A 207,490-nucleotide genomic window follows, 5' to 3' on the forward strand; every position below is an offset into this window, starting at 1 on the left:
GGACAAAACCAAAACTCAGCCTCCAGCAGTCAAATATTGTATAAAAAAGTGAATTTTTTTTTTCCACACACATCCAGTATTTACGTTCCCGTGACTATTTAAGACATTTTAATTTTGCATTTTGTTTGAAATTAAAGATTCTCGGGTTGTCTTTGTATGGATTTTCTTGTATTTATGCTGGGCACACACAGGATGGCTCCTTGGAATGACATTAAAAACCACTGGCGTCAACACAGTTACGGAAAGTATTTACATGTAAATATCATTTCCCAATTAAATTTGTGCTCTAACATTACTCTTTATATGTGAAATAATTGATCGAAAACCAATTTCCTCCATTATTTAGAATTATATTGACGATACGTCTGTGCTCGCATGGGTCACCGATACGATGGGTGAGAATTCTGCCAGAATTTTGATGCATTTCTAGGTTGGAAGATGATGAGCTTTTCCATTTTTAAACGTGTGACTGTTCATGAGTGTATATGTTGCTAGAGCACCTGATTTTGACTGTCGTTGACAGCGCTTGTGCTGACGTAGAGAACCAGAGTACCGAAGAAATGAAGAAGAGGGCAATTTTTCAAAACACCCAGATGTTGGAGGAGTTTGGAAAGTTTCTGGAAAAGAGTCCTGTGGGCGTCAGGGAACCATGAAACCCTTGCAGAGGGTTCAAACTAAGATCTTCAGCAGTTAGGATGTAAACAGAGATGAATATAACCAGAGTGGGGACCTGAAAGTACCCCAGGAGAGGTGGGTGGGAGACTGGAGCCTCTATTGATAATACAAAAAAACTCTGGAGGAACGAGCACATTCTTACCCTCGGGCCTCCTGGACAAGTTCTCAGATAGTCAACAGAAACAGTTTGTGTTGGACTGTGTGCTATTTATAGACAGGAGCTCCAGGCAGCGCCAGGGTCGCCATCCAAGAGCTGCATCTCTGCGTCTGTGGGCGGAGACGTCGTCATTTGGATTCATTTTCTGCATTATAACAAATGGACCAAAAAGCTGCAAGTTGGTGCAGGTGAAGCAACAGATCCTGTGGGGCAGCTGTGACAGCACAGCCTTTACTGGCATCTAAATACTGGGCCTTATTGGAGATTATTTAGCAACCACTGAGAGCAGCTGAGGGCAAACCAGTGTCTGCCAGTCTCGCCGTGTCCACGGCAACCATGTAAACAGTGCAGCAAACTGTCAGGTTAAACTTAAGCCTCAGCCCGGGTGATGTTTCAGTGTCACCAGAAAGCTAACCTCGCATGCTGGCAGATGCCAAAATTGTACTTGTGTTGGCATAAATCTGTTTGATTCCCTTTGACCTCTGCCATTTCTGGGGGGGGGGGGGGGTTGTGTGGTTTTGGTGGTCGGGAACCATTCATCAGACGGCCGCGGGAATCAGGTCAGAGGAAAATGAGAAACAAAGTTCCGTTTCACAGAGGAGCGTCTGTCACGTGCAGCGGTGGAAAAGTTGCAGTTTAAATTCAGGGACAAAGTCGTGTTCGGTAGCTTGCATTTATTTAAAACAGGAGTAGACCTCAGTCAGCCCACGTCACACTCATCCTTCAGATTCATTACGAGCACAGCACTTGCATCTCCTTTCAAAATCCTCCTCTCTCAGTCTTTTCTGATCTGGCTTCCTCACACACAGATATAGACACAAAATACATCATTTGCACAATATGTAATAATCTGTAGTTTATGTATATCTCGTTCTTTTCTATTCAAATCGGTAGTCCTTTTCTTTAAACATTCAAAAATCCCCTTTTCTCTGATCGTCTTAGCTTCTACTCCTTTTCACAAAATCAAGCTTAGGTAGTTAGTTTCCAATATTTAATTAACTTTTCTGGAAGGTAACTTATCATAAGGGTTTGTTGCATCTTAGTACTTCGTAGTGCTCGTGGTATCACCACAATTTGGGGAGATTTGGGGAAATGATGCATGAATGATCAAAAATGTGCTTTTAAAACTCTGGTAAGAGGTAGTATATCATGTCTTTATGTTTGCTGTTTATCTATTTTCATTTAAGTCATCTCTGGACAACGAATGTGTATATTTTTAAAAGGTCATGTACATTTTTTGAGCATAATTTAAAGTGGTTAAAACACAGACCATTTTTGGTTTACTGCACAGTCAGGAACAAAAAAAAATCTTTAAACCCACTGTAGGAATTTTTATATCAAATCAGCTTTTCAGGGCATTTCAGAGTGTTTTTCACAGCGGCACAAAAACATGTATTTTACAGAATCAAGGCATAATCTGACCTGCAGAGAATTTAAACATTTACATTAATTAAGTATATCACAATGATGCCACAATGCCTATTCAAAAGGAAACAAGCAAATGTTCAGAAGAGAGCAGAAATAAAGTAAGAGGGTCATCTGTGCTTGTTCTAAAACATTTCTGGATATTTACTGTAAATAAAAATAAATAATGAAGCGACTTGAACAGGGGAAGTGACATGTGCATACTGGATCGACAGGCCCAACACATGCACCGAGTGTCTACAGGCCAAGTAACGCGACTCCTGCTTTTACGCTCACAGAATGCTGAAATGCCAAACATAACTTACAGACACGGACACGTCCACATTCACGCCGCTCACATCTCAACACACAGACGTGTAAAACAAACTGGCACCCGTAACGGACTTTCTCCCCTAAATGTCTCCACTGGCTCAGATTCGCGCGCCTGTGTTTCTCTTTTCTTCTCGTTAAACCGCACGAGGGAGCGTTCAAAATGCAAAACATCCCCCGACCAGGAATTTACACACACTTTGGCTACAACCGCGGCCATACACACATTAAACGTGGAGAGGCTGTTATAACTGTGAACATTTATTTTGGGACTGAAGCAATAAATTTGACAAAAAACAACACAATGGCGGGCATTCTCGTGACGTCACCGTTCACAGTGTCATAACGACAGCAAGTACATTTGTCATGGGATGTGTGTCCCCATCATTCTTCCATCCATCCATGCATCATTTGCAATAACCTCTATTTTCTATAGTCTCCAGTTTTGCTTTGCTTTAATTTAGTTTTTTGGGTTAGAACTTCCATTTTGGTGTCCAAAGTTCATTTATAGACAGTACTGCTGCTCTCCGTCCTGCTCCACTCCAAAAAAAAACATTTTTTAGCAATTAAAATGTATATATATATATATATAATTATACACTACAGTATCTTGATAATGTTGTGTTTCTCCAATTTCAGAGTTCGGTTTGTGGCAGACAGCATGGAGATATTAATCCCCTCACTCAATGTTTTGGATGCTCCAAATATAAATGTTTGATGGGCTGATCCATCCATCAACACTGACCCCGACCTTAGCCGGGCAGCAAGCTGAGCAAGGTCGGTTCGATGCCCTTTCTGCCACGTCCTCCATCATTTCATGAAGGATCATGCCGAAGGCCAGATGAGATGTTTGGAATACCTCTACAGTGTAGCATCCAAGAGGCATCCAGGTCAGTTATGCAAACCAGCTCAGCTCAACACAAAGGCAGCAGTTCAATACGTCTTCTAAAGAACTCGGGTCATTCAGGCCACGGGTGCATGAATTTTGACCAGTTTGATCACAATGAAAGTCAAAATGTGAGCGTTGGGCTCGAGGTGGGCCTATAAGGTGAGTCGGAGCTGGGGTGGACTGCAGCAGGCCTCTCATATCAGGCAGGACTCACTCAGAAAGTGTAGGGCACTGGAACTGAAACGCGCCATTTCTCCCAGTTTTACGCCTGACCAGTGCGCCAAAGAGCACCGGAACTCACACATAGAGCAAACTTCTCCCAGGCCTTCCAGTGAAATGAACCACCCTGAGCCAAGCCTGCCTCCTGTCTGTGGAATATGTTCAACTGTCCAGCACTATTGTTAGTCCAGGTCAGAAGCTACAACCGCGGGCTGGTAGCAGCCTGGGTTAAGCTCTTCCTCACCTTCCAGGGTTCCATGGCAGTTTGGCAGAACCTCTGGCAGAGTGACCAACGGTTCCTGTCTGTGGCCTTCTTGGATCACTCACACACCACAGTGTATTAACATGGCTGCTTATCTAAACTGCATGAAAACAATTTGAATTTCTGGTGGCTTCAAACATCCCAGCTGACGTTGTGGACACTAAACACCACGAAGCAAATACCACTAAAAAGGCTTTATATGACATTCATGTTGAAGGTAATCTAGTTCGTCTACACTGTGGGGAGAGATTTTGAGGCTGCGTGATGAATAACTGTGTTCTGTAGTACCGCTTTTGGCCACTAGGAGTGGGGTACTTCAGCTATCAAATACACTGTCTCTCTTAACGAGTAGTTAAGAGAAGGGTTAGGGAAATAGCGATTCATGACAGATGTTGATGTTTACACATGCTGAAAGAAAGATTCAACCTGCAAAAATATTATGACTTGACTGATGGTGTATCTGCGATACTTATTATTATATCTTCTTGCGTTGTTTCCTTTTGAATAGACATGTTTGCTCAGCTCAAACGGCATTTCAGGAGTTCTAGACAGCAGCAGTTTAGAGATATCGACAAAGCAAATTCATATCAGCCAGATTTTGCAGCTGCATCTTGTTTACCCTGCAAAGTGCTCTAAGGTCTCCTATAAAAAGTAGGCAGCGCATAGGAGTGGGAATACAACTTGAACTGGGAAGAGATGACTGGAGAGGGTGAACGGAGGGCGAAAACTTCCCTTTCACTCAGTGAAAGCAGGTTCTTCAGTGGAGGTATCTGCAAGGTGACAGAGCACACAGGATTCCGTTAAACAGGTGGGAAATTTTGAAAGCAACATCTGTTTTTCTTGAGTTTCTCTATACAGATGGCTAATACGGCAGAAAATTCCGACCTGACTCGACCCAATTTATCGCTATGACACGTCACTGCAGTTTGTTTACGTAGGAGCGCTGGAGGTCAGCAGTGATCTCCACCCCCTTCTTCCAGTTTAGGGAAGAACAGAGGGGGAGGGGGCTATAAAAAGTTGACCCCATCTCAGCCCTCCAGACTTGCGTCCAAGCGAGACCTGCAGCAGCATCTGATGTCCCCCAGCAGCTGTGCTGTCTCTGCATCAGCACAACAAATACTTTACATTGCCTGACCTTTTCCTCCTGCATCACTATCCCAGCCATGCCCGCCCGTCTGCCACGCCGTGCACGCTCACTCACGCACGAGCGCGCCTTTTCACACCACATCTCGACCCCATGCTAGGCCCCTGACTGCCACGCACCCAGCTGACATGTATCTGTCATCCCCGAGCAGTTGTATTATTACTCCGACACATAGCTGAGAATGGACTGCAAAGCATGACACTGAGAAAGTAAAAGATTACCACAAGAAAATGCGAACTGAGTGTTAATCGATAAAAGCAACACACGAGCAAAACACAAAAGCAAAAAGGTCAATTGTCAAAAAAGCCCGCTTATATTTTTATACATAAATATATCCAGCTATGAGGCCTAACATTATGACCACCCGCTCAATACTGAGTTGACCCTCCTTTAATTGCTAAAACAGCTCTGAACAGTCATGGCGTGGACTGTACGGACCCCCAAAGGTGTGCCTGTACCTGGCGCCAGTATGTGTGTTCCATTGTGTCTATAACACTGCTCCCCATGTGAGCCTTGGCCAGCCGTGACCCCCATCACCAGCTCACCTGTGATAGATACTGACCTCCGCGGATTAGGAACACCCCACAAAAGCTGCAGTTATGCTCTGAGCCAGTCAACTGGCCAGATCCTCACTCTTGTCCCCTTTCCCCGCTTGTAACATGTCTGATAGATGCTGCCACGATGAAAAGATAATCAGCGTGGCACGTTTCAGTGGCCAAAACGTTATGCCTGATCAGCGTAAATGCTGGCGCCGTTTTGCTTATTGCAACTGCAACTTCTGACACTGATTGAGAATAAGATGACGTAAAACGTCACTGATAAAAAGAAGAGTTCCCCGTGACACTGTCCAGCGCAGAGAGAGAACCACGTAAACAAACGCTATCAAAATAGCCGGATGATGTGTAATGCCGAGAAAAGGGAGCCCAGTCTGGACTGCGGTTGAAAATCCAGTCTCCCACCAAGCCCAGTGGAGTCAGATGACCTGTCATGAAGGTACTGCATTTCTATTAACGCTGACATGCCGCAGCCCAACAGTTCCGCTGCTGCTTCAGCCTCATTTATCGGGCAAAAATTGGGTAATAATGCCGCAGTAACGTTTTAGCTACCTATAAGCTCGACTTTAAAAAGCAAAAAAAAGTTATAGTTTGCCAGTTTAATTCAGATCATTACTTAAACTCTCACTCGTGTGTAAGAGATTTAATTTTCCATTGTTAATATAAAAGGCACATAAACATGCTTTTAATGTTAAATGTGCACAACATCTGGTATCTTACACATGTGGCGAGATGTTTCCTTGGTTACCGATGCTCCACTACAAAGCTCATCGTTGTTCCATCAAAGGAGGCTGGGGCGATAATTCTTGGACCTTGTTGTGTAGTGATGCTGATAACGGGCTTCCTGTCAGAGCTCAGTGCGCCTCCTCTCGTGGTCACATGTCCCGGGCCTCCAGGTGGGTGTGGCGCCCCTGGCGGGGCTTCACTTGTCGCGCTGTAATACGCGCTCTCACTTCCTGGTGCAGTGACTTCCGGTCGAAGGCTTTTGGATATTACATCCCCTCCTGCTTTTTCAGAGTGATACTGTTGCTTGGGAAACACGGCCTGCACTGGTAACGTTGGCGACGGGACGAAGCCCGGGTAAATCATGTAGGTGGGGGCGTATGCTGCTGGGCTCAGTGTCAGAGGAGACACAGAGAGAGGCACAGGGGTGATGGGGGCGACATGTGCTGCAGGAGAAGGAGGCATCGGTACGTCAACATATTGGCCTGTCTCAGGGTCAAACAACCTCCTGGTCGGGGGCTGGACAGGTGTGTCCACCAGGTAATAATGGCCCGTCGTGGGGTCCAAAAGCATTTTGCGTTGGGTTTGTGGGTCTCCAGTAGAAGGTGTAGGTGAGACAGCTGGGACAGAAGGAGAGAGACATAGTACCTGCTGTTGCGTATGAAACCCTGTTGTGGCCCCTGCGTGATGGAGGACACTGGGGACGGCTGGGTACTCTATTAGCACTGGGGACTTTTTCTGCTCTATTGCTCTGAATTGTTGCACATCTGGATTCACCTCCTGCGAAACGGGTTCATGGTTCAGCAGCTTGACCCGACTGGCGTTACCCAGCCCTGGTATGGTCAGGTAATTCTCCGAATCTGAGCCGGCCTGCGCCACTGCGGGATTGATCGGACTGATTTTCTGGGACTCTATCTTTACTGCTAGCGGAGCTGCTGTTGTGTTGGAGTTCTCCACGGCCAACATGGAGCTTTGTGGAACAGGGTTAGTGGCAGAGGCCGCACATGCCTTCTTCCCAAAGTGGAGACTACTTCTGTTGCTGAATGTTTTGCTTTCCCGGGACTGTGTTCCGGACACATCAGTGTTGCAGGGGGACTTTACATCTCCTGCCCCCTTGTCTTCCGCTGGTCTCCCTGCTACTGTGTTGGATTGAGGAATCCTGTCTGTTTTGGTTTCCTCCACCTCAGCTCCTTGTTCCTCGCCGGCGATGAGAGGCATCGGCTGACTGTCTGCGGCCGTCTGCGGAGTGTGAGTTTTACGCTTCCACTCATTCCTGTCGAAAACATAGAGCTGCTCCATTGTCTTAACGGCGGCTTTCAGCTTCTCCAACGCGGCCTGTTTCGGTTCTCTTGGCTCAAATTTCTCCAGGCTCTGTTTCATCGGCTTGCCGTCGGCATTTGTGTGAATTTCTGGCGGCCTTGGCACCACGTACGGTAACCTGCTCGTCATGCAGTGGAGCGGGGAGTTTTCACTTGGTGCCGGGTGGCACACATTTCCTGCTTGTTTCTGAGACGCCTCGGCTGTGTGCGGTTTGATGTTTGTATTCACTGACTGACATTTAATGACGATGGGAGATGGTGGGGCGTGTTTAACTGGCTCCTTTTCCTCCAGTTTATCAGCTGCTGTGGTGCATTTGCTGTCACTTTTATCCAGAGAAACAAACTGATACGAACTCTTGACCAATTTACGGACATCTCTGACGTGATATATCGGCGTATGAAACTTGCATTTAGTGTCTCTTATGTCTCTGACAGTAAAACTTGGCATCTTATCGAAGGAAGACAGTATATGGCATTTGGCATCAGCATCTCCAGGTGTCCTGAAGGTGCCGACACTATTGTAACTTATTTTGGGGGTTAACAAGTTGGCGATATTCAGTGCGCAGCCTTCACTTTCCTTCACACTTCTCAAACATATTTTAATCTCGGGGGTTTTCCCTCCTTTCTCAGTTTCTCCCCGGCTGAAGTTGTGGGCGAACTGTTGTGAGGCAGCAGGTCCACCTGTCGCGGAGCCTGTCGCAGAACTTGGTAGGTCTTTTGGAAAATGTTTCTTCGAAAGGAGCTGGCAGCTTGGAACAAAGAGCAATTTTGACTGTATGCTGATGGTTTCTGGCCCTTCTTTTGCTGTCTGTGCGTCACTTACAGATAACGGCGGCACTTCCCTGACAGGCTCAGGTTTATCTTCGTTGGATGAATTCAGATTTTGTGTGTTGCTAAGAAGCCCTTTTGCCGTTTCAAACACTGATTTCTTAAAATCCTCTGGCGCTTTTCTTCTTCCTGACTCCTCTGTAGGCTCACAGGAACTGCAGCCGCTGTGTTGGTCATCAGTAGAGTTAAAGCCTGAGCCCGACTCCGACGATTGCCTTTGGAAGCCTCTTTCCTGGCTCCTTTCTTTGTCGCCATTGTGATCTTTGAGTTGAAAACGCGGGGACAGCGCCGGGTGGGTTTCGCAAATTTCCCCCCTCTCCAATTTGCGCTCCTGTTCAAACTGCATCTTTTTTGAAATCACATTTTTCAATAGGCTCGATGCAAAAACAGCTCTTTTGTGTGTGCTTCCTGTGCCGCCTGTGTGATGGCACTGCATGGCGCACCCTGATCTGGCAAACACAGTCCCCTTTTTGGAACACTTTGTGCGTCTGGTGACTTCAGGCTCGTTAACGTTACATCGCACATTCAACGTGACGCCACGCTGTGTTGTCTGAACGGTGTCTTTAATTTCGGAAGAGGAAGACTGCCGAGAAAGTGTCGCCTTGTGTAGTGCGTACATTTTGTTTTGAGTAGCTTTCACACCGTACCTTTTATCGCCCATAGTATTCTTCATTTGGAAAGCATTAGATGTTTTGTGCGCAATGACGCGCCGCTCTTCACCCTTCGTAATGTTTCCATAGTTCCAATCCATATAAGATGACCATTTATTTAGCCCATATTCCGACAGAGAGGACTCGCTAGAAGTGCTAAGATTAATGGCATCGAAGTATGGACATGCCAAGCTGCGGAAAGATTTGGCGGTTAAATTACGCACCTCTTTATCCGCATCGTCCAGCTCACTTATGGAACTGGACGCTCCGCTTGAATACTCATTAATATCTTTCCGTCTTAATTTGGTTGCCAGGTGCTGACGGCCCGGAGCAGGAATGAAATACTCGGCTCTGTCACGGAACGGCTCTGCTATGGCACCAGAGCTCACAAGAGGGCAGTGGCTACTGTCTCCAAAGTCTTTTGTGTACTCGTGTGCGGCGTTGTGAGCGATGCTGACAGGCTCATTCATCGCCCTGGAGGATGCTTTAATTGATAAATGAATCTCCCCCGCATTCGCAAATCTGTTTTTGTCCTCGCTTTCATCCGAGCTCACACTTTTTTCCGAGTCACAAAGATCACTCTCCTCCTGTTCGGTGCTCACCGCTCCTCCAAGACGGGGCTGCATTTTGGTTTGGTTCATGCCTTCCAGTATCAGAGTCCCCTCCTGCGTTTCATCGCTCTCGAAAGACGCGTAATCCACAAAGGAAAATACCAGATTGTTGTCTTCAAAATCCCAACAGGTGCCTCGCCCCTGGTCGTAATCTACGTCGTCGTCGAGTTCGGTTGGCTGGATTTCGTGCGTTGTGATATAGTGAGGCTCGTTTTCAACGGTCTCGTAGCCGCAGTAGTCGGACAGCACCGCGCTGGCACCGTCGTCGGACTCGGTTTTACTGTTCAGATACATGTCGGTGTACTGGAGCTCATCACTCTCGCTGCGCGCAGCGTCACTCTTGTCCCCCGGATCCAGCTCGGCGCGCCGCCGCTGCTCATTCCCAGAGTCCCGATCAGCGTTGGGAAGTTTGCTCAGTGGTTCCAAAGAAGGGTCGCCCGACACGGTGGGGCGTGCGTCCTCTGACTGCTCGCCCAAGTCCTCCGAGAGGACTTTCCTCTCCGCTTCATGATTCCTTTGCTGTGCGCGGTCGCATTGCAAGAGCAGGTGATTTCCTTCACCGGTGAAAGTTACTTTTACGGTTTTTACGCCGTCTGGTTTCATGTTCAAGTCTGCATAGCTGGACTCATCGCGTTTTCCCATGGTGTCGTTGTCGTCCGGGCTGTCCTTAACCTTCTCCGGGAGCAGCTTCCTGTGAAATCCGGTGACATCTCCGTAAGTGAGAGTTTCCCCTGCTGCTTCCATAAACTGCGGTGTTCACTGTCTGGTGGTCCTCGTTTGTGATGTTATCCCGACACAGGACGGAAAACTCTGCAGAGTGCAGGCACTCACTGCGGGAAGGGTGTGTGTGTGTGTGTGTGTGTGGTGTGTGTGTGTGTGTGTGTGTGTGAGAGAGAGAGAGAGAGAGAGAGAGAGAGAGAGAGGTGGTGGTGGGGGAGCTCTTGAGAGTTTAAGTTTACTTTGTTTTCTATGTTGTTCCTGTAATTCTGCAAAGCTTTGTAATGTTTTCCAGGCTGATGTCGCTTCAGCACCTTTTACTGATGAACAGCTCCACATTTTTTGTAAAAAGTCGAATACTTTTACGATACACGTAACGTAAATACCTTTAAAAAAAACATAAATATGTGTTTTACTGCTCTGGTGTTTGTGAACATCCAGCTGCCTAAATATATGCTCACCCACAACAGTTGCCAAAAAACAATATTTTAAAAAAAAAGATTCCCAATTTATTCTCTATCTAAAGAAACGGACTAATGTTGGCGCAAATCGAATCTGTTATTCTCACACACGTTAAACGGCCATGTGGGAGTTGTGAGCTCGGAAAAATGTAAATGAAGGATGAACCTCAGTAATTAGTGTTATCATCAGAGGCCATGCTGAATAATTCCATCTCCCGCTGTAATGAGCTAGTCACTGGAGCTTGAAGGGCTAAAGACGCAACTGTTGTTCCTGGACAGGGCCCCAGATTGGTGGTATGCAGCGGGGAGGGGCCGGGCCAACAGTTGCTCCATGTGGAGGGCACACTGACAGCAATATCAAGGACAGAGGCGACCAGAATAAAGCCCTGTCACCCTGAAATTACTTCCACCCTCCCGTCATGAATGAGCTGTAATGTGTTTTCTTTATTGTCTCTTTTGAATTGTGTGGCGTGTTTGAACATCAGTGCTTTTTATTGGTGGAATGATCCTTTTCTTTTAGCTCCATTAACACGATCTAGTTAGTAACTTAGTTACCTGCTACATCTGAAATCCAATTTCCCCCAGAGAACTTTATCTTAGTGAGCTGTTAAAGCAGTGTGACATCATTGTGGGGAAAAAACAAAAGCACACACACACACACAGAGAGAGACACACACACACAGGGTGCACATGAGTTCCACAAAGCTGATAAATTTAGGCAGCTATTTAAAATGGGGACAACCGCTCACGCAAGCACACCGAGATCAGTTTCTTACACTGGCCACATTGAAGCAGCAGGTGCTATTACATTAATAAGGGTCTCACACCACCCACGTGAGGACCCGTTCCCTCCCACACACATCACACACTGGAGGTGAGTGTGTGTGTGTGTGAGTGTGAGTGTGGTCTGTACCTCAGGACAGAGGGTGTGTTAGAGCAACACAGCAAACCACAAGTGACACGGAAATTTACATCAAACAAAAGTGAGCGACACGTTGCAGAAGAGTTTTAACTCTCATTATTTAAATCTGACAACTATATATTTAGTAAGCATTGAAATCATGCTTGTTTTACTGTCTGGTGTGCGATCTTTTGCCGTCTTGCAGCAGCAGCGAATGTGTGATTCAGGCTCTTGAGAGCGAACTGGAGACGTTTGATGGCTCGAACACCTGCTGTGAAGCAGTCACCAGCAGCCAGACACCTCACTTCTCTGGGTGACACCCTCCCAAACCCCCAGGGTTTCATAGTTCAAGGGGTAAGAGGTCATCTTTGGATTTGAAGGTGTCATACGTGAGCTAGTTAAGTGGATGTAAAGGATTAGAGTGTAACTGTAAACTGTAGATATTGACAATTCACTTAAAGAGGATTAATGCTCTCTGTGGGCATTTCATAGCTAATGACCTTTTGATGGTGGAGGGATTAGAAAGATTATCATTTAATCAGACACCCCCCCTCCCCCCATATTGGAAAACGTTGACATTTGTGAGTCAGATGATTTAAAGACATTATATTTCCAATGTCCAACATATATGTAATTTACTGTGTATCACCTAAATAAAGTAGTAGCCCTAAGTCATTTACCAAGAATAGAATTTATATTTTTCAATAAGTTATAGAAATAAGTGCTAGAATAGCTCTAAATGAAAGAGAAACATTGCTGAAGTGGTGTCATCAAAGCATAAAGCATTAAAAATGTGGGACAAAATCACAAAATGCACTGCTACTAATAATAAACAGGCATTTTTATTATGTTTCTTTTATTGTAAGAAGAAAAAGAAAAGAACCCAGGTCTTTAATTAAAAATCCGTTTGTATTAATTGGAGTTTACGTCGTTCTCTTTAAAGTCTTTCCTCTTTGCAACGTGCACAAGCCAAAACCAGTGCACGTTATAGTGTCCATAAAGTTGTCCAAGCATCCCAAACACTAGCAAAATGTGAAAACATGGCATTCTCCCCGTCAGAGGTCAGGATTAACAAGCATCTTGCGTTTTTCCGTTTCATTGCTTGTCTAGAAAGAGCCACGTTTGCTGAGGCGTCATCTGGGTTCAGCTCCTGCGGCCTAAAAACAGCAGCGCTCGGTGAGAGCTGTCATGAATATGCCAGTAATGGCAGACATGTACGGTCGCTGTCGTCTCGTACTGAGGATTTGGTTTCACTCCTACTCATAAAAGGTCAGCACCTTGTTAGGAGCTGCTGGGATAACCAGCAACCCTATTGTTTAATGAAGTCTTTTCAGACCTGTATACCTGATATCCATAGTGTTGCTTGTCATATAGTGTGTGATAACCTTTTGTTAACCTTGGAGACAGTATACAGATATAGTAATCTTCTGGTGCTGTTTCAACCCAGACTTTTATTTATAATAACATGGTGTTCAGCTCTTTCTTCACATCTGCCTGTGTGGACAACCTGCTGTGGTCCAGCTCCAACAGTTTGAATCAGAGCAGCAAAGTATAATAATGCATTTCCAAAAAAAATCCTAAGACTTCCTATGATGAGAACTGCTGGTCCGCAGCTTGTGGCAACTCTTCAGCTCTCTAGAGCTGTTCATCTTGCTTCTTTCAACTGTTTCCTGGACTTGGTTTTGTTTAGACCTTAACAAGAGTATAACAAAATGGGTCGTTCCTTTACACTGTCATGTGTCTTTTCTGGATTGATTCCTGTCTTTGTGGAGGATGTTGGACAGATATTAATAAACTTACTTCTTTTTTTAAACACTGTAAAATGTTTTAAAAGCATTATATCCAGTCATAGTTGGGAAGCCTGTGGCATCTTAATTTGGGAGTAATTTCTGGGCATTACCCGGAAAAGCCCTCATAGTTTCCCAAGGTCTACAATTACTGGCTGATGTAGAAAACCTCTTTGTTAATGCAACATACAGTTGAATAGATTTTTTTTAATGTTGTCTTGTGAACATGATACCTGATTACACTCTAATCAATTCAAATAAAAATCTATAAATGATGTTCGAATTCCGACACTCATTATGTGAATCCATTCAATGCGTCATGACTGCAAACATAGAGCTCTTTGGCGCCCCCCTGTGGTAACAATAACAGATGACACCCAAAAAATTAACAGTGATTCTTTAAAAATCGAACATTTACAAGAAATACAATAATATTTGCAGGTTATTTTGATGAGCGCAATTTGGTATTCCAGATAGCATCTTTACATGCACAATCAACATTGTTCAATTAAAACGACATTTCCCCAAATGTTGTTAGAACGTGAAGAAGTCCGCCCCCATCTGGTCACAGTGAGTAAAGCAACGACGGCAGTCAATACCTGCTGAACATATGACCTTTATATAGCGTAATGATATAGCAATCATTATTATTATCATTGTTATAGTTATTATAATCGTTTTTGTTATCATGATACGGCAATGCTATGGCAAAAAAAGACAGCTTCCATGGTTTTGGTAGATTTTTACGTTTTAGGGGTAGAAATGTAACTTTCTAATAATAAACTCCAAAATGTAAATGTGCACACGTACTTGAAAGCATTTCCATTTTTGGAAGGCTGAATGATGATTGAGTCAAGTCTCGGCTTCCACTGTGACGCGGCTCTGACGTCACCACGGACGGAAGTGCCGCAGCGACGGTGTTTCTGGAGCTGCTAATCCGCTTTGATGATGCTGTCTGTCGAAGGTCTGTGACTCTGACCAAGCCAACCGACACGCTGTGGCTTCATTAAGACGCGCTTGTTTGAGATCCAGGGTCTTCGCATTTGCCCTTTGCCGGAGGGAGAGAGATGGAGGCGGGCAGGAGGAGCGACGGGGACGGACAGGGGCTCCTGAACGAGGTGAGGCTGCTTAGGTCAAAGAGGAGGAACACGCTGTGATCTTCTCCAGAGGCTCTGGAGATCCTCCACGAAGATGGACGGCTGGTTTAGATTTTGAGATTTCTGATTTCTGAGGAAGCGTTAACTTCCTGCTGCCGCCAGGTTGACCTGCAGGTGCTGCAGGCTTTTCCTTATCTGTGTCAACTTTAACACAACCTGAGCTTTATTTTACATACATCTGTGTTACATGGGAGGTCCATGATTTGTCTGAAGCGCAGAAACTCGTAAGGTTATATTGGAACCCACGTGATCTAATTTCCACCCAATTACGTTTGGAAATTAAATTTACAGGAAGTTTTGGCGTAATGGATTACCAGACAAAAGTATTACTTAATTTAAAGTGTACAATGTTTTAAAGAAAAGGACAATAGCATATTCAATCACAGAGATGGTGCCATACATGTTTATCGCTGTGTAAACACTAAATCATGACCTTGTGTACTTCCTGTTAAAGATTCTGTCATCATTAAGGGGAACTCTCATAGAGATGCATGTTCCTCTCTCCTTTAAACGCATCACCCAGTTCATGGTTTGTAAGCAGAAGCTGGAGAGTAAGAAAGAAGCCCTCCTGATCCTGTCGAAGGAGCTGGACACGTGTCAGCAGGAGAGGGACCAGTACAAACTGATGGCCAACCAGCTCCGAGAACGGCATCAAGGACTCAAGAAGAAGTACAGAGAACTCATCGTAAGATTAATGTTTGGTTAGTTAGGCAAATAGTCCGTCCTGGGTTACTGTTGCCTCTGGCACATGTTTCATTACGGCTTTATTTCTGTGCCCTTCCGGACAGGACGGAGATCCTCCTCTGCCTCCTGAGAAACGCAAACAAGTATGTTGACTCTAAACCAGGTCTCTTTTTCCATCGTTTTCCAACATCGTCTGTGAGGATGAGATGCTCCTTTTAGCCTTTGCTGACTCGGCGGATGTTTTATCGAGGTGGATTTAGCGCAGCTGCTGAGAGACTCCAGAGACAGAAGCGGCCAACTTTCCGAGGAGGTGAAGGAACTGAAACAACGGCTGCTGGAGGTTCAGGGAGATAACAAGGTACCGGTGCACAATGCCCTAACCCTAACCCATGACCGCGTGTCGACCCGATCCACCCCCGCTCTTCTCCGCAGCTTCTTCGGATGACCATCACCAAGCAGAGGGTGGGGGATGAAGAGGTCGGCGCCCGGCACTTTCCCGCCCACGAACGCGAAGACCTGGTCAGACAGTTGGAGAGAGCTCGGGAGCAGGTGAGATGCCGCATTTTGGCGCCAGCTGGAGCCGATCCCGGGTTGGATCCAGGGGTATATTCCTCCGCGTTTTGCGTCGTTGCAGAACGAGCTCCTGGAGCACAGCGTGAAGTCGCTCTCGGACGAGCTGCAGGACGTCTGCGCGGAGCGCGACGTGTTCCAGCAGAAGGCTCACCGCCTCAACGTGGAGATGAACCACATCGTGGGCAGCGACGACGCCCGCATCTTGGACGTGGACGCCCTCTGCATGGAGAACAGGTCGGCAGTGAGCACGGTCCTCGATTTCAATCGGATCAAATGTGTTGATCAGGGGCCGCGACCTTTTAAAGGGTAGCGGAGGATTCGTCAGCATCAATCCCCCCGGAAACTCCAATTTCCTCTATTTATTGCTGTTAAATTGATGATCACAGGCAGATCAAAGTAATAACATTTCTGTAATGTCGGTGAAAGCTTCTTTACCGCTGATGTTTTTGATCTTCCAGATATTTGCACCAACAGCTCAACCAGCTCCAAGAAGAAATCCTCCTACTGAAATCAAATATAGTCAAATACAAGGTAGTTGCACACTTTGTGCTTTGTAAACAGGAGCAGCAGGAGTTGGCATAACAGGTATTTTGTCTTCTGTGGTGCTCAGATTCCCTCTCCTGTGATTTCAGAGTGCCCTGGAGTGTAGGAAGAACTCTAAAACCTTCACGAAGCCCAACAGCAGCGCACTGACGGGAGTTCTCTCCACCAAACAAGGTTTGTTTCGATGACGCGTGCGCACGTGTGCGTCCGCGACCGCTAATTTCAGTTTTACGCGCGCAGTGAAGGAATTGTTACAGTCGGAGGAAAACGGCTGCAGTTTGCCCGTGACCCCGCAGTCCATCTCGGACCTGAAGTCTCTGGCCACGGCGCTGCTGGAGACCATCCACGAGAAGAACATGGTCATCCAGCACCAACGGCAGATCAACAAGTAGCGCCTCGCACTTTAGCGCAGCTTTAGCCGCCAGAGCGGAGCGACGCCTGAACTTGTGTGTCTTTTAAGGATTCTGGGGAATCGAGTCGCAGAGCTGGAGAAGAAGTTTCAAACCCTTGAAATGTCGGGATTGTGGAGTCTACCAGGTAAAGGCCAACATCAGAATAGGTGTTTTCCTGGGATCTGGGGTTCAAATGTGGTTCATATTTTAATTCTTTATTCTTTCTTCTTCTGTCCTTTTGCTTCTGGCTCCGTGGAGGCCTCACTTACAATGTTTCTTTGGGAATAAATGGAAGTATGTTCACTTCGGCTGTAACTTTTAGTTTCCTTCTGCATCTGTCCGGATTCCAAATCCATCTGTGGATTACTTTTAAGTGGCGTGATTAAAATTTTGAAAGGATTTAGCTTAAGCAGGGTACGCACACAACGACAATGGGGCTGTTTTTGTTCCATTTTCCAGGATTTTTCCTTAAAAACACTCCCAACCCACATGATTCCCCCATCTTCCCCCTCTTCTGTGTTGTTGCCATATTTCATTATCGTTTTTGTTAGATCACGCGTGATCACGCGGGATTTCTGCCACGAAGGACGAGATCCTAGATGGGTAGTGGGACACAATCTTGGATGTTGGATAAAAAAAAAACATCTCTTAAGATTTAAAAAATCCTTGTGTGTGTATCCAGCTTTAGATACTTGAGGAATATAACTTGACATATGGTCCCATCTTATTCCGGTATGGTAAAGAGAGGCTTGTGCCTTCTCTTTTATAAAGCCTTTATTTGGGTGTGTGTAATAGGAGAGAAGGAGGCCGTCATCCTGAACGTGCAGCCGGATGAGCCCGAGTCTGGACGGAAGAGTGAACATCCAGGTGGTGAGTCCGTGATCCGTGTCTTTACGTGCACATCGATGTTATTGAGTATCACCGTTTGTCCTTACAGCTGGTGAAGGGGCGGAGCCCCAGCTGAGCTCCTCAGATGCCCCAAACCCCGAAAGGTTGTCGTCCGCGGTGCCAGGTGGCGGCGAAGAAGCGCCGTCATCGAAGGAAGACCTACGCGAGGACGACGAGGAGTGTCGGGACGGGGGTCAGTCGCTGACCTCTCTGAATTTAGCCTCTTTGAATCACCAATCCAAGCAAGAGGAGCAGGCGAGTGATACCCCTCCCTCGGCCGGGCCGTCAGCCGGCTGCTGCCCACGGCGAACTTTTGACCCGGACGGAGCGGACGAACCTCCCGAAGACGCAGGAGATCAGGAGGACGAGGAAGGTGTCGTAAGGGAGGAAATCTCCAGTGTCAGTGGGTCCTCCTTAGTGGCTGCAGGTTCTCTCCAAGAGCAGGTAGAGGCGGAGTCAGGTCAGGGGGCGGAGCCTTCAGAGGAGACACCTGTGGGATTTAGGGAGGGAAAATAAAGGGACGAATCTCGGGGTTGAATAAATGATGTTTGTAGTGGTGGGAGATTAAAAAAAAGAGAGAGAAACGCTGACAGAGACCATTGTTATATTGTAGAAGTCTGCAGCTGTAAAAGATTGTTGTAGGTGATAATTACTGTGTGGCTCAATAAGGACGCGTCGCCAAGGCACTTTATTTAAACCGGAGCGAGGGAGATGTCTTAGCTCTGTGGTTGTCGCATTTCAACTTTTCCAAATCCATTTCGAGGTTCCCATATCAACGTGTAGCGGTCCGAGCCTGGGCTCATGCTCGCCACACGCAAACTCAGCTAACCCGATTACAAGAGGAACAAAGGCCTTTGTTTGATCACCCAAATATTTTAGAGAATTATTTACTCTGAGCTTAAAGTAACGATGTCTCGATGCTGTTCGTCTTCTTTGCATTGCAATTATTCTATTTTTTTATGGTCCAACACTTGTTTTTATTAGTTGACGCTGCACTAAACCGGTTTCTTTTAAAACGGCACTTGCACATCGATTAGCTGTGACACAACGAAGGGCACAAACTATTTTTTTATTACACTCACAAGCAGGAGTCTGGAAGTGCCACATGTGTGTGTGTTTAATGTGGACAAGAACTGATTTATTTATGCAAAATAAATCACTTTAATCTTCACACAAGTGTTGTGTTTTTAACCAGAGATCAAAAATACACCCTGGCTGCACACGGCTCAGGGGCAAATTCTGTGGTCTATACTGTAGGAGGAAATGAAGAGAAAACACAATAAAAACGTAATAATGAGTCAAAACTCTTCTCTATTGAGTATGAGAATGTGATTAAGGACATCAATAAAGACATCAGCCAATTATTGATGCCAAATGAACTTTATTTGTAAAGCCTCTGTCACAATCAAGATTGAACACAAGCCCAGAGCCTGAACCCCCCCCCCCCCCCCCCCCCCCCCCAGTGCCCAATCACCTGACTAAAAAGGTAGCATCTACCTCCAGAACAAAACAATGGAAGATCAATTCTTTTTCATCCTTTCTGCAAACTTCGGATAGTTGAGGTTCCACAGATCGGGAGAGGAAATCCCAATAACGCAGCAGGCCAGCCTCCGCCCCGCGTTTCCATGCAGGAGGCTCCCGGCATCGCCGCCCTGGCCCAGGTCGTCGTTCTTTTCGTGGACCACCACTGCTCTTCCAATGGCAGACATCCCTCCGAACAGCGTCGCCTTCGACTCAACCACAGCTGAGATAATTCCCTCCTGAGGCACGAAGTTCCCGAAGTCTCCCGGGTGGTTAGGGTGGTTTTCGCCATATGGGTTGTAGTGGCCCCGGGTGGAGCCGCACCCCTGGCTCAGGTCTCCGTACTGATGGATGTGGATGGCTTTGGGCTCGGCATCAGTCAGAAAGCCACCAACGTGAAAGAGGACCCTGAGAATTCCCTGAGGCCGGTCCTGCTTGAACAGCACGTGACCGTAGAGTTGAGGCACATCCTCTGGCAGCGCACTGCTGGGTCTCATGTTGCAGGACGCGTACAGGCTGCCATTGTTCTGGGAGGCCTCTGGAGGAGCTGAGCCGTCCCCTTCAGCTAAGACACAGCGCTGACAATCAGCCAGCAGAAGCATCAGCGCTGCCAATGCACTCGCGGACCTGAAATTCAGTATTAAAATGAGAAAAAAACACTTTATGGGGAGCAGATGGTAGCGCTGCACCTCTTTATTGGTGTCAGTGGCAACGTTTGCATTATAAACTTATGCTGTTGCTTCCTGCGCAGTAGAATAATTATTAATTAACTGATTCATTCCTTTCAATGTGTCCTTTTGGGGTTTTAAAAGGCGTCTACAGGTTAAAAAAGAGAAAAAAAATCAACCCAATTGTGATTATTATTGCTGGTCTTGTTAATAAAATACTCAAACGAGTTACACTACACTTTATGTCGTCCATCAAACCACATTTTGCTCTAATGTTCTTCCGCTAGATGGGAAAGAATTTCAGCAAAGATCCCAACCAAGCGCGGCATGGCAGCGTTTGGAGCAGCGGGTAAAGGTCAGAGGCTGCACTCACCCGTGTGGACGCATCGTCAACAAAGGTGGACTTTCAGTCTGGATCAATCCGACCGCTGCTCGCTGCTCTCAACAGTCCAATGAAGCACGAAGGTCTCAACGGTAGGAGGTGATTTGGGAGGGTGGAGCAGGTCTGCAAACACAGAACCGGAATATTTATCTTGTGAAATGTTCCAGTGTTGATTGTTGTGTAAGACATTGACGATAGATCGACTGTTGTACGGGAAATAACACCTTTTTTTCTATTTATCTTCTTTTTCTTATTTTTAAAATGCTTTTATTTGGCCTAAATTATCCATCAAAACACATCAATATTGCATATTGCTGTCATATTTATAATGTTAATTTTATGCCGTCTGTGAGTTGAAATTCCATTCTGTCTACTTATATATCTGAATAACAATAAATCCTGTCTTTCTCAATGGCTATACAGCTTGTTTTTGGAGGCAAAGACAACAGTTTTGAGTTTTACTTGCAAGGAGGACGGAGAGATTCGGAGGTCCCTAGGGGGAAACACAATAGCAAGGTCCATTCATAGTAAAATATGTGAATTATAATGGTGAATATATGAGCAAGTCTTCATTGGTTTATGAGTCCTGGCTCGCACACACACAGCACTTCCTTCCATACAATGTAAAAACATACACAAAGAGAAGAAATTCTCCTGCTTCTCCTTGCTTCCCATGCTGTTATCGGCAACTCCGATCAATGTTGCATCCTGATATTCCTTACAACTCCTTACAGATACAATATAACAAGAATAAAGAATATAACAAGGAAAAGCAAATAGGAGCTAACTTTATTATAATGATTCTAACAACTTTCTATCATATTTGTCATTTTTAATTTATTTTAACTCATGCTCTCTGGATTTAAAACCACTACGAAATAAATAGAGCAGAGTTAATCATTTATTTCCACAAAATAAAAGCCGGAAGTTCTACCTCCAGGCCACTAGGTGGCGGTAAACTCTCGCTGTAATGTAAATTATAACGGCGAAACCCACGAGCAGAAGAAACCGGATGTCTGGCTGCTCTTCATTGCCCGGTAGAATTCCTTTCGCGTTCATAGATTAAACACAGACTGTATTATTTCCAAATATGTCCAAAAGGCATCGTTTAGATTTGGGCGATGACTACTCCAGTAAGAAGAGGTCTGATGGGTAGGTGAAGCTCAAAAGTACGCGCCTGTTTCACGCGGTATAAACGGCTAACTGATGTTAGCTAATTTTGGCTAGCAGCCACCAGTGATGTATTGGAAGAGTCGAGCTATTGCACACATTTCGGATTACGCTACATTTAGCTTGACCCTCATTCCTTGGCAAAAGGCAAATATCTGAGATTGATATTTTGCATACATTAGCATAATTGTGCTATGTTAGCTGCTGGTGCGGCACTGGCTAACCAGCAGAACGTGTAGTTATCTTCGACGCAGGGGCACGTGTGTATGGCTAGCGGTAAGCAATCAAGATGCTAACAAATGTTATTGTTAGCTTAAACTGATTTGGATTTTCTTTAAATCAGCTGTCTATAACTCGGATTGAAAGGTGAAAGATTAGATCTGTAGTTAAAACTCAGCCCGCTTTTACGTGCATTTGGTAAGAATCTATCGTAAGTTTTGCTAAACGCAATAGCGACGTTTGGTTAAACTCGGACACAACGTTCAATCTCTGGTGCATCTGTCGTAACCCCCAAATATGCCATTAAAACGGGACTTTTCATCAAGATTTTTATCAAAGTTTTTATTCTTCCAGTGCATTGCGTGACAGTATAAGCCAATAGAGCACTGGGTAGTGAATCTTTTCTCCGGGCTGTAAACTTTGCCTCCCCTGTTAATCATTTATGTTGCACTGAGTGCTAAAGAATTAAAGTCCGAGATTGTGAACACGTATTTTTATTTTGGTATTTTAAGTGGTTTTTGCGACCAAATACGTAGCCTCAAAGTAGATCGATGTTTAGCTTTTTTAAGTATAGATTGCTGCGTTGTGTCATAGATGTTGATGATTTTTTTTTATCCTTATTCTTTGGTCGTATTTAGTTTATCCTTTATGTGATTGTGAAAATTTCCTGTTTTTGTTTTCTTAGGCGTGACAGAGACAGAGACCGGGACAGAGACCGCGAGGACCGCTCCAGAGACAGGGACCGAGATCGGGACAGAGACAGGGATCGGGACAGGGACCGAGACCGGGACAGAGACCGAGACACAAAGCCGCCTAGTGTCCCAGCCAACAGCACACCGATCATCCCAATTATGCCTGCTCTCAAGCAGATGGCTGTGCACCAGCAGATGAACCCGTTCACCAACCTACCACACACACCGCGATACTACGAGATCCTGAAGAAACGGTTGCAGCTTCCCGTCTGGGAATACAAGGAGAGCTTCAGTGACATCATCACACGCCATCAGACGTTTGTCCTCGTTGGAGAAACTGGATCTGGGAAGACGACACAGGTCTGAAAAACAATCATTTCTACTTCCAGTTGACACAAAAAGCTCAGATACGCATCCCGAACAATCCAATGCATTTCCCCCCCTGTGTGGTAACGAGAAGTGATTTATGAAATCAAAAGGAACAAAATTACAATCATGATTGTGTCATTTATAGAACCCGTGGAAAAGGCACATTTATACTTCAATATTTCATTTTCTAGCATCTGACTCACATTGCAGTCTTGCTTTGAATTGATTTCCAGATCCCGCAGTGGTGTGTGGACATGGTGAGGGGTTTGCCGGGTCCAAAGCGCGCTGTAGCGTGTACCCAGCCCAGGAGAGTCGCGGCTATGAGCGTGGCGCAAAGGGTGGCGGACGAAATGGATGTCATGCTTGGACAAGAAGTCGGTTACTCCATTCGGTTTGAGGACTGTAGCTCCGCTAAGACAATTCTCAAGTAAGTGGAAAAATACTGTTGTCATGAGGAAGAAGAATGATGAAAACTCCAAGCTAATGCGCCCCTCGTGTGGTCTGTAGGTACATGACAGACGGTATGTTACTGAGAGAAGCTATGAACGACCCACTGTTGGAAAGATACGGGGTGATAATCCTGGACGAGGCCCACGAGCGAACTCTGGCTACAGATATCCTGATGGGAGTGCTGAAGGAGGTGGTCCGTCAAAGATCCGATCTCAAGGTACTTCCAGTTTTGTTAACAGGCGCGGTCTCCATATACGCTTCCATATAAGTTACAGCAGAGTTCTCCTGAATGCGCAGATCATCGTCATGAGTGCGACTCTAGACGCCGGGAAATTCCAGATTTACTTCGACAACTGTCCCCTCCTGACCATCCCCGGTCGCACGCACCCCGTCGAGATCTTCTACACCCCCGAACCGGAGAGAGACTACCTTGAGGCAGCCATACGTACGGTCATACAGATCCACATGTGCGAGGAAGAAGAAGGTGACGTCCTCCTCTTTCTCACCGGACAGGAGGTAAGGGCGCCGCTGGTCCTCCAGGCTTCCGGGCTTCGTCTTCCTCGGCATCTTAAGTGAAATCTCAATTTGATCCTACAGGAAATCGACGAGGCCTGCAAACGGATCAAACGGGAAGTGGATGACCTCGGACCCGAAGTGGGAGACATTAAAATCATTCCTTTGTATTCCACACTGCCGCCACAGCAGCAGCAAAGGATTTTTGAGCCGCCTCCTCCGCGGAAACCCAACGGCGCCATAGGAAGGAAGGTGAGTGCGTCTCCTCCCGTGGGCCGCGCCGGAGCTCGCTGGATTTCTGACTGTTTTCTTCTCAGGTCGTGGTTTCAACAAACATCGCCGAGACCTCCCTGACCATCGACGGCGTGGTGTTTGTCATCGATCCCGGGTTCGCCAAACAGAAAGTAGGCAAACGTGAAGCAGCGCTGGATTTTTTTTTGTGTGTGCTGTGTTATTTTTTTTATTGAAGGCTGTCTCCAACCACGTCCTCAGGTTTATAATCCGCGTATCCGTGTGGAGTCGCTGCTGGTCACCGCCATCAGTAAGGCCTCCGCCCAGCAGAGGGCAGGTCGAGCCGGCCGGACGCGTCCAGGGAAATGTTTCCGGCTTTATACGGAGAAAGCTTACAAAACCGAGATGCAGGCAAGTGAAAGCCATGACGCATGGCGAGCCTGGCTCTGCTGAACGTGGCGGCGCGTTAACCTTTCAACGTTCGCTCTCCAGGACAACACGTACCCCGAAATCCTTCGGTCCAACTTGGGGTCGGTTGTGCTGCAGCTGAAGAAGCTGGGCATCGACGACCTTGTGCACTTTGACTTCATGGATCCACCAGGTGAGTTGGTCGACGGACATGTGAGCTTTCCACCATTTCCTTTCCCCGCTCTGACCATCCCCCCCCCCCCCCCCCCCCCATCTCCTCTCTCTGCAGCTCCCGAGACTCTGATGAGAGCCTTGGAGCTGTTGAACTACCTGGCGGCGCTCAATGACGACGGCGACCTGACGGAGCTGGGCTCCATGATGGCAGAGTTCCCCCTGGACCCACAGCTAGCAAAAATGGTCATTGCCAGCTGCGAGTTCAACTGCTCTAATGAGATTCTTTCCATTACTGCCATGCTGTCAGGTAATGCCCAGAACTGGGCTAACATCTACCTCCACTACTGTAGCACGAGTGTTTTTGGGGTCACGTACAGGAAAGCATTGCTCTGAAACGCCGTAATGTTGACGTTGGTGCTTTTAAAATATTGATATTGAATTTGTGCATTTGGTTTTTAGAACACAGATCCACTCCCAGCCTCCACCACTTTCTTCTGATGCCCATCATCCTTAGGGTTTTATTTAGATGTGCTGCTCCTAATTTGTCATAATTTGTACTGAATGAAAAGTCTTTGAGCCTCTCAAACTTTTATTGCCACCGTGTTGATTGTGGAGAGGGCAGGCACCACTTAAATCCCATCATCTCTTGCATTTCTCATAATTTCCTGCCCATTCAAATGGAACAAACCTGATCTAAACTGCGCACATCTTTTAGTTCTCTTCCTCTCTAAATATACGTGTATGTATATGAGCATGTACATACATACATGCATGTATCTGATGTGCTAATAGCCTTTACAGTTGGGAGTGACCATGAAAACAGACTGCAGCCCCCCCTCCGTTTGATAGAGCTTGTGGTCCTGCCCTGTCCCAGCGCAGTGTCGAGCACCCTAGCATCACAGTCTTTGCACCATGTTTCAGTGAATGTTTGACTTACCCCTATGGGCGGCTTTGTTGGGGCCCATACCAACCTTGTTTAGTCCCACAGTGTTTTGTCCGCCCCACGGAGGCTAAGAAGGCGGCAGATGAGGCCAAGATGAGGTTTGCCCACATCGATGGAGACCATTTGACGCTGCTCAACGTCTATCATGCCTTCAAGCAAAGTGAGTTCCCCATCTGGCGTTGCCTTAACGATGAGTTCAGCATGTCTCCGTTCCTTATTTTAACCTTATTTTAACCCCATAAGGGGGCCACTTGTTGTTGGCACCATTTTGTTGGTTCTAAAGGTGCTGCTGTGGTTAATTTTCACCAGCTTTGTGAATTCTGAGGAACTTAAAGTACCGGTACAAGTGTGTAGTTGCCTAAGCTAGCAACAAAGGCGTAGTGGTGTAAAGCCCTGCCACGTCTCTCCTCTCCAGACCACGAGTCGAACCAGTGGTGCTATGACAACTTTGTTAACTATCGATCGCTAATGTCCGCGGACAACGTGCGGCAGCAGCTGTCCAGGATCATGGACCGCTTCAACCTGCCCCGCCGGAGCACAGAATTCACCAGCAGAGACTACTACATCAACATCCGCAAGGCGCTCTGCACCGGCTTCTTCATGCAGGTAGAGGTGGTTCAGCTCCTTGAGGGAGACGGTCAGCTGGTCACGCGTTGGACCAGGGGTTGATCTGGGGTTTTGTTTTTCTTCAGGTGGCTCATCTGGAGCGCACGGGTCATTACCTGACTGTAAAAGACAACCAAGTGGTCCAGCTGCACCCGTCTACAGTCCTGGACCACAAACCGGAGTGGGTGCTCTACAACGAATTCGTTCTCACCACCAAAAACTACATTCGCACTTGTACAGACATCAAGCCAGAGTGGTATGTTTCCCTTTGAGTCGAGCAGCTTTGAATGCACGTGAACCCCCGACACATGCACTCACGGTCTTCTTCCCCCCCCGTCACAGGCTGGTGAAGATCGCCGCCCAGTACTACGACATGAGCAACTTCCCGCAGTGTGAAGCTAAACGACAGCTGGAGCGGATCATATCCAAACTAGAGAGCAAAGAGTATTCACAGTACTGATCGACATGCACAAATTACCCATGAAGACATCTGCATATTATAGTTTTAGATCATTATGTATTGTGGTCTCTCAAGGTTGTGTTTTGGTTTTGTTTTTTACATTTTGTTTAATTTGTTTTTCCTCCAATGTTGATTCTGTAAGTGTTAACGTCAAACTATCGACAGTAAATAATAGATATGGCTATTAAAATTTTCAAAAGGAAAATCGCAAACGTCATTTAGATGTTGACCTTCCTGGAGTGAATTGCTGAGTCATTAAAAAAAGTGCTTTCTTTGTTTCTTTAATAAAGGAGCTTTGACTTAATTCTTGCTGACTCTGTCTCTGTGTGCAGTATCACTTCATTTGTGTTTAACAGCATCCATTTTCTAACAACCCAATGTGCTAAATTAAATCGGATTAATGATTCGATTGGCTGCGTGATTGCGTCATGCCCGGCGATGCAGTCACGTGCTCGGAAGTCACCTGCAGCTTTACGTTCGCCATCAACATGGTTAATAACTCCATGGTTTCGTTAAAGGAATCACCGTTCGGTTGTTATCAGGACAAATTGGCTCTTAAGCCATCTCATCCACCCTGGCGCCGACACTGACGTTGCCTGGACGGATGGTGCCGTCGGTGGTGACCGTTGTGTGGACCAGATCTGTGACACTATCCTGGACCTTGTGGGTGCCACGCTGCTGGAGGGAGAGATGTACTCCATGCTCTGTACCAGGTTCTCCGGAGCTAGAACCTCCAGGAGACCTTCTCTGAGACTCTGGGGCTGTTGAATATCCTCATAACCAGTTCGTCGCTCCACCTTAAAAAGGCTCAAGGCGTTCCTTAGCAACACAAGGGTGCCGGGACACCTGAACACGTTGGCCATGCTCTCGTGGAGAGAACGCTCATCAGGAACATGCCTTATTTCAATCAACGTGTAATTGATCACTTTTCCCGCCTGGAAGGGAGGCGAGAAACATTTCAATACAAGTGACGAGTGCGTGGGGGGGGCATTACCCAGGGAGGGGCTGCTGCAAACACTGTCTGTTGATGGTCGCTTGAATATATTTGCCGCATATAATATTGCACAATGATATTGTACAAAAATGTTCCCAAAGCCTCTGAGTACCCGTCTGCCTTCATTCCTGACTTTGTGATTTATACTGTCTCTTGATGTTTTTGTACTATAAAATGAAAGATTTTAAAAACCCGTTTGTGAGTAAATTGAATGTCTATCACCTAATGTGCATCATTAAATCATGCTTGGTCTTTACAGGCTTTAGTTGAGGTGAGGACAACACACCAGAACAAGTGGCTGCCGGTGTAAACATGTAACTGGTGGATAATTTACCTCTCATATACACTAAAGTAATGTTTCTCCCTGGTAACGCGCAGCAGCGTGCGGTAAACATTAAACTACAGTAAAACGTTAAGTCGTTTACTGTAGTTAATACGCCAACAAAACCTTCTGACTGCGTCACAATACAACAAACATTGACTTTGGAAGGATCATAATTCTGTCCAAACTTGACACTATAACTTTAGATTTAAAATACAAGATAATAAAGTCCGGAAACAATGATTAATTCAAATGAAGTCACCACACAGCGATGTCTTTAAGTGGCTTTTACTGCCTGGAATTTCCAGTATGTTGGAAAATTTACAAGTGTACATTTCTATGGGTTTGAATAAGTAAACATCAGGAGTGATGGGTCGGAACCAAACCTGATTCTGTAAAACACCTGGACAGGTGCATGCTTGAGGGTTGAAACTGTCAGAGATTCTCAATGTCCTCTATGGTCTCTGCGAGACAACGGTTGCGCGTCTCCCGCAGAGTTCTGGCCACCATCGCGCCCAGCATAGCTGTGGAGCAGAGAATGACCTGAGGCAAATGCTTCCACACTTCGTCCAGGAGGAGGATGAGAGGAGACACGGCGACGCCCATGCGAGCCATGCTGGAGTTGAAGCCCATCCCGTTCTGCCTGAAGAGGAGAAATCATGCAGAGAGTTGACCACCGGGGGGCGCTGTGTCCGACGGTCACGACCATTTCATTCTTCTTTTGACACTGCATCAAATAATAAAGAGGTACTGAACCTGGTTACCTGACTACTGTCGGAAAGAGCTCGGAACTGTAGAGGATGAGGATCGTAAATGATGCGGAAGAGAAGGCTTTTCCGAAGACGGCGACGACCGTCCGCGCAACAGACATGTCTGAAAACAGGCCCAGGCGGAGAGATCAGCGCTGCACTCGGGTCCCGTGGCAACGTCTGACATCATCTTTACCGTCAGGAATCAGGATGTTGATTCCCAGACACGTGCCAGACATCAGCATCGCGCCCGTCATGCTGCTCCTTCTGCCGATCACATCCAGGAGATAATAAACGCTTATTTTGGTAGGGAGCTCGATCAAGGCGTAGACCAGCTGAGTCAGATACATGTTGAGGCCGAAGCCTGTAATGTTGAAGCTGATGCCATAAAAGGTCGTCGCCACGCAAAACCTGGAGGAAGAAAGGTGGCTGTTGAGCTTTCATCCAGATGTGTTCATCTGCATCCCTCTCATTGTGATCCCACAGTGATACACCTGATCAGGGAAATACAGACCACAGTATACCAGTGCGGGAAGCCAGGCTCCTCATATTGGGAGTTCTAATCAGGTCGAGGTAGGTATAAACTCTGCCTTTTTTCTCCGTCACAACAATGGAGGCCAATGTCTGCAAGAGCGCAGGTCATGTGACACGGATAGGCTGATATTTCCAAACTCACCTCTGCTCCGTGTTGATTTCCTGGATTAGACCCACCTCCATTTTAAGCGCCTCCGAGAACCCGTCAGCCCGGTTCATCCTTGCACACCTCTTCAAGTACGTCTGGGCTTTCTCCAACTGTCCATTGGCGATCAGCCACCTCGCTGATTCAGGCATCCACCTGGCGTTGGAATCAAATGCATTAATCCAGTCAGATCCCAGCTGGGTGCAGCACAAACAGACAGGAAGTGTAAAAGGGCTGTAGTCTAGAGGATAAACAGGGCGCACAAGTCCAATAACTATGGCATTTCTTTACACTGGCCCAGTAGCAGGTTCTGGTTTTTTCATAGAGAAAATAGGGGGAACGTGGTTTAGGATTAATGGGGGTGGGGGTGCTCGAGGACGGTGCTGATCAGGGTCATTCCAGCTAGAACCGCCACTTCAGTTGTTGGAAGGTGAGCGAAGTCCAGTTCTGTGTTTTGGCGAACAAGGCCCCCAAACTCTTACCTCCAAATGAAGATGGCGAAGAAAACAGGCGCGGTGACGGTAACAATCAGCCAACGCCATTCGTTGACAAGATAAGCGAGACCCGCAAATATGACGCTTCCGAATGTCCAAGCCAGGCTGTCAACCACTCCAATCAGCTTCCTGTGTTCAATATCCACCCACTCCACAGCTGGAATGGACAAGAAAAGCCCTCCTCACTTTCGGGAAATGTCGAAAGCATTTCAGCACAATGGAAACACAGACTAACTGAGAACGGATGAGATGATGACGATGCCGGTGATACAAAACCCGGTGAAGAACCTCAGCACCACGAACATCACGTAGCTGGTGGAGAAGGCACTGGCAATGGCGAAGAGCATGCCAGAGACGTACGACACCAGAAGCATGATCCTGCGGCCGAACCTTCAGAGGGTCAGAGAGAGCGTCAGAATGACCAGTTCTACAACAGCGGCACATCAAAGAAGCGGAGATGCTGTAAAGCCGAGATACTTGTCGCTCAGACTTCCAAATAAGAGGGCTCCAAACATCACTCCCACGAAAAAGATGGTGGCAGTTGCTTTGTTCTTCCCTCTTTGATCGCACACCAGGTCCCACTTTTACAAGAAGAAAGAAGGGAAACCGTCATCTCTCCGGACCGGTTCCGAAGCATGTTCCAATGATGTTTACCTCTGACGTCAGCGTCGTCTTGAAGGTGCTGTTATCATACACCCATCCACTCTGGCAGGGCACCGTCGGTGCTCCGCTGCTGTTGGAGGAGTTCATCAGGAGGTGATACTGAGGCTCCAGGAACATTCTACAGGAATCTGGGCTCCCGTCCCCCCGGACAGGGACGCCGACAACGAGCTTCTGTGCCTGAGTCAGATTCCCGTAACGACCTCCATCCTCCAGAAGGCTGAGATCACAGTGGTGGGACGGGATGGCAGCTATGAAGTTATTCAGAAAGAAATGACAGGGCAGCGTGAAGCGGCCGATGAAGCTGATCACAGAAACCATGATCTGGAACCTCCCAAAGCCATTAACGGCGGCTAGAACGTCTTCGAACTTCATGGCCGTCTCTCTCCGGGAATCAAGCGAGCCTCTGCTAGCTTGTCCCGTGAGTCTTCGAATAAAAGTAAGAAAATGGTAATGGATGACAAGCCTGACTTGTGAGGTACAACCTTTGAACTTTCAGGAAGGTCTTGTGCAACTGGTGATCTTTTGACTTTATCATTAAAATAGTTGTGTGTTTTGACTGTGGTAAAACATTACATATCCAGCATGTTAGATTTGGAATCAAGGTAACAGACATGAATAAGTCACTATTCATTGTCTATAGTCACTTTTGTTGTATGAAAAAGTACACTTCAATTTGCAGAGCCAATTCATTAAGGTATCTACAGTCATGACCCTCTGGGCTGGAATTACCTGTGGATGCAGTCATGGACAGACGACACGTGCGTGAGATTGACGGGAATTTGATGCTGTTGCGTATTTTCACCGCCAGATGTCGCCACTTACTCAGTGGACGTCTGAAACACCAATGAGCGTTTCCCTGCCATAGACTTTGCCAATTTTCTGTTGGACCTCATAAAGTTTGTGACATGGATTGTTAATTCTAAACAGCATGCAGGCCAGAACAAACCTCTGAGCATTAAACGACTGTACACAAATATTACACATCTATATATTCAAGTCTAAAAGAGAGGACCAGCTTTGTATCCTTAGACTTTAAGCTCTTGTTGACCTCTGCCAGGGTCATTTTCACTGGATCGGTTCCCCACAGGTCCACTGTGTGTGTGGCCACCTCCTCTATCAGGTTACAACTATCAATGCAGTCCTCACTAAACGGTGATGTTGAGTTTGAGAGGGGTGGAAGCCTGTTTTGCTGCCTGAACTGGTTTACTGGAGCTGGAAAACTTCCTTGAGCAAAAACTTTCTACATCACAATGATCGCAGACTGTTGGTTAAAATGTTTATTTTTCATTTTAAAACTACGAGGGACTTTAAAATAGCAACACACACCTACTCCACCTGCACCTGTGTTACAGAAAACAGCCGCGCGGGTGGATGAATGAGGCTAGTCTGCACTTCAGCTTTCTCCGGTGTCGACGGTTCCCTGCAAAACAGGTGAGAGAACAGTAACTTTAATGAGTCGACGTCATAAAAGGTTTGCGTAAAACACCTTCATTTAAGAATTAAAGTAAATAATTACAGAAAAATCTTTGGATTTTCGCATCACATCTCAAAAAAAAATAAAAAGGTTGCGAGGATCTCTGGGTCTCGGTCATGATCACCTTTCGCTTGGCAACATTTTAAAAAGGCCGATTAAACCGAGCGCCTCGAGTCCCACGTGCACATTATCAACGCACCAGGAGCAGCGTTGCTACTCACTGACCAGCCCCCACCGAGTCTGACACTTGGCAACGGGGACAACCTGCTGTCCCTGGTGCTCGAGCTGCATCACTGAACAATCACCTGCTGCGTTCCTTCAACGCGCTTCCTTTTCCCCTCGGTTTCTCGACGTCTTCGACGTGCTCCGGCAGCCTGGTGTTCAACGTCTCGCGCAGCAGCAAAGGCACCAGACCGGTTCCGATCGCCACCGCGCAGTAAGTGACAACAGGCAGCATGTGCCAGGCGTCCTCCAACAACATGACCAGAGGGGATATGGCCACGCCGAGCCGGGCCACCAGTGCGGAGTAGCCCATGCCGTTCTGCCTGGAAATCCAAAAGGGGGAATTTAACGGAAACACGGCGACTCCGGTTCAAGAGTCGCCGCCAACGAACCTCAAGACCGTGGGGTAGAGTTCCATCGTGTACAGGTACATGACCGTGCACGACACCTCTGAGAACCCTTTCCCCAAGGACCCCATGATGGTACGAACGATCCACAAATCTGAGGCAAAATGGGAGAAGAAAGCAAACCTCAGGCACGCCGACCAACGCCAAGAGCCGCGGTCAGAAGAGAACAAACCTTTGGAGACAAATATGTTGACGAGGAGACAGAGACCAGTTAAAAATGAAGCGCCCATCACGCTCTTCCTCCGGCCGATTTTTTCCAGGAAGAAGTAGGCGCAAATCTTCACAAGGAATTCCATAGATACAAATACGAACTGTGTGAGGTAGAGGTTCAATCCAAACCCTTCGATATTCAGACTTATTCCATAATACGTAAGTTCGACTCCAAACCTGCGTCATGAAACAGAAGCACAGTTATCTGATTAAAGTCATTTTTCTGATGTTAAAGACAAGACATGAACCCTGAAGGGCCACGATCAGGCCGTGAAGTTCAGGACACATAAACCTAATGAGAACAGAACCCGGGAGTCCCGTCCAGTGGGCCTCACCAGTCCCCAAACATGCCATTTGTGGCATCATCTGACCTTGTGGCTATTTACAGTAAAATATTTATGAGCTGGCTGAGTGAGAACAGAACATTGGAGTGAAAACTTATCACCGTCTTTATGTTCTACTAATCTAATACAACGATGTTCTGTGGAATCTAGTTCTCAGATAAAACATGTATGTGTGTGTATATATGCCTATATATGATACACACATATCACTTACCATAATATCCCAAGGGATATGGACAGTTTCCTAATATTTGGGGTCTTGAAAAGATCCAGCAAGGAGTACTTCTGATCTTGGGTTTCAACTTGTACAGATTCCAGTAAACACTGAGGAAAGCAAAGGAAAAGCCAAAGTGTCGTTTAAAGAACACTTCACGGCAGCAGTTTCCAGATGTAACCAAAAGGCAAAGGAGGCGAAAAATGTATACATTTGGTGTGACAGTCTCCATGGACTTGGCTCTGTTGTTCATGTGAGCACACTGGATGAGGTAGCGGTGGGCAGCATCTGCCTTCCTGTTGGCCACCAGCCACCTGGCAGATTCTGGGAGCCACCTGAGGCAGCAGTCAGTTCCGTGTGAACACGAGTGATACGTTTATGCTGCGAGTTGGGAAAAAAAAAATCGAAATCACCTCCAACAAATGACGGCCAGCACCAGGGGGGACGTGACGGCCAGAATCAGCAGCCTCCACTCATTCACGCTGTACGCGATTGCAATGAGGAACCAGTTTCCAAAGGCTGCATCCAAGCTTGTGATTATACCGCACAAGGTTCTGCGTTCAATACTGACCCATTCGACATCTGGGGAACGTTTTCAAAAGGTGACTTACGAGCTTCTCCTTTTGGTATCAATTTAGCGTTAGCTTGTTGCACACTCACTCAAAACAATAGAGATAATGCTGATTCCGGCCAGCGACAGCCCCGTGAAGAATCTCATGACGACAAACATCATGTATGACGTGGAGAAGGCACTCAGGACGGCAAAAAGGATGGTTCCCAGGTAAGACACCAAGAGCAGCGGTCGCCGGCCATATCTGGAAGAGGACAAAGAGATGGGAAAGCTCAGGTCGCGCTATCATCGCAGTACAGGCAGACGCACCCGAAACACGGAGGCCAAGGGGTCGAGAGATAACGTTATCTCATTGTGCATTGACATCTTCTGCAGACCAAACTTATCAGCCAGTCATGTGATCGATCACAGAGGATAAGGTGAAGGGAATCCAGTTGGAGAAAAGCTGCACACACACACACACACACACACACAGGGAGAACAACAACCCTACCGGTCACTGAGAAATCCAAATGAAGGGGCACCGACCATGACACCAACAAAGAAAATGGTAGCTGTCAGCTTGTTCATCCCCTTTCTGCTGCAAACAAGGTCCCACTGGGAAGACATGAGTAAAATGATGACTTAATTGTTGCAATTGTCAGAAAACGACAATATCATTTCTGGGGTACTTTTTAAAATCCACTCACCTCAGTTGCTATCGTAGACCGAAAGGTGCTGTTGTCGTACACCCATCCGCTCGGACACGGGACAGTAGCAGCATCCTCGCTGCTGTTCTGGCCATAGAGGTGTTGATACTGAGGCTTTGCAAACATCCGACAGGGGCTCGGAGATCCATCTGGCTCTGCAGGGAGGGCGACGGCCAGCTTCTGCTCCCGAGTTAAATTCCAAAAGAGCCCTTGATCGTCCAGAGCTGAGGTGTCACAGTGGTGGGAGGGAACGGCTCCCATGAAGTTGTTCAGCACGAAGTGACACGGGAGGGTGATCCGAGAGATCACCTGGATCAACACCAGTCTGATTTGGAATTTCCCAAACCCATTAACCTCAGAGAGAATATTCTCAAATTTCATTTTGCCGTGTTTACGGGGTCGGGGAAACTAACGCTGGGGCAGCGAGGCGCAGTTTAGATGACAGGACGCGTCGACTACTGTTAATTATTATCCGCAAAGACGGTTTCTCTGCATTTTATTGCCTCGTCCATTACCGAGTCAAGGTTCAGTCCAGATACGGATAGTGAGTTTATTTGTCTATCTTATAGTTTGCTGTGTTTTGTGGATTTTCTGTTCTGTAGTTTCCCCTGGAGAGCTACAATTTGTTCTGTGCAGCAGGTCAAAACCTTCGTCCACAATAGTCCCCGTTAACGCTCATTTAAGTGGAGGCGCTCTCTATGACGCGCATGCGTACAAGGCTGCGCTACTAAACATTCGCCGGTGGAGCTATCGTCTCTTCTCCCTGCAGGTTGTTTTCGCCCAGACTGTCACGTCCTCAGGCGGCGGCGGCAGCAGCAAAAAAAGCAGCAGAAGCGACAATAATAAAAGCAGAAGCGACAATCATAAAAGCAGAAGCGGCAGAAGCAAGAAAATAACAACAGCAGCAGCGAACGCAGCGGTTTCTTCTTCTACTACTGATTTTCGACTCTTCCGCCACCTACTGGCCGCAGCCAGTACTGCTGCATATATTTTAAAAATACACCGAGATTAATCACGGCGGTTTGGTTCATTTTAGACATAGATATACATCGATTACACTTTTGGGGGCATCCATTATGCACCGATTTTTGTTAGCTTCCATTTTGGTTGGGGTTTCTGAAATCTAATCCAGGAATCAAGTTCCATTTAAATCAACTTTATTAATGCATCATCTTAATTTTCTCCAAATGCTAGATGAAGACCAACACAAGCAAAAGGCATCATGCCAACACTACACTACATTAAAAATTAACCCTAATCCATGAACCTTAAGACCAAAAGACTGCATCAAATTGGACCCATTTAGTAAATGACAACCCCTCCATCCATCATCTGTCCCCTATATTTTTTGGGCTGGTGTCCTTGTGTATTAGTTTCCCAACTTATAGTGGGGATTTGTTTCCTGTGATTTAAAATATTAAGAGTCTTCACTGTCCACTCTGTGGATAATAAACACGCACGACTTGTTTTTGTACACTTGTGACTTTTAGTGAATTTCCTTTGTTGAGTGTTCCCTGCAATGCAGAAAAGATACGTTATTCATTATAAAGCAGCCAGGAAGGAGGTTAGGAAATGAACAGTTATGTCACTTTGTGTATGTCTGTGATTATTGTAAATGTCCCCGTGTGGGACAAATAAAGGAATCTGAATTTCAAACAGGGTATAAAATAGTAGACCTTACTTTGGTTTCTCGATATCCTCGATTAACTCTGGCAGTCGCGTATTTAACGTTTCAGGCAGCAGTAAAATCAGTAAACCGCTCCCAACCGCCACCGCGCAGTAAACGATGTGAGGGAGGAGCTGCCACACATCCTCCAGTAACATGACCAGGGGTGACATGGACACACCCACCCAAGCCACAAAAGAGCTGTACCCTAAACCGTTTTGCCTGTAAGAACAACCAGGTAAACCTTTATAATGGCAAATGTGGCCTTCGGCACAGCAGAGGCGTCGTACTCAGCTCACCGAACCACTGTGGGATACAGTTCTGTTGTATACAGGTACAGATTCGCACAGGAAGCTTCGGACAGGGCTTTTCCGAGAACTGCCATAACAGTCCGGAAGATCCATTTTTCTGAGGGTGAATATACGTTTCGGACTCAGAAATTACAGCAAGAGTGAGGATTTAGTTAAATGTTGAGATAAAAAAAAACAACCTACTAACCTTTGGCAATAAACAAGTTGATCAAAAGACAGAGGCCCGTTAAGAGCAGGGCTCCCATCTCAGACGGTCTCCTTCCCACTTTCTCCACAAAGAAATACACACAAATCTTTGATGGAAATTCAATGCACGCGAACGTGAGTTGTGTGAGGTACAGACTCAATCCAAACCCGGCGATATTTAGACATATCCCAAAATAGGTAAACTGAACTCCAAACCTGCAAAATAAAGCAGGAGAAAGGCCTGAAATGAACAATCTTCAAGAATATTTCATATATCTGTGTTTAAATATGGACGTTATAGTCCAATTTCAAAAGTCTTTAACTTTTAAAAAAAATCAATATAAATCTAATGAATCAATATAATATAAATCAATACATATTCAAACTTTAAAGTCTTTAAGGTGTAACTCACCAGATTAGTCCTATGCAGATAGACAGCTTCCTGATATTTGGGGTCTTGAAAAGATCCACAAAGGTGTACGTCTTATCTTTACATTCAGTTTCTGCATATTCCAATAAAGTCTGTGAGAAAGGCAAATCATCGCACCGTCATTTCACGGCAGTTCTGCGGCCAGCAACGGAGTCCCTAGAGCATGTTGCAAACAACAACTGAAACATACGTCTGGCGTGACGTTCTCCAGGCACTTGGTTCTGCTGTTTACCTCCGCACATTTCATGATGTAATGGTGGGCAGCGGCGGCCTTTCCATTAGCCAAGAGCCACCTTGCGGATTCTGGAAGCCACCTGCAGAAGCAGTGAGCTGACTTTAATTTAAAAAAACAAAACCCTTCTTTTTGTGCTTTAAGCTAAAAACCATAGAAATACCTCCAAGCGATGACGGACAGCACCAGGGGCGACGTGACCGCCAGAATCAGCATCCTCCATTCGTTGACACAGTAAGCAATGCCAACGCCGATACAGTTTCCAATAGTGACATCCAGACATATAATTATGCCCGAAAAGGTCCTGTGTTCAATGCTGACCCATTCAACATCTGCAGAGACATCAACACCCGGTCTCAACAAGCCCAGTTTAGCATGAAACATCAGTGTTAGGTCTGCATGCTCACTTAAGACAAAAGAAATGATGGCTATCCCCGCGAGGGCCACCCCCGTGAAAAACCTCATGATGACAAACATTATGTATGATGTCGAGAACGCGCTCAGGAGGGAAAACAGTATGGATCCCAGATAAGACACCAAGAGCAGCGGTCGGCGGCCATATCTGCATAAAAACACACAAAAGAGATCATACCGAGACACATCATATAACAAAATATGGCAACTATAGCAATAAAGTTTGAGGGACGCTACTGTTTTGCCTAAATGGTGTTGAAAGTTAGTCTTCAGTGGTGTTTTTCTATTCCCCAACACCCTCCCCATGCCACCACAAAACACAGCAAAGCCTTAACTAACAAACATGATATAACAAAATACAGAACAAACCAATAGATCCACAAAACCATCCACAAGGGAACACACATTAAAAGACCGTGTCAACAAAGTCCACAAGTGAGCCCTTCTGTGCCTCAGTGCCCTGTAACTTTACCCTGAGAGGAGAGGGATGAGGTTAGTGTTTACTGAGTGCTAATGAGCTAGCAATGGCCCTGTTGGGCAGAACAAGTTGGGAGGACAACAAGGTGGTTTGAAAGATGGAGCCCCCCCCCCCCCCAAGATAAGTTTGGCTAACAGAATTCTGCTAAAGTAGGCACAGACCATCACACATGAAGCATATCCTAATCAACAAAGCATAAACCTACAGTGTGTGGCTCGTTGCTCACCATGGTAGCTCCTGTTAGTAGATGTTCTTGGTGGATCAGGCAACCTAACTGGCAACCTCTGCTCTAGGAGGAGGGGTGGGGGGGTGACCTGCTCTACAGCACTTTGAATGTGATTGCAGGACCAGTTTTGGGCCACAAACATACATGTAGCTCCTTTAAATCTCAGCTGTTTTCAACGGGGGAGAGACGGGTCAGCACCTCCACGTCTGAACCTTGATGTTGTTACACCATCTACTGATGTAACGGCAGACCCTGCTGGCCCACATCCTCCCTGACTGTCCTGCTCTGTCAGACCTGATGAGAGTGAAGCGCTCCAAGCAGGGACCAATTTGATACTGAGGCTTTCCAAGCAGGAATTTGGAAGAAAGGAGGAGGTGCATGCTGTCATTAATGTGCATTCCAGCTGTAGCATAGTTAATGCTAATGATAACGAGTAACGGTGCTGCTTCTAGCGCTCTAACTGTCATTTTCTTTAAAGGAAGTAAGGAACATCTGTATATTCACATTTCCACTCTCACCGGTCGCTGAGGAACCCAGACAAAGGGGCACCGAGCATGACACCGATGAAGAAGATGGTGGCCGTCGCCTGGTTCATCCATTTCTGGCTGCAGACGAGATCCCACTGGGGGAAAAAAAATCATTCAGCACATTCCAGCACTTTTAAAAAACACTGACAACAATTCGCATTGAGATATATTTGAGCTGTTCTTTCCTGGGAAAAAATTACTTATATTGATTTGAGAAACATGAAACTATGTCAAATAAAAGAAGGGGTTGAGACACAGGTTCTATTGATTCAAGGTGTTTTCAGGGAAGCAGCTCACCTCAGTCGCTATCGTAGACCGAAAGGTGCTGTTGTCGTACACCCATCCGCTCGGACACGGGACAGTAGCAGCATCCTCGCTGCTGTTCTGGCCATAGAGGTGTTGATACTGAGGCTTTGCAAACATCCGACAGGAGCTCGGAGATCCATCTGGCTCTGCAGGGAGGGCGACGGCCAGCTTCTGCTCCCGAGTTAAATTCCAAAAGAGCCCTTGATCGTCCAGAGCTGAGGTGTCACAGTGGTGGGAGGGAACGGCTCCCATGAAGTTGTTCAGCAGCAGGTGAGGCGGGAGGGTGATCCGAGAGAGCATCTGGATTAAGAACAGGCGGATTTGGAATTTTCCAAAGCCATTAGCTTCCGAGAGAACGTCGTCAAATTTCATTGTGTGTTTTTGAGTTTGCTGCCGCGGCGACAGCGGCGAGGGCGAGAGCGCCGTCGCCGCCTGTCTGTGTTAATTATTATCTACAGAAAATGCGCGTCAGCATTTCTCTGTGTTAACATTGCTGCGATTAATTAGCCTCTTTCAAACCCTTTTCTGTTTGTGGTCAGACAGAAAGAAGCACTTTATTAAATCCATACGTGAAATGATATCACAACAGGATATAAATAACAATATATCAATATATAAGGTCAAATGTAGCAAGTGTGTTCTTGGGTTGAGTTCTGTATTAATCTATTGATCAGGGATCATCGAACTTTGGCACATGAACCACGCCTGGTGATGAATAAGCTACAACTTTCACACCAGGAGCCTCCTTTCCTCTTTATTGATTTGAGACTAAATAGGTTTTCCTTTGGATCCAGATCAAATCCTACATGTGCACGATTCCATCAGCTAATTTCTTATTGATTCCAATGGTTCTGTGGTCAAAGTGGTTAAAAGAGATGTCAGACACGGCTACAGCTGTCCACAAATATTTATGAACCAGTTTAAGACCTCACCCTCGAGGATCATCCCCTTTAACAGGACGAAACCTTGAGCAGGACCAGCCTCCTATAGGGGACCCTCATGCTGATAGGGGAGAGAAGAGTGGGGGTCAGAGGTCAGCAGGTCAGTGCACGGTATGAAGTCGGCGATACCTGTAGATGATACAGAGAGAGGTAGGGGAGGGGCAAGAGAAGCACAAGAACTAGAAAAAGTGTTTGGTGCTTCGTCTTCTTGCTCAGGCCTGATGTACGGGCAGCCCCACTGGGCAGTTTTTCGGGTGTGCGCTGCAACACAAACAAGGCGGTAAGTTCGTCACCTCGGCCGAATGAGGAGATGACAATAATTAAAAGGCTGGCTAAAGATTAAAAATGGAAGTGATGCTACTCAACTGCTTACATTGCTATTCCACAGTGAAGTTTGACCTCTGCCTTTAAGCCATCTAAAGATAGGAGCGGTATGGAGTCTAACCCAGACACCCCCCCCCCCCCCCCTCCAGCTCAGGCTGCAGGGTTTGTGCACTGTTACAAAGACTAAGGAGGTCAGTGCAGGTAAATTAAGCACGGTCAGCTCTCTCAAGGCCCCTATCGGGTTTGCCTGGTATTTTTATTACGATATTACGTAACTGCTTTAGTCTCGGATGACTTCTGATGAAGTTGAGTTGAGGGATGCCATTGCTAACTTTGATAGCAACAAAACTCTGATAGTCACAGGCCCTTCACACCAGGCCCTCCACACCAGGCCCTCCACACCAGGCCCTCCACATCAGGCCCTCCACACCAGGCCCTCCACACCAGGCCCTCCACATCAGGCCCTCCACATCAGGCCCTCCACATCAGGCCCTCCACACCAGGCCCTCCACACCATGCCCTCCACACCAGGCCCTCCACACCAGGCCCTCCCCACCAGGCCCTCCACACCAGGCCCTCCACACCAGGCCCTCTGTAAGTTCCCTTAATGATGAAATTCACATCATCTTTGCAGCCATTTCAGTGAATCTGGATAAGAATTGATGCAGGCGTTCAGTCCAAACATCCAATCTGTGATCCCAGAGGAGCCCGAGACACAACCACACGCTGTGGACACAACCACAGCGTGCTAATTACTGTCCACAGTGGGAAGAAAAACGTGATTAATCAGTCCAACGAGCGTTCTTTTCTCACTGACGTTCTATGAATTCCATGATGATTATGAGATTAGACATATTTTGAATTTACACACACGATAAAGTTTCGCTTCGGGTGTTACTCCATCATCATGCAACATCTGGAGACATTAATGTCACAACTGGAAAAGACCAAAGCACCCATGGTTCTACTTGAAGGCTCTGAGGGAGGTGGGGGCAGGGGTACGGTCCACCTCTTTAAATAGCCGTCATACAAGAATGAGCAAAGCTCCACGATGAGCAAGTTGGTGGAGAAGCAGAACATCCGTGTCCCACGAGAGTGCACGTCCTCTCACAGTCGACGATGAGGGGAAACTGAGGACATTTGAGGACATTTTCTGGACAATGTTTTGCTTTTCATTTGTGAATTGATAATGTAAGTATTTCCTTTATTGTCTTTGGAGCTTTTTTTTAAAGACTTGAAAACATTTTGAATAATGATGTGTTGTTTTTTTTAAAGCTTTAATAACGATAACGCTATTAAATCATTAATCAATCCAATCTATTGAAACGAGCTACACCATCACCTGTAAACATCTGGGTTTGTTCATGTGACATCTGTGAATGAATGCACAGTTTTTCATCGCTGCTGCAGCAGGTTTCTCTGTTAGGAGATCTACTTATGTAATCGGATGGAAAGATCTAATCCGACAGGCGCTCAGCCATCGCAGGGGTCGTTCCACCAGAGCAAGATCTCACTCATTTGTCAAGGATGCTGACTCCCTGTTTCCACGGCAACGGGTCAACATACCAACGTTAGCTCCATACTAGGAAAGAGAAACTGCAGCAGCAACAAAGAAACGCTTGTTGATGGTTTAGCGTTGAAATCAAGCAGAACAAAGGGTGAGGAGAAGAGTTACGGGACAACCTGTCCAAGAGTTTCTGCCTTTTAGAAACTACAGTTCATTAACTGAGACAGATAAATTGGTTTGCCAGGAAAAAAATCACAAACATTAACAAGAGAGATGCATGTTAATATTCAAGAACACAAACACACAGGACGGATTTGTAAAATAGGGATAAAATAGAGTTGAAAGTTATTTTAAACTGCTCATATGAAAGCATGGAGTAGATGCATGCTGGCTAGGTTGCTGGTTTACTAGAAAATGCACACACACACACACACACACACACACACACACAGACACACACACATAAACGCCTCCTACACAATTCACCTTCCTTTGGAACTGTGGAAGAAACGTGTTGGGAAGAAAATCATCATCATCATGCTATCTGATTCTGTGCCAGGTGTTTTATTCATTAAAAGCTGTTCACACATTATGAAGTAATTTGGAATTGCGACTGCGTGGAATTTATGTGAATACTAATTAATCCGTGTTTTTCCTTGTTGTTTTCCTTTTATGCTCTTTTCTTCTTCAACGTCAGGTTTATTTCCATGTTCCAACAGTGCCCCTGAGGGCAGTTTCTTTATCCTTTTTCTCTCTTACTGTAATGGGTCACGCAATAGAAAATGTCAAGTGCTGTAGCGCCACCCTGTGGTCGTATTGATAATTGAGCAGAAACTGCGGCTTAAATTAAAAGGTTTAGGGGGCGTTTTTGGGTGGTGGGGGGGGGTTGGGTTTTTTTTTCTAAGTAATGCACTGCACGATTTTAGAGTCTGAAGTTTTAAGAAAAGGGGAGTAGCCCTCAAGCATATTTTTATCTATTAAGAAAGGTTTTAGTTGCGCTTTGATATGTGACAGCTATTATATATATATATATAGATATATATATATATAGATATATATAGATATATCTATATATCTATATATATCTATATATATATATAGATATATATATATATAGAGAGAGAGAGAGAGAGATAGATAGATAGATAGATAGATAGATAGATAGATAGATAGATATAGATAGATAGATAGATAGATAGATAGATAGATAGATAGATAGATAGATAGATAGATAGATAGATAGAAATTAGTTTCCAGAATAAGCAGCAAAAGATCAGACTTTTTTGGCTGTGGCCATTAGAAGGATGCCCTCTCAGCTATCTTGGAACAAAATAAATAAAAATAAATAAATAGAGAGGCCCAGGCAGATCGTTCACCCGCATTCTTAAAAAGAACAAAATGTCCTTTGACTACAACAGCAGAAGCTCAAGCATTCAAACTATATACAAATTAAACTGCAGTGCATCTGGTTTTTAAATGGAAACAACAGCAAGGCGGCGATGCTGACGTTTGCTGCAGTGATGGATGGGAACAGAAGAGGAAAAGAGACCTGGCTGTATAAACAGGAGTTCAGAAAACAGCCACTGGGTTGTTTTTGTTAGGTCCTTGAACGCATCGTCCCCCTTTGATTGCACATACCATTCCATTTAGAGCAACGGCGGGCCTGATGCAGACTCCCAGCTGGGAGCAGGGATATCTTGTGTAAATTCTACAGTTGATTATTACTTACATCTATTGATTATTCAATTTTTATTATTTGTGCTCTTGACCGGGAGAAATGCATCAGAAATAACTACATAACATATAGGAGATGGCACATGTCTGGCCTGCCTAACTGAACTTAGGGAGAGCAAAAGAACATTACTTTGATATCATTAGAAGAGATTGAACCTATAATGTGTAAATCTAGCATTCATAGGGTTTTCCCTCAATCTTGATTATTATTTATTTTTTCTTTATGTTGAAGGTTTTACTGAAGATTCAGCATTAGAAATGGAACGAGATGCCGAAGAGCCAGACAACAATGAACCCTCGAACCTCTGGTCGGGTTCAGATGCTTCCCAGGAACACTGTGTCTCTGAGTCCTTTGCAGATTCGTACTATGAAGATGACGCCAGTGATGCAGAGTATCGCTTGGACCCTCTCCCAGTTCATGTGGAGTCTGAGGTGAAGTCTCCAGAACTTTATCAGAATGAGGAATGGAAACCCACAGGTGAGCAGCAACAACCACCTGGATTTAATGGAAGTGAAGAGGAGGTCTCATACCAAGGAGAGGATGAGGAAGACTTCTTCCTGAGCGATTCAAGAGAAAGTCTTCCTCACGTGCAGACCTCCCCACCAGTATCTCCACGCTTACAGAGGCCTGACTCAGAGCCCAAAGCCGGCAAGATGTCGTTAACACGATCATCTTCTTTGTCTACCGACGGTGCTGCCGATGCGACCCTGGCCTTGACCCCGACCAGAGGGCAACCCCAGAAAGCCAGTAACAGAAGGTGCCCAGGGACCCTGAACATGGGGGTTGACTCCTCAGAGGAAGGAGGGAGTCATGAGGCACCTCCTGCTTCTGTCTTCTTTGGAATGCCAGATGAGGGTGCTGAGCCGGCAGAGACTTGGAACTCCGAGTCTGACACAGATCTGTGCAGACCGGACACGCAGGGGCTGCGGAACACACGTAAGTATTTATCATCTGCCTCACTTCATAGATTCCAGCAGGCAGTTAATGCAAAACCTAGCTTAAGGTTAATGTTTGCTTGACAAAAGACAGCTTTGATTCGAATGCTGAGGCACACGTTAGCTGTTAATGTAAACTCTAACTGACGAGTTGTGCTTATCATAAATAGAGGGGTCATTCGAGGCTAGATAATTTGTGCAAAGTGCTCCAGGTGCTGGTTATTTTCACTTTGTAACGTGGGTTCTATTTGAAGGTGGATTCGGTGGGAGAATTCCTATGGCTTTAATCGGCAGAGTGGGATAAGAATAAAATCTGACCATATGATGAGGTCGACAGAAACGAATTTGACAGACACCAGCATGTGTCACCGGGGCTGTCACCTGATCCCTCTTTCCAGCCGTTAAACTTGACGGCAGTGGAAAGTGTGCCGATCATTTTTCTTGCCTCATAGAACCCCTCTAAGTTTGGTGTAAGTAAATATGGTGCTTTTATTAGTGTGCTTGCTTCAGCATGGGGCATCTCCGACACTTCTCTTTTACTGGCTCGGGATCAAACAGAATTTCGGAATGTTTCTCAAAGCCTGCTGTAAAATACCGGATTGTGGAACATTTTTAATCTGCCCCCTTTTTCCCTATTCCCTTTTCTCCCCCCTCCAACGGCGTAGGCACCGGTCACAACGAGAGTCAGTCAGAAAGACAGGCCAAGGAGAACAAGTCGAAGTGTAAGAAAATTGCTCGTCTACTAACCAATGCGCCCAACCCTCATAATAAAGGGGCTCTGCTCTTCAACAAACGCCGCCAGCGAGTTGAGAAGTACACGCTTGTGAGTTACGGCACTGGCGACAACAGGCATGGCGGCCAAGAGCAATTAGAGGAGGAACTCGAGGAAAGTGGTTCAGCCGGGTACGACTTTGTGGAAACGACTGATTCTGAGATAGAGGAGGAGTACTGTGTTCATCACCAGCAGCAGAATTTCAGCCCGAACTGGGGGAGTCTGCGAGATATGGAAGCACTGCCGGATACAAGCGGGAAGGGCGTTTTGATGTTTGCCAAATGCCGCAAAAGAGTGGATGAGATTGCGTCAGAGCAGGAGCAGTTAAGAAATAAAGGCATGGAGAAGCTTTTCGGACCCACACGCACAGAGGCACAGAACATATATGATGCTCAGCAGTTATATTATCCAGCTGATGATGTGGATGTAAACATTGGCCAACAGGGGGCGTATCAAGACGTTTTTCAACAAATAAACCACCCATCATCCAATATGTCAAGAGGGCTGGTGTCGAACAGAACTGCAAAGCCTTTCCCGGGTTTTCAAGACAGTGGTCCTGCGCCGTTCATATCTGGAGGTGCTGGGCCACCGACAAAGAAGCAGGAACGGAAATTCAAGGTGCCTGTTCTCACCAATACTAACCCACAAGTTTGGTCTCCGACTGGAGACATCATCGCCTCAAGAGACGAGCGAATATCGGTGCCTGCAATTAAGACAGGTATCCTCCCAGAGTCAAAGAGGAGAGCCGGCAGCAAACAGGCATCCCTATTGGGTCAAGATAAACAGAATAAAGGAGACGGAAGGTCGTGTGTAGATGCAGAGGAGGACTGCTTTAGTCTAGGTGCAGAAGCTTGTAACTTCATGCAACCTAGAAGAATAAAACTCAGGAACCCACCTCCAGTCGCACCAAAGCCTGCTATGAATCCAGCCTGCCCACCTGTGATGAGAAGGAGTCCCCTTAGTGAACCTTATATTCCACAAAGAAGTCCAGTATCCCAGCCCTGTCAAACATATGCAAGGCCTCATTCTCAGCAGCACCTTCAACAGCGAGACTGGGACCCGTCTCGCAACAGCCACAGTGGTCCAGGTGGCGCTCAGGCAATGCCTCACACGCCGGCGAAAACCCATAGTCCTCAGCCTCTCCTGCCGCCAGCCAGGAAGAACAGGAGTCAACAGCCTCAGCAGTCTACTGTGAGTATGCCTGACTGCAGCCCTACTTACAGCCCACCAGCCCCGCCGCCATCCTTAAAGAGTAGGTCAGACAGGGCCGCACACTCAGTTGTCTCTCCAGAGATGTCCTCGCATCCAAAACCGTCACAGTCCTCACAGGCTTTTCCTAGGGGTAATGTCCAAAATGGAGGTTTTAAGCAAAAAGGTAACGGATCAGCGATGGAGGGCAAAGGAGTGTTGGCCAACTGGCAGTCCTGTTCGCCCAAGTTTCCTGTTGAGGCTGAAAGAGTCCAAGACAATAGGCCTAGATCGCCCTCCCCGACATCATCTCTGCCTAAAAGTTGGAGGTATTCGTCCAACGTCCGGGCCCCCCCTCCCGTAGCGTACAACCCCCTTCTGGCTCCTTTCTACCCTCCGTCAGCAGCCAAACAACCCCCATCCACCAGCCCCAAAATCAAGCCAAAGTCCAAAGAAAAAGCCGCAAAGCAACTAAACACCTTAGATATTATGAAGCACCAGCCATATCAGTTAAGCCGATCACTCTTTGAGTACGAAGCGGCACCAGAGGTCAAAGCCCCCAAACACGCCCCAGTGTCCAAGTTTGAGGCGACCAAAAAATACCTGAATAAATCTGGCTCTTCTCTTTCTTCTCCTAACGACCCAGTTGTTCCGACCACCACAGGAGTCCCCGCTACACCTGCAGTGTCAGCAGGCTCCCAGAGTGTTCCTGCCCACCACACTACCAGATCAGAGAGGCTGATGGCAGATGCCAATGCAGCTGCAGCTCATCCCACTTGCAGCAAGCAAGTGCGAAGCAATCAACCAGCCTCGCAACAGTCCTCCGCCGGGCGCAGCCTAGCTTTAGCTTTTTCTCCTGCGTCTCTCATCGCTAGAGGCGCACGTCAAATGGCGCCTCGGCCCAAATTCTGTGCCAATAAACCCGTGGTGGCAGGTCCACAGTGGAGGCCTGTCGCTCTACTGCGTTAATCCCAACACGTGCTAGCGCCGCGATCGCATCCATGTCTGTTAAACTTGCTCAAGGAAATGCCGTCTTTTGCTAAATCAATGGGAGTAAACGTTTGCTTTCAAAAGCTGAAGGAAGTCAAAGTACATTATCTCTTTTTTTAAAATTAAAGTAACATTTCGGCTCAGGACATTCAGAGGATTGTTTTTTAGATTGTCCATCCTCTTTTATGAAAACGGAACTTGACAGAATTGTTTTTAGCATTGAGCCCCGTAACAATGCCTTACCCTCATTAGTACTGGTTTAGCTGTTTAATGGTATTTTTATTCAGAAAAATGCATTTCCTTTGCACAAATGCAGTATATCATTGACTTGGGGGATGAAACAGTGCACTTTTATTTCTTTTTCAGATGTGTGCAAATGGTAGTTCCTTCTGTCTCATTCCAGACATTGCTGGCCTCGTAACAATTTAGTATAAATGTTGGAAATTCTAAACATTTCTTTATCTATTTTGTCACGTATCCTACGGTGGCCAGCTGTCAGTGAAGTCCCCAAACACACTGTGTCTCTTTACTTGTCAGCATCTTTAAGATGTGGCTTTTCCTGGAATGTTCTGTTCGGAACAACAGACACCTGTCCTCTTTGTTGCTGTCTCTGTCTTTCAAACTGTTCAATGCACTTCTTGTACTCGACACGATCTTGCTATTAAATGTCCTTTTTGCCTCTATCTTGTCTTTTCTCTTTCCTTCAATTCTGGTTTGCTTTTATTTCTCTCTCCCTACTTCACTCTGGCACAGTTTGCTTCCAGAATGATTTTTCACTAATACAGAGTGCAAGAGCTTAACAACGATATTGATTTCTTTGTCTGATGTTTCCTTTTTTTCATCTCATTTTTAACAACCAGGTTTTCCTCGGAATCCAGTTTGTCTAGTTTGAGAAGATGTTGCACATAGCCACATATGTATTTATCCTTAGCTAAAATCTGACTATCGACGTAAGAGGTGGGATCTTCATTAGTTGATACAGTAACTAACTCAATCACTCAGATTGGATCAGTTTGTCCAGAAAACTTTGTAAGAATGCCCAAAATATGGGAGTGACCTGAATAATCATGAACACGTCAGCCCGCTCCAGCTGTCTGATAAGAATAGGATGTGCTCCTGCATATGCTCCTCAAAATACACTCCTGTTAGGCCAAACGTTCTCAGGTATATGTAACCTTTAAGCAGAAGAAAACAACACTTTGACACACATATTTTTGTTTACTTATATTGACTAGAGCTGCATTATTTAATTGTTTTTATAATTTTACTATTTGGCTGACGCTTCCGCGACAAAGGTACATCGGGTTTGAGTTATGAAGTACCCCATACATCCAGACGGTGGCAGCAAAGTCTGCACATCTGCACAAATTGTACGTGTGCTTTTTTTTCAGGGGTTCGGTAGAAGCCTGTCTCTCAGCCTGCCTCGGCAACAGAACGCGATTCCTTTTGGAACCCCCGAGGGCAGACCCGGAATCCATTCATCAAATTTTTCCAGGCAAAGGTCCCTCCAGGAAAAAGTCTACAAACCTCTTTCACCATGGGAAGCGGCATCCAGGAGCCCCCTCGGCTCTGTGGATGAGGCATTTGAGCTTCAGGGCCAGTCGTCATCTGTTGCTTCCAGCGTGGTTCTTGCCGGTCAGCTCAGGTCTCTACCAGAGCCTCCGGATGAGTGGAAGCGCAGGGTGTCTCTTGAACCGGCCGCTATGGGCGTGGGTCGCTACCCACCAGCTCCCCCTTTTCAGGCACCATCCCTGAGTCAGACATTTTCCCCAGAGAAACCTTCCTTCTACGGGCCTCCTTTAAGACCTGCCCAGCCTCTAAATCTCAAAGGCAAACCCAGCGTTGCATACGTGAGACAAAGCTCAAGCCCAAGCAAATACTCCCCCCTGTATGGAGCAATCCACTAAAGTGGAAACGATGGGAGAATAATCCAGACATTAAATGAAAATGACACACAGCGCATGATATTTTAGATATGAAAAGAAAGGCCAAAGGTGTAACAAGGTTCCCATTTTCTGAGTAAGTCATGTCAGATTTGGACCACTTGTTAAATAAGTAAATAAGGAAGCTTAGATTAAACTAAGTAAATGTGAGGTAGATTGTGTGTTTGATAGCGCAATTTATCACTGAAAATATCTATTTGAATTTGGTGTATTTATCGAGAGGCTCCGTGTGTGTTTATTATTGCAGTGACATTTAAAGAGTGAACCAAGGGACTACACACATTCTATTCTTTATCTTTCTGTTTGAGTGCACACAGTAGCAACACACTTGGAATGCATGACCTTATTCAAGCTGACAAAAATATTGTTAATGAAAAATACACTGCATGCAAACATTTAAGAGGTCTTTTGATATAGAGCTAAATAAAGGTGTCAATTGACCCCCAAACTGTACTATGCACACAAATCAAAGAATAAAAATCAGTGAAAAAAGATTTTTTTTTGTTCTGCTTTGTTTTTAGAGTCGTGTTAAGTGGCGAAATGTCACCGTTCGAGTGCAAAATAGTCCCATTTAATGAGAGATTCCAATGTCAGGAATGACACAAAGGTCATTTTAGCCCGACAGAAGAAATGAAAACTCAACAAAAGGGGGGAATATAGTTTGTCTGTGGAGAGGAGGGCTTCCTTTAAGGAGCGCCAGTCAGAATGAAGTGTCGGCGTTCTCCCCCCCCCCCCCCCCCCCCCCTCTCTGCGATAGCTATCCATGTCCTATGGTGTTTGAGAGTGGTTCTGAGTGTTTGGCAGGTTAAATTTAGACTATTGATGTAAGCTGCATTCCATTGACAACAGAGACAGAGACACACTCACAGTTTGGCTTTAGTGTCCACAAGTGTGAAGATCAGGGAAGATCAAACAACCATCTGTAGGTTGACCCCTGTCCCCCGTGTCTTCCCTTCAAGGATACAGATACATCACAGGTAGGGATGGTCTGACTGGGGGGTGTCTGCAGAAAGTGTGGGGAAAAAAGAATTTGAAACAAAACAATACTTCCAGCAGATGCAACGTTACGGCAGTGAGATGACGTTAATGTCAATTATGGGAGAACTTTTACGGGAGAGTTTAGAGAAATGAAATACTAGAGTTTGCCCATTAGCTATTAACAAACCTTTTGATAGCAGACATTCTGGAAGCACCGTTGTTATAGAGTTCGCTGATGCCGATATTGGATTTTTTTAATATTATTTTATTTTTGGAAAAGGCATGGGATGTATTGTCATATTCCCAATTCAGAACTGAAGCCATAAAGACCAGAAGAGTATTACTAACTGTTGCTTGTGTATTTAGCTTCTTGCTGCTTTTTTTAATCCCACCATAAAAATCTGAAGTCACGCATGACCTTTATACCGATGACTGAGGGCACATTTGTGGAAGACATTAGATTCATGAATATTTATTCTGCGCGAGTGTGTGTGTGTGTGTGTGTGTGTGTGTGTGTGTGTTGTTCTACATATCTTATAGTGAGGACCAGAATAGGCATTGCACTGGCAAAGAAGGGACATTTATTTGAAGAGAGGACATTTTGCCCGTCCCCAAAGGTGTGTGTGAGGGTTCAGGTTAGAGTTTGGGTGAAGGTCGGGCTCAGGGTTAGGCAGCTCGTTGTGGAGCTGCATGGATTATGTTTATGTTCGTCCTCACAAAACCACAAGCCTGTATGTGTACACGTGTGTGTACATGTGTGTGTGTGTTAATGCTACTAAATTGGGACGTCAGGCTTATGTAATACATTGTGATTTTTAAATGGGACCGCTATGGAGATTATCACACAAAGACAAACATGATTTACGCGACCTTCCAAATTCCTCTCCAGATGTTGGTAAGTGACTGCGAAAACTAGGCAGCACCAAATCCACCCATACAAACTCCTCTTTTTATTTTTTATATTTTTTTAAAAAAAGACAAATTTAAAACCATGTGTTCTATGTGTGTCTGCAGTTCTGCTGACCTTCCAAAGCCACAATGTCACAGTTCTGTACAATGCCAGCTGGAGAGAGGAAGAAACGTGCGGCAGCTATTTGCCGAGAGGTCCACGGCAGCAACGGTATGATGTCAAAGCTGAGACCAGGAGAGCAGCCATTCTGATCTGGGTTCAGAATGTCAGGGCTACTCTCCAGCAGTTGCCATAAATAAGTGAATGCGCTTCTATAGCGGCTCTGGCGGCTTTGTCGTCCTCCTATTCAAATGTCTATTTCTGGAGAGCGCAGGGAAGTCGCGAGGGCAACTGTGTGGCTGTTTGTTGTGTGAAGGTTTGTGACAGCTGGTGCACATTCTGCAGTGTTGGAAAAGGAAGCATCATGTATTCCAGGAGGAATTCTCAAGCACAATAGCTTGTTTTCCATGAACAATGGAGAGGATCTTTTAATTCCACTCAAATTCTGAAAAGATTATATCAAAAACCACCTTGTTTGCCAGACTCCCGTCCTCTCTGCATGGCCAGTATTTATATATTTCTATATGGCTCAGAGGGTCCAGAGCAACATGCAAATGAGCAAACAGGTTTACAATTTCCTTGCAACAATCTCTAAATTTAAAATGGACCCTGTGAGCTAATAAAGGTCCTCAAGATGCTCCTGCTGATCACAAATCACTCCAAACTCTGCAGATTCGTGCTCCGCACACCATTAAACTGGGACCTTTCAGAGAGTCCAGCACATCAAATCATCAATCTCATTATTGTGATGGTTGTAATTTCATAAAATTGTAGAAATTTTGATTAAAAAAAACAAATAAGCAAATATAGAGTTTTTCTTTCTTCCGTCTGCTGTATAAATACATAGGAGTATGCTTTTTTTTCTGAATAGGAGACTTAATGGACCTTGGAAAGAAGCTCAGCATTCCTAAGGACATCATGTTGGAGGAGTTGTCCCTGCTGTCCAACAGAGGCTCGCGTCTTTTCAAGATGCGTCAGAGGAGATCTGAGAAATACACGTTTGAGAACATCCAAAACGAGGCAAACATGCAGCTCAGCGTACGTCTGCTTCTCTCTCTTCTGTAGCCACTCAGATCTTCTGAGGTAACTCACAATATTCACTCAGCCCGAACTTTTGCAAAGTTATCAGGAAACTTACGAGAGACACAATTGCAACACGTGGATGATTGCAGAGGCATGCGCCTCGTGCTTTCTGCGTCCTCCAGCCAAACCCTGTGAGAGGTTCCTGGGACACATTACTGAGGAGCTGCTCCTCTTTATCAGCAGCTGTTGAAAGACCTGCACGTGCGCAGGGGCGCGCGGTGTAGTTACGAGTGTTTGCCAGCTTATGGACGTGAGGCCAGTTGGACGTCCCGTCGCTCATAAGATAACCGACAACAATCCCCGGTCTCGTGTGCTTTGTTCTCACTTTCAGAATGACCTTTTAAATGTAAACGCAGTCACTGTGGAGATTAAAGTGGATCCTCCTGCAGAAGATGATGCTGCAAACGCCGACAACGCCGCTGTTTCAGGTGAAGATCTGTTAATGTATAAACTATTAGGTGGTTTTTAGGCAGGATACTAAGAATCAACGTTAAATGTGCTAATTCACCCGCTAACCAGCAATGTGACACCCTTTTTTTTTAGCTGTCAATGATTCCCCTGTCTGACTGCTCTGGGGTCTTACACAGCCCTATCAGATCATCTCATCCTAAAATTACGTGCACAATCGTCTGCAAAAAAAGCATTCAGCCATCTTCAAATGTATTTCTGTTATCGCGGTTAAATGTAAACCTAAAATCTTCCAGTAATGTGTCATCCCATGTGGACACTTTATATGATGAGGGCACACTTCAGCTATGTGCTATTTTAAGGCCTCAGATCGCAGTGATGGACAACTTAGTCTGCCTGTTCTCTCAGCACTGTCTCTATTCATAATCCTCTCCACTTTAAAACTTTAGCCCACTAGAAACAGCTCAAGAAAACGGTTAGCGTAGCTCGAAACGTTTGGATTATTTTACAGCAAAATCGACCCCCACATGTGTGTCTTTGTATTATCTTTTGGATAGAAGTGCCTGCGGTTCAGTCCAACACCTCCACCATGCCGAGGTCCTACCACTCCCCTTGGGAACAGGAGATTCTCGGTGATCCCAACCTCGCTGAAACCATCAAACAAAGAATGCCAGCGCCAGATCCACTACCAAATCTTCCCGAGTACAAAAGCTTTAATCGGTGAGGACGCGACAACATTTTGTGAAGCAACGCAACGTGAGATCCCAATTCAAACCCAGTGTTTGTTACAGGGTGGCCACTCCGTTTGGTGGCTTTGACAAAGCTCCTAGAACCATCACCTTCAAGCTTCCGGAGTTGGATCTAAACCCGCCAAATTTCCCTGAGCTGCAGGCACCGGGGATTAAGCGGCCCAGCTTCAACAGGACAGCTCAGGGCTGGATAACGGAGGGAACCCACATGATCATACCCACCATACCCCTGGAGTCCATTGAAGTCCCAGAGTCTGATGACCTGTAGATGGTTAACTCACTTTATGGCACCCGGGATCCTGCGGTTTCGTAGCAAAACTGTCATTTAGTAGCACAGTGAATTATTCCTTCTGAATATTTGGGAATTTTCACAGTGAAAACAAAATATTTTAGAGTTTTCACTTGCACACATCGGGGGAAAAAATACAGAAAAATGACTGCTATGATTTAAGACTGGATATGTATATTTATGATTCAACTTATTTAAGGATGACTGGAACTGGAAAAATAAAAAGCGAGCTGTTACTAGTCAGCAGAATTTTAACTGCATCTGTTTAATCCGACACCAAAAGGAGGCAGTTACGATGGGCAAAAAATGATATTTAAAGAACGACTGTAGCAGAAAACAGCTAAAGAAGCATTTTACGTTGCATTTTTGTCAGATATAACTGCAGTGTGCAGCTAAAAACACATACAACCAGTGCAATATTCCCATTGCTTGTAAAATGTGTGTGCTGTTGCACAGATGAAGCCTTTTAAACATTGGTTCCAATGCTTCAGATAATACCTTTGCATTTGTTCTGGAATAAGGAAATATAGGAGGAACTGCTGGGAACAAAACTGCTGGGCGTGAACCAGTCAACACACGTAAGATATTTGCATTCAGTCAGAGGGAGGAAATGCTCTTTGACCTTTTCTACAGGAACACATAAGCCCTGCAAGGTTACATTTAGGAATTTATCATAAATGTTACAGCAATAGTGGCCGGGGTTCCGATTTCCTCGATTAGGAGGAGAGTCGGATAAACCTGGATACAGACAAGTCTGAAAACGTGATAAACCAAACCACTGTACACATTTAAAATCTCCTCACTAACTTTGGAAATGATGACACAGATATTTATAGTTGCAAAAAATGGGGTTTTGGTCTGAACTTCGTATCAGTGAACACAAAAAACCCTCTAAAAATAACTCAAAGGATTACGTTTGACATTTCATCTCACCTGAAAAACAAATAAAACTTTCAGAGAGAACCGTGAAGCCTCTTTTTTTAAAATAGTTTTAATTTATAAATACTACCAAAACCTTAAGAGAAGTTTCAGTGCTATTAATGGACCAGAAAGACAGTATTTATATGCACTACTGCGTGAAACAGCACACTGAACTACAGTTATCAGGACCTCCAACAAAATAAAGATAAAACTGACGTATCTGTTCAGCCATCCTCTTCTCTCCACCTGGACCCTCCATTTGCCCCTTTCCCAGCATTTTAACTGGCGGACTCAACAAAATCACGCCATTCAAAAGCAGTACTATTACTTTTCAATGTAGGGTCTTTTAATTCCCTGAAATCATTGTCATCCCAGCCGCACATATAGGTGTGCGTGTGTCTGGCCCCCGCGGTGCTGCATGATTATGAAACCAGCGGTGTCATGTGATGTCTTCTCGCAACATCACCGCCCGTGACAAGTTGGAAGTCTGACCTTCCGCCAGTGCGCATGCAGGGATTGAGGAGCGCAGCGGCGCAGACGACGGCAGTACACGCGGAGCGACACTAGGGGCGGAGTTTGACCTCTCAAGTCTGCAAACATCACTAATCCGCGTCGGACGTTCTGGCACAGGCCATCACTGGCCCCGTTAGCCCACGAAAGGGACGGATTTTCACTGAAAAACACCGAATTATCGAGCGGCTCTGTCTGTCGTTCTCACGGAGGCTCCGGCTGCTGTTGCGTGCGCGTAGGAGGGATCCGGGGGAAATGCTGCACTATGACAGATAGTGCGCTTCATGCATGTGGACATATCGGCGGTCCATTCTGGGCAGTTTCACTCTGCGGAATCGGAGAAAAGTGGTGGGGTTTTACGCGTTGACAGTCGGATTGCCCTGCGCTTTTACTGAGAGACCGCAACCAAGAACCCGCTTCCCTAGAATAAGGTGAGTCGCTCCTTTCCCCCCCTCCCCCGATGCCTGAATGCAAGTTGCGGTATATTCGTGCTACTGTAGCTGCTCGCACATGTCGCGTCCCCGCAAAGGCTGCTGCTGCTGCTGCGCCCGCTCGGCAGGAGGAAAACAACCAGGAATGCTGGCGTGCTTTTTCCTGAGCCAAAGACGGGCTCATGTTCGACCCTGCAGGCCCACACGGGCTCCATCACATGTCACAGTGCACAGACGCGTGTGGAGGTTGAGATGTGCGCGTACGTTTACACGACGGCACTGTTATTCTGCGGGAAAGGCGCCTTTAAAGGGTTTCGTTGTGGTGCAAAACAACAGACGCTTTCCAAAGTTGCAGGGCTTTTTCTCCTGTCATAATGGCAGATTGATGCCTCCATGTGTATTTCAAATAAAAACACATGAAGCCTCGGACTGCAGGAGAATTAATGCCCTTGGCTCTGCGTGTTTACTGCGTGACCTTTGCTATTTTATGAAGATTATCTCGAAAAGTTGATCGAACCGAAAAGGAGCTTTCAGATCTGAGCAGAGCTGCACATCCGCCCCAATAAGGAGCAGAGGAGAAGTTAAGGAACCAAATGATCTTATACAGAGTTCTCACGGTTTAAAAAAAAAAAAGAAAAATATTTCAATACAAAAGAACTGATAGGAATGTCACCCAGCTTTTGATTGAGGTGTCAAAACTAAAACGCTGTCATGCTTCTCTTCCCCAGCAGCAGAGAACATGCGTGCTTGACCTCTTCCCATCATTTGCTCGCAGGTTTTGCCATTGCGAGTCCTGAAAGGCCTCTCTGCGGCCGCCTGTGGCTGATCCTCATCATGTTTTCCACTAACTGCTCTAGAGGTGCGTGGGGATGAAATGGAAGGAGCCCATGGCCAGACCAAACCACCAGCTCCCACCCACCAGTATGTCCAGCCGCAGCAAGTCTCCCCCCAAGTCTGGAGAAGGTACCGAAGGATTCATCTTCAGAATCCAGTCATATCATCTATCACAGATAACATAGTGTTTCCTACTGATGCACGTTAAAACTGGAAGATTTCTTCCTTCTTTTTTTTTCTTCTTCAAAATCAGCTGCAGGCTCTAACTCCAAAACATGGGTTAAGATGTTCAAGAAACCTGGGAAAGGCCTGAAAAAGTCCTACCAGCCTGGGAGCATGATGTCTCTGGCTCTCACCAAAGGCTTGATGAACGAGCCAGGACAAAACAGCTGCTTCCTTAACAGCGCCGTTCAGGTGGGAGGGAGCACTTCCGGCTCCGGAAAACTCACAAATATTGGCCCAAACTGTGGTGTTCCCCTCGTTGCTTGTCCTTCATCGAGATGCCTCCTGGAGGTGTCATTTGCATGGTTCTTTTTGCATGGTTTCATGGTTCAAACCACTTGGTTCTTTTCTAACAGGTACTTTGGCAGCTGGACATTTTCAGGAGAAGCTTGAGGCATCTCTCAGGCCACTTCTGCCTTGGCGACGCCTGCATCTTCTGCGCTTTAAAGGTTGATTCCACTCTTGTGACAGAATGTGGCATTAGTAGGTGTAGATGTGTGACTTTATAAAGCCCTGGAGGCAAAAGAAATAGGTTAAAAGTCAGTTGGTGATGGCCGTTTCCTCTTTTTTTTCAGAGTATCTTCAGCCAGTTTCAGCAGAGCAGGGAGCGCGTGCTTCCCTCCGACAGCCTCCGAAACGCTCTGGCTGAAACCTTCAAGGACGAGCAGCGCTTCCAACTGGGCCTGATGGACGACGCTGCCGAATGCTTTGTGGGTCAACGATGTGCCTCCGATTCATCGTCAAAGCCATAGTCGCCGGCGTTTATCTCTCCTCAGTGCAGTGTGACAGTGAGGGTTTAAAAGAAGCAGAGGAGAAAGTGTTTCTCTGTTCTCTCCCTTCTCTCTCCCAGGCACATTCAGACCCCTTTAGAAGCTTAAATTTGTTGTAGCTGCAACTGGAAAATGTATAATTCCCTTATTTGGCCAGTTGAGCATCTTGGTTTATATAAAACGCTTAAATTCCACTTAGTCTTCTGCACTTTTATGCATCAATTTCATCTGAAACCATCAAGTTCAGATGATGAACAAACCATCAGTGACCAGTTTAAAGAGTTCCTTCAGCTTGGTTGATGACCGTGTGTGTGCGTCTGCTCCGTTTCCTCCAGGAGAACATCCTGGAGAGGATCCACCTGCACATAGTTTCAGATCCCACCACCGACAGCTGCTGCTCCAAATCCTGCATCACTCACCAGAAGTTTGCAATGATGCTGTATGAGCAGGTAGCTACCACCCATCCATCCCTCTGTCCGTCCATTTTAATATCACGTGTGTTCAAATATGAAGTAGCTGGAAATCAAACGTGCTTGTTTGTTTTGCAGTTTGTGTGTCGATGTTGCGGCGCTTCTTCGGACCCACACCCTTTCACAGAGTTTGTACACTACGTCTCCACCACGGCTTTATGGTGAGCACTTTTCACGACGGAGAAACTCAGTTTGATGAGAAATTGAACACATTTGCCAGTGAAAGTGCCCTCAGGAACATTTGGAGTCACTTGTGTCCGCGTCAAGGACGAACAATGGAAGATCTGGGACCCTTTTTCCACATTTGTTTTATTGAGCGCTCGTGTCACCCGCAGTCAACAAGTCAACCGCATGTTGGGGAAGAACCGACCAGACATGTTTGGAGAGTTGCTGCAGGCAGCAAACAGCACAGGCGACCTCCGAAGTTGCCCGGTACGTTATTTCTATAACTGAATATCACACGCTGGTAAATGTGGTCGTCATTTTGCTGAAAAATCGACAGGAATTGATAAGATTTGTGCAGCAGTTTGTTCCTGTGACAGCTCAGAATGAAATAGTGTCGGGAGTTGGGGGATATAAATAGTGGCTAGGCTTGTCTTCCCGTCACTCTGTTGATGTTGGGAGCTTCTTGGCCTGCCTGCACAAATACTGCAGACAGTCTCAGACACAAACCAACGGTTCTGGCTGACGTTGAGGGGTCATCGTGTCAGAAGTCATCTGGGTTTTCATCATACAACCCGAATATTAAACCTTCTCCAGTTTTTAACGCTTTCAGTTGTTAAACAGGTAAATCTTGACTGATGGCAACGACTTTCAAGTTTGAAATGGCTGTTTTCCCCTCTTCCTCCTGGTTTCTCCTCTCGTCCTCCCTCTGTTCTGCAGAGCGACTGTGGCCAGAGCATTAAGATTCGCCGGGTGCTCCTGAACTGTCCGGAGATCGTCACCATTGGGTTCGTGTGGGATTCCGAGCAGTCTGATCTCACCGACGACGTCATCTGGTCCCTCGGCCCTCGTTTGAACCTGTGCGGGGTAAATATGGACGCTGTCTATCGATCCATAATTGAACCATAAATTATGTCAGCCGTGCAGTGTCTGTCGTCCACCACTAGGGGCACGCAGGGTGGGGTTAACTGCATTAGCAGAAAGCTTTATTTACTTTCTTTCAGCTCTTCAACCGCGTTTCTGATGAAAACGCCAAGCGGTGTGAGCTGCATCTTGTAGGCATGATCTGCTTTTCCAGTAAACATTACTCAGCGTTTGCCTACCACACCAAATCTTCCAAGTGGATGTTTTTTGATGATGCAACTGTGAAAGAGGTTTGGATTGTTGCTATCAGTCAACTCTATGTCCCATTTCTATCCTTATATGCTTCAGTGACTCACTTTTTCCCCAGATTGGATCCAAATGGAAAGATGTAGCCTCGAAATGCATCCGGGGGCATTTTCAGCCACTCCTTTTATTTTACACCAACCCTGAGGGGTCCCCGGTGTCGAATGAAGACGCACCGAGACAAACCACCATGTGTCCTCGGTACAAGGCTCAAGTGAACGGTGACGTAACAGGTACAGCAGTCCTATATCTACCCGCAATTAACCGCAACACCAGTGGGGGCGATGTGGAGCATTGGAAGAGCTATGGCAATGGCAGCGTATGATGATGACAGCAACAGTTCAGCTCTTAATGAAGCTGAGAACATCTAAACTTGGGATGAACTCATCCATTAAGATAGCAACACGGTCCCTAAAAATAACATTTACCAAGGTGATCAAAGTCTGTTCTCCGTGTTCTAAGTCTGATCCATTTGGTCCACATCCCTTTAAATTTCTCTGATTGCAGTTTTGTGTACAATGTTAAAGCCAAAGTGCCCAAAATTAAATCAGATCAATAAATGCCACAGTAATATGGTTTCCAGACACCCATCCTTATTTGTAAGTTTATTATTTTATATTCTGCTTTCCTAAATCCCTCAGCCATATTATCACGTAAGTGTAGCTTTACTTGTCTGGGTTGTTTAACTATAGTCTTCTTTTAAAGTTTCAAAACTCTTCAAAAGGCCCTTCTGTTCCAAGCAACAGTAAACTATTAATCCTTTACCCACCCAGGCTTTAAATCTAGCGTCTGACCTGTTTGGAAATGAACTCCATATCACATGTGTTCCATGAATTTTCCACCAAGTCATTAAAGCGGTTTTAATCCAGGGATTGTTGTCATCATTAAACCTTTATTAGAACCCTTCAGAGGCAGGCCTACATCATCTCCCTCCTCTGTTTCTTTCCACCTTGCCACCTTACTCATTTGGCTGCATAGTAATAATCTTTTAAATATGGTACCCCCCCCCCCCCCACCCCCAACTGTTTTTGGTTCTTGTTTTGTACCATAAATTGTGCAGGCAGCAAACAGCTGTGCAGAAACGTTATCTTATGATCACAGCATCGGGTGTGACGCACTGTCAAATATTAGGAGGCCGCGGTATCCGTTCACGTCACATCTGATAGCGTCACTTTGCAAATGATAGTTTTGGTTTTCGTTGGGATTACGCAAGTTCGGCTGAACTGCAGAAAGATTGTCCTGCCCCCTGTGTGCTGCCTGGAGCGTGGCATGAGGATGATGTCTCTGTTGCACGCAGATTACCGCCCACGCCTCCCTGCATAATCCCCCCGCTATGGCCAGGCGCGCTCACTTTTCATTCCTCCCTGAAACAATTCCAGGTTTAGCCTCTAATAATGTTTAAATTTGCCTGTTTCTCGCTTGGTTTGGGGGTTTAGCGCACTGATTATTGCTGTAACAGCTTGAAAACTCTGTGTAAGTAGTTGCTTTTTAACTGTCTCCCACTTTCCATTGTAGGGCTGTGTGCTATCTTCAAGTATTTGTTCGGGAATAAATTAGATTAGGGAATAAAATAACTCTTGATTTGACTAAACCTGACAGTGATGGAACTTTAGGCATCAGGATGAAGAGTGAAACGGTTGATTAATGCTATATTATTCTGTAATGCTCTCTAAATTAAGCTGTTAAATGCCAGGTTTGGCCTACTTTGATATATAATTTACACATATAAAATACTCACTCGGTTACTGTATTGGCCAGTCACGTGCACATTGTGTCATTAGCATTTACACTTGTCAGCCGCCACTAAAGTGCCAAAAACAAAGCTCAAATTCTAGTTTCCTGCCTCGCACAGCAGCCACTCATCTGCCGTTTCTGCTTTTTCCCTCAGTGAAACTTCCCCACGGCAGTCCCAGCAAATTTCCTGACGCTTTCACCAACAGTTTGCAGAGGCCGAACGAAATGTCAAGAAAGGACCGCGGACATCGGAAAACGGAGCTGCCGCAGCACAAAGGTAAAACGCCGCTGCTGCAGAGACAAAACCAAAGCTACAAGGGGAAAAATCCTGGCGTAAGTGTTTGTCAATCTGGCGATCCGTGTTTGCTCCCTCCAGAGACGGCCCCTCCCAGATCTTCATCTCCTCACGAGAACGGTCCGAGGACAAACCCGGATCCCAAAGTGAAAGGCGTGCTGCGCAAGTCCGCAAATCTTTCAAGCAAAGGGTCTCAGGAGCCGCGTGGACAGTCCATCAGCCCGCAGGCTGGGAGACACGCCCAAAAGAGTAACGCCTCCCCGAACTGTTACGAACCGGAGAGCAGCCAGGAGCAGTGGGAAAAGGTTGGAAGCGAAGGAAGCCGCAGTAAGTGCAAGTCCGCCTGGAGGCCCGTTCGGGAGGTGCTCAATGTCGACAACGTCCTGAGCGAGCTGGAGCAGCGGCGCCAGAGTCAACACGACGGTAAGCTTCCCGCCCAAGAAAGAGCCACCGCCGAAGAAACCCAAGAGCGGGGACGTGAGAGTCTACGCGCGAGAGAAGAGCGCAAGCAGATGTGCTTAATGACGATTTACGAGGACGAGCAGCGTCACGAGAGCGAGAGCCACAGCTCCGTGGAGTCGGAGATCCGGGTCAGCCAGCAGAGGGCCGGAAAACTGCGGAGTGGCCCTAAGACGCTCCTGCGCAGCGACACCTGGACCATTCAGAGGACAGAATCAGGCTATGAAAGCAGCGACAGGCTCAGCAGCGGCTCCACCAATCCTGACTCGCCCGGTGTCGACGGCTTGATGGTTAAAGATCAGAGATCCACTCCAGAAACGCAGCAGCAGAGGTAATCACCAGTGATCCCCCCGACCTGGACTCGTGTACCGGTTTTCCAATTCACCTTTCAGCCTTTGCCAGTAAAAAAGGTTTTATGCTCCTCATTTTTTCAAATTCCTGGAGTTCCCATCCACATTTTGGGTGGATGGGAACTCCACAGTGATTATTAGGGGCAGATGATCAACTGAGGTCAGGGGCTTCTCTCATATTTGAAGGTGGGGGGGGGGGGGGTGATGCCAAACGCCACAGAGGTGTCGTAGGAGCTCATTCTTGGCTGGAGACCTTAATCCCTACTCCTTTCTGTCCCCTGTTTGGACAGGTGATTACGAGATGTCTTTGCTTGCTTCCTGCCAGTGTTCTTCCCTCTGGATGTTTTGCCCCATGACGGCAGCCCGCTGGACTTTGACCGTAATCCTTTCTGAACTACTTGTATTGCTTTATTTCCAGTCAGCCGCAGCAGAAAGGAGACGACGCCACATCCCCCTCGCCGTCACACAATGGTAAGCTTCCTCCCTTTTATCGACGTTACTTCCTCCCTTTTTTCTTCGCCATCAATCATCTAGAACAGGAGTGCCCACACTTTTTCAGCATGCGAGCCACTTTTAAAATGACCCAGTTAAGAAGATCTACCTACTATAAATTTGCAAAACATACATTTATTCCTAAATATATTGAGAATTCTTTATTTGAACCATATATGTTGGTGTACCACGCATAACTACATGATTCCATATTGCTCAATACAAATCTGTGCATTTTTGTGTCATTACCTTACTCTGATGACTTGATCATCAGTCATGGTGGAACGGTACCTGGACTTAATGATCTTCATGTGGGAAAAGGCTGACTCACATAAATAAGTGGAGAAGAATAATGCAGTCAAGGAGGTTGCACATTTTCTCATGTTGGGGTACTTTTCCTCTGCAAGTAAGTTCCAGAACTGTCCGTGAGCAATGCCTCTTTTACCATTTCTCCGTCTTGGAAGGATGTCTTCCCGGAACGAAGCTTCGGTGGCTGCCTTTGCTCTTGAAGTCAGCTGTGAGAAAAATGACTGCTGTTCGGACAATTGGGATTTTAGTTCCTTCGCCTTTCTCCTCCTCAGATCGCTTTTCGGGGGGAAGTTAGCATCGTAGCTTTTATGAACAGTCCGAAAATGCCGCTCCACTTTTCCCTTTTTCGGTGAAGTCCACCTCCCGTTCCGTATGGAAATGGTACGTTTTTGGCTCTTTACTTGGTCCAGCTCCCCCACTCATTTTTATAACCTTAAGTTCAGAAGAAATAAATCGGGGGCGAACTCACTAGCTTGCTAGAACGCGCCGTGATGTGCGCATGCGCAGTGACCCCTCTGTCAGAAAAAGCATGCGATCGACCCACAGTACCTTCGATCGCGTATTGGGCACCCCTGATCTAGAATCTCTAAAAAAAAAAAAAAAGTTTTTATTTTTTTAAGCTGTCTGCTGATCGAGCCCGGTACCAGCAGGTGCACGGACTGGACAGCCTTTTATTTCTCATCATGGCCATTGGTGCAGCACATTGTGATGAGACGGTGGATTCAGGGGAAGTGCTGCACCTCTGTCTGCCCTGATTGGGCTGAGAGGCCGAGGACACGCTGCCGTAGCTTTCCCATCGTCAGCCTAAAGCACTTTTCATTTCTAATGGCAGCACAACCTGGAAAAGGACTCTGGTTCTCTAATGAGGAAAAGTTGAAACTACCGATTCCAACTCTCGGCTTCACTGGACCGAAACAGAAGAGATTTCATTAAAAAAAAAAAAAAGAAACAGCAGACCGCCTGGACGTGTTTGTGCTCTCATGGTTGAAAACATCATTTACGGACAGGCGGTGAGATGTCCGTGGGGTTTCCCTCTCAGCCAGCTGTGTAACAAAATGTTCTAATTTGTTCTGTTCTGCTCAGATTCACCCTAAAAAGAAAGAATTCAAACAAGATTTCTGACAAACCCACAGCACCACGCACGAATACAACCCTCAGCAACTGTTTTGGGTTGTATTTCAGATGAGCGCGCACGTCATTCCCTTTTATTTTATGATTCCCCCGATAAAGTTGACTGTGGTGATGCTAAATAAGGACTGATTAAGTTCTGGGTAGATTTCTGAACTAGGACTGGCTTCTTTAACCTTGTAACAGTCAGTCCTGCCCCGGCATTAATCTGATGATAATCCCACAAAGCTTATTCAGATAGCACAGCTGGACGTGGCCCCTGGCACTGCCAAAAATATCTTCCTTTCCGATGGCGTACTTTAACTGCTGCGCTCGCTACTTTATCGAGGCCGCGCTCGAACCCAAAGCTTTTATCTTTGCACGGAGCTCTCTGGGCCAACGGCGAAGACAAAACAAAGAGGGAAAAATCTGTTTTCGTGGAGAAGACGGGATGGAGGGCGCCGACCGGCTCATCCCGCTGCTGCCCCCCCGTGTCCCAACGCAGCACATAGCTTATCTGTCATGGCTTTTTGGTTTTACTGTCTCCACTTTTCATTATTTTTGGCTTGCTGTTTGTTTGTTTGTTGGTCGGTTTGAGTCATAATTTGGGACGAGGATTAGACGGAAAGTGGCCAAAGTTTGTCAGCTTTTCAAACAGGCAAAAACGAAGACAACTGCCTTTCAGATGCACAATATGTCAAATACATGAATTTAAACGCTGACGTTAGCCTCACATATAATCCATCACTCAGTATAAAGTTCATTTTGAATATACCTCAGCTATATCCTTTTGGATTCAGGTGTGCAAACGTCCATTTTGTTCCCTACGAGCCACCGTAGATTCGTAGACACTCCTAAAACGGGGGTTGATGATTTGACGCCACCCAGTTTCATCCACTGGACCTTCGAGGGTCACATCAACCCGGTTTAGCTCATGTCTGCCTCTCTCACAAGGATCTAATCCTCTTCCTGGTTCTGACTTCACGTCTTTCTTCTTCTTCTTTTCTGGATAAGATCAAAGCGATTTCCATTTCAGTGCAGTGCACAGCAGTGATGTGTTCGCAACTACTAGAACATCTCAGTCTCAAGAATATTGCTTTGCACCGTGGCTCTTTCTTTATGTTTCCACATTGTCTCTTATGTGTCTTTTGAACACTTTTGTTTCATATTTTATAGGTAAACATCAACTCAAACCTCAGGGGAAGAACCATGACCAACTTTCACATTTACATCAAAAATGCAGTCCAAGTTTGAGGTAGTGGCCTTAATAATGAATCATCCCATTTATTTGAATATGTCTAAGCAAGGAGATTTCATACGTTCTCTATAAAAAAAACAACAACCTTTGTCTTGTAGACGAAAGTCAAAGTACACTTCTAATACCTCCAGAAAGGGAGTGTCTTCAGAGAGGGACTCCACTGGGTCAGACAGGCAGGGTGGGGAGCCAGAGCTGTCAATCTGTAGAGGGCTCGCAGAAGACAGCTCCACACTGAGGCATATCACAAAAACCAGCAGCTCAGAGTGGAACAGCTCAGACGATTTGGCGCTCTCGGAGCCCGAAGACAGAGAGAACGCGTACCGCTCCGGCGGCAGCGAGGCCGTGGCCTCCGAGTCTCCGTGTCCTCAGATAACGCTGTCCTACCACGCTCCCAGCAACGCCGCGCCGGAAACTTTCCAGCTCAGCGGCCAGCGTCAGCAGGGCGCCACGGGGGCACCCAACCCGCGCTCGTCCCTGCAGGCCTCCCCTCGCCAGGGCGAAGTCAGCCACGCCGTGTTCCGCCCGCGGATGCTCCAAGAGCCCTTCACGTCCAATCCTCGCCCGTCACCTTATTTCAGTCCACACCGGAAGCCCGACATTCCGGCCCTCAGAACCTTCTCGGACGCAAGTTCCAAGTCAGGCTCGGACCCGGAGAGGAGCACGCCGTCGTCCTGCGAAAGTGAGGACAGGCTAACTGGGTGCAGAGCGGACCAGCTGCCACCGACCCAGGAGGTTTCCCTGACGACGTACTTTAACGTGGACAACTGTATGACGGAGACGTACCGTCTCAAGTACCACAACCAGAGGCCCCTTGTCCTCTCCGCCACGGTGCCGCGGACGGTGGTGATGACCGATGGCAGGGATTCGCGGCACACGCGCACTGCCACGTACTCACAAGATGTGCCAAAAGCCAGAGCTGAAACAAGTAAGCCCCTCTGAGCATGCCGAGCGAATGGTTACGGCCGCATTCTGCCGCGCCGCCGGGACGACGGGAGTTTGCCTCGTGGTATTTTTGATTTGCTACCTTTCAACATCAGATAATGGTTTCAGCATCTAACCCTCTTCCTCCTGCAGTTTAATGAAATAAGCCTCACAGACATCCCTGCCTGGTTATTGCCAACTCATTAACACTTTTCTCTTCTCACCATTTCACCTTTTTAAGCGATAGCTCAGATTAGCCGCGCCGCGGCGGTTAGCTCCTCCCCAGGATGATTTGAAAACGATTCTTTTCTGTTTCAGGCCATAATAGCAATAAACCCACCGCAAAGTGGAACCCGGTGACAGCCAAAGGACTGGACGAACGCGGTTTCTTATGAGCGTCGTCGGGCGAGACGGAGCTCAGTATGCAGTCACGACCGGATGCCAAAGAGTTTACAGACGAGACGCTCGCGTCAGGCCGAAGACGGCAGGACGGAGGGGAGTTTATTTATGCAAGCCGAGGCACACATCTGTTCCTATGGGGTCGCATCACCCGGACAGCCGACAGACGCGTGGCCTCTGCGAGGAGATTCCGTTTCCGGACGACTTTTCAGTTTGCACAAGAAGGAACGTCGGGTCTTTTTGCCCGTGTTTTGAAACTGACACCTATTTTTGAGCAAAAATCCTGCTATATTTGTACAGTGCAAGCGAGGCATGAGCAACTTTTTGGTGGTGCGCGGCCTGACGGACGGCTTCAAACACTCTTCCTGGAGGTTAAGAAATCCCAGCATGATGAGCGGAGACGTCATGGAATGTGATGAGAACCTGATGTCATTTATACAGTAACCCAGTAGCCAAAGTTTGTGTTTAACAGCAGCAGGTTACGGGTCGTTTTCCAGTCACTCTGTAACATCTGGGCAGCTTGGAAAGGCCTTGCAATAGGAACATACGGTATATCAGTTACTTGGTTGTGTCAGTCATCACACAGCAGTTCCAACAGTTCAATCATGACTCAGCAAAAGCCCGCAGGCTGCCCCAGACCCACCTGTGTTTACCTTTCAAGGACATGTTCAACTTTTACAGGAAAATCACGCGGGAGCTTCGACACCGATATCATCGCGCAGAGACTGAGCTGATCCGGAACGGACCCGGACCTGGTGCCGCGCGGCTGGCTCAGCCCCTCAGGTCATCCAGCAGGCGGCGCCCTTTCACAGCCTTGCATCTTCTACCTTTGATCGTGCTGCTCGTTGTTCCCCTTCTAACGTCGATGATGTGATGTCAAACGCGTGTTTTCTCAGTCTTCCTCTCGGAGCAGACGGATTCCAAGGAGTCTGCGTCAGTAATAGCTGTGATGGAGGACACCTTCCCCCGTCGGTAAAACATGCATGTGGCCTTACTGCAGCTGCGTGTACAGCATAAGCATGAGCATGACGATACCGGACTTTGAGTCCGGAAAACAAATTCTATACAAGTTTATGTCGTTGTAATAAAGTCAGGTTATCAGATAGTGGTTCGTACGGGTGATTTGGAGCTTTTTCCGACACCTGAATGTCATTTCTGATCTTGCTCGTCCAAGGACGTCCCCTTTTTTGACAATGCGGGCCTACAGTTCTCCAAACTATGCATTCATTTGGGTTTGAGTTCAGGTCGCTTTGCTGGCAGGTTTTTAGGTTTTGTATTCTGAGAGCACATCGAGATCCGAGTGTGATTTTCCGATTTTAATCCTCCCCCCTCCTCCCCTTCGCATGTTTGGTTTCCACCGTGTTATCTTGGTTTGGGCATTTTCCCGCCGTTCTAACCGCACACATTCAGCACAAGTTTTCTGCGTGTGTGTGTGTGTGTGTGTGTGTGTGTGTGTGTGTTCTGGGATCTGCACAGTCACACCCCGACACCCACCAACACTTGATAAGAGGTTTGACACGTCCTGAAGTTTACACGCCGACGTTCTCCTGTTGTCATCAGCCCTTTTACTCCACTTAAAGAACATTTGATGCTGTTTGTGAAGAGACAGACGCGTCCATCAGGCTCATTATTGTTTGATCTTTCTACATTTGCATCTAACTGCACAGAGCAAAACAAAGGAATTAAAACAGAATGATTTGAATGTTTGTCTGATCTGTCCGTCTTTCCTAATGGGATTAAATCCATTTGACCTTGTTTTTAATTCTTTCCTTCTGTTCAAATGGAATCCTGCTTTCACACGACCTGTCTTTCTTTTTCCGCTCATCTGAATTTGGTGTCTTCCTCTTTCGTACCAGTGCCTTTTCATGTTCATGAAATCTCCATTTAAAACAATTAATTAAAATTTTAAAAAAAGGCTCTTGTGAATATTTATTTTACTCTTTTTTTTTAATTAGTAAAAACTACCTATTGACTAATAGCAAAATTCAGCCCTTATTTTATCCCCTAACACTTTTTTTAATGATAAATTTGATTATGTTGCATTGTCATAAATACAATCTCTAAAAAGAAAATTAATTACTTATGCCAACACGGTATATTTTTGTATACATGGATTCATTTTTGGTCATTGCTGACTAAATTATTCTTTGATTCTAAGCATTTCTCACTTTTTTCCAACGAAGCAATGAGAGAAAAAACCACAACGTGGCCACGTTTTGACAAACGGCTTTATTCAAAATGGTATGAAAAAGACTGTACAGGCATTCACGAGAGGTCACCAGAGGTCGGAGGCGCCGGTTTGCTTTAACTCCTCTTGAAAATCCTCTTTGCATCCACGCCTTCGTAGGAGTAACTCTGATGACAGACCCGACAGTTTGTTTTATAACCTGCAGAACTCGCGTTCCCTGTGTTTACTTATGCAGACGTGTAAAGCTACAAACGGTGAATCCCTCCGCTTGTATTTTACCTGGATAAGCTCGTCGCCTTGAATAACTCTGGTTGTGGTCAGTTGCTTCCCATTGTCCTTCCTGACGAAAACGCCCTTCATCATGTCTCCCTCGATGCTCCAGGAACCCTGCAGTGTGAGATGTGACATAATCACAGTGACTGAAGGTTCTCCTCCTTCACAGCTTTACCCTGTGGCTAACACGCTGAATCAAGTTGGAGCCGGGTTCTGTGTTGCCGTGGCAACACGGAAGCGTTCAGACACGTTTACTTACAGACACTTCTGTCCCGTCTGCCAGGCTGTACTCGAAGGTGACGCCCAGGTTGAAGTCTATGTCCAGGTTGCGGAAATTGCTGTGCTCCTTGACGTGAAAGGTGTCTCCGCTCTGCTCGATGGTCATCTTCAGGTTGTCGTGAGCGGCCAGCTTCCTCTTGACCAAGTTAATTCCTACGCAGCAAGAAAGAAAATGCAAAATAGTCAGTGGGCCCGAGGAAGACTGTGAGGAATGTCCCTGTGCGTGTGCAGCTAGTTCGCAGGTTGAAACCTAAATCCTAACAGCTCCTGCACCTGGGTGACATAGTGAGGAGATGTATTCAACACTCCACCCCCCCCCCCCCCTCTGTGCAGCCTTCGGCGTGTCGCTGACCAGAACCACTCACCCATTTGTTCCATGAATTTGTCGTAGTTGTCATTGCGTTCCACTTTCCAGGTTCCGTTGAAAGTCATGGTTGCGGAGTGGGCGAGCTGGACGACTGCAGAGAGGAGTGGCTCACTCTCACCCCTGTGGCTCCTTTTAAAGCACACACACACCTCCTTATCTCATCATCTGTAGTGCTGATGCAGCCTCTAGAAGCCCTATCTGCATCTCCAAGGTTTCACCGGGCAGCGCTGAGGGTCGATAGAGGATTGGGCACACTTATTTTCCCAAGGGAATCGGGCCACGTTGGGAGCCTGAGAAGCTGTGGTCTTCTGTCTCTATCACTGTTTACACAGCTCAGCATTAGCTCTTTAAATCACCACTCATGGATTTGACTGAATAAATACCCGAGCAGATAGGATGTTACACGCTTACTTTTGATGTGGTTGCTGTCATCATTTTTAATCGCTCACTCAATCAGGTTGTGCATGTGTAGTATAGATAACGTGTTTCTTACTCTGACCTTTGCCACGGTTGATAAATGAGACCTTTGCTATTACTTGTGTACACAGCCGTTCCAATTTATTGCCTCTCATTAAGATACTCGACTGATTACATTGTCTTACACTCAAGACTGGGTTTTGTGTCAAAGTGTTTAATAGAGATTATTAGTGCAATTAGTGGACAGTGGATTGAGTTTGGCTCAATATAGTGGCTAACATTTACTGGAGAGGGGAGGTCATACCAGTCGGAAACAGAATGAATAGAAGGATCAAATTCTCTATCTTATCAGGGTTCCATCTCATCTGTCTCATCTGTAAAGACCTTTGTCTGATGGCCACCCTCACCTCTTATCTAAACCGAGACCTTTCTACCTCAGCAGTTATGAGGACTCCAGAAAACCAGTATGTAACCGTTTAAAAACTGCTTTAACAGAACACATCAATACAGAGAGAGCCTCTAAATATTATCCATGCAAACATTGCATTATTTCTTCTAAAGAAAGAAGGGAATGTTTAGTAAGGGGCTGCTTAGTATCCGTTCTTTCATCTTTCAAAGAAACGTTGCATCAGACTGTTGATGCGTTTGTTCATGCAGCCTAAATGATGAATAATGATGAATAATGCCATTAAAAAGCGGGTGTCATGTACAAGGAGTTCACCGTTATGGATTTTATGGTTCTGCAGACCGACTCTGACTGACCTTTAGCCTCTGATCCAAGCGGCATACTTATTAAAACCTAAAAACACCAAAAAAGCACAACTTTTTGTGCAGATAAAAATATTGCAAGGTGGTGTGCATGCCTCCTGCCTTTCGTGGAAGCAGGCTTAGTATGGACTACAAGTAAATAAGAAACTGGACCTCACCGAAAGGTAACACTTTGGGTCCTAAATGATCTTTTCCCCAAACTGTAATATTGCGACTGGCCACAGGGTGGCGCTGAAAAACAGCTTTTTCACGCAGCTCGTTCACCAGCTCGGCTCATTCTGCTCCGAACATTTATCGAAAATCTCTGTACTGTGCAGAGAGAAATCACTACCACAGATTTGCCCAACAGTGGGAAGCTAAAAATCACGCCACTGAAATGACGCAATTTATCAAATGTTAAAAAAAAATAAAAAAATGTTGAAGTAAAATAATGCACATTAGATCAAAAACAGACTGAAGCTTTGTTTGTAGGTTTTGCTTGGTTTTTGATGCTGTATCTTCAGCTTTTTATAATAAAAATGTATGTTAAATGAAATGGTAAATAAATGTGTATTAAATAAACATACGGGCTAAAATCCTAAAGTTGTAATCAAAATGATAATTACTTCACATGGCATACAGGTTTTTGGAAGACATTTATACCAACACAATAATATCAACGTCACTATATTTAAATTAGAAATTTATTCTGATTTATTTAGTGTAACTCATCAACAGCTCTCGCATTCAAATATCAAATTCACAATATGAAGCCTTTTCCATTTCAAATACTCGGTTAAAATCGTGAAATGAAAGCTGAAAACGAATGGCCCGATCACACTTTAGGTCATTTTTATCAGATAAAAACATCTGGAACGACAGTACATTTAAAAACAGTGACAAAATTAGCAGCTAAACCGTTTAATACTGAGGAAAACAAAAGGTTTAGCTTATCGAACCTTTGAAGGATGCTGTACACGAACACTGAAATCCGTTAAGGAAACGACTGCGTGCGTACAAAAAATAGAATGAGGCTGTGAGAACTGGTAGCAAAAACAGCAGAAGTGAGGAGGAAGAGCCACAGCAGTGGCATCAAAAACAGCAAACCGGTGGACTGACCATCGCCGCGTTCCCTCGGTTTCTGTGTTCTTTCGAATAATTTAGGCTTTTACTGTGGCGGGTTCTGCCGTGGGCTTCCTGGACAGAAACCACACCTTCATGGGTTCCTTCTTCCCTTTCATGGTGACGGGACCCCGGTACTCTAAATGGAACTGAGGGTCGGCGTTCTCGGCGGACTGCAGACACCTGCAACACAACATTCGGGAGTGTTTGGGGCCGATGGCGGCGCAGGCAGGTAATAAAGAGCTGAATCTGTTTACCGGAACGTGAACTCCGAGACGTTTATCCGGCCCTTTTCGCCGGTCGTTTCCGTGCGGCTGGTGAGATTGACGGTATTTCCGAAGAGGCAATACCGAGGCATCCTCTGCCCAATCACCCCCGTCACCACCTCTCCGGTGTGGATCCCGATCGTGATCTGGAGGGATGTAATAATCCTCACATAACACACACACACACACACACGCGATGCTGACGATTGCAATTGGAATTCTCGGCATTAGTGGTTCCTTTCTCGACACCTCAGGATCCAAAACACATGTGACATTTGAAGAAAGATGTATATATTTATTGTGAGAGGTGTAAAAAAAATACATAAATTCCAAAACTTCTCTAATCTGTAGGCTCAAAATATTCAAATGATCCATTTAGGAGGTGCAATATTTGGTGGGCGGAACGGCCGTCGAGCTGCCGGGAAGCGCACAAAATTGCATTCAGGCTTTTTTTTGTAATTATAATTATTTGCAATAAACTGATAAGTCAATCTGCAAAAATACAAGAGCTGTTGTACACACACACACACGCGCGCACACACACACACACGCCCGCACACACACACACACACACACACGCGCGCACACACACACACACGCTGGGACTGTGTCTGGGACTAATGAGAATCTAATAATAGAGGCCCGGTGGTGACATATTGGAGTCTGTTCCTGCTACCAAAGCGGACCCGTCCTCAGCCAGTACCGTGTCCAAAAATAAACAGCCTTTTGTTAAGCAGACATCGTTTTCCAAAGTTAAGACTCAACAGTCATTGATACAATAACAAACTCCCGCGGTCGCTTAAACAAAAGTCTGCTGTTTTTTCTCCAACTTTTCGCTGCTTATTACCTCAGCGTGCAAATATGTCCAGATGCTCGGATTAGGCTGAAATCAATCACCAGCAATACGTCAGTATCGGCTTTGGAGTTGGGACAGCGGAGCAACTCTGGCATCTAATCCCGCTATTGTTGGACGCTGCAGCAGTGCACATCCATCCAAGCTTATCTGTGCTACACTAATATGTTGGTGAACCACCCCCGTGGACGCCACGTTGCTCCGACTCTGAGCACAAACTGGTTTTTTTCCCTTTTTTTTTTTTTAGGAATAATGGTGAAAAACTCAACCCACCTGAACGGGTTCGTCGTCCACTTTCACCTGTCCCGCGATCTCCAGCATCTCCAGGGCCAGGTGGCAGATGGACTTGGCGTGGTGCGTGCACGGCTCGGGCAGGCCGCTCACCGTCATGTACTTATCTCCCACCGTTTCCACCTGTGTAAAGAAAAGCATTTGTCACGTGTGATTTACACCTGCATCGCTGCAGCTCTTTCCTTTCTTCTCAGCAATAAACGGAAGCACCCTGAAATAAACACTTACGTCAGCTTTAAGATATTCGGGGCCCCTTTGAACCGAGGACCACCAAGCATCTCGGCAACTAGAATAAATATTACTCCTTTTGGTGACCCAGTGCCTGAAGCCGATCCCCTGGATGCGCCGAGGTCTGTTTGACTTCTTAAAGTGCATTCTTGTCTGAAAGCCTGGAGTGTAAATCTGCTAGATGAGGCCTATAAACGGGTGCACAACCTCTGTAAAGCTACGCTGTGTTTGGAGGCTCGTGCTACTCCTTATGGACATGAACACCCTCGTGGGTTTCCATCTGCATAATTACATAACAGAGAGATGCTGAATGACCAGCGGATACGGTCACAAGCACGTCCACTCCGTATTTTACAGAGCTAATTTTAGCTGTTAGCTTCACCCCCTCCACTTTTATTCCTCACTTAGGAAATGTACACAGATGTGTGATACACTGTCATTTAAAATTCAGCCGTGCTCCCAACCTTGTATACATAAGGGTTATTCCGCGAGTCCGTCAAGATGTCAAAGCGCGTGTAAACATCGTTGAGCAGGTTGACTATCTTGATGGCGCCCTCGGCCGAGGCGTGCTTGCTGCAGAAGGTGTTGAAGCCCACGATGCCGCTGAACAGGATCGTCACGTTGTCGTAGCGCTTCGCCGGCACGGGCCGCTTGTGACGCAGCTCGTTGGCAACAGATGGTGGCAGAACAGAATAAAGCAATCTAAAGAAGAGAGAGAGAGGGAGGGAGAGAGAGAGAGAGAGAGGGAGAGAGAGACATTTGGAGGACGATTCATGCTAACGAGCTCTGGCTTTCAGGACCAAGTCCAGCTTTTGGACCGGAGTCTTATTTGCTCATCCGCCACCTTTTGGTCATTTTTTTTCCCCCGCAGGCTGCAATCAAACGGGAGGGTGGTGTTTCTATGGTAACTGGCGAGATCATGGCTGCCTGTTGAAAGCGAGACGCATTCCGTGAGGGATGATATTAATTTGGGCAGAAGAGCGACAGACAGACAGGTCATTTAACTGGTCAAACCATCATTTCAACGGCCGCGAGTGTGCAGAAGCAGTTCCCTTAAATATTTAGAGGAGTCAGGAATTCTCATCGACGTTCGGAGCCCGAGGCACTTTGGGAACAGCAAATCGTGACGATAATAATAAAGGAAGGGTCATTTCGTATGGGAACAGAAGCGGTCTGAAATGAGAACCCGCTCCTCGCCCATGTGCAGCCTGTCGCACTACAGATTCGTCCTGTGCTTTATTCTACAGAAATCAACCTCAATGTGGCTTGTGTGCAAAACAAGAATAGATGGAATGTTAATATTAATGACCCGAGTTAGCTTAATTCTCACTGCCTTGTTACATCCATCATACCTATATTATATTTTCACAACCAGCAGGAAAAGACGCAGCGCAGCCACAAACTGCTTTTCTTTAATCCAGCTGCTTGAGAACTAACAAGCCTCCTCATACGTCTCCGGAGTGACACTCCGAACCGTCTGCTTGTCCCACCTCCATCACAGGAGGATGAAACGAGCGGCGCGGCGAGCGGGTGATGCACGGCCGTGCCGGCTGATTTAAGGCTTGGGAACAAAGTATATCAGTGCTGATGAGGTCACAGCCTGAATTTACTGCATTTTAAAGGGCCACAAATCACAGTTTGGAGAAAAAAAACAAAAGAAATCAACGCTCCGCCAAATCATTTCTGTTCAAATGTATTTATAGTTTTTGCAGACGTCGGCTGGAGCGACTCTTAAAGGGGCTGATTCTTAAAGGGCTGTCCGACCTGTCTGTTTTCTTCTTCTCGTCTTCCAGCGCTCGCAGGGTGTGCTGCAGACGGTCCGTCAGGATCTCCAGCTCCTGCGTCAGCTTGTACTCCTCGCGGAACTGCTCGCCCAGCAGCACCAGGTCACGCGTGGCGTCGTGCAGCGGGATGTCGCTCAGGTAAAGCCCCCTACGTGTGAGGTCATCCAGGTTCATAACGCTGGGGAAACAAGGGGGGAGTTGATGTTTGAATAGTCCTGCTAAATAAAGAAAACCTCAAGTTTAACGCAATGACCTCACAGGGGAGACTCTCAGGTAATCGAGTATTTTTCTCTGAAGCTGTAATCACCGTTTCCTGTCAGCCAGTGACCTTTCGTGGCCTCTAGGACCCTGTTCCCGTAGCTAATATATCACCCGGGTTCTAATGGACGTCACAGCAGCAGCTGGAATGTTCATTAGCGGCTCGCACTCATTTCTAAGCGGATGTGAATTTTCTTTTTGCATCTCATACATTTGTTCCACCAACGTTTGGATTTTGCTTGTGAATTTGAAGCCTGACGATCCCGCCGCGCAGCACAGACGAGGAGGATCGCTGAGGGGGCACTGGGCAAAACTTAAACATGAAGATCAGTTTACATGTCAAAAGAAGTGCAGACTCTCCTCTTTAAAGAGTTTTACAATGTCTTCTTTGGATCGAGAAGAGCTTTTTAAGGCTTATATTTGACTTATATCTTCATTTTTATGGAGGAATCCATGCGTAACCCAGGGGACACGGGCCTCAGTCCTATATTTAAAAGCCCATCTGAAGGCAGACAAATAAGGCAGAACTTTGTAGAAGGAGAACTGATCTTTTATTAGAAAACACGAGCGCTCGCGGCTCAAAAAGACATCTACACAATCATCTAAGAGGGAAAAACCTATTTCTGTAGCAGGATGAAAAGTTGGTGTTGTTTTAAAGGTTTATTTTTGACAGGAAACGTGTCGGTCGGCCTCCGTGAGTCAAATCAAGAGTTTCAGAGAGCCCGCTCGGCCCGTGCTCCTCTCAAGACAGATGCACGGTGGGTTTACCTGGGTGAGCAAAGAAAAAGGATGTTCTCCGCCTCTGGCAAGTAGATCATCTGTCCTTTGAGTCTGAGGCAGCTGATCTCCACCCCCGTCAGCTCGTCCTCGTTCTCCGCCGTCTCCACATTCAGCAGGCCCTCCTGTCAGGATTACAGGATCACTCTAATGAATATTTCATTATGTTCTCCTCCAAATCTATTTCAAAATTTGGGCACCGGTTCAGGCAATTCTTCACGCTTTATATTTGGACGCGTCTTGCATTTGCACTGGTTTTGTCTTCTTCTTTTTTTTTTTTTTAAAGTGTTACAAACCTCATCCGCCATCACAGAATTCACTTTTGCGTGAAATAACGGAAATGACAATTCTGGGATTGAGACTACTTTGACTCTTCCAGCTCTTATGAGCAAATATGCAACCAAAGCTGCGCCTGACTTTACGTCCGTTTCATCTCAATCTGCGCGTTTCTCTTTGCTCCGTACAGAAATTTCTTTGATTAATTCCTTGCCCATAAACCATTTTATGCTTATTAAGAGATAAAACCTCCCAAATGCTAAAAATATCGCCCACTCATAAATATGAATAATCCAGACTATGAGCACACGCTGTCACGTATAATCAAAACCCTGTTTGGATCTTGCAGACTTGAGCACATTTCAGTGATTTTCGCCTCCCGGGGAGGGTGTGGAGAACAGCCCGTGTACCTTGCTGCGCAGCACAAAGACGGTGTTGATGTGCGAGAGGATGCCGTGAAAGCTGAAGTCGATGTGTGGACGGACCAAAGAAAAAACTGAGGGCAGGATGCAGGATCCAGGCTGGAGCTATGGCAGAAAAGTGGAGAGGCTTATTACAGTCACAACACATCCCGTTCTAATATTTCATTTAGAAAATCCATTGTTCCCTCCCTCCTATCAGATGGGCTTGTCACCAGAAAGCTACTTTGCACACACAGAAACACACACCTGAGGCAGGACTCGATAAATGGCGTTCCCGCACTGTGTCAGCATCAGGTCTCTGTCAAACATGAGGTGGAAGGGGAAAGCCTTGCAGAAGGTGTACGGGCTGATCCGAGTCTCCTGCGTGCCGTTCTCCTCGAAGCCATCCAGGTCCTCGTAGAACGCCTCTTCCTCCGAGTCCTTCTCCTCGATCAGAAACTTGATGTGGTCACACTCTTTGCTCTTTGGTTGAATCATCTGCAGCAGTTACAGGTTTTAAAAAGCTAGCCTTGATGCTCCTGCGTGAGCAGAGATGCTTAGGTGTGGGTTTGGTTTTGGATGGACGTACAGATTCTTTAAAGTGAATTTTAGCTTCTGTAAAAAATTAAAAAAAATGCCACCATGCAACATTTGCATATTTCATTGACGCATTAAAGTGCACCGGCCTGGCACTACAGAGTTAAGACCCTGTTAAATGACATTATTCGGTGGGTTTATGGGCACAAGGGATGCGTGCGTCAAGCTCCTGCCTCTGCGCCTGGTTGCCACAGCAACAGTAGCTAGTATTTCCAGACATTGGGTATCACATTTGGAGCATCTGCCATTTTCTGTTTTTTCATCACACGCGCACATTTGCTCAAACATACTATGGGACCGTGTGCACGGCGTGATTAGGTTTGGGTGAAAAATGAAGCAAAGTGAAAACTGGAGCTGGCAGGGTCGTTAAGACGGAAGATGGATGCAGATTACAGGCTGTAATTTGGGAGCCAAATATTAATACACAAAGTGCCAACATCAGTCTGCGACGCTATCCCCAAGTCTAGACTAACAATGCTCGGAAGGTTGGTAATTGTTTCCAAATGAGAGGAAAACCCTCCATAATTGATGGTATCTGGAAAAAACATAGCTTTTTAGAAGTATGTCGCATTCAAGCAGGCAGTTGAAGTTAACAAATTCAACAAGAAGCAGAAATGCCTTAAAAAACGTGGCGCTATTATTATTATTATTATTATTATTATTATTATTATTATGATGATGATGATGATGATGAGGCACTTGTGAATGTGTGGGCTCTCCACCTGAAGCAGAGGGAAATACTAACCTTCATCTCTATCTCTGTGCCGTGGATTTGCTGGGCGACGGTTTTGATGATGCCAATCACAATGTCCTGCAGGCCTTCTCTCTCCGAGTAGTAGTGAAGAATTAGGCTGTTCCCCTTCTCTGCGTCCGTGCAGCGGAAGGATGGCGCCCTCATCCCAGGGTAGATGGTGCCCAGGTGGTCGTGCAGAGCGTCAAGATTCTGAAAAGCCCCATTAAGTCACACAAAACCCACATATCTCAGCTCAACGGCATCCTTCACATCACCCCGTCCTTTCTGAAATTATTGATTTTAATATTGGGTTTTTTTTACCTGCAAGAATTCCCGAACATTTGATCCTAAAACACGCAAAATGGTGTCGTACCCAGACTCCTGGCAAAATTCAAAAAACATCTTCCCAAAGAGCTGCAGGATGTCCCCTGCGTCGATCTCTGCCAAGGAAATTCAAACATAAAGAAATCTTGCAAACCAACATTATCACTAAGATCACTTTCTTAATTAATATTACTGTACTTACTGAGAACTTTACTCGCGGCAGCAACAAGATCGTATGTTTTGGCATCTTCATATATGATTCTAACCAGGAACTGACCTTCAATATCCAGCTGAGCCTCCCTCCTGGAAACAAAGTGAAGCCATCTCTCATGAGCTTCTGCAAATGTTACGGCGCACGTAAACAGTCAGCCGAGGCTGCTCCTGCTTTCCCCGGTTGCTTATCGCACGGGCAGATTAAAAAAAGAAGAAATGTTTGGTTCTCCTCCGAGGTCGAAGGAGAAAAGGTGCGGAGTTCTTATATCCATGCTAACAGTCATCTTCTATTTATACATTTTCCTACTTGCAGTAAATTGCTTGAACATTTTTAATGAGGCTCTGATTGGAAGAGTTTAGCTAGGAAAACAGATCTCATTTGGAGACCTGGCCAGCAGCTGCTATTTGATCAGAACAGCTGAAAAAACATGGCAGAGCCCTTGAAAGGGCATTTTTAAATGATTCCTACTCTTCAGTCTGAACCGTCCGAGGAATAAGAACAAGTTGCATTTCACAGGTGACAAAAGGAGATGGTACAGAGTTATTGTGGCTGAAGAGTGATCACTTGGAGGACATTTACACAAGACAGCTGCTGCTGCGTTCTTCCCCTGCGTTTCTGTTTTAGACCAGGTCAAGTGCAGGTCGCAGAAGATCGCATGAGAAAAATACATAAAAAATGAACATTTCAGCAGTCTTAAATAACAGGCTGGTCCGGGCATTTTAACTGGTCACACACCGAGGTCATTTCTGTACCACAGCACACTATAAAAATCGTGGGATCCTGGGGGGAAAAAAATATTTCTGGTGAAACTCATATTCTATTTTCATTATTTTGGTGTATACACACCAATGACTTGTGTTTTACTGCAGTTGTTCAATAATCTTACACACAATTGATATCTATATCTAAAAAATGGCTAAATAAATGTATCATTGACAAACTTAACAACCAATACGTACTGAAATGTCCTTCCTCTCTGGCTCTTCAACGGAGCACTTCTAAAACTTGATATACTTGACAGTTCCAACCTTTTTCTTTATGCACAGATGCGCATTTTTTTTAAATGTCGGACAGTTAAAAGAAATACTTCTATTTAAACAGAGCCTTTTAATTACAAAAATGTCTCGATTCTTCCATTCTATGTGGTGATTTTTTATAGTTAAATTACAGTCCGAGTTAAAAAACAAACAAACAAAAAAAAAAACTAAACTCACAGGGAGAATTTATAATCTACGTCCATTTTACTGACCATACTTGCACGTCCTAATTTAAAAACAAACAAACACTTGCAGCCTAAATTTGTCCACCGTACGTTTCTCCAACTGCAGCATTTATTTCCCACTTTATGTCCAAAACTCACTTGATGTCTTCCCAAACTTCCGGGCCGTAATTCCGCAAAACCAGCAGCTCCAAGGCGTGATTCACAAATCCATACTGTCAAATACAGGGCAAAATCGGTCAATGTGACTCTGAGCATTTAATGCACACCTTTGCTCTCTGCTCCTGCATCTCAGGGCCCATAAAACAGAGCTATTGCATGTTTTAAACACCGGGTATCGTATATTGTCCATGCATGTCCTGCTCACCTGTTAATATACATCAGTAATCGTACAAGCGCTAGCGGAATCCTAACAAGGAAATGTTGGAGGAAAATACGCCATGTCGCGTTGCAAAACGGTTCATTTTACAAGGTTTCAAACGCGGCAGACGTGTGGAAATACATACCATGGTGGTGGCCGCCCGTATTTATCCGTATTTTTAAGCAAAAAACGCAGAAGCTGAGGCAACATTCATCGTTCGGTGGAGATGCTGGACCTCTCAACGACCCACCCCCTTTTCCCGTCAGAGCCGGAATTGACAGCGAGCCCGACCAATAGAATATCAGCCTGCGTCTTACGTAATCGATGACTGACCAATAGGAACGCAGATCTCTTCACCAGTGAACCTGAAATCATCACGGGCAGAAAATTGCGTTAATGATGCATACGCTCCTGTTTTACGCTATTTGCTACCGCTTGTAGCCTATTATTAATTAAAAAACAGAGGTTTTGGGTTCTTTTTGGCATGAAAAATTCTTTAAGGCGTTTTAAATTTGCCATGACCAAGCCATCAGAAATTGTGTTTCAAGATTTTAAAAAAAGAGAATGAAATATGCCACTAATCTGCATGGGATCGCGTCCCATTAGAGCCAAAGTTTAGGTTCATCTTTACTCTGTAATCCACCAGACAACTATTTAATTAAAAAAGAAGATAGAAAGCAGAAAGGGCTAAGATATGGCCAGCAAATATCCTACGGGAAATCAGAATTTACAAACATGCGACACAGTCAGACGGGTTTGTTAATGCCAATATTTATTGCACTTTGATTACATCTGAAGACTACATAAAGCACAATTATTAATGAATGGCAGCAGAACATTCATCACATGTTGTGTTGTCTAGGAAAGTGCAGTATAACCAAAGTAACAAACATAGTATAAATGTGAACAGTGGATACAAAGTAAAATATAGACATATATTACTTATATTAGGAAAAATTTGGAATGCATTACATCTAAAATATGGAAGTCTATGTTAAAAAGTGTTACAAATATAGTAGAACTACAGTAAAAACCTCCGGAAGATCGACCATCAAAATATAAATGTGTGTAAAGGGAAAAGAGTTTATTCTTGCTACAAATCTCCTTTTTTTAACCTTTGCTATCTGTTTCTATGAGCATAAAACAGCTAAATGTCAGATAACTTTTGGATTCGTTTGATATCAATCCAGAGTCTGATGCTGGTCCAGCAGGCCCGAACTTGAGGTGAGACAGACGTGAGTGAATGAGTCCGACATGTACAGATAACGCGTGTCCGTACAGGTAATCACTGACGAGTAACCTCACAATGAGTACTGACTGCTGATGTGGGGGATGTTTGTGTTTTACTGACACCACCATGACGTGTGGCTCACATCAAACTTGTCTCTGAGACGGAAAAGAGGAGTTTGACCGACAGCGTCATTAATATCTAAACTACTAAAGTCAAATATACAAGGGGTTTCCGCGGCGCTCGTGGGATTCGTTTATGCTCCGTTATAGTCAGCACCATTTGGGCGACAGCTTGACATCATTTCAGAGTGACTTCTGAAGGTCTGGGAGAGGCCTCCAAAAAGTAACAAACACCAGGGATGTCCTCCGGGAAGTTGGCCGGAAGCTCCTGTCTGCGCCTGGGAATGAAGACAAACTCTGGATGATCCTCCAGCAATCTGGGACAAAGAGCACACAAATAAAACATTAATCCAGAAAGCATGTGGCAAATTATTTGACACCAGAGGAAACGCAGCACTCCGTTTAACGTCGCGCTTCCTGTTAGGGGAGAGTTTCTTGTCGCTCTGGGAATCATACGCGGCTGCAGCAACGTCGATAGAGGAGTCGTTTGCAACCTGAACGCACAACATGGCCTCACCTGTGGGTTGTGGGGCTGATGTTGATTTTTCCCGGTTGGCTGCAGGATTCAAACTTGTTTGCTAATGTGACATTGTTCCCAAAAAGGCAGTAGCGAGGCATCTTCACCCCCACCACACCCGCCAGCACTGAACCAGTATGGAGACCAATACGCATCTGCGGTAAGTGCAACAAAGAATGAGCGATGGTTAGTGCCGCAACACGACCATAAATCCAAATAAAGATCGGCATAACATGGCTGACTTAGATGGAAAATTGATTCAAATAATGTTGCATTTTCGTCCTTATTGACCATCGATCTTGAGAAAGCTCAAACAAGCTACAACAAATTGAGTCTTAAATCTATCTTGCAGGGCTGAAAGGTATGGCTAACAAACATATGATTTATTCTTATTTAAAAGAGCCGTGAGTGCTGGTGCGAGACCTCCTCCTATGGTTAAGATCGTGCACTGGCTGCAGCCAGCGTGTTTAGGAATGGAATGGAAGAGACCCTGGTCTGTTTTTAACACTACTCCAATAAACACAGCTTTACAGGGACATTTAGGTGAGCTATTAAATCAGTTCTGGGGAGGCAACTTCATAACTACAACATTACAATGGTGAAACAGTAGTTTTACAACTAACAGTATATTAGAATGGAATATTAATTAGCGTTCGCATGACAGCAGCATGGGTTCTATAACTGTGAATACCATTAAAGACATCAAAGGCACATCTATGTACGGGGGCAAGAATTTTCATCTTCTGGTGCAGAACCAATCTTTTTTTTAAATTTGGTTCTAGCTGGATGCTTCCTCTCTAAATGGCAACTCAAAGGACCTCATATAACAAGTGACATGTGTTGCGTCATCAAGCTGAATGATGAGTATGAGACTGAGCAATACTTGACCCTCACCTGTATTGGTTCTCCAGCTGGAGTCATAACACCGTTCGAAAGCTCCATCATCTTTAAGGCCATGAGTGCTACTTGGACAGCGTGAGTCTCGCTCTCCTTGTGTAAGCCGCCGGCTACGCAATACGCATCACCGATGGTCTCCACCTGGACACAGCGGAGCCATTAATGAGGCAGAAGAGGCCCGTCTTGGCCTTACACTGTCGGGCTAAATCAAAAATATGAATGGGTAAAACAACAGTGTCAAATGTAGCAAGCAGCAGACTTGGCTGCAGTCGCCCAGGACTCGATCCCTCATCGTACCAAAAGTCCAAACGCGTTTGTTTTTTTCTTTCTTTCTTTAACGCGTGTATCTCTGCACTGGACTGCGATCAACAGCAACGTGGCAGAAACAATTTTGGAAGCTATTTTTAGGCTTAAACAAGTGGAGTGGAAACAGGGTCCTGAAGGAACCTCCGACTTGCTCGCGTTTTACGAGATATCTGTCAAAGCCGCCGCTCTCTGTTAGGCTTTCGTGACACTTTGATTACATTATCCAACCCCCCCGCAGATTGGCAGCCTCTGGCAGACACCAGTATCTGGATGAGCTACGACAGCGGCTTACTTTCTTAAGCTTTCTTAAAATTTTGACACGCCCTGAATTTAGTACCTGATTAACTCTTTTTTTTAAAGATCTCAGGGATACTCTAAAGCTGTGCTCATCATCTTAGCATAAAAATGATGGCAGATCATCCAGTCTGAGCGTGAGGTACTTGGGAGATCTGCCCAGGATTTTTAAAATTCACCGTCACAGTGATTTGGTGACGATAATGCTGAGCGGTCTGCTCCCCTGAACGGCCCACCCACCTTATACACGTCCAGCTCTCCACAGTGGTGGTCAAACTTGGTGTACAGCTCGTTCAGCATGGTGATCACTTGCATCGGGGTGCAGTGAGAGCAAACCGCCGTGAAGCCCACGATGTCAGAGAAGAGCATTGTGACCCTCTCAAACTTCTTGGCCTGGACCGTCTGGCCCTGCCACAGCTGCTGCGCAACGGTGCCGGGAAAGATGGTGAAGAGGAGGTCTACGGTCTTCTTCTTCTCCTCCTCCAGTGCTTGATGGGCATGTTCCAAGGCTGCTTTGGCCTTCCCCAGCCGCTTCTTCAGCCCGTCCTGGGCCTTGGCCTGTTCGCCCACCAGGACGACGTCGCGCAGCGCGTTATGAATGGGGATGTCTGACAGGTACAGGCCACGACCCGTCAGCTCCTCCAGCTTGTCTACACACGGCGAGCCCAAAAACAAAATGGCGTCGGACTCTGGGACATAAATCATCTGACCTTTAAGGTCCATGAGCTGAAAAACAAGATGAGGCCGTTCGGTTGTGATATTTAGTGGGAAACATACATCGTTATCCACATAAACAGCCTGTCCTCATTTTTAAGAGTAATAACTGGGATTAAAGTTCTATCCTGTGCTGCATATTATTTTCACTGTCCGTCCAACTTTCCCACAGTCAAACACAAACAAATAACGCATCAGCATATGTGCTATTTCTACACAAACATCCTCAAAAATGTAAATTGAGCAAGAAAAGTAAATGTGTTGTTTTGGCAGCTGTCCGGAAACCACAAGAGTATTTATGCATCACAGCAGGACAGTGGACAAACGTGTCCAACTCCCCCTGTGAAGTTGAGAACGCAGCTGTGGTTCCCAGAGGACGGACTCTCGCTCCGCTCGCTCTCCGTGACACCATCATGGAATGTTTTGGGAGGTGGGCAGACCAGCCTGTGCATCTGTAGCATTTTTAGGCATTCTTTTCATCATTAGGCACCTACGACTCAAATCACCACCAGGACACTGTGTTCCCTGAAACTTTTGTCGTTGTCACAAGTGCAAGAATTAATGTCCATCATAGGTTCTCTCTGATAACATTTCTTTGTGTTTTTTAAGGTGGTGATATCATTAAATGAGCACCTTGAGTGGCTCAGTTTATCTGAACAGGTCAAGGTCTGATAAAGACAAAAGTTTATTTTTCCCCTCTTCCTGTCTTGATTGATTGCATACTTGTGTATTTTCCTACTCGTGAATCACTTGCCCGCCACCCATTAATTCACATACCGTGTTATCTGCGGTGGAGACTCCACGCTTGATCCGAATGGTGAACTGAGTGTTCAGCATGGTTAGAATACCTTGGAAGGTACATCTGATTAGGGGAGAAAGAATGGAGAAGTGTTCTTGGAAGGTGGCTGGTCGTCGCAGTCCATCTTTCCTGGTGAGTCTCTTCCTCAGCCCGTGTCCTACTTGCACCAGAACCAAGTCCTGGTCCAGGATCAGATGGAAAGGGAAGATGGTGGAGAACAGAGAGGTAGGAAGCGTCCCCGCTGAGGTGGCTCGTAGTGGACTGGGGCTCAGACTTTTAGCATCTTTAACTACAACTGTGTACAGAAGACTGGGCTGCGGGCTGGACTGCAGGATGCTATCTTTAGTGGCAGGAGGGTCCATCAGAACATCCACAGTGGTGTGATAGAGCAGACGGGCAGCAGCTTTGATGACTCCGGGGAAAAAGAGCTCAGTGGTCGGGTGGGGATTGAAGAAATAGACAGTAAGCAGACCCAAATCCTTGTCTAAGCACAGCACCGAAGGTTCGTTTACACAATCCTCTCTGTCCTGGTAATGCAGCGTGCTGCTCTGTTTCAACAAGACATTGAAGCTGTTGAGGAAGTCGTGCAGGGCTCCCCCCACCACCCTCAAAATGTGCCTGTCCTCTTCATAGCACATGTTGAAAAGCTCCTCGCCAAGCGCTACTCTCAGAGTATCCATCTGGATAGCTGTCGGATACATGAAGGGGCAGCTCTCAAAATGGACTCATTTTCCAAGCCGAGCGTCAGACGTGATCGTGGCCTACCTTTCCTGGAGGAGAACATGCTCATCATTTTCACAAAATGCTCCGGATCGTCGCTGCAGCGCTGGTATTCTGTACAGCAAACGAATGGACTGGATAGACAACACATATCAACGCCACATGCATTCAGTCTGCTCAGCGGATCAACAGTGAGACACACAATAAAGTAGCTCTTTCCTAGCAATTCATCCAAAATCAATCATTTTTTTTCTGTCTATGCAGGATATTTTCATATATGATTAAAATGCAAAACACAATATATATTTCTTTCCTGCAGATTACTCTAAAAAGCAACTTCACAAGCCTTTGTAGCCTCAGATTCAGATGTCTGCTGATCAGGTGATTTTTGACAGACTCGAAGGATATCTGTCTCTGTCTGGGTATCCATAGCACCCACCGTCTACCATGTATCAATAGAAAGATTTGCACGTAGCCTGTTTTCCAGGCCTGATAAAGCTTCAGAACCAGGCTGTGAAACCAATGCATAAAGGTACTGCAGCAGCAGCAGCGAAGCATCTAACTACAAACATGTTTCCTTTTGACATCCTGGCGACTGCTGTGTTTAAAACGGGCACTTTTTCTTTTTTCTTTTACCTCGCAGGCTCCCTGCTGGGATCTGATAGTCTCATCATTCGTCGGAGGGCAGTGTGCAGCCGTTCAAACTGTGTGAGAGTGTTGAGTTAAAGGTCAATGTTTGGCAAGGCGCTCAAATATTTGCCCAGTACAATTACAGACAACACAAATTCGTATAGTTTCGGGGAAACCGCGCCTGTGATGTGTATTTTTACGCACCTCGGGACATGCCAGTTTTCGGATGCTCTCCCCGAGGGTATGCAGGTTAACTTTGGCTCGGCTTGACTTCTGGTGAGGCGCATTCTCACCTGTATTTCGACGCACATCCTTGGAAGTTGGCAAATGCGCGACGTCCTTTGAAAGCTGCTCGGAGTGTTCGAGCTGATTAGTTTTGGCGCTGCTGGTGAACGGACACTCTCCTGATATCTTCAGCTCCTTCAGCTTCGTGCAGAACATTTTTGTCGGCCCTAATTTCCCAGCCTTCTATTCCTTATCTGATGTTCCGAGGCTGAGCGGCTGCTGCGCCTGCGGGAAATTCCATCATCTGCTGCGCTCACGCAGGAACGCGCAGCAAAGTCAGCGACGCGGCGACTCCACCGATCAGCATCTAAATCCAGAGCCCGCATACAATATTCATTCGAAACGCGTACGGGCGCAAGACGTTCGGAAACCGATGGTGGCAAAACCAATGAGAGGTTGGAGAAAAAGAGCAGCCGGCCAATCCGTAACCAAGTGGGGCTGGTGTGGCCCAACAGCCTATCAGCGGCCAGAAATTATTTCCAGGCGACTCCTCGCATGCAATGCACTTTTTATTTAGGTCTGCCTCCGGACAGGGTTGCAGGCTCCATCAGATGGGGGGTTATCGTCAGACACCGAGAGGATCTCTGTCTTAATAAGTCCCTTTGAACATTCGTTACCCAACTGTGAAGTGGCTCATGTCTACCTCTCTCTTTTTCTCTATCGCACACACACACACACACACACACATACACACGCAGACACACTTATGAAATATGGATGGAATAAAGCAAATGTCCTGGATAAAAATATGAACTAATGAGCAAACCAAACAAGGCGGCCCACTCTCACACACTGTGACCTGCAAGAGAGTGTCGAATTGTATGTATATAGATAATATATAGATATCCTGTACCCTGTAACACAGATTGTTATATATATTGTAAATGTTATTTTATTAATTCTTTATTTCTCTGTGAAGTCGTTTGATATAAGATCTCTTTTTCGGGGGAGAGCCAGCCAAGACAGCGCACCATAAAGGTCTGAGATGGTTTTCCGGGCACATTAACGTCTTTTCATCACTAGGGGGCAATAGAGTCCTTCGGTTGCTTAACTTCCGGTCGCCTTGGTGGCTTCACTCAGGTGTATCCTGGGAAACCAAATATTTCATCTCTGGAGTGACCGTGATCACACACACACACACACACACACACACACACACACACACACACACACACACACACACACACACACACAACACACACACACACACACACACACACACACACACACACACACACACACCTAATTGTCCGTTAAGATTCTAACCTGGTGTTCATCATCAAAGCCACTGTGCCTCATGGCCCCTGAGCGTCATACTCTTCTTCATGGCCGCGACTCTGTGTGTTTTATCAGCATTATCACCGCACATGCTCCTAAATGTCACACATTGAATATTCCTATTTCAGTTTTCTCACCGCACACACTTCTCATTAGAATATGTTGGACCTCCGGGAACGTTTTACCAGCTCTGCGCCATTTTCTGTAAAAGCACATCGATGCATTCCTCCATCATTAAAGAGCATCAATGACCTTGTCTAGTGTTAATCAACAAATTATGATGACACATTAATATACTTTATATACTTTTTTTTTTTGTGGCTCATTTCGTTGTCTGCAGCTTTAGATGCTGAGGAGGAGGATAGAGGCGGGGCACGGTGGATGTTGGGGGCGTGGTCCTGTGAAATCTTTACACTGATTGGATCTCTGGGGAGAGAGGGCGGTCTATGCAAATTAGTTCCGTCATTGCGTCACGACGGGAGAAGAATCTGAACAGGCTGGAGGGTCGAACTCCGAAAGCCAGAAATAAAACTTGGTTTTGATGCTATGGGACCTTTAATGGCACAATAAATACTTTATAATGTAAGCTCAGAAAATTAAGTTGTCCAATTTTGAATAAAAAAGAATAACCCAAAGAATAAACTTTTTTTCAAGCCAAAGTTCTCACTGTTACCTCGATGTAGAACTTCAGTTCCTGTATAGTCCAGGATCTCCATATTTTGTGTTTCTTATTGCGCTGCACATTTTCAGTGGGAGACAGGTCTGGACTGCAGGCAGGCCGGTCCAGTAGCTGCACTCGTTCACTATGAAACCAGAACACGTGCAAAATATGTCTTGGCATTGACTTGCTGAAAGAGGCAGGCCCGTCCCTGAAAAAGACCTTAATTTGTCTGGCAGCAGCAAACCCGCTCCCATTAATGGTGCCTTCACAGATGTTCCCCATGCCACTAACAGAGCCCGATACCATCACAGCTGCCGGCTTTTGTCCCTTTCCCCCTTTTGCTCCTGATTTAATAAAACAAGAGGAAAGCTCGCGCCATCCTTGTGAATGACTGAGGCCATTAGGGAGTCATGACACTCACCTGTTTCCAATTAGCTTGTTTACCTGTAGAATTTTCCAAACGGTCTCTTTTTTTTGAGCATTCCTCAACTTTTGTTGCCCCGTCTCGACTTTTCTTAGAATGTGTTTTGGGAATCAAATTCAAAATAAGCGAATATTTGCAAAAACAGTTGTGTTTATTAGTTTGAATGTTAAATATCTTGTATTTATTGCATATTCAATTTAGTCAGAAGGTGGCAGAGGATCAATGCCTCTGTGTTTAGGACATTAAATTAAGATCAACATATATACATCATGTTATTACATTACCATCTACTTTCCTGTGTCAGAGATGAATTTTAATTGAACATTGTTGCTCACAAGACAAGACTCTCACGGCAGCAGAAGTTTTGACACTGTTGGCTGAGCAGGGCAAGCCTGGAACGGAGAAAAGACTTAAGCACTTTAACTATTCAACAACATGTTATTTATCTATAAGAGCGTGACATGAAACAGTTAGATTTCTAAAGAGATTCCACTAAAAAGCTATTCAGATATATTCCCAGCAGAGGGCGCTGTTTGTCACAAAGCTTTAAGCCAATATAATGCCAACTAAAGTTTAAAAATGATATATACCGTGTATATATATATAGGTAACTAACATAAAGTAAACCTAGACTTTTGATCTGGAGGATGAGGGTGAAGAATTAAAGAAGCAACTGTCTTAACCGGACTGAAAAGAGAAATATCAGGAGTCCACAACTGCAGGAAAAGAGGTGCAATAATTAGATTCAGGCCTTGGAGAGATCCAGGTCAGCTCAAGGTGCTGCTTCCGTTTAGTGGAGTGAAGAGGCTGTAAATCTATTCCCATTAATAACTGGCTTTTCTGCATCATAGCTGTCTTCTCATCTAGGACCAACTATAGAAATTAAATGTTAGGCCTACGCAAAATGCACAGGAATGTAAAGACAAAAAAACTGTCATAAAAATAGTTTTATGACTGTTGACTGTTTCAACTCAGTTCAGTGCTTTGCGTGTTTGGTCTTTGGACTGTCTGTAGCTGGCGTCGGGATCTGTTTCACAATCGCCGAGGGCAGAAAACAGCGTTTATCTGATCTTTGATCAGGTCATTTTACCTGAGGAAGGCTGAGGATGCATGTACACAAGGAAGCAGATCAGAGGCCCACGCTGTGCCTGCCCATGCTTCAAATTGGCATTTTTCTATTATTAATTCACATGCACGTGAATTATTTAAATGGTGATCAATAACCTGCAACACCAAGAACTGCAACAGATGCATCCTCGCATGTGATTTGACGTGGCTCAGTGGTCAATAGTGGAGCTCTTACGCCCAGATCGGGTTCTTCATTCACTTCTTTGTCACTTCAGCATCCGCCTCTCCTGTGCTTGGCCTTGTTTTTGTCTTTACTATTGAAACACGTTGAGGAAAACATAAAGAGAAACCTTGATGTGCACTCTGAAGAATCTTCCTCAGGTGCCAGATCACTTCTCATAGGCAAAACTTATAAGAAACAGTTACAATGGCGCTTGTCTCAGCAATAGCGGAAACGTCAGCGAGGTCAGTTCTAAGCTGTGGTTCCGTCTTGTGTGGGGTGTCAGGAGGGCTGAGCCTGAAGGACACATAACAAAGTATTCCTTCTCTTCTTTTAAGCCTTTTTTTGCCTTTAATTATTTTTTCCCATCTCTCTCTTAGCCCGTCAATGTCACTGGTGAGATCACCATCAGCATCTCAGTCATCAGTCATTTAATCTTCTTTTGTTTAATAAAAAATTAACGATTTAATGAAAAAAAGACCCTGACAGCCGTTCTGCTTAGTTGTGCTCCGTGTCTGTGCTGATTAAGGTGGTTGGCAGGAAAACCGAAACTTATTAAAAACCAAAAAATATTAGGTATCACTCTGGGCTTCGTGACATGGCGTCAACCATTTGGGTTGAGGGTTATGTTCTGCTCAACGCTGCAGATGGTTTCAGGGACGCTAACGTCAAGCATAATTAAGGTTAATATCTCTGCAGCAGATGCGCATCATAAAACAAAAATGAGCTCTGCCAATTCTCCACAGACCGTAATTCCTTTTGCACAAATATTAGATAAATGTTATTAATGCACAAGTCTAGCTAATATTCAAAATTCAATAAATCTGATTTAGCAATTCATAATGACACTGATGACAAAGCGGAATCCAGTTTGTGGACTGGTGCCCCACTGGTGCCCCACTGGTGCCCCACTGGTGCCCCACTGGTGGCCCACTGGTGCCCCACTGGTGACCCACTGGTGACCCACTGGTGCCCCACTGGTGCCCCACTTTCACTTTATCAATATTATTTGTTTTTGATCAAATGTATACACGCTTTTTAACCTACAGGTCCCTGGAGCATCTAAATGTGTGACCCCACAACATCATCGTTCAATGATGTTGCTGCTTTACTCACTTTAACCAGGTGGGGGCGGACTTTTACACATTTTGTGAGAACGTTGTTTTATTTGAACAATATTGTTCATAAATAAACCATTACGTTAATGTTAAATATGCTACTTGACAGAATATGGAACAGCAAGTTGCACTTAAATAATGGACTAGCATACAAACGTTTCACTTTACCACAGGAGGCACTAGAGAGAGCTTAATACGTTCCATAACAATGAAAGAAATAACAGTTTAACACAGTACAAATGAGTGTTTTAAGATCCTTAATTAATTTTTTTTGCCACAAAGCAAAGTGTAATCAGATATCATATCCTGTACAGGACATACAATAGATCTATTCAACTGTATGGTGTATGATGGCATTGAAAAAGAGGTTTTCTACATCAGCCAGTAATTGTAGACCTTGGGAAAGCTTCTAGTTATCAGGTATTATCCAAGGTTCCCCCAGAAATTACTTACAAATGAAGATGCTGCAGGATCCTTTCTGTCACCCTCAATAGGCTCATCCTTTGCTACTGTTTTGAGTTTTTCCTCGTCCCTGGATTTTCCAGCACTTTTGTTGGCCTTTTTTGTACATTTACGTCTACACATGGTTGTTTCCCAGTCTCCTGGAAGGAGGGTCCTGCCTCCAGATGGACATTTCCTTCACAGTTGTACTCTTTTCTAAGGTCAGAATCAATCAAATGTGCAGGAAATTTAGAGTTGGCCGGCCGGCCACAAACAGCTCAACCCCAGTCCTCCATCAAAGGAAGGCGCTGGAACACCATGACGACTCCCAGCAATAATTATCGCTGCTTATTGTCAGCAGCATTTATTGAACACATGTACTTTTAATTTGCGTTTGCAGTAATAAAGCTGCTGCCTACACTGGCACCACGCAGGACTAGCCTCCAATATCACAGGAATTTTGTAAACTGCCGTCACAAATAGGAAATATTCACAACCGTGTCGGCTACAGAATGTTTTTTCACAGTTATCTTCGCAGCACATGAACTGTCAGTCAGTGTTATCACACAAGTCTGGGGAAAGCATGTGCAGTGCTCATTGAAAGGTCCCCTGGGACCGGAGGAGCGCGTCCTCCTGCGCTAACGTGCTGGTCACAGGCAGCAGGTCACATGGTGCGACAGAGTATGGATGTCACACACCACAGGCTGATCAAAGGCGTCTCATAAATGCACACACACTCACATCCCCAGCGTGGTTTCACACCCTCTGTTGGGGATGAAGATGGGGGCCCGGGATTGGAAATAACAGCGGTGATTGTTGACACACTGAACTAATTCAAGAGTGGCGACATTAACACATTATCACGAAAACACAGAGCGACCCCAAGATTGTTGCTACAGCAACAGGACAAACAAATGGGCAGAGGCTGGATGGGCATGCAGTCCGTGTCATTTACCTCATCATGCTCGTTGTTAGTATATTTGATGAGTGTTATTAGCCTGTATTATACAGTATTATAACAGTATAACCTAAATGACATGTATATACATAATAATTCAGATTTTAAAACAATTGTAACATGCAAATTGGTGATTTTTGACTTAACTAAAGCATTTCTAAACATAATTTATTGCTCATTAATTAGAATGTTTAACCTTGTCCTTATTCGAAATCGATGGTAAGCAACCAAAAGATCACTCTGATGGATCGTTGAGCATGACAAAGCTCTTTCTTGGCCCGTTTGTGGCGCAGCAGGACGGAGGAGAGGCGAAAGAAGCATCCCGCTGACAGACTTGAAGCATGATTGTAATGGTGCAAACGTTTGCAAGCGCCCATTCTTGAGCTTTTCCTCCGTCTTATTCCCACAGTGTCTTCACAGCGACGGCGTTTGGGTTCTTTGGGGCGACGGGTCCGTTTCAGGAAGGTGGAGGTGTTCCTGAATGACAGCGTAACAGGTGTTAATGGAGCCATGTAGATCATTGATTTGCTCATCATCATTGGTTCACTATTCTGTGGTCGGATTGATAAATGTTTAATGATGTATCGTGGTGCTCCACAATTTTATTACACCAATTAAAATTCAGAGCCTGTAGTTTAATTAGAGCTGAAAAGAGCCATAAAGCTTAATAAAAGAATACGGCTGCAGGATCAAGGAGCGAATCCCTGCAGGAAACTACACTACAGGACAAAATACGAGCAAAACCACACACAAGAACGTATACATGAGGGCAACCAGAGCACCAGCACTGACATCACACAGCCACACAGTGACCAGAACGCTTAAGGGAGGAGGGGTGACGAGGCCCCGGGGAGGGAAAACAGGCCACCGCAATCAGAAGAGTCAGAGGAGGGATGGAGGGAACACCACAGCACGCCAGAGAGGGACGGAAACGTGGAGAACCACAGCTAAATTAGCAAAAACACACAAAATCTATCAGCTGGTGAGCTGATGCCCCCTGGTGTCATTGTGTTTCCACATGAATAAATCTAGATTGGTGACTCCCAGCTCTAAGTATAAAAATTAAAACAATATCTACAGGGAAAATGTGCAAAATAAAAATGATATAAAATAAAGGACCCAAATGTACAAAGAAATATAAAGAATGAGATCCTGCCAGCAAGTACGATAAGGACCCCTGAAAATGGGCGATAAAAAGCAGTCCAGCGCACGGCTCAGACTTTTATTGCACATTATGTAACTGGGTGTGCATGGGGGAGATGGATGGAACAGCTCTGGGGAAGGAGCTGTTTCTCAGTCTGGTGCTCCTGGTTTTTAATGTTTCCAGAGGGAAAAACGGGCCTTCTTCTTGAGCTTGTTGAGGTTCATCAGGAGCACAGGGGAGAGTCCTCCTGGACCTCCTGCAGACCCTCTTGGTCTCGCAGGCGTCCAGAACATGATTGTGAAGTGTTGGATTTGCTCTCTGTGTCTCATCATTGTCCAGCATGAGACCCACTACGGTGGTGTCTTCTGAAAACATTCGTCATCAAAGTGTGGTAAAGTGTGTAGGTGTGTTGGAGATCGAGACATGTGGTGAAATTCTGGGTTTCCAAGCAACTGCACATGCAAAAAGCCCAAAAAATCAAGTCAAACCACGTGAACGTGCGCAGCCGACAGAGGCATCAATATCAAAGCCTTGTGGCACGCTGGTCTTGTAGCCGTGTGTCCTCTAAATCAGCTCAAGCACCGTTGTGATTGAGTCCAACACCGACACGTGTCGCCCAGTTCAGCTGGCATCATCTTCTCAGGTGTTCTGCTTCCACCCCCAAAATAAACCCATCTGGCTCCGTGTGGGGCATGGACCCAGCGTCCTGTCCAACGGAAGAAATGGAAATCCATACTGAGCACTCCTCTCTGAGCGCGCCTACACACACACACACACACACAAAGAGAGAGAGAGAGGAGAGAGAGAGAGAGAGAGAGAGAGAGCTGATGACTGCGATAATCCAGCCAACAAAAGTCATGGAACCAGAAAATTGGATCAGCCTTTCAATATTTATGCATTCAGTGCTGAATATTATATATTTAATGATTCATCCAGTGATTATAGTGGGCCCTGGTGTGGCCTGGCACTCAAGAGAACCTTCAATCACAGCATCCTCCAGCTCCCTTCCCCTCTGCTCTGGAGAACTTTATGGGATGGGATATTCGCTGGACCTAAATCGGGAATCTTTGCATTTCTCGTTTGTAGGTTTGAGACCAGATTTGAGGTCTTTTCTCATAGCAAGGACTAGTTGCAGTCGTTAATGAGGCACTATTTCCATCAAGATCAATTCTAAACTGAAAATGAAGACGGAGGATGACGTTAAAACGCGCGGTGTTGGATGTTGGACTTGTTTGGTGACACAGTTTAGACGATATGAGGGTTGAGCGTTCGCCTCGGTGAGATCTCGACTGAGATGAGATCTCCTGCTCATCTTCGCGTGTACGCTGAAGTCATCCGAGTCCTCTGGGGAACTGGGTTGGACGCTCATAACTGATTATCTGAGCTTTATCTGTCCACACAGAACACGGGCTCCTCATCTCGCGTCCATGCATACATGCACAGATGCGTGCGTGTGCATGTGCGTGTGCGTGAGCGTGAGCGTGAGCGATCTCCTGATAACGTGACCACACTCCGGTCCAAACACTGTATTTCACTGCTTTCATCTCCAAGAAGGCGTCTCTTAGTTATAAATATCCTGTGATTGGTTTTGAAGTGGAACACAATGTGGAATGACTCCAGAATGACTGATTTGTTGTGGATTTCTTTTTCCTTTTCCAGTCATAAAATATTTTTAATTCAATCAGCCACATGTCTGCAGTCAGAGCTGCCACACGTCAGGGGGGGAAAAGCTCAAGTTTCAAAAAACACGAATTAAAGTGACACAACAACGAGGCATGTTTTGGGACATCATTTGGTTTAATTGGCTCCACACAGACACAACAGTTTTGGGCCTTTGCTTTCGCTGATATTTGAGATTTGCTTTCCTGATATTCCTGAAATGACGCTTCAAATGAAACAAGGTACAATCACATTCAGTGCAACAAGATCTTTTTTTTTTTCTTCACAAAAGTTTTTCTCTTTTTTGGGGGGGGCTTCCTGACTGCAAGCAAGAACACAGAACAACCAGCCAGCTTTGTTTTTACATCAACGCAATAAATTATTCATATTTATACTGACTCTGAAAATTATTAGGACTTATGTTGTGAGATATACAGTAAATAGCACTATTCTGACTAGATTCACGCACATAAAATTAATCTAAAACCACTTCAAGGAATGAAAATCAAAGAAAAATGGACATATTCTCCACAAATCGACCAAGAGAGGTCATTTTGCTTGGAAGTGAGTCATGTATAAAATTTGTATCTGCATAAAATATAAATCCAACAATTAAATTAGGCCTTGATAAATCCACGGGCAGTGAAAATATATACACACATTCCTCAGCGCATAAGTAGAAGTGGATGTTTTCTCACCCATATTCCTTTGTTGTTCTTATACACTCGGTGGGAAATATCTGATTAAATAAGGCAAAGCTTGAACACAATCTAGGACAGGATCGTCCGATTACAGCCGAAACTGGAGTTTCAGCCTTTGAAATCAAAAGAATTTACAGATTATGATCTGCTTTAAGATGAAAACATCTGTCTTCTGCTTTGCTGCCACAAAAGCCGTGGGATGAGAGTGTGTTGTCCCCCGCCGGATCGCTCGGATGTGCCTTTTCTCCTGCCTCCACGGCAAGAGTCCACATACATCTTATTTAACCAATTACACGCAAAGTGAGAGGGTCTGAGAATGAGATGTTTTCAAGAGCGCACAGCAGCGCTGCAGGCACGGCACGAGGATGAGTCACAGCAGCACAGACACGTACGCACAATGGCAACAGCAGCAGCAGCAGCACGGATAGGAGGACTTCACACACGCACGCACCTGCGCGCACACACACTCTCCTGATGATAGCATCAGATAGTGTAAAATCCTTCGCAGCTAGTTAAAACTGCACTTCCTGCAACATTATGAGGTGGTGACCATCTGGATCAACGTGTGTGTGTGTTCTCATTTCCCCCTCGGAGACTGTGGTGTTGGCTGGTGGTGCTCCTCAGACGTTGGTCTCCTCTCCTTCCAAAGGCAGCTCCTTCCCCTCCAGGCGTGCGTCCTCTGTGGTGGTGCTGACACGACCGGCAGTGCCCGTCTGCACCAGGAAGGAGAAGCGCAGGCTGCCTCTGGCCGGCCTGCCCTTCTGACTCCCGTTTCTGTAGGAGACCACCAGCCTACGGTTCTCCTCCGGGGCAATGGAACACAAGGGTTCTCTGTTGGCTCTGCCCAAGCGGGGTGAGTCCCCGCTGGGGTCGCTGGCATTGTTTTCATGGAGGAGCAGGTTGCCCGTGGCAATGCTGCCACTCTTGAGGTGCGGAGTTTGGCTGTAGGTGTGGCGGTACTCCTCGTCGATGTCTTTGCCCAGCTTCCACCTCTTCCACTTTTTCAGCATCTCCGACTGCACCTGCGGAATCACAGACGGCAGACGATGAAGGTTCGGGCTCTGGATTGTTGACGACGACGACTTGCGACGAAAACGCCGATGACGAGGAGCATCGAATTCATCTCGCCTTTAAAGGCAGAGGAAGGAACACCTGAGACTCAATCAAGGCGGCATCAGTCCTACCTCTTTATTGACAAAACAGTACAGGATGGCAACCAGCAGACCCTGCGACACAAGACAAACTATGAACAGCACAGTCGTGTCACACTCTCTACATCCATTACAGCCAGGCACAGGAGGATGACACCCCCCCAATTCTAAGATTAGACTTAAACCCTTGTATGTGTCTGTTCCTCTCCTCCTCCTGTCCTTCGCTCCTGCCCTACCTGTGATTAAATAAGTGGACAGGTTCACTTGAAAACATTTGCTACATCTGTCCGATGTACTTAAAAACAGGGACAGAGTTTTGAAACCACCAGAATGGGGAGAGGAACGGCCTCCAGATAATGTCACGCTGACTTTACAGCAGTAAATCACAAAAGGTCCCTCCTGACCCTTAACTATATATCTGATGCAGACCAAACTCTTAGATAATGAGTAATTAATGAGTGCGCTTGTTCTTCTGAGCTACAGGTATTGTGTGTGTGTGTGGGGGGGGGGGGGGTGAACTATGTGCTGCTTTTAACATCGCTTTGATGTAAATTACTTGAAGTGATATATAATCTGGTGCTCTGACCTGGAAAGAGCTGAACAGCAGGTCGTAGAAGAGGCGAATGAGTCGCAGCAACGATCCTTTTTGGACCGACTCGTCGATGACGAAGGTGAAGAGGACGGCGTGAATCCCGAGCAGAGGGATGAGGGTCAGGGTGGATTTCGCTAATCTGGACCAAAGGGTGGGTGCACGGATTTAAAGGAAGCGTCATAAAAATGAGATTAGAACCAAAGGAGGAAGCTTTAGTTAATTTCCAATTACAAAGTGCTGCTGTGCGATGATAAACAGGAAGTAGAATATGTGATTGTAGAATTATGGTGACTTCTAAGGTATTTAATCTGCTTCTACAATCCAGATGTATAATTTTTAATCCACTAAAATACAGAACAAATGATCTTTGCTCACAGTGTGAAGAAGCAAAATCAGTTTAACAACAAGAAAACAATAAGATTTCTCTCTGACCTGAACTTGTAGTCAGTGTATCTCATCTGATGAGCTCTGAGTTTAGACATGAGGATTTTAATGATTCGGATGAATATGAAGAAGTTGATCTGAGAAAAGACAACAACATCATTCAATGCAGTTCTGTCTATGTGATATTAAGAACAGTATTCCAGTAATCAATGTATTTTATCAGGTTGCGTATTTATATATTTATATATTTTATTTTATATATTTATACTGTGTATCTGAAATCAGAGTTTTTGAAACATTTCAACCTCATTTCTCCACCTACAGGACTTCAGGGGAGGTAAGTCCATCATAACGAGCACACGAAGCCCACATCTGAGCCCGAAGGACACCAGCTAAGCTACTAGCGTGTTAGCATGCTCCACCTCCGTGCTCTGCTCATCACACGGAGGTCGATCCATTCCTTTGATATGTTGCTGACTGAAGAGCGAGATTTGTTCCACCCCCAGCTCACATACAGTGTGTATAGATATATTAAAGCCTTTGTTCTTTTGAAGTCATACACATATTTTTTCAAGATCAATTATTGTGCATTCCACACACACACACATATATACACACACAAAATCTTACCAGATAAGCAAAGAGAATAGGAGAACGGATGATCCACCAGAATCCCATGTTAATATTTCTTTCCCAGCACCTACACACAAATTATGCCTTAGCAAATGTATGTAAATGTATTTAAATGTATGTAATATGTGCTCACAAAATGAAAACCACATATAATTCATATAGCTCCGATTCAGTTTGAGTCTAACATTAAAAAAACAAACCATCATTTATCCTTTTAATCTCCATCATCTCTGTATATATTCATTTTGATTAAAATTAGAAACAAAATCTAAAGAAAAACTAAATTTGCCAGTTGATGGATTCCGATTGTGTCTTCGACTACGCTTCACTTCAAACCTCTGGGGACAACTTTAACTTCTGGTCTTTCCAGGAACTTACTCTTCGTTCTCATACAGATATTTGACGGTGATCCACGGCACCACAAACATGAGTGGCGCTCCTGAGGAGAAAGAAGAACATTTAATGTGGAAAAAAAAGTCAAACAAAAAAATCACTTGAGTATAAAATGGTGCCACTGTGCGCCTGGATTAATATAACTGAGAGATGAGAGAACATTGCCTCCACCTGTTGGCGACACAATTCCCTTTGTTAATGACTGGGTTGGTGTCAGGTAACCATAGAATTATGCTGCCTCCTCCTCTCTTTAGCCTGTATCAGAAAGCGCATCGAGGCTGTGGGTAAACATAAAATCAATCACCATCAATGCACCGCAGAGGAGCGCATCCCCAGCCTGTAAGTTCGGTTTCACCACGTCTCAACCAGACTTCAAGTCGGCTAATGATCCAAATGAATCAGCGACACCCCCGGTAAATCAGTGCAGCCGACTCATCTGTTCTTGGCTGACTAGACAAGATGAGATTATTCCCCAAGGATCTGCTGCATCTGTGCAGTTGACTGTAAACTGAAGGACAACGCGAAGGTCAGGGCTACAGGGGCGGCGCAGCCCCTTCAGACACGCCTTGATGTGCAACCTCGGGCATAGAGCCCACACAAAAAGAGACATCCCACGTCACGTGGAGAACATCTGTCCTCTGATCCAAGTCCATCCAAGTTCTATGAAAGAGTTATGCGAGACCCTACGGCTTTTGTCTCTGTAGCCAGTCGTGCAGGACTCTGCAGAGACGGTTGATTGGATTCATGTCAGGGTTCTGGCTCCGCTAAAGGACCTTCAGAGTTGTCCCCCAGACACAATTGACTCTTATTAGAAGGTGAACTTTCATTCAGCGTTTCCTCAGCCCTGACGAATGTCCCTGTCCCATCTTCAGAAAAACACACCGATTCAAAGTCGACGTGCGCAATCTTGGTTTCAGACAGGAGATTAAAGACTCCAGCTGAACTTTCAAATGTCTTTTACTGAGGACAGAACTTGTGTTATGGACCCAGGTGCTGCTGTGGTGAAAGTTTGAGACACTGGGGAAATGTTCTTGTGGTCCTCTCCAGCTCTACAGGCTCATTTGAGCTCTGGAGGACGTTTAGCTGTGACCCATCAGTTGGAAAGGCTTAAAAGACCCCTGTGTGTCGTCTTAAATCACCTTCAGCCAGCTGAGTGGACTCCAGTTGAGGCGTAGAAACATCTCAAAGATGATTTGGGGAAACAGAAGGCCCCCATAGCTAAAGCTAGATTCTGTGTGCAGCCCTGCAACCTCTCTAATATAGATTTAGAAGTTGCACACCACTAGAATCCCCGACAAGGACACAGGAGACATAATTCTGCCACACTGATGCCCACATTCACCTCAGTGTTCTCTGCACCATAGGCCCCCAGTGTCTGTGGATGGCAGCTCAGCACACTTATTTATGGATATTAACACTATAACCGACTGGGACTTTGTGAGAGAACGCCTGGACGCTCTCCAAGAACATTAGATCATTCTAGCCTGGTGTTTAACAGCTGTAATTCTTACCCCAACCGATTGCCATGTAAATGTAAAAGTACTTCTTCTCGCTGAACACGGTGATGACTAAGAGGCTGTGCAGGTAGATGCCTTCCACCAGGAGCCAATAGTTGTTAGCCATCACGCTGTACTGCATCATCACCATGGCGCCACGGCACCATGTGATCCCCTGATTGCCAACAGAAACACACATTGTCAGGGTCATAGCTTCTTTCACGGTACAAACGCACCACTGCCATTCAAACGTTGTCACAGTCACAGCTTACACTTGTGGTGCTAAATCTAACAGTTCAATCTCGGGGCTACATCTTTGCTCTCTCTTCTGCTCATGAATAACAAGAAAAATTCAAATAAATTGCAAAATGAATGCTAGCGGCGTATACTTTAGCAAGGAGGATTTTGCAAACATCCTATTCATGCTAAGAGACCACTGCTAACAGAGTGGATGCAGTGTGTTTGTGCTGACTGTCGTGTTGACAGGAGCTTGGGCTTGTGTGTTATTGCTGCTCCTGGAGTCCAGAGTGAGTGTTAAGAAAGCGTCTTTCACCAGGATGGACACAGCCCTCAGGATGAAGGAGGCAAAGAGGTTCATGTGGATGTTGTTCCTCATACAGTGAAGCTTCCTGGTGCACAGACGACAGCACAACGATGTATTATGGCAGCAATGTTCATGCAGATCTTTCCGCTTCTTACCGGAAGGCAATGAGGATTCCCAGGGCCAGTAGCAGAGCTCCCAGGGACAGGGAGTATCCCACTGTGTACATGATCCGTAGCTGGCCGAGAATGAGACCATAGTGTTGCTACAGAGGAAAGCAAGGCTGGAGTCACCGTTATGCCTCTGAAATTACTTTAACTTCTGCTGCGTATCGACACAGTTCACAGTGATCCAACCCCCCCTTCCCACCCCTCCCCACCCCCCAGCCAGGAAGCAACTCTGCCTGCACGCACCTCTGCAGGGTCGTCCTCACACTCGCTGGTATTCTTCGGTGCCCATTCACCATCTGCGCTGCAGAATCTGTAAACCAGACTGTGTCGAACTGTTTGCACAAACACACACATTAGAAGGCCGTTGACGAGCACGTCAGGAGGCGTGGCCAGTGTCAGCGATGGCCGCTGCACGTGCGTGGACGCGTCAGCACGAGAGAAATCATTCAGATCAAACATCTTTCAAATCTGGATCCCCAAAACAACAATCTTGTAAATCATTCTGTCATTCATGCTGTGCGTCATCCTCGTTAAGGGCGATGAAGTCGTTATAACTACATTCATTTTATCCATAATGATAGTTAGTGTTGACTGGTTGGAAATATGTCAGGAAAAAAAGATGCAATTTGAGACTCGGTCGAAGGTTCTGAAATATAGCTTCAGAAAATGAATCGGCTAAAACTCGTAAAAATGTAGGCGGAGCCTGCACACAACGGTTACGCCACAATGAATTCATGCCCGATGAATTCGTGCACGTACAAAAGCACTACAACAACCAGTTGAGCGGGTTTGATCATTACATTCGAAGAGATTAGCACAGCTGGAGGAAGAGACAGAGGTTTTATATATTCAGCCAACGCCATGCAGACACATATACTATATATATCTGTGTGTGTGTGTGCGCGTGTGTGTGTGTGTGTGTGGTGTGTGTGTGTGTGTGTGTGTGTGTGTGTGTGTGTGTGTGTGTAAGAGGTAAATGCAAACACCATTTGCCACCAAAGTTTCCAAGAATAAGAGTGTTTGGAATGTTTGGCCTTCAAGCTGAGAACTCCAACTACACACAAGAGGTTCTTTCATCGGTTCAGTTGTGAAGCCGTAGTGAAACAGGGCTAATTACCCTGCTGGATGATGTGTTTACACATTAATACGCCGATCAGACGTCCCACTTTGTGCTGGACACTCCTGCGTTTCTGTCGCTGTCCCGCATTGACAGGCCACCATTTCTTTTTTTAAATCTGGTGTTTATAAAACAAATGTCTGTCCTCAGAAGCTGGACGGGACCGAAAATGTCAATGTCAATCAAACTAGGAGGCGGAACTGGAGCTTAAGGGTGCGCCCACCAACATAAACACAATACGAGCGTGGAAGAGAGGCAGAGGAAAGGATCCCAGAGTGGGAATCCATCGACCTGCGGGTAAAACCAGCCACTCATTTGATGTCTGCTTGAGTTGTGAATACTTGTGAAAGGACAGATGTTCACAGCATGTCAATTGGTTCACGCTTAACAAGATTCTTCTCCAGAAGAGGCAGCGTGGCTGCGTGTGGAAGTGTACAGTTTGGGTGCAGGAACTGGGAAACAGCATGAGAGCTTCGTGCTAACTGTTCCTTAATACGTGAGAGAACAAGAGAAAGAAGAAGAATTTAAATAAAATGCATATGGAGCCCTGTTACGTGACTTCCCACAGTGGTTTTTGTTACTGTCAGACAGTTTTTAAATCACACTTGAACGTGCTGGAATCCAAAATAGGTCATATTTTACTGAGATGTCTTTGCATAACGATCATTGTCCATGTGTAAACTCACACAGACCTTTGCGGTACCAGGGCAGGAACCATGGGCAGGACACATTGACGGTTGTTCCTGGAAGTCCATCTGGCCAGCAGGCATACAGGTCAAAGGTCCTGTTACAAACCAGCCCTGCAGGGGAGAACGATTGGGTGAACCCGTGCAGAACCGCTCCGTCGTCTTGGATACCACTCCCACTTAGACCAAAGAGAGTCACCTGTGGAGGGTTCTGCAGAACTGAGGTAGTCCAGGCATTGGTTTTTGTAGCTGCTCCACTGCTCTTTCACAAGCTCCAGTGAGTTAGCAGAGGAGAACTGCAATGGAACAGTCACAGTTTTCAGAACGTACAGCCCATAATGCATTTGCCTGCTGCAGACTCTCCAGTAGCATGGAAACATGGGCGAGAAGCAAAGAGGGCCGTACCTTGGTGTAGCTGCAGAGAATTAGCAAAACCAAGAGAAGACAGACCTGGGACATCCCACTAGTACTGGGAGGATGGGGATTGGTGGGGACCAGAACACCAAGGACGCCTGACACATGAGGCGGGTTTGACCTGATCTCACTGTGTGGCCTAAAGACACCAAATAGAGAGTCCAGTCAGTGTGTGTGTGTGTGTGTGTGTGTGTGCGTGCTCACAGGCATGCGTTGGAGGGTCAGCTGAATGAGATCTGACAGGCAATAATGAAAAGGTCAGGCTTTCTCTTACACACCTGAGGGAAAGTGAATACACCGCAGGTGTGCGACAGCTTGATGCTTTTTTAAATGTAGCTTTCGTGCTAAATGTAGCTCCCAGCTACATGACCCATAAACTGTTCCTGCATTTGATCCCAGCTTCACCTCCTGCCCCCCCCGCGGTGTGATTCTCTGCCCAGGAGGTGGGGGAACACAATGAAATCTGAAACGTTTCTGCAAAAAACACCTCGACCGTGGACACATTTTTGGCTAAAACGTTTCAAGCTGCATTGTGCTCAGGTCTGTGTCCCGCTCCCGCCGAGGCCGCGTGTGTGATCAAACATTCGCTCGTCCGTGCAGGTCCTGAGGAGCTGTAGACGTCTTCCGGTCTCTGTGAGTACCGACGAAGTGTGCCCCGTTACGAGTCCAGCCGTTTGAGGAAATGCGGCGCCTGAAAATGCCCTTTTAAAAAGCGGTTTTCTATTATTTTCTAACGAGGTTCAATTCACTTTGTTGTCATGTGGACTTCACGCAGCCTGTTTTCACGTGCATTTTATTTTTATTACCACCTGTCTTTTCACTGTTATTTTGCTACGATGACCGCGGCGAGCGCAGGGCCTCCTAACAAGATTGTACTGGTTGGACTCCAGCTCCGGTCTGTGTCCTCGCCTATTGTCTGTGTGGGTTATTTTCTCCAGGTACACTCCAATACCTGAACATTAGGTTGATTAGAGACTCCGAATTTCCCCATTGTGTCAGTGTGTTGGTGCGTGGTGTGTGTGTGTGTGTGTCCTGTGATGGACTGGTGACCTTTCTGGGGTGTATTCCTGCCTCTCACCCGGGGACGATGCAAGTTTTTAATCTGGAGGTGGACTCATCTCATCTCTGATGTGTTTTGCTCTCATGAATTTTGATTCCTGGAACCCGCCGGCTGTCAGCCGCTGCTGAATCGTACGGTGGTTGTACTCGGTACTTTTCTACTTTTAATTGTTCACTAACAAGAGTGTGTTTAAAACGACTGTATTGTGTTTATTTGCGCGATATTTTAAATCGGCTGGTTTATTTCATGAGATAATTATGCAAAAATGACTTGAGGAATGCTCCCCTGAGGATCCTTTAATGAGAACTGTGCATGTGTAAGACAATACGATCACAAGCATAGTGAGCACAATCAGCCTGTGTGACTTCATTTTCCCTTCCCAGTGTTTGTGAATAATGTCCACATCTGCGAGTGTGTGTGTGTGTGTGTGTGTGTGTGTGTGTGTGTGTGTGTGTGTGTGTCCTGGGGCATACTTTCTAAAACGAACTGACTCGCATTACTGCTCATTTGCTTCTCTCTGTCTTGCACTCGTTCACACATTTGCTTCCTGCTCCGGGCGAGGAAAGAGGTGGAAGGATGTGTGGGAAGCTGCCCCACATCTGGGACATTCTCCCAAAAACATTTGACCCAAAATGACAGAAAAACAGATTATCATTGGTGACCTTATCATCAGCACCTCCCAATTATGTTGTTTAAATCAATAACCCGTCAGTCATGTGGTGCATGTAGGTGGTTGCAGAGACAGTGGTACAGTGTCATTAATGGAGCTAAACAGAGATGTAATTATGTTATTTATGCCTCCATGAGCCGTCCTGCCCCCCGTGGAGAATGAAAGGTGGAGACATACGCTCCAACGTAATTGCTCAGGCTACATTTATCTCCTCTTCTTCGCTTTGTGCCTTTATTTTTTTGTGTGTATCTCATTCTTTGCATTATTGCTTGAATTAAAGTTGTCATTTAAATTAGGGGCTGACGAGCATTATGATTCATCTCAGGTTTTAATTTCTTTGCTCACAATGACTAATGTTTAATTACATTTAAAGTGCAAAAACAATTAAAAGAGAAAAATAGAATACATGCAAATGACATGAATATAAAACAAATGAGAGGAGGCAGGAGACGAGGGAGCTAACTTTTTATGGCTTTTTCTGATCTTTTATGATGTTTAGACAAATGAGTTAACGTTTGTTCCACATCTGATTGCTAAAGCCAAAGTGGTTCCAAATAATGAAAGCGTTCTTCCCTTTCTGTTCTCCTGCCATCCTTCCCAGCTAGCTAAATTAACCCCCCCCACCGCCCCTCAAAATGTGGCGGGGGGGGGGGGTTCACGGGCGCGGCGCAGCACACCGCTGTGAACCCTAAGGTGCGCTGCTACGTGCACATCACAGGCGTATGGCACAATAATTGTTTTATGTCGATTATCTTGCTTTCATAATAGCGGGAATCCAAAATGAAAATTCAATTACTCGCTCAGCCCTAATTTAAACGACAGCAGATGTTTTGCCATGTTTCACCCAAAATGATGAGATTGGTCTGTTTAGACTGTGATCACAGTCTTGAGACTCCCCTGCGTAACTCTTCATCAGTAATGACAGCATTTTAGCTTCACGCCACATTATTCCTCATGTTTATTGGTTTGTCCCAGTCCCATTGGTGGCGTCGCCTGAATTTTCACTCAAAAATAGGGAAAATAACCTTGCTACATCTTACTTTTAGGTTGAAAACTTCGATACATTCCTATATTCTTGTAAAGGGCTGATAAAAACTGGTTCGGGATCTGATAAATAAGTCTTAAAGTGGCGAGGTCAGTGCGTGTTGTGGAGCTGCTGCTGTGCTCATCTTTACATGTCCAGCCCCCCTGATGACACCCAGGAAGAGTATCTGAAGCTTAGAGGTGGGAAACATCAAGATACCATCCAAGTACACAAACACACTCGTGTTTTCTCTCTGGACTGGTAAACATTTCTGGGTTCAACTCCTAGATCCTTTAAACCCACTCCACTCCACTGCTCTCCACGACTGACTTACTTTATCCGCTGACTCCTATGGAGCATATCCCCTTTGGGCGAGAGGTGGGTTCCACCCTGGAACAGCTCATTACAGGCGGAACATACAAGATCAAGGAAGCATTCACCCTCACATGCACACCGCCTGCTGATTTGACTGCCTACTCTTAGGAATCGTGCTAAGACGGGGACAATCAAGCGTTGCTGCACACATGCACTAGGAGCTGTTCTGTAATGCCCCCTGCGACCCCATGGATGACCCCAGCGTGTGTCATATCTAAACTGTCCATTGATCCCACTTTTGACCTCCTGATCCACCCGATCACACCTGTGACAGCTGTAAACATGAGGGTCAGTTACCAGGTCGGTTTAATGGCAAAACAAGCAGCTCCAGCACCAAAACACACCACTTCGCATCTGCTGTGTACATTATTCTGTCTTTACACGACACATTTGTTCACACTTGCGTTTGTATTCTGTACATGTTGTATAAAGGAATGGATATCAATCATGGCACCCGCATGGAAGTGTGAAAACACAGACTTGAAGAGGTAAAGGCACACACACACACACACACACACACACACACACACACACACACACACACACACACACACACTAGGGACAACCGTCAAAAGGAAATATCTGGGTTGTTGCCATGACTACATTCATATAGAGATAAGAGTGAGGCTATAACATCCACAAACCTACCTGGCTATAATCTCTCATGGACTTTTCAAGTATAAAAACAGATATTTAACCACATTTCAAAACATTTACTGAAAAATGTTTGTGCAAATAGATTTACATGGTATTTTAAAACGTATTCTTAAGTAAAATTATACACTCCGGAGGGCCTGATCTACTGAGAAGTCCAATAAGGAGCAGTGAACTGCGTGCTTGTGGAGACATTTTGCACACTTGGCTCAGGTGATCTTCTGAGGAAAATTGCTAAGGAAAAGTGCAAACAGTATCGAAATGGGGAGTGAATTGCTCCCTTTCCCACGACGGCGAGTATATACACGAAAAGCCAAATTTAAAATTCTATTCAATTCCACTTCCACCACTTTCAAACTGCGTCATCCCAGGTCGACGCAGCTCCTTTCAGCAATGTGAAAGGGTTGTTGCGTCATTTCCAAATAGCCATCCCACGTCGTCCTGCTAAAACACCCGATGACACCGATTTACCTGCCCAAATGCCGAGCCGAGGCTGGTTGCCCGTTTTAGAAAACCCTGCGAATAAAGAAGCGGCCCAAATTGGAAGTGATTTCAATAGTAAACACCGACAACCGAGAAATCTAAATACGACAACACTAAATCTGATGTGTAGCGGCATCAGTGCCAAATTAGAAAGGAAAACAATGAGAACAATAGAGGAAATGAAAAACAAGGTGTGAAAATCCAAGACGCTGAACAAAAGAAAAACTCTTTGATAATAAAAGAAAGGCCAGTGGGAGAAATTGCTGTGTTTACATGCGTAGCAACACTATGCAACAGTTCCCGCGTGATTGGTGTGAATAGCAACAGGATTTTGGGACTGCAAAGCATCTTACTGTGACCTTGTACACCCCACCACAACAATCCGTTCAGGAGTTAGGCAGCGAGGTTGCAGCCTCCGTTTAATCAGAAGCAGTGATGGGCTCGTTTACGCATCAGTCAGTGCTGCAGGCGCACAGCAAAACAAATGTATGTGTGAAATTCAGCAGATCAAGAGTTAATGTGCAGCTTGTAACGATGTTTAACAGAAATGTTTCTCTTATGTTAAGACTTGTCCCCAATTCCACCATCTCCACCCTCCACTTCTCCTCCTGGGTCCCAGGGTACCACCAAAACTATTTGCTCTACCCTGAGAGCATCCCTGGCTGGTCTGTGTCCCCCATCCACCAGGGATGCTCAGAGAGGTCTGAGAAGCCCATGAGCCTGACATGGAGGCATCCTAATGCACACTCAGCCTCCCTCCCCTCCGTCACTCCGGCAATCACGCATGATCACCTCTTTCCTCTCCACCGGCACCTTTTCAACCACATTCAAGGCTCAGATGGGGCGGGTTTTAGTGCATCATTAATGTGTCGGATCAGCGGCCATATATCGAGATGTGTATCGAACTGGCCTCAGTGGTGGAGACATCCATCCCTAGTAAACATAAACTAAAAAAATCAATATAGAGCGAGAAGCCAAAAAAAGGTAAGTGGGTTTTAAGAAGCGTTTTAAAATTATGGAGGTCCGTCTAGTGTGCAGAGCGGCTGTTCAGGCCACAGTTTTGGACGTGCAACAGGAACCAATCGGCCTCCTTTGTGCTTCAGCCCTCAGCTGCCTACATCTGCTCAGCCTTTCTTGTACCAGTTAAAAGACGTGCGGCTGCATCCTTCACCAGAGATGTGTGATGGAGGACCCGCTAACCTCATAAAAAGTGCATTACACTAAATCAGCCGGGTGGTCACAAAGGTGGAGGTTTACTGTTTCAAAGTGGGGTCTTTGGAGAAGTGCTTTTCTTATTGCCAGCTGCCTTATGTGGAGGAAACCACATGATACTCACGGTTGTCCTCAGCCTCAACTTCAGCCTCATCCTGCTCTAACCCGTGGTGTAATGCAACAGAGGGCTGAGTCACTTTCCTGGGGCTGTGTAGTAATGCTCCCCCTCCGTAAACCGGAGCCGGCTTTTTATGTATGAACCAAATTATGTAGATTCTCTCCCAGAGAGGTCGGTTGAGAATCGGAGTGAGGAGGAAGGGATGCAGGGGATATGCACTCCCACCTCTGGAAAATATGCATGTTTTGATTTGAATCAATCAGAGAATTGAATTTTAGAGCGTAAAGAATAAAGAAAGTACTCAGCCAGCCGCCAGCCATCACCACACTCACCTTTTCCCAACACTGAAAATCTACTGTTCGTTATGAGTCTTGCAGGTTTAATGAGCGTATACATATCCATGCTCAGTGTTGGAGGAGGAAACATTTTGAACACGAGAACAGTCAACTGCTCCGATTACTCTCAGGAAGCCGACAACAGCATAAAACCCGTGTCTGGTATCAGTCAGCGCTTCCTGTGTGGATGGAAATTTGATGTACCGGCCCATTCTGCATGTGAGAGCATTTAATGCACGTGAGAGCAGACTGGCCGAGGTTTGGGCCCGGCAGGGTGTCGCGTGACGTCTGACTGGCGACTCAGCAGAGGAGAGAAGAGCGTCAGAGAGGAGTGTGATAAGCAGGCAGGGTGAGCACGGCACAATGACACCAAATTAAACAGTTTGAGATAAAAATCCATCCAAGAATTAAATCGGATAGTTTGGAATGTTTCTAGCCGTTAGGTAGAACAAACCCTCACTGATTGTAATTGCTTGGACTCGTCTGTCACATTTAAAAGGCTGCCGAGAAAACAATGAAAACAGCGATGATCTGCTCTTCTTTCTTCCATTCAGTTAAAACTCATGCAACTCCCCCCACGCCAGGCAGACGCCTACACCTTTCCTTCACGTCGCCGTCCAACGTTGCGTTCAAAACAGCGATGCAGGATGTCTCTGTACAGAACTGTGGCCTTTGTTTTGGTGGGGAAAGGCTGCAGCGGCGGCTCTTCCCTCAGGATGACGTCATATCGTTTACGTCTCCTGTCAGTGATGGAAATACGATATCCAGGAGCTCCAGGAGCTCATAGGTGCCTTTAGGTCAAGTCAACTCTGTTGACTCACCAAGTGCAGCTTGTGCCAGAGGGCTTACAGGTCCTCTGCCGACCCAGTTCCTCTTCCTCATCGCAACCGGTGAATAAAATACTTTGATCAAATCTGCATCATTGTAATGCAGCAGATTGGAAGCACATGTTTGCGCACACACTGGCGGCATCAGTCAGTGTGCAGACTAGAGGATTTGAGAGCTGCTAGCGCGAGGTCACGGATGGCGGCTCATCCGTAGTAGCCAGCAGTTCACATTTGTTTGTGAGGCGCCTGTGCGACAGCCAAATTCACATTAGTAATGCAAACACCCACAGCCTGGGACACACAACACATCATTCCCCTCAACACCCCCCCGGACATCTTCTGGACCGAAGGAAGGCATTCAACCAAGCGTGCAATTAAATACATTTATTTTACCGCACACACGTGCTCACACACATGGCGATACACACAGATACATACACATTTGTCAAGCATTAGATATGATTTATGAAGGATTTTAATACACTATGTGACAGCACAGATGGTCTGTAGTCTGGGATGGGGTTGAGTATGTGAAGCGGAGGGACAGGAAGTTCTGAATATACGACTGTGTGAAGAAAAAGTCCCGGAGGAAACAAATCAAGATGACAGGGCTGTAAGTTGACTGTCACTTAGAACACATTAGTTGACTGGCTAAACCCCCAAGAGAACCAGGAAGGCTATATCGGTTGACACGTTAGTCTTTTTTCCCCCTCAATTTAATATCAGGATGATATTAAATAACGACAATCAGAATGATTTCTGCTCTGACTCCAGAAAAACTGAACACTTGCAATGTCTCTTCTCGCTATGGAAACCACCTATTTACCCATCAGCCCCCCCCCCGAAGAGGTCAAAGGGTAAATTTTTTAGCCAATCCGTGGAGCTGCAGCTTCAGGCATTACTCATAAAATGTGCAACATTGTAATATCAGTGACGCCTCTCTAATCTTTTTCATTTACCCAGAGGGACACAGCTGCAGAATTCAGAGCAGCATCACAGTAGTGAGACAGGACCTGTGATGGGATGGCGGGGGATCTTCTCTTCTCACAGCAGCTCATAAGATGTCCTGACTCTTGGCGGCTCTGGTCGTTTATTTTCATTTTGATTAAGAGTTAAGTTATCCAACAGCCCATTTTCTAGCGCTCACAACAGAAAACTGACCATGCAACTTTACCTGAAAGGGTGAGGTTTCCCTCCCTTGACGGTTAGTCGATAGAAAGGATCAATTGCGGGTGTGTTCGTAAAAATATTGAATCGTGGTTTACATGGAATTTCAACCACATAGAGACCTAGAAGTCTGCAGCCGTGTAATAATGCCTTTCTTCCATCCAAGACTGATCCATTATTACAATCCATTATTGATGGAGTTCAGCCCGCGCCACACCTACTCTATGTGACAACCTTTCCTTCATATTGTTAGCAGCAGCATGTAGATGCTACCAGGACAACAAAAATGCTTCTTCTTTTCCTCTCTGGAGACCAAAATGTTCTTCGTGTCAGCTGCTGGAGGTTTGATGGTTGCAATTAAAACAAATGCTTGACTTTTAAACCCTCCGATCCAGAGTTGGGGCTCTAAAATGGCTCAAAGATTACCTGGGGAGAAATGGTGCAGTTGTTGTTTCAGAACATAACATCATTAGTTAAGGTGCAGTTTGTGCTCCTGGCTATAAAGAATGTCATTTTTCAAGGTTGTCTGTTTTTGACTGCCTGTCATAAAACCTTTTCAATGGAAACCAATGCCCATACATTATAGCACATTATAAATTTATGATGCTTTATATTTAATTTCTCATTTAATATCCTACTTGCCTTTCTTTTTTTGCTTACAAAAATGCCTTAATTATCATTATGTTAGAATTGAAGTTAATATGGTTAAATTCCATCTAAAAGGCTGATGGAGAAAACACAGGCACAGTGTTTAACACAGTTATGTCATTTCATGATATCAAATCAAAATCGAGCTCTTGTGACTCCATCGATTTATCATTAAGTGACAGAGGAAATTACAGGGTGGTGTCAGATCGAATCCATCACGCTCAAGGTCCACTCTATTGATCTGAGTTAAACATCCAGAAGACTTTATATAAGCAGGCAGCCCACTGAAATTGGTGGGTATGGTTGATGTTAAACAACAATGACATCCCAGTACATATAAGAATACTGATACGAGCCAGAAAGAAACATTCACAGGTTCTTCTAGTCACACATCAGAGATCATGGTTGAGAGATCAAATAAAGATCGATAGATCACACACATGCTTCATATGTGCTGCCCTGAAGAGCAGCACGAAGGTTACGACTGCGGTAATTCAACATTGCTTTATTTTTGTCTCGTTGCCTCTGAAAGGTTACGTGACAGCCGGCGTCTGGCTGTCTGTCTAGTGGCTCAAAAATTTACGACCAGATTTTAATTAAACTTTCAGAACAAGTTGATAATCAGCCAAGGAACAGATGAATAGATTTTGGTGGAGTTCCAGATTCTGGGAATTTGACCTTTGATCTTACAAATATCAAAGTCAGGGGACTTTGATCATAAAGCAAAGCAGAAAAAGAGATTTAAAACTTAGTTCTAGGGCAGCTTCAAAACCGAAAACCAAAGGGGAACATCTCCCTCTTTCTCCACTCCATCTACCCTTAAGATGCGTCTATACATTCATGTCACATATATGTGCTTGTTTTAGTCAGTCTCTTATTCTGAATACAGTCCACCAAGATTTGATGGTTCAGTGCCCCAGAGCTCCATATGAGGACCTCTGATGTTGCCCCTGGGCCTATAGACCACCAATAACTCCCTCTAAACAGACTTTACCTCATTATATCTCCAATTATAATGAATCGCCTCAACCTTCTTCAATAAATACAACATATTCAAATTTATCAAACCCAAAAATACTATCAAAATGTATTTCTTACTAGCCAGTCTCCCTCTAGTTTTCTCTCTACCATGAAGTAGACACAGACATAACTTTTTATTCATTAGCACAAATGTCTTGTGGACCCAAGTGTGCTAAATACAGTTAAAATGACTAAAAATCCATATCTTCAACACATACAATACCAAATTCTCCAGAGAATATTCAACAAGAATATTCAAAATATTCAAAATATATATATACGTATATTGTACACATTAACATTTCTTTTACTTCTTACTCAGATTTCCTCTCTTCTACATCTCTGGAACTGGCAACCAAGGAAAAACCTGACCATGACCCAGGAGACCTTGGTGGTGGTCATTGGAAATTGTCTAGTCCTTAATTTGCTCTCATAAACTGGTGGGACAGGGAATCAGCCCTGTTGCTCTTAGTCCGGGCCGGGGTACTGGGTGGCACATTAGGGGGGCATGCACCCATGGCCTCTCATGGTGTGCCTGTGCCTCTGGTGTGTCTGGGCAGCCTGGTTCCACTTGACTGGGGGTAGCACCTCTCTGGGCTGGGGGGTGAGTGAGTGAGTGAGTGAGGAGGGAGGGAGGAGGGAGGGAGGGAGGGAGGGAGGGAGCGAGTCTCGGTGCGCATGTGTGGGCATGTGAAAGTTTGTGTGGGAGAACGTGTGTGGTCTGGGCCACAGCCAGATCCGTTCAGAAGTGTGGGATTCTGGGGCTGAAGATCAGTGATCAGTCTGTGCCTGGGGTGGTGAACCGAGCAGGACTGGCAGGCCGGTCTGAGGGGGCGGGGGGGTGGTGACAGTCAAGAAGCTGCTTCTCCCACCTTCCCCAGGCACTACACACTCTGGGTGCAGGTACGCTGTGGGTGGATTAGACATTTCTCTATTAAAACTGTCACTGTTTCCCTGCCATCCCAGACAGGAAGCAGCCAGCAGTGGCGACACCAGGAGAACCTGTCCTGCAGTGATGACAGACTCCTGCAGGGAGGGAAATGACGTCTGGGATCATAACTCTGTGCTCAGAATTGCCAACACAAATTGGCCATTTAAAACCTGATTGCTGTCGCCCAGTGTGGCAATATTTTTCTTTCTCTTTGTTCTCTTTGCGTGTGTTTGTGTGGCATCTGTGTGAGTGATTCCGAGTGTGTATGCCTGGCTTCTCTAGTCCTACCACCCCTCCCTTTGTGCAGGTGGCGTGACCCATCTTGGGTATTTCTCTCAGGGTGGGTCCTCATCCTCTGCCTGGTGGTCTGCGGGTGCTTTTGGTTTCTCTGGTGGGTGGTGGGACCCGGACCAAGGAATGAGCACTCCGGGCTTGCGGCGACTCCTGCAAGGATACGTCGGAGCCTGGGGTGCCCGGCTTCCAGCTGTCCCTGATCACCTGGTGTCAACATCTCTTGCCTGTCCTTTGCTATTTTGCCACGATATTTACTATAATCATGCTCAGATTTAATGGCTTTACAACAGAAAATGGAAAACACTCGAATATTTCCAAGGTATGTTTGTGTTAACTGTGTTTACCAGCTCCCCCTCCTCGCTGTCAGCTCAGACTGATGACGCCATCGACAGGGCAGACACGCGCCTGATGGGTGCCCCAGGCGTTCAGAACCGGCAAAGTTCAGGCCAGAAATGTGGCAACGCAAACACGCTCAGATAAACATCCATTAAAAAAAGAGCGTTGCTTTGTTTTTGTTGTGTTTAGAGGTGAGAGGGCAGCAGCAGGACGTGACGATGCGGATATTTAACATTCTGATCAAGCTCAGAAGGGTCAGTCCTGAATGGTGGATCACAAACCACACTGTTGACGCGTGATGGGCGGGATTAGTCATCAGCTGGTCCACGCTCACGCCCGACTCCTGCGGCCTCAGATTGCTGCCGCAGCTTCCTGCCAAGATGCTGACTCAGGACCGGCAGCTCAACCGACTGTCTGACTCTCGCCGATGTCACATTTTCAAGGGCGGTCGGTCGGTCAGTGTCTGAGCAGGCCTACAGAAGTCCAACATCGGCCTGGACAGGAGTTTGGACAAGACTACAAAGGTGAGGAAACTGGCATCACGGTTGCCCTGACAATGAGAGAGGCAGCAGGACTAAAGCAGCAGTTGGGCCTCAGAGATAAATGTTCACCTCCCAAATCATTGAAGTGATGTACAGTACAAAGACTGTGCGTGTGTGTGTGTGTGTGGTGTGTGTGTGTGTGTGTGTGTGTGTGTGTGTGTGTGTGTGTGTGTGTGTGTGCTAGATTGAGTAAAGGGTAAAGTGAAGTGTAATTTCCCAAAGGGCATTTCAAGAAGAGCAGGAAAGCAGGAAACAGATTTGTATTGATGTTGTCAAAATGTCCCATTTGACGTGCGTCATGTCACTGTCCATCATCTCCGTCTTCCTCGCCAGCATCCTGGACACTACTGTCATGGATGTTGTGTCCTGAATGTCTTATTTGCACCTTCATTTTTCTTCATACTGTACATAATTTTTAATTTCTGTACATAATATAAGAGTCTTTTTATTTTAGTACTATTCTTGTACACCACGGGCTACCGCTGTAACGTGTAATTTCCCCGGTGTGGGATCAATAAAGTTTTTTATCCTATCCTTGCATTGTTCTTTTTTTTGTTCATTCCCCTCCATTCTTGTGTTTTCGGCCCCTGTCGGGGTCGCAGGGTGACAGAGGAGGTTCGCATCCTATTCAGAGGGCTTCAACTATGGTTGCTTCGCTGCTGCGGCGCCACGTTGCTTTAGCTTTCGTTACTTTCCACACCGGGATCAATCCGCGTTTTTTTCCTTTCCTTTTCCCACCTTCATCGCATTTTACGGTGGAATGGTGGTTAGAAATCATTCCAAATTGTTGTTCATTAATTTAACTGGAGGCTCTTTGTGTTCAATTTTGCAGAGCTCTATGTGCGTTAATGAACCGCCACAATCCATTCGAATCAATATGCAAAATGCAAACAAGGGAATTAAATGAGTCCCGATGCTCTTTTCCACCTGCCTCACTCTGATTTGAAATGCACAGCCAGTCTTAGTCCTTACACAGAAAAAAAGTACAAAATCATGTCAGCTAACTTTAATGTATATATTGTTTACAATATATAACTGCTTCATCTGCAATTAAAGATAAGGTTCAGCTGATAAAACGATGTGTACCAGTACAGAGTGCTGAGGAACATCCCAGCCCTGTTTGCGTAGAGTAAGAGGTGGATGAATGACACGACTGCACCCACACCAACGCAGAAGGTCGGCAGGAATGAAAAAACATGTGCACCTTAAACGTTAGCAATGCAAGAGTGCCAAAGAAAGTAAACCTCCAATGGAGTGGAAAACATTACAGCCTAAAGTCATCTGGAGGAGGCTTCTTTTGTCTGATGAGCAGAGCCTTTTTTTTCTCCACCCTCAGAACCGCCATTGTGTTTGGAGGACACTAAACTGTGGTGAATCATGGTGACGATATCGTCCTTCTGCCTTCAGCAGATATGACTACTCAGTAGTGAATAACATAAACTGGAATATATGCTACAGGAATACTATGTCAAAATATAGGTCTAATTTTATAAAGACAAAAACCCCGCAGTACACATCTAGTCCTGTAGGTGGCAGTAATAAGATTAAAAACACAGGCCGAGGATTCAAACAGAATCAAACACTTAATAAATAGGCAGATGTGTGGAAAATTATTCCATTGGATAGGCAGAAAATGTGAGATTTGATATCATACTTCAAAAAGAATGTAAATATAAATGCTTGATGGGATCAGAATTGGGGGTATTCCAGTTGGGAGGGAGAGCGCTGTTGTTCTGGAGGAGGACACGATGATGAACGTGGTTGTGAGGAGATAATAAGGAAAACTGGGGGAATATGGCAAAAAAGGAAGGCTGTGTTTAAATCCTGCTTTTATGTTTCTTTCACTCTTTTATCAAATTATGTAAAAGGAAATGAATGGCCGAAACAGGCGAGATAAAAGATATGGAGCGAGTCGGGGAGGGAGGAAATGGCGCGAGGGGTGACGCAGGTGTGCGCAGGATAAATGTGATGGACTGATTCAGGGTGTTCTTTTTCACTGATGGTCAAAGAAACTCAGAGCAGCATGAAGATTGAATTAAAGCAGATAGTCATCAACGGGGCACAGACGAGGCAGAGCAGCTTCAGGAGCGCTAATGGCTCAGGACTCCTTCCAAACGACTGTCGCTTTAGCCGATATTAATGGCGGGGAGTTAACAAGCTGTTTGAAATGTGTTTAACAAGAGTGTCTACATCATAAAGTTTAACCACCAGGTTAGAAATGGGCCACGCCACTGGGACTTATCAGGGGCTCCGATGGGCAGACGGAACAAGCGTTCAGGAAACCACGTTTCTGCCTGTCCACGAGAAAAATGAGTGAGATGCAAACAAACCCTGGACAGAGTCTATCGCTATCCCAGCATTCCCCGGGTCCGAGGCAGAAGCAGAGCTCCAGTCAACACAGCCAGGAGGACAACTGGAATCCAACCAGCAGCCCTTTTGCAACAAGGTGACCGTGCTAACCGCCCTGCAACCAGGCGGTTTAGCCACGTTTACACAAGGTTTAATGGCAGTTAGCGTCCACGGGCTCATTAAGAAAGACAATCAACACAAACCAGGTCGGAGAAGCCGCGTATATGTGATGCATATATAAATGTGCTACTTCAAAATTCATATTTTTAATTAGCCACAGAGGACGCAGAGCATTTAATGTACTTTACTGCATGTGTGCGTGTGTGCGTGCGCGCATGTGTGCGTGCGAGCGAGCGAGAGAAGCGCGTATTGTGAAGCAGCCCGTCAGTGTTGATTAAATAAAGAACACTGTTTATAGACCAGACTCCTCTTGACAGACATGCATGTAAAACACACACACACACACACACACACACACACACACACACACACACACACACACACACACACACACCTGTCAACATCTCAGCAGTCACCACAGACGATACTCCAGAGTTCAGACAATGAACTTGAGTATTACACTACAGGTTTCAGATTATATCTAATGATCTATTTCAGATCTGGAGACACCGTCCTGCATCCTTATATTGTCACCTTTTACCTTATGGTTGGACAAACAGCTTCGGGGACTGTTGCTCTGAAAGGATTTGGGGTTTATTTGAAATGTGAAGACAATTCTTCATGACTGAGATTCCTGACCGACTTTAACGCGTTCTCCAAGCTTCACCTGCTAAAAATGTCAAACTCTCCTTTGAATCAGCTGTACTGACAAGAATAAAGAGCTCAAATATATCAGCAGACACACTGACAGACCATAGTCACGGCTGTCCTTGTTAATGGAGGAGCACAGGCTCCGTGCATGGAGCTCCCGGTGAGCGCCTCATCAGACATTCAGGTCCGTCTCAGTAGGACTGTTTGACCATTCAAGCAAAAAGCTTTGGATAATATTTAAAGTTCCCATAAAGCATCGCCTGCAGCGTTGGTGTTCACGTTTGAGGACCAGGGTCCCTGAATCCATCCCAGTTACTTCATGGGTGCAGGCTGCTGCGTCCTGAGCAGGGAAATCAGGAGAGTGCCCATCACACATGCACTCTCCTGGCCGCTCAGGTGGGGCAGCTCTTCAGGGAGCAGACGGACGCGGTGGGAGAAAGAAAACGCACAGCCGAGAACACAAGAGCGAGTCCCACATTTTCGTGACGCGGCATCGGGGAACCTGGACCGGCGAACAAACCCATTAATCCCACTCATGTCAACTTCAAAGGCTGAGCAGCAGCAGATTTCACACCGGTGCACCAGGCAGCCATAAAGGCCACGTGTTCCCATGTTCTTCCCCCCTTATTTTGGAGTCATGTTTATTGTAAACACTGGGCGCTGCAGGTGTTATTATTTTCATTTAAGGTTAATTTGTATTTTTTTAAAGGATATTTACGATAAAAGATGATAAACTGTGATATTGTGAGAGGATCTAACCCTCCAGCTTCAGATGTGGATGCCAGAAACATAAACAGCAAAGCAAAAGCTGCAGATTGTAGATTTAACACACCTGTGACAGAGACTGTGATTGGCGTCATGGGAACAAATCCTTCACAAATATTTCAGAAAGTTGGGGATTTGAGCCAATCTTTACACACTCAGGGGTGAATAAAGCCAGGAACCGGGCAAATAAGAGTTCTTACCGGACCTTCTCTTCCGTCCCTGGGAGCCCCAAACTGCCCGAGGTTCATGTCCAGATCTGGTCCATCCCCACCGGCGGCTGCACAGAGAACACCCGCAGAACCATGAGCGAGCGGGGGGAGACCCGAGCAGAGCTTCCAGGGGGGGTCACTGCTCTCTGCCTCACGCTTCACTTCTTTCTTTAACTCTCGCCCCGCTGCTCACTGACAAAAGCGCGTCGGACTGACAGAGGAGTCAAGTGAAGGAGTCAAGAGTCGGGCCGCAGCCGGAGAGCAACTTCCGGCGCAGCCTTTCAAAATAAATTTAAAAAGTCAAAGTCCCGTTGCAGCGAAGGGATTTAAAATCTGTTTGTTGCCTGACAGTAAGAAGTTCATCAAGAGTATCACTGAGTTTCAATGATTGTTTGTCTTTGTTGTTCATGTGATGAGCTGGTGAATTTTCCAGGGTATAGAGCTGGGATAGAGCTGGGATAGAGCTGGAATAGAGCTGGAATAGAGCTGGGATAGAGCTGGGATAGAGCTGGGATAGAGCTGGAATAGAGTTGGGATAGAGCTGGAATAGAGCTGGGATAGAGCTGGATAGAGTTGGGATAGAGCTGGAATAGAGTTGGGATAGAGCTGGAATAGGGCTGGGATAGAATGGATGGATGGATGGATGGATGGATGGATGGATGGATGGATGGATGGATGGATGGATGGACTATAATTCTGAAATTCAAGACAGAAATCATCAAAGACCTGTTGTCGTTCAGTCAAGTTCTTTCTTTCTTTCTTTCTTTCTTTCTTTCTTTCTTTCTTTCTTTCTTTCTTTCTTTCTTTCTCGGCATTGTATGCAGGTACTTTCGTACCTCTACAGTTCACTTCCTGTACGAGCCTGTCAAAATAAGAGTCCGGTTTTCTTTCTTCTTTTTAAATATTCTCGAAATTAGGAATCAAAACATGAACTTTAACACGTTTACCTTGAGCGTTTTTCCAAAAGGGGTATCATATCTACTACTTTCTTTATTTTCCATCCACACAGTGTCACAGTTTCAAACACAGAATGTTTTATTATCATTCTGTTTATTGTAATAATCTCTTTTGTCACTGCGGCATCACAGACAGACGCTGCAGAGCTTCTGCATCGCAGCAGGTTATAAAGCGTCACGTCTGTTAGTCTCTGATATTCAGTCACACCACAAAAATAATGAATGTAAATAATGTCAGCTCTTCAATGCGTCTCTATTACCATTCACAGATCCAAGCACGTGCTCCTAATCGCCTCTCTGGGTGTTGTTTTGATGAGTCGAGGAACCAGAAAGGAATTCTAATCACCATCATATTTCCCTGGCTGCACATAAGAAACACAATATGTGGACATAAAATCTGTAGTTGTAGATAAGAAGCAAATGCAGCCGTATATATCCATACATTACGCAGTCAAAATTAAACATTATATATTTATTACCCAATAGGTTTTAGAGTCCCAACTCTAATCCAAAAATATTCTCATGAACAAAGAATTCCCAACCAATCCAAGTGAGTTTGAACAGAAATTGTTCAAAAAGTTCCAGTTTGTGCTTTTAAAGCACCATCTGTCGTTCTAAACTCTTAACCTTATATAAATATGCAGTAATTATCACTTTTTGTGATACATGATTATATTTTTCTGAGGAATTCCTCTTAATTTTAAGGGAATCGCGCAGCAAATTAAAATAAAGCCGCATAAGTTCCACCATCTGGAGGCACAACACAAGAAAACTGAGTAGAACATCATTTTGAGACCCTTAATAATGGAATAATTAATTATTGCTTTAGCTGACACCGCTGGTCACATGTCAGCGAGCGAAAACAGCCGCTAAAGCTGGTATGTAGCATATTGATTTCCCACCGGCTGTGCTGGGGAAGTCATGATAAAATCCACTTTATCTACTCCTGAAGAGACAGGACACAATGTGTGGGCCACTAATGCTGTCTGCTTCAGTCCGATCACACCGAGACGCCGAACTCCGGCCTGCTCCTTCAACACATCCCTGCACGAGGGAAAGATATTTGGAGAGGAATGATCCAAAAAGAAAAGAACCCTTGACTGTTGTTTGTTTAGCTGTAAATGCTGTAAGTGCGTGCAGCTCCAAATTAGCACGTTAGCATCAAGATGCTACTTCAGTCTCCTTGTGCATCACTAGACTGAAAACTATTGATGTTTTGATGTTTCCCTGAAGCCCCTCGTGGGCCAGCAGCTTCTTTCTGCTTTGATCTTTGTCTTTCATACATCACTCCGCCCCTTCCTCCTTCCCCCGCTGCCATCAGCCTCAGCGTGACGGGTACCCCGCGCACGCATCGACTGCATTAAGAAAAGCATTCCAAAAACGATTCGTCTGGCTTCAACACGCTCACAACCTCTGTCCACATTCCGTCTTTTGGTCTGTTCCTCTCGTGCGCGTCTCTATAATGACCAGAATTTCAGCACATTCGACCCTGCAGATATTTACAAGCAGACCAGGAAGTTAGTCAGCGCAGCTGGGACGAGGACAGTGACGGCCATGATGATGATGATGACGGCCATGATGATGATGACGGCCATGATAATAACAATGGTGATGGTGATGGTGGTGATGATGATGATGATGTCTCCTCCTGAAATTGAAGAAGTCCTTTTCTCAGGAGTCTGATTCCTCCACCCCGAGGCTTTACCTCAAAACACTGATCAGAGACGCAGTGCATGTGTGTGTGTGTGTGTGAGGACGTGAATGCTCTACATGTGATGGATGATGTTAACAGATAAAGGGGGAACAGCTGAATGAATGGTGGGTGGTTCCAGCTCACGGTGCGAGCTGGTGGGCTGCAGCTCTGCATAGCAACACTGGTCGTTGGGATGTGGAAGATCCTGGAATCAGACTTAATTTAGTGTTCACCTCAAGAAAAATGAGGCCAAAAATTGCCTCTAATGTCACTTTTGGCTTTGCAGGGAGCCTAAAGGATGTTTCCAGGGGTGCGCGCCACATTAATATTGCACGTGTGTGCTGCTGGGTCCAGCTTTTCGGAGGGGAATAAATCACGCATGTTTTGTTTCTCCGCTCCAGCTTTTACCTGTCTGCTCACACCTTCCCGGCCCTGGAGCACAAAGCGTGTAGATCCTTATCACAATCAATCAAGACATGGGTTCACTGCTCAGACGTGAGTAGACTGGCCAGCAAGCAGTCAGTGTAGAAACAATGATTAAAAAACAAGGATGCACGTGCAACATGCTCTTTTGGTTTGGCCTCTTACTGGCTCTTTTGCTTCAATAGGACAAGAAATCACTTCTTTCAGCTTTTTACAATGATCCGTCCCCCCTCCCTTTCGTCCCCCGTCCTCTTGTCTCATGTCAACTAACTTTGTGTCCCCTCTCCACGTGCCTGCCAGGTTCATCCTCAGCATTCTTCCATCTCATCGACCCTCCTCTGGTGGACGTTTTGCAGATCGGAATTCATTCGTGACTTAATTAGCGTCAAGAATCTAAAATAGCATTGACATCTGTCAAATACTACACATGTATTTTGTAGGTGCACCAAAACTACAGAACAGTATGGAGAACACTCTAGGTCACTGGCACCCAACAAAAAACACATCTGCGTCGCTTTTCATATATTAGTACTTTTATTGGCAAATCATTACTCAGCGATTCACAAAATGCTCATTCACAGCACGCAGAGCCCCGTTTGGTGTTGCCGTTTACCTGTGTTGCATGGAAGGAGTCCTGAAACATAGCTGATTTAGGGAATATCAGGTTGCTGGTAAACACGAACATCGGGATTCTCAGATTATTGCGTAATCAGCATTTAAAGGTGAGAACCCGCCCCCTGGTGGACACACGCTGTAAGGCAACAAGACGAGCAGGCACAAGAACGCAGCGCAGCTTTAAACACACGACTAAAAATCTCAAGTGAGGAAATTGGAACCATCTATTCAGCAAGTTTGCCAGTAACGCACCTTTACAGAAGCATCATGAGCCACGACACACAGGCAACTGTGGTCTAAACAGCAAAAACTTTGAGATGAAGACGTTGTTCCACTGGCACTATGCAAAAAGAATTCAGTCTCGGGTTCCTTGACCAGGACGTCAGCAAACTTGGTCCTCTTTTCTCAGGTGTTTAAAAAGTGACAACAGCATTGGAATGAGACAGAGGACACCCGGCACGTCAAAGACATTTTAGTGGTTGATCACTGCTAAAACACTGAATTAAGTTACGCAAGTAAAAAAAACAACTAAATTGAAAAAAAATAAGATCAGTCACAACGTTGGGCATCAGCGTGTGTTAGGAATGCTCAGCATGTTAACAGTTGATAACACCAATGAGAAGATTACTGCACATTAAACACAAACCCAGTCCTGGACAGGAAGAGCCACACAGGACTGAGACACTGGCACAGGAAGTAAGCATTCAATCAGAAGAAAACAGAGCCACTGCATCTTAATTAGGGATTAATCTCAATCTGATTATGAATGAAATGATCATGAAACCTACATCAACACTAAAGGATCTCATTTTATATCCACAGCCAACATCTGCTCTCCCCTCAGCTAATTCCAAGGCCACGAGGAAAGAGGACGAGTCCACTAATTTCCCTCTAACGAAGAGCGTGTTCAGGAGACGATCCGAATGCCAAAGTGTTTCTTTAGCTGCTCGAGGAAGATGAAGGTGAGAACAGTGTGAGGAATCAAGCGGATACCTGCTGGAACAAGACCCTGCCGAAGAAAACATGTGGCATCAGATGCTGAGGAGCTCTTATCTTTCGTAATCTGCCTCATCGGTTTCTTTTCCAGACAGTAAAAAAAAACCCAAATGTTATTGTAGTTAAATGTATCACAAATTAGTTCAGGCAGTAAGTTTTATATCACCTTATAAAAGGCCAGAGGACCAAGTTTAGCAGTTTCCCGTAAGCAGTGCGTCACTCCCTGAGAGCAGAGAGACACTAGATTAGGAAGGAATGATGGGCTAATGGAGGAAAAGCTAGTTTTACTCACCGTGTATTCACCCTTTGAGCTCATCAGCCTGGTCTTCATAACATCCAAAGGTTGACACAAGAACGTGGCGCAGCCCCCCTGCAGACGAACACTTTAGTGATAGAAACACTGCGCTCACACTCAAGACGCCAGTAAAAGCTGATACTTACGGCAATGAAGCTGGAGAGAAAGTGTGTAAGAATGTTATCTCCCATCAAACCTGTTCCCAGGACCAGCTGCTTGGCCTGGTCATAACATGCCAACTGAGGGTGGGGAAAAATAGTGTGTTGTATTAAATATAACTTATTGGTCATAAATATGTGGTTGTATAGAATAAATATGGTTGGCTTGCTCATCAACTACCGAATGTGCTCAATTGGTATTTGGCTCCCCCTGGCGGCTACAACCAGCAGTGCTCCAACCTATCACTATATTTTATTTATTTGTTTTTTTAATATTCCCTATAAAAACAGTGGACTGGATTAAACACAACAGCAGTCAGGGTGGATGGTTGTTAAATATCACTTCTAATTTTGGCAGACCCTGTGCAGTAATTAGTAATAACACTACCATCGTCCTGCAGGTCCATGATTTCGGTTTCCACCCCCATTTCTCGTGAGGCCCGGTGCTCAGGTGAGCCCCACCCACTGGCCAGCAGTTGGGTCCCTCAGACTAGACTAACGGGTGGGTGCAAGCATATATTCCAAAGAGTACATTATGATTAGATGGGACATGTCATTGATAAATGACTGCCCACATCTTGTCTGAGCGGCGTCAGTTCAACCCCCTGAAGTTGGCAGTATGTCGACTTTCATAAAGATGAGCAAGTGAAGCTGTGTAAGGGATTAATATCATAAATTATTCATTAAACACGTAGGATGCTCGTCCAGGGGAATGATTACTGACCAGCTAAGTGAATGTGCCTTTAATTTACCCTTGTTAACATTTAGGACCATCTGAATTTAATGAGCATAAACATGAAACATTAATGTTGCTTTGGGAATCCGTTACTGCTTTAATGAGAGTAAAGTGACCATGAAAGGGAGCCGATAGCTCGACAGCGTACCTGTCCCACAGTGACCACCGCTCCTCTGCTGGAGGCCATGGTGGCTCCTGAGAACAGTCTTCTCGTGCCCTCTGGGGACAAGGTCAGGGGTGAGATGAGACATCGGTCTGGTACAAGTGAAAAGGCCTGCGTAGTTACCTTCTCTGAAGACTCTGTAAAGTCCATCGATGGCGTGTTTGTAGCTAAACAGCAAACAGAGGCGTTTTATTTTTCTGTTTCAACGAAGCATTTGGGAAAAGGACATTCCACATTTATTTAAAAATTCATTTAAAACACTCACTTTCTCCTCAGTTCTGGGGGCATTTTCATGTCATTCTGCATTCTGGAGACAAAACGATTCTGTGTTGGTTTTTATCGGGGGGGGGGGGGGGGGGGGGGGGGGTAGAAGGGTAACTGCTGCCCCAACACTTAGGTGTGACGGGATAAGGCTCAGCTCACCTGACGTTCACCATGTCGGCCGGTGTTCCAACAAAGCCACCAGTGAACCCTGGATGCATCGTCAGAGAAAGATTGTGGGTGGGTGACACAGTGTGTGTGTGTGTGTGTGTGTGTGCGTGCGTATGTGTGTGTGTGTGTGCGTATGTGTGTGTGTGTGTGCGTGCGCACCTCCAAAAGCTCCCAGCATGATCTTCTGGTAAAAGGGCATGGGGCCCTGGTTTTTGCTGCCCAGCATGTCCCTCACCGTCTCATAAATAGCAAATCTGGTGAGAGAATAAGACATCTGAGGGGAGGGGAGGGGATGAGAGAGGGGGGGGGGGGAGATGACAATCACATTTCAATGTCCTTCAAATGAAGATGCTTTGTCTGTGATAACACACGTTTGACAGGCGGACTTCCTAACAGACCTGTCTGCAGAGGGAGGCAGAGAGGCCGTTGTAAAGAGCCAACAGGCCGTCGTTCTTCACCACATGGACGGCCATCCCCATCATCCTCCTCTTCACCTCCTGCTGGGTCTGCAGGTGCACCTGGAACAACACCCATCGATCAGCTTTGCAGCATAAAATGACGGCTTCCACCTCGCCTCTACTGGGGCATTTCCTGTATTTATGAAATATCAGCTGCTTTTTATTTTGGTCTTTTAAAATTCTAGCAACTTCTTTGAAAAGTACAAATGTGAAAGACCTGAGGAACAGGTCCTGCTTCCTTGTCTAACTCCCACTGTCCATCACAGGACATCACAGGCTCTGAAATGTGACCTTTGTCCATGGTCCAGTAGGACTAAAGTCCAGAAAATAAAACCATGTTTTTCACGCTGCCTTGTTTGTCCACACAAAGGTTAAGCTACGGTGGTCTAAGCTAATCATTTATAAGAGGAAAAAGGACAAATCCAATGCTTCCAGCAGCAGAAAGACAAAAACAAGCATATATGCACTATATGCTTGTTTTAAATGTACAAAATCTACGACAACACTCAAGATTCTTGATCATGTGCAACATATGAATGTACAACACGCTCTACTGGGCAAACGAACAATAGAACAAAAGGCACGTACAGAAGAAAAGACATAGTATACATCTAAATCTGACGTAGCAGATAACACATAACACAACTATACGGGGTATTTATCCAAGAGTAAAACTGTAGCAGTATGGATTTATGTTAAGTGCTTGTTTGGAGGAGTGAGAATGGTGTGTAGGAATGGTCAGTGCCACCCCCATGGAGAGTAGAGGAGTCAGGATGGCGCCCGGGGGGGCACCAACCCTGAAGATGTGAGGGCTGGAGGTGTGCTCGCCACCTGTGATCTGTCCGACGGAACGTTCTGGACCCAGGGGCAGAGTGAGGAGCTCAGGCCCAGGTCCTCACGAACACATGGAGAGCACTCATAACTGTGTGGAGGTGATAGAGATCTCACCGTTCACCATGACTGTGGTGAAAGATTTCAACAGCCGTGCACACCAGCGTTTCTTCACACATCGGAACAACCAAGGGACCAACGCACGCGGAGGAAAAACCCCGCGAATGTCGCCACCCGTGATCAGGGGACGAAACGACCCGTGTGAGCGCACAAGAGGTCAGGGAGGTCAGCTTCAAAAGCTTTGGATCAGGTGTCACGTGCACACACAACAACCTGGATAAGCATAACGCGATTGGAAAATCAATATATGGGCGCAAAGTTCCGCGGGACAAAAACTGCTGTGGAAATCTGCCGCGCACGTCTGGCTTCATTTGATTTACGCCCCACATGACTTCCTGAGCACGAGTTTGCTCCACCGGAGTCCAGCCAATAACGTTACTCAACTTTTATTGCACAACTTAGCAAAAGCAGACATACAATGGAAGCCGCGTCGTGTATTTTAGGCATCGCGACAGATGTTTAAATTTAGCACGAGCAAGGAACAACGAGATACCTGCGACCCCCTTAGAGCCTCTCCAGTCACTATCAGAAACACCCAGAAATTTCTGCTCATGCATAAGAAAAGTTTGCACAAGCTTCTTTATTTTAATGCCACCATTTTATTGCCATCTTGGTTTTTTGGGACCAGCTGCTGCCTGCAAGTGTGTTTCCTATGTTTAGTCTTACGTTGCCTTTGTAGTGTCCTATGTGTATTATCTATCTATCTACCTACCTACCTACCTACCTACCTACCTATCTATCTATCTATCTATCTATCCAGGAAGGGATAAAAAAAATTATGCTCACTTAATCAAAAAAAATCAATATGTTCCATTTTAGTTGCATACTGAAAAATGTCTACTTTAAATACTGCTGATTGACATTAGATTGTACTAAAACTGGCCGTTCTCCAGCCGATTTTACTTCCTCCACGCCACCGAGCAGAGGTGGGAGCAGGAACCGCGGCCTGGCGCCTCTGGAGGCTGGGAACAGCTGTCCTGTCTGTCCGGGTCCCCGCTCCACCATCTGTCCCTCACCTTGACCAGATCCAGCGGGTGCGTGCAGCACGCTGCCCCGCACGACGCCAGCCCGCCGAAGTACCACCGGGACACGCGAGTCTCGGCCATGGTTCCGCGTGGCGCCGTCAAGCCCCGAAGCTGCAGCCGCGCGCGCTCGACACGTCAGCTCTCCCCACCCGGGTCGTGGCCTGCGAGGAGCAGCAGAGCAGCGACGTTAACCTTCAAACATTTCCCTAAGAGAACGCGCTAAACATCCGCGGGCCACACGCACGGCCTGGACACATCGCGTGCATGCACGTGAGAGCGCACGAGCGTGTGTGTTTTCCAGGAGGCGCAGTCGGAAGTTGCCCCGGACAGAAGCAGCCAATTGCCTGCGTGCAGGAAGGAGCCTCCCTCTCGTTTGGTGACTCGAGGTCGACGCTAAAGAAACGAGGCGCGCGATCGTCTGGGGCATCGGTTGTGCCCTCTGCCCTCTGCCCTCTGCCCTCCTTTCTTCTTTTTTCTTTATTGCTTTGTCTTCTTCCACTCTGCACACAGATACTTCATCCACTAGCTCTACCCAGTTCCTGTCCATTCGCATTTCAAAATAAAAGTCCTGCTGTAGCGGTTATGAATGTTACATTTCTCTTTCAGAAAAAAGAAAAACGAAAGCTTATGCAAGAAACGGCAATAAACAATCTCAAGTTGCAATGCAAATATGACGATATAGGCCGAAGGCACATAAGAGAAGAAACAAAGCACCACCATAAACTCTTAGCATTCTTCATGCACCCTTTACAGTCAGTCAGGAGTCCAGTCCAGGACCTGCCTTGGCTTAACGGCCTCGCCATGCGTGTGGAGACAAGGCTCATGTCCGGAGCCCGGGGAAGGTTTCAGTTCTCTCCAGAGTTGTGGTCCTCGCTGATCTCAGGGTTCTGTGTGGCAGGTGTATGCTGATCCACAAGAGAAGGTGCCGACCGTCTGTCCTTGACTGGTTTTGATGTGCTGATGATAGCGTGTACCTGAGTCTCCTGTAAGTGATCTGTGACTTTCTGGACATCATTCCAGCCACTGGGATGTCCGTTCCCGGTCTGTGGATAAGTTATGTTATATTTTTGTATTGTGGAAGCATGGTGTGCTGCAGGGAGGGTGTTGTGAGTGGCTGATGGTCACATTTCCTAGTTCCATGCCACCACTATAGGTATTCATGGAAAATGTAACGCTCATTTGAGGCCACATAAAGCTGCGTCTCGATGGAGGAAGTGGTTTTCTTGCACCCTCTTATAGCATCACCACCTATGTGGGGCTGAAATAGGCCAATGATGGTGTTTCTGTCACGTCTCAGTAGGTTTCTGAGTTAAATGTTAACATCCTCTGGATCTACGCTCCTGTCTCTGACCTCTGGAGACATTCTTTTTACCTCATGGTTTGTTTTTCCAGTTGCTGCCTTTAATTGGTCATTTTCCAGCAGCAAAACATGGCCTGTCCCCTCACGTGGGTGCCTTTAGACCATTTTACTCATTTATTCTCATATATGCAGGCATGCTGCCTTTGTTAACTGGCAGAACGGTGTCTTGCATTGTACAGATGACCCGAGAGAACGGATCACCTCCAACCATGACATGCTCATATGCTCACCAGAGGTCTGACCTCTCCAAACACATTTTTTCTAAGCCAATGCCTGGGAACACCTGCTACCAGCAGTAAACAGACAATACCACCTGTTACAACCCCCCCAACACACACACACCCAAATCTGCGTCAGTGTCTACAGCATTTAACAACCTATTATCGATATCATGCGGCTGCATGTTGCACTGTGCTCGTCTTGTCCTTGGCATTAGCGGCCTTTTTCCTGTCTAACCCAACTGGATATCAAGCACGCTAAGCCCTGTTCGCACTACATGATTTTAGCCAAAGTTGCCAACTGGTTTTGCTCTCCTCCCCCGATCCAGGAACAGGCAGTCTTACGCTCGACAGCTGGGTCATTAAGTGTGTAGACCTCAAAGACGCTGGTGATGGCTGGACTCAGACGTCTAGTGTGCTTAATATCCAGTCACACTGATATAAAACGAGCTATAGCTGATGGTGCGGGGTTCCTGTAGGATCCTCTGCTGCGTGTGTCACGTGTGCTGAGTGGGTCTGTGTTGATTTGCAATTGGCATTATCAAAATTTACCAAAAACAATCATCAAAATCCATTCTTTATTTTGCTAACAAATGCTGCTGGCCACAATACATCCTTGGCAGAGGTAATTAACTAATGTTTTAAACGTGAGGGGAATTGCATATACGTAAAAATACCTCATAGCTAACATCAATTAAAGATATATTTGATGTATTTGAGGCCTTTAAGTTATTGAACAGCCTCACTTTAAACCAAAAACACAAATGGAGCTTATTGCTTTGATGTTGCCCTTTGATAACATAAAATTTAACTGTCACTTTATGATTAACTTTGTATGCAGGAAAATATATATTATATCATTATACAACTATGGCCAAGGTTCACACAGAGAGAGAATATGCCACAAAACTGAAAGATAAAATGGCGCCAACTGTGGCGAACAAACAGAGAGAAAAGGAATCGGCCATGAAACGAAACCAGAAAAAGTCTCCAGCTGTGGCAAACAAAGAAGGAGCAAAAGAATCTGCTACAAAGGTAAAAGAGAAAACTTTACCAGCTGTGGCAAACAAAGAATCTGCTACAAAGGTAAAAGAGAAAACTTTACCAACCGTAGCAAACAAAAGAGAACCAGTAAAGGGATCCACCATGAAACTGAGAGAGGAAATGGCAAAGAAAAATGGACTACATCATAAAGTGTTCTCAGTCGACAATTATTCAGTCAACGAATACACAGGCGAGTGGCTGGATGATAAAAAACACGGTTATGGAACCCAAATTTGGTCCAAGACTGGTTCCATGTACGTAGGATTTTGGAAATATGGAAAGCCTGATGGAGAAGGTACTCAAAAAGTGCTCGACCCAAAATTGAAAGATTACATAGTGAGGTACGCTGGACATTGGAAAAATGGAAAGAAGCACGGGATGGGACTCTACTTCGGCGATGACTCCACAATTTATGACGGTCAGTGGGCTAAGGACCATCGGAATGGCTGGGGAAGGATGTATTATCCCAACGGAGACGTTTACGCAGGAGAGTGGCTGAATGATCTGCAACACGGACAAGGCATCATGTACTACGCAAACAAAAATATTTACGTAGGCAACTGGAGCGCCGGTTCGAAGGACGGAAACGGATCGTGCTACTCTCACAGCAAACGCCGTTATTTCGAAGGCGTCTGGGTGGACGGCTCGCCTACCAGCCTGCAGCAACTGTCAGACTCCGAATTTGAAGCGAGGAATCAGAACATTCAGTCCTGCATTGAGATCCTCCAGATGTGGAATCCAATGGTTTAAATGGGCCAGCACTTCTACAGGTTAGCCCCTAGCGGATCGGGAGCTTTTTGATATGGCTTTACAATGCTCAGTATGTAATAGTACATGCTGCACGACTGTCTTCCTCCCCAAGAAACCTTCAGGTCTTGGGGAGGTGCCAAAAATGACACGAGGAAGAGGAGATCTTGCTGGAGTTAAACACCCAAACAGAAAGCTCTGTTTGAGTCAAAGCTTGATTTGGGTTGGACTGCTCCTCAAACGAGGGAGTGAGCTAATGAAGACCCCCCTCTTAACACCCTTGGACCCTTGGTGGTGATCAAACCGCCAAGGGTCCAAGGGGATCCGGTCCCGCGGTGGAGACACGACCACTAAGATGTGTTTAAAACACTCCTAAAACCTTGTTCACATCAAACCACTTTTGAGTCTTCGGGTTGCGGCACTATGGGCCCACTAGATACCCAGATTAAGGGGGGGCGACCCAGAGTGGTGCCGTCACTGATGGGGGTGGAGCCAAAACCAGGCGGCGACCTGGCGACTGCAATAAATAGTGTATGAACAGGGATTATGGGTCACGCTCTGGAACCCACTGAATTCCTGCACGGTACCGTTGTGGGATGCAAACAGTGCAGTCATGAAATGTTATTGTTTTATTAGGTTACTAAGTTAGCAGCAACGACTACACACTGATGATCACCACTGTCAAGTGATGCATACTGATGCTTTTAATAAAGTATTTCATGTCATTTAGAAGACTCCCGAAGGTTGTTCACAGTCTAATTGTTGAATCGTTCATAAGAATCATCACGATTGCTCTGAGCTCTGCCATTTTACCCATTAAATGTATTTGTGTCGTTATTAAATTTATTATTGTGTGAGCTGCAGATGCAGGACTGCTTTGCTTCCCTCGTGCTGGGAGTTAGTAGGCTCAGGAGGACCATTTCATATATGTACCGCGCAGAAAGTAAATGTGTTTCATGCCATTCGGGCCTTTTAATGAAATAGGCGAGAACTCTGCTTTAGCTCAGCCCTCTTTTTAATAACACAAAACAACACAAAGACACACCAATACTGTGATTTCAGAGATTTAACTGGCAGCATCCTTCTCCAGGGTTCAACAACGGGGATTTTCAAGCCCAACCTGCCCTTAAATCCTGACAAATTACACATTTTCCAATGTATGGAACAAGTACTAGCTAAATGTAGGATAATTATCATTACTTTGGTGCCCCCCACACTTTTACAACGTTTTACCTGCAGACAATTCACAAAGGGATGATTTCTCTTGTTGCTGGGGTAGTGAATTCCTCTTAATCCCTGAAACTCTTAATACAAAAATGTTTTCAGTGGCTGCCATCAGCAGTACGCTCTCGCTCCACATGAGCCTGGTCCTGCTCACGGTTTCTTCCTGTTAAACGGGAGTTCTTCCTTGCCACTGTTGCTTGTTGGGGGTCAGGCCCTGGGATTCTGTAAAGCACCTAGAGGCAAATTTGTTTGTAACAGAGGAAAATTAATAAACTGCCAGTAGATCATTTTCCCGTTATTGTTCCTGTTATTCCTGTTGATTTCCCAAACATCTCCCATTCCAGCTGAGAGGTGGAACAACTTTTACAACAGTCTAAAAGAGCAAGTGTCAAAAAGGTCACAGGCTCCATTTAAGGTAGTTGTGAGAAAAGGGCTGCGACTTAACTGGTTGTGACACCCAAATGTATAGAACGCGCCCCCTTTTCACATGACAGCTTTAATTAGTCGTAGTTCTCAGAGGTCAGTCATGTGTTTGCGCTGATGTGATTTCAGGTGATCCAGTCGTTTGAAGCTGAGGCCGCAGATGCTGCAAATGTAGGGTCTTTCCCCCGTGTGGGTCCGCTGGTGAACCTTTAGTATGTCCGCCCGGGTGAAGCTCTTGTCACACATGGTGCACCGGTGAGGTTTCTCCTGCGTATGGATTCTCCAGTGTAGTTTCAGGTTCCACAGCCGGCTGAACTTCTTCCCACACATGGAGCAGCAGTACGGTTTGCATGCTTGGCTACACTCGTGAGTCTTTTGGTCATTGTACGATGGGAACTGTTTACCACACTGGCTGCAGAAATGGAAGCCTGGCCTACAGTGAAGTTTCTGGTGGATCTTGAAGTTAGAAGCTTGAGCAAAGGTCTTTCCACACTGCATACATTTGTGTGATGGTCCCTGTCCAGGGCCTTTGTGCCCATGCTTATAGATCTTTGGTGAGGCTGATTCAGAAGACATGGAAGGCTGGCTACAGGACTGTCTCCTCCCCCCTCTGTCCCTGTATGCACCTGAAGGCTCATATGTGTCTGGCTTACTGTCTGAAGGGCAATCAAAGTGCACGTCCTGTCCTCTGAGACTGGGCCTGAGGCTTGACTCACCAGATGCATTTCCAGGGTATAGTTCGTTTGTGTCCTGCAGATAACCTTCTTCATTGATCAACAGACAGCTGAACTCTCCAGTAACGCCAATCTCAGCCCTTGAAGGAGAACCTGCAGGTGAACTGGCAGTGCCCATTCTATTCTGAAGAATCCCTGCCAGGTAGGTCTGTGGCTCAGTTCTGTCTTGTCCTTCTACATCATTCTCATAGCGCCCCATGAAGCTTAGATTCTCATTCATATTGGATGGTGATCCTTGTAGCCCCCCCAAAGTAGTCGCATCTGTCGTAACGCCACCTCCATAATCGTTCTTTCCAAAGCAACCCATGTTTTCCATACCACTCCTGTTCAGGAAATGGGGATCTGAAGGATTGCCCGTGGATCCATCTCCAACTGGTTCTATCTGGCTGAAACTAGCTTCCGTGTTCTCATTGAACTTGTGGTCACTGTATGATTTACTGGTTCCTGGAAGGTCTGATGATTCTGAGAGGAAAAATAAAAAAAACCAAAGCTGTAATAAGAACTTATTGAGATTTGTGGGTTGTAGATTGTAAGATAAGAGTTTTCTGAGGCACAATAAACAGTAAACTCCCAAAACCCCCAGTAAAAGCATATACATTAAGTTATATTATCACCTTGCTGGACAAATTATACATCCAAGTACTTTTTTTAATTTTTGAAATTTGAATTCCTTGCATCTGGCACTGGTTAACAGCAGCCCCGAGGACCCCAAGGAAGTTTGGGAACACCACAAGCATCTCCAAATGCAGTATGAATGCACTGACCTTCCAAACGGACTTCCCATCCCTCTCGGGACTCTGGCGTGAGCCTGAAGGCCTCCTCCTTCAGCAGTTTATCCAGATTTTCACCTTGAGTAACTTCATACTGAAAACAAAAAAGCATGATGTGAGAAAGGAAGGAAGGAAGGAAGAAATGCGCCATTCTCTACCTTAGAGGGCTCTTCTGTTTCTTGGCTTGTCTCCTGATCTGTTCTGTCCTGGGAACTATTCATGACTTCCTGTAGGATGTTCTCCTCTTTAAGGCTTTTAACTGCAACAGAAGATGAAAACGAGCAGAATAAATTAGCTTTTAATTCGAAGCTGTTCACTATTAACAAGCAGGACATGGGAGTCAGTCAACCGACACACGTAAGAGGTGGTGACAGACTGAAAAAAAATGCCATGACAGAGAAACATTTTGGATTGTTGCCTTAAAGTAATGCTGAGACCTGTGGACTTAATGATGACGTTGACTTTTACTTAAACGGAGTATCTCTGTGTTTAATTCCTTGGTTGTTTGCAGCTTTAACAGAAACCCTCCATGTTTTTTTGCTCCAATAATTTACCTACTTTACTGAACAGCACCTGTTCTGTTAGAGCCTTGAAAAAAAAAATCTGGTTTTTGTAGGTTTGGGAGGAAAAGGAACATTTACATAATCTATTTTTACCATTATCTGGTTGCAGATCTACTACATCATATTCTGGAAAGTCCACAAAGAAGTTTCACACTGAACAGTCTGCACATAATTCATGCAATAATGAGCCTCACATTTCTGTAATTTTATCATAAAATATGTGAACTTTCTTTTTGGAGATGGATGGATGGATGCATGCATGTATGGATGGATGGATGCATGTATGGATGGATGGATGCATGCATGGATGGATGATGGATGCATGCATGCATGGATGGATACATGGATGGATGCATGTATGCATGCACGGATGGATACATGGATGGATGCATGCATGCATGCACGGATGGATGCATAAGAAGGTAGATTGAAGCGCAGACTCGCCTGGATCCTTCTCCCCAGACACCCCTCTTCTCCCGCAGTCTTTGCATCTCCCTCGTCCGTCTCCTTCACTGCGTCGACTCTCGGACCACTTGAGTCGCTTCTTCAGGGACTCGACCTGCTCCCTGCACCGGTTCATCTCTTCCAAAAAGCTGTCCTCCACCAGCCGGGTGATTTCAAATATGGCAGCCTTGAAGACCGTTTCCATGACACCAGAAAGTTGGGACTGGAAATTTGCTATAGTCTCAGCCATCACGTTAATTAAACGTGTGGTTTTCCCCAGAAAGATAAGAAAACTTTCCGTCCAAACCGGTACAAACGGGGTAATTTCTTGACACTAAACAATGTTTACAATGTTAAATGATCATATGTGAGACCACCGATTGGTAAAAATTGAGCGTTTTTTGTTTCCACTACAACAAACCAAACGACTCAAACAATAGAAGCGCAACATTGTAACGTTCCTGAGCTACCTGGCCGACAAACCCACGTTGACTCAGCCACGATTTCAGTCTGCATCTCAACGAAAGCATAACATCAATTTACGAATGTTACAAACATAAATTAGTCACAAAGATGTGATGGTGGTAATATTTTTTAGCGTTCTCCACTCGCACTTCCGCCTCACACTGTAAACAATCATCCTTCCTACGGGTCGCAAGTTGGGACAATTTCAGGAAGCAGGACGCTCTTTTAAATTCCGTAGTCAACATTAGGAAGTATAATAATCTAGTACTATTAAGATGGAATAAGACGTGCATAGAATGCATATGCATCTACTTTCTTTAGATGCCATGTAAGTGTGGGAAGTGTAAGAGTTTGGGCAAGTTAATTCTAAAACATAAATTACGGTTGTGAACCGTTTGGTACTCTTGCATAGTTGTGTTTTTGTTTTCTTTTTAAATAAATGAATTACCTGTGACAAAATTCACTTGTGGCAGCTAAAAAAAAAGTGCAGTAAATTCGAATTCCTGCTTTTCTTGAACGATACTTTTATTTGCCCGACGCACTTTGTCCTGTTGGTGGTGATCGTGAGGTTTCAGCGCGCTTCGTAAGCTGTGGTCGGTCTCCACAGTCTCAAAGAAGAAAAACTCGACGTCTCTTGCGTCATAAAAATGTATAGTAGCCATTTTTGTCAGTTCGTCACAGTTCCAAGTGGCGTTTAAGTAGATGCACTGTTGTTCATCGTGGCCTCTGGTTAGATTAAAGGAAAACCGTTGCAAGATGTCAGCGCACGATTTTGAGGAGAAGTGCTCCTCTGTGATGGAGAGCATTCTGCAGAGTGCTATCGCAGAGACTACCAAACTTTTCGAAGCTATGGTAGATGAACTAAGAGCAGAAATGTCCAGAATCAAGGAGGAAAACGACGACCTCAGAGCCAAATGTAGTTACTTTGAATGTGCAGCAAATAACCCGTCAGAGAAGCGTCACGTTGCGGTTCAATGCGGTGAGTCGATGCCCTGTACGCACATAAAAGTGTCTTTTAACCCTATAAAATAACGCATGTGAAACTTCAGTTAGTAAAATTTAAAGCTAAACTGAACGTCACCTGCAGCGTTTATCTGCTGACACCTGCTGAATAACTGGCTATGAACCATTTCTGTGCCCTTCCTGCTCTGAATAGTAACTATTACAGTCTGTCTACCTGAGATAATCATCGTTATTGTTGTTGTCAAATCAAAAATTACACTGGTAAGAAATGGCAAGTCAGGAAATCTGACAAGCTGTCAACTTTATATATATATTAATTACAGTATTAGAATGATGCTGTGTTAATAATAAAAACATGCACTTATGTCTATTCATTGTCAGCATTAATTTTCCTAATATTCATTTCGACCTAGTAAGTATATATACTGTATATCTCCTGAGTTATGCTCCTTTACTGTATTTTAATGTTAATTATTATGGGGGTCAAATATTTTGTGAGATAGATGAAGATTGGTGTAAATTGGTGTTTGGGAGCCGCTGCTATAAATGGGATTTTATTGACTTTCAGATATCCGACTCCTCTACAATAGATGTCGACGTTAGTTTCAGAAGTTGAGGTTTTACTACATAAAACTATTTTACATGCACCGGACAAAGTGGGATAGCTTACGGGAAGATGTCCTCTCTTCAGCACTTGGAGGCGATACGCGTCTTTTTGGCGGGTTCAGGCGCCCGCGGGTTCCGGACGACATATTGCATTGAATTATAAACACCTGGAGTCGAGGGGCAGGCCGGCATTTCTCAGGACTGGAAGATGGGTAATTGTACACCATTGTTCATCTCGTACGGAAAGTACGCTTCACTTATTGCAAATAAATGCACATTCTCCCTCCTCGTCAGGTTGATTTCGAGAAGCAGACTCGAACGCCGTATGCTAACGCCGGCTTTTCCAAGTGTTTTTGTCCCGGGGTCGCGGGCACACGTGTTGTCTAGTTTCACTCCGATAAGGCATCGTAAACATGCTGGACCTTGTCTTAGTCGGACGCAGAGACGGCGGTATCAGTCCGACTAATGCGTTTACATCCACTTCAGGTGTCCATTTATTGGGGCAATAATTAGTTTACTGGAGCGTCAAGCACATGCACTGATTGTCTAACCATTCTAGTGACTTCACTCGTATCTTGACATTTGAATTTCTATCGGAACATTGACGGATTTCATGGGTTTTTATCTACAGGTATTCCTTTCTGCAACATACTGGTGAAACGGTTTCACCCATCAGTGCAACGCCATCGGGAAATCGCTTTACGAGAACACGACTATGATGCCTGTGGAAATGGCTGCATACTTGTCAGAGATGAGGTACGTCGGTACCTTCAAACAAGGGTTTTTATTTAATAAAGAAATGTTTTGTTTTTCTCATACTGTAATTAATATCCTTGTTTTGACTTGCAGTTTGGTTTGCAACAAGAGGAAGTTACCTACAGCCACAGCTGTGCAGATCTTTTATATGCAGATGCAGGTGGGGAATTAAATTGGACTTTATTATTTCTGTAGAAGCCCAACATTTTGGTATTATTTTATCAGTGTCTTGTATTGGGTTTCCTTTGTAATGTCTTTTGACGCTCTGTCTAGATACGCGCCAGGCCTCTCCATGTGAAACTGGAAGTGGAAGGCCTTCGGTCACTACCAGTGAATCACTTAAGGAGCTGCCTGAGAACGGACAATCATCCATGCTGCTGTGTCCAGTTGTGGGCAGAGCATCAATAAACAGAGAAATTGGAAGTAATCCGCAGCATCTTGCTGATAAACGGTCCGTCCAGAACCACCTGCCTCAGGGGGCAGCTATCAGTAAGGAAGAACCATGTGATGTGGCTTCTTCCCAGTTTGACCGACTCGGATGTAGTGGACCGCTACGAAACTCTGCACAAAGTGTGAACGCTCCACAACCGCCATCACTGCAGCCCTGGAAGCACCACACTTCTGTACCCCTGCAAGATGCAAGACTGTTAGTTGAAGCCATGTCTTCGCCTGTGGAAAAAGATTCCTCCTCTCATCGGGAGATGGCAGTGGATCCTGTGTGTGGTCCCAGTGCTGGTGCCCTCCAGACCACCGACGGAGCCCTTGCTCACCTGCAAACCCTACCGCTTTCTTTCAAAAGTCCCAAATCTGTTCACAGCTTTTTCATAAAGGAAGTCGCAGCGGCAAAGTCGTCTCAACAGACTGTAAAATTCACACAACCCAGTGAGACTGAATCCCACATCAGAGTGTCCAGTGCTGCCCCTGCAACTGCTCCACAGCCACTTCAGCAACATGCTTCCTCCACTTTAAGAACAACTGTGTTAACTGAAAATAAAATGGCACCCAGCCAAGAGACTGTTCTCATTCAAGAATCAGACAAATCAGTTGAAAGATTAATTTCTAGTTCAGAGGCGATAACGTGGTCTTTGGAATCACCAATTGCTCCAGATAAGGAGCCCACGGTCTCTCAAAATGGAGATAACACATCTGAGAACTCTTTCATTGATAATCCCTCTTCAAAGGTGCAAAATAAATGTTCACAGAGCTGCTTCCGTTTCAATAGGGAAGCAGGATTAAAAATATCGCCAACCTTTCATCTAAAACCCTCTGCTGTTGTCAGATTAACAAGACTTCCTTTTCTCATGTCAAACAAAGAATCAGTCTTGATCTCAGGGCTGTCTATGAGTGCAGGCTGGGACAATCGTTCTGCCCCGAAACAAGATACAGGACATCATGAGAATTCTGCTTCTGGAGCGTTACCCTGCAATGGGCGCACGCGGGCCTCCACGCCATCCAGGGAGTCGCCACCTGTGTATGAAGAGTCAGCCCAAGCCGTTAACAACACTAGTGGTCCGGCTCTGACCGGTTCACCAAATATGTCCCAAAATCACATGACAACTGTCCAGCCTGCAGAGAAGAAAACAGCTTCCAAAGACCAAGAAAAGGTAGTTCAGTTAGACTTTTTTGCACCATTAATACTCATACCAGTGTGGAGTTTTGGTGGCTTTATGACGGTTATCTTGAAAATGCGAAGAGTTTTGGCCTGGCAGTGTTTGTGGTGTGTTTGGATTACATCCTTTCGGTAAAATGCATTTTTCTCCTTTCTTTATTCGTAGAATTCTGCTTCCTGTACAGAAACCTGCAGAAGGTTCCCAAAAGACAGTTTCAAAGCCCAACTCAGGAACTGCATCAAACCCCACTTAGAAGTTCAAAGTAAGTCAAACCTACACGCAGAAACCCAGACTGAAAGCTGCACGAAACTACAGCAGGAGCAACAAAACACCGAAATGAAGATGGACATGCCAGAAATAGTTGTAGCACCTATAAAGACAAATGCAGACTTTTCTCCTATTCCAACGAGGAAATCTGGGCTTTGTCATGGTGCTTCTGAACCTGCTCCTCCCAAAGACAAGGATGATATCAGCAGCTCAAGTACTGCCAGATCAGCCTCTGCTGTTCCTTGGAGGTGTTCTTCTGATCAAGTTAGATCTTCTGTGGAAGACAACGAAAAGCAATCAGATTCCTCAAGCTCCTGTAGGGCAATGACAACACGTGGTATGAGCACGAGAACAAATGATGGAGGCGACACCCACTTTAGATCCACTATTGTGCAAACAGACGCCAACCCTGAAGATAATTCAAGCCTCGAGAAAGCCAAAAAGTCGTCTAAAAAGGCCAATGCCAAAATAGTGAAACGGCTCGAGGTTGATCGCCCCGGCAACGTGGCCGTAAAGAAAATAAGATCCAGCGGTGTGTGGATCCCCCCAGTCGTTAAAACAACGGAAAAGGACTCGGAGCATGTGTCTGGTAAAGGGACAGACTCTCCGAGAGCTCCTAAAAGATGCGTAGTTCACCCTCCGAGTGTTCCCCTCCATCCCATACCCGTCAAAGCTGCGCCCGTTGTATCGCCATTACAGCCGTTGTCCCTCATCGGCAGCCGCCTGCTGAAGAATCAGTGCGGGGAGTGCGGTCAGGTCCTCGGCAGCAGCGCCGCCCTGGAGAGCCACGTCGGCCTGCACGCAGTTCGGCCTTTTTCCTGCAGACTCTGTGGGAAATACTTCACCGATACCAAAGGCCTCAAACGGCACGACCGGGTCCACCGCAATGGAAGAATCCATGTCTGCCAGAAATGTGGGAAGGGCTTCGTCTACAGATTCAGTCTCACCAAACATCTTCAGATGGTGCACGGAAGGATCAAACCTTTTGTTTGCCAAATCTGCAGCAAGGGCTTTTTCACAAAGCTGGATGTGGAATCGCACATTCGAATTCACACGGGAGAGAAACCGTTCCAGTGCGACCTCTGCGAAAGGAAATTCATAAGGAGGGTCGACCTCAACGTGCACTTGCGGTGGCACAATGGGGAGAAGAGACACTGGTGTCCACACTGTGGGAAAGGATTCCTGGACTTTAATAACCTGAAGAGACACACGTATATTCACACAGGAGAGAAACCACATCCCTGCACACATTGCCCCAAACATTTCACACAATCCAGCCACCTAAAGAAGCACGTTAAGAATGTGCATAAAATCGCAGTTGGGCCCCAGTTTAACACGAGAAGAAAAGCTGTTAAGAGAAAAACAAACAAGTTTAAGAACAAGTTGTAATTTGTTTTTTTGTGCCTATTTCACAAGTATATTTATTTGTATTGTATTTAAGAGATATTTTGGCCACGCTAAAATCTACAGTTCTAAAGTTTTGGGCATTAAAAAAAGATGCATGCAGGAAATATACAGATATATGCGAGTTTTTCATTTGTCATGTGAAAAACTGTCTTTTGTTTCCTTTGGTCTTCAAAAGACAAAATAATGAGCTGTTCTGCAGAACTCCTACTGCTACTATACATTGGTAGAACAATGTATGTTGGAGAAGGTTGCTTTTCTACTCCCTCCTGTTATCTAAATAAAGCATTTATTTCATATAAAGACTGTGAATCACAACTAGACCAGACTGTAATATTATCGCCAATGGCAATGGGCCTTGAATGTTTATTCGCACTCGGTGTTCAAGATTGATTTAATTCCGTTGAAAGTTGAACTGTTCTTGAGTCATTCGCGACAGCAGGCCGGAGCATTAAGCAATGCACCGTTAAATTTTGTCTTTCATAAAAGCAGCCCAATAAAAACACACAATCATAATCGCAGATTTTTATGTTTTATTAAATTCAATTTGGGGCAGTAAAACTCCTGCAAACGTGAGAAAACAACTTCATCATTTAATCTGAGGCCACTTCACAAAGACCTCGTTTGCTAAATTGCAGCTTTTAGTTAGTTAAAACCGAATGTGCCATTACTGCCAGGTCTTCAGAGCATTGCCGTGAGGGCAGCTGCCAGTAACAACCACACCGACAGTGTCAGGGGACCGGCAGAGGACACGATCGAGTAGTAGCACCTGCCCTCGTTGCCTGCTTTATCTACAGCGCGGAAGTCCACCACCTGAGCGCAGCAGGTCGCGTTGTAGCTGACCTCAGTCACAGGACTATTAAGGGAAGAGTAGATGAGAATTCCATCACCGTGATGCAGGGAAATTCCCTTCAAGCCCGTTCCATTTCCATCAGTAAGGTTAACAACCAGTTCCCATTTGTGATCTCTGCAGTACGTCAGATCATTGGGGCATTTGCCACCATCCACCGCCAGTCGGACCAGCTGACACTGAGGTGGATCAAAATCTTTGACCTACAGAAGAAGAAAAAGGAGAGTGCAAGTCTAGGTAAAAGCCAGGGTCAGGGCGGCAGTGTGGAAGAACAAAGGTGGGCGTAACTTACGATGGAATGATAGCACTTGCCCACGTTGCCAACTTTATCTAAAGCTACAAACTCTGCAGTCTGCGAGCAACAGGAGGCTTCGTATTTGGCCTGGACCAGAGGATCACTGAGAGAGGTGTATGTGAGGTTTCCATTGCCCTGACGCAGGGAGATCTGGTCTATCCCGGTGCCGTTGTTATCAGTGAGGTTGGCTGTGAAGTGCCACTTGAACGGTCCACACTTGGACACGTCATCAGGGCAGTCGCCAGCCATCACGTCGTACACGTTGCACAATGGAGCGACAAAGTCTGTAATCTGCACGGAGAACAGGTGAGGCAGTTATCAAAGAGCATTTGGAACGGCCACGTTACCAAGGTAAAGTCAAATGAAATGAGCTGGATACCTTTTCAACAACGGAGAGTCTCAAAACGACATAGTTTGAGTCGGCGCCAACACTGGACGACTTCACATCTATAGTCAGGGTGACATCAGTTCCCGATGGTGTCGTGGGAGGTGGAGTGATGGACAGGTTAGCTTTAGTGGGTTCTCCGGCTTTCACCGTTAGGCTATAGAGAGAGACACAATTATTGCTAAAATAAGGACAATAACATGATATTCCATTAAGGTGACAGATAATATTGGCAAATTCTATATCGTTAAAGTTTTGGTAAGTTTTGTCGGTCAGTGTCGTGGGTGGCGAACGCCTCAAAGTAGTGGTTCGAGAACAATGGTTGCGTAATTTGTCAGTAATATGCTGGGTTAATTGTATGGAAGTGGACTGCTGGCCAGGATCAATAAACACTGGGCCACAATGCAATTTCATGAGAAGGGAATGGTTAAAAAACCTTTTATGTTCTCCAAGAGCAAAATTCCAAAACTAAATACTCTTTTGAAGAAAATACGCAATGCGGACTTATAGACTGGGCCTTATCCTGGTGTGGTAGCCCTTTCAAATGTCGTCAGTATGTCTGTGCTGTTCTGCTCACCTCATGGGGTAGATCATGGGGAAGTTTTTGTCGTTGTTGGCAGTAATGCCGTATGTACCGTTGGTGCCTTCAGTTGTGATGCTAAAGGGAAGTATTAAGGTTTTTCCTGGCTCCACAGTGCTGCTTACCACAGCCTCAAAACAGGAAAGGAAGAGCCGTCAGAGTGCTTAGACAGTGACACAATTACCTATATTAAATTGATGTCAATTAGTAAATTAGAATCACTTGTAAGTTCTCTCACCTTGATGTTCACTTTGGAGACGGACATTTGGGTGGTCGACTGCCTCTGAAATTCGCTCTTCGTCTCTTCGTCGGTTCCTTTTACCAGGATCACAAACTCACCATCCGGGACCGCGTCTACCTCCACCAAGATGTCTCCGCTGTCCTTCTCAGTAATTATGCTGTTGCTAACGATCTCAGGACTAGACACAGTTACCAGGCCAACTTCTTTTATATTCAGTGAGGTCGGACCTTTCGTGCCCATGACTGAGAGCATCAGCAAGGCTGGCTGGCCTGGTTCAAACAGAGAAAGATGGGTAAAGAATATAAAATGGGTCATCTATTGGTTCATCTATTATTATTATTAAGGATCTCTGAAAGGATCAGTATCGGTGTACCTGCTTGTGGACGCCCACTAACCACAGCGTAACCTGGGTGAGGTCCCTCGAAGCGTTCCACAAAGTCATAGATAAAGGTAATTGTACTCTGGCCTGTCAACACAATTGCAATCAGTCTGAAAAGTGATAACGTGAGCTTGTAAACTTGTCTTGAGCTGAAATGAATAATTCAGTTATCTACCACTGGTTATCGATCTGCTTATTACATGCAATGCCACGCGGATATCAGTGATGTCTGACCTGTGACTTTAAGTGTGTATGGCTGTGTGGACTTGATGTTTATCGTCCACATTCCGGCCTTCTTGTCAGGGTTAAGACGAATTCTCTGTAAGTTCCCTACTGTCCTTACGGTCCCCAGTTCTCCAGTCGCTTCGTTTTGGGTCTGGTTCACACCTGGAATTTCGTAGCATGTTTTTACATTTTTTACAGTGACCTTCTGCATAGAAAAAGAGACCTAAAATAATGTAATCATTTGCCCTACAGCCATTGTAATTTTTCCATCAAGAGTGGATTATGGACCCGGGAATTACAAGGGTTCAGGTCTGCATTTTTGGCCAGGGAAAACCAGGTTCGACAATGGCTTAAATGTGTCAGATCTAGGTCCAGGTTCCTGGTTTGCTGGTAATTCTGTACCCGATGGGTTGGTCAGTGTGAAAGTAGGTGTAGCTCTAGGTGCTCCTGTGATGTATATCGTGATGTTTTGCAGGGATTCATCCAACACAAACGGGAAGGTTTCCTCATTCCCAGGGCTCCTTGCCCGCTGCAGAACAGTCACCTAACAGAACAAGACAATAAGAGCAAAATGGACCCCGTGCTTGATTTAGAATGGCCACATTTTGAAGAGTTTTTATAGGCCAGTCGTACCAGAGCTGAAGTTGACGTGTCAAGGATGACGTCTGTAGCCTGAGGCAACTGATTCTTTGTCACCTGGATGGCCTGGCCTCCTGAGGCCAAAGCCAGATCTTTATAGTCTTGAAAAGAACCAGCTCTGAGGGAACGCCGGCGCCTTGCACCAGCACCAGCACCAGTCATCAAGAATGTCACCTGTGAGATTGATTCACGTAAAGATGATTTTGCCAACCCTTTATCTAAAGTAAAGTTTGTAAATATCATCATTTACTGTGGACTTGGTGCTCCTGATGAGTGCAGCAATAGTGTCCTTGAGGTGGATGTCTTTGGCTGTAGCGTCAGTAAAAACGTAGATGTTGGAAGAGGCAGGGGCTCCGGTGAGTGCCAGCTGGAGGAATAATTATATGATTCATTTAAATAATTAACCTCAACAATATTTCTGTCCTGTAAGCAGCCAGTCAGCCGTACCTGAAGTCCCGACAGGCACAACTCAGGGATATCACCACCTCCGAATGGGTAAAGTGAAGAGACTTCCTTTTTCATTTTGTCAGGGTCAGTTGTCCTTACCATGGGACCAAAGCCTGCATAGAAGGTTAAAAAAAATCAGCCTTCTCAGGGAGAAAATCACCTTTCCTCTTAACAAATCCAACAGTGAAAGAATGTATTGTTTGAACTATCTTAGGAGAATAAACCTTACTGGGGTCATTGAAGGGCACCAGAATGTACTCTGACGGCTCGTCCTGTGTTCCTTTCTTGCTGTCAATGATCTCATAAACGAGTTTCCGGGCTTCAGCAATGTCATCACTCATACTACCAGTGGTGTCGATCACAAAGCACACGACGGAGGAGCGAGCGATCCCCATCATTCTGTAGGAAAGAGCAAAAATCCCGTGTTGCTTTTAGCTCAAATGTTTATCACATTTGAGCATCATACCGCAGGAAGTCTTTGTCCCCAGCAGCCGCACGAATGTCCTCCAGTAGCTCAAGGCTAGCAAACGTAGCAACATTAACAGCTTGACGGTGGAGGCCGGAATTGTGCGCGTGTGGTACATCTTTGTTGATGCCTCCACGAGGAATTTCTGCGCTGGTCAGGTCACTGGCTCCTCCATGGCTGCATTTACCTGGGCCAGGCCACAAGACAGATCAGATCAGACATTTGTGGTGTGACAACATGTTTTTGTAGGAATTATGCACAGTTTTCATATTCATTAGTGATTTTGTCTACTTGAGGTCAACTCACTGCTGATGGTTGCTGTGAGCTACATTTGTTTAGGTACCTTTGGGCTTGGCATTAGAGAAGATTCCCATGTAGCCTGATGTAAGTTTCTTCTGCTGCAGGATTTCATAAAGGATGGGATTTGGGCAGGTTCCACTCTCACAATCACTGCAGGTGGGAGTGTTGACCTCTGCACGAGCAGAATGTCAGAAGGATGCATTACGAGTAACGAATATTCAACCATCCTGTAAACACATGCGTGCCATTCGTCCTCATGTTCCTTGGTCCAGAGAGATGTTGCAGTTGGATTTTTTTTACACCATTTCCTTATATGTGTCTTGTGAAATCCATAACATTTTGCTCATCCCAGAGCAACAGTCTTTGTACCGTATATGATAAAGCCACACCTGCCACGTTTTCCAGGGGGAGATCTGCCCGTAGGAGGTTGCTGAATGGCTCGACGTTTCCCAGTTCCACCCAGTTACTGTGGCTGTAGAAGTCCTGTAGCGTGTGGGGAACCAGAAAAGATGTGTTGTTCACAGATATATTCACTTTATTCTTTCCTTTATTGTGATCCTGTTGATTATAACATAGCTTCGCATTGTCCCAACTCATTTGAACATTAGTTTGATCGCTTTTTGACCAAACTGTTGTCTGTAAACTGCTCCATTTGCACCCCCTCACCTGCAGTACATGAAGAATTCTGCCCAGCGTTTCTCTGGCGGCCTTGAAGTTCTCCAAACGAATGTTAGATTTAATAGTTGCCAGGCCCTCGATGATTAGGGCGCGGCCTTCCAGGAAGGACTCTGAATTAAAATGGTGTGGAGCGCTGCAAGAGTTTGGTAATAAATAAATAATAATAATTTTAAAAAAAGATAAGGATTTTCTAAAATGTGCATCCTACCTATTGACAAAGTCGCGGTCCACCAATCCATTTTGAATGTAGATTTCCTGTAGGGCCGCATGAAACTTGGCACCAGACACTTCACCTGTTGCCGTTGGGCCCAGACAGGCCTTGACCAGCTCCTCAGGTGAGCTGCCCTGTTGGCAAGAGGCAGCCCTTACATGTTTGGTTTAAAACCATAAAATTCTTGTTATTACTGTGTAAAAAGTTGATTACTCCAAATCTGCAAAAGGTTGGTCATATTTGTGGGCCATAAAACTTTATCGCGACAGTGTGACTGTGCTTGTTGTCGCTGCCCATCCTACCGTGGGTTCGAACTCATGACCTGCTGCATTAGCAACTGCCTTGCAGGCCTCTGTCACTTTCTGCAATAGCGCGTTTCCCGTAATGGTGACGTGTGTGGCCGTTCCACCCCCAATGGGTACAAAGGCCAGCGTGGGATTTGTTAGGGCCAAAACCAGCAGGGCCGTCCCCAGTACGAAAACCATGATGGAGCTACATGGACAGAAAATTTACACGAGTCATTATTACCAATCATTCATAATATAGGGATAGGGAAGATGCTAGGATGATTCAAAACAATTTTTACAGGCATGAAATAGTTTCATTTGGTGGAATAACTAGAGGTTTGTTTTCTAATGTATCCATTTTAGCAGTTTGAGAACTAAAATGTTGGTACAACTCCCACCTCATTTAAAAGTCAGCTCAATTCCCATCTCTTTTTTGTGTTTCTCGTGTGCACCTATGTAAAATTGCCCTTCGGTATTAATTTAGCACTAAATGCATTTAATTTACTATTAATCTTGTTCAGAATTGTGTTTGTTTTATACTGCCCTGATGACTTTGTTCAGCCAAGCATTAAAAACGACATCACGTATGGGTAAAATTATTATAAATTCAGTCTTCCTACCTTGGTATCAGGGCTCTGAGGAGTCCAGTGGTGGCTGCAGGGGTCCAATGTGCAGTCCCTCGGCTGAAACAGTTATATCTATTATCATCCATGAATGGGAGGAGAATCACTAAGGAGTTCCCCAGGGTGTGTTTGGGTATGAATGATTTAACAACCTTATAACGTCTATAGATTATGACTTTACTCGAAACTACTATAAACTACCGGTATTGTTGAATAAAAGATTTCAATCTACATTTTATTGATGAATGTAAACACTGGTGTCATATAATCAAATGTATTCATTTATCCCTTAAAAAGGCCAAGTTCTGAAGAGGTTTTACTGCACACAATCACTAAATCAAAGGTGAGGTGAGTTCATCACCTCAGCTGATGTAAGGACCGAAGGTCAGCGATGTCATGTTTTACCATGAAATTCTTCTTTTTTTTTCATTTATACTTTTCATCTCATTACTATTGTTCTGTGTGGTGACCTGATCATGGAGCATAGCCATGTGGATTACTGATTTTTTTATTTTTTTTGGAAAAAACTTAACTTAAAAGATACACACAAGATCAGATAGTCAAGTCAACTTTATTGTAAAACTCGCCTATAGAGGAACAGAAAAAGTAGTTCTCTAAAGTACGCAAAGCTTTGGTGACTCTGTTCTAGCACATTCCAGGAGGGAGTGGTAGAAAGTGGGAGGGATAGAAGAGAATATTGCTTCTTTTTCTTCTGCACGAAATATTGAAATATTGCTTCACTCTATTTGGGGAATCCGTTTATCAAGGAAGGACGTAAATCATCTGACGATCCTTATCATTCTCAGTATTTTGAAATGTTGGTAGAATCACTTCTTTAATATCCACTAACCAGCCATTTTATTAGCTCCACCAAAAGATCAGATCTTCAGAAGCAAAGTTCCCGTTCATCACATCCCAAAGGTCCTCTATTGGATCTAGATCTGGTGAGGGTGGAGGCGTACAGTGAACTCCAGAGACCAGTTTGAGGTGTTCTGATCCAGTTCTGAGCTTTGTGACGTGGCGCATTATCCTGCTGGACGTAGCGGTCAGGAGATGAGTCTACTGTGGTCATAAAGAGCTGGACATGGTCACCAACAATGCTCAATATTTCAGTGATGCTCACAAAAGTGTGCGCGTGTGGTACATGACCCCCCTGCCCAACCGGTCCAAATATCCTTTTTGTTCTGTCTTTTGCTCCTGAGCAGGTTTACAGAGGCCTGCACCTGCCCAAGAAACAGAAAACCACCACAACACCTGACGGCTCACTGTGGATCTTTGCCCATGTTGAAGTAACGTTGAATTTTAATCCGTTATTCCTATTGCATGTCAATGTAGAGTAATCTAGTCTGGCATACATTCAATTTCAGGAGGGTTTATTGCCTTTGTAATATAATGGCAGCTTCTTACAGTTCAAACCATATATATATGCTGTATATATGCTTATAACATTCTAATCTTATCTGTATTTATTTTTTCTGTCTCTTTACTCTGCATACGCTGCTACTATAATTCAATTTTCCCACGGGGATGAATAAAGTTCATCTTAATCTTAATCTTAATCTTAAACCCCAATAAAATTTAGCAACTTTATTACCATTTTATTGTCGTAACTGATCAGATAGGGAAAAGTCTCATGTGGATTTTCATTGGAACCATTTCACTCAATGATTTCATGATTTCCTCTGGACCTATTTCCTTCAGCACTAACATCCTTCCGGGGTCTTCTGCACCTCACAAGTGTTCTCGGTGATGTAGAACACTAAATACCCGTCTGAACTGAAGTTTCAGCCACACATGACCCCCTCCGACCACCCACCCATCCAAAAACTTCTATACAGGGTGTGAAAAGAGTTACCTGTGTGCTTTGGGAAGAGTGGGTGGAGGGAGGGTAGAGCGGGTGTCTTAAAAGCTGCTGCAGGCTGCAGGTGTCAGACATACAGCAGAAGGAAGAGGAAGGAGAGCAGTGAACAAGTGTGTCTTCATCTCTGATCTGTGGGAGCATCTCAACATCTTTGTGAGTATTACCAAAACCTGAAGGTTAGGAAGATGTTCCTTTTAGTGATGCTCTATTGAAATTGAGCCCATCTGTATGAATTCAATGAATACCTGAGTCGGGCATGTTTTCCTATGTGACTGCAACGCGGGGTTCATTTGGTAGCATCAATGTATCCTTGTTGGATGTTAAATGCAGCAAATGTTCCCTGGAACAGAGCGCGTGTTCAGGTTTCCAGGCGTGAACGCAGCCTTCACACCAGAACAGTTAAACTCGCGCTCAGACATAAAAACAGGTGACTTGTGAAAGGAGTCAGCACTCGCTGATGTCATAGTCTTCATTAATCATTTGTGCCAAGTTCATGTGCAGACAGGGTGTTTCCATCCCATCATCCCAGTGGTGAGAAGTCCACATGAGTCCTGGCTGGAGTGGAAAAATAAGCAACAACACTTGTGGCATGTGAGAATTAGCAAGAAGACGTAAATCATGGATATAAATCATATTTTCTTATCTCCAAGGTAGTTTTCTCTGTCAACTGGACTGGGTTTCTTCTCTTGAAGACGTTTCGCCTTCTATCCAGAAGGCTTCTTCAGTTCTGAAATCGCTGGGGAGAGAGCTTGAAAATATATATATATTTCAGAACTGAAGAACCCTTCCGGATAGAAGGCGAAACGTCTTCAAGAGAAGAAACCCAGTCCAGTTGACAGAGAAAACTACCTTGGATATAATGACCTGGATGACTGAGAATTTACACAGACATATTTTCTTATCATTTCTGATGCCGGAGGTCAAAATGGAAAATTGAGGATTGGACTCAATTCTGATGTTTTACCACCGTGGGACTGTCTCGAGTTGCCCCTCTTCGTGCAGACTTCATTGCGAAAGAAATGGAAGGATGTGTCTTTGTGGTAGATGATTCGGCCTTGAGAAATAACAGAAATAACAGTCTCCTCTGAGAACCACAAACACAACAGCAGCTTCCCACAGCCGACAGCAGCATGTAGAAACACGCACGAATGCACAGCTTCTTACACAGATGTTCTCTCAGCAGGAGATGTTCTGGGATTGGTTGGGATAACTTTGACTCATCGCTGGGCTGCAACTTTTCAAATATGTAGACATACACAGAAATTAACATCTTTCTCCATTTATTTTGGAGATTATCTTCCTCCTTATCAGAACTGTTCCAGTTCCTGTTCACACAGCAAGTCTAGATAAAATGATGTGGTTAGATAACAGGAACGAATTATAGCATGGGTTTTAATGTTGAGAAATGGCAACATTAAAACGCACGCTATAATCTGTATCTCTCGGTATATTTTCCTTGGAGACAAAACGGACATGAATTTCTTGCTAACATCGGTACTTTTGAGGGCAGTGGCGGCCCTGGCTTGTTTTACACCCTGGGTGAGCGTCCCAGTCTTTTCTTCATGTTACTTTGGCGCCACATAGCATTAAAAATTCCACTAACCATAAGGGTGAAATTAATTACCAGTTATTATTATCATGCCTCAAATTCCAATTCGAGCTGACCTGCGTGTCAACAGAATAAAGAGCGCGCTGTCTCACATAACTTGTTTGAGGGTTACGATGCAATGACACCTTTCTACACACCCTCTGTTCGCACGGTTTTCACGAACAGTATGTGCTTTACACACACACACACACACACACACACACTCACACACAGAAACCTGAGAACAGACTCGAACCACTGAAGTGAAATGCAGAACTAGTCGAGGGAGTGTTTGTCACGATGATTATTTGGGGGCCGCCATGAGTGTGTAAGTGTGGCCTCTTTGATTCCCTCTCGGAGCTGGGCCAATGAGCTCTCCCCTTTTTCCTGCCTGTTCTCTGCGGCCCTATCAAAGAGCCATCTTTAGCTTCCCCTCTGTCTTCTTCCAGGGCACTGATGTGGAATGAAAGTCTCCCGCCAGCGGCCTCTGACAGCCAGCTGTTCTGCCCCTTGCTGCAGCAAATGAGGAAGCCGAGCAACAGCACCAAAGCCAACACTGGGCTCATTTGCATCCATGGCCTGGTCTCAGGTCTGGGGATCTTGGAGAACGCCCTGATTCTGTGGGTGGTGGGCTTCCGGCTGCGGCGCCGTACCGTCGCCTCTGTGTGGGTCCTCAACCTGGCGTTGTCTGATTTGCTGTCCACTCTGACGCTGCCTCTTTTCACCTTCTACCTTAAGTCCTCCAGTAGCTGGGAACTGGGTAACCCACTGTGCAAGATCCAGGCCTCCATATTTTTCTTAAACATGTTTGTGTCGGCCTTCCTACTGGCGACCATTTCCCTGGATCGCTGTTTTCTGATCACCAAACCAGTGTGGAGCCAGAACCACCGCTCGGTGGCTGGAGCATGGAAGCTGTGTGGGCTGGGGTGGCTGTGGGCAGCTGCTAATACGCTTCCTTATTTTTTCTTTCGCTCTGTCACTGAGAAATTGGACGGGAGAAAACTTTGCTACCACAATTTTGCCTTGTATTCGTCATCTCCGGAGAGTCTGGATGGACACTGCAAGCTGTGGGAGGCAGGAACAGCCATATCCAAATTACTGCTGGCATTTCTGTTCCCTTTGGTAATCATTGCAGCCAGCTACATCCAAATCAGTCTTACCCTCAAGACCAGGCACAAACAGAGGAAGAACAGTGCCACCAGGAGCATCACAGGACAGACGGACGCCACCACACAAAACAAGAAGTTCTACGTCCGGTGTCTGTCATCACGGTGTCTGCCAGCCGCTACTTCGCCGTCTACTGGCTGTAATCAGAGCAGTCAGCTTTCGCAGAGCTTCACCAAGATGGTGACATTTGTGGTCGCAGCATTTGTGCTGTGCTGGGCCCCCTACCACATCTTCTGCATCATCGAAGTGGCCGTCGCTTACCAGCCCCGATATTTCAGGCTGGTGGAGGCGGGGTTGCAAATCGCTACCACAGCTGCCTTCTTAAATCCAGTGTTGAACCCCATCCTGTACGTTTTCAGCTGCCCCAGCTTCTGCAAGAGAATCCAGCAAAGCGTGGGATCCGTTTTTGATGTGGTCTTGGAGGAGAGAGGGGGTCTGCTGACATCTCGTCGGAATTCAAGGACACCTGCTTCGAGGCAGCGCGTTGGGGATGCAACCGCAGGAACGCTGGGATCAAGGGGCTTGGTTTACACCCTGAGTGAAGGAGAGGAATTGAAAAAGGAAAGCTTAAAAAGACAAGATATTAATTCAACATAAAGCTGAAAAAATCCTGTTACCCAATGTAAGATTGCGCATTTATTCAACAGTATTTCTTTCCTGCCCAGTAAAATGTTACATATCTTTATAGGAATGCAATTTATATGGTAACAAAAGTTCTTTAATTTCTGCCTTTTTCTTTCTGTATAACTTTGTTTATGCCTTTAATCTCAGTTTTCTTTATTTAGTCATTTTTTTGTTCCCTTCTTGTTTTATATTTACATTTTTGGATTTAATGTTAAAAGGGGGGTTGAAGAGCAGACAACTGTTGGACCTGAGGGTAGCTATGATGCCGTAAGCACTCTGGCCACCAGGGGGCGCTGGAGGGTCATTTACATTTGCAAGTGTTAGCTGTGTTTGGGATTTTCCAACTCTAATCCAAGAGCGAGTTGAACCGAAAACCTTCTCGTCAGTGATTGGTTTTGATCACGTCCAACGTTTTTCATAAATTCGGCTGGACACGCGCGTGCGCGTGCACATGCACGCACCTAGCTGGAGGTGTAATGTAGGTCACAGAAGTGAAGGATTATGGTGGAGGTAATTGTAATTTCAGAGAATGAAGACTCCAAATATAAAGACAGAGCAGGATTAAAAACGACCCTCCACTTTTCCCTCAACCGTTCAGCAGATTATTTCTCTCTATCTCTCTTTCTCTCATTCTTTCTCCCTCATTATGCTCTGTTAGAAAAATACAGCCTGACTAGAGGAGAACGTTCTCCACCCTCAAAACAAATGTTTTCACCTAAAAAAAGACAATAATCTCAGGGAACCATGAATGCTAATGTGTGGCTCAGAGTCAGACGTCTGTGGAGGCAGCTCTCAGAGATCGTGGATTGGGAAGAAGACCCACTGACAGGACCAGTGGGTCTTCTTCTACTCTCAGTGTTCATTTCCATGCCTACATATGATCTACGTTCCACAAGGTTCCGTACTTGGACCAGCCCTTTTCACTTTATATACAAATCAAAACAGTCTCTAGAAGTTCCTCTTTCACTCTCCAAACACTGAGAGATCAGAACACTTTGACCCAACATGGTGCTGAAAAGCAGCCAGAGTTCTGATAAGTATTGACAAAAGAGATCACACTCTTCTTCTGACCTACCAGGTCATCAGAGGCCCAGCTCCATCCTACCTGGAGGAGCTCATAGCACCTTATAATCCCAATAGACCGCTCCGTTCTCAGAATGCTGGTCTACTTGAGGTCCCCAGAGTCTCTAACCGTAGAATGGGGGGCCGAGCATTTAGCTACCAGGCCCCCCTGCTGAGGGACCAGCTCCCTGTCCAGGTACGGGAGGCTGACTCCATCTCTACTCTCAGATCAGACTTCAGACCTTCCTGTTTGAGACAGCTGATAGTCAGTAATTCACAATTAGTGGGTGCAGAGTTCCTCACCCTGCTGGTTCATAGTCTCCCCCCCCCTCCCCTCCCCTCCCCTCCTCTCCTCTCCTCTCCTCTCCTCTCCTCTCCTCCTCTCCCCTCCCCTCCTCTCCTCTCCTCTCCTCTCCTCTCCTCTCCTCTCCTCTCCTCTCCTCTCCTTTCCCTCCTCTCCCCTCCCCTCTCCTCTCCCTCTCCCCTCCTCTCCTCTCCCTCTCCCCTCCTCTCTCTCCCCTCCCCTCTCCTCCCCTCCCCTCCTCCTCTCCTCCCCTCTCCTCTCCTCTCCTCTCCTCTCCTCTCCTCTCCTCTCCCCTCCCCTCCCCTCCCCTCCTTCCCTCCCCTCCCTCCTCTCCTCTCCTCTCCTCTCCTCTCCTCTCCTCTCCTCTCCCTTCCCCTCCCCTCCTCTCCTCTCCTCTCCTCTCCTCTCCTCTCCTCTCCTCTCCCTCTCCTCTCCTCCCCTCCCCTCCCCTCCCCTCTCCTCCTCTCCCTCCTCTCCCCTCCCCTCCTCCCTCCCCTCCTCTCCTCCTCTCCTCCCCTCCTCTCCTCCCCTCCCTCTCCTCCTTCCTCCCCTCCCCTCTCCTGCCTCCCCTCCCTCTCCTCTCCTCCCCTCTCCTCTCCTCTCTCGCCTCTCCTCTCCTCTCCTCTCCTCTCCTCTCCTCTCCCCTCCCCTCTCCCTCCCCTCCCCTCCCCTACCCTCCTCTCCTCCTCTCTCCTCTCCTCTCCTCTCCTCTCCTCTCCTCTCCTCTCCTCCCTTCCCTCCCCTCCTCTCCCTCTCCTCTCCTCTCCTCTCCTCTCCTCTCCTCTCTCCTCCCCTCTCTCTCTCCTCTTCTTCTCCTCCCCTCCCCTCCTCTCCTCTCCTCTCCTCTCCTCCCCTCCCCTCTCCCCTTCTCTCCCCCTCCCCTCCCCTCCTCTTCTCCTCTCCTCTCCCTCTCCTCTCCTCTCCTCTCCTCTCCCTCCTCTCACTCTCCTCCTCCTCTCCCCTCCCCTTCCTCCCGCCCTCCCTCCCTCCTCTCCTCGCTCTCCTCTCCTCTCCTCCTCCCCTCCCCTCCCCTCCCCTCCTCTCCTCTCCTCTCCCCTCCCCTCCCCTCCCCTCCCCTCCTCTTCCTCTCCTCTTCCCTTCTCCGCCCTTCCCCTCCCCTCCCCTCCTCTCCTCTCCTCTCCTCTCCTCTCCTCTCCTCTCCTCTCTCTCTCCTCTCCTCTTCTCGTCTCTCTCTCCCCTTCTCTCGCCGCCCCCTCTCCTCTCCTCTCCTCTCCTCTCCTGCTCCCCTTCCCTCCCCTCCCGCCTCTCCTCTCCTCTCCTCTCTCCTCTCCTCTCCTCTCCTCGTTCCTCTCCTCTCCTCTCGCCTCTCCTCTCCTCTCCTCTCGCTGCTCTCTCTCCCCTCCCCTCCCCTCCCCTCCTCCGTCCTCGTCCTCTCCTCTCCTCTCCTCTCCTCTCCTCTCCTCTCCTCTTCCTCTCCTCTCCTCTCCTCTCCTGGTGTATGATGAGGATTTGGAGAACAATACTGAGGAAGAGCGAATTGAAAGGAAAAAAGAGTTTTCCAAGTGGGCCATTTTGTGGGGCCCAATAACTTCAAAGGACTGTTTGAAGGACACATCCAGGTTTAAAAGGTTAGATATGGATAAAGTTCGGAGTTACATTGGGTGTTGTGTAGGGAGAAGGCATAACCGTTTTGGTTATTAATGCCATTAATTATTGCCATTCTTTCACCTTTAGCCTGCGCTGTTACATACACATTATTAGCACTGCTGCTAGCATAAGCAAAGTTGTTCATCGTTAATCGTTGTCATCACATATCAACCAGACTGAGGTGGAGGTTTGATTCTCCTCATCCTGTGTGATTACTGGGACATGTTCTACAAAAGGCCATATGGGGGACGCATAAACAACGAGATGGACCGCAAAGTGCAAAGGATTGAGGACAAGCCTACACCAACATCGGAGCAGTCGAGAGGGAAACAATGAAGGGATTAATTCAAATGTGGCATACATGGACTTAACATCGTGTAATGCTCCGAACTGACAGAGTGTGCGTTCGGCTGTGGTGCAAATATCAGCTGTACATTCAATCTTTCTCTTCTGCCACGTCAAGTCCGGTTAAAACAGGCAAATACACAGAATAAAGGCGACAAACTAACTTCTATTGAAGGATGAAGAAACAGGAATTGTTGAGGTGAGCAGATGAGACCGTGAGCGGCGGACGCAGGTACAGGCGGGCGGATGAAGAGGGGCGAGAGAGCAGGAGGAGGGAAGGAGGAGCAACAGCAAGAGGAGAGACGCCTCAGCTTATCAACCAGTGTCAGATGCCACAGAGACGAATAAAGAGGACGAGGAGAGGAGGAGAAGAGCGTGACAGGGGGACATAGAGACAGAGGACAGCTCAGTGTGGGCTGCAAAGATGAGCGACGCCAAAAGCGTATCGGTGATGGAGGCGCCGGAGGGGAAGTTAATAAAGAAGGTCAGTGTGTCCTGCAACAGGTTCCACCTTAATGGCGATGAGGCACACACACACACGCACACACACACCTCCCAAACAGCCCCGTCCCATCAGCTTGTTCAGTTTTCCTGCTGCAGATGTGGGACCACACTAACATTCCAGGTGTGTTTTGCTCCTTCAGGGTTCCATCAAGAAGAAGTTTGAGTCGTTCAGGCGATGGAGTTCAGCAAGTATGAAGAGGCCCCCGAAGCCAAAGGCCAAGACCATGAGCCTGTCCTCCCCAGTGGGAGACCCGGACGAGACGTGGCTGCGGGAGGGAGACAGGAGGAAGCTGCGGCCCATCGTTGACTCCGTCTTCGGACAGGTAGGCAGGACGAGTGTCAAACGAGAATCAACGAATGGCAGCAGGTGTTGATGAGAAAGAGGTGATTAAATGAGTGGATGGGACGTTGTTGCACCTGTGTCTGGAATGTTGAAAACTGGAGGAATCTCCACTGTCTGTTCCTCCTACGGGAGGGATCTGTTGGGGATCTACCTCAGATCTACAGTGGTGGAATCCTGCGCATTGCTTGCTGTTTGCTTGAATATAGTCTGACAAGGAGTCTGGAATCATTTCAATACAAGTAGGTGGACAGCTGCCCGGTGGTGAGGTAAAAACCAAAGTATTTATGAAAGAGTAGAAGCTAAATGGTTCTCAGAGCCTGATTTCAGAGCAGTGGGTCATTGCGCTCCCATTAGAGGAATGATGGCGGAGCCACAGCCCAACATGAGAAGCTGAACTCTGATTCAAGTGGTTGGACGAAGGTTTGGGGACGTTTGTGCCTCAGCTCGGAGAGACGCGCCTGTTTGTTGAGTTTGGAGCAATTTCAGGCCTTTCTGGTCTGATGATTCAGTCGTTTCTTCTTTTTTTTAAAGAAAGAAAGAAATGTTTTATTACTGTTTCTTGCCTTTGACAGAAATTGTAGCTTCAGGATGCCTGAAACATTCCTGAGATCTGCTGGTGGTGAGTGGCTGCAGGGCCAAACTGCCCCTCACAGGGAAGCAGGATTAGACGCATGGAAAGAGTCATCAGTCACTCATCCTGACCTGTGACCCTGCAGAAAACCTACGAATGTCTCTGAGTTATTGGAGGAAATACCAATGAGCTACGTGTTGAGCTATGAACCTTGGATTTTATTTCTTTTTCTCTGACTCCTTCGACTCATTAGAGGCTGACAGCTTATCCTATACTTAAAATAAACCAGCAAAAATCAGCATTTTATGCCCTTTTTAGAAGAAGAAGAATGTTCTTTATTTCTGACAACATGATATCTTTAATTTCTGAAAATCGCTACTTCCTCATTGAGAGTCTTCGAGTTTCGCCGTGCGATGAGGAATCTGTTGGGATTTACAGGGAAGCACCTCCTTGTTGGATATGTGACCAAAAGAAGAGGCTCGTTTTCCCTCTGTTTTCCCTCTGCGCTGAGCGGGCGCACGAGGAGCCGATTGTTCACACGAGTTTCCAAGTGTCGCGTCCATGAAAAAAGGCATGTGGCCTTGCATGTGCTCTTAATCTATCCTATATAGCTGCCGTGGTTTAAATGAATCTGTGCATACAGCAACAGATGGGGTGAATGATGAGAAAGGGGCCGATGGCTGGATGTCACAAAGAGGAGATTAGAGGATTGTAAATGCAAGTGAAGGCCTCCAATGATACCAAGACCACTTAAAGCAGGAGCCACAGATGTCATGAGGCATGATGAGCGTAAATTCCTCTGCTGAATTTGCCATTTCAGATGTGGCTCCACAGCTGTGTCGAGAGCATCGCACCAACTGTCGGTTTACAGATGAAGGTCCATAAAGCACCCATGACAACGCTGTTCTACTGACAGGTTCTGCAGGTTAAAAGTGGAACTGACTGTTGGAGCTAAATTAGGATGGAATGAAAGGTTACCAGTTGAGTTTAGCTCACAGTTATTACAGGTACTGTAAATACTGGATCTACCCGCTCACATGTACAAATAGTCAATTTAACAATATGCAAAGTAATTCCAGTACAGGAAATAATAAAATTTATACCACTTTATAATCATGAAAATGCTCAGACAGAAACTGGACAGGTGGAATTGGGCTTTATCCTCCTTTCAGGGTTGAATAAGTGAGAAAATGAGAGCACCGAATGTGGGACAGACCAGGCAGCCGCACGTGGGTGGAGTCCGGAAAGAACATTTTCCTTATGTGAACTGTTGTTGTTGTGGTTGTTGTCATTGACACAATCCAGTGAGGATAGCTGTACGTGACATATATTTGAGTTAATGATGAAACATGTTAATAAAATATCATTAGAGTTGTTAATTCATCAGAGATGGAGTGTTGAATACTACTACCAGACTCCTAATAATAATAATAGTAATAATAATAATATGATAATAATAATAATAATAATAATGGTGCTTCTCACTGTTGCTTAACAGCAAGAATGATGTTTTGAGTGACAGCTCAGAGACAATAATGGATTGGGGCACTGTGTTGGAGGAGGTCTCCACGGTAACGAGCCCTTCACTCTTATTGGTCGACCCCTGCTTTAACTTGCAGGTCAGCCTGATTGCTGACTGTCTGCTACTGACTGACTGTCTGTGTTTTTATGTCACTGTGCAAGCTTATGTGTGCGTCCACCGTGGCGCCCAGCGAAATCCTGACTTTTGGAGGGGCTCCCATCGTGTTGTTTGCTGGGATTGGATCTACTACTTGCTGTTATCGAGGGATGGAGCTCAAATTCCTGGCTTGACACTCTTTTTAAGCTTTTGTATGATTCCCCACAGCAGGCCTCAAAGAAAAAGAACTACCCTTAGTTTACGTCTGTGTTGTGTTTGTATCTTTATCCTCCTGCTATCTCCATAGTAGCAGTTAGATAAAGCATGGTGACATGTGACATGAACAAGGCTGCACATGTTATAATTACATGCGGTAAAAAAAAAAAATCACAGGATGCAGGCTTCCATATTTTAATCTGGTAGGTATCCAGCTGGATCAGTGGTCTAAGGCACTTACTGTTGCATAACCAAGGCTCTGTGGGATTGAAATCCTTTGTCAGAAGTCATCTCATCACTCTCTGCTGTCTCTATTTAAAAGATTTTTCCATGTTCCCAAGTCCAAGTAAAGGCTGCTGGGTCAGATGGAGAATCTTTTGTGTAAAGATCAGTGTGTGTGTGTGTGTGTGTGTGTGTGTGTGTGTGTGTGTGTGTGTGTGTGTGTGAGTGAGACGTGGCAGCCTAAACTTCCCAGAGAGGACTGAACTCCAGCGCTTCTGCTGACGCCTACTGGCGATTATTAGAATTACACATGCGTGATAGTCGTAAATACAAAATCAGTCTTTAAAACCTTTAAATTTATATTTTTATAGTTCTATTTCAATTTTTTTTATAAATTTATATTATAATGTCTCACCTCTTGAAGTTTTATTCCTTTCGTTTAGTAGTTTAAATTCTTTAAAAATTCAGACAGAAAAAGAATAGAATATTCAGAAAACATGAAACATTAACTATATAGAAACTTGAGAAATGTTTTAAAATGTTAACGAAATATGACACATACATGACACATATATGACAGATACATGACATAAAAAGCGAGTAAACGTCTCTTGGCATGTTTTTACCGCTATCTAGTGGTTTGAGTGAAGAAGTACGGAGGAGTGGAAATCCTCATTCCTGCACATATTTTCTTAAAAACAGCTTATGCTCCACCTATATTTTCTTTAATATAGTGTTAAAACATTTCAAATTACACAAAATAATATAACCTTAATCAAATTTAACTAATATTACAAACTTGGAGTCAATGTTATATAACAGTATATTGCACTCACCACTATTTATGGTGATATAATTATGATAATTCTAAGATGAATAATTCTGATTTAGCTACTATGGGCGGCAGATAGTCTAATTTTAATGTTTTGTAGCACCCAAACCCCCCCACCCCCAAAATAACAGGAGTGTATTTTCTGTCAGATGATCCCTGTATTGAAATGTCTCCATATTTGAGATGGTTCAGGTTTCAGCACATTCAACAAACACAGTTTTTATTTGAATTTAAATCAAAGAAACGTAAAAGTGAAAACACCGTCAACATTTACAGGAGACAAACTGTTCAAAGGTCCGAGCACTTTGAGCAGATCCAATATTAAAGCCACGGAAATAACTATGACAGCAGATAAATGGATGTCGAACAGCTTTTTAATCTCCCGTCTTGCTTCTATGTAAATTTGAACTTTTGACTGCAGTATGTGTAAAACCCTGATGGTGTCTGACAGATTAATTTGTCTCGTGTAGGATTTAGAGGTACGGCGCGTCTCCCGCTTTGCATCTCCTTTCAAATATTTGCATAAGCACTGCCTTAGAGACGGAAAAAGCATCTCTTTTTTTTCATTCTCTGTGCTCGACAGGAATGAGTAACATAAGTACTTCTCTGATTCAGCCTCTCACTCTTTCTGGCTTGTCAACATAACTCTTTCTCTCTAATCTGGAATGCCAGGGATTAAACAGGCAGCCAATTCTCCATCTATAATTCTACCATCCCCCTATCTGGAGAGAGAGAGCGAAATAATCACGAGTTCTGCCAGACTCGTCATTTTGAGAGTGTAAGCATGATGTTTGAGAGGCCAAGAGAGGAAGGTGGCTCTGCTGGATTAGATTATGTTGGTCCAAATTCAAGGGATCACTCATGACAAGAGGGACTGATGGATAAATAGGGGGAAAGGACGACGTGTGAGAGAGTGACAGAGGGATAGAAAGGGAGAGAGAGAACGGCGGAGTCATGCAATCAGAGTCTGGCAGCAGCGGTTTGTACCAGGCCAGATATGACCCTGCTCGCCAAGCTCCGGCGCCCTGCTGGCGTTGAGTAGAATCCCAATAAAAAGCTCATCATGACAGCGGCTGGAATCATATAGGAGTTTGGGACTTGACGCGGCGCCGTGTGCCCACCTCTGCTCGCCACGGGACCAATAGGATCGTGGAGCCCGGCACATGCACGGAGAGGAAGCCGCGTTCGCTTTCAGGACTTGTTGCGGTGCAGGTAGAGACGCGGTCTGAGAGGCGCTGACCCGCGGGCTGCACGGGATTCAGGATGGACTCTGAGTGACGTCTGAGCAGCCGAGCAGGGAAGGAAAAACGGATCAAGAGAACTGTGGGGAAGGAGCAGGGGAGGGGGGGAAGACGGGAAGGAGAGGGTGATGGGAAACGTCAACAAAGCCTCTAAAAACAGCAGCCAAAGGAAAAAGGTAAGAACTTGTTGGCTGGATTTTCTCTGAAAAGTGAGGCTTTGGTGGCGCTTCGGAACGTCGTCTCCATCAAAGTATTAACAGTTTTCTCATAATTCCACGGCTCTCGCTCCTCGAAGGGGGAGTCGGCGGCCGTAGAGGGAAGCGGCGCCACGTTGTCCGCCGCCGTGCTGGGGGGCTTGGGCGGCGCAGGTGAGGCGGACCCTGACGACGAGGAGCAGCGGGACTTTGACGACCCTCTGTGCACACTGGTTAAGAACTGCAATGTGCTGCACAACATAGTGGGGCCTGCCTGTATCTTCCTCAGACAGGGCTTCGCCCAGAGCCAACTTGTATGTACCTCACACACACACACACACACACACACACGCACGCACGCACACACACACGCGCACATTTCATATATATCCAATTTTCGCAGCTTCAATCAAAAGGTGAAGTTAAGGCCACCGGTCAGTTCAGCGCGACCTCATCTCATTTCTCATGACACCTTTATCCAGTAAAAGCCCCCCCCCCCCACCCCCCGCTGGGACGGCCTCTGGATGGATGGAGAGGTCAGCCCCACCCTCACAGCATTCAGTGTGTGGATGGAGGCCCAGCAGCTGCCATGTGATGGTCGTGTTAATTGGAGGAAGCCATTAGAGAGCTTCATCTCAGGTTTACTGTCTGCGGGGATGTTGGAAGAGCTCCAGCTCGCCGAGGAGGACGGAGACCTTGGCAGACAACAGGGATTCGTCCACCGCCGCCTCCTCCCAAAGCGCTCCGTCCCAGCCACCATGATTCCCCCATCGATGGTGCTTTCAACAGTCTTGGTTCCATCCGACCGGGGAATCTTGTCTTCGGCCTTCAGGGGGCGCTCTTTAGGACTTCCTTGAGCACCGAAGCTTTCCTCTGGAGAAGCTCAGGCTGGGGAGAGCAGACGGGATCTCTGGAGCTCAGTCAGACCCACTTATGGAGTCGGTTCCTTTGACCTCACAGCAAAGACCTGAAACGGTTTAAAGGATTCAGGGAATTCAGGGAAAACTGACGACGGAACTGGAGTTTCTTGCATTGATACATTTTCATCTGATTGATGACAGAGATGGAGCAGATTAGTTTTTGAGCCCACGTGGGTGATTAGTCTCCCATAATCTCCTTTTTTTTCATAAATTGGCTAAATAACCATAAGTGGAATAAATGTCCCGACAGTGTAGGATTTGATTTTTTTGACATTTTTTAATTCATTTTTCATAATAATCTTGAAAAATACGCCGATGATCTGGATTAAAGTTTAAAGTCGCCGGAGCAAACATCTGCGTTTAGGCGCGGCGGTGCTGACCGTCGACGTGGCGCCGGGCCGACCAGAGTCCCGGCCTCGTGACGCTCGTCAGGCCGAACGCAGAGAAGTTGCAGACGCAGATGAAAAGAATCAGAGAAAGAGAAATGAAAAAAAGGGATAAGCCTGGGTGATTTGGAATAAAATTTACAGCTCTAATCCCCCCGTCACTGTTCTCTCTCCCCCTCTACACGCTAATCCAGCCTTGTATTATTCCTGCTGCCCATGTCAAACGTAGCCCCGGATCACCTTTTGTCCACGCTGATGTCTGACGGTGGACAGAGGACAGTCGGAACCTTCCTGGGCTGCTGCAAGCGTTCCAACTGAACTTTAAAAAAAAGCTAAAACCATAGAAATATGTGTTATTTTCAGAAATATTGTGTCTCGGTGTGGAGGAGACGTCCTCTAAAGCCATGAGAGTGGACAGGAAATCATGTAGCAGACCAGCTAAAGGGGCGGTTATGGTCTGTCCCATCAAAAACCTGATAATCCCCTGACTGAAAAGGCTTTGCAGGAGTGAAGGAACCCAATGGTGCTGTGGTTTGTGTGAGACAGACCTGATACCGACAGTCAGCTGATGCGTCTCTAACGTTTTCTGTCTGCACTATAGGACAGAGATCTACGGCCAGAGGAGATGGAAGGTACAGTCCAGAGACGTCTCAATCCAAACCCCCGCTCCCCTGTCTTGTTTACCAACCTCTTTGAACCTTTAGAGCTTCTAACTCTGTAGTGGAAAAGGCTTTTCCGGCATTTCCAAAAGGCTCTTTTGCCTCCTGAATGTCAATGATAGAGCTGCGAGAGATCAAAGGAGGATGAGCATTCAAAGGAAAAGATTATTCTTCACAATTTAAGGAGAGTTCAGCTACGTTTTCTCCGGGCTTTCGTATTCCAAAGTCGCGGCAAAGGTTTGATTGTGGATTAAACGGCAGAGAAACTTCACACAGGGAATCGGTGACACCGGGAGGAGAATTAGCCTGTTAAAGGTAAAGTTAGGGTCAGGCTGAGGCTGAACTGAGGAGTTAAAACTGTAGCCTCACTCCTAAACCGATCTATAACGAAGATTCTCTGCTTATTATCAGGTTCTTAAGGACCTTAACTTGCCCTCAGGGTATATATCAACTGTTGCATTCGACCTCTAAGGTGGTCATGTGATCAGATGCAACATGAGGACAAATATCAAATTATTCAGCAAAGCCAGAAAGGGCGTCTACTTTCTCCTTCTTTTCCCGTCAGAAAGCTCACGAGACAGATGAATAATAAATCCTACATTTCCTAAAGGACGCTGGATTTATTTTTACTTGCTGTTTTTACACAATCTCCACTTGGGTCCCTTCAGCCGCATCCATCTTTAATCCCCCGCAGAGCTTCGGGAGGCTTTCAGGGAGTTCGACAAAGACAAAGACGGCTTCATCAGCTACAAGGACCTGGGAGAGTGCATGAGGACCATGGGATACATGCCCACGGAGATGGAACTGATAGAGCTGAGTCAGCAGATCTGTGAGTCCCACACACACATGAGGGATGCAGCCCGCTGCTGGATCCGACACACTCTCCACGACCTCCCAGTAACCAGCAGACTCTCATCACAGACTGGAGGTTCTGTCTCTAAATCCGCTCCTCATCCAGACATGGATGTTTTTAATAGAAGGGGGGGGGGGGGGGGGGGGGGGGGGGGCATTCCAGACACTTGGGTCCATTCAGCATTTCAGTTTAGTCGGAACAACGTGCAAATAGTTGGTTTTCCATGATGAAATGGGGGCAAAGATCACGTGTAATGATGTCAGACCTTTTTTAGGCACATTTCCAGGGGGGAATCTAAACGGTCGTTGCTGGTGTGTATCAGCCAGGGCTCGGCTAGTCCCTGATTAATCACACCTCCGTCAGACAACCTGTCTGCTCATCATCATAACGGGGCTTCTTCCTCCTCCAGGTGGGGGCAGGGTGGACTTTGAGGACTTTGTGGAGCTGATGGGTCCCAAGATGCTGGCTGAGACTGCAGATATGATCGGTGTGAAGGAGCTGAGAGACGCCTTCAAAGAGGTCTGCACTCGCTCCAGATGCGTGGAATCACCATTAAGAGGACGATCGCTCACCCGGAAGCATCTCAAACTTGGATTCGTTTGGTTTTTTTCCCAGTTTGACTCCGATGGAGACGGCCAGATCAGTCTGGGAGAGCTGAGGGAGGCCATGAAGAAGCTGATGGGAGAGCAGCTCAACCACCGTGAGATCGACGAGATCTTACGGGACGTGGACCTGAACGGCGACGGGCAGGTGGATTTTGAGGGTGAGCGATTCGCACGTGCGGGGCCGCAGCATGCGGGGATTCGCCGACACTCATGTGCGTTGTCTCCTTGCAGAGTTTGTGCGAATGATGTCTCGCTGAGGCCGCCACGCTGGAGCTCTGCAGGTCACCAACGTGGAGCAGACACTGTGTCCAGATCCTCCCTGTGTAAAAATCCACGTCTGTTTTTGGTTTTCTTGAGTTCCGGTCCCTCTCTTACCTTAGTTACTGTGTTTCCATTTCATGAATGTAATATGCATTGACAGAGCAGCCACGAAGGAGATGTTTGACCAAAGCATTTGTTGATTTTGAATCGATATTAATCACAAAATGAAGTTGCCACCGGCTGAAGTTAGACTGCAGCGACAGTTGCCCCCGTTTATGAGATTCGTGGGTCAGGAAATGTCCATTCAATATGCAGTTTACCTACGTTACTTGACTTGACATAAAGTTGTGCACGTTTGAAGATTGGTTGCCATGGTTGCAGTATGGTGACATGAAAACCCTGTTTGTGGAGTTTAATTTTAAAACAGTGTGTGTGTGTGGGGGGGGGGGGGGGGGGGGTGTTAGAGCTACAGTATAGCTTTTAATAGCCATATATACTATTTAAGTCTTTCTCTATGCACCTTCATATAAGCAAAAGCAACAAATTTAATAACTTATCAACATATAAAAAGTTGCTAAACATCAGTTTTTTGCTGGTAATTTGAATGGAACCAGACTGTCTCATATTAGATGCTTATTTTATGCCATCCTATGGTTTTAATGACCCATCTGTACATTGTTAAACATCTTTTTAAAGAATGCAATGTAAATAAACCAAGTTAAAACAACTAATGAACCGTCGCCTCTTCATACACTAAAGAAATTGGTCTTTTGACCCGTCTTATTTTTAAATGTTATTTTTTTAAACAGATTTGTCCCTGGAAACACTGTTTCCATGGCTGGATCCTTCAGAGCTACCCTGAGAGTCCCATCTTCATCATGAAGGACTTGGAGTTTCATTGTTAACCAGCTGCTACTCAGTTGCTGCCTGAAAACTAGTTTACAGTGAGTAGTTGTATAAATGCCCCCCCCCCCCCCCCCCCCCGGTGCAGCTTCCTCAGCTTGTGGCAAACTTGCTGTTAAATGTTTCAGCTCGGAGGGTTTCAGGAGTCTTAAATCTTCTGCTTTTCTGAGCCTCGGTTAATGTAGCTTCAAACTGGAAGGCACAAATTACGAATTAGAATAACATCACTGCCAACGTCCACCTTATAGTGAAAATGTGGCTTCGTTGACTCACGTTCTCCAGCAGGGGGCAGTGTTGGGCAGTACGTAAATCTGATATTAGAAGAATGAAAAATTATGAAATAAATCCCATAATCACGGACATACCGTATTATTGAGAAATAAAAGATTCATATCTACAGCACATATATAGTAACTGGCAAACAACCACACTTGACCGGGTCACAAAATATTCTGTACTTTTTGGTTTGTTTTGTTTTCTCAGTCGTGAAACCTGTTGTAAAAGCAGCACGAGACTTTAATGTGTCTGTATGTGTGTGTACATTAATTGTTCCCTTTCACCCCCCTGTATGTCCAATAAAAATACACTACTTTATTTTTTGCTGCCCATGTTTGACGCCAGGTTACAAAACAGATGTGAAGCCCAAATGTCCGATTCAAACATGTAAGTATTATTGTGTCAGTATACATGCAAGTGTGCACGATTACACACTGCTAAAGGATGCTAAGAATGTGATGATAGCACAGATTTTAATGGTAAAATCTCACCAAATCAATTTTAGTAGTAATAAGCTGTGATGGTTTCCAGAGCAACGCCAGGGTTATCCTTTACATAAGCATACATATACAATATAAGAATCCTTTATTTGGTCTTTATTAGCACGTGTTGATTACAGCTGTAGGCATTATTCCTGTCATTTATCAACGCTACAAGCAGCTTTTATTCCCTAATAATCACAGCCGGTGTTCACTGATTCCGATCAAAGCACAATTCAGCATGTTTCTCTTTTGGCTCCAACTTGAGCGCTACATCAATTTCAAATCATCTACATCTCACACATCCAGTTATTTTCGACATTACAGTGCTCGTCGTTCCAGCTCCCATCTCTTGACGCCAGGTGCCAGAACTCAACGCAGTCCTGGTTCCTCCCATCGTAGCTGTTGGGCTGATTGTCGCCCCAGAACCTGCAGCAACACAAGAAACACGAGTGAAGTCGCTCCAACACACACACACACACCAACTGCAAAATGACCCTTTAAAACAGGAATCCTCACGTTGTGGTCAGTGGGGTTCCATCCACCCACTTCCACTGGCCTTCCAAGCCTCCATCCGTCAGTCCGATCCAGACCTCTTTGTCGCTACTAAACAAGCTGTTGAGGAATCTCTATGAAAGCAAGCAGAGCTTTAGTGCTGCGTTTAGTGACACCAAACCTGTTGCACATGTGTGAATAAGGACAAACCATCTCCTCCCGGGTCTTTATGATTGCCAGATCCGCTTTCTTCATTTTGCAATAGTCCCGACTGTCCTTCCATTTTTTCTTGCCAGCGGAAATGTAGTAGCAGCTGCCTTGAAACTTCTTCCAGCCGGTGGGGCATTTTTTATCTGCGGGGGGAGAGAATTCATGGTTAAGGGGCACGGATGGGACGGTGCGGACTTCCTGGACGTCGCCCACCTGTGCTGAGCCGATCATTGTCCGCGAGTAGCTGGTCCCTCTCCACAGTCAGGTTGTGTGCTACCACCCTCAGCCGGTCTCGCTCCGAGGACACGTTTTTGTAGTTTTCCTCCAGCTCTATTTTTTCCCGCGTCAGCGACTCCAAAGCCGCCCGCAGCTCGTCCGTGGCTTTGGTGAGGAGGTTGTAGCTGGCCTGCAGGGTTTCTTTGGACATTGTCAAGTTTTGATGGCTGCTCTCCAGCATCTCCTTCTCATTGTTGGAGAAGTTGTACCTGTCCTGCAAGTGTTCCACGTCCTTGACTAACGTGTCGTAATCGAGCTGCAGCAGCTCTTTTGCTCTGGTCACGTTGTTGAACTGGTTCTGTAGGTTGTTCCTCTCTTGGGAAACGGTGGCGTAGCTCTCCTGCAACTCGTTTCTACGTTTGAGCATCAAATCATATTGGCTCTGTATATAATTTTTGGCTGTCACCAGATTCGTGTTGGCCTTGTCCAGCTCTTCGTTAGCCACCTTCAGCTCTTCTGTCTGTTTGGTCAAAGCTGTGTTGCTGGTCTTTAACTCGCTCTCGCTAGTTTGAAGTTTCGTATTTTCCTCAATCAGTAAATTGTTGTTGGTCATTGCTTGGCTGAGCTTTTTCGACAGGAAATTGTTGTTTTGCTGTACGTTGCTGTTTATAGTTTGAAGATCCTTTTGTTGCTTCTGCACTGTGCTCAGTCTCTCCTGGAGGTTCTCCTTCTCTTTAATTGTGCTGCTCAGGTTGCTCTGATGGTCACGTTCTACTTTGTTGTCTACCAGAGATGAGACAGCATTGAACCACAGACTGGACCAGGCACATTTCTCTAAAACATGCACAATATTAGACAAAGAAAAGCAAAAGACTCACGATGGACACTCTGACCGATGACGACGGCCAGCAGCAGAACACACAGCAGGCCGAAACACGCTGCTGCTAACCGGAAAGGGTTGTTTCTCAACGCATATACTGAAAAAAAGGAGCAAGAATAGAAACAGAAACTTCAAAGTGATGAAGTGTTTTAAGGAACCACTGGTGCCGCCCCCATCTGTCCTCTTTCAATAGTATTGCGAAACACCACTCACCATATTTTGAGCAATTTTAAACTACAGACAGCTCGGAATTTCAGGGAAAGCTAGCGGCATTGATGCTATATTTCTTTAAATTCTGCATGGTGGTTTTGACTTTGTCTCATTCTAAATGTCTATCATTAATCCTGAAGTATCCTATAGTCTCATACCGCATTGCCACGTTTAAAGGTTAGAGCACGTTAGAGTTCCCTGTTCCCCTTATGTTTTAACCCTTTTGGAGTCCAATTACACCATATTTGTACACCGTGTTTTTTATGAGCTGAATCACGACATAGAACAACATAGAACACAGAACCTGCTTCATTTGGAATGAATTCAAGCTTTCTTTACCTGAATACTGGAACTTGCTGCCTTCTGAGAAAAATTGTTTATAGCCTATTTTGCTGTCCATGTCCATGGCTGCTACTGTGGAACCATTGTATGCAACAGACATCTTTAAATCTCCTTCATCAGCTGCAAAGTGGGAAATAAAACACAAAAAAATGTATATAAAAACACACGCGAAAAGCTGCAAATATGCAGAAGCCTTGACTGCTTCCATGTTTCAGTACTGTAAATGGAGACGTCACAGAGCCTAAAGGCATGATGTCAGTTGATCTAAAGTAAATCTTACCTGTTATGATGAGGATAAAGATTTGAAGTGAGCAAAGAATGAGGGTTGGAGTAGTAATAACCACAGAACTGCTGGCTCAGAGGCGTCTTAAGCAACATTCGGCAGGTCCTCCCACATGGAAGGAACTTCCCCTCCAGCATTATTCCCTAGAATATATACAGATGCCAACTTCAGAAGATTCTCTTTCACAACGCAACAAGTATTAATTTTCTAAATTCTAAAACAATTGATTATGCGCATAAATTCACACCTGAGTTCAGTCTCTTTTCAACCTGGTGATGTTTTTGGATTGAACACCTTAATAATAACACACATGCAACATTAAGAACAGTGCAAGTGCTACTTTGACCTTGGTTTATGCAGATGTGTGGAATATTGTAGACACATTATGCTGTTTCTGAGTTGTGTAAAGAGTTCCTGGGGCAGAGGTCTGTCGTATTTTGGAAATTTTTTTTTTTTTGCAAATGTCATCAAGTTCACGGAAGTTAAGGAAAACTGAAAAGGAGGAACTTATTTCACAACAAAGAAAAATGCTGATCATGAACTCTTTCAAAACTTTGTGTAGACTAATATTTAAGTTTTGGCCCCACAAATTGAGGGGTTGTTGTTTTTTTTTAGTTTGACATTGTTTTTATTGTCAAGGTTTCTAAATGTTCCATTAGAAATCCATATTTTTGTTCTCAGGAACGAGGTCGACCAATTCAGTGCTTCCTCTGTGACAACACTGACAGAGACCCGGTGTTAAAGACGAGAATAACGCGACAGCGGAGTTACTCAGCGTGAACTCAGCGGCTCAGAAAGGGAACAATGTGGGAACTACGTGTGCCGGCAGCTGTGTGACACACTCAGCCTCTCAGGTTGTCATGGAAGTCTCTCCCATGGGTGCCCCGGTCCAGAGAAAGAGCTGCAGCATGAAACTTTGGGCTGTTCTACTTAAACACAAACATTACTCTTTTGTGGCGCCGAATAATCACACTTAAAAGCTTTGATCAAAGCCTTCGCAGATGGATTTGGGGGAAGGAACGTGTCAGCCCTCCTGCCAGCTGGTCTTTATCTCGTATGACGTCTCTGCTACCGGCCTCCGTTTGAGTATTTTAGCATTTAAATAGTTGTTTCATGCATCGTCGTTCTTGATGAATCCGGATTATTGACTGTCTAACACCTGACGCATCGTTTCTGTTGATGATGACCCTTGATGTATCGGCTTATATAGCAGATGTGCAGTCAAGGTCCGATGATTTCAGATTCATTTACAAACGTGGACACAAGAATCCAGCATTTGTTTTAGTCCAGTTGTAAAGTCAGCGTACTGCGTGAGCGTGGGCCTCCCACTGCAGCTGACATGGGTCAAAGCCAACGGCAAATAAGAGGAAGCATGACTTCCTACAGAGAGAGGGGGGTTAATCTGAAAAACCCTTCACGTATCTCAAGCTAGCTGTCAGTTTACTCGAGAAGACCGCAGGGAAGCACGCTGAGATAAAAACGCTGACCCAAACCTTCCCTAACCTCTAATATATAGTAACCACTATAAATATTAATACACAGGAAACATAGAGTAATTTCAATAAGCATTAAAACGCATGTATAATAGCCGTGCACGGCCATTCCTCCTGATGCACCATTGGTCAAAGGCAACAAATAGAACAAAACTATGCTAAATAAAACTAACTAAAACTAAAAGATGTGACTTTTATAGGTCAGGACTACTGAGACTAAATATTTCTGTTTCTTATGGTTACCACCAAACCAAACGTGATGAAGCACTTTCAGATATGGATGAATAAGGAGTTCTTTGGTTTTCAAGCTAATGAAGGAATCAGCGTTCTGCTCAGAGAACCGCAAAGGTTCCCTTTCTCTATTAAGGACAATGTCGCCCAGGGGTGTCATGCTGATCCCAGAGCAGCGAAGACCAAGATGGCGGCAGCACTTGTATGAGCTGTGGTTCCCAGGACAACAGAGGAAAATCACAAGCAAACTCAAGAACCTTTCCTCCCAGCGCTACACCACCTCCAGCCGACAGCACCGTCTCCTGCAACAACACCCACCGCTTTTTCTTCCAGCTCTGCCACCCACATACAGGACTGATGTGGACAAGGACACGAGAGCACAGCGCATAAATGGAGCGGAGCTGCAGCATAAAAGGAAAACAATGAGTTACAAGAATCCGATTTTAGAGCAGTTGTCATGGAGCCGTTCCCCAGAGGAGGATGTTCAGGGGTTTTGTCCTTCAAGAGAAGATCTGACTGACTTGGGTATTTTTCGAGTTCTTCCCCGTCCGCTTCCAAAAGGCGTGTTTCTGCAGCTGTCTTCAGAATACTGCAGAATGCATCATGTGACCTCTTAAATGGCCCTTATTTCCTCCGAGAAATGTATAAGGGACATCCCATGTAAGGCAAAAACGGGGGTAAAATCAAATGCCCCGAAACGCGACACAATAAAAAAAAGCCCCAACTAACATGAAAACACATCCTTGCTGCTCACGACACGTGACAAAGGTTCCATTTTTGAGTCACGTGCAGACTCGTGTTTTTTTTATTTGTGCAATTATCAACGACGTATCAAATACAATTAGCCTCCTACCAGAGTTCTCACTCCTCTGTGCCTCACTTTACCTCAGCGTCTCTCCTCCAGTGATGAGATGCGACACTAAAGCTTTAGGAAATTAATCTCTGGAGTTAGTTCTATGCAGATAATTCACCTTCCTACAAGTCCATGCATCTTATTCCACCCTTCCACCTGAGCAATAATCCTGCCTTTGTCTCATTTCATCGGCAAACATCCTGTTTATCCCAACATCTGCCCACATTTCTCCTTCCAAAGCTTCTTATCTCCCTCCTCTGTTCCTCTTCTCCTCTGCCCTGTGACGTCCTCGGGAACTTTGATGCATCACTGATCTGCCAAAACATATTTTCTGAAATTTTATTCTATCAAACTGAGTCACGTCGCAAACTTTTTCGTCCTCAGTGTGTCTACGAGGGTCACTTAAGAAGACGGATGAAGACTCGCTGAAACCACGATGTCTCATACTCATCGGCGCCACGTCCCCACTCGAATCCACCCATAACTTCAGCCTGGCGTTAGCAAACCACCTCAACAACACAAACAACCACATCACCATCGCTTCCCTTCTCTGTTTCTGAAACCCTGATTCATGCATTCATCACATCCACCGTTGATTGAACCTCCACTGGGCCCTCGTTCCCCACATTCGACTCCTTCTGCCGCGTTCCCGCTTCTCTGATGCAACCTTCCCCTCTCCACCAAACCAGGGGCAACAAAACCTGCTACATTTGCCCCCTGCCCTCGAAGTCATCACCCAAGAGGCACCTTTGTCAGAACAGCTTTTAAAGTGTCATATTTTTATGATTTTATTATGTTTCCTAATGTTCTTACAATGTCTTCCTTTATATTTTATAATGCAAAGCACTTCCAAAGTCTACTGTCAACCACGTGATTCCCGAACCAACAGGAACAACATTAAGCAGGCGTTCACTTTGAATTGGCTGCTCACCTGAAACCAAGAAAGGGTCCTGGAACTGTGTCTAACGGGGGTGAAACATCGCCGGTTTTATGCAAAACTCAAACAGTTTTGAAGAGCAGCCAGAGAATCTTGGACTGACTCTTCCTTTCACACATGCCCACGTGGAAAACAACCCAAAAGCCGTCTTACCGAGTTAGACAAACACAGACTTCAGCACAAATCATCCACCCCGAAGGAATACAAAGAAGATACTGTTGTAAATGATATTGTGTTTGCTCAGATGAGCTCGCAAGGCTCCAGCTGTGTGGGATTAAATTACTATTTGCAGAAGTTTTATGCAACGGTTTTGTCAAAATCCCCCCCCAGCATCATTAAAGTAACACCATGATAAAATATAATCAATGAGGGTATATGAAGAATAACGTCCACCAGACTTCTTTTGTCCTCCTCAACAATGATCCTGTTATTGGTCTTTATTTATCAGATTTTGAATAAATGATCAGTTGCTCGGTAACGTTCAGCTGGTTTCTACAGTGGTGGTATTTGTACCAACACCTAGAACTTGTAACCTAGAAACATTTATAGTCTCTGCTCTTTTTTCTCTCTCTTTTATGCCAATGTTGTATTTCCTGGCTTTGTTCACGCCTTCACCCATGTCTATAAATATAGAATCCACCTGATCCCTCCCTTGTGTCACACTCGGTGTGCTTGATCATGTCGGATCTACGAGGCTCCTTGTTTGATCTTGTTTGAGCTCCACAGACCGATGAGACTTTTCCGACTCCCGGTGATTCATTGTGCAGCTCCTCTCCTGCCTCCCTCTGCGGTGCCACAGTCTATTTTCATTCCGGGGAAATAAATAGAAGTAGAAACAAGACGAGTGTGTGAAATTAGCTACATGTCATGTAATGCTCGTTAAGCTTTTGTAGCTCAGCGCTAAAGCTTCAAACAACAGAGAAACAGTTGGTGTTTGTGCAAATACTGCCGTCATCATCGAACCATTCATAGTTCTGTCTGTTACACAGCAAAGCAACATAGATATAAAACATAAAACGCACAACATAAAACTGTTTCCACGCCCACACCACCTTTGATCGAACGGTAGCTTTCAAAGGAAAAAGGAAATCCACCAAAATCAAGTCTGTGGTTTTCCCAAACAGCAGAGGTGGGAGCGTTGCTGAGGAACCTGTCGACACTGTCCTGGGCAAACCGCTGGTCGTTGGATGCTTTTGATTAAATCATTAAACCATTCACAGCACTTTACAGTAAAGTCTGTAAAGTAAAGTCTGCATCTTGTACAATTTAGAAGATTCAACCTATTTATGAAATGCTTTTTTTCTCCATCTAACATTTTTACGAGCTGAATTGTCCACGATATCCCTCCAGAATGAAGGTGCAGCTGCTACTGGATCCTCTGTATCAACAGGTGTCTCAGGTGGATTATCAGAGGTTTACAGCCCCCCCCCCCCCCCCCCCAAATACGCTCACTCAAAATTCAGATTCAACGACTCGACAACCAACTCAAGTGATAAGAAAGACGTCTGTCTCCTTTAAAGTGGACTCACAATTGCAAGTGCTGCCAAAACATGGCACAACTGTGTGTATCTGAGTGTGTGTGTGTGTGTGTTTGTCTGCACTTTCGAAATGTTCTCAACTCTCAAGTGATGAGGTCCAAGTACATGACTCAAAGCGAACGCTTCCTTTCTCGCACCTTCACACAAGTCCTCATGACCACGTCGCCGTGTTTTCCTTCCCCTACTGCTGCGATTTTTCTCCTCTTTTTTAACTTTTCTTCTCCGATCGTGGAGGATTTTACGTCAAGGACGATGCAGAAGGACGTGTGAAGGAAGCTGGTGGAGACGTGGCGGGTAGAGGCGGCCAGAACATGCAAAAGCATTCACGGGCGTATTTTCAGAAGAAGGAAAGTGCAAATTGCGTATGTGCGCATGGAAGTGAGAAAGTGTGCGTGCATGCTTTGGAAATGTGCGCAATTGTGTGTTTGAGGGAGGACATCAAAGAAAGTGAGAAGTATGAGGGATCCAGCAGGTGGAAGCAAGTTGTGAGAAAACGGTGACGCACGTGGAGCAGCGCTCAGCAAGCAGCCTCCCCCCGTTCAGGAATATTCAGCAGTTACATATACTGTAGATACGTACATCCACATCTGTCCTCTGACTGGGTCCTGCGTTTGAGTGATGTGGACACTGCCCAATCAAACACACACACACACACACACACACTTTATATGGACTCCACAACCAAAGTGCGTCATGGATTTTTTTTTTGCCTCACATACGCTACCAATGGGATTATGAATGATAACTGATGTGTCTGTACCATCCTTATATAGACATGACAGACTGCGAGTGAGCATGTGTGTGTGTGTGAGAGTGTGTGTGTGTGTGTGTGTGTGTGAGAGAGAATGGGATCTGTGTTCAGCAGCCTGGTAGCTGAAGAATAAAGTCGAGTACAAACACACTGACAGAAGGTTCTTTGTGAAGGATTTGGGCTCATAAACTCGTCAGAAAGGTTCATTATGTTTATTTATTTGCTTAATCTGCGGCAGAGTTTCTGTCTTGAAACAAAGGTGACGCATATGACCAGCTCAGATCAAGATTAGATCCATTTGTCAGATATTTTACTATCAACCTCGGAAACGTGACGATCCCACTGCTCCACTTCAGCTTCTGGGCAAATGTGAAATGTTCTGCTTGAGAGAGATTCTATATTTATGAATTTATCGCTGTCTTATTGTTTAGTGTATTTTTATTTTATCTTTCATGTGATTCACCAAGTTATTTTGTCGAGCATAATTGCACTGAATATTAGTATAAACCTAATACTCACTCGAAAGGGTCGGTCAGTCTTTCTAATTATAATATAACTGCATTTGCATGTCAGTCATTCATGATGTCACTATTTAATCATCTTTAATTTATCTTTTTGTTGCATGTCTTCACCTCATGTCCGTTTGTACTGTGAAGAAAGCTGGACAACAGCCGGGAAGACTTGCGCAACATCACGTGTGCGTGCGCGTCCACGCAAGCCTGTGGGTGTGTGCATGTGTGGGCTCAGGCCGCTTTGGGTGTTTCTCCCAAGACCTGAATGAACCTCCCACACAAAACGTTATTAAAATGACTTATTGTTGCTTTGATAGCAGCATCTTAACAGGAGGAACAGGAGCCAATCCAGCCGGTCAACTGACATCATCGTTTCTTTATTTTGTGCAAAACACAGACTGTAAACAAAGACAAACTGAACAAAGGAAACGACGTTACCATGACACAACTGGTCATCTCACAGTGGCCTCGCTGTCTGGGCCACTGAAGAGCCCCCAGGCTCAGGTTGACCTCCAGGAGATGAAAAAGAAAACAGCACCAAGCATTTCCTGAAATCACAATCATTAGAGTGTGTGTGTGTGTGTGTGTGTGTGCATGTGTGTGTGTGTGTGTGTGCGCGCGCATATGTTTGCACCTCTCCTACTCTTCCACTCCTACTCTGTATCTCAGCCTTGACCTCCTCACCTCTGCTGAAGCTTGGAAACACATCTACTGTATCTCGCTTGTGAAGAGGTAACAATGGAATAAACCCACTGAAGAAGAAGGAGTGTGTATGTGTGTGTGTGTGTGCATGTGTGTGTGTGTGTGTGGGGGGGGGGTTCTTCAACATGTTTTTAAAATCTCAGCTTTAGTTGGTTGTTATTAGTGTTATTAGTGTTTAGTTGGTGTTATTTATAGGGCCGTCTGTCCTCGTCCGCAGTGTGAGTCTTGGCTTTTTCTCCGGACCTTCTCGTTGGCCAGAACTATGGTTGCCAGGGAACTTGCGCCTCTCCCGTCCATCTGGCTTCGCCCGCCCGTGATTCGCATGAATCACCGCAGTGACAAAACGAGTGACGTATTTGCTTCTGCGATGGCGCCAGCTTGCGAGTCCGTTCATCGTTCTTCTTCTCGCTCGCTCACACCCTCCCAGATGCCTTCACAGTCAGGGACCTTCTCACCGGCCACTGTGACATCGGGTCCATGTGGTCGCTGCTTTTTCGTGAACTTTGGTCGGTTTAGTCACGCCGTAGTCAGAGTCGCAATCTGCTCCTCTCGACTTGGCTCCACACAAACCGAAGCACATTGTCGAAGTAATGCGACGAATAAAAGCGGGATTCCAGAAATATTCAGTGTATTTTTTTTTTATCAAGAGCTTCTGCATTCAAGTCAAACAATCTTTACACATTATATCAATATGTCACAGAAAGACACATCTATCGAAATAAAAGAAAAGAAAATAAATCTGCAGCTTCCTGACAGGAAGCACTTGTTCACTGTGGCTGTCGCAGAAGACACAGTGATCACAGAGAACCGCTGAGGTGGCTGGACACAACAACTACCCATGAGCACGTTTGCTTCTCTTCATCTGCAGGTTCCTGCACGGTCTCAAGCTTTCTCATCTCCGGCTTTGATTCGGTTTTCCTTGGTTTCCTTAACCTGCCAATTTCATTTCTGGTTATTACCGTTTGTAGCTTATGAAATGAATTCATCATAACCTACAGTAGTCTTTTGTAATGAGTGGACCCTGTCTCGGTATGATTACCTTTCCCTTTTCAGTTATCACTCACAAAAATACACAACTATTTACACACTTTAAGTGTTACAGTATTCATTACTGTGCACTGAAAACTAACAGTAATTTAAAGACCGGTAGCAGCCAGTTAATTGGTTGCACTAGTTTAAACTATGTTAAGGTGACAAAATTGACACAACTGTAAATCACACTGATACTAGTGATGGACTAAGCCCTCGTTGCCCTGATTACAGGGAATTATGAAATCATCCAGGCAAAGCAGAGAAGGCTATACCTGTATAAATTTGTGGTCTCAGCTGAAGAACTCTTAGCAGCCCTGAAAAATGTTGAGCCCTGTACGTGGTAGATTTAGAATCAGACCATTCCCTCTATCTCCCTCACTGTGCCTTCAGAAGTGGCTAACAGAGAGGGCAAAGGGGGTGTAAAGAGTCTATCAGGGGGTCTCACAGCCTTTAAAACAGGCTGGAGGGGGAAGGGGGCGTGGCATCAAGAGTCCAATTCAACCGAACAGTAGATGGAGGAGGATGCTGACAACAGAAAGGGCTGCCAGAGAGGGGGAGGAAGAGGAGGGGGAGGAGGCAGATGGAGGCAATTCAAATTCGGGTGGACATTCAAGCTCGAAGCACCGCACAGTGATGCCGGAGTCCTCGTTACCGTAGTTTTCCCAATACTCTTCCGGGTCGAGTTTGGGCAACGCCAGCTCTTCCTCCCCCATCTCATACTTGACCACCGAGGTGGTCGTTGACGGGCCTTTCCCATACAAACCAGCCTTGACGGTTTCGGAGGTTTTCTCAAAGACGCCTTTCGTGGAGGACTGTGGCTTGTTTTTGTGGAACCACCAGCGGGTTTTGGTGCTGAATGTGGTGGTGGTGGAGCCGCCAATAGAGCCGGGGTCGGGTAAGGGGCAAAGAGCAAAGTCCATCTCACGGAGGAAGCGAAGGTCCTGGCCACGGCGGGTGGAAGGAGAGGCACAAATGACCTCTGAGGAAGAGACCCGGGCCTCGCGGAACCACTCCCACAGGGCTCGGGACTCACAGCCACAGGACCAGGGGTTGGCATTGAGGCGGAGGAACTCGATACTTTGTGTGTCCCTCAGAGTTTGGCTGGGCAGCTCAGCCAGGGAGTTGTTGAAGAGAAAGAGCATGGTGAGGCGGCCGAGGTCGCGGAAGGCCCGGCGGTTCACCTGCCTGATGCGGTTGTCATGCAGGAGAAGGCGGTCAAGGTTGACCAGGCCACGGAACACGTTCTCTGAGAGAGTGCGGATGCGGTTGCCATGCAGGAACAGCTGGCTTAGATTGATGAGGTCTGAGAAGATGTCATCCTGCAGGAAGTGGAGGTTGTTCTCCTGGAGAACACAAAAAGAAGGTGTGTTGGTACAGATCATAAGCAGCAACCCAGGTTTTGGTACTTGAAGCCTGGGATTTTTTTTGGTTAGGCTCAGAGCCACCGGCACCGTATTTGTTTGCCTTCCCTCACCTGCAAATAGAGGAAGTGCAGGCTGTACAGTTTGTGGAAGATGTCATGGGGCAGGGCAGACAGACGACAGCGGTGCATATGGAGGCTCTGGAGTTTCTCGAGTCCGCGGAAGGCTCCCCCCTCCAGCCTGCGGAGGCCTGGATTGTCACCCAGATCCAACTCCTCCAAATCCCTCAGCTCACTGAAGGCCCCTGCCTCAATCCATGTGATGTTGTTGGAGAAAAGCCACAGAACCTAATGGAGAAAATGGATTTTAAGGGCGTGTTACCATGTTATTTAACCTTGCATCACTGTATGCAATGCATATATTTTTAGACGTATTTGTGATTTTATCCCTTCTCTATGAGCTTTTGTCTTTTACCTGAGTTCCGAAGCCGAAAGAGCCAACTCTGAGCTCCGTGATCCGGTTGTTCTGGAGGAATACGCGCTGCGACTCGTAGGGCACTCCCGCCGGTACAGCAGTGAAGTTCTGCGCCTGGCAGCTCACAGTCATCGGAGTCGGGTAGCACACGCAATGATGCGGGCACGCCGATGTCGGACTTGGCTTGCCGAGGACCAGCCACACCACCAGCCACAGGGAGAGACCGCCTGGATAAGAACATTGGCGCGTCGTTAATTCCCGGTCCAAACAGAGAAACATCTGCGTTTTGTTTGCCTCTTGGCCAAATCGTTATATTAAAATGCGTTTTAAGAATAATATCTTGATTTTAGCTGGATCATGATAATCACAGCTACTGAGTTAATGTTTACGTCAGGCATTTTACGCATTACGCACAACAAGAACGAAAGATCGGGCGAGGCATTAACGAATCATCGCTCATATCATTATTTTGATAAGTCATTCACTTGATGAAAACTATTTAGATTTGCAAGAAAATGATCATTCTGACAGAAAATTCTATGCTTATATTATATTGTGCCATTTCGTCTAATCGTTTATCTTTTAATTAAACGATAATTAAAATCAGTTGCACAAATTCCCAGTGAAAGCGTTTCTCTTTTTATAAGAGCAATTCCATTTAATGAATGCCAACACCGTACCATAAATGATAAGAAACAAAAAGAGTCTTACTTTTGCAGTTGCGCATGACGGAGCATCGTCGGCTCCGAGAAATCGATGAAGTTTCCATCCTGAACCAAAGCCCAAAGCGAGTTAGCCTGAAAGGGCGAAGTAAAGCCTGCTATCTCCGCTGATGCTCTGGTTCCCGAGTCGGAGCGACTGAGAGCGTGCCGGTTGGTGGCCACCAATGTCCCATATATACTCGAGCATCCCGTTATTGCCTACGGTAGTGGGCATCGTGGAATCTCCTACGTCACCAATCCCGGGTCATGAATGAGTGAGGGCGGCAGGAACCGGAGAGGGGAGGGGCCGACCGTAGGGGATTCTCTTGGAGAGGCTGGAACGCGCGTAAAGATTGGTTGGAGTCATGCACGCAAACGGACGACAAGTTGAAACGCGTAAGATGGGAGGGCGAAAAGGAGTGTGTGGAAGTAGAAAGAGAAAGGAGAAGAGGAAAGGAGGGGGTGAGGACGGCACGGTGCCCAGTAATAATGACTGGGCTTTGTGGATGCGCGGAGGAGACGCGCAGGGTTGTTTTTTATTTTTACTGGTTATGGTCTACTTCCGGCGCGCTCTCGCCAGACACAGGCAAGAAGAAACGGTCTGGATGGTTCTGTCAAAGGAAAGAAGGATGCCCCCGAATTATGATTCAGCTGCAAGGAAGGATTCAGTGCCAAAAAAGAGAGTCACTCAAAGCAGCTGTAGTATTTATTAGGGAGGTTAACTAACTCCGCTGCACCCAGGCTGTTTGTGCTATATTTAATTCGACTATGATGCGATTTTTCAGATTATGTCGACATGAAATCGAAAGTTTAGCTGGCCACAAAACATTGTTTTTTAACTATTGAGCAATATCTGAGTGGCGTTTGACAGATCTGCAATTTTAAAATTAAAGAAATTTTACTTCTGCTTTCTTTCTTTTTTTTTTTTACAGATGTTGCGAATGTATTACGATATTAGGAAGGAGAGATGTTGACCTCGATTCATCTGCTCCTGCTCATTTCAGTCTTCTCATCTTTGAATCATTTTAAGATGCCGCATCCAGTGGTGAAAAGACACCAGAGGGTGAAAATCAATCGAGAGGCTTTCAGGATGGCGCTGTGGTTACTGAGTGGTTATTGTAGCGGGCCTCGGCGCCAGTGACAGGGAGGAGACCGAAAGGTCCAAAAGCACGAGAGACAAACGTCCAGGAGGGACAACGCCAAAGACAGAGTCGACCCTGCGTAGTAAATCCAGAGGACGAAGAGGTCCAAAAATTAGTCAAGTCCCCCCGTTTACACAACAGACGATTCTACGAATGAATAATCCAGTATCAGAGTGCGTGTACAAACAAATGAGGATGCATGTGGAGACGCGCACACGGTCCACTCAGGCGCAGGCAGTGGTAAACATGTGAGTAATGAGGGGTCCGATCGCACAGTGTGTGCATGTGTGTTGTTCATTCACACCTCCTGGCCATCCTGGTCCAGAACCTCACAGTACCTCCCCTTCACACACACCCACTACACCAGCTGTATGTGTGTGTGAGTCTGCGTGCCTGCCTGCTGAGAGACAACTTTTGTCTAAATGCCACCGCGGCGTGTCAGCCCAGTCTGGGTTGTGCCAGTCACCCACACACAAGGTTTGCAGCACTGTGTAGGCACCGAATCCTTGGTGAGCGCGCCGATCACCATGTTTGTGTAACTATGGTGCACATTCAGAATGAGGCTTTCCCCAGCCCACTCTCTCGGTCCATCCCTCGCTTCTCCCACGTGCACATTATCCTCTCGGCGCGTGGCGTTCAACGACTACCGGGCGCACCTGTCAGCAGGTGTGTTGCCGTTGTCCTTCTGGTGTAACACGAGTTGGTTTCGACTTAACTTTGCCACCGAGAGTCACACGTGCACAGGTGGAAGGTGGCCTGTTGTTTTCTGCGTGACGCCAGCACTGTCCTGAGGCCAGAGTGCACGATCCCTCTGTTCCTCTGCGATAATGGTGGCGCGCGTGCTTCCTTTCATTAGGCCTGAACTGGCGGCTCACTTTGAGTGAGGAGCACGGGGGGATTGACAGCTGCTGCAGACAGACGTGCACACATCTGAAGAGCGCTGAGACAGAAAAGACAGAGGTGACACACGCGCAGCCTGACAACGCCACAAAAAGACGACTGACTCAACACGACGTGTTGTTGTTTAGAAGGAAAGCGTCCGGCTAGCTGCTTATTATCCAGCTACCTTCACAGAGGCAGAAGCATCTTTCACGTCTGTCCAATTGTCTCAGACAAAGAACTTCATCATCCTGCCCTCCCTTCTGATTCTCGTCATTCGTAGCATCACTGCTTCCGTTTAACCATATTCTTGTTTGTCTCTTCCACACTGTCTCCAGCACAGTGCCCACTGCAGACGCATGATGAGTTTTTTCCTCTTATAAGGCAGCACGTTATTGAGCTCCAGAAACACAAGAGGGTCGTGTTCCTTCTTTCTGTTGCCCATATAAACGCCCCCCTGAAATCGTTGGTTTAGCTCTCATTTAGAGATGTAAGTTGCAATCGCAAATCTAAAGAGACTTTGACATATTTGTCATAATGTAAAATTATTTAAAAAGTGCCTCTGGGAGAAAACATTGTATTTCAAATATCTATGTATTTTTAACCAAATTTTCGGCCTTTTCGTGTTCACAAGCCCGAACCTACGGCGCTTTTTTTAATCAACAAACACGATGTAATTAGGGATAAAGTGGAAAACTGATTCCAACTGTTAGATGCAACACAATGTATGAAACATCTGGTTGTGTGTTCATCAGAAACAAACCCCTCATACATGATCGGTGAACATTTTTATGACTTTAGCGTGTGAGTTCATATTCATCTTTGATTCAGGACAAACTCAAGAGTCGTCTTTCCAGAGTTTCTGCCTTTTTTCCCTGTTTGTTTGTTCCGAGGCCGTCGAAGCTTTTGCGTCACTGCTGCTGTTGAGTTTTCACTTCGATCTCACTTTTTTCTCTCTGCATCACCTCTCGCTACAAGTGTTTTGTGCGTAAGTGACAGGGTGCCTGCATTTCCCTGTCAGGTGTGCACTAAATTTTCACATGCAAATGTGTTGCCGGGATCCACAGGAAGATTAACATTATCCTCCCTCTCATTTTAGTCATTTAAACGTTCCGAAGAACTTTTCCCTTCAGTTCCTTTAACATTTTACACTGAGATTTTAAAAACCGAAGGTTTTAGATGCTGAATGCACGTGGACCGACTGGACAGAGGTGGAATTGTTGTTTCATTTTACAAAAGATTGCCCGCCAGATTTTTGCACCCATGAAAAGATTCCTCACTGAATTCATTTCCACTCTTACGTTCACGTGTCGTGCAGAGTATGCAGAACTCGTGCTGTCACGTGTAAGTGTTAATTCAAGTTTCTGAAGAGCACCATTGTCATATTCACACCCGCTGCCCACTTTGTGCACCCATCTGCGCAGCCATGCGTGTGTTGGGTTTCAACTAAGGTGTGGTGAGATGCACGTGGAGCAAGAAGAAAGACCAGCGGGAATATTGTCTCGAGTCAGCGTTTCCACGGAAAACTGCGTCTTCATTAGCTCACAACACTTAGGTTTTCCCGTTTCTATGTCCTGGCTCTTTACCTGGCTCCAGCATCAAAGCATCAAAAGCCACACATGCAGTGATGACAGTTTTAAATGTATATTATTTACAGTGTGCTGTAGTCGGCCATGCCATGTTGCAGCCACTTATCCCCCCAGTGTGAAGTACACAAATATGCGCACAGAGACGTCAAAGTTGTGACGCACAGAGTGCCAGACGGAATCCCACTCACCTCTGCTCCAATCACCAGCATCACTGGGATCACTGCAGTCACGGTAATGGAGACACAAGTGTTCCTCACTTCAACGCAGCCTCTCCCGTTGGGCCAAGTCGGGCCGGCTGAGCCCAAGGACGGGAGCCAAGGTGCTTGAAAACCTCTGAAGTCACACCTGGGGCCTGCGGAATTCCCACAAATTGCATGAAATCACATGACCTTGTCTATATTCAGGCAAATTGATTTATTTGCTCAGTTTTTAAGAATCAAAAAGCATTTCAACACCTTTTTGAGGCTTACTAAACACTTGTGTGTGCACAGTGGCAGCGTACTCACCCCCTGAAACTAATGACTGGTTGTGTCAATAACTGCAGTCTTTCACGTTGGTGGGGAGGAATCTCGACCCACTCGGAGTTGCTTCATCTCAGCCACAGTGGAGGGATTTTCTGACCGTTTAACGGTGTGTTCCAGGCCGTTGTCCGGCTGCATAACCCGACGCTTGAGCTGAAGGTCACAAGGTTATTCTGCCAGACGGTAGACGTCAAGGTTCCAGGTCCTGACGCAGCAAAGCAGCAGCAGACCGTCGCCACTCTTGTGTCCCCGTGGAGTCATGAACTTTGACCTTCCCTGAGGCGACTGATGTGTGCACTACTTTAACTGTCGCTCTGGGTTGGACGACCTCCTGGACAGGTCGTCGTTGATTTGAAACAAGTGTATCAAGAGATTAGCAAGCAGCTAAATACTTTATTCCCACGGCACATTTAATACATTCCCTTCATATTCCCTTCAAAGTAGATTTGAAAAATGTCACATTAGATTAGATTAGATTAGATTCAACTTTATTGTTACAGTATGTGCGGTTTATATTGTTACAGTAGTTTACAGTTGTTTACAAAGTTGCACTATAACCATATTTTACAGATGAGTATTTACATTAAATGCCTTAAACTATAAGTGCAGAAACTATTTACATAAAGCTAGAGGAAATGTGCAAATGATAAATTTGGGATGTGCAGATGATAAAGTGCATGAGTGTGCAAAATAAGTTTAAACAGTAGCTATGTTGGTTACTAAGCTAGTGAGTTATTGTGTAAACCGCTGCAGTGTAGTGAGATGTGGAGTGTGAGAGTCAGCAGGAGTTCAACAGGGACACGGCTCTGGGGAAGAAGCTGTTCCTCAGTCTGCTGGTCTGTGTTCTGAGGGTTCTGTAGCGCCCCCCAGAGGGCAGGAGGTGAAACAGTCTGTGGGCGGGGTGGGAGGAGTCCCTCAGGATGCTGCGTGCTCGATGCAGCCAGCGCCTCCTTGGCAGGAAGTGGAGTCCTAGTGATGCGTTGGGCAGCTTTCACCGCCCCCTGCAGAGCCTATATTACATATTATATTCAATAATAGTGAAAGGTTCAGAGCGGCGAGATCACAAAGTTCTGCCGATGTCCACAATCCTGAGTTTAAGCCATCAACGTAGCTTTGATGTCACCTCATCCCTGCTCCCACTTTCATAACCCACATTAAATTCCATTTTTTCCATGCAGAATGTGGATTAAAACTATAGGTTATTATCGCCACTTATTGCCTGAAACACATTTAAGCCCCTTTATAGACTTGTGGCCACAGTTTATCATCTCACATTGATTCACAGATTTTTTTTCCCCCACAGGATATGTGTCAGCCCCCTCATCCAAGCCCATATTCACTCCTATCGCAGATATTATATCTGCAGGCGAGGTTGGTAAATGAATAAATATCCCATTCATGGCCTGATTTATTACATTCCTCCCCCACATCCCCCTATATCCTCACCCAGAGTCGTCAATTCCCCTCTCCATTCTCTTTGCCTCCATCTGCTGCCTCTTTTATTTTTAACCCTGACATGGCTCATGTGTGACGCACACGGGCACGCAATACAACTGAAGAGGGACGGGCTCCTGACAGACTGAGCTGAGAGGGATCCAGCCAATCGGAGGTAGGAACGCTCCTTATTCCCCCTCTGGAGTTGATACAGGTGCACCAAAATACCTGCGGAGCCTCCACCTCTAAGCTGAGAGCAGTCCACGCGCAGCTATTCCCAGTCGTTCCCTCTCCGTCTTGATCCGATCCCCCTCTCCGTCAAGCTCCACACACCCACTCGCTTGTCTGAGCAGAACGGAGAGGAGCTACATATCAGTCTTGCATCACTCAACAATCAGCCGGAGACGTTTGATAGAGACTGTGAATGGGAAGAGGCCCAGAAGGACACACAACTGTCAGCCTGCATGTGTGTCTGGGTGGAAGACAACCGGCACACATACGGACACGTGCACAGTTAAATTGAGTTTGGCTGCAGAGCTGGAAGCGGTTCCTGGAAGGAGAACAAAGAGGAGGACGGTTTTCCCTCCCTCACCTCTCTCAGTTCTGATTATTACCGATATTTAGACGAGTGCAAATCTGCTTCCTTACATTTGTCAAAGAACAAAAGCCCCCGTCCAAATACTGCCAATTGTTTTTAGCAGCACTAATCTGTCCAACTACAGGGAATTATGGGGATGACACACGTCGGAGGTTGCAGGAAGTTTGAGGACTTTTTAGGATTTAAACAATGACTATTCTTTATTTTCTTCTCCAAAAAAAACCCACATCATATGTGTCTGTTCCCTCCTCCTTCTGCCCTTCCCCTTACCCAGCTGGCCATAGGGTGTGTGTGTGTGTGTGTGTGTGTGTGTTGTGTGTGTGTGTGTGTGTGTGTGTGTGTGTGTGTGTGTGTGTGTGTGTGTGTGTGTGAGGGTGGAGACCGCGGTCGGATCAGTGACGTCTTATTTCACACTTAATGATAAGTGTCTTCTCGCAGACGATGGGACAGATATAAAAATAGTGTCACTGTTATCACTCCTGGAATCTATCTATCTATCTATCTATCTATCTATATCTACCTATCTATCTATCTATCTATCTATCTATCTATCTATCTATCTATCTATCTATCTATCCTACCTATCCTACCTATCTATCTATCTATCTATCTATCTATCTATCTATCTATCTATCTACTATCTATCTATCTACCTATCTACCTATCTTCTATCTATCTATCTATCTATATTATCTATCTATCTATCTATCTATCTATCTATCTATCTATCTATCTATCATCTATCTACCTATCTACCTATCTCTATCTATATAAACAACAGAATGTGCACGTTAATTGTCCCATGTAATGGCAGGTGTGTGTGTGTGTGTGTGTGTGTGTCTGTGTGTGTGTGTCTGTGTGTGTGTGTGTGTGTGTGCGTGTGTGTGTATTTTCTCTGTCTACACATTACCTAGCATCGGTGCACCTTAAGGAGTCATTATAAGCTACCCCACAAGTCTCTGCTTCTGAAACAGTCCCAATTCACAGGATGACATCAGAGACGGCCCAGGAAGTAGGTGTGTGTGTGTGTGCGTGTGTGTGTGTGTGTGTGTGTGTGAGGGTGGAGACCGCGGTCGGATCAGTGACATCTTATTTCACACTTAATGATAAGTGTCTTCTCGCAGACGATGGGACAGATATAAAAATAGTGTCACTGTTATCACTCCTGGAATCTATCTATCTATCTATCTATCTATCTATCTATCTACCTATCTATCTATCTATCTATCTATCTATCTATCTATCTATCTATCTATCTATCTATCTATCTACCTACCTACCTATCTATCTATCTATCTACCTATCCTATCTATCTATCCTATCCTATCTACTATCTACCTATCTACTATCTATCTATCTATCTACCTATCTATCTATATCTATCTATCTATCTATCTATCTATCTATCTATCTATCTATCTATCTACTATCTATCTATCTATCTATATAAACAACAGAATGTGCACGTTAATTGTCCCATGTAAATGCCAAGTATGTGTGTGTGTCTGTGTGTGTGTGTGTGTGTGCGTGTGTGTGTATTTTCTCTGTCTACACATTACCTAGCATCGGTGCACCTTAAGGAGTCATTATAAGCTACCCCACAAGTCTCTGCTTCTGAAACAGTCCCAATTCACAGGATGACATCAGAGACGGCCCAGGAAGTAGGTGCGTGTGTGTGTGCGCGCGGCGTGTGTGTGTGTGTGTGTGTGTGTGTGTGTGTGTGTGTGTGTGAATGAGACACAGAGCCTGCATGATTGTCTGTTTGTCTCTGCGTGCACAAACGTGCGTGCATGTATGTGTGTGTGTGTGTGTGTGTGTGTATGTGTCCGTGCGTGCGTACGTGCGTGTGTGTCAGTCTGACGTCAATACTCCTCCATTCTATGTTTAACTGCATGGAGGGTAACTCATAGTGCACAGTAGGAGTCTGAGCTGCTCGTATTAATAGACTGAACTAATGTGACAAGAGGAAAAGGTCTTTTTCCTTCAGGGGGTGGTCAACGACGGTGTCATAGCATCAGGGAATATTGCCCCCCCCCCTAAAGTAAATGCCCCAAAAATTAAACATTTACTTTATTTGTCTGAATGCTTGGAATATTGTGTTTTACCCTGGAGGTTTAAATGATCTCCATATTTAATTAGCCAGAGGCGCTAGCAGCTCAGTCTGAAGAAACAAACAAACAAACAAACAAACAAAGAATTATCCAATCAAGTTTTGTTTAATATTTTGAACATTTTGTAGCTAACTAATCTATGTTCATTGCTTTAACGTTATATTTAATTCTTAAATTAAACAAATTTTATCCAGGATTAAATCTAAATTCCTAAATCTTCCTAAAGCTTTTCTTCTGGGTTTTTTTTGTTTTGTTTTGTTTTGTGGCTGTTGTTTATTAAAATACATATATTTTTGCTGTCAGTCATGTCCCATTTCAGCCAGATTTGAACGTTTTTGTGAAAGTAAAATGAAAGTAAAATGTCTAAATTCTATGATTAGAGTGAACTTTAACCCTTTTGCCGAGCGTGACGCATCCACGATACTAAAGATCTCATTGTGTTGCGATGAATGAGTGGATTCCCAGCAGACACAGAGTGATTGAAGGGTTATTAATAATTTCAATTAACCGCGGCTGAACGGTGGTCTGATGCAGTTTACGGAAACTCGGCCCATTATGTTTGAATTTCCACGTAGTTCCACCACTGACGTCTCCCTGGTGAGCGACCACAGCACGTACCGGCGAACAGATCACAGTCTCGGTCCCTACAGCCTGAAATGTGATGTTGGTTGGATTAAATATCTGATTAGCTTCAGACCACAGAGTAGCATTAAACCAAAGAATCAATGCTGAGAGTGCTAGTGTCCATTTTCATGCTAGTCACTAATGCGTTAGTCAGAAAAATGCAAGTGTGTGTGTGTGTGTGTGTGTGTGTGTGTGTGTGTCATTAGCTGGCTTTTCAGGAAACATTTCCACGTCTTTTCACCACCAACAGCAACAACATTCGCTATAATGCACGAAGGTTACACTCTTCCTGCGTGATGTAGCTGTTAGTCACAGGCAGGGATGATGAGCAGCCTACGGAGTTTCTGCTCGGCCTGTTTGATTTTAACACCCCCCCAACAGACAACATCTATTTGACGCATATACTAGTCATTAACGCTCAATGTATTGTGAAATAATATTACACTTTAGTGCCATTACCCGCTTGACCGCTAGGGGGAAGCAAACCTAAACTATAGCAATGTGTTCATATATATTGGCATTAATAATATTTATTTATATATTATTATAGAATTTCTTAGCACCCCCTCCCCCAAATCTGGTGCTTAACAAAGCTTTTACCAAAAACATCTCAGCCTTGTTTGTGGTTAAACAGAATGTGAGATACTTTATTGGGTTTAAGGTTGTGAATTCTGAACACAAAGGATGGAGCCCTTCACCCCTCCTGCCTCTGCTCCTCCTCCTCCACGCAAACAGCCATTCTGGTTCTGCAGGCAGCCAGAGAGTGATGGGCTCAGCGGGGGCTGACGTCCATGTGATGTGGAAGAAAAGTTTCCATACGGGAGGGAGGAGGGAGCAGGGGCGCGAGGAGCGCAGCTGAAAGAGACGGTCGCAGAGGAAACATCCAACCCTCTCCTCCTTCTGTTTAAAAAATATTTATTTTCTTATTCAGTGGCCACTTGATTACAATATTCACATCTAAAAATAAAAACCCGTGTTCCCCACATCCTTCCCTTAAATTTGAAGAGACACTCTGGGGGCAGGGGAGAAATGATTACACCCTCTCGCTCCTCCTCCTCCTCCCTCACCCTCGCTTCTCCACCTGCTTGAGAGTGTCCAGCCTTTATTCCTCCTCCAGTCCGGCTCTCCGTCTCGCCGGCCGGGACTCACTTGGAGGACATGTTGTAGCACCCGTGTGGATGCCACTGCATGTCTCGGATGCGTCTGATGGACTGCATCTGTGGGCAGCGGGCTCCGAACTCATTGAAATGCTTGAACTCGCCCTTCTCTAGCAGGTACTGGCTGCCACGGTAGCCGGGGAACTGGTATCCCACCCAGCTGAAGAGAGGGGAGAGGACAAGGGGATCAAAGCTAGGAATGAAGTGGGAGGCCACAGGAAGACAAACACTGATGTTGCCAACAAAAATAAAGAGTCTAAGAGTGAATAAAGACGCATCATCAGGCAGCATGGTCGTTACATTCAAGCTGCCTGTTGTTCTGCTCACTCCCGTTAAATTAAACAAAGGTTATTACATCGTTGGTCCATCACGTAAAGAGGATTCAGTCGATCTCCTGACTCACGTTCCACAGCTGACCATCACGCTGCCCACCCTGTCGGTGAAACCGTAGGAGAACAAGCTGGGAACGTCATCGTCCATGATCTCCATCTTACGACCCTTGAACTCTCCGACCTCATACAGGCAAATCTTGTGCTTCTCCGGGTCCTGGAGGAGCAAAAAAAAAAAGAGCAACGCTATGGAAATCGCAGCGGAGGTCGCGCACGGTCAAGACAGAGCTGGTGCCGTTACCATGCGGATGGGCCTGAAGGACAGCAGGTAGTCATTCTTCTGGCAGTTGCTCCAGGAGTCCCAGCGGGGGTACTCGCCCTTCTCCAGGATGAACATTTCACCGCACAGGTTCATCTGCTCAAAGCCCACAAAGCTGAGGAGGGGAGACAGGCTTTTAGAGGAGCGCTACGCTGATCCCTCTCGCTCGGGGGCCTCCTGTGGGGGCCCCAGATGTTCCTGACAAACACAGCTGGAGTCCAGCAACCATCACGACTTAGATGGGAAACCACGGCAGAGTTAACCGCTGCATCTAAACGGCGTTAACCAACCAGCGCTCGTCTACAGGATCGCTACTGAGGTCCGGTGACGCTCACACCAGCGACCCCAGTCGCCCCAATGACCTCGGTGACCCTGGTTTTGCTGGTTAGTGCTGCTGATGGAGCCTCTCTGCCCAAACAGGGTTGGTTTTAAATCACCTTCTGCTCTATAACCAGTTAAACAGATCTCGTATTGGATTTGTATTACAGGACACAACAAAAAAAAAGATCTTTTTTTAAAACTAAAGCAGCTTAAACTGCCTCTCTGCTTCGTCATAGATGGCGTCACACTATGAGTCTTTGGTAACATTAGCACAAACGTCCCGTCGTTCCATGTAAAAACTACTTTTCTAGACTTTTGAACAACTTTTTCCCCCCGTTTTTCCACTGCAGGTTAAAGGAAACTGCCTTCTCTTCTCCCGTCACCGGACTTCCGATTGTCCGCTCTGTTCATTCTCTGCCTCTTTCGGCTCTCAGCGCTCTGTAGTGTCACATGATCGTCACATTATGTTGTCAGCTCACACGCCGAAGCTACTGGAGCACTATGCAAATCACCCTGGATAAAAGCATCAGCCAAACTCCCAAAAATGGGAACGCTCGTATAGTGCTGAGTGCAGAGGAGGACTGAGGGTGCTGGGCACATTATGGGGTGCGTGCGTGTGTAGGCGGACACGCGGCAGGATACTTACGGACCACATTCGACGCGAAGGGAGCGCACCTTGTCCATCCCCAGGTCACAGACGTTGATGCACTCACCGCTGATCTCAATGGTGCGGCCCTGAAAGTTCTCCTGCTCGAACACGTGCATCTGGAGAGGGTCGGCATGGGTCGGCATGGGTCAGCGCTCACCTGGACTGGCAATGATCGTGCAGTGTTGCTGTGCACGTGTGTGTTTGTGGGTTGGCTGTACCTTGTAGGACATCATCCCCATCTCAGACATCTTATTCTGAGCCATCTTCCAGTCAGTCTGGGAAGAAGCCTTGGATTTGTCTCCAAACATGATGACTGAGGAGGAGAAGATGCAACCTCAACCTCTTTTACGCCGTCACATTAGTTAAAATCACAACAGAGCCATTAATGTGCTCGAAAAGGATAGAATTTAAAGATTTATATTTTGGAGCACCCCCTCCTCAAAGAAAATAAACCCAAATCATATTTTCTTTGTCCAGAAAAACCGAATATTATAAAAGTGACCAACATTTTTGATACATTTATAGCTCAGAACAGGTCAAATGTAATGAACTCCCAAAAGCCTGAGACTTTGCTAAACACACGATCGAATCCACTCTATAAACGGAAGAGTAGATTTGATCGTAGCTATTTTTCGCTCTTACCTTGGCCGCTGGGTTGGTAACAGAGTTATCACAAAACAGACTGATGTCATGTGAGGATGCACTAGGCCCCCGGCCACTTTTATATGCTGGCGCACTGGCTGAGGGGATTAGGGAGACAAAAACAAACTCGCTGAGCTCACAGCCCCCACAGAATAGAAATACCCCCATCATCAAAGAGAGAGGGGCAGCAAGAGCGAGTGGGTGGCGAGAGAGAGGCAAGAAGTTAGGAAGTGGGGGAAATGCTGAAAATCAGCTCTGCAAATATTCTCTCGGCTGATTTTTTTTTTAATAATTACACCAACCGTGCTCACCATAAATCACATCATCTCTCCGTAATATGAGAAGGGGCTTTCATAATAAAGACTCGGTGGGACAAACAATAAAAAAGTAATAAAGTGTGAGCGGTAATACCCCGATGGAGCGAGCAGCTTCTGATGTGCGTGGTCAGTGGGAGGAGGAGAACACTAATACATCACAGCCCACTGCACTTCCTCGCACACTCTGGGTCATTTATTGTGCTCTTAATGTGAGATTCAAGCCCATGAAAGGCTCATTTTAGCAACGATAGCTACTAGCTACTAGACTGCAGCTGCTCTTCGGATCAGACAGACGCGCTAGGCAAAAGGTCACCGGAGAAAAGAGGCATTTTTAGAGGCACGTCGGAAATAAAAGAGGTAACGTTTCTGAGAAAGGGGAAGTAAATGGCAGGACTGTGTCCGGTCATTCTCATTCTCATTTGCATTGCCATCCAAGCGGCAGAAGCTTCACACACTTCCACCAGGCGTACTGTCCTCTAATAGCAGTAAATCATATGCTCTTCATTAGCTGGAGCTGGATCCACATAAGAAGGATTCGCATGAAGATGTCATGAATGTGTGGCTGATCTTTCCGGAAAAAGCACCTCATTGTTCCCCCTTTTTGAAATTAAGTTTTGGGGTCTTATGGGAAGAAATCTGTCAAATCTGGGGCATGTGTCAGATTTTAGCCCCATATCTAAATAATATGGCGCTCACTAACTAAACAGGTCTAATCCCACATCAAAGGATTGTCATACAACTCCAGAATCTTTTCCTTTGGCGTTCAGTTTGTTAAATGAGCCACGATGTGCAGTTACATTTGTAACGTGTCTGCAGGTGCTGATTGTCCCACTGTAAATAAAGAATAAAGCCTCCGGATGCTCAGAATGAGCTCATGGCCGACATGTCCTGGATAAAACGCTGTTTCCAGCACAGATTTCCACTGGGGGACAGAAGCAACAGAAAACTCCCGGATAAGATTTAAATAAGCCTTACAAATCACCTGAATTTTAGTTTTTGAGTCACCAGCGCCGTGGGAATGCTTCAAAGGCCTCATTGGAAAAGACAAGATGAAAGACATTACTGTGGGAAAATTGGCCTTTTAATGATTTCAATAACATTTCTGGAGCTAAAAATAAAAGTCGAAAGTTCTACGGAGCTCAAGAGCCTCCAGGAGCGTCAGCCGCCTTCTACAGTGGAACAATCCAAATAACAGTAAATGAGCCGGACTCCTGCTTCTGAACCTGTGTTCTGAAGGATACGATGCTGGTATATAGAGCACATGGTCAGCGGTTATGGGATGTGAGACCCAAAGCAGAGTGAATAAAGATATAATTCCCATAATAATCCCGAGTACCTGCTGGCCTGCATTGTGATATAATCAGCAACTTAATCAATGACTGTTTGACAGCAGAACTTTACTTCCTGTTTGTTATTGATGAGAACAGATGTGACCAGATGAGACCAGTGAGAACAGATGAAACCAGATGAGAACAGATGAGAACAGTGAGAACACATGAGAACTGTGAGAACACATGAGAACAGTAAGAACAGTGAGAACAGATTAAACCAGATGAGAACAGATGAGAACAGTGAGAACGCATGAGAACAGTGAGAACAGTGAGAACACATGAGAACCGAGAGACCAGATGAGACCAGATGAGAACCGAGAGAACAGTGAGAACAGTGAGAACTGTGAGAACACATGAGAACCGAGAGACCAGATGAGAACAGTGAAGAGGCCGTTGACGTCAGCCTGCTGCCTGCACGGTTCTCAACGTGACGTTGAGGGTGACATTCGGGATCATTCTCTTCTTTTATTAGTTCATTTCTTTGACGACGGTTCAGCTTCAACTCTTAAAACTCTCTGAATTTCCTCGACTTTCCAAAGTCCCGGTTAAAACTCCCTTCCCAAATAGTTCCCAAATCCTCCTCATTCTGTCTATAGTCCCAGCCGCTGTTGTTCTATATGGCTCTGCTGACCTATACGAATAGAGCAACAACGGCCTCACATTCCCCATCCTCACCTCTGCCACGATGTGCTGAGTCAGGGGCGAGAGACACAGAGCCAGGGAGAGAGAGGGAGGGAGAGATATGTATTATTTTTGGGGAAGCTGTTAAAAAACAAGCACATTATTCACAGTTTCTTAAATAAAACTGGCGAAATATTGAATTCTTTAGGCCTTTTTTTTTCCAGATGAGATTCATCACCAGGGAGATCACTCAGGCAACTAATGGATCTTTGGAGCTGTCATCTATTCACGGAGCCGGTCTTTGTTCCAGAATACAGCCATCCGAAAATAAATAAATAAATAAACAACCCTGATGATCTCTGCGGAAAACCCAATTTCAACATTGGCGTCATCACTCGATAGAGGCTGAATTGGTTCGTTTGAGCAAATACTGCGATACTGTTCTGTTAAAACACTGTAGCTGCTGGAACCAGAGGATTCGTCCTCCCTTCCCTCCTGTTGTTGGTTCTGATCCAAAGATTGTGGGAACCAGCACTCTGACCCCCCCCCCCCCCCCCCCCCCCTATCAGGCCCATCAATAAGACAAATAATTAATCAGAAATCACATCGTTGCCACAGTTCTTGCCCTATCGCTGATTGACCATTACACTTATAAATAAAACAAACCTTGATTAATAGAATGTAGAATAACTACATTTATAAAAATAAAACACTAACTTTTCTGACAGGAGGTTTCCATGGTGACAGTGTGTGTGTGTGACTAAAGAGAGGACAATGAGGACCTCAGCAGTTAACGCTCACTAAAACGAAAAAGGAAGTTTATTCCAGTGAACATACATGAAAACATACATTAACAGCTTTTATTGTAGCTTTTATGATGCTGGTAGAATAGTTTGGTGGGCAGATTATAAAGGAAAATGTGTTGTGTACGTGAAACAGGGTTCTTTAGCGTCAACATCCAGTTTTCTCCTGAAGTCATGTCCAAATGTCCACAGTATTAATGAGATCAAAGAAATAAATCATGACAAAAGTCTGCTAACTGGGACCAAAGAAGCTCTGTACGACCAACCTACAGCGTCCAAATTTAATGCGAGTCAGACGTAATAATTATCTTTACATTATTTTACAGCTGGTCCTATCATGTGGACAATGTAGCCGTCCTTCTGCTCATGCTCCTATTTCATTAGAACTATTAATAAATATTATAATTATTAATGTGCGATAGGTAACTGGGAAGGAGTCTTGATGATAATCTGGGCTGCATAATTCTGAACCAGTTGCTGTTTATGAGGGGGGGCACCAGGTGAGGGGGACGCCAGGGAGGTGGGAGGTGACTAGAACGTGGGCCAGGATGGCAGCGCTGGGTGGGGGAGGGCAGCAGCGATGCTGACGTCAGCAGGCGCGAGAGGCGGCGGGGCTGAACCAGAGGGGAGGGAGCGGCGGATGGTGGCGGTGATGTCAGAGACGGGGAGCTTAGAGGGTGAGGATAGCATCTCTGTCCTTTACATTCCACCTACACATCTCACAGCAGGGGCGTCGGACCAAAGGCTCTAAACGAAAGATCGGAGAGGAAAATGAGAACAGATGCACAGTATTTGCTAGTATGTGAATGCAGCGTCACCTCATCAGCATGGATGTCTCCCTCCTCTGTCATCGGTCCGTCCTCTCTCTCTTCTCCTTTCTCAGCCTCCAGGACGTTCTTCGCTCTCTCCCTCCTTCGCCTGAACATTGTCTCGCCTGCGATGGTGGATCTCCGCCGCTCTCCTCGCCGCTGCAGGCGAGGAGTCTCCCGATGCTGCATGCTGGCCTCCCCCTCCGCCCTCTCTGTCCAGCTCCTCGGCCCCGTCACCTTCACCGTCCTCTTCCTCCCCATCGCTGCTCTCAGAGCCCGACTCATCCGAGTTGTCCTCTTCCAGGTAGCGGTAGCCTTTGACCTGCGGATATTAAAAATATAGAATTTAATGAGAAAAGCGTCGCTCCAGCAAATATCCCACACCTGTCGGTGTTCAGATCATTTTTAAATCATCATTGTTATTATTTCTACTCCAATATCACTTTCTATGACATTATAATGACTCTATAAATTGTTAATGAGAGTTGGGAAAAACTTTCCAGCTGCTGCACACAGATTTTATAACACTTTATTACTTTTCTTTAGTATTTACTGCTTTGGGGATAAAAACTATTCCTTCTTTATGCAATTTACAAGAGGGAACTAAGTATTTATGATTTATTTATCTCTGGGAATTCGTTGGAACGTCTCACTTCCTCAGCACGCAGATCTTCCCGTTATCAAGGCTTCACCGTTGATGACGGCGTTTCCTCCTTACCTTGTGTCGGGGCCGAGGGATGCGAGGCAGCCTGAAGGACACCTTCTTCAACAGGCGACGCTCCATCAGCCAGTAGCAGTAACAGGCCACCAAGAGTGTCGCCAGCAGGATGGACAGTTTAGCCTGCGTCACACGATGCAGGAAGCCAAATTTAAGCTTCCCTTCAGCATCATTACTGTCCCTATACCCTCGTTAGTGCACTAAACAGTGTGCACACATTTTGTAAGGTGTCTGAATGTTGAGTGAGGATCGCCCGACACGATGTGGTGCACCCAGTGTATCCCATAATATAAGTTCAGACACTTTACACACACACTATCCCAGTTATTTGAGCGACAGCTCGTCATACCCTCATGGGCAGGTTGGACCAGAGGTAAACTATGAAGATGGCGATGGCCTGCCACCAGTGATAGATGGCGTAGACAAAGTCCAGACGTTCTTTTTCCTCCGCGTACAGCAGTCCCAGCACAGCTGAAGCAGAGACGCTCATGTCAGCCCGTGTTGTCTCTGAACACACACACACACACACACACACACTTACTGCTGACGCCCGTCTTGTTGAGGGCTGAGCCAAGGCCCCACAGTGCAGCGATCACCAGGAGTGGGCCCAGCATCTCCGGGTTGTTGGGACGTAACGGCAACGCCAGGAGGACCACGATCAGGGTCACGTGAACGGCTGCGCCCGCTACCAGACACACCCAGCGGGGGAAGTACAGGAGGCTCAGCGAGAGGGAGGAGAAGACGGAGCAGGACAGCCCATAGACAACGATGAGAAGCCACAGTTTATCCAGCCCCAAGACGCAGACGCCGTACGACTGTGGAACAGGCAGTTCGAGCATGTTCCTCAGTGCTCTCTTTGACTAAATTGAATTTGGAAAGGGAAATATCACAGTACCAGGGAGAATCCGGTGACGGCAAACATGGTTTCAAAGCCGCTGTAGATGAAGAAAGGGCAGAGCAGCCGCAGGCGGTAGTCTCTGAGGTGCTTGAACGGCAGCTGGAAGATGTTTCCCCAGCCGATGCTGCGAAGGTCGATCTCCTCGGTCGGCCGGTAGGCAGCACCGCACAGCAGCAGGAACTGGGAGCAACAGCAGTCTATTCACTCCAGATGTTTTTGGGCGTCTGCTCTGGCCAAATAAACCAACGCTCGATTGCTTTAGGAGGTGAATATGCAAAAACTCAACGGTGAATCTCTACTTCAAGAGTCCACCGGCCTCCTTCACTGACACACACACACGCAGCCGCACGCCGCTTCCTCTTTGCTCTTACAATGATCATAGCGAGGAAGGCGAAGCCCATGAGGATACTCTCCACCTCGATGAGCAGCATGGAGCGGGGCAGTCGCTCCAGGATGGTGGTGTTGAAGCCTGGGATCAGTCCGGAGATGTTGGCCCCTGGGGGAGGCAGACGTGGTGAAGCGCGGCGCCATTTGTGTGGCTACGATGTGGACTGAAGCAGCATTAGCAGTAACCCGGTGCCAGACGGTCTTACAGAACTAAAAGGAAACTTTTTTTTAGGGAAGTGAGCTCAGAGCTCAGCTGCACGTGTTTAGTTTCAAAGCAGTTATAGCGAAGAATAAAAGAATCGTTTCTTTTTGGCGGCCTTGGTAAATTGCGGGATAACAAAGGCAAATATCTGGCATTTAAAGAGGCTTCTCTTTCCTTCCTATCACTCAGGGAAAATCAGACTTTTAACAGAACAAACAGCGATCCCCCGGACCCACGCCTGTAGGCAGCATGGTCAGTTTACTGTCCAATCATTTGGCTTCTTGTAGTTTATGACTGAAGAATAAAATACTGCATGCACAGTGGAATAAACTAAACATAGTTGAGCTAAAATGGAGAAAACTGTCATCTTGCCCAGTGTCAATGACACAGGCGCCTCCCTTTCCTAGTCTCAATGGCGAGTGGATGAATGCAGGGCGCCGGGTGTCTTTACCGCAGGTTTTGACGCTGTGCAGAATGTGCTTGTTGGTGTTCAGGTGTCCATTAAGGACAAACCGCATGGGGAACTCTGCAAAAACAAAACTCAGCTGAGGAGGAAGAGAGAGAAGGTAGAGACTCATGACCAAGTGCTTCTGCAGCTGTTCAACACCACACAAAAGGAAAAAGCCTGCGTGAACGAAGGCCGGACGAAGACTCACATTAAAGATGCTGTTGAAGACCGACTGGAAGACGATGATGTAACGGTGGCACGCTCCTTTAGGAAGCTTCTTCTGCTCTTGCACATGTTCCTCTCTGTAGTTGACATACTCGTAGTACTGCTGCGCCATCCTACAGGAGGTTGGATTCATTGAATAAACAGCAGTGAGAGCTATTTAATGTATGTGTCACATATACAGAGCAGGTGTCAATTAATGCTTAACATTTCTGAGCTGGACGCAACTTTATACTGCAGCTCTTCTCTTCTCTGTTTTATAACCATCTGATATCATATCAAAGTAGTTCACCATAAAGGAAGTGTTGTCTGTGTGGGAGTAACAGCAGCCTAATGAGGTCAGCAGATGAGTCGCACCAACGATCACTAATTGAACTGAACTCTTGTGATACATGGACGTGTTGACACGAACTCGCACCTTCCTGCCACGTTCTGATACCTACCTGGTGATGTAATTCCCCAGGGAGGCCCAGAAGGGCACAATGGCCACACCAATGGCTGCAGCGGAGGGAACCAAGGTGTAGTATCGCTCCCAGTAATTGGTTGACACAAACAGCGCATAGATTCCCGAGGCAAGGAACATCATCCACTTGGTTCCGAGAAACCTTGAACATATAGAGGATTGGCACGACGTCATAAACGCTCGCTGAATGAAGACAAACGTGTGATTTTGTGCATTCCTACCTGATGAGCACGGGGGTGTACAACAGGCTGATGATGGGCGTGACGTTGATGCCCATCAGCATTTTGCGATCGATGTCCTCCAGGCCGAGGTTGCTGTACTTCACCTCACGGTACGTCATGTCATAATGGAGGATGAGCTGCATCTGCAGGAGCCCTGCGGTGGCCACAGACACCTGGCCTTCAGACACCTGCGTGTCTACCAGCGCACCTCTTCACTGCTCTCCAGTCAGACTCACCCATGTAGACACTGTACACAATCATGGCCCCGACACTGGCGGCGAGGACATTCTTGATGACGCCCAGCCTCTTCCTCCTGTAGTATTTCCGCTCTTCCTCCTCCTCATTGTACTCGGCCTGCGGGCCCAGGAACTCCTCCATCTGCAGGGAAACACAGGTGAAACTCACGCACAATGACCGATACGTGTCCTGTGGAGCCGAGTTTGTCACCTGGTTGTCCTCTTGTCCAACATCCAGAAGCTCGTTATTGCCACCAATGGGAGCCCCAAGCGGCTCTGCATGGACGCCAAACTCCTCCGTGTCAGAAGCCTCCATCTAATGATAAAAAACCAGCAAACTCAAACGAAACAGTCATTTTGAAGATAAGTGGCAAGGATCGAGTTACACAGCTTTTTTAATTGGTGGATTTTTTTTATTGAGTTTTATTATCTTATGATTTAGGAAAAATCTCCTTTGTAACCATAATTGTCTCCCAGTTTGAATAAGTGTTAAGTCCTTCAGTTGTTAAAACAGTTTTAAGGCTTAAAATCGTATCTGTTGGAATTATGCTCCCATGCCTGTAAACACAATCTACATTTTATTGCAAATATGGTGCAAAACTTTAATTTGACCATATTCAGCTTCAATTTTCTGCTTCCACTGTCTTCCCCAATAGATGAAAATATTGTTCTTTTACTCAATCACATTTAAAACTTTTTAGATTTAAATTTGAGGCAGTCAAAAAGAAAACAGCCCCAGAATCTGCAACACCAACATATTTAAACTTATATAACATATTATAACATATTTACTTCTATCTGTACCTTTTACACAAATGCATATTAATATTAAATAGTTTAATCTCCTTTTACATGAGAACTATAAATTGAAAATGACACAAGAACAAACTGTTTGATCGTAGCTGTCTGACGCGACGTTATGTTGTGAAACTATAGAACTTTCTCTACTTTTTAACGATTTAAAGTTGCGTCTAAACTCTCTTACCATGGCTCGCGCGCAGAGCTGTCGTGTCCTCGAGAATGGTCCAATACTTCCGCTTTCATTGGCACGCGCACACACCGTTGGTATAAATAGGAGTTTTACTGAAGTGAAAATAAAACGATCCTCCACTTCCTCAAAAGTTTCTGCCTCTGTCTTAAAGACACACGCACGCAAAACCAGCGTCGATTATGTGTCGTCGAAAAATAAAGATTTTATAAAAGTCCCGTGACTCACCAGAAATGTGAACTTAGTTTAAATTGTTTTGATTATTTCTTCTTCTCCGTTTTAAACGTCCAGATATTGGCCAGTTTGGGGCGGGGAGGGGCTGGCACCTCCTCCTCATGGGGTTATGGGATGGAGCCCATTCTACATCTTTATCTCGCAGTTCTGTCCCAGACTGTGGAATTATGGGATGTTTAATAGCTGCAGAATCTCACCTCCTTTCTTTGGAGGTGCCCAAATCCAGCCGGGTACCCAGGTGAGACCATTGAGGAGCAGGTAGGATAGAAAACCCTGTAAACATACATCCATATAGCAAATATCCCCGTCCTATGCACGTGCACTTAGTTTAAGAGTGTTTTATTAATTTATAACAGAGGAAAACATTCTTCACAGCAGCTACAGTGAATCCAGAGTTTCAACTTATTAAACATTAAAATGTTGCGTAAAATCAGGTCGATTTTCAATGTTTGCACTCTGCCGCCCGCTTGTCTCCGCCCCCTTTTCTATGCGTGACGTGAAAGGCTAGTTTCCTTTTGCGTGTTTGTTTTCTTGCTGCTGTGAAAATGGTCTGTTAGAAACACAGTACAGGGAAACAACATTAGTGGTAAAAGAGACTTGGTCCACTCAGAGACACGGCAAGGTCGACCCCATGAGGACAGAGGACACGTTGGATTAACTGTGGTTCAAGGTTTCGCATGTGGCCGCTCCGCGTTGTGAAGAAACCTGCAGAAAATGTTTACTTTTGTCCATGCCAAGAAAAAAAATACTGTTCAAAGGTTGATCAGACTCAAGAGTGCACATGATCTGTGTGCTCCAAATGCCAAAGATGGTGCTCCTGCAGCGTCCTTCTATCACTCCACACGGTTGAAAACAGTCACAGAAGCTGACAAATAAATAAGGACGTCTTTCCTCAGGTGGTTTGGGTTTTTTTCCTCGTATCTTCTGCTTCAGGAGAGGAAGCAGTTTGTCTGAAAGGATCCTCAACCAGATGTTTCGCCCCCATCCCTCAACACATATCCCCTCACAATGCTTCTCTTTATTCCACCTGGTCACAGTATTTATCCGCTCCCCATAGCTGCTTTCCTCATCAGCTCCTCATCCTGGACCGACAGCTCCGTCAGCTTGCGTCCCAGCCTCTCGTGAAGGTCCAGGTATTTGGCCACGCAGCGGTCCAGACACACCGCCTCGCCCTTCGTCAAATCTGCCTCCTTGTAATGCGGGGGCACACACTTCCTGTGGCAGGCATTGGTCATCCTTAAAGGTAAAAGAAATTATTGCAACATTAATATTCCACCCAAGTGCATATCAGTCGGTTAAAACATCGTCAAAAAAAGATTCAGTACTTCGATTCATGCGGCCCACAGACATGTATTGTGTTTATGTATGTGAAGTTGTGTAATTCTAATGCAGAAACGATCTGGGGTCTGGTGTCTCTACTTCCTCTCCACTGCCCTAGATCTGAGTTTCTGGTCAGTCAAACTCAGGGATACTATGGTTCTTAACCAGGTACTAAACCTGACAGGACAGGTTGGTGCCAAGCACTGGAGAATGGAACCAGCATCTCCATAAAGCTGGTCAGCAGAAGGAAGCCTGAAGTGCTCTAAAAGCCCCTGATGTGCTGACCTTTGACCTGGTAAAAGGCAGTGCCCCAACATCAGCAGATAACAAGTTAAACGTGGTGGTTCTCCTGTATGTTCAGGGACCTGTGCATTAGCTGGCTACATGCTAGGAGCGTGATGCCAAACACAACCGCCCTCAAATCTTCTGAGCCCCCACCCTGCTGCTAGCAATAAAGATCAAAGAAATATACACGAAAAATATACATCTATGTCTGCATGTATGCGATAAACCTCTGCGTTTCACCGTTTATATTGAATTAATGAAAGTTTTGACGAGTTTTATTGACTCAGTATGAAGGCTCCCGATCTGTCAGTGGTTTAGTAAAGGCCCAGGCTGCCATCTGCTGGGGTGTAGAAAACAGATTAATGGATTTACTTGTTTAGAATGGATAAAAACATTAAAAGATAATAATACACCATTATTAATAATAAAGAAGGACCAATTTCAACTTTAATACCAGGCTCAATCGATAAAATGTGAAAGGGGTTTTAGGTAACTGCAGGTAAATATTGGGCTTCGGTTCCGAGAGTCATACTCCTAAAGAGGACACACGATGTTAAGTGACTGAATGGAGCCATCATTTCTTCCTAAATGGGTCAAATGGTTGGAGCATTTACAGGTCACTACATGTCGATAAATTAATGCCTGGAATACAGCTAGCTATTACTTCAACATGCGACTCCCCCACATTAGAACAGTTATAATAAATTATTTTAATCCTTGAAAGGTGGCCCTTTCTGTTGCCTTTAGAGGCCAGTTTTAAATGAATGAAGACCATAACCGCAGTCGAACACACTGCTCGTGTATGAACGGTGAAGCTAATTGTAGCCTCATACCGGTTGTACATGTCAGCCATCATTTCCACCTCCAGCTCCGCCGCCAGCTGCTGCGCTTTCATGGGATCCATCTCGCGGCTGCTACGGTTCAAACCTGCCTCCCAAAGCTGGAAAATCGGCCCGGAATAGGTTCAATAACGGACAGATTTTCGAATCTTCTTTAACCTTCACAACGTCTGCAGCGGAACACGTGTGTTGAGTTTCCGTTTCGTCTGCTGTGTCAATAAAGCTTTATTCAAACGAGGCATGACAATAGTGCGCCCTCTAGTGGCGTTGACTGGCCACCACCACGTTATTTCTTGTTATTTTCCGTTTAACCCTTGAAGTTGTTTCTCCGGATTCGGGCATAAATCCAATAATTACTGTTAAATAAAACACAGGGGGAAAAATGTTATTTAAGACTTTTATTACAGGGAATTTCCAGTTTGAAACTCCATATTTTATAAAGAAATTAAGACACAAACAGTACAAACATTAACTTAAGCTCAATCTTCACTGTAACATATTAATAACTGCAAATAAACATTTATTAGGAGCCTGAACTTTATTCAATTTCCAATCACTGACGGGGAAAATGAATAATTAAATCATAAAAAAAATACTTTGTTAAGCGGATTTGAAAATGAACATATAGTTATGAACGTCAACAATATAATTAATTATAATTTTATGAAGTGGCCAAAGATCAGAGTAAAATCTATCAGAAAGATTTCTTTGCCTAATCACCCATCACATCTATCTCAGGCTCTTCCTCCTCCTCCTCCTCTGGAAAAACAGAAATATTCAGCAGTTCATTCCCATTCAGACTGGAGAGAGGCAGCGGGGAGCCCCGGAGGATGTCCACCTCCTCCTCCTCCTCCTCCACCACCTCCACCACCTCCTCCTCCTCCTCCACCACCACCTCCACCTCCTCCTCCACCACCTCCTCCTCCTCCTCCTCCTGATGGTAGTTGTAGTTTAGAGCTCGGCTGCTCCTGCTGGGTGTCTGCGAGCTGGACCGGTGGTGCGTAAGTGACGCACTGATGTTCCTGGGAACACTCAGCTGAGGGGCTCCTTGGGAGGAAACGGATTATTCACCTCAACCAAACTGTTGGCACGAGTTACGGTTCATCTTTTGATTTAAACACAACTGCAAGAAAACATCAGCAGCTCCCAGCAGGTGATCTGGATTCTCAGATTTGGAACTTGTTCAAGCCTCAAA

General features: G+C 45.8%; 27 protein-coding genes and 1 long non-coding RNA gene across 54 annotated transcripts in view; 10 read left to right on the top strand and 18 right to left on the bottom strand.

Annotated features, from left to right (window-relative positions):
• The window catches only part of mttp (microsomal triglyceride transfer protein), a 7,753-nt gene extending 7,598 nt beyond the window's left edge, over positions 1 to 155 (top strand). Inside the window, exon 18 of the mRNA XM_057035298.1 lies at positions 1 to 155. This exon is cut by the window's left edge and continues 228 nt beyond it. The gene's annotated coding sequence lies outside the window, so the exon portion shown is untranslated.
• Positions 156 to 1,491: 1,336 nt separating this feature from the next.
• On the bottom strand, positions 1,492 to 10,613 carry LOC130527200 (uncharacterized protein C4orf54 homolog). The gene is made up of 2 exons (XM_057035438.1): positions 6,355 to 10,613; positions 1,492 to 4,706 (listed from the first exon to the last, which is right to left on the bottom strand). The coding sequence occupies exon 1, from the start codon at positions 10,507 to 10,509 to the stop codon at positions 6,379 to 6,381; it is 4,131 nt and encodes a 1,376-aa protein (XP_056891418.1). The 5' UTR covers positions 10,510 to 10,613; the 3' UTR covers positions 1,492 to 4,706; positions 6,355 to 6,378.
• Positions 10,614 to 14,505: 3,892 nt separating this feature from the next.
• Positions 14,506 to 19,044, top strand: LOC130527210 (coiled-coil domain-containing protein 149-like). 7 transcript variants are annotated; one of them, XM_057035458.1, is made up of 13 exons: positions 14,506 to 14,749; positions 15,312 to 15,473; positions 15,577 to 15,615; positions 15,723 to 15,830; positions 15,905 to 16,021; positions 16,107 to 16,279; positions 16,504 to 16,576; positions 16,678 to 16,762; positions 16,829 to 16,976; positions 17,049 to 17,125; positions 17,239 to 17,274; positions 17,776 to 17,850; positions 17,918 to 19,044. In XM_057035458.1, the coding sequence occupies exons 1-13, from the start codon at positions 14,699 to 14,701 to the stop codon at positions 18,382 to 18,384; spliced, it is 1,611 nt and encodes a 536-aa protein (XP_056891438.1). In that variant the 5' UTR covers positions 14,506 to 14,698; the 3' UTR covers positions 18,385 to 19,044. The 7 variants fall into 7 exon arrangements, with proteins under 7 accessions (XP_056891438.1, XP_056891439.1, XP_056891442.1 ...); XM_057035459.1 differs by having other exon boundaries at positions 17,776 to 17,847; XM_057035462.1 differs by having other exon boundaries at positions 15,330 to 15,473.
• A 275-nt stretch (positions 19,045 to 19,319) lies between these two features.
• LOC130527222 (extracellular superoxide dismutase [Cu-Zn]-like) lies at positions 19,320 to 20,582 on the bottom strand. Its single transcript, XM_057035486.1, has 2 exons — positions 20,431 to 20,582; positions 19,320 to 20,016 (listed from the first exon to the last, which is right to left on the bottom strand). The coding sequence occupies exons 1-2, from the start codon at positions 20,442 to 20,444 to the stop codon at positions 19,389 to 19,391; spliced, it is 642 nt and encodes a 213-aa protein (XP_056891466.1). The 5' UTR covers positions 20,445 to 20,582; the 3' UTR covers positions 19,320 to 19,388.
• An 817-nt stretch (positions 20,583 to 21,399) lies between these two features.
• On the top strand, positions 21,400 to 26,978 carry dhx15 (DEAH (Asp-Glu-Ala-His) box helicase 15). 4 transcript variants are annotated; one of them, XM_057035448.1, is made up of 14 exons: positions 21,400 to 21,591; positions 22,514 to 22,880; positions 23,123 to 23,316; positions 23,397 to 23,556; positions 23,637 to 23,855; positions 23,937 to 24,104; positions 24,170 to 24,256; positions 24,345 to 24,494; positions 24,576 to 24,684; positions 24,781 to 24,972; positions 25,646 to 25,768; positions 26,024 to 26,214; positions 26,301 to 26,470; positions 26,557 to 26,978. In XM_057035448.1, exons 1-14 carry the CDS (start codon positions 21,530 to 21,532, stop codon positions 26,672 to 26,674), a joined length of 2,310 nt encoding a protein of 769 aa, XP_056891428.1. In that variant the 5' UTR covers positions 21,400 to 21,529; the 3' UTR covers positions 26,675 to 26,978. The 4 variants fall into 4 exon arrangements, with proteins under 4 accessions (XP_056891428.1, XP_056891431.1, XP_056891429.1 ...); XM_057035451.1 differs by having other exon boundaries at positions 21,406 to 21,476; XM_057035449.1 differs by having other exon boundaries at positions 21,459 to 21,608.
• A 1,284-nt stretch (positions 26,979 to 28,262) lies between these two features.
• LOC130527214 (solute carrier family 22 member 7-like) lies at positions 28,263 to 31,066 on the bottom strand. Its single transcript, XM_057035473.1, has 9 exons — positions 30,567 to 31,066; positions 30,390 to 30,493; positions 30,148 to 30,302; positions 29,901 to 30,069; positions 29,451 to 29,574; positions 29,254 to 29,363; positions 28,936 to 29,150; positions 28,755 to 28,863; positions 28,263 to 28,633 (listed from the first exon to the last, which is right to left on the bottom strand). The coding sequence occupies exons 1-9, from the start codon at positions 30,945 to 30,947 to the stop codon at positions 28,426 to 28,428; spliced, it is 1,575 nt and encodes a 524-aa protein (XP_056891453.1). The 5' UTR covers positions 30,948 to 31,066; the 3' UTR covers positions 28,263 to 28,425.
• A 771-nt stretch (positions 31,067 to 31,837) lies between these two features.
• LOC130527209 (solute carrier family 22 member 7-like) lies at positions 31,838 to 35,345 on the bottom strand. Its single transcript, XM_057035456.1, has 10 exons — positions 34,707 to 35,345; positions 34,511 to 34,614; positions 34,107 to 34,261; positions 33,860 to 34,028; positions 33,658 to 33,781; positions 33,447 to 33,556; positions 32,851 to 33,065; positions 32,664 to 32,772; positions 32,355 to 32,594; positions 31,838 to 31,995 (listed from the first exon to the last, which is right to left on the bottom strand). The coding sequence occupies exons 1-10, from the start codon at positions 35,085 to 35,087 to the stop codon at positions 31,902 to 31,904; spliced, it is 1,701 nt and encodes a 566-aa protein (XP_056891436.1). The 5' UTR covers positions 35,088 to 35,345; the 3' UTR covers positions 31,838 to 31,901.
• On the bottom strand, positions 35,344 to 39,894 carry LOC130527211 (solute carrier family 22 member 7-like). Its single transcript, XM_057035465.1, has 10 exons — positions 39,474 to 39,894; positions 39,168 to 39,271; positions 37,939 to 38,093; positions 37,695 to 37,863; positions 37,490 to 37,613; positions 37,282 to 37,391; positions 36,871 to 37,085; positions 36,672 to 36,780; positions 36,388 to 36,594; positions 35,344 to 36,220 (listed from the first exon to the last, which is right to left on the bottom strand). Exons 1-10 carry the CDS (start codon positions 39,852 to 39,854, stop codon positions 36,193 to 36,195), a joined length of 1,602 nt encoding a protein of 533 aa, XP_056891445.1. The 5' UTR covers positions 39,855 to 39,894; the 3' UTR covers positions 35,344 to 36,192.
• A 1,885-nt stretch (positions 39,895 to 41,779) lies between these two features.
• Positions 41,780 to 50,311, top strand: synpo2b (synaptopodin 2b). Of its 3 annotated transcripts, none has more exons than XM_057035447.1 (4): positions 41,781 to 41,938; positions 44,221 to 44,925; positions 45,590 to 46,887; positions 47,531 to 47,773. In XM_057035447.1, exons 2-4 carry the CDS (start codon positions 44,247 to 44,249, stop codon positions 47,624 to 47,626), a joined length of 2,073 nt encoding a protein of 690 aa, XP_056891427.1. In that variant the 5' UTR covers positions 41,781 to 41,938; positions 44,221 to 44,246; the 3' UTR covers positions 47,627 to 47,773. The 3 variants fall into 3 exon arrangements, with proteins under 3 accessions (XP_056891425.1, XP_056891427.1, XP_056891426.1); XM_057035446.1 differs by lacking the exon at positions 47,531 to 47,773 and adding an exon at positions 49,266 to 50,311 and having other exon boundaries at positions 41,782 to 41,938; XM_057035445.1 differs by having other exon boundaries at positions 41,780 to 41,938; positions 45,590 to 48,557.
• A 333-nt stretch (positions 50,312 to 50,644) lies between these two features.
• On the top strand, positions 50,645 to 55,303 carry myoz2b (myozenin 2b). Of its 2 annotated transcripts, none has more exons than XM_057035485.1 (6): positions 50,645 to 50,794; positions 51,810 to 51,915; positions 52,676 to 52,842; positions 53,219 to 53,315; positions 53,856 to 54,015; positions 54,087 to 55,303. In XM_057035485.1, the coding sequence occupies exons 2-6, from the start codon at positions 51,834 to 51,836 to the stop codon at positions 54,310 to 54,312; spliced, it is 732 nt and encodes a 243-aa protein (XP_056891465.1). In that variant the 5' UTR covers positions 50,645 to 50,794; positions 51,810 to 51,833; the 3' UTR covers positions 54,313 to 55,303. The 2 variants fall into 2 exon arrangements, with proteins under 2 accessions (XP_056891465.1, XP_056891464.1); XM_057035484.1 differs by having other exon boundaries at positions 53,853 to 54,015; positions 54,087 to 54,828.
• Positions 55,304 to 55,738: 435 nt separating this feature from the next.
• usp53b (ubiquitin specific peptidase 53b) lies at positions 55,739 to 68,899 on the top strand. Of its 4 annotated transcripts, none has more exons than XR_008950953.1 (17): positions 55,739 to 56,195; positions 56,971 to 57,158; positions 57,283 to 57,443; positions 57,608 to 57,700; positions 57,827 to 57,961; positions 58,357 to 58,470; positions 58,570 to 58,652; positions 58,827 to 58,923; positions 59,374 to 59,520; positions 59,658 to 59,807; positions 59,885 to 60,053; positions 61,709 to 61,831; positions 61,931 to 62,639; positions 63,077 to 63,129; positions 65,743 to 65,821; positions 65,923 to 66,830; positions 67,064 to 68,899. XR_008950953.1 is itself a non-coding variant. In XM_057035441.1 (17 exons), exons 2-17 carry the CDS (start codon positions 57,065 to 57,067, stop codon positions 67,138 to 67,140), a joined length of 3,111 nt encoding a protein of 1,036 aa, XP_056891421.1. In that variant the 5' UTR covers positions 55,740 to 56,195; positions 56,971 to 57,064; the 3' UTR covers positions 67,141 to 68,899. The 4 variants fall into 4 exon arrangements, 3 of the variants coding, with proteins under 3 accessions (XP_056891424.1, XP_056891421.1, XP_056891422.1); XM_057035441.1 differs by having other exon boundaries at positions 55,740 to 56,195; positions 65,923 to 66,749; XM_057035442.1 differs by having other exon boundaries at positions 55,740 to 56,195; positions 57,053 to 57,158; positions 65,923 to 66,749.
• Positions 68,900 to 69,354: 455 nt separating this feature from the next.
• Positions 69,355 to 71,338, bottom strand: LOC130527223 (fatty acid-binding protein, intestinal-like). Its single transcript, XM_057035487.1, has 4 exons — positions 70,250 to 71,338; positions 69,865 to 70,037; positions 69,612 to 69,719; positions 69,355 to 69,499 (listed from the first exon to the last, which is right to left on the bottom strand). The coding sequence occupies exons 1-4, from the start codon at positions 70,314 to 70,316 to the stop codon at positions 69,449 to 69,451; spliced, it is 399 nt and encodes a 132-aa protein (XP_056891467.1). The 5' UTR covers positions 70,317 to 71,338; the 3' UTR covers positions 69,355 to 69,448.
• Positions 71,339 to 72,101: 763 nt separating this feature from the next.
• Positions 72,102 to 81,397, bottom strand: gucy1b1 (guanylate cyclase 1 soluble subunit beta 1). The gene is made up of 13 exons (XM_057035455.1): positions 81,265 to 81,397; positions 80,900 to 80,973; positions 79,528 to 79,628; positions 79,323 to 79,441; positions 79,014 to 79,211; positions 77,939 to 78,169; positions 77,681 to 77,797; positions 76,986 to 77,119; positions 75,940 to 76,137; positions 74,640 to 74,877; positions 73,930 to 74,070; positions 72,795 to 72,949; positions 72,102 to 72,720 (listed from the first exon to the last, which is right to left on the bottom strand). Exons 1-13 carry the CDS (start codon positions 81,265 to 81,267, stop codon positions 72,576 to 72,578), a joined length of 1,854 nt encoding a protein of 617 aa, XP_056891435.1. The 5' UTR covers positions 81,268 to 81,397; the 3' UTR covers positions 72,102 to 72,575.
• Positions 81,398 to 81,874: 477 nt separating this feature from the next.
• On the bottom strand, positions 81,875 to 88,164 carry gucy1a1 (guanylate cyclase 1 soluble subunit alpha 1). 2 transcript variants are annotated; one of them, XM_057035453.1, is made up of 8 exons: positions 87,551 to 88,164; positions 87,353 to 87,420; positions 86,762 to 86,850; positions 85,975 to 86,684; positions 84,724 to 85,209; positions 83,881 to 84,024; positions 82,987 to 83,141; positions 81,875 to 82,786 (listed from the first exon to the last, which is right to left on the bottom strand). In XM_057035453.1, the coding sequence occupies exons 1-8, from the start codon at positions 87,785 to 87,787 to the stop codon at positions 82,648 to 82,650; spliced, it is 2,028 nt and encodes a 675-aa protein (XP_056891433.1). In that variant the 5' UTR covers positions 87,788 to 88,164; the 3' UTR covers positions 81,875 to 82,647. The 2 variants fall into 2 exon arrangements, with proteins under 2 accessions (XP_056891433.1, XP_056891434.1); XM_057035454.1 differs by having other exon boundaries at positions 86,762 to 86,830; positions 87,551 to 87,623.
• Positions 88,165 to 88,518: 354 nt separating this feature from the next.
• Positions 88,519 to 89,938, bottom strand: LOC130527225 (uncharacterized). Its single transcript, XR_008950955.1, has 5 exons — positions 89,583 to 89,938; positions 89,216 to 89,335; positions 89,047 to 89,111; positions 88,874 to 88,968; positions 88,519 to 88,718 (listed from the first exon to the last, which is right to left on the bottom strand). It is a non-coding gene; the product is annotated as an uncharacterized LOC130527225 (long non-coding RNA).
• A 6,779-nt stretch (positions 89,939 to 96,717) lies between these two features.
• On the bottom strand, positions 96,718 to 120,909 carry gcgrb (glucagon receptor b). 6 transcript variants are annotated; one of them, XM_057035467.1, is made up of 14 exons: positions 120,667 to 120,905; positions 104,872 to 105,019; positions 104,666 to 104,762; positions 104,467 to 104,580; positions 102,907 to 102,995; positions 102,652 to 102,758; positions 102,425 to 102,581; positions 101,968 to 102,127; positions 100,442 to 100,502; positions 100,061 to 100,130; positions 99,479 to 99,567; positions 99,041 to 99,185; positions 98,488 to 98,529; positions 96,718 to 98,325 (listed from the first exon to the last, which is right to left on the bottom strand). In XM_057035467.1, the coding sequence occupies exons 2-14, from the start codon at positions 104,923 to 104,925 to the stop codon at positions 97,924 to 97,926; spliced, it is 1,587 nt and encodes a 528-aa protein (XP_056891447.1). In that variant the 5' UTR covers positions 104,926 to 105,019; positions 120,667 to 120,905; the 3' UTR covers positions 96,718 to 97,923. The 6 variants fall into 6 exon arrangements, with proteins under 6 accessions (XP_056891447.1, XP_056891446.1, XP_056891449.1 ...); XM_057035466.1 differs by having other exon boundaries at positions 120,662 to 120,905; XM_057035469.1 differs by having other exon boundaries at positions 104,473 to 104,580; positions 120,662 to 120,904.
• A 3,344-nt stretch (positions 120,910 to 124,253) lies between these two features.
• On the bottom strand, positions 124,254 to 130,080 carry slc25a10b (solute carrier family 25 member 10b). Of its 2 annotated transcripts, XM_057035483.1 has the most exons (12): positions 129,916 to 130,080; positions 129,563 to 129,732; positions 127,536 to 127,655; positions 127,297 to 127,411; positions 127,129 to 127,177; positions 126,971 to 127,012; positions 126,829 to 126,872; positions 126,691 to 126,761; positions 125,795 to 125,887; positions 125,646 to 125,723; positions 125,520 to 125,576; positions 124,254 to 125,366 (listed from the first exon to the last, which is right to left on the bottom strand). In XM_057035483.1, the coding sequence occupies exons 2-12, from the start codon at positions 129,650 to 129,652 to the stop codon at positions 125,265 to 125,267; spliced, it is 861 nt and encodes a 286-aa protein (XP_056891463.1). In that variant the 5' UTR covers positions 129,653 to 129,732; positions 129,916 to 130,080; the 3' UTR covers positions 124,254 to 125,264. The 2 variants fall into 2 exon arrangements, with proteins under 2 accessions (XP_056891463.1, XP_056891462.1); XM_057035482.1 differs by lacking the exon at positions 129,916 to 130,080 and having other exon boundaries at positions 129,563 to 129,859.
• Positions 130,081 to 131,978: 1,898 nt separating this feature from the next.
• Positions 131,979 to 133,174, top strand: LOC130527218 (MORN repeat-containing protein 3-like). The gene has a single exon (XM_057035477.1). It carries the CDS (start codon positions 132,020 to 132,022, stop codon positions 132,941 to 132,943), a length of 924 nt encoding a protein of 307 aa, XP_056891457.1. The 5' UTR covers positions 131,979 to 132,019; the 3' UTR covers positions 132,944 to 133,174.
• Positions 133,175 to 133,937: 763 nt separating this feature from the next.
• si:ch73-109d9.2 (uncharacterized protein LOC565042 homolog) lies at positions 133,938 to 137,747 on the bottom strand. Of its 2 annotated transcripts, XR_008950954.1 has the most exons (5): positions 137,099 to 137,747; positions 136,250 to 136,350; positions 136,086 to 136,185; positions 134,610 to 135,783; positions 133,938 to 134,397 (listed from the first exon to the last, which is right to left on the bottom strand). XR_008950954.1 is itself a non-coding variant. In XM_057035474.1 (4 exons), the coding sequence occupies exons 1-4, from the start codon at positions 137,346 to 137,348 to the stop codon at positions 134,678 to 134,680; spliced, it is 1,557 nt and encodes a 518-aa protein (XP_056891454.1). In that variant the 5' UTR covers positions 137,349 to 137,747; the 3' UTR covers positions 133,938 to 134,677. The 2 variants fall into 2 exon arrangements, 1 of the variants encoding a protein (XP_056891454.1); XM_057035474.1 differs by having other exon boundaries at positions 133,938 to 135,783.
• Positions 137,748 to 138,178: 431 nt separating this feature from the next.
• On the top strand, positions 138,179 to 143,685 carry LOC130527202 (uncharacterized). 2 transcript variants are annotated; one of them, XM_057035440.1, is made up of 6 exons: positions 138,179 to 138,542; positions 139,218 to 139,344; positions 139,764 to 139,888; positions 139,982 to 140,048; positions 140,162 to 141,492; positions 141,664 to 143,685. In XM_057035440.1, the coding sequence occupies exons 2-6, from the start codon at positions 139,341 to 139,343 to the stop codon at positions 143,152 to 143,154; spliced, it is 3,018 nt and encodes a 1,005-aa protein (XP_056891420.1). In that variant the 5' UTR covers positions 138,179 to 138,542; positions 139,218 to 139,340; the 3' UTR covers positions 143,155 to 143,685. The 2 variants fall into 2 exon arrangements, with proteins under 2 accessions (XP_056891420.1, XP_056891419.1); XM_057035439.1 differs by lacking the exon at positions 139,218 to 139,344.
• Positions 143,680 to 149,350, bottom strand: vwa11 (von Willebrand factor A domain containing 11). Its single transcript, XM_057035489.1, has 18 exons — positions 149,168 to 149,350; positions 148,863 to 148,999; positions 148,643 to 148,787; positions 148,366 to 148,459; positions 148,020 to 148,148; positions 147,677 to 147,863; positions 147,440 to 147,609; positions 147,211 to 147,323; positions 147,014 to 147,130; positions 146,758 to 146,937; positions 146,527 to 146,668; positions 146,134 to 146,286; positions 145,894 to 145,986; positions 145,518 to 145,789; positions 145,277 to 145,410; positions 144,694 to 144,856; positions 144,312 to 144,605; positions 143,680 to 144,222 (listed from the first exon to the last, which is right to left on the bottom strand). Exons 1-18 carry the CDS (start codon positions 149,348 to 149,350, stop codon positions 143,851 to 143,853), a joined length of 3,078 nt encoding a protein of 1,025 aa, XP_056891469.1. The 3' UTR covers positions 143,680 to 143,850.
• A 234-nt stretch (positions 149,351 to 149,584) lies between these two features.
• LOC130527217 (prostaglandin D2 receptor 2) lies at positions 149,585 to 156,347 on the top strand. The gene is made up of 2 exons (XM_057035476.1): positions 149,585 to 151,789; positions 153,674 to 156,347. The coding sequence occupies exon 2, from the start codon at positions 153,681 to 153,683 to the stop codon at positions 154,986 to 154,988; it is 1,308 nt and encodes a 435-aa protein (XP_056891456.1). The 5' UTR covers positions 149,585 to 151,789; positions 153,674 to 153,680; the 3' UTR covers positions 154,989 to 156,347.
• Positions 156,348 to 157,904: 1,557 nt separating this feature from the next.
• Positions 157,905 to 168,486, top strand: cabp2a (calcium binding protein 2a). 3 transcript variants are annotated; one of them, XM_057035478.1, is made up of 8 exons: positions 157,905 to 158,818; positions 158,979 to 159,161; positions 164,177 to 164,389; positions 165,983 to 166,013; positions 166,735 to 166,869; positions 167,303 to 167,412; positions 167,509 to 167,656; positions 167,730 to 168,486. In XM_057035478.1, the coding sequence occupies exons 1-8, from the start codon at positions 158,759 to 158,761 to the stop codon at positions 167,753 to 167,755; spliced, it is 906 nt and encodes a 301-aa protein (XP_056891458.1). In that variant the 5' UTR covers positions 157,905 to 158,758; the 3' UTR covers positions 167,756 to 168,486. The 3 variants fall into 3 exon arrangements, with proteins under 3 accessions (XP_056891458.1, XP_056891461.1, XP_056891460.1); XM_057035481.1 differs by lacking the exon at positions 164,177 to 164,389 and having other exon boundaries at positions 157,907 to 158,818; XM_057035480.1 differs by lacking the exons at positions 157,905 to 158,818; positions 158,979 to 159,161 and adding an exon at positions 159,192 to 164,057.
• Positions 168,487 to 169,394: 908 nt separating this feature from the next.
• Positions 169,395 to 172,198, bottom strand: LOC130527216 (C-type lectin domain family 4 member M-like). Its single transcript, XM_057035475.1, has 7 exons — positions 172,051 to 172,198; positions 171,768 to 171,890; positions 171,217 to 171,315; positions 170,336 to 171,121; positions 170,123 to 170,265; positions 169,937 to 170,046; positions 169,395 to 169,846 (listed from the first exon to the last, which is right to left on the bottom strand). Exons 2-7 carry the CDS (start codon positions 171,868 to 171,870, stop codon positions 169,708 to 169,710), a joined length of 1,380 nt encoding a protein of 459 aa, XP_056891455.1. The 5' UTR covers positions 171,871 to 171,890; positions 172,051 to 172,198; the 3' UTR covers positions 169,395 to 169,707.
• Positions 172,199 to 179,692: 7,494 nt separating this feature from the next.
• Positions 179,693 to 182,959, bottom strand: rtn4rl2a (reticulon 4 receptor-like 2 a). Its single transcript, XM_057036562.1, is given in 5 exon segments — positions 179,693 to 181,445; positions 181,577 to 181,810; positions 181,938 to 182,164; positions 182,649 to 182,756; positions 182,759 to 182,959. Coding segments are annotated over 5 exon segments (1,530 nt in total). The 5' UTR covers positions 182,874 to 182,959; the 3' UTR covers positions 179,693 to 180,599.
• Positions 182,960 to 192,152: 9,193 nt separating this feature from the next.
• On the bottom strand, positions 192,153 to 195,107 carry crybb1l2 (crystallin, beta B1, like 2). Its single transcript, XM_057036803.1, has 6 exons — positions 194,954 to 195,107; positions 194,530 to 194,624; positions 194,309 to 194,427; positions 193,324 to 193,456; positions 193,097 to 193,239; positions 192,153 to 192,853 (listed from the first exon to the last, which is right to left on the bottom strand). Exons 2-6 carry the CDS (start codon positions 194,617 to 194,619, stop codon positions 192,682 to 192,684), a joined length of 657 nt encoding a protein of 218 aa, XP_056892783.1. The 5' UTR covers positions 194,620 to 194,624; positions 194,954 to 195,107; the 3' UTR covers positions 192,153 to 192,681.
• Positions 195,108 to 198,023: 2,916 nt separating this feature from the next.
• Positions 198,024 to 203,817, bottom strand: unc93b1 (unc-93 homolog B1, TLR signaling regulator). Its single transcript, XM_057036420.1, has 14 exons — positions 203,615 to 203,817; positions 202,841 to 202,945; positions 202,630 to 202,771; positions 202,394 to 202,547; positions 202,153 to 202,314; positions 201,696 to 201,825; positions 201,491 to 201,584; positions 200,822 to 200,946; positions 200,448 to 200,630; positions 200,094 to 200,367; positions 199,902 to 200,023; positions 199,553 to 199,675; positions 198,844 to 199,156; positions 198,024 to 198,772 (listed from the first exon to the last, which is right to left on the bottom strand). Exons 1-13 carry the CDS (start codon positions 203,615 to 203,617, stop codon positions 198,905 to 198,907), a joined length of 1,869 nt encoding a protein of 622 aa, XP_056892400.1. The 5' UTR covers positions 203,618 to 203,817; the 3' UTR covers positions 198,024 to 198,772; positions 198,844 to 198,904.
• Positions 203,818 to 204,174: 357 nt separating this feature from the next.
• On the bottom strand, positions 204,175 to 206,521 carry timm10 (translocase of inner mitochondrial membrane 10 homolog (yeast)). Its single transcript, XM_057036421.1, has 2 exons — positions 206,290 to 206,521; positions 204,175 to 205,087 (listed from the first exon to the last, which is right to left on the bottom strand). Exons 1-2 carry the CDS (start codon positions 206,358 to 206,360, stop codon positions 204,892 to 204,894), a joined length of 267 nt encoding a protein of 88 aa, XP_056892401.1. The 5' UTR covers positions 206,361 to 206,521; the 3' UTR covers positions 204,175 to 204,891.
• Positions 206,522 to 207,490: the final 969 nt, after the last annotated feature.

This window comes from Takifugu flavidus, chromosome 6 (genome assembly GCF_003711565.1).
Source record: "Takifugu flavidus isolate HTHZ2018 chromosome 6, ASM371156v2, whole genome shotgun sequence".
In the NCBI taxonomy this organism is placed as follows: Eukaryota; Metazoa; Chordata; class Actinopteri; order Tetraodontiformes; family Tetraodontidae; genus Takifugu; species Takifugu flavidus.

Excerpts from the sequence above, each read along its gene's own strand:
- myoz2b (XM_057035484.1), top strand. The coding sequence starts at position 51,834 with ATGTCACAGTTCTGTACAATGCCAGCTGGAGAGAGGAAGAAACGTGCG. Across the intron at positions 51,916-52,675 it reads AGAGGTCCACGGCAGCAACG|GAGACTTAATGGACCTTGGA; the intron begins GTATGATGTCAA and ends TTTTCTGAATAG. Across the intron at positions 54,016-54,086 it reads GAGTACAAAAGCTTTAATCG|GGTGGCCACTCCGTTTGGTG; the intron begins GTGAGGACGCGA and ends TGTTTGTTACAG.
- synpo2b (XM_057035445.1), top strand. The coding sequence starts at position 44,247 with ATGGAACGAGATGCCGAAGAGCCAGACAACAATGAACCCTCGAACCTC. Across the intron at positions 44,926-45,589 it reads GCAGGGGCTGCGGAACACAC|GCACCGGTCACAACGAGAGT; the intron begins GTAAGTATTTAT and ends CCAACGGCGTAG.
- gucy1b1 (XM_057035455.1), bottom strand. Across the intron at positions 78,170-79,013 it reads GCACAGAGATAGAGATGAAG|ATGATTCAACCAAAGAGCAA; the intron begins GTTAGTATTTCC and ends TAACTGCTGCAG. Across the intron at positions 77,798-77,938 it reads TTTATCGAGTCCTGCCTCAG|CTCCAGCCTGGATCCTGCAT; the intron begins GTGTGTGTTTCT and ends TTTCTGCCATAG.
- cabp2a (XM_057035478.1), top strand. The coding sequence starts at position 158,759 with ATGAGCGACGCCAAAAGCGTATCGGTGATGGAGGCGCCGGAGGGGAAG. Across the intron at positions 159,162-164,176 it reads TTGACTCCGTCTTCGGACAG|GGGGAGTCGGCGGCCGTAGA; the intron begins GTAGGCAGGACG and ends CGCTCCTCGAAG. Across the intron at positions 167,413-167,508 it reads TGAGAGACGCCTTCAAAGAG|TTTGACTCCGATGGAGACGG; the intron begins GTCTGCACTCGC and ends TTTTTTTCCCAG.
- LOC130527210 (XM_057035458.1), top strand. The coding sequence starts at position 14,699 with ATGGAGGCGGGCAGGAGGAGCGACGGGGACGGACAGGGGCTCCTGAAC. Across the intron at positions 16,763-16,828 it reads AGTTCTCTCCACCAAACAAG|TGAAGGAATTGTTACAGTCG; the intron begins GTTTGTTTCGAT and ends TTACGCGCGCAG. Across the intron at positions 16,977-17,048 it reads CACCAACGGCAGATCAACAA|GATTCTGGGGAATCGAGTCG; the intron begins GTAGCGCCTCGC and ends GTGTCTTTTAAG.
- slc25a10b (XM_057035483.1), bottom strand. The coding sequence starts at position 129,652 with ATGGCCGAGACTCGCGTGTCCCGGTGGTACTTCGGCGGGCTGGCGTCG. Across the intron at positions 127,178-127,296 it reads CATGCTGGGAGCTTTTGGAG|GGTTCACTGGTGGCTTTGTT; the intron begins GTGCGCACGCAC and ends CGATGCATCCAG. Across the intron at positions 125,888-126,690 it reads CGGTGGTCACTGTGGGACAG|TTGGCATGTTATGACCAGGC; the intron begins GTACGCTGTCGA and ends CCCCACCCTCAG.
- gcgrb (XM_057035467.1), bottom strand. The coding sequence starts at position 104,925 with ATGTCCCAGGTCTGTCTTCTCTTGGTTTTGCTAATTCTCTGCAGCTAC. Across the intron at positions 104,581-104,665 it reads TTCTGCAGAACCCTCCACAG|GGCTGGTTTGTAACAGGACC; the intron begins GTGACTCTCTTT and ends TCTCCCCTGCAG. Across the intron at positions 102,759-102,906 it reads GTGAGGACGACCCTGCAGAG|CAACACTATGGTCTCATTCT; the intron begins GTGCGTGCAGGC and ends TTTCCTCTGTAG.
- si:ch73-109d9.2 (XM_057035474.1), bottom strand. The coding sequence starts at position 137,348 with ATGGCTGAGACTATAGCAAATTTCCAGTCCCAACTTTCTGGTGTCATG. Across the intron at positions 136,351-137,098 it reads GTCTGGGGAGAAGGATCCAG|TTAAAAGCCTTAAAGAGGAG; the intron begins GCGAGTCTGCGC and ends CTTCTGTTGCAG. Across the intron at positions 136,186-136,249 it reads AAACAGAAGAGCCCTCTAAG|TATGAAGTTACTCAAGGTGA; the intron begins GTAGAGAATGGC and ends TTTTGTTTTCAG.
- LOC130527214 (XM_057035473.1), bottom strand. The coding sequence starts at position 30,947 with ATGAAGTTCGAAGACGTTCTAGCCGCCGTTAATGGCTTTGGGAGGTTC. Across the intron at positions 30,303-30,389 it reads TTTGGAAGTCTGAGCGACAA|GTTCGGCCGCAGGATCATGC; the intron begins GTATCTCGGCTT and ends GACCCTCTGAAG. Across the intron at positions 28,634-28,754 it reads CTCTTTCCGACAGTAGTCAG|GCAGAACGGGATGGGCTTCA; the intron begins GTAACCAGGTTC and ends TCTCCTCTTCAG.
- timm10 (XM_057036421.1), bottom strand. The coding sequence starts at position 206,360 with ATGGATCCCATGAAAGCGCAGCAGCTGGCGGCGGAGCTGGAGGTGGAA. Across the intron at positions 205,088-206,289 it reads ATGGCTGACATGTACAACCG|GATGACCAATGCCTGCCACA; the intron begins GTATGAGGCTAC and ends TTTACCTTTAAG.
- LOC130527200 (XM_057035438.1), bottom strand. The coding sequence starts at position 10,509 with ATGGAAGCAGCAGGGGAAACTCTCACTTACGGAGATGTCACCGGATTT.
- dhx15 (XM_057035448.1), top strand. The coding sequence starts at position 21,530 with ATGTCCAAAAGGCATCGTTTAGATTTGGGCGATGACTACTCCAGTAAG. Across the intron at positions 21,592-22,513 it reads AGTAAGAAGAGGTCTGATGG|GCGTGACAGAGACAGAGACC; the intron begins GTAGGTGAAGCT and ends TTGTTTTCTTAG. Across the intron at positions 24,257-24,344 it reads CCGGGTTCGCCAAACAGAAA|GTTTATAATCCGCGTATCCG; the intron begins GTAGGCAAACGT and ends CCACGTCCTCAG.
- unc93b1 (XM_057036420.1), bottom strand. Across the intron at positions 200,024-200,093 it reads CAACAAGACGGGCGTCAGCA|CTGTGCTGGGACTGCTGTAC; the intron begins GTAAGTGTGTGT and ends TCTCTGCTTCAG. Across the intron at positions 199,157-199,552 it reads TCCCTCGGCCCCGACACAAG|GTCAAAGGCTACCGCTACCT; the intron begins GTAAGGAGGAAA and ends TAATATCCGCAG.
- usp53b (XM_057035441.1), top strand. The coding sequence starts at position 57,065 with ATGAAATGGAAGGAGCCCATGGCCAGACCAAACCACCAGCTCCCACCC. Across the intron at positions 59,808-59,884 it reads ATGATGCAACTGTGAAAGAG|ATTGGATCCAAATGGAAAGA; the intron begins GTTTGGATTGTT and ends CTTTTTCCCCAG. Across the intron at positions 61,832-61,930 it reads GGAGCTGCCGCAGCACAAAG|AGACGGCCCCTCCCAGATCT; the intron begins GTAAAACGCCGC and ends TGCTCCCTCCAG.
- LOC130527216 (XM_057035475.1), bottom strand. The coding sequence starts at position 171,870 with ATGTCTGTTGCATACAATGGTTCCACAGTAGCAGCCATGGACATGGAC. Across the intron at positions 171,316-171,767 it reads CAGCAAGTTCCAGTATTCAG|TATATGCGTTGAGAAACAAC; the intron begins GTAAAGAAAGCT and ends CCTTTTTTTCAG. Across the intron at positions 171,122-171,216 it reads CATCGGTCAGAGTGTCCATC|ACAACAAAGTAGAACGTGAC; the intron begins GTGAGTCTTTTG and ends CATCTCTGGTAG.
- vwa11 (XM_057035489.1), bottom strand. The coding sequence starts at position 149,350 with ATGGTTTTCGTACTGGGGACGGCCCTGCTGGTTTTGGCCCTAACAAAT. Across the intron at positions 148,788-148,862 it reads GACCGCGACTTTGTCAATAG|CGCTCCACACCATTTTAATT; the intron begins GTAGGATGCACA and ends AAACTCTTGCAG. Across the intron at positions 147,131-147,210 it reads TGTGCCTGTCGGGACTTCAG|CTGGCACTCACCGGAGCCCC; the intron begins GTACGGCTGACT and ends TTATTCCTCCAG.
- LOC130527209 (XM_057035456.1), bottom strand. The coding sequence starts at position 35,087 with ATGAAATTTGAGAATATTCTCTCTGAGGTTAATGGGTTTGGGAAATTC. Across the intron at positions 34,262-34,510 it reads TTTGGATTTCTCAGTGACCG|ATATGGCCGGCGACCGCTGC; the intron begins GTAGGGTTGTTG and ends GTCCTCTTCCAG. Across the intron at positions 33,066-33,446 it reads ATATCCCTTGGGATATTATG|GTTTGGAGTCGAACTTACGT; the intron begins GTAAGTGATATG and ends TTCATGACGCAG.
- LOC130527218 (XM_057035477.1), top strand. The coding sequence starts at position 132,020 with ATGGCCAAGGTTCACACAGAGAGAGAATATGCCACAAAACTGAAAGAT.
- gucy1a1 (XM_057035453.1), bottom strand. The coding sequence starts at position 87,787 with ATGTTCTGCACGAAGCTGAAGGAGCTGAAGATATCAGGAGAGTGTCCG. Across the intron at positions 84,025-84,723 it reads GAGAGCTGGACGTGTATAAG|GTGGAGACCATCGGTGATGC; the intron begins GTGGGTGGGCCG and ends CGCTGTGTCCAG. Across the intron at positions 82,787-82,986 it reads ATCAGCCCCACAACCCACAG|ATTGCTGGAGGATCATCCAG; the intron begins GTGAGGCCATGT and ends TCTTTGTCCCAG.
- crybb1l2 (XM_057036803.1), bottom strand. The coding sequence starts at position 194,619 with ATGTTTGGAGACAAATCCAAGGCTTCTTCCCAGACTGACTGGAAGATG. Across the intron at positions 193,240-193,323 it reads CCTTCAGGCCCATCCGCATG|GACCCGGAGAAGCACAAGAT; the intron begins GTAACGGCACCA and ends TTGCTCCTCCAG. Across the intron at positions 192,854-193,096 it reads GTGATGGTCAGCTGTGGAAC|CTGGGTGGGATACCAGTTCC; the intron begins GTGAGTCAGGAG and ends CCCTCTCTTCAG.
- LOC130527202 (XM_057035439.1), top strand. The coding sequence starts at position 138,266 with ATGCACTGTTGTTCATCGTGGCCTCTGGTTAGATTAAAGGAAAACCGT. Across the intron at positions 139,889-139,981 it reads GCATACTTGTCAGAGATGAG|TTTGGTTTGCAACAAGAGGA; the intron begins GTACGTCGGTAC and ends TTTGACTTGCAG. Across the intron at positions 140,049-140,161 it reads TCTTTTATATGCAGATGCAG|ATACGCGCCAGGCCTCTCCA; the intron begins GTGGGGAATTAA and ends CGCTCTGTCTAG.
- LOC130527217 (XM_057035476.1), top strand. The coding sequence starts at position 153,681 with ATGTGGAATGAAAGTCTCCCGCCAGCGGCCTCTGACAGCCAGCTGTTC.
- LOC130527211 (XM_057035465.1), bottom strand. The coding sequence starts at position 39,854 with ATGAAATTTGACGACGTTCTCTCGGAAGCTAATGGCTTTGGAAAATTC. Across the intron at positions 37,086-37,281 it reads ATCTGCATAGGACTAATCTG|GTTTGGAGTTCAGTTTACCT; the intron begins GTGAGTTACACC and ends TTTATTTTGCAG. Across the intron at positions 36,221-36,387 it reads GAGGATATCGAGAAACCAAA|GGAACACTCAACAAAGGAAA; the intron begins GTAAGGTCTACT and ends TCTGCATTGCAG.
- LOC130527223 (XM_057035487.1), bottom strand. The coding sequence starts at position 70,316 with ATGACTTTCAACGGAACCTGGAAAGTGGAACGCAATGACAACTACGAC. Across the intron at positions 70,038-70,249 it reads CAAATTCATGGAACAAATGG|GAATTAACTTGGTCAAGAGG; the intron begins GTGAGTGGTTCT and ends CTTGCTGCGTAG. Across the intron at positions 69,720-69,864 it reads CAGACGGGACAGAAGTGTCT|GGTTCCTGGAGCATCGAGGG; the intron begins GTAAGTAAACGT and ends CTCACACTGCAG.